This window comes from Pelmatolapia mariae, linkage group LG7 (genome assembly GCF_036321145.2).
Source record: "Pelmatolapia mariae isolate MD_Pm_ZW linkage group LG7, Pm_UMD_F_2, whole genome shotgun sequence".
Classification (NCBI taxonomy): Eukaryota; Metazoa; Chordata; class Actinopteri; order Cichliformes; family Cichlidae; genus Pelmatolapia; species Pelmatolapia mariae.
In genome coordinates this window covers 38,257,185-38,517,553 of record NC_086233.1, presented here as the reverse complement: position 1 = coordinate 38,517,553, position 260,369 = coordinate 38,257,185, and the positions used below count along the sequence as shown (strand labels likewise).

At 39.1% G+C, this 260,369-nt stretch overlaps 9 protein-coding genes, 2 non-coding genes and 1 pseudogene across 16 annotated transcripts; 8 read left to right on the top strand and 4 right to left on the bottom strand.

Moving 5' to 3' along the window:
• Nucleotides 1-22,351: 22,351 nt before the first annotated feature.
• Nucleotides 22,352-30,280, top strand: LOC134632254 (G1/S-specific cyclin-D1-like). Its single transcript, XM_063480914.1, has 5 exons — nucleotides 22,352-22,928; nucleotides 26,077-26,292; nucleotides 26,773-26,932; nucleotides 27,893-28,041; nucleotides 29,085-30,280. The coding sequence occupies exons 1-5, from the start codon at nucleotides 22,725-22,727 to the stop codon at nucleotides 29,238-29,240; spliced, it is 885 nt and encodes a 294-aa protein (XP_063336984.1). The 5' UTR covers nucleotides 22,352-22,724; the 3' UTR covers nucleotides 29,241-30,280.
• Nucleotides 30,281-35,552: 5,272 nt separating this feature from the next.
• LOC134631071 (proline-rich protein 5-like) lies at nucleotides 35,553-75,636 on the top strand. 4 transcript variants are annotated; one of them, XM_063479024.1, is made up of 10 exons: nucleotides 50,747-50,857; nucleotides 60,790-60,870; nucleotides 61,095-61,143; nucleotides 62,060-62,121; nucleotides 63,319-63,380; nucleotides 65,024-65,090; nucleotides 66,305-66,396; nucleotides 68,044-68,181; nucleotides 69,637-69,754; nucleotides 73,203-75,636. In XM_063479024.1, exons 2-10 carry the CDS (start codon nucleotides 60,840-60,842, stop codon nucleotides 73,640-73,642), a joined length of 1,059 nt encoding a protein of 352 aa, XP_063335094.1. In that variant the 5' UTR covers nucleotides 50,747-50,857; nucleotides 60,790-60,839; the 3' UTR covers nucleotides 73,643-75,636. The 4 variants fall into 4 exon arrangements, with proteins under 4 accessions (XP_063335092.1, XP_063335091.1, XP_063335093.1 ...); XM_063479022.1 differs by lacking the exons at nucleotides 62,060-62,121; nucleotides 63,319-63,380 and adding an exon at nucleotides 35,553-35,802 and having other exon boundaries at nucleotides 50,727-50,857; XM_063479021.1 differs by lacking the exons at nucleotides 62,060-62,121; nucleotides 63,319-63,380 and adding an exon at nucleotides 35,553-35,802 and having other exon boundaries at nucleotides 50,724-50,857.
• A 2,765-nt stretch (nucleotides 75,637-78,401) lies between these two features.
• commd9 (COMM domain containing 9) lies at nucleotides 78,402-85,588 on the bottom strand. Its single transcript, XM_063479019.1, has 7 exons — nucleotides 85,538-85,588; nucleotides 84,948-85,013; nucleotides 84,526-84,642; nucleotides 82,962-83,101; nucleotides 82,654-82,688; nucleotides 82,054-82,157; nucleotides 78,402-79,097 (listed from the first exon to the last, which is right to left on the bottom strand). The coding sequence occupies exons 2-7, from the start codon at nucleotides 84,999-85,001 to the stop codon at nucleotides 78,960-78,962; spliced, it is 588 nt and encodes a 195-aa protein (XP_063335089.1). The 5' UTR covers nucleotides 85,002-85,013; nucleotides 85,538-85,588; the 3' UTR covers nucleotides 78,402-78,959.
• Nucleotides 85,589-90,855: 5,267 nt separating this feature from the next.
• LOC134631070 (small ribosomal subunit protein eS17) lies at nucleotides 90,856-98,670 on the top strand. The gene is made up of 5 exons (XM_063479020.1): nucleotides 90,856-90,912; nucleotides 92,192-92,343; nucleotides 93,398-93,503; nucleotides 96,021-96,086; nucleotides 98,549-98,670. The coding sequence occupies exons 1-5, from the start codon at nucleotides 90,910-90,912 to the stop codon at nucleotides 98,624-98,626; spliced, it is 405 nt and encodes a 134-aa protein (XP_063335090.1). The 5' UTR covers nucleotides 90,856-90,909; the 3' UTR covers nucleotides 98,627-98,670.
• On the top strand, nucleotides 92,403-92,531 carry LOC134632519 (small nucleolar RNA SNORA71). Its single transcript, XR_010094526.1, has one exon. It is a non-coding gene; the product is annotated as a small nucleolar RNA SNORA71 (small nucleolar RNA).
• Nucleotides 98,338-98,467, top strand: LOC134632518 (small nucleolar RNA SNORA71). Its single transcript, XR_010094525.1, has one exon. It is a non-coding gene; the product is annotated as a small nucleolar RNA SNORA71 (small nucleolar RNA).
• A 1,196-nt stretch (nucleotides 98,671-99,866) lies between the features above and the next one.
• LOC134632253 (niq CART3-like) lies at nucleotides 99,867-102,127 on the bottom strand. Its single transcript, XM_063480913.1, has 3 exons — nucleotides 101,937-102,127; nucleotides 100,452-100,535; nucleotides 99,867-100,015 (listed from the first exon to the last, which is right to left on the bottom strand). Exons 1-3 carry the CDS (start codon nucleotides 102,051-102,053, stop codon nucleotides 99,908-99,910), a joined length of 309 nt encoding a protein of 102 aa, XP_063336983.1. The 5' UTR covers nucleotides 102,054-102,127; the 3' UTR covers nucleotides 99,867-99,907.
• Nucleotides 102,128-114,934: 12,807 nt separating this feature from the next.
• lg7h15orf40 (linkage group 7 C15orf40 homolog) lies at nucleotides 114,935-119,617 on the bottom strand. The gene is made up of 4 exons (XM_063480912.1): nucleotides 119,384-119,617; nucleotides 117,420-117,552; nucleotides 117,214-117,341; nucleotides 114,935-115,370 (listed from the first exon to the last, which is right to left on the bottom strand). The coding sequence occupies exons 1-4, from the start codon at nucleotides 119,585-119,587 to the stop codon at nucleotides 115,281-115,283; spliced, it is 555 nt and encodes a 184-aa protein (XP_063336982.1). The 5' UTR covers nucleotides 119,588-119,617; the 3' UTR covers nucleotides 114,935-115,280.
• Nucleotides 119,618-124,284: 4,667 nt separating this feature from the next.
• On the top strand, nucleotides 124,285-168,700 carry LOC134631068 (synaptic vesicle glycoprotein 2B-like). 3 transcript variants are annotated; one of them, XM_063479016.1, is made up of 16 exons: nucleotides 124,285-124,407; nucleotides 129,309-129,519; nucleotides 129,683-129,894; nucleotides 131,093-131,319; nucleotides 134,321-134,501; nucleotides 143,215-143,366; nucleotides 144,444-144,577; nucleotides 144,819-144,908; nucleotides 147,699-147,812; nucleotides 150,142-150,230; nucleotides 154,398-154,473; nucleotides 154,896-154,984; nucleotides 159,897-160,030; nucleotides 162,418-162,618; nucleotides 163,193-163,352; nucleotides 165,832-168,700. In XM_063479016.1, exons 3-16 carry the CDS (start codon nucleotides 129,722-129,724, stop codon nucleotides 166,013-166,015), a joined length of 2,004 nt encoding a protein of 667 aa, XP_063335086.1. In that variant the 5' UTR covers nucleotides 124,285-124,407; nucleotides 129,309-129,519; nucleotides 129,683-129,721; the 3' UTR covers nucleotides 166,016-168,700. The 3 variants fall into 3 exon arrangements, with proteins under 3 accessions (XP_063335086.1, XP_063335087.1, XP_063335088.1); XM_063479017.1 differs by lacking the exon at nucleotides 124,285-124,407 and adding an exon at nucleotides 127,638-127,688 and having other exon boundaries at nucleotides 129,309-129,894; XM_063479018.1 differs by lacking the exons at nucleotides 124,285-124,407; nucleotides 129,309-129,519; nucleotides 129,683-129,894; ... (3 more) ...; nucleotides 144,444-144,577; nucleotides 144,819-144,908 and having other exon boundaries at nucleotides 147,788-147,812; nucleotides 150,176-150,230.
• Nucleotides 168,701-171,301: 2,601 nt separating this feature from the next.
• Nucleotides 171,302-203,004, bottom strand: LOC134631763 (aminopeptidase N-like). The gene is made up of 23 exons (XM_063480314.1): nucleotides 202,871-203,004; nucleotides 201,036-201,133; nucleotides 198,677-198,793; nucleotides 196,296-196,482; nucleotides 196,047-196,189; nucleotides 194,441-194,577; nucleotides 194,214-194,340; nucleotides 193,332-193,486; nucleotides 193,144-193,257; nucleotides 192,904-193,047; nucleotides 190,833-190,898; nucleotides 190,657-190,722; nucleotides 190,094-190,266; nucleotides 188,014-188,093; nucleotides 187,779-187,909; nucleotides 185,338-185,393; nucleotides 182,659-182,806; nucleotides 182,431-182,522; nucleotides 178,233-178,343; nucleotides 175,255-175,422; nucleotides 173,212-173,352; nucleotides 171,552-171,633; nucleotides 171,302-171,466 (listed from the first exon to the last, which is right to left on the bottom strand). Exons 1-23 carry the CDS (start codon nucleotides 203,002-203,004, stop codon nucleotides 171,302-171,304), a joined length of 2,835 nt encoding a protein of 944 aa, XP_063336384.1.
• Nucleotides 203,005-211,870: 8,866 nt separating this feature from the next.
• On the top strand, nucleotides 211,871-233,865 carry LOC134631762 (aminopeptidase Ey-like). The gene is made up of 21 exons (XM_063480313.1): nucleotides 211,871-212,165; nucleotides 213,476-213,776; nucleotides 214,605-214,747; nucleotides 214,948-215,084; nucleotides 217,119-217,245; nucleotides 218,489-218,643; nucleotides 219,736-219,849; nucleotides 219,942-220,085; nucleotides 220,168-220,233; nucleotides 223,776-223,841; nucleotides 224,035-224,207; nucleotides 224,400-224,476; nucleotides 225,276-225,409; nucleotides 225,500-225,555; nucleotides 226,933-227,080; nucleotides 227,175-227,266; nucleotides 227,620-227,727; nucleotides 231,460-231,627; nucleotides 231,716-231,856; nucleotides 232,824-232,905; nucleotides 233,707-233,865. The coding sequence occupies exons 1-21, from the start codon at nucleotides 211,871-211,873 to the stop codon at nucleotides 233,863-233,865; spliced, it is 2,886 nt and encodes a 961-aa protein (XP_063336383.1).
• Nucleotides 233,866-241,671: 7,806 nt separating this feature from the next.
• LOC134632251 (aminopeptidase Ey-like) lies at nucleotides 241,672-259,799 on the top strand (annotated as a pseudogene).
• Nucleotides 259,800-260,369: the final 570 nt, after the last annotated feature.

Sequence of the window (260,369 nt, the reverse complement as noted above, 5' to 3'; positions counted from 1 at the left end):
GGCCAGTAATGTTTCATCATATGAACCGATTTGAGCAGTGGTCATGTTTCAGTCATGTAGGCACTCTTGACACCTGGAACTTCTGGAAACTGCAACTCAGGAATGGGGTCACTGATTGATCCTGGATTCCTGGTTTATTGAACTTTCTTTGTGTTTGACATTGCAGTGACGATGTGTTTAAAAAAAAGAAAGAAAGAAATAATAGGGGGAAATCCTTTGTTATATTCTACCACAACGGAAGGGTATCTGGAATACCATATTCATGATAAAAACCTGTATTCATCTGACAGTAATAGTTTATAGAAGCTGTAGATTTAAAAGAAAAAAGAAAAAAAGCTTTTATTCCAAACTTTTGAGGGTCTGCTAATGTTACAGCCCAGGTAATATGCTGTGTTGTGTTGGGAATAAGTCTTGGAGCCGTAAATACAGGACTCTAAGAGAATGCATGTAAAAGTTTAAAAATACTAAAAGAGAAAAAGCAAACTGGTCCAGTGAAGTTAGTCCAGCTGGTAGACAGGTGTTGAGGGCTGTACAGAGGCAGCAAGAGGTGGAGCCCAGCATTCAATCTTATATCATTTTTTTGTTTTTTCTCTCCCTTTATTCTCCCTGTGTTTGCCGCTCTGTAATTACACCAGCTGCTTGTGTTGGTTTTCTCTTTCTCTCTGTTTTCGCTCCCTCGCACCTGACATTCTTTTAATGCTCGCTCTACTCTCTCCTCCCTTCACACTCCCTTTTCCCTCCAAAAAGATGCTCAACCTGCTGAAATACCACACAGATTGCAAAATGTTTTGTGCTGACTTGTTGAATATATCAGTAAAAGGGGCCTCAAAAATCACAGAATAAACAGGAATTTGCAAATCCACAGCTGAACTGTAATTTGATCCTTTCTGCAATGATAACGCGAACTGCACTTACTTTTATGTGGGACCAGTTGTTGTGGTATTTTTACATTATTTTAACCTAGGTTTCTCCAAGTTTTTGATTCTTTGACATCCAAAGGTTTTTTTCTTCCTGTAAGAAATTACACATGTTAGCAAGTCATTATGTGTTTTAAAAACATGCACATTTTTATGTACAATTCATCTGCCACAAAACACCTTCCCTTTCATGTGCCCCGGTTAAACCCAGGTTTTATTTTACCAAGCTGATAAACACCTTCATGATGATTCATTTTTGTAGTCAGAGTCAAAATTAATTATATGGCACATTTAAAACAACAACTGTTGACCAAGATGCTGTACATTTAAGATCATCCAAAGAGATAAAAATATAGACAATATAGCTGATATTATTTAGGAAAAGAAGCATAAAACTGAGCCACAAATGCACGATTTGTTTTTTATACTTTATCATAGATTTCTGTGATTAATAATTCAGAAAAGCTTTTAAATGGTAAAATGGCCTGTATTTGTATAGCGCTTTACTAGTCCCTAAGGACCCCAAAGCGCTTTACACATTCAGTCATTCACCCATTCACACACTGGTGATGGCTACATTGTAGCCACAGCCACCCTGGGGCACACTGACTGAGGCGAGGCTGCCGGACACTGGCGCCACCAGGCCCTCTGACCACCACCAGTAGTCAACGGGTGAAGTGTCTTGCCCAAGGACACAATGACCCAGACTGTCCAAGCCGGGCCTCGAACCGGCTCGAACCTTCTGATTACAAGGCGAACTCCCAAATCTTGAGCCACGATCGCCCGATAAAGGTTTTAATGATTAGCAAAAAGGTCTTTGACAAATGCTTTTAGCACTACATAAATATTATTATGATTGTTATCCCCAAAGGTTGTTAAACACCAACATCTTCTCTGGAACCCTTGAACCAGTCACCCTAAATAACCTTTGACCACTTTTCATTTTATGGCCAATCATCATCTTAAGTGATTTGTGAATCATTTACAGTTATTCAAACGGGATAGGAGGCCTAGAAAGATAAAATGGACAAAGCAATAATCATAAAAACAGGTGGGCAGATACCACAGGACAGATCTCTATTCAGATATAAAACAGGAAAGATTTCACCATTACATCCCACAGTCAGTTATCCTGTTTTATTAAATGGATCTAATGCCTACATGATGCAGACAAAGTAGGAGCAAGCCATTACCCACTACCTCCAATATATTTGTGTAGCACCATGTCTTGGTGTTTCTATTAGCAGCTGGTTTGATATTAAAAGAGTTTTTAAAAGAACATTTCAAAGCTAAATTGATGGTGGTGTTCTGGGGCCACTAGGAGCACCAGAACAAGTTAATATGCCTAATAATATTGATAACATATACTGACATCTGATTTTAATTCAGCTTTAGTCTCAGCCAGTTTTTAATGAAAATCTACTTAAAAGATGCATTTAAGGTCAGGTACCATGTACAGTCATAATCTAAGGGAATTTCTTGAAAACATTTCACTTTTCATCCAAGAAGCTTCTTAACTTCAACCCCCTCTGTTCAATGTTTTTCAAGTATCACACTGGTTTTACCGCAAAACTCAAGTGACAATGACCCAAACCTTTTTTCACACCTTGACTCATGTGATTAGGCATATAACTAGTTAAATGCCTGGGACTCTCCACCATTTGGTGTTAGAACTGAAGAAGTCTCTTGGATGAGAGGTGAAATGTCGTCAAGAAATTTAAAGAAATCTAGTTGCTTTCTTTTCAAGCTCCTGAGGTTATGACCTGGATGGCTGAGAACCTACACAGACATGTACAGTCATAGTTGAGACAAAAGCTCTTTAGTGGATCCAATAGCTGATACCACACAACTGAAGACTTATTTCTTAGGATCTTTCACATAAATTTATTGTTGAACAAAAAATGCTCTAAGCCAGGAAATGAATCCAAATTCCAAAGATGGTATGCCACCGCACGTGCATAAATGATCCTACCCATTGCACACACCAGGGTGGTTGTAGCTCAGGAGGTATAAAATGTTCTCTCTTAACATTTTATACCTATAACATTTTATGGGTCAATCCCTGGCTTGACATAATCATTGTAACAGATGAGTTTTCTCTCAGCCAGTGTGTGCGATATATATATATGTGTGTGTAGCATAAATGTACACAGGCTGACTGACTTGAAGGATTTTTCTTACACTAACTTGATGTTGTTTTCAGGCTTTTTAAGTTGGTAAAGATTTGCTTGATAGTTGTCTTTACAGACAATGAACTTCATTTGGGATATAATCCTGCAAAATCCTTGTGCCTTCTGTTTATAACGCTAATCCAAGGATATTACACTCACATTATTCTTGCAACACTGATTAAGTATTCAAAATTAAAAAGAGCTGTAACTCTTCTATTACAGTATGTATGAAATGGACCCACCCCTGGGTCCACTGCATGTGTATATACACTCTATATGCATATATGTCTACTTCAACTTCAGTAATCACTTCTTCCAAACCACCAGTGTCTCTCTTAGACACCATTCCAATAAAACTGCTCAAAGAAGTCCTATGATTGATTAATGCTGCAATCTGCTCAATGTATCTATTATTGGGATACATACCACAAATGTTTAAGGTGGCAGCAATTAGGCCTCTATTTAAAAATCCATCTCCTGACCCACCTGTTTTCGCTAAATATAGGCCTCTATCGCTAACCTTCCTTTTTTCCTTTTAGAAAGGAGAGTACAGTACAGAAACAGCATTGCTCTTCTTATGGCCTTTGCCAGTTGACTCATATCTGTGTTTGTTTTGGCTGCTCTTCATTGGTTCCCAGTTAAATCCAGAATTCAGAAAATCCTGCTCCTCACATACAAAGTCTTGAATAATCAGGCCCCATCTTATCTTAAAGACCTCATAGTACTTTATCGGCCCACTAGAGCACTCCTCTCTCAGACTGCAGGCTTACTTGTGGTTCCCAGAGTATTTAAAAGTAGAATGGGAGGGAGAGCTTCAGCTTTCAGGCCCTTCTTCTGTTGAATCACCTTCAGCTTAACTTTCCTTTTTGACAAAACATATAGTTAGGACTGAATCAGGTGACCCTGAATTCTCCCTTTGTTATGCTGCAATAGGTCTAGGCTGCTGGGAGCTTCCCGTAATGTGCTGTGTAGAGTTTCTTCTTCATTCACTTCTTTTCACTCACTCTGTTCATACACCTCTCTCCATTTAATCATTAGTTATTATTCATCTCTGGCTCTCTTCCACAGCATGCCTTTGTACTGTCTTTCTCCTCTCAACCCAAGCCAGTCTTATTCAAGATGACAGATACTTCAGTTATTTTTAGTTATTTCAGTTATTTTTAGATATTTTTCTCCATGTAGTAATGTTCAGTTACTACATGGAGAACATTAATAGTGCACTATTAAAATATTATTTTATCAGACAAGTGATTATTCTATAGTTATGTCATTACAGACTATTATGTTATGATTATGCAACAGTGCATATGTTTCCTACCCATAATCCTTTAATAGACAGGATATCCTTATAGGATTAGAATTAAACAGCATATCGTTCATTGCCTGCTCATGCACTCTCTCTCTCTCTCTCTCTCTCTCTCTCTCACACACACACACACACACACACACACACACACACACACACACACACACACACACACACACACACAAACACACAATAACTGGCATTAAGCATGGCCTCATTTTCCCAACTACTGGTTCAATAAGGAGATGGCTGGTCCATCTTGCCCCACTTTTTGAACAATAGACACACCAGGGGTCACATAGACTCAAGGCTGTGGGAAAGGAGAATACAGAGAATGTGTGAAGGACAGAGGGATAGCGGAATTGGGCTGGGAGACAGAAAATGAGCAGAGTCGGGGGTGAATGTATGGGTTCAGAGAAAAAATAAATAATGGCTATCAGGACAACATCATTTTTCTAATATTTTAGTGATCATTTCTCTAATTAAATCATTGGAACTGTCTTTCTGTCTGACACAGCAATGTATGCCATCTTATCTGTAGATATTTACACTTTGCAAGTATGACCAAATGATCACACAATATTGCAAGGACAGTGGCAATTTATTTACAATGTCTACAATTCCTTGTGGAGCGCACCAACAACCTTGTTGGTGCTTAGCTCTCCTCTCTCTGGTCCCAGCTGCCCTGCCAGCCTCCTTGGCACTGCCCCCTTGAACTCACTGCACCACCCCTTCTCTGAAGCAGAGTCGCAGACCACACCCCGTCACATACCCCCATCACCCAACTTAAGCTGGAGAGCCATCCGGCTGACCTTACACCCCCTACTCCCTATTCCACACACACCCCTCCCACCTCCACAGCCACGGCAATCTGTGCCCCTGGCCTACGGACCACCTTGAACTTAAATGGGTGGCTCTAGATGCCACCGGGTGATCCCAGTGCATCCATGCAGTTGAACCATCGCAGCTGGACATAATTCAATTAAATTCATTTTTATTTATGAAAAGTCAAATCACAACAACAGTCTCCTTATCTCCTTATTGAAAGGTAGACCCTACAATAATACATAAAGAAAAGAACCCAACAATCAAAATTGGTTTCAAGAGACAGATACCCTCTCTACTTTTAAGATTAAGCTGAAGACATTCCTTTGTTACAAAGCTTATAATTAGGGCTATATACACATGAGGATCAGGTGACCTTCAATCCTTTCTTAGTTATGCTTCAATATACTTGGGTTTCTGGGGGCTTCCCATGATGCACTGAGTGTTTCTCCTTCTCTCACCCCTTCACTCACTGTGTGTTTATATACAGTGAGTGAAGTGGAAGGGGAATTTAATTATGAGTAATTATTCATCTCTGGCTTTCTTCCACAGCATGCCTTTTGTCTTGTCTCCCTCCCCTCACCCCAACTGGTCGCAGCAGATGGCTGCCCCTCCCTGAGCCTGGTTCTGCTGGAGATTTCTTCCTGTTAAAAGGCAGTTTTCCCTTCCCACTGTTGCCAAAGTGCTTGCTCATACGTGGTCGTCTGATAGTTGGGTTCTCTCTGTATTATTGTAGGGTCTACCTTACAGTATAAAGCACCTGAAGGTGACTGTTGTTATGATTTGGTGCTGTTTAAATAAATTGAAATCGATTTAAAATTGAAATGAGCAAAACAAAACAACTCATAAATCTGTGTGTGTGTGTGTGTGTGTGTGTGTGTGTGTGTGTGTGTGTGTGTGTGTGTGTGTGTGATAGCCTGGGGGATCAGCAAGACGCTGATCGGCCATTTCTACCTTTTTCTCTCTCTCTCGCTCTCTCTCTCCTCATCTCTGTTGCCGGGGCGGATCTCATTGTGGGTTCACGCCCTCGGCCCACGCCTGAAGAACACACCTGATGCCCATCAAGGCGATTGGCATTTAAGCCAGGAGGAGTCTGCTGGTCTTCGCTGGATAGTTGTCTACCACGCGTCAGTGAGAGTCAAGCTACAGCTCAAGCTAAGTCAAGTGTCTATTGTGAACATTCTAACTCATTCTCGTTTCCTCGCCTACAGACCTCCTGGATAACCTTCCCTGTGTGAATCTTTGTGTCAAGTGTGGAGAAAGGAACTGCGGTCGTGAGTGTGGAGAGTTGGAGAACGAGTGATTCCCCCCTTTGGATTTCCCTAGAGCCCCGTCCCCCACATTGTTGTATATAGCACTGCCCTGCACTTCCTGTATATACACCTGGTGAACTCTGTAAATAAATTCTTGTGTTCAGCTGATTCTGGAGTCCTGCGCTTGAGTCCCCCACGTTGAACCGTAACAGTGTGTGTGTGTGTGTGTGCGTGCGTGTGCGTGTGTGTGTGTGTGTATGTGTGTGTGTATACACTTGGATACGTTGTCGATGGACAACGGCTTAGAGTTAAGATTATAATTAAGTTTGTATGCATGTGTCATGATCTGTCTCATGTGTCATGCGCAGATTGTGATGGAGAGAGGAATCAAATGCAGACGTGTAGATACAGGATTGGACTTAACAAAAAGCCAGCCATTTATTTAGGCTGGGTGAAAAACCAAACTAGACCCAAAAAAAGGCAAAAGGAGACTCAGACTTTACTGAACTAGGCAAAACGAAATCTTCAGAATATAGAACATTAAACCTGGAACAAGGACAAGACACATGGAGGGAGGTGAACTGACGTTCCTGCGAAGGACAAAGGGGAACTGATACAGTATATATACACATGAGGATTATTAGGGAAAGTGGAGACACATGGCAACACAGGAGGGACAAATGAGGCATAACAAGACAGGGGAAGCAAAACCGCACACAATGCACAAGAGACAAGGGACTGTCAAAATGAAACAGGAAGTAGCACGCACACCAAGTCTCAGACAAGGACACGAAGGCTTGACACTAAGATAAACAAACATGGGAACACATGACAGTCTGGGGTATACAGGATGAAAATGGAAAGAAGACATGGAGACAGAGCACAGAGACATGAAAGGGATGAGAGAGAGAGAGACATGAGGATGAGAGACAGCGAGAGTGAGAGGGTGAGAGACATGACTGGGATAAGAGAGAGAGAGGGAGAGAGACATGACAGACCTGAGGGGATACCAAGGAACAAAACATAGAGACCAGACCAAGGGAACAGGAGCATAAACTGATAACCCTAAAGTAACTTAAAACTAAACTAGAGACCTCTAATAATATTGCAGGGAAATTACCAGGGATTACCAAACTCTACAATTTCAGGTCAGAAGAACTAAAAACAAGAAAACCCAGTATAATAAAATCCAGAAAATAGGTTCACTTCTCCAAATCAAAAAAGGAATTTAACAAGATTCAAAAGGTTCGAAACACAGAACACTGGGTCAACAACCTGTGGATACAAATGTAGTTACATTTCAAAGAGAAAGAAATCACAATAGCAAATGGTTTAATGATAGCATTTTAGTAAATATGATTCCTTTTTTGCCCTCTTCATTTTAGCTGCAAGCTGTCAAATTCAGCTCACTGATCAGTAGAAGTATTAACAAAAGTCAGCTTTCTTCTTTCTTTCTCCCATCTCTCCTGTGCATTTTCTGCAACATGGTCTTTTCTTGGACCAAACCAAGTAGTGTTTGAGTGCAATCCTAGGTAGAATACAAGTGAAGCCATGCAGCCCATCCAGCTCCAGCATTTGAGTTTTTTCATATTCACTGCCATTCTTTTTCTCAGCCCATTACCACACGGTTCAAGCCAAGCTATGTTGTCTCTTTGTTTCCCCTACGCTTGGATTGATCTGACATGGCCCCGTCTACAGCAGCATAATGGCCATCAAGATACATAGGAACTCAGTACAATCCTACTGGCTTAAACAATAGCAGCAACAATACCAACACATAATGACAATTCAAGCCAGACAGCTTTCACTGAACAATGGTGTAAGTTGCACTGTGCTGTATGCCTCAGTGTGTGTGTGTTTTAGTAGATTTAAGCCCAGCAGGTTGTCCAGAGACCCTCGCTTCTTAGTGGTTCACTAAATTCTCCATATTGTTTAATTACATCCCATCTCCTAATCACCTTGACAACCAAATGCATACACACACACACACACACACACACACACACACACACACACACACACACACACACACACACACACACACACATGGATACCCAGAACTCACTGTACAGCTCGCTATAGTTTGGCAGTGTACACAAAATGTGGACTAAATACAAAAGGAAAAAAATTCCCTACTCGCTCTGTATTCTTCAGTCTCAGGTCCTCTATAAAAGGCCTGGGAGCTTGAGGGTAATGCACAGTATTTTGCTGTTCCTAGGATTGCACACTTCTCAACAGTGATCTTGGATGTTGCACCTGGGATTTGATGGAGCCACATCCCAGTTTGGAGGTGACTGCCCCATGCGGTCAGATTACCATGGGGACCACTGTTGCCCTCACCCTTCACATCTTCTTGAGCTCCTTTCTCAGTCATTGGGTTTTCTCCATCTTCTCATGTTCCTTTTATCTGGTGTTACTATAAATTGGTATGCCTACATCTATTACTATGACCATCTTCTTCTATTTGTCCACCACTACTATGTCCAGTTAGTTAGCCATCACCAGTTTGTCCTACATTATCTGGAAGTTCCACAGGATCTTTGCTCGGTCATTTTCAACCACCCTACGGGGTGTGTCCCATTTTGACCTCTGGACTTCCAGACCATATTGGCACAGATGTTCCTGTATTCTATGCCAAGCACTTGGTTATGATGTTAGATGTATGCCCTACCTGCTGGCGTCTTGCACCCTGCTGTTATGTGCTGGATTGTCTCAGGGGCATCTTTGAACAGCCTGCCTGCACTTGGGGTCTTCTCTGGTGTGGTAGACCCCACCCTCTATCGATCTTGTCCTCATAGCTTGTTCCTGTGCTGCCAGTCCAGCTTTGTCCAGCCACTGGTGGGATTTCTTGGTATTGGCCACTTCTTCTATCTGCTGGTGGGACATGCCATGCTCGAGCCTGTCCTTCCATGATGGTTCCTTTTTGTTGCTCCTCTTCTTCATCGGGTTTCTGTTGCCTGAGATATTCACTAAGCACACTATCAGATGTGGCCATCTTCCTGATGTACTCATTGATCTTTGTTGTTTCCTCCTGGACAGTGGTTCTGACACTCACTAGTCCTCGGGCTCATGTCTTCTGTTTAGCGTAGTCTCAGGGTGGTGGATTTGGGGTGAAACCCTCCATGCATGATAAGGAACTTCCTTGTCTTGATGTCAGTGGCTTCTATTACTTCCTTCGGTCAACTGATTATCGCAGTAGGGTATCTGATCACCGGTAAGGGTGATTGCTCGGATCTTGTTCTTCCCATTCAGCTGACACCTACTCTCTGCAGGTATTTGGTGGTGGTGGCTTTCCTGGCAGCCTCTTCATGGTTCCCATTTATCTCTGAAATTCCCAGGTTTTTCCCAGGTACTTGTAGCTCAGTGTCTGCAATGTCACCTTCTGGTAGTGCAATCCACTCAGTTCTGACTACCATTATTTTCTTTATTACCATCTGATTGCATTTTTCAAGTCTGAATGACATACTGATGACATTGGAGCCTAGTTGTATGGATTGGTCAGTCCTTCACTCCTGGCATACAGCATGATGTCATCCATGTAGACGGTTGCTGGTGGCTGACGATTGGCTATGGATACCAACTATGGAATGTGGCAGTCTTGTTAATGATCTCAGTGAAGGGGCATGTGTTGAACAGCGGTGGGGACAGAGTATCTCCTTAGTAAATCCCACACTTAATGATGACTTGCACTATTGGCTTGACATTGGCCTCCAGTGTTGTTCGCCACATCCCCATTCATTTCCAAATAAAGGTTGTTAGAGTCTTGTTGCAGTTGTACAGTTCTAGGCACTCCAGGATCCATGTGTGAGGCTTTTTGTCAATCCAGGCAGTGCACAGGTTGGTCAGTCTGGTCTCACAGTCTTGAGTGACCGGTCTATCAACCATAAGCTGGTGTTTTGCCTCTCTGTTGTTTCTGTATAAGCTCTTCTGAGCCCTGCTCATGTATTGAACCATTTGCCTGTTGATCTTAGTTGCTATGATGCCAGACATGAGCTTCCATGAGGAACTGAAGCAGTTATTGGTTGGTAGTTAGATGGGACCGGACCCTTCTGATGATCTTTGGGGATCAGGTCTGTCTGGCCTTCAGCAAGTCATTACGGATGTGCTTCGTCTATTAGCAGCTGGTTCATTTGTGCTGCCTGATACTCATAGAGTGCAGTTAGTTTTTTTAGCCAGTAGACATGACTCATGTCAGGGCCTGGTGCTGTCCAACTCTTCATACTGGAGACTCTTTTTTGGATGTCTGCCACTGTGATGGTTACTGCAGCCTGTTTAGGAACAGGTTTCTGCTTTTAGATCCACTAACCACTCAGTATTGTTGTTATGTCTTGCGGCCTTCTATATGCTCTTCCAGTATTGCTCCATTTCCAGCCTTGGTTGGGCTTTTCTCATATTGTTCACCTGCCACTGAGAGAACACCTTGGATGGTTCAGTGGACTACAGCTGGTTTATTCTCCTGCCCTCTATCTCTCTGGTGTACCTCTTCAGGCAGCTGGCCAAGGCTGTGAGTCTTTGCTTGACAGTTTCTAAGGCCTCAGGTATAGGCAGCTTGCTATACTTCTTAGGCACCCATTTCTTCATCACACCAACTCCCAACCAGGGCATTTATATCCAGTAAGGATACCGTTATAGGATGCCACCTGTGCAATAAGTTCAGTCATGAAGTTTTCTCACAACTTAATATTCCAAAGTCAACTGTTAGTGGTATTATAACAAAGTGGAAGTTACTGGGAATGACAGCAACTCAGCTGCAAAGTGGAAGGCCATGTAAAATGAAAGAATGGGGTTAGCTTATGCTAAAGCACATAATGCACAGAGGTCGCCAACTTTCTTCAAAGTCAATCATTACCGACTTTACGTAGACTTCAGATTAGCTCAAGAACAATCCGTAGAGAGGTTCAGTGATTGGGTTTCCATGGCAGAGCAACTACATTGAAGCCTTATATCACCAAGTGCAATGCAAAGTGTTGGATGTAGTTGTTCAACGCATGCTGCCACGGCACTCCAGAGACATGGAGACATGTTCTCTGAAATAAAGAATCATAATTCTCTGTCTGGCAATCCAATGGACGAGTCTCGGTTTGGCAGCTGCCAGGGCATGGTACATGTCTCACTGTGTTGTGCCAAGTGTAAAGTTTGGTGATTATGGTGTGGGGTTGTTTTTCAGGAGTTGAAAGGAATTCTTAATATTTAATTACTCCAACACATTACTCCAACAGAAAAGGCTAGAATTCCTCAAAATCATAAAAAAAAACCCAAGCAAAATATTAAATTAAGGGTTGGGGACACCAGACACTGGTCTTCATTTTATTATAAATGTTGTCAAAGGTTTTTTTTTTGTTGGAAGGATCCTGTGAACATCAATTAGAAATTTCAGGGTTTTTTTCCTTCCCATTTTGTCTCGATTTGAATCTGTGTGTGTGTGTAGCAGTAACGATGGACCCAACCACATACTTCACTCTTTCAGCTGTATCCTACACTCAACAACCCCCAGCTCCCGGCACAGTCTTTTGAACAGGGGAGACGTGATGAGCTGATGGAGCTCCGATGCGTCTCATCCACCTCTGCAACCACGCCAAAGCCACACCTCGCCACAGAATGTATGTGTGTTTGTGTGTAGGGTGTGGCTAACAGGGCGCATGCTTTTAGTGTTTCCTTTAATTTTTTGTCTTTCACTTACCTTGTCTCTTTGTGTTCACAGTTTTGTGTAACCACTCATCCTATCAATAAACTGCAGCCTGGTGCAGGAAATCTCACCTCATCCATCTTGCTCCACCGTCAATATTTGGGTATCTTTGCCTCACCTGCCTGCCTTCCGTCTTCTCTAGAAAACTCACAGCATCAGGTTGGACAGTCTCTCTTTCTGCACACTACTCTGCCACTCACTTGGCGCACATTGTCCCTCCCCTAGTCGGAGAAAAGCCTCCCCCTGCAAGTAAGCAATTGCTCTCTCCCGTTAGTAGCTCAGGCTCAAAGGTTCCATCACTGTCATTAACCCCATTTCTCCTGTGCTGCAAACCCACTGCCCCAGTGATTTCCCACACTAGTTGTGTGGTGTTCTTTGTATTAAATCTGTGTTTAGAATAAAGACTTGTGAATCTGATCTCTGTCAGTATATTGGTATCTGATTTGGGTCCATCTCTCATGGTGGCCTCCAGGCCTTGTGACACTGGGAGCAGGTTCTACAGAAAAGCGGCCTGGAAGCTAAAGGCTTGAATAAGGAGAAGCCAGGACAGATTTACGGAGCATAATATATTAAATTACAACATAAACTGAAATAATCAAGATCGAAATTACAAGTAACACAGATTAAAGATCATCACAAAATATTTACATATGGGTCAACATATTGTAAAATATTGTAAAATAAAATATTGGCTCTAATATTTCATCTCCTGCTTTTCATCTGGAGACAACGTTTACATTTCAATCTATCTTTGGTGGCTTTTTGACCATTTGTGGAATTTATACTAGAGTACACGCCACCTACTCTACACATTAACTATATACTCCATAAACGATCAAAATCACCTTGGGTGATTTTGTGTTAAAGAAGACTCGTATGACATGTTAAACATCTTTTTATGTGAGTATGCTCACACATATGCCTGAAGCAGAAAGCCCAAGTTAAGAGAGAAAGATGAGAACCACTGTGGTGATACCTGCTATTGTGGTTTTAGGCTTTCTAAAGCCAGCGAACACAAAGAAAGCCATGCTGTGTTGATCTTCCTATGTAGTGTATACCTTAACAAATTTTCAGATTCTCACCTCTCAAGAACCCTACATGCCTGTCAGTATCCACCAGCCTCCCTCACTGTCTGGGAACTATAAATGTAAGAAATGTTTGTCCAGTAAAATCATATAAAAGTATGCTTTAATGTCTTGCATTTCAACATTTTGCATTAGCCTGTTACACTTGTAAATTTTACAGCACTAAGATGCTGACTTGGCCAGTCATGTTTCTTCTACCTCTCGAGATTTTTTCTTTTTTTTTTTAAATTTGCAGTCGAGAGACCATTTGTTTCATTTCAATTGAGAGCTGTGTCTATCTCTCTCTCTCTTTCTCTCTCTCATGTATATATATATATATATATATATATATATATATATATATATATATATATATATATATATATATATACACATACATATATACATATATATATTATATATTATACATATATACCTTATATATATATATATATATATATATATATATATATGTATATATATATATATATATATATATATGAGAGTAGGTCAATACAGGGCTCATCTGGAATCTGGTTAACCATTTCATTTCACTTTAAAAGCTTTACTTTTATCAGTCATTTTGGGTGGAAAGAGAAAAAATGAGAAGCACCCACTGCAGAGTGTATTGTCTTGAACCTTTCTTCTTGTCTCTCTCTCTCATACACCCACCCACCCACACACACACACACACTCCACCCTCTCCATACATTGTCTTTTCGGATCAGTTAACAGGACAATTACTCTAGACATCTTTTCATTATGCTCTATTGTGTTTTTATCCTTGGTTTAGAAAGTGTTTATGGAAAGGAAATATTTTTCTGTTTCTATGGTTATATTCATGTTGTATAATTTAACACAGTGATCATACTGATTTAGGATCTTCGGGGAGGATCAGTAAAATGCTTTATTCATAGTGGAGTATTCAAGGCATGCCTTAAAGTTTTTACATTTTACATACTGTTTTCTTGGAGGAACCATTTACCTTTTATTTTACCTTTTACTTTATTTTCTAATTTTATTTGGTAAGCCTTCATAAGCTTAGTAAAAGCATGATAACAGTTTTTCTTGTCAATAAGGTATCTCTAGAAATATTTTTTCTCAAGAAAGACTGAGATACAGGGTAATCTTCTTGGTTTTGTTTAGCAAAAGTCAAATAAATGCTAGTTTTATGCTTTACTACATTTGGTTTCGTAAAAGTAAATATATGCTTCAGACCAATGGCTTTATCAATATTTACCCATAACAGCTGATTTCATTGTTAAGATAAGATAGAGCATATTACTGTTAGAGCACTCTAAAAACTATTACAGTTTTTGCCCGTTGCTTGAACACATTTTGCAAAACTTCGCTCATTGTGCCAAAACTCTAAACACAAGTAAACATGACACAACACTGGGAAATATACCATTCACATCTGTGCCAAATTGAAACCCTACTCTCAAAACCTAAACTCTGCTATCAAAACCTAACATTCCTTTGTCAAAATGTAACTCTGTTGACAAAATGACACATACTTGCATCATATGCAAACACTTTCAGATCAGGGGGAACACACTGGTCTACTTTATATAAAACACTGCAGTCTTTGAGTTTCATTGTTTATTCAGAAGGCATATTTTCAGGAGACACATTTTCAAACAACCAAAAAAGCAAATAGGCCTACTCAATATTGTACATTGCAGCACTGTACATTGCAGTACCATGAATTCAGATAAAGCAAAAAACAAACCATAATACAGTAATAGAAAAAACACTATACTGTAAACACAAACAATCATGACAATTGTGCATGCGTGGGCTCATGGATCCTGCCGTCTGTTGGGGTCTGGCCACAGGACCTCATCGACATCGCAAGCAATGTCTTCTCCCACTAGGCACCGGGGAAAATATCCTCTTGCATGTCGAAACCATCCATGGATTGCTGTCACCTGAATGTCGCCGCAGGCCTGTTCCATTGCCTGCAGAAGAGGCATGTGGGCATGTGGTTGGCGGTCATATACACGCCATCTCCAAGCCGAAAAAAATTCCTCTATAGGGTTTAAAAATGGTGAGTAAGGGGGCAAGTATACCACTTCAAGTTGATTGTGGTTGGAGAACCAGGCCTGGACCAGAGCAGCCCGATGGAAACTGGCATTATCCCATATCACCACAAACCTGGGCTGATCTGGTCTGTTCTGTACAACTATATTATGGAGAGCATCTAGAAATGTGAGTATATGTTGGCTATTGTATGGACCTAGTTTTGCATGATGATGCAGAAGCCCTCGAAGGCTTATGGCGGCACACAATGTGATATTTCCCCCGCACTGCCCTGGGACGTGCACAATTGCCCTTTGGCCAATTACATTACGACCCTGTCGTCTTGTTTTGCACAGGTCGAATCCAGCTTCATCAATGAAAATGAATTCATGAGGCTGTGCAGCTCCAACCATGGCCAAGATTCTCTGTAAAAAAAATAAAGAGAACATATTATTGTACTACAGTGCTACACATACAGAACCCTCACCACATCACACAGGTACCTGTGTAGCTCTCAGAATGGATCCATGTGGTACTGATATGGTACATATTCAGCTGCTACTGGATTTCACCAATACTGTATTGTAAATGTAAAGGACAGTTACACTTACCTGTACATATTCAGCTCGAAGTCCTTTGACCCTGTCACTGTTCCTCTCAAATGGGACTCTGTAGAGCTGCTTCATGGTGATGCTGTGTTTTCCCAAGATGCGTCTGATGGTGGTGATGCTCACATGGTTTGTTGTTGAACACTTGCCTGTCTGCAAGTATTTTCTTTCGTAGCTGGTGGAGACGGATGGCATTGTCTGCCCTCACTAGGTCCACAACGGCAAGTTCCTGCTGTTGTGTGAACAGGCATTGGCGTCCTCCCCCAGAAGGTCTTCGAGTCATTCTAGAGAAATACAACCACATATTGTCATCGGTTTGCTTATTTTTCTTACAGTACTTTACTGTATATACTGTATCATCCACTGTTCAACACTGTACTTCAATATAAGTAGTCATGGTATGTTTCACAAAAACTACCACTTTGGCTGCAAAAGGAGCATTAGCACCCTGCAATACCCTGTACACTTGATATGGTAATGTGATATACTGTAGAACAGTGCTATAGAAACCATCTGAGTAGGGTAGAAGGTGGAGAGGTGAAGACATACCTGTTTTCTAGTCGGAATGTTCTTATTACAGATGCCACTGTGAAGCAGCTTAGATGTGGGTGGACTCTCTGCCCAGCTTCCCTCATAGTCAGGCCATGGTTGATGACATGGTCCACCAAAGTTGCTCTTATATCATCAGAAATATGGGTCCGTGCATGGCCTCTTCGACTTCGACCACCACCACCACCACCACCACCACCACCTCCTCCTCCTCCTCCTCCTCCTCCTCCTCCTCCTCCTCCTCCTCCTCCTCCTCCTCCTCCTCCTCCTCCTCCTGCTCTCCCTCCATCCATGCTTGCAAAGTTCTTGAAATGGCTAAACTGAGGGCTTTTTGTAGTTGGCTAATTGGTGTTCAGTTTTGCAAGTAAGTGCCTTCAGGTGTGTATTTGAGTGGTTGCAATTACCCGATGTGTTTTGTATTTTGGATACATGTGTTTTCCAAATGGCACCCTGAAATTTCATTTTTGAACGAAGTGTCTTATGTATGAAATAGAGTGTAGTATGCAGGACCATGTGTGTTCCATAAAGGAGTCGGTGTGTTGCATAATTGCAACTAGAGTGCAAAGCAGCGCTTTTGTTTCAGGTATGGGTGCATGTGTTTGAGGTATGGTAACAAAAGCTTCAAGTTGTTACTTTAGTCTAAGCATGGGTTTATAGTGTTCAAGCAACGGGCAAAAACTGTAATTATTAGAAGATAATGGACAATATCATTGATATATTGGTATTTTATATTTTTGATTAAGAAAAGATTAAAAAAAGTAAACTGGGGTAATGATTTAGTCATGGTACATCCTGTTGCATATCTAAAGCACTTGCCTTCGCTGTAGGTTTATGAGGGTGTTTTGTTTCGTTGCTAACAGACATACTTCTAGATTCAGTAGGTGGTACAATGTTTTCCAACACAATTTTTTGCAATTGTCAAAACTACAGAGATTATAATTTGTCTGATTGCAATGAGCCCAACTGTTATTCTCTAAATGTTAGAGGTATAAATTGTTCTCTAACATGCAGCAGTAAATTATTCACTTGTAAATGCCCAGTGGAAGCACAGCACAGTACCATCCCCCCCTAGATGTGGAAGAGGTGTTGGGGGCTAGTAGTGGGGGATGAAGGCCAGATTCTTTGGGGGCACTCTGGGCCTTTCTCTGTTCTGTTGTCCATATTTGATTGTCATAATAAACAGGCCTTTCAAGGACTTAAAAGACGCTGACGCACTTGAGAGGTGTTGGAAGTGTCCTTCCTTCCCTGCAGTCACATGCAAATGCTCCAGAATGTGAAGGCTCATTGTCCAAAGTGCATGGAGAAGTCTGAAGTCAGACAATAAAGTTGTTTTATATTACAAGTGTTTCTAGTTCCTTACCCTCTTCTAAAGCTTGCCGGGCACTTTTTATCCAATTCTTTTAACAGACAACATAGCAGAAGGCTAGCAAAGCTGGTCATCACAGATCAGTCTCTGTTGTAGGAGGGCTCGGTCTTGGTGACTCAATAGAATCTACAGGCGCTATTGTATGCAGTTTCCATAGTATGACCCTAAACTGGGCCACCCTGAGATAATGAGGTTAAAGGTCATACACAGAGACAGAATGAAACATCACTACATAGATTTCTGTCTCAGTCGCCTTTCCAAAAGCATCCACACCTAAAGAACAGTTCACTTGGGCTCAACACGTTCTCACTTTCAGTTCTTCACCCACAACCCCTTGGGGTGACATTTTACCACAGTACCCCTTTAGGGTCATTTTTCAGCATGCAGAGTACTACAACTGAGATTTGCAACTGCGTTTGTTAGAGACAGGAAACTGAACAATGATATAGTTCTTTTATATAGAACAAAGGGTGGTGGTGACATAGGTCAGTCACAGGACACAGGACTGAGGTTGGTGTTCCATGTGGGACTGTTCTTTTATGATGCAGTTGCCTTATTATTGCATTTTTGTTGTGTGCGTAACATATACGTTTGTTGTTATTTGTCTAGGCTTAATAAATTATGATCGCTTGGCTTAAAACACACCCTTTGATAACATTAACAACAAGAAATTCAAGTACATCAGTGAATGACCCTCCTGGCCTGCCTCACCCAAACGGCTTGTCAAGGCCAGGTGTGCCAACTTTCCTCCCACACAAGCTGATTATCTTGTTTACAGAGCGGTAACTTCACTGCCTAAGACACACAATAGTACTTCCACTCTAAAAAGAAAGTATAGAGTCAGGGAAGTCCAGATCCTTCACATTTTTAAAGCTGACACTTTGAACACTGGACAAGTAGTAGTGTTCCATTGATTTACAAAAAACAATGTCACAGTCAGTGGATTTTTGTTCATTAAGTATTATCTGAAGTGGTGGAACCATATTGAGGTCACAGAGGAGTGTCACATCATCTGTGAGGTTATAAAGCAAACCTAAGTGTGTAAACCACTTTCTGAAGTCCAACATCATCACATGACATACATTTTCATTTGATGAGGCTTTGGGCTGAAAACTTTCCCTTTTGCTAAAGTATATAGTCAGGGCTGGATCAGGGGACCCTGAATCCTCCCTTAGTTATGCTGCAATACGCATAGGCTGCTGGGAGATTCCCATGATGCATTGAGTGTTTCTTCTTCACTCACCTTTCTCACTCGCGATGTGTTTATGAATCTCTCTGCATTGCATAATACTTGTTACTAATCTCTGTCTCTCTTCCACAGCATGTCTTTTGTCCTGTCTTCCTCCCCTCACCCCAACCGGTCGCAGCAGATGGCCGCCCCTCCCGCAGCCTGGTTCTGCTGGAAGTTATTTTTCTGTTAAAAGGGAGTTTTTCCTTCTCTATGTCGCCAAAGCGCTTGCTCTCTGTATGTATTATTGTAGGCTATACCTTACAATATAAAGCACCTTGAGGTGACTGTTGTTGTGAACTGGTGCTGTATAAATAAAATAAAATTGAATTGAATTGGAAAAAAAAGATACCTAATTGGCTCCAACTGTCATGCAATTATTGATTTAAACAAATCCTAACACTAAATTTGAAGAACATTTGTAGAGCATTTGAACGGTTGTCGGACAGCCAGAAAGAGATTCCTTGATTTATTAGTGACATACAGCAGGTACAATAAGTATTGAATATGTTACCAATTTTGAATATATTTCTGAAGGTGCTATTGACATAAAATTCTCCCCAGTTATTGGTAACAATCCATCCACTCCACACATGCAAAGAAATCAAACCACAGATGCCCATAAATTGTAAGGCGTGGCTGTAGCTCAGGAGGTACAGCAGGTCATCTACTATACACTATATTTACCTTTTTTTTCTTTTTACTATATACTATATTCACACACACACACACACACACACACACACACACAGCCACACACACATACAGACACTTTATATATATATATATATATATATATATATAGCGAGCTAAGATCCTGTGGGACTTCCAGATACAGACGGACAAAATGGTGGTGGCTAACCAACCGGACATAGTGGTGGTAGACAAACATGAGAAGACGGCCGTAGTGATCGATGCAGCGGTTCCGAATGACAGCAATATCAGGAAGAAGGAACACGAGAAGCTGGAGAAATACCAAGGGCTCAGAGAAGAGCTCGAGAGGATGTGGAGGGTGAAGGTAACGGTGGTCCCCGTGGTAATCGGAGCACTAGGTGCGGTGACTCCCAAGCTAGGCGAGTGGCTCCAGCAGATCCCGGGAACAACATCGGAGATCTCTGTCCAGAAGAGCGCAGTCCTGGGAACAGCTAAGATACTGCGCAGCACCCTCAAGCTCCCAGGCCTCTGGTAGAGGACCCGAGCTTGAAGGATAAACCGCCCGTAGGGGCGAGATGGGTGTTTTTTTTCAGGAGGTGGCTGAGCGGTTGTCAGCCACCTCCTGTACATGGATGACATCAAGCATGCCAAGAGTGAACGAGACATTGATTCACTGATACACACTACCAGGCTATACAGCAATGACATTGGGATGTCATTAGGACTGGAGAAGTGTAGTCGAATGGTAACAAAGAGAGGGAAGGTAGTCAGAACTGAGGGGATCGAACTACCAGAAGGCAACATTGCAGACATAGAGGACAGTTACAAGTACCTGGGGATCCCGCAGGCGAATGGGAACCATGAAGAGGCCGCTAGGAAAGCTGCAACCACCAAGTACCTGCAGAGGGTCAGGCAAGTCCTGAGGAGTCAGCTGAACGGTAAGAACAAGATCCGGGCCATCAACACCTACGCCCTGCCCGTGATCAGGTACCCTGCTGGGGTAATAGGCTGGCCAAAGGAGGAGATAGAAGCCACTGACATAAAGACAAGAAAGCTCCTGACCATGCATGGAGGGTTTCACCCCAAGTCCAGCATCCTGAGGCTGTACGCTAAGCGGAAGGAAGGGGGCCGGGGACTGGTGAGTGTCAGCACTACAGTCCAGGATGAGACAAGAAACATCCACGAATACATCACGAAGATGGCCCAAACTGACAGCGTGCTCAGTGAATACCTCAGGCAGCAGAAACCCAAGAAAGAGGAGGAAGGCGAGGAACCATCATGGAAGGACAGGCCCCTGCACGGTATGTACCACCGGCAGATAGAGGAGGTGGCTGATATCCAGAAATCCTACCAGTGGCTGGACAAAGCTGGACTGAAAGACAGCACAGAGGCACTAATCATGGCAGCACAAGAACAAGCACTGAGCACAAGATCCATAGAGGCTGGGGTCTATCACACCAGGCAAGACCCCAGGTGCAGGCTGCGTAAAGATGCCCCTGAGACAATCCAGCACATAACAGCAGGGTGCAAGATGCTAGCAGGCAAGGCATACATGGAACGCCATAACCAAGTGGCTGGCATAGTGTACAGGAACATCTGTGCCAAGTATAACCTGGAAGTCCCGAGGTCAAAATGGGAGATGTCCCCAAGGGTGATGGAGAATGACCGAGCTAAGATCCTGTGGGACTTCCAGATACAGACGGACAAAATGGTGGTGGCTAACCAACCGGACATAGTGGTGGTAGACAAACATGAGAAGACGGCCGTAGTGATCGATGCAGCGGTTCCGAATGACAGCAATATCAGGAAGAAGGAACACGAGAAGCTGGAGAAATACCAAGGGCTCAGAGAAGAGCTCGAGAGGATGTGGAGGGTGAAGGTAACGGTGATCCCTGTGGTAATCGGAGCACAAGGTGCGGTGACTCCCAAGCTAGGCGAGTGGCTCCAGCAGATCCCGGGAACAACATCAGAGATCTCTGTCCAGAAGAGCGCAGTCCTGGGAACAGCTAAGATACTGCGCAGGACCCTCAAGCTCCCAGGCCTCTGGTAGAGGACCCGAGCTTGAAGGATAAACCGCCCGTAGGGGCGAGATGGGTGTTTTATATATATATATATATATATATATATATATATATATATATATATATATATATGTGTGTGTGTGTGTGTGTGTGTGTGTGTGTTCGTATCGTATGTAATGGTGGGCCAAGTTTTTGTCTCAGTCCAGTCCTGTAAGAAAGTCACATGAATGTTAACACTATACATTTTACTCTAGTACATGATTTACATTTTGACCCAGAAATGTCAAAACGCTTAAAAGAATGGATGAATAGATGCATCGCTGGATAGATGGATGGACAATGCTGCTTAACATTTTGTAAATTTTCTTTAAAATGAATAAAAAATAATTTTCCATTTTTCCATTCCACTTCTATCTTTGGACATATTGTTAGTACACTCTCTCTCTCTCTCTCTCTCTCTCTCTCTCTCTCTCTCTCTCTCTCTCTCTCTCTCTCTCCGCGTGTTTATTTTGAGAGCAAAGTTACCCAAGTTAAGCGCAACAGCAGTCATGTTTGTCAGAGTGCATTTCCGTGAGTAAACCAACAGACTACTGACGTGATCTTCAATAGTAAGGAAAAGGACCGTTACTGCTGTCTTATTGTGAAGTGTATACTCGGAAGTGTACGTTATCTCGCGTTGTTTGACGCCGAACAATGTGCCAGTTAAAGGGCGCAGCAGGGCAGGGATGTAGTCTGCCGGTGGAGAAAGCCTTGCTGTTCTGGTTTGTCCTGTAGTTCTGTCTTGTCCAACAAAAGGAAGTAACTTTTAAACCGTCGAAAAGGTATAAGCTAACTTGGTAAAGGAAATCAAAAGGTGAAGTTATTTACATATTTATTTCCAACAGGTAACTGAAATTTACATACAAACATGAATAAACTGGAGCATTTGGACGGTTTTGTGAACAAAGTATGTAGCGGCTAATAATTTTGTGCTGTTAGCTAAGTAGTTAGCTTTAGTCGATCACATCAGTGACTTAAAAAGTACAGACCCACAGTGCTACGGACGCAATAAGGCATGGAGCCTCAGCTGTGGTGCTGCGAGGGGGATGGGCCTCCTATACCGAGAGCCTACCGAGACTCCAACCTGTTGACTGACCGGGTCCTGCACGCTCTGCTGCGGGTAGAAGACATGTACCTCCCCGCTCCTAACTACTTTAAATGTGTCCAGAGAGAGATATCTCCGTACATGAGGAGGATAGTCGCTGCCTGGATGTTAGAGGTGAGTTGAGCCGATACACGTTAACCGCATTCACAGAACTCAGAATTCCTCTGCTCTGCAACTTTCCATTAAAGTTTGTGTTTTTGTTGCGTGTCACGTGGCTTCAATTACCGATTATTGCTACCTAATTTCCACGCGGTAACAAGCTCTTTTCACTTGATAGTCATTTTCTATCCCACAGAGTGTGTGCGATAGATTTTACATACAGTTCAGTGACGTGAAAGCTGAAAACTATTTTAGTGGCGAGTTGCCAGTCCTGCGGCCACGCGCTGCCTTTGTGTTGGGGCTTCGCGGAGAACTTCAGTCTATTTGTCCGGTAATGTTCATTAACACCGACCCACAGTTTGTTGCATTTCATTGGCTTATTGCTCAGAGTTAAATGCGGGTTGTTTTTTTTTGTTTTGTTTGTTTTTGTAATCTTGAGCTTGTCCTGTTGTGCATGTTGTTCAGCCATTGTTTTTGTCATCACAGACTCGTATCACTAAAGATGTAGTGGGGTAACATTTTTCTCCTGTCATAACATTTTCCAATTTTAAAATCGTACGAGTTTTATAAATTTTTCAAATATTGCTATTATTACTGTTAAAACAGGATCATTCTGTGTTTTTGGGGGGTACTTTGCCCGAATTTCAGCCAAGACGCAGAAATGGCGACCAGAGGACGCTACAGGCATTGGCTGTGGGATGATTGTCTGTCAGTCTTCATACGTTCAACATTATCAATTTGTTGGGGGGGGGGGGGGGGGGGGGGTTTCTTATGACCTTGGTCAAAAACAATTCTTACCTCTTAAACATGTAAAATACTCTGTAATTACAGTTAATATAGAGCAGTATAGAGAACTATAATATAGAAATAAAGTCTTTGTGTTTAAAACATTTCATAAGTACTATCTGTTAACTGCTTTTAAAATGAATCGCGCTCTCATCACTGCATCAAGGGTTCTCGATACCTTTATGGCCATTCTGAGTGCATGATAATGAGAATTATGAGTAACTGTAATGAAATGCTCTGGGCTAATGACCTAAAATGCTAGTATGGTACACAACCTTTAATTCTGCTTCATGCTAAAGCTTTAAAAATGTATTTATAATTATAAAAAATGTTGTTCTATTTTAAGAAGTATTGAGTGTAATCCAATTTCGGTAATGATAATAGGGAGTGTAAGAGGCAGAAGGTTCAGTAAGATTAACAAGAATATCACAAATCGAGAGAAGAGCCAGCAGCTGACCTTGTGTCCGTTTTGAATCTTCTGTCTGAGGAGATGCATTGTGGTACTGCTCATCAGTTTGCTTTTTATGAGCAGGTGAAATGGTAATGAGAAACATTTAGTGTGGACAAGGTAATTTTCAATAATTTTTAAATATTTTCTTTTGTTAAATATCATATATATTAAGCATACTTATAGACATGTCTATATTATGACTTATGTCTATATATTAAGACTTATAGACATATTATAGACATATCTTGGCAATTTTATTTTATATGATAAGGAATTTTTATGACATTAACAAAATTAGTAGAAAAATGGATCCAGATGCATGTTGATAATGAGAATTCACTTAGAATTCTGGTTAAATGATTGTGAAATTGTGTTAAAATGATGACAAAATTAATTAATCCCGTCAGCCTCTTTCAGGCTTTACATAAAATATCTTAGTTTATATTACTAAATTATTGTTTTTGAAAAATATGACCTGGACATATTGTAGATGGCGCTGTGGAGCCAGTTTGCAGTGCTCCATCACAACAACCATAAGGCAAGAAAGCCTTCATCGTATTGACAGAGAGCAATGAAATTTTCATGGCACATGATCGAAATTAGTCATGGTGTCATGGACGCCCCCTGCAATGAAGACTCAAAAGCTCTACAGTTTAATACGGCCAAAATATGAAGTTGATCTAATAAATCCCTAGGAGGAATTCGCAAAATTACAACGCCTGGAAATGTCAAAATTGCTATTCTCAATTATTATAAACAATTATTTTGCCCGAATAATAAGAACAAATGTCGCAGATACATTAGGGCCTTCGCACTTTAGTGCTTGGGCCCTGATTAAACACTTTGACAATGCTGGCTGTAAAATACATTTTGTTTGCACTGAAAAAGTTTTAAAGATGTTTCAAGAGGAAAATATACTCGTTGAATTTAAAGTAGCATTGTCTAAAGGTATTTTGTGTTAAATCTATTAATTTAAGTAACTGCGAGTTTCTATAATCCAATAATTTTTTTTTTTACAACTCGAAAAAACTGTGCTGTGCAGTCAGACTTTTTCTGTCTATTCTTAAAACGGTATGTTACAAACCACTACAGCATGTAAAGTATCAGAATCATTTGTAACTCAGAATTCCTTAAAGCTTTGTACACGGAGAATTAAAATAGAGGGACACTTGCTGATAGAGATACAGGTACTGTATATAAAAGCCATTCATGTAAAACCTCAATGGTAGCATTTAGCCTGTAGTTATTCCCCCCCGCCCCCCCCCCCACTCTCCTTTTGTTTTTGGTTTTTTTTTAAAGCCAAAAGGGGCCATATTTGAACAAGAAGGCAGATGCACCTTCATTGCACCTTCAAGTTGCCTCAATGACCTACATACATATCTGCTAATTAGTGCTAATAAGATATTAGAAATTCACTCCCACAGAGTGAAGCATAAATGTGTATTTTATAAAATATTACTATATCATTTGTTTGATAGTTACATTAAAGTGCCCCAAAAGCCTAAAACAGCACAAACACTACTTAGAGGTCCAGTTCAGTGACTCCTAGCAAATGGCTTTCTGCTACCACTGCCTGTGTCGGGACATCTGTTAGAGTATCAGGTTGTAAACGTGTGTTTTTAATGCTGTAAAGTTGGGCACTTTTACACAGGCCCAAATGGGGACTGGGTTCATTTTGGGGCCAGACTCAAGTGACCATTATTATGCATCTAAGTTGACTATATTTTTTCCCCAAAGGTTATCACTTGGATACATTTATATCTCACATTTCCAATACCTGAACTCTGTTTCTTCACATTTTGAATCTGCTTTTTTCATTCTCTGGTAACATTTATAGGGAGTTTTCTCCGGGACTTAAACTAATACAACATTTTTACACACGACTAGACAGTATTTAATGGTAGTATTCACTGACTGTTGCTACAGGTGTGCGAGGAGCAGAAATGTGAGGAGGAGGTTTTCCCCTTAGCTATGAACTACATGGATCGCATCTTGTCAGTGGAACCCACGAAGAAGAATCATCTGCAGTTGTTGGGAGCTGCCTGCATGTTCCTGGCATCTAAACTAAAGGAGACAATCCCACTGACTGCGGAGAAACTCTGCATCTACACTGATAATTCAGTCACACCTTCTCAGTTGCTGGTATGGCATTCTGAAGTAAACTGTTTCATTAAAGTGCTCTCTCTGTTTTGAAGCTAAGACTCTGAGGACTTTTTTTTTCATGTAACATCCATCCTGCAGGGATGTCTGTCTCAAAACAAGATATATCAGTAGCTAATGGCCAGATGCTGTAGAATCTATAGTCCCCAGAGAATGACTTGTAATAGTTCTAGTAACCTCCTAACATTTTCCACCTTGCATTAAAAGCTTTAATTTCACTATTTTTCCACCAACATATGAGGTCTTTTATCTCTAAATATCAGGACAGTTATTGTAGTGTCTCATTGTCCCACGAGAGTATTTCCTTAATCATTTCAGTTACCCCTTTTCTTACAGTGTTACTTTTAAGCCCCAAATCTCCCAAAAGTGACCATAAGATATCTGTTAATCCCTCCGTCTGTCTGTGTTAAATCCCACTTTGAACCTGGCCTTCTGTCCATTTTTGTTTTCACCCACTCACAGCAGATGGAGCTGCTGGTTTTGAATAAGCTGAAGTGGGACCTGGCTTCACCCACCCCTCTTGACTTCATCGACCACTTCCTGTCTCAGCTGCCTGTCAACAAAGAGAACAAGTCGATACTGAGGAAGCACGCTCAGACCTTTGTTGCACTGTGTGCCACAGGTATGCATGAGGCTACATCACATGCATCACTGTCTGTATATATTGTGGTTGAAATTTCTCTTCAGAGTGTGGTAATAAGACTGACTCACTGGGTTAGTACATGCCAACAAATAACTGATGTACTTTTAAACACCCAACTTCATAGTTTTCTCTACTAAATTGCATAACAATTCACTTATTCCTAGTTGCTCATATTTGATGCATAAATAGACAATGGATCCACTGCTGTCTGACTACTATAATGTGCAGTGCTTTGGAGCACAAATCAAGTTGCAGTCTCCATCCATGGAGCTAATGGATGGTAGATGCCAGACCAGCTTAACCCTACTGTCTGACTCAACCTTCCCTGGTGAAACTGTTGTGTCGTGGTTCGCACTGTCACCTCACAGAAGGTTTCATGGTTTTTAACCCTGGCTTGGGCCTTTAGGTTATTTTGTGAGTCTGAAATGAGGTAGATAAAGACCTGAAGATGTAGAGAGTGGCTGGATGGTTAAAAACGGGTATGGCATTGTTTGAGAGAGGGCATAAAAGGAGGAGCTGCTTCCATGTGTGTAATGTGGGCAGGCCAAAGCAGCTAGTTTGTGTGGACTTTGTGTCCAGAGAAAGAAGAAAAAAATGTGTAGAAAGGCATCAGCTGAGCTGTTAAATGATGACTGATGGGATTGGGGTCAGCTGATCTGCTGTGATTATGGCTTGTCTGCTTTAACTAGTCCTGTACGCAATCTTTGGGTTTTCCTAAACCTTTAAAGCCCCTATAACTTCATCTTAATTTCTTGCTTTTATTAATGCATCTTCATATATGAAACATATTGCCATCAATGCATGCTCCTGTTTAACACAGAACAGAAATTCTCCTCAAGCATCTGTATTTTTTGTGGTTTTGAATGTTTTGTTTTGTTAGTTTTTAAATGGGGATTAATAACAAACAAATTTACATTAAATTCCTTTGATTCTCTCCAGATGTCAAATTCATAGCCAGCCCCCCATCCATGGTGGCAGCAGGCAGCATGGTGGCAGCAGTAGAGGGCTTACAGATGAGAATGGTGGGTAACGCCATGATGTCTCAAAAACTGACAGAACAGCTGGCTCAGACCATCAAAAGTGACCCGGTGGGTACATCTGTTCACAGCATGACTGGTACACATTACATTCACTCAGTCACATTAGAGGAAAGATGTTAGCAGAACGAGGGTGTAATTAGTCCTGCTCCACAATAATACTGTTGATTTACTGAAAAAGAGCAGAACTGAATTTAACAGGGTGTCGAAGAGAGGGAGAAGGATCCTGAGGCACCCTATAGATGCTATTAGAAAACAATGTTTGTCAAAATGCAGCTATTAATGGGACTGTTGGACTGTTTATAATACGTTCAGGTTAGTTAACTTATCCAGTATTTCCAGTCTAATGAATCCCTCTTCAAACACAACAATAGAAATGGTCATGAGATGAGTCCATACAGGGAGTCATCGCATTCCATTTACTGATATCAACAGTAAAGTTTCGTGTTAGTTGATTTAGTTTTATTTATATAGCACCAATTCACAACAATAGCTGCCTCAAGGCAATTAATATTGGAAGGGTTTGGTTTTTTTTTTTTTCTTTCTTTCTTTTTTTTTTAAATGGCATCTTGGACCACAAGTGTTTGATGTGAGTGATGCAGTAAATAACGATCAGGTTGGGTTCTCTTTACTGGGAAATGTGGCTGCTTCTCCATCGGCCCATCACAGCAGCTGCACCGTCACTTGGAGCGCAACCCTGCACATAACATTTGTTCAAAGACGCCCTCACAGCAAAGTTTTCTAACTGCAGGATATGAGACAGCAGCCCTGGTGCATTTCTCAGTTTCAGACACTGCTCTTATTTACACACAGTAAACAGTATCGCACATGGATGACACACACTCTTCTACACATCGTCAGCTGTTGCATAGAGATTTGAATCTCCAAACTAAGGAGCTTGGAAAGAAAGTGATTAGAGTCCTCCCACTTTCTTTCCAGGCTCCTTAGCAATCATCCAGGTCATGGTAGTCTGTGTTTCTATGTAGGTTCTCAGTCTTCGATCACTGTTTATTGTGACTGTAAGCCTAAGCTGAGACCTTATCTTTTTAAATTATGTATTACTGTATAAATTACTCTGAATTCTCACTTTTCAGGATTGTTTGAGAGCATGTCAGGAACAGATTGAGTCTTTGCTGGAAACCAGCCTCAGACAGGCACAACAGCAGCAGCACTCATTTGCTATGGAAACTAAGAAAATGGGAGAGGACCACTCAGCGACGCCCACAGATGTACGAGACATTAACATCTGAGCTCTAGCAGTAACGCTGCTGGATGAAGAAACAGAAGCAGATGAATTTGATGATCGTATAAGACGCATAAAAATACACACGTCATGGAGCATTCATAAGTAACTGGACTCAACAGTCTGTCACAGCTGTTCATGTGAAGTCAGTATGAACTGTGGCAACAACCATAGCGAGATTCTCAGCAGATGGTGTTATTTGCAGAACTGGAGTTATGCTAATGAAGATGAAAAGGCTGAAAAAGTAATGTGTTACAAACAGTGTGTTGATGAATGCAGGCAGGTAGGTGTTCAAGCGGGGTGAATATTTCCCTTTAAGACCTGGGCATGTAAGCACTGAGTAAATTCAAGATGGATCCACAAAGGACTACAGGGCCTTTTTGAACTCACACCTCCTGGCAAAGTAAAGAATTTGAGCTTTAGGGGCTAACACTAATTATTTCTTTTAAACAGCTATGAAGCTCAAATGTATCCAAATTTTAAGAAAAACACATCAAGACACCTCTGTAAATCAGTCTGTTTATATAAATGAAACATCCTTTTAAACATATGTGGAAATTAGTTTTCATGGCTTTTTTCAGACTGTTTCTATTTCAAATTACAATATTTCCTTCACATTACATGTTATTTATTAAGGTCTTTTACTGCATTATACAGTAATTTGATGTCATGGGTCTCTCTTGTTGAATCAGTAGGTGAATTTAGAGAGGTTGTCTAAATGTGAGTGTATTTTAAGTAGAGTAATATGAGAAATGACTTTGACATTCAGGTTTTAAACGTAAGGTATCCACATGTATCTTTGACAGTCTGATAAATTCATACAAATAATAATCCTGAATAAGATGTAATACGAGTTTATTACAGGGCAATCCTTTGATGGCCACCTAAGTGGTAAATACCAGTAGTTTACAGTACGATCTTTAGTTATTTGCTTTAAGACATGATGAATGAAGTTATTGTTCAGCTTTAATTCCATGTGAACACTGATTTTCTTGAGTCAAGGCCTAAAATGCCCCCCATTGTATTTGTCTAATAAAATATACTATATCTACCGTAAAATGATCTCATGACTTGGTGCAAAATTGGTGTTGATTTTGTACCTCTGGTATACCAATATAGATGGCTAACTCCACTAATGTTATAATGTGATGTTGAATGCACGACACACTAACAATTTCATGCTGGTGTTAGCTCTGAAGCCAAAGGATGAGCAAAGTCCCAGGGATTTTTATTTTAGGGTTTTTTTTATGTTTTGGGGGAGGAGGATGGGGGGTGATTTCACAGCATCATTCAAATAAACCTATCTGTTCTTCTACACAAATGTAGAAAGGTACCAGATTTTTTTTTTTTTTTTGGGGGGGGGGGGATTTTTTGGTAAAACGTGCTTCAGTTCCATTGAAACACAATATCCCGTTTGCTGTGGCTGCAGGTCAGCGCTACCTATTGCAAAAGTAGATTTGCGGTTCTAATGGAGAGCAGAGACTAAAACAACTTGAAGCATAGGCTTTAAATAGGAAGACTATAAAAGAAAAACCAGCCAACTTTTAACCAAAAACTGAACATGACTTCTATTGGAACAGGTTAAATGTCCATAAGGTCTCATGATGACGATTTGGCTAAAGAGCAATGACACTGAAAACTCTGCCAAACCCATGATGGGTTGCTAGGGCTAACACAAACAGAGAGACGCAAACATCCACAAGCTTAAAAAAAAAAAAGTCACTTAATGGTTTTTGAATGAAATTTCATGCAAATGCAAGTACAGTAGATAATACGGTTGGGGGAAAAAAAGTGCCAAATTATAGTTAAACTAATAATAAAAACTATCCAGGGCATTGGATAGTTTATTTCCAGCAGTATGCCACAGAACATTTCTGGTTTTCATTCCATCAAAGGAAAATATTGTATCAAATGACAAAATATTGCATTTCAATTTTTATTTTATCTACTAGTAGCAGTTTCTTAGCAGCTATTTGACCATAAAGGCCTGATTAACACAGTCTCCTCTGAACAATTGATGTAGAGATGTGTCTGCTACTGGAACTCTGTGTGGCATTTATCTGGGCTCTAATCTGAGGTGCAGTTATGATTTCTGAAGGTGACTGGCCCCAGTCACCTCTGCTGCTTTATCCTCAGCAGCAGAGGTGACTGGGGCGGTACGCATGTGAGCCAGTTTCTTTGTAGCACTTGATGGTTTTTGCGACTGCACTTGGGGACCCATTCAAAGTTTAACAATTTTTCTGACTGACTGACCTTCAGTTCTTAACCTCCCTAAGACCCGAACTCTTTCATGGCATGCATTTTTAATTTCTCTTTGCTATTTTGGCTGATTGGGACCTGATGAATGTAAAAACAAAGAATTATCTGATTTTTTTTTTTTTTTTTTTAAACCGGAATTTTGTTTCTGAGAAAAATGAGATCCACATATGAGGACATTCATTTTAAATTTTGATAGAACAGTGGCAGTATAATGTCCTTGTAAGTGGATATCAGGCTCTTGTAGAGCAAAATTTAGTATTTTGGTTTAGACAACCCAAAATGTGATGTCCACATATGTGGACGCCAGGTCCTAGGAGGTTAAAGTAATGATGGACTGTCATTTCTCTTTACTTAGCTGTTTGGTTCTTGCCATAATATGAATTCTAACAGTTGTCAAATAGGGCTGTCAGCTGTGCACCATCCTGACTTTTACACAACACAATTGATGGTCCCAACCCCATTAAGAAGGCAATAATGAACAAATCCCACTGAATCCTGACAAGGCACAGCTGTGAAGTGAAAACCATTTTTGGTGACTACATCATGAAGCTCACTGAGAGAAAGCCAAGGGTGGCTACTTTCAGGAATTTAAAATAAAAGACGTATTTAGAGTTATTTATCAATAACTTTTGTCTTTGCTACATAATTCAATATATTCATTTTGCTTCATATATTTGATGTCTTCAGTTTGTATCTACAATGTAGAAAGTAGTAAAAATAAAGAAAAACCATTAAATGAAAAGGTGTGTAGAGATATTTGACTGGTAGTGTATCCCAACCTACCTCGTCTGTGTTCGTGCAACAGCATTAATGTTTCTTGAGGGACAGGATCCACATTTCTGAACGATTTCTTAAACTAGTACTGTGGTTTCCATTTAAACTTTGAAACAAACATTACAAACACAGTAAACACTGACAAACATAATAAAACACATTTCTGACCTTTTCACCTCAACACACCTCATCTGTGTGATTGTAGCATATCACCAGAAGTAATGTGTGCTGTTGCACAAAGCACTTTTGGTTTGTGTTCAAACACAAAAACATTTCTGACATTTCCACCTTGACACACCCTTTAGACAAGGGTTGCATCGTCCCTGCATGTCAGAGTGAAAGGGCCATTGTCCACAATTATCATAGTGCACCTCTGGTTGTGGTTTTGGTTATGAGGGTCTTAAGGTGTAGCATTCCTTCTGTGGCGGTGGAAAGCTGAATGATGGTTAGACAACACTTGATGCTGGCTTGTTGACTTGGTTCATACTGTGGACCAGAGCCAGGCGGAACCTTTTGAGAGCCATCGGTTTCTGGCTTCAGTAGAAGTCTGTGTTGTAAACCAGCCAGGAATTCTCAATGTGCAGGTCAAGGATGTATTCAAACGGTAAAATATACCATCTGCTCGACTTGACTGGGGTCTTATGCAGGTGTACTAGCATGTTTTAAAAAAAATAATAAAATAAAATCAATTCCTCCCATATGCTCATTATATGTTTGGCCGAAAGAGGCACGATCCCACAGGCATTTTCTCAGAAGGTTGACACATTTGTGGTTGAACCATTTTACTATAATCAGACCTTTTGAATCTACGCTTTTCTGTAACAAGTAGACTCAGATGTTATTAGCAAATTATTATCATTTCCTTTCCTTTTCAAAAGAATGGTCCAATATGTCCTAAACTACAGGACCAAAAAAAAGAAAAAAAATAATTAAAGCACCATTCCTTAATATTTGGAGTTTTTATCATGGGTGAGACTCAGAAACTTCTGGGAGATTTCATTTGGTTTAAAGCTCAGAAGAAAAAGGACAATTTAGCCATAACTTACATTTGCCTGAGCAAGAAATGTCTAGGATGCGAACTGCTAATGTGATGTCCGTCCTGGTCAAACTGCTGCAAAAGGCTGAGAGAGTGAGTATAATGTAAGTAAAAACAGAATGCAACAATTTATAAATCTATTAAACCCAAAGATATGAAATGTTAAAACTGAGAAAGATATTTATAAAGATATTGTCCACACATCTTAAAATAGGTTGGGGCAAGTCTTCATCACCTAGACTCTTCTATGAAGCAATGCTGTTATAATAGATGCAGTGTACAGTTTAGGATTATCTTGCTAAAATAACGTCTTCAGTGAAAAAGATATGATCTGGAAGAGAACGTATGTTGTGCAAAAGCTTGTATATACCTTTCAGAATTGATGGTACCTTTTCAAATGAGCAAGCTGCCATGTCTAAAGGTTTGACAAACATAGTAAAGCTCAGAGATGCAGGCTTTTTAAGTGAGCACTACTAACAAGCTGGGTGGTCTTTTTCTTCTTTAGTCCAGAGAACAGGGAATGTTTTCTTCCAAATTGATTAATTTTTTTCTCACACAATTTGCGTGTGCAAAATAATCCGAAAATGCAACAGTACAACATTCTGCCAGTTGGCAGAAAAATAAAAGAAGAAAAAAATCACACACATAAACCCTATAGTCATATTGTGTATGCATATAGTGGTGTATTTAGGGCTCGTTAAGTGTTTAAAGGAAGTGTAAAAATGATATACAGTGCAGTTAATTTACCATTTAGTACACTTGAGGTGTAAAAAGTATATTTTTAGGCATTTAATGAGTGAATATCATTTTAAATAAGTCTTTGATTCTAATCGGTCAAGGACAGATATTTATTTGTACTTCTTGTGGTTATCCAGCAGATGGGGATGTTTGTCCCTTTAAGATATTCATACCCCACATCCGGCGTTTCACCAACTTCTCTGACCTCCTCTTTGGCTAAAGTGATGTCCAGTGTGGCCTAAACCTGACCCAGTACCTTCTGTGTGCTGCAGCCATGGACACAGTAAGTTACTGTACAAACAGCTGGAAAAACAAGTAAGCCAGTTCTGATGTGAGACCTTAGAAACATTAGAAATCTGGTCATCATAGTATTTTTGTCATGTGGCCTTCAGTCCCATGTTGGCTCCCAAGGCTGGGAATGTGAGAACAGTAAGGTCTCAGTCCAAGCAGGATTTCTGACATCATCACTATAGTAGTAATTAAGTCTCAAGTCTGTCCATAGATACTCTACGGTTTTTCCCAGGTGTGGGATTATATCTGTGAGGCCACTGAACTTAAAACTGAAACTCAGAACATAATCTGCTCTTGATGTTCTAGTTTTTATTCTCTCAGTAGAAGATTTGGTGCTATTAAAGGGGTTCAGAGTAAAGATTAAGTCTGAAAACAAAATTCAAACATCGTCTGTGTACAAGTTTGATATGAGGTCATCAAGGACAGTGTAGGTTTCAGTAGGCAGTGATTTCATACCTGTTGATCCTTATCTGGATCCTATCTAAACTGCTCCAGAGAAAGTTAAGGTCACCACATAAGTTACCATACCTATACATGCTGGTAAGAAGTTACCACTGGCATAGTACAGAAAGCCCAGGGTTAACCCTGAAGTTAGCTGGATGAGCCAGAATGCTGCTTTGTACTATAGCCTTCTGACCTCAACATAATTGAAATACTGTAGGGCTGTGTATAAACAAAAGCCTGCAAACGTCAATTAACGAAGCAACACTGTAAAGAAGAGTGTGCCAAAAGTCCTCCACAATAACGTGAGAGACTGATAAAGTCATACAAAAAATTATTACTCCAAGTTATTGCTGCTAAACATGTTTTTTTAAGCTACTGAATCATGAACTGAGCTTGCTTTTGAAATGGTTATGTGTTCTAAGAATTAAAAAAAAGTAATAGTGACCACTTTTATTCTTATATTGCTTTCTAATTAGCCTAATAATTTCATGTAAATCACAGAATCAGGCGTAAAGGTCTTCTGAAAAAGGCAATTAATAATCCAACACTATATTATATATATATAGAGAGAGAGGTTTAACTATATACCTTTGCATATCTCTGTTTTGTGCAACGTGTTTTCTGCGAATAAACTTCAGGTGCAAGTGTTGTGAGGTTGTACTGTGAACCCGTTCCACCACAAAACTTAATTTCTAACAAATTCGACTTTTATTTTGAAGGTCACGCATGGCAGCGTCGGTTGCAGCCGGTACTGCAGCCTGTTGAATGGAGGCAGCGGGAAGAGGCAGTTGTTCTCACTTCCAGTTATCAGAGAACCTGTGTGAGCTCCGTTTCTCAGTATGAGTTCTTAAGCGGAGGAAGTGTTTGTTTTTTTAGAACGGAAACCCAAGCGATGCGCACACACAGCTGCCGCTGATAACAAGAAGCGGCACTCCGCTTTCAGCTGCACATTTTATTGAGTCGCCTAAAGACCGCGGCTGTGTTTATTACTCAGAGCAGCAGCAAAAGGTGAAGCGAGTTTGCAGAGGTGAGTCCACGCACGAATACCACGAGGCTTATATCCTGTCAAGATGTTCACGCAGAACAGCGGCCAAACTCTGTGGCGTGTTTCTTTTTCTTTTACTGTGTTTTTGTGACCGGACGCATTTCATATCCTCTCGAGCTGGAATTCAGTAAAAAGTAACTTACGAAGAAGAGATCCTTTAAAATAGAAGTGAAAACCCCCTTTTTAGGTCAAATAGATACGACCCACTGAAAAGGGGAGAGTGCAGATACCTGCTGGTAGTTACGTGTGTGGAATGACCCATTAAAACTTCATGTAAATAGGGTATGCGGTCTCAGACGGGTGGCCCTACACTCAGTTCAGCTCTTTACGTATAGTTACATGTAATGACTCTGGGGAGGCGTCGTGGATCTTATACCAGTAATTCTGTATGCCAACTTAAAGCATAAGATCGATAACTGCACCGCATACTAACCCAGTGTTTGTTTTTGGATCGGTAGATGTATTTATAACTGTCATTGTTGTGTTGGTATATACGTTTTTAACCGTTCGTGAGGCGATTTTTCTTGATACCAGTCGTACTTGTCAATGACATGAAGCGGATGGAGGAAACACAGTAATACGTTATTTCATTCTTAGAACACAAAGGCAGATTAGTGAAATGATTATGATCTTACTTATGGCCGATTAGACTTCTCAGAGCATTATTTAATGATCTTATTGTTGCAGCTCTAGATAGACTGAGTAATTTTCAAGTGCACTTATGTGAGTTCCTCAAATATCTGGGGATCGACCTGTCAGAGAGACCTACAGTTTTTTTTAGGATGCCAAGATAACTTTACCAAGTTAGGCTTATAAATAGCTCACAGTTTGCAGATGTCAAGCAAGTGACTACTGTCACCTGTTACTTTGTAACCAGAATTGTTTAACACCACGTAACTTCAAAGTAAAGAAAATAATGTAGTGTGTGTATAATATGGCCAGAGGTAAGAGGGCCATTTATGGGGCAAGGATCAGCAGAGGCAGGCTGATGCTTGGCCTTGCAGTGTGGTGATAGTCTGTAGGTAGTATACAGAGCTTTGTAGATCCTGTTACTTTTTACTGTCTGACTGACAGGACGTTGGTACAGGGAGAACTCACTTGGCTATTGGTTGCTTGGAGAAATTCCAGTTTGACAAATGCCCTCATGGGTTTTTGCAGACTCTGTACTGTGCACTCTTACACTTCAGTTTATTACATTAGGATTAGGGGCTCACTAATTGGCACTTGGCTGATTTCTTTCTATTTTTTTTTTTTATTCAAAGGGCACTGATGAACAGCCCTCAGTCAGTGTCTCCCAAAGTATACAATAGCATGAAAGTCTGTGAACAGTTGAATCTAATTACAAATTTGTCATCAGATATTACAATTGTTTGTTTGTTTGTTTGTTTGTTATAATTTCAAACACCATAAAACTACCAGAGGGGTCATTTTAACCCGTCCTACAACAAGATGAAAATTAGGTTGTTAATTTTCATCTAATTTTAAAAATTATTAATAAGAGCTAACAAAGTAAATATGTAAGATTTTGTTTCATTAGGTTTTGTTTTACAAATTGTTTTATTTTGATATACTGATTTTTTTTTAAATGATTATTTTATTAGAATTATTATTATTAGAATCAATAGAGTTCAACAAACAACACAATAGTTTACACTCCTGAATAATGTAACTATTTTAGGAGAAGATGATCAATGAAAAGTTAATTTTGGATATTGGTTACCCTACTATATAAAAAGAGCACTCACTGTGAAACATTGAACAGGTCTTTGCCTATACAGGTGCTGGTCATAGAATTAGAATATCAAAAAGTGAAACTTGTATAATGTATACATTCATTCCACACAGACTGATATATTTTAAGTGTTTATTTCTTTTAATTTTGATGATTAAAACTGACAACTAATGAAACCCCCAAATTCAGTATCTCAGAAAAGTGGAATATTACTTAAGACCAATACAAAGAAAGGATTTTTAGAAATCTTGGCCATCTGTAAAGTATGAACATGAAAAGTATGAGCATGTACAGCACTCAATACTTAGTCGGGGCTCCTTTTGCCTGAATTACTGCACCAGTGCAGCATGGCATGGATTTGATCAGTCTGTGGCACTGCTCGGGTGTCATGAGAGCCCATCTATCATGGTCCTTAAACCAGCTACTGGTAGCTTTGGCACTGTGTGCATCTCCATAAAGCTTGTCAGCAGCAGGAAGCATGAAGTGCTCTAAAACTTCCTGGTATACGGCTGTGTTGACCTTGGACCTCAGAAAACACAGTGGAGCAACACCAGCAGATGACACCCCAAACCATCACTGACTGTGGAAACTTTACACTGGACCTCAAGCAATGTGGATTCTGTGGCTCTCCTCTCTTCGACCACATCTTTTCCTTCCCCTCGCCTCTCTACTAATTTACTTGGACACAGAGCTATGTGAACAGCCAGCTTCTTTTGCAATACCCTTTTGTGTCTTGCCCTCCTTGTGCCCAATGGTCATCAGCTGTCAAGTCAGCAGTGTTCCCCATGAGTGTGTAGCCTACAGAACTAGACTGAGAGATTTTTTTTAAAAGGCTTTTGCAGGTGTTTTGAGTTAATTAGCTGATTAGAGTGTGGCACCAGGTGTTTTCAATATTGAACTTTTTCACAATATTCTACTTCTCTAAAATACTGAATTTTATTAGTTGTCAGTTATAATCATCAAAATTAAAAGAAATAAACACTTGAAATATATCCGTCTGTGTGGAATAATTGTATACATTATACAAGTTTCACTTTTTGAATGGAATTAGTGAAATACATTTTGATGATATTCTAATTATATGACCAGCACCTGTATTTTAAAATTGACCTCACAGTTAACTTTTAAAGAATAAGAAACTCAATTTAATGAAGTATTGTAAAGTACAGCAATCATAGTACCATAAATTAAGCTTCAGTCTACATCCCTGCAATTCATCAAGCCTGAAACCAAATAGTTAAATTTGCTCTGCATTTAACTCTTTGCTCTCTTTTCTTGGATTGGTACTCCATACTCTGGACTAGCAGCCCTCATATTAGACTTGTGTTTCTAGACCAGGGGTCCCGAATCCCAGTCCGCGAGGGCCGGTGTCCCTGCAGGTTTTAGATCTCACCCTGGGTCAACACACCTGAATCACATGATTAGTTCATTACCAGGCCTCTGGAGAACTTCAAGACATGTTGAGAAGGTAATTTATCCATTTAAATCAGCTGTGATGGATCAAGGACACATCTAAAACCTGCAGGGACACCGGCCCTCGTGGACTGGGATTGGGGACCCCTGTTCTAGACAATCTGTCCACAGCTGTTGTTTGCATTAATTTCTATATGGTCAAAATGAAATCATTGGGGGTTATAAGTATTAAGGTTTTGTTTTTTTTTGTTTTTTTTTTTCCCTTTTTATCCCACAAACCCCAAAATTTGCTGTATGATGAATAAAACCATTTTAGGAAAAATTATAAGAGATGATGGTGTTTTAATTTAAGTTACGTGACATTTAAAATACAATAGGTTCAAAATGACCCCCATTGGTGTTATACAGTCTCAATCAAAAATTTAAGACCACTTGAAAAATGGCAAAAAAAATTATTTTTGGTTCCAAGTAGAGTTTCAACATGTAACAAGAAGAAATGGGAGTGAGACAAAACATTTTTGGGGCATGCAATTTATTGAAAACAACGCGTAAACTGAAACAGGCTGTTTTACAGCTGATCAAAAGTTTAGGACCACACCTCCAAAAAAAACCCCGTAAACCCCCACAAAACAGAAATCAAAGTTCCAAAAATGAACTCAGAAATGAGTAGCTCCACCGTTATTGTTGATAATTTAAATATTTGTTGCGGTGTGCTTGATGCAAGTGTTTCTATGAGGTGAGTGGGAACATTTCTCCAAGTGGTGAAGACAGCCGCAAGAAGGGCATCTACTGTCCGGAACTGTTGTCCATTTTTATAAACTTCCCTTGCCATCCATCCCCAAAGGTTCTCAATTGGATTGTTTTACCTGCCTAAGAACATCTGTGATATCAGGCAGGTACGTAGTTCTTCTCTCAGTATCGGTGCAATATACTTCCACATTCACTGCATGTAGTTGGGGGAGTTCCCTCAAACTGTATCTACAAAGGCTGCAGTGTTATGTCTGTAAAAAGTGGAACATGTAGCTTACTTAGATGAAGTTAATTTACCTGTTTTATTTACAACTGGAGCACTGGCTCAATAACTTTTACACATTATGAGCAAAGCCAATTGGCCACTCTAAAAGTGAACAAGTTCCATACGGTATATTTATTTGTATATATAATAGAACACTTTTAGAATTAGAGCAAGAGAATTATCTCATAGTTAATCAGATAGTTGTCCCAAACTGGGGGGGAAAAGGAAGGCACATCACAAAACAAACTCGGTTGCCCTTTAATATACTACACAAAGCTTTATTTTCTGTGGTATATTTTCTGTGCTTCTGATAACTTGGTGTGATATTTTCATTGCTGATTAGGGGTGGTAGACTGCCACTGCTTATTTCTATTTACTGGCAGATGTTGTGCAGCTTTGGTTAGAGAGTTTAAGAGATCTGTAACAGATTTTTGACACAAATAAATGTTACTCTGCTAAGTTAAAACTGTATTTATGTTACAGATGGGAAGGAGTGATAATGTTTTTCTGTCTAGCTCCAACATTAACGTTATATATTGGCGTCTCTTCATTGGCTCCAGATTCAAATTGAAAATCCTACACCTTACATACAAGGTCTGAATAACCAGGACCAATCTTATCTCAGAGACATAGTACCATATCTCCCCAGTAGAGCACTTTGCTCTCAGACTGCAGGCTTACTTGTTGTTCCTAAGATATTTTAAAGCAGTATAGAAGGCAATGCCTTCAGCTTTCAGGCCCCTCTTCGGTGGAACCAGCTCGCAGCTTTGATTCAGTGACAGGTTACCTCTATGCCTTTTAACATTAGGATTAAACTTTCCTTGTTGATAATGCATATAGCTGGGGATGGATCAGGTGACCCTGAACCCGGCCTTAGTTACACTGCAATAGGCCTAGGCTGCTGGGGGCTGTTCCTCCTTCAGTCACATTTTTTCACTCACCTTTGTGTTTATACATCACTCACTTAATCATTAGTTGCTATTAATATCTGGCTCTCTTCCACTGTGTGTCTTCTCTCTTCCTACACTCACAACCTTGTCGGTCACAGCAGGTGACACTGTCACTAAGTTCTTGCTCTTAGGGGGGCGTTTGATTGTTGGGGTTTCTCTATATTATTGTAGTGTGTGATGTGGCACTATGTAAATAAAATAAAATTGGAATGAATTAAAGTATTATTAGCCACAGCTGCTAAGTTAATGATAACTTAACTGATGGCTAATAATAGTAAAATGGTTAACATTAATGTGGGTGCCAGCCAGATTAACATTTATGATAACTGTTTAATTATTAATTGTTGTTGAAACAAGAACTTTACTGACCTCAAAATTCCTTTTACACTCTTCAAGATGGTGGTTTAGTGTTAGTGTAGGTTTGGTGAGTTAGTGTTCACGTCTTCAGCTGCTGGTGATGGGAGGGGCTGCCTGAAAATCTGCAGCAGTCCCTTTGTTATGTGTCAGATGGAGGAGGCGAAGTTGGTACCGACGGTGTCATTACTGTTGCAAAAGCATAATAATCTAATCTATTTAATTAATAATTAACAATTATCACTAATTGTTAGTATAAATTAGTATCTTAAGTACCTACTCAGTACTTATGCTGCCTTTAGTGCAAAAAACCCCAAAAACGTACCATTGCATTTTCAGAATTTGGGTCTCAAAGGTTCTGTAAGTATTGTTTCTGGTGACATCCTTATACCACAAAGTAGTAAACACTAAACTGTTAGATCATCCATATGTTAACCCTGGGACTTCCTCAATGCAGAGGGCTCTATCCCATGGATGGACTGGTATCCGGGGAATTTGAAATCTAGGTTTACACTTTGGCTATTTGTCACATTCCTGGAGTCACCCTCAGAGTAATTTTTGTTGCATAACAGAGTGCATAGTTCTGCTGGGAGAAACTGCTGCTCCCTCTACAATGTTGACATTGGTGGTACAGTTGTGGTCAGAAGTTTAAATGCATTCATCCTGGGTATGAGTGTCAGGTTAATGTTAATGGTTTCCTTCAACCGTACTTTTTCTAGAGTGAAATATTTGTACATTATACATCCTTAATTACTTTAAAAAACAAAATTTGGGTGCACAATTTTAAATTTCTTTTAGATTTTAGAAGTTTTTAGAAGTCAACACTGTCAAAAGTATGGATACAGGCTCAACAATTCACATAATTTCCTTCGGGATTAATAAAGTATTCTGAAAAATATAGATATATTTACATACACTTACTTAAATCTTTTAACAAGTGGTGCTGAAGATTCTAAGATGGCTTTTAAGTTGACGAGGCAACTTAAATTCTGGTTAGTGATCATGTCCAGTACAACTGGTGATTTCTCTTGGATAGCACTCATTGGACTGACCAATTCTTAGAACAATGGCAAAGTCCAAGGGAGCCAACCCAAAATTACCATGGCATTCATGCCCATGATGAGTGTACATAAAATTCTGACCAGAACTGTATGTGCATAATCAGTATGACTTTCAACATTTATTTTCGATCTGCTTCCATGTTCACTGCATGTAGACGATCTGGAAAGACTAACGGTTAAAGAAAATGTGGGAACACCTAAGACCTGTTGAGATGATTCACATTAGGCCAAGACAGGTGATGATCGTGTGAGGGGCAGACTGTAAGAAGTTGACTAGGAAATAATTGAATTTTATTTAGAAAAAAGGTATTTCAGTGGAACATACTCAATTCCCCAGTGTAACTCTGTAGGCTAATGATTAAAAAAACCTGCACAATGATAGATTTCTAGATCTACACAGATGAACTTCGTGTCCCAAAAATGTAGGTCATCTAGCTAAATTAGACTTGGACAGAGGTTGGTGTAGTGTGATTTATTAAAGGATCCCTGGGTTTTGGCTTCATAGCCCAAAGAGTAGGGTTGGGTGATATTAGTTTAAACTTTAACATGGTTTGTGGTAACAGAAAATAGGGAAGAAAGTTTATTAAAGTTTTATTAATGCAGGCAGCTTGCAGACAAGTGTAAGTAAATTAGGAGCATTTTCCATCCTTTTGTTTTCATGAGCTACTGTCAATGATAGCCCATTTCCTAATGTGAAGTGTGAATTTACTGAAACAAGGTGTTGGCAGCAGCATTTTACTGGAAAGGTAGTGATACACCTTATATTTAGAGACACTGTGCAAGTTACACAAAAAAAAGCCTAGGTACTGTTTTCCCTTGAAATTTTAACACTTTACCTTGTCATCTTGCTTTAGTTATTGCTAACATTTTTTATATCATGTAAAAATGTATAGCTGTATATTGCAGATATTATGACAATATGATACAGCACAGTCTTCCCTAAAGGTTGACATCTTTAATGACTTTAAAAATCAATAATTTTGTGCACAAATGTGACTGTATTTTGGAATTTCTTACTAATATTTGGTTTATTTTTGTCCCTTAGAACATTGCACTTCAGTAAGATGCTTTCGGTAGCCATCAACAAGCTTCTGGCTGGATAATTAACTAATATACGTTGTCTTGTGGGCTCAAGCATGCCTACCTATTTCTTTCTCTCTGACTCTCAGGATTTGTAATTGCATTAGTCTGAGTACTTTCTCATGACAGGGCTTCTGTTATAGGATTAGTCGTCATGCTAGCACAAATCAACACTTGCACACAAATACACAAGCACAAGAAAACTGACTGCTATTCTTTCACTGTAGGTCAGCAGAAGAATAAGTACCATTATATTTTCAGGATTTTGGTATGTCTTTGTTTGTTTTTGTAATGAACACTTGGTTATCTTTGCATTGAGACTGGAAACAGCAAGTTAGTCTACACAGATGTATCAAAAGCCACATGCACCTGGCAAAACTGTGTCCTAAAATTGCTTCTAATTCAGCTAAACTGCATCTTCAGTAACTCTTCTGGTGAAATGTATTTGTTGTTAACTGTTGTTTGTACAAATATATCTCTGAACCATGACTCTGATATTTATTTACATAAATCACAAGCTTCTGATTTGGTGTCATTGTAAAAGTCTATTTTAAATGAACTATTAATGATCTTTACGTCAACCTAATTGAGTTTGCAGTGTCAGCTGGTTTACTTTAAAGAACACTAAACCCAAAATATATGGACGGAGGCATATTTCTTTTTTCAGTAGCATTGTCACTAATGTTTGGAGTTTCCACTTTTCTTCACTATGTTGCCTGTTCCATTAGGCAAAGCTGACTTCTGTTGACATGTGATGGTTTGTGTAGATAAAAATATCTTGATACCATCCAAGTCTATGGCATGTTTTGTTCATTGAGGTTGGATGATGCAAGTTACACTCAACGTCACAGACTGATAAGATGTAACAGTGGGGAAGCATCTGATGGAAGGTTTGGTGAAGTAGAGGTGGGTTGACCTTTTGGTTGATTTTTGGTGTGTACCAGATGGATTGTCATGGTGATAGTTATGCACACAGTGACACCCAGCAGATTTCTTCCCGAGTGAATCATGTCGTCAAATATAGACACTTGTTGATTTTGACTGTGGGTAACACATGTTTAGAGACATTCAGCACAGCTCAAGTTGTACTGAACAGCTTTTTAATTCTTCTGCGTGCGTGCGTGCGTGTGTATGCATGCACACGTGTGTGTTAATGCCAACAAATCCTTTTAACACCACATGTGGTGAACGGTGCACAGATGGTCTCACTCTCACACACAACCTGCGGTCCCTGGCACACACCTTTTTGAAGCATTTGGAATGTCGTCTCACTCTCCCACATGTATCTGGATGATAAGCTGTTATCCATTTGGTTCTTCTTTTGGTCAAACATGTCAAACGTTGAGTATTTGGGATACAGCTCAGGAGGTAGAGCAGGTCATCTAATCAGAAGGTTGTTTTAATCCCCGGCTACACCAAATTATCCTTGGGCAAGATACTGAACCCTAAGTTGTGCTCTGATGCATCCATCAGAGTATGAATGTGTGTGAATGTTAGATAGAAAGCACTTAGAAAAAAGAAAGCATAGTTGTGTGAATGGGTTACTGAGGCAAGTTGTAAAAAGTGCTTTAAGTGCTCAGGTAGAGTAAAACTGCTGTGAATCTTCTTAAGTGTCCCTAATCCTTAATCCAGCCCCAAACTTGTTTTGGCATTATAATGACCTGTTATTACCTGGCCGAGATGAGACATTAAAGTATTTGGTGATATAAAAATCCATGTTTCATCCAAATGAGCTATATTTGAATGAGACATAAGCACATTTGTTGTGTTTAGTTAGTTATTTACTTGCTGTTCAATTTGTCTAACTGTCGCCGTTGAATACAATTTTTATAATTTCCATGTTTAAAGCAAGTGTTCATTGATAACTGTAGTGTATTTCATTTAATGTCAGATTACTGGGTAAGAGATGCATGTGACATTGTAAGCTTAAGTGTGTTTGGTTGGGGAAAGTCAGTCTAACATACAAGTAGAAAGTATGGTAGTAGCAAGTGAGTAGAAAACAAATAGGGGATATGACAGTTACCACAGGAGAGGATGAAAGATGGCAACATTGTTTGTTGCTGTCTTTCGTCCTTTCATTCACAATTGAAAACAATCACTATTCCTCTTATTGGTCAGAGGTTAATCAAATTTACACACACTGATCATCTAATGTGTCTCCACCCAAACTGTAATCAAGGTCAAGGCATATTTTTTGTTCGCAGTAACCTGTGAATTGTGATGGATCGTGAACCACACTGACATTTGGTTTGTTTTACAGCACTGCATCTCATTAACCTAAAGTGCCTGGCATGTTTGTGCATTCGTTAGATCATTGTTTATATGCAAAGATTTGCAGACCCATGCTTACATGTAGCTGTCTTGTGTCACTAGTGGGCATTTCAAAAATAAATGCAACAATCATCAGTGTGAGCTACTCTTGTTTGTGTCACTGCTGTCACTTTAACCTAACCTGCCACAGAGAAGAGATTTATTATGGTTTTCCTGCTCAAAACTGTCCAATATGGCTGAATTAAAACTCAAAGGAAGACTAGGCCAAGATTCTGCTAGAATAATGTGAAAGACTCATTGCCAGTTATCACACATGATTCATTTCAGTTCTTGCTGCCAGTGGTGACACAACCAATTCTAAATCATTTCTCACATGGTGATAGAGATTAATACACAGACACCAGACTGATACCAAAACCCAAACTTTTCTGGGTAATTTTAATTTTCATTGACCAAAGGTTAGAGATAAGTCCATCCAAAGTACGACAAACCTCTCAGTCCCTGTGTATTTATAACCATAACCCTGGCTGCTCTGTCTTTTGATTACTCTTTCGCTGAACACAACTATGAAACTAGCTCGCGTTTGGGGAAAGCTATATTTTGCATTTCCTGGGTGTGTAAGTGTGATTACACGTGACAGCCATATTTACAAAATTAAAAGTATAGTTGTGTTGATTTTAGAAGCGAAAGAAACTGAATCCATTGCAGAATAATTATTAACTGACCTCATTTCAAAGAAAACAGTTATGTTTCAGACATATGTGGGAAATGTTTACACTTTTTCTTTCTGTTAATGTGGGATTTTTTTTTTAAATTTGATGTTAAAATAAAACAAGTGATGGACTGTTAATTTTAGTATTATTAAGTATTGGGACAGTCATAGAGTTTCTGTGATGTTGCCTCTGTACCACCACCACAGCGGATTTTAGATCAAACAGTGAAGACTGAAGTGCAGAGTTTCAGCGTCATTTCAAAGAATTAAACCAAAAGTATTGCATTAACTGCAGAGGAGTTGTAGACTGTCATTGTGATTTGGCACTATGTAAGTAAAGTTGAACTGTAGTCCTCGATTTTCAGAGGACAAAACAAGATTTTAAAAGTAAGGGCCCGATCACCAAATGTGGCATTTCTTTCCTTGAGACCTTTGAAATGAGGCTGTTGGGTCTGTTCCCACAAACCCCGCTAGTTCTAGAGACTTATTCATCATGAAAGAAAACAAGACAGTCGATCGATCGATTACTTGCGCAAGGGAGGCCTCGTTGGTATCTTAGCTCATCACGAATGACCCCGACGATGGCCTCCTCCTGCTGCCTTTTATAGGGCTTTGAGTTGACGTCACGCCGCAGTGCATTGTGGGATCGCGGCGCCATGTCAGAAGGCCACAAATCAAAACAAACACACTGTGTTGGAAGCAGGACTGCCAGAACCACGCTTAAAATCAGCGCAAAAGACAAAGGGCTGTATCGCGACCGACTGTGCCCAGACGCCAAGAAACGGTACATGGAAAAAATAGCGTGCATCGGTAATGTGGACCCGTATGAAAAAAGGCAGTGGAGCGGAAACCCAGACAGCCTACCGCCGTTGTCCTATCCCGATATCGTCGCGTACCTTGTCTGTGGAGTCAGCGCATACACGGCGAATCATTTTCGGAATTATAAATTCCTGGAGACACACATCTAATTCACAAACGGTTGGGTACAAGATTTGGCCGTTTTTAAGCCTCCACGTTGTGAGTACGTTGACCATATGACCAAGATACAGCCAGAGGTTGCCAGCTGTGCGTTGCCATGTAAATAGTTTGCATTTCATGTGTATGTACTTGCTAAGTACATGTGAACAGATCTTGAATAAAAAAAATAAACATACTTTTCTTTTCTGTTTCATATTTCATATGCTGGTTTGCCTGCAATAATGCCAAATAATACGCTACTCCGTCAACATGACGTGGTTCTGCAGCATCACACATTAGGATGTTTTATCTAATTATCTATGACCTCAGCGCATTCAAAATAACACTAAAAGCCTATTAAGAGAGATATGAATTTATTTAGAACTCACCGGAAAGAAAATGCCGCGAGCAAACCAACAAAAAATTCGGGATGGCAGAGAACTCGATATCCGCTCGTCTGACCGCTGCAATCCAAGCCTGACGTCTTCGTTTAGTAATATCGGATACATGAGGTCCCTCCCGTTGCCTCCAGGAGGGGAAACGATGAAAAGAGAGCCAATTTTCCAGCTTCTTGCCTTCCTTATCGTGTGATCTAACGTTGCAACACAGCACGTACGAACCATAGCTGACGCTTCCGTGTGCTTTCCTTGGCCTACTGTCATGGCGGGAGGGGGCGTGGCCCCGCTCCCGTGACATCACGCTCCAAAGCCCTATAGAGAGACAGTTCACACAAAAAGTAACGCCCACATAGTTCTAAGACAAGGCTTTGTATGTATATGTGTGAACTTCTATATGTAAGTAGGAATGTGTGTGTGTGTGTGTGTGTGTGTGTGTGAGTGTGTGAGAGACCTCCTGCTGACCAAAGGGTCGTAAACGCAGGAAGCTTACATCAAAAGAAGCAGATAGGATGTATCTGCAATAAAACATTATAGCCCCCCCCCCCAACCAGAACCTCGAGAATCTGGGGGGAAGGACAGTGGAATCCCTTTCATCAGAGTTGGCAAGCATAGAAATGACAAACATTAACAATTCACTCTAACAGAGGCCTTCACTGCTACCATGCTCAGTTGCTCCTTATTTGTGAGTCTCTCTGCCTTCAGTAACTGAAAAGGGAGTTTTAGACATTGACTTTATCTGTCCCTCACTGGGGAAAGTCACTTGTTAGTAGTACAGTAAGGTTCAGGAAGAAAAAAGTGAAATGGACATATATTAGAAAAATACATTTAAATCAATTTTAAAAAACAAACAAAAAAAGCCAAAAAGGTTACCAAAAGATAAACAGATATAAATCTATATTATATATATCTGTTTATGTACAGTGTTTTGATATTCCCTGTGTGGGAATTTTGCAGTCTGACTGCTGTCAGGATGAAGGATTTGCAATAGTGCTCCATCCCACACAGTAGCTAGAGCAATGATTTATCATGATTTATTATAATTTCACACTGGAAATTATAATACATTTTTACTGATGCTGTCAGTGTAACCGCGTTAGCGTGGTTAGCTCGTTGACGCCGTGCAGCCCCACGCACGGGCGATCCGTGGTAACTCGCTAACGGAGATTTGCTGCGTTAATGCTGTTATGGCGTTAACGTCATTTTAATGAGATTAACGCTGACAGAACTAATTTTCACTGCAATTTTCTTTGTTTCCATGTTTCGTTTTAATGCACAACTCCGTAGTGCTCAGTTGTCACCATTTTAATGCAAGTGCATTTTCCACTAAAAAAAACACCTGAGACATATCACGGAGCGGCTTGTGACTAAAATATATGACAACATTAGGACAATGCAGCCTCCATTTTTTGAACTAAAAGAATGATAACACGAGCAGCACTGATGACACTGTCGATTACTAAAATATTAAATAGCTGCAGCTATTTAGGGTTTTCCATTAGGTGGTAGTACCAGGTACTTTTTTCAAGAGTAACTCAAGTCACTGTTCTGAGAAACTCTTGGGTTGCTTTTGCACTACGCTTTAGGTCAGTAATATATAAATAGTTAAGTTATTCTCTTGGCAGCCATACATGCCAGTGTCAACATTGTCTCCACCATATTTGACAGATGATGTGGTATGCTTCTTTTCTCTCCATCTCATGCTTTTGTCTCCCCATAAACCTGGTATAAATTAATTTTGATTTCCAAGATTTCAGATTTTAGTTTTTCTTCAGAACTGTGAAGGATCTTTTAGATGTTTAGTTGTCAGTGTTTTTGTTGAAAAACTGTTGTCAGACTTTTTATTTACATGTTGCTCCTCAATACAGTTTTACAGTTCTATTGCAGGTCTGTTCTTACTTGCAAATCTGGGTGAGTTGCTTGTGTTTCCATCATTTAACACATCAGCGTGTTACAGAGCTGCGCGTTAAACGAATCATCAAACCAAAATATTTTTGTAGAGGATTTTTTTAAATAATTGAATTATTCATATAACTAGATGAATTGTTGTCATGCCTTTTACTGTTCTGATAAATTATTGTGTTTATTGCGCCTAGTTTCAAAGAACTGACAGGTTAAATGCCCAGGTTTTTCCTGTTGCATTGGTTCCTTACTCATGTACCTGCAGTGTAGGTCAATAGTTGCAGACTGGTTCTTGGTCATCATGTTAATTAATTGTTAATTAATTTTTAATTGTGAATCACAAGAGGCTCATTTTGGGGTCATATTTAAGACCAAAAAAGAAGCACCGTAGGTCATAGCACAAGAAACTGATTTGTACAATGTGTGGAAAATTGTACAGAAAGAGAGACATGTCACCAACAAAAAAGGACTACATCCAGTGAAAGAAAGTCTGTGTAGTTTCTGGAAAGCAGAGTACCTGGAGATCTGCATTTTATAGAGAGAGGCTGATCTTGTATCTTTGCACAGGAAGCTGTGGGTTGATAGAAGTCTGTCTCTCTGGTTCTAAATAAATCCGATGCTGCTAAAGCCGCTTTGCTGCATCAGCTATCAACAGAAGTTAAAGCAGCCTAGAACAGGGGAGTATTCCCTGTATGTAACTTGAAAGAATCAAGATCAACATAATAATACATTATCAAAATATCCGGGTTAGCCTAATCTTATTTGATCATCCATCATGCAAGTTCTCCACTTTCAGAACCTCAAAGAGATGTGGTGTTTAGCTGCAGCACCTTTCACTTTCTTCCTCCTTTGCATGCTAGCAAAGTCACAATGCAATCTTCCAGTTCTGTATACAAGTATTACTGTGCAACTCAACCACAGCTAAATGCACTCATCACCTTTGAATGTCTTAATCTCAGATTCACGCCTGTCTCCAAGGAGATCAGTTTTGTATATTTCTAAAATGCTGAAACTGTGTTTTAGTACGCTGATTATTCAGCTGCGCTTCCCTCTCTCTACAGCAGCCAGCTTCCATAATGGGATCTTTTCGGCGTCCCAGACCTCGATTCATGAGCTCTCCAGTTCTGTCAGACCTTACCCGTTTTCATGCAAGCACACCTGCTCTACAGATCTCCAACATCACTGTGTGGAACAGGTGAGCTGACTTCAAACAAGAAATCCCACAGTACTTTAGCTTGATCTTTGTGATCCATATTTAATTTACATTTAAAACCAAAGTAAGCCGAAAGTGACTGTAAGCTAAAATTTGAAGTGTTTTTGTTCTGTTGTAATTTAGTATTTTTATGAAGTCACTTTTCCATCAGCAAGTTTCATCTTCCCCTTTTATTCAAAGTCGGTAATTTATGTCAAAGGGCCTGCACTGACCTGTTACACTTCAAAATTTTAAACAGGCAGCAGTTAGAGGTTTCCACATATACTAACAAGTCAGGCTGGAATACAGAATATAACAAGAATTTGCCTGAATGGAGCACTACATTGGCTCAGTTCATTGGTATAAATATCAGACGTTATCAGTTCTAGACTGCACGACTCCATAATCCCAAAACAAAATGTAGAGATATTATCTTACTTTTGTTCTACCTTTAGCACTGGGGTATGTTTTTCATGTGTATAAACATTGGTTTTAAAAAAACAGAAAAATATGCTAAGAAAAGAAGAGGTTATATTGAAATTTTCAGAGGTTAGAAATTTTCTATTTGGTTTCATATCTGATTAGCTTCTGATTTTAGTGATTTAATCTATATTGGTAAAGGCCTAATGAGGGCTGCGTGGTTATGTCTAGAGTTATTATCATGATAACAAGTCTTTTTTTATTTCCAGACTGACCATTTTCCTGAAACCTTTGTTACTCGTGTTTGTGGTTGAATGAAAACAATTCTGCAAAGAAAAGTGGGCCACAATTCTTCCACAGCGACATGAAAGAGTCATTGCCGGTTGTTGCAAATGCTTGATTCCTGTTTTTGCAGCCAGAGCAGGAAGAACTGACTTACTTACTTACTTTTGATTAACAGATAGCTGATTAAATAATCTGTTGAGCCCCTTTGTCCCTGGAGGTTCATGGGCTGTGCCGCCAGGTCTGTGATTTAACTATAGACTTAACATAGCAGCAACTGGTATCCAGAGAAATTGCAGAATCTCACATAAAAGCTCACAAAACCATTATTATGACCACCAAACACAGCTAAAACAACAAACAATCAACAACAGGTAGACAGATTCTGCGAAAAGATGTAAGCACAAAGTGCGGATTCCCACATTCACCCAGTGATGTTTACACGGATCTACACGGACAAACAATGTCTCTGCTGAAAGCACAGTCTTCACGGATATTTCAAAACCAAGTTTTATCACGCTCCAACCAAAATTCACTGAAAAAGCAGCAAAAGAAGACCAAATATATGCTTCACGTTAGAATTTATGCTAATATTTTTTTAATCTTACTTTTTCTGTCTGGCTTCCAAAAAAAAAAAAAAAACTCAGATAAAAACACATTTCCTGCATAGCTCCCTCTCCCAGCTTCAAGAGTAGTTTTAGGCCATAAATCACTGTTTTCTACCTTATTCGCTTGTTTATCCACAGATGCATTATGCACCAGTCTACCATTGTGTACAGTGGGGTGTCCGCTTTTTTTGTTTTACAAAAATGACCTAAGTTATGCTGTTCAACAAAATTTTCAACTTTCACAGATGGTGCCAAATTGTTCCTATGCTTAGCTTAGCCTCTAATTAAACCTGTGTAACTTTGCTCTGTGTCACTTCAGCAGCATTGTTCTTTCCATAGGTAATGTTTATATGTTGATTCATTCAGTTTTTGGTCTACTCCAGCATATTTTCAAAGGGTTTATATGCTATAAAAGCTAAAAAAAAAACATTAGTCCAGGATAATAATTTTTCATATTTTTCGGTGTTCCATCCTCAGTTATTTTGACACAATTGCATCTGCTGTGATCCTTACACCTATGATTATTTCTCACATGTGTTAGCTTTGATACCAAGATAGGGTTTTTTTTATTTTATTTTTTTGTGAAAATGGAGTTTAGAATTTTAGAGAAATATTCAATTCATTTTGGGCATGATGTTTTCAAGCTGGAACCCCAGAAAGCCCATATGGTATTAAAGGTTAAAAGAAAAAAAAAAACCTAAAGTATCTTGATGCGTGCTCTATTATCTAGGTAAGAAAAACCCCAAAAGTTTATTCTGCTCATCTGCAAATGTACTCTATATAAGTTTGGGGAAACCTGCAGTCAGCTGAGACTGAAGAAGTCACTTGGATGAGTGATGAAATGTTTCTCCCACTGAAAACGCTACGTCCAGATGAACAGAATTAACTTTTTGGAAAGTATATGAGGAATGTGAAGGGCCTAGACATGGTGCCAACATAGCTTAAATTGCTCCTTTGCATTGATTCTTCATCCCTGTGGAACTGTACTAGAGGGTTGGAAATGTTGAGGGTGGTAGAGAATGCTTGGCTGGTTTGTCCCAACTAGGAACATGAAGGAGCTGCACGCTGTATTAGTTGAAATCAGGTCAGAGGTAGGACTGCCAGTCTAGGATGGACTTGTAAATTTCTTCTAGGCATTCAGTTGTATTTAGGTTTGGTGACTGCTAAATGCCATAGCATGTGACTCACATCATTACCATCTGTTTCTTGCTATGATAGCAACTGCACTCACTGGCAGCAGTTGTTTTCTAGCAGGATAATGTGTGACATCACAAGACTGAAACTGCTCATAATTGCCTCAAAGAACTAGTAAAGAGCTCAAGACGGTCACCTTGGATTTACCTCTGAACTCTCATTGACATCCGAATTCAGTTCAGTTAAATTTTACTAGCGCCAAATCACGACAACAGTTGCCTCAAGGCATTTTATATTGTAAGGTCGAATAATACAATAATACAGAGAAATACTGAGAAAATGACCCCTTATGAGCAAGAACTTTTGCAACAGTGGAAAGAAAAAACTCCCTTTTAACAGGAAGAAACCTACAGCAGAACCAGGGAGGGGCGGCCAGTTGACTGGAGAGAAGGAAGACGGGACAAAGTCACACTGTGGAAGCAAGATAGAGATTAGTAATAACTAATAATTAAATGCAGAGAGGAGTATAAACACACAATAAAGGGGGAGGGGGGGGGGGTGTTGAGTGAAAAAGAAACACTCACTGCATCATGGGAAGTCCCCAACAGCCTAGACCTATTTCAGCAACTAAGGCAGGGCTCTATCTAATATGCTTAACTATATGCTTTGTCAAAAGCTTTAAGCCTAATCTTAAAAATAGAGAGCATGTCTGTCTCCTGTGTCCCAAGTGGTGGCTGGTTCCACAGAAGAAGAGTCTGGAAGCTGAAGGTTCTGCCCTATTCTGCTTTTAAATATCCTAACCTTATCACACGATTTGCTGAAGAAGATTTGAAGGAGTCAGGAATTACCAAGAAGTGCATGAGGGTGCTGCAGGACATGCACTAGAACAGCAAGACAGTGGTGTGGTGTGTCGCTGGTGTAACAAATGGGACTGCATCAGGAATGTGGTTAACAAACAGATGTGGACCAGCAGCAGTTTTCATTGACTAGGAAGGGAGCCTGGAGAGGTGGAGGCATACTCTGATCAAGAGTAAAGAAGAGTGAGAGGGAAGAAAGGTTAATTTGCAAGAAACAGATGTAGAGAAGGAGGAAGAGGTAAACAATCCAAAGCAATGACTGGTGTACAAGAGAAATGAAGAGAGTACAGGCAGGGTGGAATGGGTGGAGAAAAGTATCAGGGGTGATTTGTGACAAGAGGATGCCAACAAGGGTGAGTCGAATTCCTCGTTTGTGTGTACAAACTTATCCAAATAAAGGCTATTCTGATTCTGCTGATTTGGTGGCAGTGCCAAAAGACTGAACGTGGAGATGGAGGTGGCAGAGCTGAAAATGCTCAGATTTTTTTATTGGAAGCGACCAGGATGGATAGGAATCAAAATGACTCTTTCAGAGGGATGGCTCAGGTTGTGCATTTTGGAGAAAGAACTGGAGATAAGATTGTTTCGAAATTATGCAGAAGAGTGACAGTGGAAAAGTACACCATCTTTCAGTTCTGAGGTTTTATGTATCAGAACAAAAAAATCATTGTGTCCTTCACAATTCACACAGATTATTGAAATAACCTGAGATGAACACTTGACATATCACATCATGCATTTTTTTTTAACAGAAACTAAGCCAAGGTGTAGACGCAGTGTGTGAAAGATTAAGTACACCACATGATGCAGTGACCTGTAGAACCACTTTTAACAGCAATAACTTGAAGTAATTGTTTTTTGAATGATTTTATCAGTCTCTCACTTGGCATTCACATACCTAAATGCTTCAGACTAACAATGCATTTTTTATTTCATTTCATAGAACTGGACAAAGGGTGTTGAATATGGAACTGCCAGGCAGGAGAAAAAGAGGTAGAGCAGATTTATGAATGTAATGAAGGAGGACATGGCAGTGTTGGCATTACAGGAGCGGATGCAGGGGATGGGGTGAGAAGGATGAAGATGAGCTGCTGTGGCTTCCTCTAAAGGAAGTGGCTAAAATAAGATGGAGAAGTCACAGTTGAAAATTCTTTATCCTACTGCAGCTCAGTTTGTCAGGGTGTTTGGATTATTTTATCACTGACAGGAGGAGCTCACACCTCTGAATCTCTGGCCTGTTTCCTGCACTCCACAGCTCAGAGCAGGATGTTTAATAGGAAATAGAGGCAGCAGCAAGGTCATATCCTGAGAACCAGCTTAGCTGCATGCAAGGACATTGGACATAGAGAGGACACACTTAAATGCAACTGACCCAAGGAAAAGAGAAACAGCCTTACCTAGAGGCATTATATTTTAGGTTGTCTCTCCATCCGTATGTATATATGTCTCATTCTTATTAATGCAATTATTTTCAGCAACACAGATTTACCTTTAAACTCATGTGTCTGTGAAGGTTCTCAGTCATCCAGGTCATCGTAGTCTAAGGAGCTTGGAAAGAAAAGCGTCTAGACTTCTTTAAGTTGCTTGAAGACGTTTCACCTCTCATCCGAGAAGCTTCTTCAGTTCTAAGGTCAAATGGCCGAGAGTCCCAGATTTAAACCCAGTGGGAGTTTCCCCCCAAAGAGGGACAAAGGACCCCCTGATGATCCTCTAATCACCTGAGCCAAGGTGTGAAAGCGGGTGTGGGTCCCAATCAGCCAGGGTTTCGGGTGAGCTCATTGTGAATTGTAGCCAACCTTTACATGGAGGAATTGTAGCCAACCTTTACATGGAGGAATTGTAGCCAACCTTTATATGGAGGAAGTGGAAAGAAAGGCTCTTGGCTCTTTTAAAGGGAGAGTACCCAGCCACTGGTACAGATATGTAGACGACACCTGGGTCAAAATCAAAACACAAGAAGTGGAATCCTTCACTGCGCACATTAACGCCGTGGATAAAAACATCAAGTTCACCAGGGAAGACACAAAGGACGACTGTTTGCCTTTCGTGGACTGTGCCCTGCAGGTTGAAAAGAATGGAAACCTCAACATTGAAGTTTACCAGAAGCCCACACACACGGACCAGTACCTCCTCTTTGACTCCCATCACCCTTTGGAACACAAACCTATAGTAATTAGGACCCTACACCACCATCCAGAACATTTTCCCTCTAAGCCTGAAGGGAAAAAGAAGGAACACACACATGTAAAGGAAGCACTTAAAACATGCGGTTATCCTAATTGGGTGTTTATAAAGTCAGCAAAGATGCACAGAAAAGAAGATCAGACACCAGCGAGGGAGGATAAGAAAGACAGACGCTACAACATTGTCATCCCCTATGTAGCCGGCATGGCACAACATAGAAGAGCCACCTCCACAGGACAAGACTCAGCTGTCCATCTGCATCTAAAGGACAAAGGTCACTCCTTCGAGGATGCCAATGTTTACATTTTGGACAGAGAGGACAGATGGTTTGACAGAGGAGTGAAAGAAGCCATTTATGTCCACTGTGAGCGACCATCTTTGAACAGAGGCGGTGGTTTACGACACCAACTGTCTGCCATCTATAATCCAGTTTTAAGATCCCTTCCCAGACGCCTTAATGCCCACTCCCGTCCTGGGCCATCTGACCTCAGGAAATCACATGATAGGGTGGGGCCAGGTTTCACAATGAGCTCACCCGAAACCCTGGCTGATTGTGACCCACACCAGTTTTCACACCTTGGCTCATGTGATTAAGTAGAGGATCATCAGGGGGTCCTTTGTCCCTCTTTGGGGGGAAACTCCCACTGGGTTTAAATCTGGGACTCTCCACCATTTGACCCTTAAAACTGAAGAAGCTTCTCGGATGAGAGGTGAAACGTCTTCAAGCAACTTAAAGAAGTTCAGATGCTTTTCTTTCCAAGCTCCTTAGCCTTAAACTCATGGATCAACTGATTAATATTTGTCCAGCAGGTTACTGAACTCATAAAACACATCTTTGGAATTAACTCAAAGAATACAAATGTCTTGTATAATTAAGGGAGGCATCAATTCACTGTGGCATTATAACGTTCTGCAAAAACACTTTTTGGGTAATATAGCAAAACATACTGAATGAGCGATTAAGATATTCCTCTCCTTCCATCTCAAATGTAACATCTGACATTAGAGGGAAGACATTTTTACAATTTAAGTAACACTCTTGGCATAGAGTGTTTGTCTTTTTCATTGGCTAGTACTAAACCTAATAACTGGTTGGGTCACTTCAAAGTTTTCATTTTGTTCTTCTTAAGCCAGTGTGTGTGGACTGGCTGGTGTGATTTGGATTTTGTCCAGAACGCAAGTGTGCTTCAGCTTGAGGTCAAGAACAGATGGCTGGACATTCTTCTTCAGGATGTTTTGTTAGATGGCAGAATTCATGGTTCCATTTACCACAGCAAGTCTTCAGGTCCTGAGGCAGCAAAACAGCCCCAGACCGTCACACTACCACCACCATATTTTACTGTTGGTGTTAGAGTCAAATTGTTAAATGTTGCTTTTATTGTACTTAAATTTGTAAGTCTTGGTTCAAACTATATGATTAAGGACATTCCTTTGTTTCTATTGTCCTCCCCAGCCTGTTGAATGGTGGGGGAGGCTATAGTGTTTAACTACAGGGACATCGTATGTGAAGGTTCTGTTTCTGCTTTCTTATTTAGTGAGGATGTTTTACTTGCCATTTATGACCTCACCTGTGCTTGTGTATGGTGAGATGGTGAGACCGTTAGAGGGGTTAAGCCATATACAGGGTGGGGGAGATTACCCTTTGGTGAGCAGGAGGTCACACAAACGCACCCCCAAACGCACACACGCACACACACACCTAGTGCCTGACACTATAGCGGGGGGGGGGGGGGGGGGGGGGCGGGATTACAATGAGTGTTTGTGAAACTGTGTGTCACAGAAATAAGAGGCTTCAGGGGAAGCTGGTTCTTCGAAGTGGTCTGACACCGAGGGCAGAAGGGCTGCTCTGAGATCCTTCCCTTGCTAACATGTGAAAAACCGGTTGAGCTGTTCGTCTTGCTTTGTTAACGGGAATAAGTTTCTGAACCAGCGGGGCCTGTGGAAGCGCAGACCCAACAGTTGGTATGATGTTACTTTTACGCCAGATGTAATGGGACACACACCTTCCAAAAAGTTTAACTTTTGTCTCGTCAGTCCACAGAGTATTGTATTAGTATTGTAGTGGCCACAGAAATTGAACTCTGCTTTCCAAAGATGACATATATTACAGTTCAGTTATGCTATTATAGTCACTGATTGGAGAGGTTGTAATCACAGAGTTGTGACTGTAAGTAGTAAAAAAGATAAATATAAGAAATTTGAGTTACAACTTTGCAGCTCTCAATATGGACACATTTGTGTATATTTTCTTTTCTGTAATTGTAACGTGTGTGTGTGTGTGTGTGTGTGTGTGTGTGTGTGTGTGTGTGTGTGTGTGTGTGTGTGTGTGTGTGTGTGTGTGTGTGTGTGTGTGTGTGTAAAAAAACAAATAAAATTCTAAAAAATGTTACAAGTGAAAATTTCAAAAGTTCAAATTTGTTCTACGCATTGTCGCTTTTTCTGAAAACTCACATTTTGCATTATATATATATTTATTTATTTATATTTATATTTTTTCAAATAATGCTACCAGGCCAATAAAATGATGAGTTGAAGGTGGTGTGACTTTCATTTGGGGAGGGGGGGGGGCTTTCTGCAAGCTGCACTACATGAGAGACATCTCCATTAGGAGGTAAGATACAGATCACTATTTTACATGTTTATAGTGAAATAAATGTATATAGAAAATACTTGCATGTGCATGAATATGTTAAGAAGTATATTTGATTGTTTGTTTTACTTTTTAAAATTTATTTGTAGAGTAAAACTGTTAATTTTCATTTGTTGCCTCAAGGCAACACTGTGCAGTTAGTCTAATTTTTTTCAGGCAATATAATGCATTAGCATATGTGTGTAGAGATGTGTTTGTGTGCATTTATATGATCATAGTCAAGGTTTTTTACTTTACAATCTACTGATAATTACAGGACATGGACATAAAAACCTTTTATGGAAGGAAACCAAGGGAATGTGCAGAAAGTGAGGACAGTGAGCTTTCAGGGAGTGACAGTGAAGTAGAGGAGTGGGTCCCTCAATCAGGTTTGAGGGACACTTAGGAGCCAGGGGGTCAGAGGTCAGCTGGTAAAGTAAGTGTGTGTGTGTGTGTGTGTGTGTGTGTGTGTGTGTGTGTGTGTGTGTGTTCGTGCGTGCGTGCGCCCGTGCATGCGCATCTTCCTGTTGCATTTCTTTCTTTCTAATACTTTTTTCTTTTCGATGCATGGTGCCAGGTTGCAGTGGTACACCAAAAGCAATGTGCCGCAAATGCAATGTGCACCTCTGCTTCACCCCGACCGCAACTGCTTCCTGAGGTTCAACACTGAATGCACAAGACACCCTGAGAGATCCCTGATCAAGTGTTGGATGTATTTTGGTGTTTTATTGCTCTGTGAAATTGTTTATTTGTTGTTTGTTCATTTGTTCATTCGTGTCGTACTAATAAAACTTATTATAGAATAACTTGGTGTTTGACTACCCTTGTCGCACAATGTTGCGTTGAAGCAACAAACCAATATCTGTTTTGGGGGGGGTCAAATTTTATGATTGGTATATTATTACAGATCCTAAAGCTCCCCCAAAATAGGGTGGATTTTTTTTTCCCAAAAAATAAAAAAGTCATGCAGTAGAGGGTTAAAACGTTATATTTTTTGATATTTTTGTGAAAGTCCCCCTCCCCCCCAAATGAAATTTTAATCTTTACTGCTCTGTGGTGAAATGCTGATCAGGTATTACCATGTGTGCCTGACCAGTGGGTTGGTGTAGAATTTTCAAATTGATACTATAGGTGCATCTACTAAAAATCTTGGACAAGTTTTAATATCTGTGAAACTTACCTCAAAGTCAGGGTCAGAGGTCAAGTTTTCTGAAAATCTTTTCAGATTATTGAATTCAGTAATCTGAATCTCAGAATCTCAGATCCTGATAATCTCAATTCAGGGCTGAAGTGCAGCCCTTCACAGCAGTCTAAGGTTTTCATGTGGCCTTTGTGAAAACTTAATTGTTCAACCCTTAGAAAGTGATTGCAAATGGGTCAGTGACCCCAACTATACCTCAGAAGTTGTGGCAGAAAGGTTTAATAACTACAAAGCCAGTGTCCTGGTGTTGCTGTGACAAATCCATGAACCCAAGTCCAGTTCAAAATTTGTGGGTAGACCTGACCAATGCAAATGAGGGAAGAACTCACAGTAATTTATTGTTTGGAGCTTGTGGCATGCTACCCGGAATATTTGACCCTGGTGGTATAAATGTTATGATGCCTTCAGCTTCAACTGAAAATCTAAGGAAATAAGTAATCTAAGTATTACATTCTGAGTTTTTAAAATGCCTAAGATCTAGCTTACTGGAGACATAATGCAGTTTGCTGTGTTTTTAGTTCTTCAGAAACTCGGTATGATAAAACAAAGACTTCTGTATTTAAGTTATGATCGATACAAGCTAGAATTTATTTGCTTGGCCTGTTTTATTTCTCTCTCAGGGTCCAATCAGCTGTGATCAAGGTGTTCAAGGGGGGAGCTCTGCAGACTAATGAGCTCTACACACTTAACGAGAGCATCAGGTGACACTTTACTTTTTCTTTTCAAAGTAGCCTTGTTGAATCAGAACAGAACAAAATGCAGAGACAGAAGAAGTGGAAAGAGTCGGCAGAAACAATAAGTGAACAACTAATTTAACTTTAAATGAACTTAAAGAAGAAACTGGTTTGGACTGTGTGAGTGAGATAAAAAGGAACATGTTAGCTGCCAGTCTTCCTCACTGCTCAAGTCTTCTGTGTCTTTGTAGGTGGCTCCTTAAAACTGAGATGGGTTCCTTCATCACAGATTACTTCCAGGTATTTTCTCTTCCTCTGTTACCTTTTATTACTCCTGAGTAAAGTAACAGAGTTCATGTCAGCAGGAGTCTCTAAGTCAGAAACATCTGAAGGTCTGTTTGTTTTCAGTGGGGAGGGGAAACATTTACTTTTGTCGATGTTGGGCGCTGTCCTTACTTTGTCTTATCATTAGCCTTGTAGTACTGGTACTGGATTTTTGAGCATTTTACCAATACTCAATTCAATTCACTGCCACCACAACAACACCCATTTCAAAGAACGTAATATATTAAGGTAAAAAGGACTACAATTTTGGAGAGAGAACACTAATGATCAAAAGTGAATCCTACATGGTGACTGCCAGTAGGAAGACCTCCAGCAGAACCAGGCTCAGTAAGAGGTAGTGACGGGATGAGGGGGAAGAGAATAGAAAAAAGTATTGCATAGAGATATCAGGAACAATAAACTGGACAAAATACAAAGTACAGTAAGTAGTATAAGGAATTTAATAACATAAAATAGTGGCATGTAGGTGGAGTGGTGAAAAGAGAGGAGCAGCGTAGAAGTTCTCAGTGCATCATGTAAAGTTGCTACAATTTTATAGATTTTTGCTGATATGTTGATCACCGAAATTATTTTTAAAGTTAATCATTTTTAAAGTTAGTCAAATTTGTTATTTTATGGAAAATAACCTTTTAAATTGTTATGGATTGTGAGCCACAGGAACTACTGTATCACTGACATTGTAGTTTTTGTGAGACTTGTAGTATTTTACAGTTCTGTCTCGCTTGTATTACTGATCTTAAAATTGGAAAGGCATTTATTATGAAATTCCAGGCTTTTTTTGACAACACATCCTCTTTGTGTTCAGATATAGTGTCCTTTTTAACTTTTCTTCTTTTCTTTCTTTTTTTAAATGATCTGCATGTTATGTCAGCACTGAGTTTCTGGTCTTCGTCTTTGCGCTGAAATATCTTTCCTGTTCACGTCCTGAAGCAGGTTAGCTTTCATTCTGTCATGACATTCAGATTAAAATTTTTGTGGTTATTCTGAAGGACTTCAGTAAAAAAAAAATGTAATATTTAAATATCCGGTGTTATTATCAACAGTACAGTTCTGCTTTATATATGCACCAGTCAGCCACAGCATTATAATCATAAAATAAAGTGAAAAATACAGAAGATTACAAATCACTATAATGTTCTGTTAGGAAACCTTGCAATCAAGCATACATGTGGATAATATTGGACATATACTAAGTCCTTCTAAAAGCCAGTATGTTTACGGAGCTGCTTAAAAAGCCTCTGGGCACTGATTTAGGTAGTTATTCACCTCATAGTGCTTTATTAAAAAAGCATTTTGCTCTCAGACTGCAGGCTTATTCGTGGTTCCTAGTTCATTGTTCAAGTTGTTCAAGTAGAATGGGAGACAGGCCCTTCACTATGGAACCAGCTTCCAATTTGGATTTGGAGAGACAGACACACTCTCTGCTTTTAACCCTGGAGAACCCATGGGGTCAAATTTGAACCCATGATTTCCCTAGAAAACCAATGGGGTTGGCTCTGACCCCATGGGTTCTCCAGGGTTAAGATTGGACTTAAAACTTTCATTTTTATAATGAGGCTTTTGGTTAGGGCTGGAGATATCGAGATTAGACTCGGCAACAAGTGGCAATACAATATTTCCACAGTCTGGAACTGAACTCTATTCTCCCAAACGAGAATGCTCGCCTCAAAAGAGTGGGATTTATCAGAGATGACCTTCAGAACTTGGGAGTAAAGCATGGAATAATTAGCCTGCCTGTAGTCTTGACTTCAGCCCTGTCAAGCACCTGTGGGACTTGGGTGTGCTCTTTTTGTACAGACTCACTAACTTGTGACAAATGCTGGTTGAAGAATGGAATGCCATCCCGCAGTAGTGTGTGATCCACATGAGGAGCAGAGAGCAGAGGTGAAGGACTGCAGTGGCTGTGTATGGTTCTTCCACATGCTTTTGAAGCCTGTTTGTTTGAATCAAATGTGGCTCCATTTAAGGGGAAAGAAACCGGCTTTGCAGCTATGTACACTTTACTACCAAGAAGCATTATTAGAAGTCGGTGGTGATCCACCGACAAGGCGCAGGAACTTTCACTTGACCCAGATGAAACTATGGTGTCATTTGATATAGTCTCTCTCTTCACTTGCATACCTACAACAGAGGCTACAACAGACACCTACAACACCTACAACAGAAAACGACTACAAGAAGACAGCTCCTTAGTAAGGCAGAACCAACTTCACCCCCGATCAGATTTGCACAGTGTTAGACCTCTGCCTTAGCACCACATATTTCAAATACAACAAGAGTTTTTACAGATAAAACATGGATGTGCCATGGGCTCCTCGGTGTCACCTATTGGGCAGTATGCAAATTATATGGAGATTCCATGACACTGTTTGTTCAGAACTATTCTGATTTACTAACATTCGCACAGTCCTAAAAACAAATTAATCCAAATTTGGTTAATGAATCCAGCCATAATTTCCTTTGCAAACTCTTTTTTTTTTGCTCAGAATAAGAACATTTCCATACAAATATTTGTAAATGAATCTCATTATTTGTTTGTTTTTTAATGTCTCTGTAGTACAATGAGCTATCTAATGTTAGTCACTGCACAAGAGGACCAATGACTTGAATCTCTTGATATTAATTGATATGACTGCTTCAGTCATTTAGCTTTAATCAATTTGCTCTGAATTCAAGGTCAAGAAACAATTTTCACCTTTAGATCTCTCTCAGTGGCTAAGGTACTTTATGAATTACTTTCACTAACACCAGAATTCAATTCATAACACTGAAATTCTTAGAAAACCTAAATTTAAAAATTGTGTCACTAGGAACAATTCATGGTACTAGAACTGCAGTCCCTGATCAGTGTCAGCCGTTGCCAAAAGAGCCAAGCAAACCAAACAAAAAAGCGCTGTGAGTGCTCCAAGTCTGGTTGCCCCGCGCAACTGAGAAACCACAGGGCTCCTGGTTCCTGTGACGAGCAAAAAGAGCTGCGAAACTAAAGAGCAATCTCTGCTGTATCTCATTATCTGAAAGGAAATGTGTGCTGTGTAAATGTGTTCACTGTTACAGTAATGATAGTTTCCTGTGCTACTTACTAACACAATAAATAAGGAAGAAAAGCAATGCTTTTTATACTCTGCCTTTAAAATATTTGACCCACATGTTAAAACACCTGTATGCATGCTATAATAACAATAATACCTTGTTGGTCACTGCTTCAGTAGTGATATTTTTACATAAATACAAGCTAGAGTGGCTGTGGCTCAAGAGGTAGAGCAGGTCATCGACTAGCTGGAAGGTCAGTGATAAGATATTGAACCCTGAGTTGCCTGTGATGCATCCATGTGAGTGTTATTATAGTGATATCAGGTTGAAAGTGCTTAGGTTAGAAAAAAGTACTCTTATAAATGAGCCTCGTAGTATTAAAATGCTTTGTGTGCTCAAATTGAGTAGAAAAGTACCAGCCACAATATTTATAATATGATTAGTTCTTATCTAATGTATGAATGGATTTTTGTTTGGGTATTAGTGCGTTAATTTAGCAGGTGGGACACTGACAATGATTTTCAGACAGCGCTGAACACAGGATCACACAGTATTTGGACTGGTTAACTTTCTTTCAGTCTGAGTCTTTGGGAATCTCTTTATAATCCTGTCTTCTGTTCTAATCTGACATGTGGTAAGATTAAATGTATGATTATTTTCTGTTTTATGTTGTCCCAATTTGAAATTGCAGTTGCATGAAATGTGGCGTGAAATTTAAAGACATCAGCTTGTAGATGATGACCTACTTATTGGCTTGATTGTCCTGGATACACATTTCAAATCTTTGTCTGTGTTGATGTTTTAGAATCAGCTGCTGAGTCGAGGTCTATCTGGAGTCCTGGAACAGATCCTTCTTCAAAACAGTGACACTGGTTAGTAGGGTGTTAATATAAAGAAGCTGAAATCTCTTATGTTTAGTTCGCCCTATGTTTACTATCGGCTAAGAACAATGTAAATATAGGATTTAAAATGACAGAGGGGAAATTTGATTAGGTGGTATGGTATTTAAGCCACTGAGAATTTTGCATGAAGTCATTTGCAAGTAAGTAAGGTTTATTTACATAGTGCTTTTCAAGAACAAAATTCAAAAACTAATTTACAATACAGAAATAGGGATACAATATGTCTGTGAAGGTTCTCAGTCATCCAGGTCATTGTAATTTCCCCGAGGGGACCTCGCCAAGGGATCAGGGTTAGGGTTAGGGTCTTGGCCTAATTAAATTTTAGACTAAAGCTAAGATGCCTTTACATGAGCTTACACAGGCCGTTCTCTCAAAAATGAACAGCCTGTTTAAAGTCTGACTGAATTTAAACAATTCAGGAAAGAAGAGTGGGCCAATTCCTCCAAACTGATGTGAATAATTAAGTCTTCCTTGCGCTCTCATAACTCCTGACAGCACAAACAAAAGACTAGAATTTCTTATGTTGCTATGTATGCGTCTCAATCCAGTTAATCCCACCAAGAAATATTGAAGTTTATAGCACTCTAACATTATATTATGTCTTCAATCACCTGGGAAAATATTTAGCTGAATCTGCTCTTAATTGGCATTCCATTAAGACTGAACAGAGTAAGTTAGTAAAATTTGGATTAAAGGGAACTGTATTGATATTTTTGCACTCCCACTGTAGAAGTTATTGAATTCTATTATGTTGGGTTTTTTAGCTGGTTTAGTAAATTGTGACTATTGTGTGTGAAACTGGTTGAAAGGATTGAACTAATAATTGTTTCTCTAATAATTTTGACTGATTTAAAATGTGAAAAAATAAAAATGTGATAAACTGTGACTCTGATGGCACCCCACGTTTTCCAAAAGTTGCTGTAGTGGCCGTGTCTGATATTGTCTGATGGACCATGGAATCACTGCATATATGATTATGTTGCCACTATGTTGCAGCCAAATAAAGGATATTGATCTGTTATAAAGTAACAGGTTTCAGCAGAACATCATGCTTGTGTCTGTCTTGTGTTAACCTGTTTGTTTATACAGACAGAAAAACAGTATGAGTAAGTCCTCAGATGGTGGGAAAAGCTCAGCATATCACTGTAATATTGGTTGTATTTCTAACTCTTGTGTCCCCACAGATGACAACCAGCTTAATGTCCTTGCCTGTATGTGGGACCAGTTCTTCACAGAGACCCTCCCTACACTGCAGGCCATCTTCTACCCTGTCCAGGTAAAGTGTTCATCGTCCACATTACAAAAATGTATAGTTCAGTTCTTCCCGAACTTTAATAATACGGCATTCAATTAAACCAAGACTTCTTGAGCCTTTTTATATTATGTTACGTTACTTTAAAATAGGGCTGTCAATCCAGAAAAATGATTATACAGTGAGTTTTGCAGACAATGTTGTGATCTGTGGTGACAGTAGGAAGCAGGTGAAAGAGAGAGATGAGGTATGCACTTTAAAGAAGAGGAATACAATCTAGTAGAAGAAAGACGGGTACAATCTGTGTGAATTGGAGTTAGGGAGGTGTAATGTTTAAGATGCATGAAGTACAGGTAGTGAAGGCAGATGAGTTTAAAAACCTGGGGATAACCATTTGAAGGAACAGTGTAAAAGAGAGAAGTCAAGAAGAGGTTGCAGGCAGGTGAAGTGGGCAATTTGTGACAAAAGGGAAGTGGCGAGGAAGGATGGTAGTGAGACCAACTATATTATAGAGTTTAAAGATGGTTAGTCTTACAAAAAACATGGGGAGGAGCTAGATGAGTCAGGAGTGGCAGATCATGCTGAGTGTTTGTAGACAAAATAAGAGAGGCAAGGATGAGATTGCGTGAACATGTAGAGATAAGGGCTTGTGGATAAATTAAGCAAAGGATATTGAAGAAGGAGCAGCTAAGGATATTGAGGCAGGAAGAAAAAATGAAGACCAAAGAGAAAATTCATTAATGTAGGGACGGCGGACATGCAGAGGGTTGGTGTGACTGGAGATGTAGGCCCTTAAAAGGAGAGGCTGAAAGAAGACATTTGTATAGTACCAGTTAACAACAAGATGCCATATAATGTACGATATAGACTCAAAAAATGTTAGAGAGAGAGAGAACCCTGATGATCAGATGAGTAATCACTGAGATATGGAGGAAGAAAAGGAACTCCCATTTAACAGCAGAACCAGGCTCAGGGCGCAGGGGTGAATAAATGAAAATTGTGATGTTCATAAAAGTAAATCTTTTTCTTCTCTTGCTACATTTTTGAATTTGTGAGATTACCATAATGGTATCAGAACAGTCAGATGTTGGGTTTTTTCTGTTATTGTCATAGCTCAATTGTCCAAAAATGTTTTGGACACACAATATTGTGTGTCCAAAAATGTTTTGGACACACAATATTGTGTGTCCAAAAATGTTTTGGACACACAATATTGTGTGTCCAAAAATGTTTTGGACACACAATATTGTGTGTCCAAAACAGCTGTGTCATGGGCTTAGTCTGTGTCTGTGCGTGGTTTTAGAAGATCTAAAGTTACAGATTTAAAGCCATCCATCACCTGAGGTCATTTGAGTGCAGAGGTTATTAGATTAACCCTCTGATCTGAGGACTGAAGTAAAGTGCTTCTGAGCAATATTTTTCATTCTTTTTGGTTGTATTTTTTCACATTATCTAGATTTGAAATCATATTGGGATGAAAAGCCCACATGAGGTCACCGTAATGTAAATTATGAAATTGTAATGTGAAGACTTGGCTGAAAGTGAAAGTAGGGCGCAGGTAGCAGTGGTTATGGTTAAGGCAAGTGTCCAGCGAATTAACCAATAGTGAAATGTTGTCTTTAATAATAGTCTATGTTTATGTATTTTTGAATATGACTTTGTGCATTCCAGGGTCAGGAGCTGACTGTGAGACAGATGGCTCTCTTGGCCTTCAGAGACCTGGTGCTGTTAAAACTTCACCTGGAGGAAACTCTGGGAAATGCAACCTCTATTCCTCCATCAGTCACACAGATGCTACTGGTGTTACAGGTAAACACACAATCACTCGCTCTATTTAAGTTAATTACAGGTCAGTTACAGCCTTTATTTCTTAATTAGCACGATATTTCTTCATGGCCAACATCGCTGTAACCCAGAAACCCAGAAAATACAATTAGATACATATGAAACAGTTTGACCATGTTAGCTTAATCATATTATTTGGAAATGCAGCTAAAACTGAGCTTGCATCAAATGTTAATGTCCCAAAAGGTAAAGAAAAGGTATGAGCATAACATAAGAATGCAGTTAGGTCAGAGGTGTAGCCATTATTAAACAGAAAGTACCTTTGTGAGTCCATAAAAGTTTAGTTTTTTCATTTTGGGTTTCATTTTGGGTTTATTGCTAACATATTTGACTCTTATGTAAGCTAAGTACTGGTGTTGTTGTTGGTGAAATTACAGATAAAACTGCAAAAATAAAAAAAAAACAGGCTATTTAAAAGTACTAATCATCAGTAATACCCCTAGATCTAAACAGTTTTAACACGAAGACCTTCAATAGGTTTTTGATTTTTGGATACAGATATTACTTACCAATACACTAGTTGATACCATTCTCTATATTTTATATAAAATAAAGATATAACAGATGTTATAATTCTGACACATTACGGGGCCAAAATAATCGTACTTCTGCCATCAATATTACTACAATACTAAATTGTTTTTCATTGTCATGACAGTTTACACTAAGTTCAGACTTAGTGTAGACTTAGGCTAGCTACATGGTAGTTGTTGCTGTTGTGATGATTTGTTACCTAGCATTCAGGACCTAAATCAACCCAAATCAACTTGACTCCACTGTAATAAATGGTGGGGAATTTTTTCACAATAATTAAGCAATTTAAGAATTTGGTTGTATGTTTGATCTGACAGAACTATGGCTGCTGCTTGTCTACATTTAAAGAAATACTTACTAAAGGTTCATTTAGTGTGGGACCAGGAGGTTGCCCCGAAGATGCTGATATAAAGCATTGACTGCTTGCTAAAGTAAACATATTGGGCTGTGAAGAATGTTATATTTGCAAATGTAACTAACATCCTGTATAGAAGATTGCATTTAGTTGAATTTTTCATTAGCTGTAAAATGAGCCCAGTCTTTTGAACATTCTGACCTGTCAGCTTTGACCACAAAAAACAAAATATTAACGCACAGCGATGTCAAATGTAATCCCTTGAAATTGGCACATCTTATGGGGGGTTAGTTAGAAATTAGAAAGTATCAGATATATTAGATTGCATTAATACTGCATGAATTCCAGTAGCAGCAGTTTGCCTAGATGCTTTTCATTACTACTGACCACTCTGGTCCTGGTATCCATCCTTACTTAGTATTTTGAAGTGAGAAAAAAAATGTCTTCAGTTTTTAAAATATCGTACAGAGGCCCAAAGGTACTCACTTAACATCAAAAATTGCATGAACGTCTTTGTCTTTTTCTGCCAGGGTATCCATGAGTCGGGTGTTCCAAGTTCGGAGTATCACCGTTTGGAGAGTCTAGTGGAAATTGTTGTGTCTCCATATATCTGCAATGTCCTGCACAATAGAAACAGCCACCAACTAGGTCAGTCCACTGATCACTGATACTGCTTTTACATTACATTGATTTGTTACAGTTAAAGTTACAAGTTACAGATTTTAAGTCTTACATCACCTTGGGTCACCTGAGCGCAGAAGTTATTGGTTTAACGTTCTGAGTTGAGGACTAACGTAAAGTGCTTTTGAGCTATATTTTTCACATATTTTGGTTCTATTTTTTTTCACATTATCTGGATATGACATTATATTAAAGATAAAATACCAGAAGGTTAGTTGTACTCCCAGCACAGTCTCGAGAGGAAATTTCAGGAGACAGGTAGTAACTCTGGATAGGGCCGTAGAAGGTCCTTAACCCATCAACAGGACTGGTATCTGCTCCTTTGTACAAGGAGGAACAGGCTGAGCACTGCCAGAACCGAACAAAATAACCTGGCTCCAGGTTTCATGACAGCGTGGCCTCTAATGGGCCCTGTGCTCACTGCCTGGAACAATGGATCCTGGTTTTCATTTATCATAAAATACCAGAATTGGCAGGTTGATGGCTGAAATCTTGTGCTTTTCACAGATGTGAAAGGTTCCAGAGAACCATGGAAAGTGTTATGCTGCATGTAACATTGTTCAGCACAACCAATTTGGTGGTGGGTTAGTGATGGTCTGGGGAAGGACGCACAGACTTCTACAGGTTATAGCACCCTGACTGCCATTAGGTATCAGAATGAAATCCCTAGATCCATTGTCAGATGCTACACTGGTGTGATGGTCCCGGGGTTCCTCTTGGTGCACAACATTGCCAGGCCTCATGTGGCTAGAGTATGTAGGCAGTTCCTGGAAGATGAAGAAAATTGATAACATTGACTAGTCCCCTTGCTCGCCTGGCTTAAATCTAACAGAACACCTCTGGGACATAATGTTTCAGTTCATCTAGTGCTGCTAGGTTGCACCTCAGACTGTCCAGGTGCTCAGTGATGCCCTGGTCCAGATCTGAAAGGAGACTCCCCAGGATGGCATCCGTCTATTGTTAGACAAGCACATGGGGGCCATACAAACTACTGAGTACCATTTTGAGTTGTTGTAAAGACATTTCAGCATAATGGGCTAGCCTGCTGCATCAATCTTTCACTTTGAGTTTTTGGGTTGTCTTTGAATTTACCCTTCTGTCAGTTGATCATTTTCATTTCCATCAAAAAATGTAGCTTATCTGTGTTCCTAACCAGTCCATACCAGTACTGATAGTGATTGCATGACTTTTTAAAATCTTTTATCTTCCTTTTAACTTTTCAATAGCTAACCAATGATTTCTGATTTCAGGTTGCTCAAACATAAAAAAAGGTGCAATGTTTTTACATTGACCTCTGCATACATCTGCAGTTGATTTTCAATACAAATCTAATGGTATAGATGTCTTTACTATGACAGATGGATTACATTAAGAAAGTAATGTTTATGTTTTTAAGAAATAATTAGTAAGTTTGCAACAAAAGTGCCTGCTGAACTTAGTCAGCTTGTTTCAGAGGTCAGAGGCAATGTGCTGTTTAAATCCTCTCAGAGGTTGGCCGCTTAATCTGCTCCTGCTGCACTGTAGTTTCATTCCAGCAATAACCAGTTACTTCACGTTTCAAAACACAATCTGCTCCTGTTGGAGGAGACTCTGAAAATGTTTTACACACATACACAATCTCTGTACGACTGAATAAAGATTAGTGGATCAAATAGCTGGGTTTAATTTCAGGATGGATCAGATCACAAATCTTGCTGTCTGCTACTGAACAGTTAGATCAGTGCTCATCTTCCCTACAGCATTCTGACAGGAACACGTTAGTTACAATAAAGTAACGAACTGTAAATAAATAACCAAAGATATTTTCTATGAGTCATAATTCTTCACAGAATTATTAAAAACAATCATTAAAGTGAACATATTCTGCTTTTCCTTCATTTCTGTCAGATATGTATGGAAAAATGGACATCTATTAAAACCTATCAAAACAACCTTACACCTCTGAACAGCTTTCTATTCAGGAAAGGATCTCATAGTGCCTTTCTACTTGCACCCTGTAAATGTCTGCCATCTTGTGGTCACAGTTGGCTATTGTTTCTTGAGGGCAGTTCAAGTAGACTTGACTATAACCACTAGGGTTCTGGGCTGCACCACTAGAGTCTGACCCAGAAGTTATATCCATGTTTTGTACTGGCTGTGATCGGTGTTGATCATTTCTGTCATTTCATTGACGGTTTGTGTCCTGTTAACAACAGCTCTGTCCCACTTCCCATTTAAGGGCTGCATCCATTGCAGGATAAATTGGGACACAGCTAAAGGCTGGAATTTGTCAAGCTAAAAGGCCAGCATCCTCTTCTGGTTGTTTGCAGTATGTTTTCACTATGTGGAACACTAACAACAAGCAAGTATGCTAGACCAGCTCCCCCTGGCTGTTCACTGATCTGAAGTCAGTAAAGTCTGAATGTCATTGTACACATGTGCAGACATGTTTGGAAACATAGCAGTAGCAAGTGAACAGGAAATTTACATCATGATTGTCACCACTGGGGGTTTCTCTGTATTGTTGTAGGCATTGGAGCTTCAGCAAACCATGGTGAGAACAATTATCTATAAATGAAGAAAACTTGGATCAGTGGTGAACCTTCCCAAGAGCAGCAAGCTTGCCAAAATTACTCTAAGAGCACATTGACAACTAATCCTGGAGTCACAAGAGAACCTAGAATGACATCTAAAGAATTTCAGGGCACATTTCAGGTCCAAGACTTTTGGGAAAATATTCTTTGGACTGAGGAGACAAATATAGGGTTAGATATAAAGGGTTGACAGAACTAACATAGCAATTCATAAAAATAACATCATACCAACAGTTAAACATGGTGGTGGTAGTGAGCTGAAAAACACCATTAAGTCCACAAACAAAATGAAGGCTTTGTAGTGGTGTAATCACAGTTTAGACTTAGACTGAGACCTTTTTGCGTACGGCACAACTAATTTTGAGTCATTACCTGGTGATTTTTCAGAAAAACAGTATTTACTTAAGTACACTGTACTTTTCTGGGCATGGCCTGGTATTATGGAGTGACTTAACCTTGCATCCATGTGTTAGTGTTATTTATATTTTGCTAAACAGTTTGAAGCTGCAGTTATTAAAGTTAAATGAAAGAATCTGAATTAACTGCTGTTTGGTGACACCTGAATGATATGCTGTTGGACTAAAACATTTTTCCAACACGCTTTTAATCCGAGTCACAGTAAAAGCTGTATTTTGACAATGTTGTAACGGTTTTTAATATGTAACATAGCTGATAGTTGAAAAAAAGGTTTTGATGGAAATCAGCATTATGTTTTGTAACTTAAGCTTCATGTAAGAAGAAGAAGTCTGATCTAATCTGAATGTGCAATCCAAGTAATGACATGAAACAAAAATTACTTGTCGATTGAAACCAGTTTTCTGTTTTTATTTCTCCTCAACCAGAGCCCTGTCATCTACGTTCATCTGAAGCACTGCTAGGTGACCAGTCCCAGCCTGAAATTATGATCACACAGCATCATAGCTCCTTGGACTCCTCATCTCTTTCTCCACTGGTGGAACAAGAAGGAGAGGCATATCTGGAGAAAGTAGGCGGTGTGCGGCGCCACACAGTGGCTAATGCACACTCTGATGTCCATCTGCTGTCAGTTTCAAACAAGATGCATGCTGGGATGGAGAACAGCAGAGGGGAAGAGGAACAGGGAGTTGTTGGGTTTTTGGTGGGGGCCAAGCCTATGAGTCCCATGAATTTCTGCCGCCAATTGGTCATGGGAGATTCTCCAAATTGCTCAGAAGACATTGGATATGTGAGACAGAACAAGATGAAAAACTTCAGGATGACGAATGAAACTAACTGCAGAAAGAAGCTCGCAGGACATTATTAAGATTGAAGGAAAAAGATGAGAAAAAGCAAGAAACTGTGTAGGAATCACGAGGAAACGTTCGTACCAAGCTTGTTCACCTAGGATGGAAAGGTCTGCTCAGGGTCTTAACTGCAATGAATGTTTTAGCATCAGCTAAGAGCTGCTTTCAAGTTCCTCACTACTTATGAGGTTCTTTGTCTTTGTATGTCTCCTAATATCAGGAGGTTCTCTTTTAAGACTGTTATTAAATAGCAAAATTGATTAATAAAACAAATTCATGTGCTTTACAGTATAATACCAGTCCAGACATTGGACACTTCTACTCTTTCAAAATGTTTGAGATTTGTTTTTATCTGTATTATTCTTTACTTTTCAAAAATAAAAATAATAAATGACACATTGATATGTTTAATATAATTAATACAAAAAATAAGTCTGATGTCACCATTTTTATCTTCATCAGTTTGTCACTTGGTTGGAGAGGTGTTTAGTTAGCCAGCAAGCCTTGTCAATGTTAACTATTAAAATTACATACCATTATGTTTCTACAAATTCCATACAAATTTGGTACTATTCAACAACTTTGCTAAGAAACACCAAACTAAATAAAGAGCCTGTCAACTAGAATACAATGCATCTGGAAAGTATTCAAAGTGCTTAATTTGTTCCACATTTTAACATGTTATAGCCTCATTCAAAAAGAAACTAAATTAAAGTGTAGTTTCTCCCATTATTACTCTCAGAACCTCTCAAGTTCAGGGTTGATGGGACTCGTCAGTGCCAGCCATTTTCAGTTATTTCCAGTGATGTTCAATTCAGTTTTAATTTTATTTCTATTGAGCCATATTAAACAACAGTCACCTCAAAATGCTTTATGTTGTTAAGTAAAGACCCTATAATAATGGAGAGAAGCGCCAACAATCCAACGACCCCCTTTCAGTGACCACTTAGCAACAGTGGGAAAAGTAAACTTCCCTTTAACAGGATGAATCCTCTGTCAGAACCAGGCTCGCTGAGAGGTAGCCACCTACTGCGACCGGCTGGGACTAATGGGAGGAAGACAGGATAAAAGACACATTTGTTTAATCATTTATTATTAACTAACGATTAAATGCAGAGTGAGTAAAAAAGTTAAGTGAAGAAGAAATAATCAGTGCATCATGGGAAGCCCCCAGCAGCAAAGACATTTGCAGCATAACTAAGGGTGGATTCATTGTCACCAGATCCAGCCCTAACTATATACTTTATCAGCAAGGACAGCTTTACGCCTAATCTTAAACTTGTCCCCCAAATCCAAACTAGGAGCTGGTTCCACAGAAGAGGGGCCTGAAAGCTGAAGGCTCTGACTCCCATTCTACTTTCAAATACCCTAGGAACTGCAGACCAGTAGTCTGAAAAGCTAAGCGCTCTTTTGGGGAATACGGTACTACAAGGCTTTTGAAGATAATATGAGGGCTGATTATTGAAAATGGTATGTAATGAGAAGGATTTTAATTTCAATTCTGGATTTAACAGAGAGCCAGTGGGGATTAGCCTGTATGGGAGAAAAATGCCCTTTCTAATCCCTCTCAGTATTCTTGCTGTTTGGATCAACTGAAGGTTTTTTAATTAGTTTTTAGGACAGCTTGATAATAATTGGAAAAAATGTATGTTATGCCTTTGAAAGGTACTGCCTAGGGGAAGCATGTATAATGTAAACAGAATTGTTCCTAATACAGAACCCTGCAGAACTCCGTAATTAACTCCATTTACAAGAACAAATTTGAGGCTGTTAGATGGATATGATTAAAACACTGCAGTGTAATGCCTTTTATTTCTATGCCATGCTGTAATCTCTGTAACAAAATATTGTGGTCAACATTACCGAATACTGAATTGAGGTCTCACAGGACAAGTACAGAAATGAGATCACTGTCAGAGGCCATAAGGACATTATTTTAACCTTCACTAACACTGTTTCTGTACTGTGATGTGATCTGAAATTTAACTGAAACTCTTGAAAATAAACTGTCACTCTGCAGATAATGAGCTGTTTTATAACTACTCTGTCAACATTTTTATTTTTTTTAAGATAAAAGAAAGGTTGAAGATTTGCCAATGATTAGCTAAGAAATCTGGGTCAAGTGATGGCTTTTTAAGAAATGCTTTTTACTTCAACCTTAAAGGCCTGTAGTTCACAGCCAATTAATAACGATAGGTGAAAGTATCAATTAATTGAGCAGTCTTGAAGGATGCTCAATTGGGTTCAAGTCTGGACTCCGGCTGGGCCACTCAAGAACATTCAAGGACAAAGGAATTGTCCTAAAACCACTCTTTTTTTTAAATTTATTTTTTATACTGGCCATGTGCTTAGGGTCATTGTCCTGTTGGAAGAAAAAAAACTTCGCCTTCAGGTGCCTTTTGGTAAACTCCAGGTGGGCTGTCATGTGCCTTTTACTGAGAAGTGGCTTCCATTTGGCCACTCTACAATACAGGCCTTTGGGTGGAGTGCTGTAGAAATTATCATCCTTCTGCAAGTTTCTCTCTCCATAGAGGAAAACTGGAACTCTGTTAGTGACCACTGGGTCCTTGGTCATCTCGAGAACCAGTTCTTGTAGAGAACTTGCGGGCCACATCAGCACAAAGACTGAGCTATTTGCCTACACTAACAAGATATATGTTTGGAGGATTAAAGAGGAGACTTTAAAACCTAAGAACACTGACCATTTTAAGGATGGTGGTGGTAGTACCATAATCCTCTGGAGCTAGCTAGCAACAGTGGTACTGATACAATGTATGCAGTGAATGGGTTGAAACTTAAGGATTTGGAATACCCCCAAATTCTTAAGTTTCAACCCAAATCAAGAGCTAGGCGGTTGAAACTTGGACGCTCCAACATTGCAATGATCCCAAAAACACATAAAAACGGGTTTTGGAATGGATAAAGCAGACTAACATTAAGCTTCCACAATGGCCTTCCCAAAGTCCCAACATCAATCCTTTTGAAAATTTGTGGATTACAAAAGCAAAATACAGGCCAGGAAAGCAACCAATTGCAATGAACTCATCAAATATTCAGTCAGAATTATTTTTATAAGAGAAAATTCTCAATAAATTAAAACTTGTGCATCAAATTCTTGGTTGTTTTTTTTTATTCATTAAAGCTGTATTCAGTACAATCCCTGTAAAAAGAACAGTTCAAACAGTTTGTTAAAAACCCCAATTTTTTTCGGAGTGAATAATAAACTTCTGACCACAACTCTATATAATCTCTCCAGCGGGTTCTGGGTTCATGCTGGGGTCTCCTCCCTGTTGAGCGTGCCTGGAAAAACTCCAAAGGGAGGTGTCTAGGAGGCACCCTAAACAAATGCCCAAACCACCTGAATAGGCTCCTTTTGAGACGCAGAGCAGCAGCTTTTCTATGACATCCCTGTGGATAACTGCACTCCTCATCCTATATGTAAAGCTGAGCCAAGCCACCTTTTGGAGGAAACTCCATCATCCAGCCACTTGCAGTTGCCATATTCCTCTTTTAGTTATGAACCAGATTTCATCTGGTTCATAATGATTTCATTATGAAATCTGGTTAATGGACTGGCAAATCAAAAGCCTTTGACTTTTAGCTCAGCTCTCCCATCACCATAACAGTCTGGCACAACACCTTCTACCAAGAGAGAATTGGTACATTTCCTGGAAAGGGTTAAATATTATCATATATTTTATCCTGATGGCCCACCATTTGCAGGTTGATGACAGCAAGATGGAGGCTAGTGCAGTTTTCTTGCAGGCAGATCAACAGGGGAAAGTCCCCTTCTCAAGAAATTCAGACGTCTGCTTCTGTTGTTCATTCAGGTCATGATACATCTGTATTTTGTCCATGTTCCTTCCTGATGTTGCTGTCCACTGAGACTGACACATCTATAACAAGCTGCAGTCTTATGAGCCTTCTGATCCACCATTATATCTGAATGTTTAGCCAGCTGCTTATCTGTCTGGAATTTGAAGTCCCACAGGACCTTAACCATGTAGTTTTCAACTACCTTTGGTGGCCTCTGCCATTGGAAACTGGGGACTTCTAGTCCATATGCAGCACAGATGTTTTTGTACACTATTCCAGCAACTTCGTTGTGTCTCTCAGTGTACACTGTCCCATCTTACATCCTCCTAGTATGTGTTTGATAGTCTGTGGGGCACCTTTGCAACGTGGGTCCTGTTAGCTGTATTAGACTAATTGGTAAATTGAGTGGTTCTTAGATAGCTTTTCGACTAAGTGAGCACTCAAACACTTTACACAACTTGCCTCATTCACACAAACGCTTTTTTCTATGCTCTTTCTATATAATTGCTTCCATCTAACATTAACTCACATTCATGCTGCGATGGATGCACCGGAAAGCAACTTGTGATTAGTATCTTGCCCAAAGACATTTGGCATTCAGACTGGAGCAAACAGAATTGGCATTTTCCCTATTACTTAAAGACATTTTATCTGCTGTACATCGTTTTGTTTTTTTAGACCTTGCTATTTCTTTTGTCCTGAACTTATCTGGTTTGCCCAACTTTTAAGGACATATTGCACACAGTGCCAAGATATGCCAAGATTTCAGCTAAAAGTGCTATGGGAATCACCTTGTTGGTGCAAAAATACAATTTTTGCCTGTTAAACTACATTATCATTGACATGTTTTATAGAGCTAGTGAAAGAAATGGGAATAAATTGTGTGCTTCTGCAAAAGCTACTGTCTTCAATTTAAAACTGCTTGATAAAAAAGACGTGGAAATTGCTTCAACTTGTGGCAGATCCAATTAAAATTAATTTTTATTGATTGAACAGTTAGAATGAAAGACATATTTCATTCTAATCTGTTAGTTAAACAACATTCAGATATTTTCTAAATCACCAAATTAATACACAGATATACAGGACATGAAACCTGTGACAATTTCAGCTGGTTAAATCATTTGCAACCAAAGTTTTTTCAGTGTTGACTGGAAGTAGACACATATTATCATGGTTCCACCCAATACTGGGACCTCTATACAAAGTAAAGAGCAGACGTATGGCAATAAATTTTATCTTGAAAACTGTGGGGACGAAATCTGATGGGTTATATCAAGTTCCAGGTATACAAGTTTACCAACTGGACGAGACAGGAGGTGAGACCGTATGTCTTCATTACTGGAGAAATTCTTAAAGCACTAACTCAACATGGATGGAAATAGTTCCACCATACTTCATCTTGACTTTTGTACTGGGGCAAAGTGGGGAAACACAGGCAGTTGTTAGACACAGATGATAGTCCAAACACATCAGCATCACACTGTAAAAATCAAAGCACTGTCTCTGAGCTTTCAGTGATCACTTCCCAGCAACTACTGACAGTTGGTCTCTGATGCGTCCAAGTCCATCCAGTATAGTGTCCAGAGACTCCCTACTCAGCTCCACAGTCACAGAGGAAACAGACTCACTGTCTGCTGATGAACATGGATCCACCATCTGAAAAATAAAAAGTGCATGACATTTTTCACAAGATTAGATAAAGATTTCACTTTCAACGCAGCAATCTGCAGCATGGGTAACAAATGCTTTGTTCCTGTACTTGGGTAGAATTTTCAGGTGCCTGTCCTTGAGTATTTAATTTTCTGACAACTTTTTACATTTATTCTCTACATTTTTAAAACAAATATCTGTACTTTCTTCTCCTTACATTTTCAAAACAGACTTGTTACTTTAGGTTCATTTATAGTGTTTATACTTGGGGGGATTAAAGTGAACTGGAAGGAGTGCAGGTATGTTGTGGTTGTAGTACTTCAGCATCTAGCTAGCGCTACAGAAGAGGAGAACGCATGAAGGGTGTGATGTTTTTTTAAGTGACAGGTTATTTCAAAAATTCAACGTTTCTAATAGCTCAGCAAACATTAGCAAACACACAAACTGTTTGTGTGCAATTTGTCACACAGTGTGTTGCTCCAGGTGCTGTATTTCACAGGGAGAGAAAAGAAGGAGAGCTAATGTCACTCAAGTGTTTGTGTACATGGTCACGTTATGTACACTTAGAAAGTCTACTGAAGCTCACACTATAAATAATTGTGAGTTGTGATTATTTCCTTTTGCTGAGCCACTACACAGATCTTAGGGTTCCCCCACCTGCTAAATCCTACTGTAACCCCTGACTGTACTCATTTTACTGTTTAGGTGTGGAGACAAAGTCACACTGCAGGCAACAGAAAATAGTTGTTTTTTTTTTACATTCTCTTCTACATAACAGATTGAATCTTTTATGAGAATTTAGATTGGAAAAATATTTGCACTCTCGTGTACTGATATTGTTTATATTCATTTAGCACAAGGTTCAGTTACCTTTGTACAAAAATGGTTAGTAGAATTGTTCTTCAAGGAGCTACTCTTTTTAACTTCGAGTACATTTCAGAGCCTGTGTTTTTTCACTTTTACTTGAGTAAAAAAGCTGAATCAGTACTTCAACTTTTACTGGAGTATTTTTAACACTAGTATCTGTACTTCTACTTAAGTACAGAAAGTCTGTACTTTTGCCACCTCCGTTTACTCTGCCTCCAAACACAAATGAGTCAATGCACTATATTGTTTGGATGTTTGTGAATGTCGAGAATTTTATGAATATACCCACTCTGACCATACCTTCAGTATGAAACGTGAATAGTATCACTGTTTACTCAACAATTATTTAGGAATGAGTGTGTTTGTTAAACTGTGTTAAAATCTCAGTTATACTAAAGCTAAAACACTGGAATGTCTCATTGATTGATTGATGTAAGATACTTTATTTCAATCCTTATATAATGCCTCATATAATGTAGTAGTATTGCATTGTATGTTATAACACATCCGATATATGATTATATGATACGATACATGAATATGTGCGCATGATGTGCACTTTATTGTTATGTCCAAAATTTTTTCTTTGCACATCGTGGGAGACGGATGGCTCCTGGATCTGATGCAAGAGAGATAAATAACTGGCTGGTATCTGGGCTGATGGTGGTTGATGTGTCAATGGTATATGTCACTCAGACCAGCTGCAGGGTGATGCAGGGTCAGATCTGCAGGTCAGAGTGACCTCTTGAGAGTAGTAAATGAGATCACCACTGGAAAATAATGGATTTTTCAAACACTGCCTGAGTAGACCAAGAAGCAGAAATTTACAGAAGTGGCCTTGGTGGACCTTTTTTGCTAAATAAAAGAGCCACCTGTCTTCGATTGTTGATCCCAGATAGTCGCAGATAATTAATATTTGGTCACTTTTTCCAGGAAAAAATAAATAAACATTATTGGGTCCACTAGAATAAAACAGAATAGCTTTTTAATGTCATTGTACATGTACAACAGAATTATAGGTGCTCTGCACCAACTGTGCATGAAAAGTGCTTAGAAGTAGTGCAAAGGACTTGGTCTGACTAGAGTTCGTGTGTGAGTGGCCTAAGTGATGAGGGTTACTCGGACCATGGCTCAGATAGCTAAGTGGCTGGGCAGGGATGGGGTGTGTGTGTGGGGGGGGGGGGGGGGGGAATGTTCATTTACATTCTTTAGGGCAAAGTTTTAGTTGGCTCTGAGGCTACGTCCACACGTACCCGGGTATTTTTGAAAACGCAGATTTTTAAAAACTCCTGCCAGGGTGGATATTTTTGAAAACTCGTGTGGACAAGAAAAACGGAGAAAACGCAGCGTCAAAGGTGTGCGCATTTTTTGACGTCACACTGTGCGCCAGGTTATTGTTTCGGTGAAATGAATTTCTACAATGGCAGACTTACACAAAATACCATTACTGTTAATTTTACTCTCTGCAGTGTTTAAATGCTTACATATATACACAAAGTTACTGTCCCTCCACACATAGGACTCAGTTCTGCTTCTATGCGCCATCTTTGTTTACTCTTTCCCACCCAGGCTTATAGACTTCTGATTGGCCAACATTTCTACACGGATAGGAATATAGCACCACCTGCTGCTTTGGCATGTTCCTAGCAGCGTTTTCCTTCGTTTTTGGCTTTTACGTGTGGATGGGATTTTTTAAAAAAAAAACGAAAACGGAAAATCTCCGTTTTCAAAAATACCCGTGTACATGTGGACGTAGCCTGAGACACCAGGTTGGACTTTGGCTGCGTTAGGTTTGGTTTTTGCTTTTGACACTATTACATGCATCATCTTCCACTCATCCATTCCTTCACACACTACTGATGGTACTGATTACACACACCACTGTTTGTTTTTGACAGTAGGGTTTCTTTTCTGTTTTATTTGTTTTAAAAGAATAAAGCAGCTTGGAATACATTCCTAACCATGTCTGGAGTTTTCTTTTTCATGAATGTACGGCCTGGTTCGTGACACTACTTTCACAACTTTTGTAGCTGATAATGCTTTAGCTCATATTTATGCAAAAATAATATTCTGAAGCAGGTGGTCTCACACTGACCTTGAGTTGAACCAGGCAGGTTGGCACCGACATCCGACTGACTGAGTCTGAGCTGGTCACCATGTCAACTCTCCAATCCAAGTCCTTCAGTTGAGGGAGAGAGACTGGGTGCGTGCACACACACACACACACACACACACACACACACACACACACACACACACACACACACACACACACACACACACACACACACGACTCAGTGATTTCAGGGGACATTACATTGAGATATAATAATCTCCTACAGACACAGTCTTTTAACACAGGCAGTTGAAATGGCAGTATAATGGTAAAAACTCCAAAATATATGGACAGATGTTGACATCATCCCCATTGTTTTCCACATATAATGGTGGTCCAGCCAAATTACTTTTACAAAGCAACATAAATTACATTATTACAATGAACAAGGCAAAAACATGTCTGATTTTTGTCAGGTTTGCTGTTACAGGCGGAGGTACAATATACGTCTCTTATAATTCAACTTTTACCATCATGGTATGGTTTATAGAAGGAGAGACATACATTACATGCATACAAACACACGTAAACACACACATATGTGCATAGCTATAAACGACGAGTATAGAGTCTACTCACTCTGATTACTGAGGGCTTCTGTCCTCCATGTTGCACTGCAAAACAGCAGAGACATCATACATAATTACAGCTTATGGTTACATCATCAGCAAATAGTAAGATAGGGAAAACAGTAAGAAAGAACATTTCTCATCCTGTTAAACACATTTAATACCTTTATCACCCTCTCAAGCCCACATTATTTTTTTCATTTTTTTTTTCTAATCAACAGTTTTATTTAGGTTTTTGAAGGGAATAACAAAAACAGTTTACTGTTAATTTAAAAGAAATGAATAGCGTGCAGCATTCAAGGTTTTTCTGGGACTGACCTGTTCTCTAACAGAATCTTGGTGATCAGATTTTTCAGACTGGAATGGAAGGACTCGGGGAAGATAGCGAGGATCTGCTCTGGAGAGCTGAGGTTGTAGAAAAGGACGTAATGGGAGACTGCATGGAGGGACTGCACCAGCTAAAGGACAGAAAATAACTCAGATTCACATTGGAAATACATGTTTTACAGCTATTTAAAGTCCTCGATCAAAGCCAGCAATAATTAACTATTTTGATGCTCACTGAACTTTAAGTAATTTTCAAAGTAAGAATGTCAAAATTTTAATGATTCCATGTTCTCAAATTTGAGGATCAAGAAAATTAACCCAGTTAGGAAATGTCAAAAACTGTAGTTCCTCTACTGGCCACCCAAAGCCAGCTCTACAAGTGAACCACCCGTCAAAGACTAATACCCCAAAATACCTTACTTTACAGCACACAAAGCATGTTTAAAGTGTGGTGCAAACCCCCCATTTGGTCTCTATAGAAAGGTTGCCCCTAACACACACACAGGTCAAAAGTTTTAGAAAACACCAATTTTTCCAGCTCCAGACCGTCACACTTCCTCCTTCGTGTTGGACAGTTGATGCCACACACTGTGGAGCCATCCTTTCGTCTACTCTACGGCGTACAAAGATCCTGCGTGATGAACCAAAGATTTCAGATTTTGATTCATCAGTCCGTAATACCTTCTTCCAGTCTTCAGTAGTCCAATGATGGTGTTTCATGGCCCATGCAAGCCTCTTTTTCTTATTCTGATGTCTTAGCAATGGCTTTCTTGCTGCAACTCGCCTGGTTCAGTTGTGGCTTTGGGTCTGCTAGACCTTTTCCTATCAGAGTTTGCCCCAGTTTCTGAGTTACTTTTGATGGTGAAGGAAACTGGACTCACTGACACCTTAACTTTCTTTGCAATTTCTCTGTAGGAAAGACCTGCATTTATAAGTGTTGATGGTCTGTCTCCCTTTCATTGTTAATTGCCTTCTTCTTGCCATTTTTGTAGCAACACACTACTTTCTGCAGTACTTTACTGTTCAACTGATGCTCACGAAGGTATGGTACCACAGTATGTTCCAATACTGGTTTTATGCAGACAGAGGGGGCTTTGTAAGTAATCCAGAAAAGTTGGAACACCTGTAGGAATTAGTAGCACCAGCTTTCAAGGCTTGATAAACCTTCATAGCTGCAGAACAGCTTTACATCGTTGACCCATTTCCCTGAAAAAGGTCTTTTTGTATAATTCTGAAATGTACAATGTTTTCAGTTTTGATATGGAGGGTTTATTTGTTTTGTTTGTTTTTTAGTGTTGACACATATCATAATAATAAAACTAGTGAGTGCACGTGTCTCTGCAAGTAGAAGTCGTTTAAAGTTGCGAATTGGTAGGAAAAAAATTCTATTAATCAATTTTAACCAAGTCCTCAAGTTAAAATACAACAACTGAACTTAGTGGAACTTTCTTTATATCCCCCAAAACACAGTCAAGTGCTTGCAGCATGGGTCAGTAAACTACTGTATTTCCACACACACTGCAAGGACCAACACACACTCATATTTTTGTGTTACCTGTGCAGCCTGGGCTTCCGAAATGCCGAGTGTTGCTGCAGTGCTCTCAGTTAGCCGCTGACTCAGACCTCTTTGACTCTGCACACAAACCTCTCTCACTGCATCTTTAGAAGGAGCCTCCAGAGAAAAAACAATCCACTCTCAGTGACTTAAAACTAACGTGTGTAACAATTTCTCAGATCTGAACATGGAGCTGGTACGTGAAGCCCTAAGATGTCCTCAAATCTGCTAATGTGGTTCAATTTCCTGTCACTGGAGGTTTTTAAGGTCAGTTCCACTTCACTGAAGTTTTTATATAAAATTCCAGTATTTAGATAAAAATCGTGTGTTTATGTCTACAGACTGAGAAATACAAAGGAGCTAGCAGACTAACAGACTTTCTGAAAGCTGACTGTTTTACAAAATGTTAATATTTGACATACCTTCAGAAGAAGCTGTAAGTTGGTGAAATCTTCGTTGCATACAGTGGCAGCCATGTTGACATGTGACTGTGACAAGTCACGTGAGAGAAGAATGCCGCATGGGAAATGAAGTACAAACAAAATGACATCGGCAGCATCTATCTACCAGCATAAATCTTTATTAAATGAAACAAACTATAATTTGATTTAAATAAAATAAATCAAAATAGGAATTGTGTATTTCTTAACAAACAATATTGCCAAATATGCATGCCACATATATGAATCCCTGAAATGTTCAGGTGAAATTGTCAGAAAAATGAAGACACGAACTATTCATTTATCTTGCCAGATTTTCTCTGTTATTACAAATAACAAACACAAAATAAATGTGCAAATCTTCCCTTGTTCAACTGTGTCTCTTTGTTTGAATGTCTATCCTTTTGTTGTATGCCGGAGTTAAACATACATTGTCAGATCGGCTTACGCATAGCACAAACTGACAGCTATATCTGTTAGACAGCCATTAGCCGTGAGACCAGCAGTCACCCAAACCGTATATCACTAAATAGAAAACTTTGCTTAAGTAAAAAGAAAGATAATTTACTTACCGTTTGTCGTCAGTGAACTGACGGCTCCTATTGACATAGTGGAATTATTCTAAAACGCGCATGCGCGCACATGCGACTCAACGCAATGTATGCTACTGATTTGTAGGCTGCGATGACGAATCACTGGCATTAGATATTAAACATACTCAGTTTCAAATGGTACAAACCAAATAAACATTGAAGGAATATTGAACCTCTTACTCTTATGGTCTCAATCACACGGTATAATTCAACCAATTAGAAATCCCAGTTATCTCACTTAACAGCAAAAATCAGTCTTTCACTAGAGGTTTTCAGACCGGTGAATATTCAATATGTCAGTCAAGCAAAGGTTTATAAGTTTAGGATACTAAATAAACTATAAAACTAATAAAATGAACCGCATTTTAAACCCTTAATCATTCCTTTTCTAGGATTAACCTTTTTAACATCGGTTTTAGCACAGTATCAACAAAAATATCAACTTACAACACGTGGTCCAAGGATTCAGGGGCCCAGCATTCAAAATAAATATCCACAATCATAATATTACAAAGCTTTAAAAATTGTAATTCATAACACAGTTCATAACATGTTCATAACTCCTGCCTTTTTATTGGCAGTAAACTACACAAAAATAAGTAACCACGTCCATAAAAGGCCTTATGCATTTAGCTTACAGAGGTAGTTTTTTGTGTGATTTCATAGTGTGCTAGCCTGAATCTGTAAAAGGATTAGATATTATAGTCCCTGATATTGCATTGCTTTAAATGGAGAGAATCTTGAGGGATGGCTGTTATGAGGAAAGGCAGCTCAGAAACTTTTACCCAACCTAATTTGCCATTTTTTGGGATTAGAGATCTGATCTAGATTATCATATTAAGATTTGGGACACATCGTCAGTAGTGGACCTTAGATTCATCGGGTGTTTCCGGCCATTATCACTAGACACCCTCATCCAAGAGGCCCTGCCAGGGTTGATCAGGCCCCGGAGTGTGTCACTGGTTTATGTTAAATTGTTATTTCTCTTCTTGTTTCTTCTGTTTAGTTTTCTACAGTTTATTTTCTTCTATCTATTCACTGCAACTGAGAAATAATACTTACCTCTTTAGCATTTATGAAGCCTAACTTCTTCAAAGGGATAGAAAGGTGATAGAGAGAAGTAAGACAAAAGGGACAAGATAGGACAGAGCAGAGAGGAGAGCCGATCTGGCTTCCCACACCTCCCCGCCGGATCAGGCTGTATGCTCTACCTCCCCACTGCCTCCCAGAAAAGGGAAGAAGAGCTGAATATTTTCTTTTCTCTCGCGGTTAGCTGACTGCCTTAGCTGCCCAAGTGATGTCAGCCCTTTTTAGCCATAGCCAGGTCTGGTCGCAGAGTAGTTGTTACGATCTCTGTGGGAAAAATTAGCCTCTGATCCAAGTCCTCAGGCTTGCCCTCGACTTGTCTCCCTCCCGGACAAATGTTGATGAAAGCTGACGCTCCTCTTAGTTCGTAAAAGGTTGAGGGTTGATGGATTTTCTTTTGCACTCAACTTTCTCGGCTAGACACCTGAGGACCTGGTTGTGTCTCCATGTGTATCTGCCCTGAGTAAGGCTAGTCCTACAACCAACCAAGATGTGCTTGAGTGTGGCTGGGACTGTACACAGGGGGCAGGCTGGGTCCTTTCCAAACCACATCTTCAGATTTATTGGGGAAGGTAGCACATCGTATGTCGCTCGGATTATGAAACAGTATATTAGACTCCATGCCCCAGATTTCACTCCATGAGAGTTTCCTCTTTTCCACACTCTCCCAATTCATCCAGCAACCCTGCTTGGCCAGCGCTACGGCTCTGGGCATGTCTGGCTGTTTCCTCCTGTCGACGCACCATTTTTCGACATTCAGTTACAGATGCCTGTTACCACCGAGGTGTTACTGCTCCAAGATCAAATCCTCCTCTGCCCTGTTGGACGGGACCCACCACGTCACGATGCCGAAGTGCAGATTTGGCCTGTAGCACAGATGTGGCTGGGGTCCACTTCCTCCCCATTGCTAGGGTGGGAGCAGTGCCTCTCACTATGGGGTCCTGGGAGTCCGTGAGTGACATCTTAAGCCTCACCTTTGCACATTTAAACTCCTCCACCAGACTAGGGATATGCAATGACAGTATCCTGTCGCTATAGAGTCCAGTGCTGCTGAATCATTTGGGAAGTCCGAGCCACTTCTTAACGTAGGAGCTCACTAGCCTCTCTAGTCGATTGGCATGATTGAGTGAGCCCTCGTACATTGTCAACGGCCACAGTAGTCTCGGTAATAATCCAAACTGGAAGCACCAGAGCTTCAGTTTCCCTGGGAGTGCAGTGTTGTTAATCCGCTTGAGGTCATTAGCTAAGTTCTGCCTTGGTTGTTCTAGTTGTCACATATCATTGAGTTCTGCATTGTACCACCGTCCCAGGCTCTTTATGGGCTTCTCTAAGAGTGTGCTAACCTGAAATACACATATGACACTATCAGAGGAACGAAGACACACATCACTCATTTCTCTTCCCAGATTTTCTGAGGTGAGGGCAAAGCCCAGGTGCAACACTTTCATGCAACACTAACAAAACCTTTTTGTTATTTTAATAGAGAGGGTGATGTGAGGAAAATGAGTAGGGAAGACTTTAAAAGTGGGACTCAGCATGTGGGGGAACCCAAAAATCACATGGAGCGACTCAGTGTGGGGAAAATAATCACAGCTCACAATAATTTCTACTGAGCACTCCAGTAGATTTTCTTAGTGTACAAGCTGTGATCAGCTGACCTGTGCTGCTGCTGGTTTGAGGTTTACTGCACTTTGTGGATTTACACAACTGAATTCAACCAGATGTAAGCAGATGTTTCATGAGTTGTCCTCTACACTGACAGTACACTGTTCATGCTGTCTTTATATTAGACACTATAAAGTTGGTATGGATGTGGAATTCAATAAATGAATCTAAGCATCATCAGCTGAACTTCAGATTCCTCTCTGCTACCCTTTCTGTGCCTAACTGTGACCATGAAGCCACAGCCACTGTGCAATAGTCACACACATTAAATCCATCTCACAGTACAGCAAACTCACCTGTTCATTCTGCACTAACCTGCAGAGCACTTTCATGCAATCTTTTAATAACGCAGTTAGTCTGCCTTCCTTTGTTTCACAGCACATTTCACAATATGAAAAAACATAATGTCACATGTACAGACCCAATCTCTGATTTACGTTTCCAGTTTTTTAAAATCCCACTGAGCAGTCCTTACCTTTAAATCAAACCTCTCTTCTTCCTCTCCTCTCCTGTCTTGTCTTTCTTATCTTCCTCCATCTCTGAGTGAAGATAGCTCTCTTCCTTTTCTCTCCCTGTGAAATACAGCAGCTGGACCTTTAGCTAGCAAAATACTGCAACAAACTGTGCACAAACAGTTTGTGTGTTTGCTGATGCTTGTTGGGCTGATATAATTGTTGCAAATGTTACTGCCTTTATGTTCGCTACTCTTCTGTAGAGCTAGCTAGGTGAAGTACCGCAAATATCTATCTACCCCCCCCCCCCCCCCTCTCTCTCTCTCTCTCTTTATATATATATATATGTATATATACACACACACCTTGTATAGTGTATAGTGTATATTGTATTGTATTGTATAGTGTATATTTTTGTTGTGTTATGCCACATCTATTTATTTATTCCTGGCCTGTCTACTGTGCTGCTGTAAAAATGTGAATTTCCCAACTCTGTAGGTAATAAAGTCTATCTTATCTTATCTTATCTTATCTTATCTTATCTTATCTTATCTCTTGAGATTGTTTTATACCATCATACATGAAACTTTGTGACATTTTATTTAAAAATAACACCCACCTGGCAGACTAAACCTTTTTTGTGCCATTTAGGTGTCATATACAAATGAAATTGAGACACTGGTCAAGGAGACTAGTCCCTGAATAAAGATGAACTATAAAAAAGGGGCAAAATTGCCTATTTTTGTTAAGGTAACTAAGATCTCTTGACATCTGCAGTAAGCTGCTGCAGGTGTTCTATCAGTCTGTGGTGGCAAGTGTTCCGTTCTATGCTGCAGTCTGCTGGGTAGGCAGCATCAGATACAAGGATGCAAAGAGATTAGACAAACTAGTGAAGAAAGCTGGCGCTGGAGCCAGACTGTACATGCTGGGGGAGGTGGTGGAAAGATGCACACTAAAGATGCATTGAGGTGGGGGAAAAACATTAGAAGCAATTGAGAATAACTCTGATCACCCACTGTACAACATTTTTATGGAAGAAAAAAACATGAGTAATAGAAGACTCCTCTCTGTCTGTTGTACAACAGAGCAATACAGAAAAACATTTGCTCCCACAGTGATTAGGCTTTTTAATTTTCATACAATAGCAGATGGGCTATGTCAGACACAAATTTACCCTTGGGATCAATAAAGGTATTATTTTATTATCACAATAATGTCACATGTTACATACCTCAACTGGTGTAAGCTACATTTTCTCTTTCCTAGGGAACACCTGCATCCTGGTGCCAGGTGTTCCCTAGGCATTCCCTATGCAGGCAAGTTGGCAGAGGCATGTTTTGGGCAATGTTCTGTTGGGCAACTTTGTGTCCTGCCATCCACAAAGATGTTACTTTGACCTAAGCACTTTTGCAGACCATATACACCACTTCATGAAAACAGTATTCCCCGATTAATCAATGTTTTTGATTTTTGCCATTTTTTCAATTGTATCCATTATTATCTGTCGAAGTGGTGGCACATCATAGAACAAGTTAATCTGTATTCACCTCTGTGGAACATAGGCTATATACCATCTGATATGTCATGTTATCAGTATTTCTTTGTTTGTATTGTTAGGTCAGGTTCAGTATTTGGATATCGCAAGACAACACACTTTATTTGCTTTCCTCCATACATAACCTTAACCAACAATACACAATCAAACTTTGTTTTCCTCTTCAGCTTTGGCCTTGTGGTCTTGTGATTTTTCCCACCATTTTTACCGCTTTCATTAACGTAGTAAGTTTATCAAACAAAGTGCCAAAGAAAGAGTTGAGGTCTCCTCATTTTCCCTTCTATTACTTTCTGTTTCGCCTGTAGATGCATATTTCTCTTTCATATATGAAAACATCTTCAAGATCACACACTGAAAATTTCTGACTTACAAACAGCATGGCAGGGCAGTGAGGAGAAAAGCTGGCGAACAACACAAAATTTTAAGAAAGCGTTTTTTGTCTGTTGTAGAGACGTGCATGTTGGAGGTTGTTGTTTAGCTTACGGTCGGAGGGGTCGCTGCAGGGACAGAACGTTTCTGTTTTCAACTTCCGCCCGAGGGCTCAAGCTTCCACCGGAAGTGTGCTTGTTCTCTTTTACCAGGGCCGATCCAACATGGTGGGTGTTTTTTATATGACTACCTACACTATCTATTCTAATCCTGTCGTTTAAAATGTTTTGTATTCCGTTTTAACCTTACCAATAAGCAGCAGATCAATAATATTTCCTTGTGGCCGCTGTATTGACGTTAGATGATACAAACACGACTTTTTATCGGCGCTTCTGTAATGCTGCTGCTGACGGAGCGACCGGCTGAATGAGCCGCGGTGCTTGTTCGGGTTTTTATCGGTTAATATCGACAGGACTGACAGAACAACCTAGGCGGTATTTGTTTGTTCACGAACCGTTAAAATTGTTAAATTGCCGAAAAGTATAGCTCACCTTAGCTTGATGGCCAACTCAGGTGTTAGCTTGTGTGTCGTTGAGGAAGCTAATGCTGCTCTGGAGGCTGCAGTCCCTGATCTAGTTGGGAGCTTGTCTTCAGTCGCACAGTGCTTCGGTCAAGTGATTTCAGACTACTGAAGATGTTATGTGGTGCGACAAAACTTCACCACATTAATCCAAAAACAACGTCTGACACACAAGTTTAAGGGTAAACTTTATTTCAAGGAAGTTAGAGCCACCCAGAGGCAAAAATGTATAATATTAAACATTAACAAGATAAAACTAACAAACAAAATTAGCACAGGCTCACATAAGGGTGTAAGAAACAAATATAAATGGTGCTATCAATAATATTAATTCACAAACCTTCTCCAATTCAATACTACTTTGGGATGTTGGTATGTTTACCTCGGCTTCTTCATCCTGTTTGTAAAATTGGTTCTTTATGTCTTCGGTGTATTGGTCCAGCAATTCATTTAGCTGCCTGTTCATTTAGTGTAATCTTCCAGTCAGATGGACTCCAACTCTACCATTTTGGGCTGCAGCTGATGCCTTTAGTCCTTGTTCTGCTGTGCAGGAGACCCACTGTGATCAGGAGGACCGCTCCAGCCAGAACCTGCAGCAGGAGGAAAACTGCTTAATGTGCTTCTACACTGAGCTCACTGACGTTGCAGAGCAGAACAAGGACTAGCATTGCCTGGTACAGTCCAAGATGATGGAAATGGAGGTTGTGTGCAAAATCAGCCATATAACATCAAGGACAGCCACAGCTTTGACCTGGTCAGCCTGCAGGTAGGGAGTTGCCTGCAGATTGGCCAGGCCTAAAATAGGATTTAGATTCCACTCATGGTGGCAAACGGATGTTTTTCAAAGAAATGGTGCCAGAATGACTGTTCCGATAGTTTACCCAAATGCTAGGAGTAACGAGTAAACACTTGTTCTCTTCATACAGGGACGAGTCAGGACCAAGACGGTGAAAAAGGCTGCCAGGGTCATCATCGAAAAATACTACACCCGGCTGGGAAATGACTTCCACACCAACAAGAGGGTGTGCGAAGAAATAGCCATCATCCCCAGCAAGAAGCTCCGCAACAAGATCGCTGGGTGAGTTGTCTATTGCAAAGTGGAGCCCACAACCACAAATTTGTCTTGCTTATCTGCCACCCTGTATCGAAAGGTGATCATGGCGTCTATGTTGCCTGGTCATTAAAAATTACAGGAAGATAAACCTTTGAGCCTTTCCCGTGTTTGAAGGACTGCCAATTCCTATCAGACCCTGGTGCTCTAAGACACGCAAGCAATTCCTGGGATGTTAGACATTAATTAAATAAATACATTTTTCTGTTAAGTAGGCAGATATTGATGGAACGTCTATGGTGTGGAATCTGAGTTCTCAGCAGAGTTAGCCTTTATTTCATAATTTTTTTAAGTCACTTTTGTACCAAAACACACTCCAAAACCATCAGTGTTTTTATATTAGAGGTGGGTTAAAAAGCCTCAAAAATTATAGTGGTATTTCATGAAAATAGGTCATCAGAGACTGGTGATGTTTGTATGCTCACCACGTGCAAAAAAAAAAAAAAAAAAAAAAGGTCATAACTGTTGGTGTGGGCCGCCGTTTTTGTGTCGTACACCACCTACAGTTCTCAATTTTTGTAGCCTGGCGTGTTGCACCGCGGCTGCTGCAGCCGGATTGAAGACACCAGGATATGATCGTGTCCGTTTTTACCGCCATTTTAATGGTATTCACTACAGAAGCGTAGAGATTCACAGATATACGAGGGAGATGTTGCACAGTTTGAAAACCTGAGTTTGTGAGAGGGGAAAAAAAACACTGGGCAGTGTCTTTGCTTCTGGTTTTGATTTCTTCTCTTTCTATATCAGTGCTTATATGGCACAAATAGAAGTGACTGTGTAATGATGTTGAGGCAGCGAAGCAACCAGTATGGAGGATATACTGGTGCCTTGGCACCTGGCTCTTGGTCTCAGACAAGCCCAGGCTTGTCTCGATGTTGCATGCATTTGGGAATCTTAACATATGGTGTTGCTATAGTAACGATGTCCCTACATGACATTTCTATAATATGTAAAAATTTCTATGGTATTATCATGGCAATTCCATGTGATGACAACTTTGTGTGCATTGCTCCACTTGTAGGTATGTAACACATCTGATGAAGAGGATTCAGAGGGGTCCGGTCAGAGGAATCTCCATCAAACTGCAGGAGGAAGAGAGAGAGAGGAGGGACAACTATGTACCAGAGGTCAGTGAATGCATCACTGTGTTGGTTATACCAGACCGGGTAAAAGCAGTGAATCTGCTCTTGTAAAACTTGTTGATTCTGGTAGCATGCTACCGGAACCACTGGGACCATTAGTATGATAGTTCCTGTGGTATCTTTTTCTAATTTTGCCATAGATGTGTTTGTAAGTGTTGTGGTGAGAGGTGCTGAACGATCTGCTGATTGTTGACTGAAGTTTGAGCCTGATGCTCAAGTGGTTATGTAACTAAAAGTACATGGTACTGCAGGGCTAATGTGCTGGGCAAGTCTATTGTAATCATACAATATTACAGCAATATGCAACTAGATAAAAAGTGAAAAATGAATGGCTAAATTGCTGCATCAGTAATTTTCATTTTACATACAGATGAAAATTGTATCGTTCATCAACACATTATAGTCGCACGGCTGTCAGCAGAGTACACAGATCACTGTTTGTCCCCATTATTTTTATTTGTGAATGTATGGATTTATTTGCTGCAACATAGAGCTGAATAGCATCAAGAGTGCATCAGCAGGCCATTGATACTGAGGTCTGGTAGCTTATGTGATTGATTAAATGGGTCAGCCACAGAATAATAGCCAAATCTGTGCATTATTAGCCTAAAACATAAGTCTGGTTTTAAGAGTGTTTTTGAAACAATTTTTGTTATTGTGAAATGTGGGGTTAAATTGTGCTAAGTCTTCACAATTAAAACTACAAATGCACAGCTTTGAGGGGAACCACTGACTTTTTAAAAAAATATTGCTGTAGTGTTACAGTATTGTTGTTATAATTGCCAACTGCTCCAGTTTACCTTAGTAAACTTCTTTTCTTTTGGCAAATTTGGCACGTTTCTTTATTTTTTTTAAACAAATGTTAAGAAATAAAGCAAAAGCTTGGACATTATTTTGGGTAAAGGAGTGGAATGAGTACATTTTAATAAGTCACATTTTTCTGAAGATCAATTTATTTGCACTTTTAAACTCATGGCTTTCTAAATTTGACATTTAATTGTGTAAAACATCAAAATGTTTCACATTTATAAATATTAATGTGTTGCATGTAAACTGTATGATGGATCTCAAATATTGTTCCAGGCACTGCAACATGCTGCACAAAACTCATCCCACAAGCCTGTAGGGCTACAGTTGCACTAGGGATAACAGTGCTTGGAAACTACGGCACAACCATAATTATTGTGACCTTGACCAATCAACTCGCGATTTTCCTCCCTTTGAATTGGTCCTTTTAAAAATGTTATCAGGTCTGAGATCACTCCCAGTCAGGTTCTGTTTTCGAAGGAATATTGGTGCATCAAGATGGGGATAAACTGGCAATAAGATGGAATCAGTTTTGGATTGTGCGACTCAAATTGGCACTTAAATTCAGTCTGTTTGCAACAATCACTCTGAGTAATACAATTGAATACAATTATTCTAATTTCTAAACAAACATTTTTCAAGACATATGTAACGATGCCTGTTGAAGGCAGTAAAAGAAAGACGCTTGAAAGTTGCTCTGTGTGAGCACTGCAGACCGTTTCTTTTATTTATTATAATACAGAGTAAGAGACTAAGACCATAAACTCGACAGGACAGAGGTCAAGATAAAAGGATTCTATAGAATCTGGAGTCTCTTTGCAACCACAGTTTATGCCATCTGGTGGCTTTCAGATAGAATGCAGGTTGGCGATATTTCCACATTGGCTTAATCTTCCCTATCCTGGAATCTACATCAATGTTTTATACCATCTCTGTCCGTTTGTGTTTGAAGCTTTTGATACTTCCTTTTTACCCATTTAACTTTTGATTAGGATTAGAAAGTATCTTCCCTCCATCTGGCTTTTGGGTTTTGATTTGTTTCATCTATTGGAGAAATAGTTGAGCTTAACAGTAATAGAGCAGAGTAATAGCAGAGAATGTACAAAGTAGAAAGTAAAATAAAAAAATGTCAAATAAAAAAAGTCTGCATTGTAGTGTGCCGATATTTCAGTATGCGTGCATCTACGTTGCAAATTTGAATAAAACTGTAGTTTTGTACCACTGGCTTCATACATTTTGTTACTGGCTGCAAGACAGAACTATATATTTGTGAGTGTTTGCTTCAACCAGTTTATCCACAGGTGATCTCAGAAGTGCAAAAATGGTCAGGAGCTGGAACAGTCGAGTGTCCAGCCATGATGTGGCTTTTGGACACATCAAACCAAATTGTGCCTGTTATGTGTGTTTTTTGTGTCCTGGTAGTCTGCCTGAACCGAACACCTTTCTTTCTACCAGTTGTTTTGTGATTATGGTGTGTCTGTTGGCAGGTCATTCACAATGCAGAAAAAAACAACACATACAAATTTTCTTGAGTTTTGAAGGACTTTCTGTTCTTTTTGTGCACTCGTACATTTTTTTTTAAACACAACAGATGGATATAAGTAAACAAAATAATATGGTGTTACTTTGTAACTGTGGAAATAACTGAGGTGTGAGATAATGGCTAATGTGATTCCTGTGTGTTTATCTGTCCAGGTGTCTGCTTTGGACCAGGAGCTGATTGAAGTTGATCCCGACACCAAGGAGATGCTGAAGCTGCTGGTAAGTCTTTCTGTAAGAGGACAGAACAAGTACAGTTTTTAAGGTACTTACTTTCCTCTTACTCTGCTGGGGCTTAGCGGTTAATGTATTAACTAATTAAAATCAAGGTTCTGTTATACAGTAAACAAATCGTCTCCCAAATTGAATCCTCTGTGTGCCGTGTTATGCTATTTTTTTTTTTTACCTTTTAAACACAAAATAAACTACTGAAAAATTATGTGATCAGACATAAATCTTAGAATTAAAGGGCTGTTCCAACTACAAATGAAAATAAAAAGATGTAAAAGCAACAGGCTCACAAAGGTAATGACAGAAATAAGAAGCTGATTTGTTAGATGTTTAATGGTGGAATGACTTAGATCAGACACAGGCATCTAATCTTGTTAATGATAACAGAGCAATTGGTCTTGAGTTGGGAAAAAAAAATGGTTGGAGTTAATGGAGTTTGAGTGTTGAATCTTATCCAGTGTGGAGCTCTTTAGAAAAAGTTTGTGTAGTTCTAGAGAGGAGTTGTAGGAAGGCACATCTCATCAAGCAACATCAAGGGAGGTCACGAATCGCCTTCAGAGGAACCAGAGGGTTTGAAAACTTCAGAAAACTTTGATCCATTTTAGTGTTTCATTAAAACTGGCAGTTGTTGTGTAACCAGTGTTACTGTCAAAGTGGAGGTTGCTGTTCAGGCCTTTTTAAACCAGAAGATTTTATTTAAAGCACAGAAGCATTTAAATGGCTGAAATCAGTTTGTTGGAACATATTTGCCTCTGTCCCTGTGTTCTGCTTTTAAATGGCAGAATTTCCAGGTAAAGGATTTTACTAGAATCAACCTGAGCTTGTAATGGCCCGATTTCAGCAGCGAGAAGGGAGCTTTTAAAAACAGCCACTCAAACCAGAGAGTCAAGATAAAGTGCAGCATGCCCTTAAAACTTGTTTTGAAATGTTGTAGACAGAAAAAAAATTAGATAATGGGACAACATGTGTTTTTTTTTCTCTCTTTTTTAAACACATATAAGTATGCTATATGTGCTGTTGTCTACTCTGTTATGTACACTACAGGCAAAGAAATAGCCCAAATCCAATTCCATGCACGTGTATATATATTTGGTAACTAAAGCGGTTTCTAATTCAAGACAGTTGCCGACCTTCTTGGGAGTGGACACCCCAGCAAAATCAGCCCAATGTCAGACAATGCAGTGTTCAGATAAACTGAAAAACCAAACAAACCCTGCACCTTAGATTCCACGGGCCTCAGATAGCATGTAAATGTTAAAATTGATAGCAGTATAATTAAAAAATACAAGTACATTTTGTTTTGAAGGATTTCCAGGACAAATGCTCTGTTCTGTCTGTAAACACCATCAACCTTCCAGGGACTGCAGATGAAAATTAGTCTCTCTGGCTAAATAAGTTTTTCACTGTTATGAAGGAAAAATAGTATTACTACTTAAAATGTACAAGGGAACTGTGTTAGGCCTGTTGTTTGAAGACAAATAATTACACGATGCTGAAATGTGTAACAGAGATGAAGGTAGTGATTTATCTTTCTGGTCATTTATCAACAAATGCCTTTACTTGGCTTTGATAAACCACGGCACTTCTAAAACTACGCCCCATGGACAGAGGAGACCAGTGATATGAGCTGCTTTTGCAGCCACAGGACCTGGACGTCTTGTTGTACTCTGTATATCAAAATGATCAGATATATCAAATCTCCAACAGAGATGCAGCGAAAGAAGGGAACTATGGCCTAGTCAAAGTTCAAACTCCAACCTGATTGAAACAATTTGGGAGCACGTTAAAATAGTTGGGTGGAGATGAATGCTCACAATCCTCTGAACTAGAGCAATGTTGTAATGAAGAGTGACCCAAAATGCTCCTAAAGGTGTTAATACAAGCTACGGGAATCATGGGGGGTGTACTTAGTTTTTCACACACTGATTTTGGCAGTTTTTGTCAAGTGTGTTGTTGTTCATGTGATGTATTTAGATCCCCCACCCATTTTTTTTAACATCACTATATTAAAACCTTCACATCACTTATTTATTTCAGGACACAGCATTTAAATAAAAAGCATGAATGTTTATGCTGGTGCAGCCACACATGCCTGGTAATAAGTGAATATAAATGTACTCACCAAAGCTTAAGTCGGGTAGTCGTGCTACACAGCAGGCCAAAATATTTGAAGGACCATTCCATTAAGAAGACGCAGACAGCTAGCAGTGTAACTTTGCTGTTGCTTTTGCATTTCCCTTGAGCCTGTATCGAAAGGTGATCATGGCGCCTTTGTTGCCAGGTCATTTATTAACTACAGGCATATAAACATGTGAGCCTTCCCTGTGTTTGCAGGACTGTCTGTTCCTGTCAGACCCTGGTGCTCTCAGACATTGAGTATTGAGTTGATATTGAGTTGCAGTCACCTCCTTTCAGATCAGTTCTTAAACCAGTGTCTTGTTTATGTCCCTCAGGACTTTGGCAGCCTGTCCAACCTGCAGGTCACCCAACCTACTGTCGGCATGAACTTCAAGCAGCCCCGAGGAGTCTAAGCTCTGTACAGTATCTTCCCAATAAAATCCATTTGGGACAAAGAGCTCTGCTGTAGGACTGATGATTTGTGGACATCCGTTTTATGTGTTTTCTCTCTCCAAACTTGAGGTGTTAAGTTATCCTTTTCTCATAAGTGTAGGACCAGTTGGGTGAAACTAAATAAACCCCATCAATTATTGGCTGAAAATACAATTATGTTTGTAAATTTGATGCTTTTAAACTCAGTCATGCCAGTAATTATGTGGAGGAACAGAAGAGGCCACACAAGGCTGCTTAATATTAGGAACATGTTTGTCCTTTGATTTCATTGTTTTGACACACAATTGAAAGTCATTTTTAATAAACAGCCCATTCTACATTTACTAACAAATAATGGTTCTGATTGATCAAGTGCTGCTTCCTGTCAAATTGTGGTCGATTGCCTTTTTTTTTTTTTTAAACTTCATCGAATCTGTTATATTTATGTGTTACATAATTTGATGTAGCCTTTCTAAGTCATGATAACTTTACGTTTGTCCTGATAGTATTAAAGGTAAGTTTATAAACTTGTAATTTCACAGTGACTGATTTTGGAAAAGGATTGCTGTGCTGCCACAATTTAAAGCCTTATGCTCTGTGTGTGAGTGTGGGTCTGTCTGACAATCACAAACTAGACTTTACCCTAGTCTACTGGCAGCAGAGCAGCTGATTTTACAAAAAATAGTAGGAAAAACGTAAAAACAATACAGGCTGAAAACAGCTGCTTTAGACAAAAGAGGGGAAAAAATAGGTAATGAAAATTTTGCATAGATGTGTGTCTTCTACACCTGGATTATGGTCACCATGATGGCATCACTGTTAGGAGACTTTGTGCTACTATCTACTTTTTCTCATTAAGTTTAACATTAATAGTTTGAAATTACATTACCTCAACACTTTTTATCAAGACTCTGGCTGTTATCGTCAGAGGAAATATGACTTCTCACAGTTCCCAAAAAGCTACATTTATGCTACATATGTGTGTTGATACAAGGACTGCAAGCTTGAACAGGGTTCCTGTCTTTTGCCTGATTAGTCAGGATTTCGCAAGAATGGTACACATCTTGCAATGTATGTAAACTTATGAGAAGGTCTGTGTACTTTATTAAAAAACATCCCTCTACAAAATTTTTAAAAGCAAGATAAAACACCTTTAATGCAGCACAAAAATGTTTTCACATAAAAATTGACAAAGGATTCATTCCATTCTAAAGGTTAAATCTACAATTTAAAATAGACTCTTGTGACATGATTTAATTTGCTCATAAGCACTTAAGGAGGAAGAAGTTGCAGAAAGCTCCTCGGGGGCAGTCGCACATCTTCCCAATCCGAGATCCTTTCCTGATGGCACAGTATTCCCCAAGATCACACTGTGAACACAAAATAACTTTTTTAATATCAAACTCTGGACTTCATGGAATGAAAATTCACAAAGTATCACTAAGAAGTTAACACAACCATTCTGCTAATTTATACTTTCTTGCAGTCCAAAAGAAGTCATTCATAACTGCTGTCAGAAAAAAATGAAATGCACAGCAAGGACTGATGATCTCTGATGCCGAGAAAAGCACTTTTCCAGAGGGAATCATAACTTTAATCATTGAAACAGTAAAATGCTGCTTCAGCTTTGGTGCACTGTTGCTGTTTTTGATTTTTTTCATTACATTTTTGCATTTTTGTTATACCTTTATTCTTGAGCACCTTTACACTGAGGTTTAGAATTTTATACACTTTTGGAGAAATTATAAATGTTTTAAACATTTTTCGTCACAAGTGTTAAATCAGAGTATAGTGTCAGTGACTCACAGAGGGGACCTGTCCATACTTCTTCTCCCAGGGATTAATTCTCTTGGTTTGCAGTCTCTCCAGTACTTCATGCAGCGCGCCAAGCTGAGAAAAACAAAAATACAACAGACGTGAAGCTGATGCGTGGTCAAAATTAAGCCTGGAAACATAGGAGAACACTTTGGTGCACCAGTCACTGTCATCCAGCCATTCTGTCATTTTCTGTCCAACAGCATTGCTCCATCTATGACAGAGGCTTTAAACATCAATTTGCCAATAATAAAACTAACAATAAGCAATTGTATTAACTGAATTTAGGCAAAAGAAGACAAGAATTAAAAAAAGTCTCCAGCTTAACACTCACTTTGTCACCTTTCTGTTTAGAACATATTTCAAACAAACGTATTTTAATTGAGGAAAATGAGTACATAAATCTGTTGTCAGTATTTCTTGCAAAAAATATTCCACATATTTCTCATTATTGACTTGTCTTATGGCTCATGTTTTTAGAATTGTACTGCCTTAGTTAGAAGCAGTACAATTATAGGAACTAAAGGATATTGAGTGGACTAATTAGGCAGCCAGATCTATAGGATTACATTTTTCTGTTTGATATGACATCTGTCTTGAAATGCAGTAACAGCTTTTTAATAATCTGCTAAATTCATACAAATTCCCCCCATTCATATAGAGATTTACACTTTTCTATACACTTCAAGCACTTTGTCTATCTCACATCAATTGCCAATTTCAAATAGCCAATTAATCTAACATGCACATCTTTGTACTTTGGGGAAAGCTGAAGCGCAAACTCAGTACAGAAGAGATGAATCAGATTTGAACCAATTTAAATCACCATGCTGCGCTGTGTCACTGAAGAACATGGAACCTGACAGCTTTTATGAGTTTGGTGCCAATATAAACAGATTAACTGAAGATGTTTTGGGTTAATTTTCATTATTGACTAATCTGATGTTTATTTATTGTTTGATTAATTGAATGAAAAAACAAAACCCTCATACATTTATACTTTTCATGCTGAAAATGTCCTCTTACCTCTGAGCAATCAAATCAGTCAAACACAAAAATAAGCAAATCTTCACAATGCAACCAGAAATGTTATACATCAATTAACAAATAGTTACTAATTTATTTACATTTTACAAATTCATTGTTGCAATGAAAAACATTAGTCACCTATTATTATTACAGTTTCCAAAATTTGATCAAAAAAAGCTGACACTAATGGAAATTTCACTACAGAATGAGTGCTTTTATTTTGATACTGCAGGTTCAGTTCTGCATAAGAAGTTTGTCCAGCATACATTTGGAACAGGTATATATGTTAAATACTTAAACAGAAGAAATTTCAGATCATATCCAAAGAAATATAACTTTTATTAAAGCAAAGCGTATGAACTTTTCATCACAAAATACCTTTGTGTGTGTGTGTGTGTGTGTGTATTAAAATATTAGATATTGTAAATATTCCACACTCGGATTTACCAGTCTGTTGGAGTTGTGGTAGTCCTGCACTTCTCTCTCGTCCCTCTCGGCTTCCGTCTTCCCCGCTGGACACAGCGCAGATAGTAGCACCGCGCACAACACAGCTCGTGCCCACATTTTAAAACACAGCAAAGAAAGCGCAGTGTTGAATTTTCCAACAGTCGCAGTTGCCTCTTACTTCCTCCAGGCGTTTCTCACGCACTCTCTGCATGTTCGGCACAGCGCGGGATCTTTAGAAAAACAGCTCCGCCCCTTCAAGGTATGACGCGGAGCATCTCCCAATGGGCTAAAATGTAGCAAAGACCCTGACTGGTTCACTCCTGTTGCTTTCAGCAAAGCTTTTATCAGAAGAAGATTAAAATACAGCACTGAAATATGTAGTATTTATAAGAACTTCTAAACATCACTGATGAAGACATCTTACTTTTTTTTTGCCTTTCCTTATTTTTTTTATTTGTTGTTGTCATTTTCAAAAAAACAAAAAACAAAAGAACAGCTATCTCATTATGGCATATTAGGTATTACATAAGTATTTGCAAACAAATTTGAATATTAGACAAAGATAACCCAAGGACATACAAAATGCTTTTAAATAGTAATGCCATTTATTAAAGGAAACAAGCTTTCTAAACCCACCTGGCCCTGTGTGAAAATTTCGCTCCTTTTGTTATCATGAATTGCTTTCAGGATGCTGGACTGAGGGTGGAGGTCTCAGTTCAATGTGAGTAGTGTTTGTGTCTTGACATCAGTGGTATCTGTCTACTCCTGTAACCAGTTTATCACTCCTGCTGGGTATCAGATGACAGGTAGGGCGTATGCATTGATGGCTTGGATCATATTCCTGCACTTCAGCTGACCACTCAGCACTTCTTTTAGATATTTGGACATGGCTAACCTTCATGAATTTTTATCATGTTTCCGGGTGGCTTGTGAGATACTAAGGCACTTGTAGTTAATTCAGTTCAATTCATTTTTATTTATATAGTGTCAAATCAGAATGATTTTGAATTGGATTGGAGTCTGTTAGACAGATATGATTCAAACCACTCCAGTGTAGTAATTTCAGTATCTATGGCATGCTCTAATCTCTGTAATAACATATTGTGGTCAGTAGTATTGAATGCTGCACTAAAGTCTAGCAGAAAAAGCAGAAAAATCAGTCCACTGTCAGAGGCCATAAAAAGGTAATTTGTAATGATGAGTTCTGAAACATGACTCTCTTCAGATAAACCATTTTCATCTGCGGATGATCAGATAGCTGTTTAACAACTACTCTTTCAAGATTTTTTAAAAATAAAATGAAGATTGGAGGCTGACCTACAATTAGGACAGATGGGTCAAGTGATGGCTTTTTACATACTGGTTTAATTACTACCACCTTAAACACCTGTGGGAGGTAATTGATTGATAAAGACTAATCTTATTTCAGATCAAAGTATTAACTAGAATAAACAGTCTTTTAAATCCGGCAGGTTTATGGCACTGCAGGGGTTCCCCTCCTCTCAGGAGTGCGGGCCCACTCATCCCATGGGGTGGCCACCTCTTAGGCCTTGTTGAGGGGCTCCTCTCTCTCTACCATTGGTGTGGTGGCATCATGGTCCTCGGCTACCACCTTTAATAGGTTTTACCGCTTGAGTGTGGCAGCCAGCCCCTCTTTTGGGGAGGAGGTGGTGGGTGCCTCTCTGAGGTAGCCTTTGTCTGCTCGCTTGGCCATGAGCGGCTGTTTAGGTGTGGACCTTGTGTCTTGTGGGAGTCACTCAGGCCAGTCTTGCGTCTGGCAGACTGATGCCTCCTCCCTCCAGCTCGGCCTTTGCATCTTGACCAGGGTGGTGTGTACATATGTACATTTGTACATTGTTCGTTTTGTACACTTTCACGCTGGGGTTTTGGTTGCACTGTCTCTTCACAGGGTGTCTTAAAGAGTTACCCCATACATATGGAATATGTAACGGAGTGGAGAGATAGTCTCGATATGATAGAGAACATACAGTTACACTCTAATCTTGGTTCTCTGAGTAATGTATACTTTATTAATCCTGCAGGAAACTGCTCAGTCCTCTGCAACTAACCCATTCAGTCAGTCAAGCAGTTGAAGCTACCAATCCAGCATGGGGAGCAGTCTGTAGTGTATATAGACTGTACCTTACTCAAGGGTATCTCAGGGTAGCCGTTCGGTGGATTTGAACCCCCAACCCTCCGATCATGGGGCAAACACTCTACCTCCTGATCCCTGGAGATTAAGAGACTATCTCACCAGCTGTGTAGTCTGTGTAGAAGCTGTGGGGTGTGGCCAGGCTAGCCGGAGTGCTAGCTATATGAATTTATCCACACCAAGGGGGTCATACCCCGTACATAAGGAATATGTAACGGAGTGGAGGATAGTCTCTCACTCAGAGAACCAAGGTTACAGTGCAACCGTATGTTATCCCTGGCGGTGTTTCAGAGTTCCTTCAGTGTCTCCTCTGGAAGACAATCAACAATGATTTGGGGTTGCTTGTGTCTCTAGCTTCAGGTTTTTCAGAATAGAGTTGCCAAAACCTAGAATGTTTTCCAATTAGTCAAACTGCAGGAATGTCTAATAGACATAAATACCTGGATGACCTCTAATTTCCGGCTTCTAAATGCAGATAAAACAGAGACTACTGTACTCAGCCCTAAAGATCTTAGAAAAATGTGGTGATATAAAATACTGCAGTGAAAGTAGGGATAGGGACTAGAAAGATATATCTCACACAACAACAGCTTTCAACAGCAGGTTTGCATGGAATACATAAAGTAGGAGCCCCAAAATAAGCTAACAAACCCACTTACAAACCCACAGTACAACTGCATTTTATTTACATAGCGCCAAGTCACAACAACAGTCACCTCAAGACGCTTCTCTGTTCATAAACAAAGCCATGATAGCATTTGATAGCAAGTACTGTTTAGTTGCAGATTCATAGACTTTTGATTACCAACCAGAAACTGATTGGATTGTTGTCTGCTGAGTGCGAGCCGCAGCATCAAATCCTCCCGCTGTCAGCAAGGCTTTAGTGTCGGACTAAGAGCATTTTGCTGATAGTAAGTCAGCGCTGGGCACACAAAAAATAGAGTCTTTAAAAAATAAACAGTATTGGTATTAAAGTGTGTGTTATGTCAGCTGCTTCAGGACATTTTAGATGCTTAAGGAAGCAGATGACTATAAATAAACCTGCAGAGAGGAATGAAGTAAGAGGTTTAAAACCTGCCATGTTGTTCCACTTGCTCCAGGCCATGATTTAGTGTGTGTCTGTCTGCTTATGGGCTCATGATAAAGACATAAACAACTATATCCCGTCTATGTCAGCTGCCCAGAAATCCTGCTGAGTGGTAGTGAAAATGAGGATGAAAGCTGTTGGCTTTTACTGTAGACAGAAGAGAAAATATAACAGGATGCAGTTTGCATCTTTTCATTCATATATTTTTCTTCTGCGAGTGTTTAAGCCCCTCTAATGCTCATTGTCTTGATTTATGCTCAATCATCCAGGGAAGTAAATCCCAAAAGGTTGATTCTGTTCATCTGGACGTAGCCTACTCAGTGGGCTAGTTTCAGTCATTGTGTAAATGTACTGTTTATAAGGTTGGGGCGGAGGGGGGGGGGGGGGGGGGACCTGCAGTCAGCTGAGACTGAAGTAAGCATTTGGATGAATGACAAAACATTTCTCTCATGTGAAAAGCTACGTCCAGATGAGCAGAATCAACCTTTTGGGTCTAATACTCATTGCCATCTGACTCTTCTTCTCCCACTTTGTTGCATATACCATCCATCCATCCATCAATCCATCGTTAGGGAAGCGCCTATGTATATATTAGGCAAAAAAGTAAAAAAAAAAAAGAAGTCAATTACAGCAGTTGGTCTCCTCTGTTGCTAAATCCTTGGACAGTGTTTAAAGAAAAAGTGATGCATCACAGTGCTCCTAACTTTTTTGCAGTATCAAATAGTATCAAATTGAACTACTTCAGTTACATATAGGGTTTATAGCTGCAGATCACTGATTTTTTTAATTAATTAATTAATTAATGACAAAATCTTGTTTTAGTACCACATCAAGCCTCCAACTTCCAAGAATCCCTTGCATTTTATTTTTCATGTACATAGTACTGTTTAGACAGTCTGACTGTAGTAAGGGAAACATGAACCCAAGTTGCCAAAGTTGATTTATTAATCATGCAAGGGAGGTAGAAGTTTGGTAACAGGTACCCACCACTAAATTTTGTTGAGAGCCAAATGGCCAAATTATAGTTGGCCTCTCATTTACACCTTAGAACCTCGCTGCTTTCAAGTTTTCATTAAGTAGTAAATGCGGTGTTGAGTCTGTTGTGTCACTTGTAATGAAAATAAGGCTGCAAGAACTATCTGGAAGAAAATGAAGAGTAAAAAAATGAGGCTGAGCTGAAAGCAAACATCTTAAACCGCTTCATTTCCATAATCCCACAGACTAGATCAGAGTTGGGCATCATTATCATCCCTTAATCTCCTCAATTTTTCTCTAATCCTCTCAAGAAACAGCAGCTCCATCACCCGTAGTTAAGCCAAATAACTTTTATCATTCTCTGTGCAGAAAGTAATCTTTTAATTGCTGTCTGTGACTGACCTGTTGCAATCCGAAGGCAACACTTGAGGCTTTGATGGTGAAATTGTCATTTTCTAAAACTTGGAAGGAAGCATTAGATCTAGAAACTAAAAAGAAAGTATATGGTTTTATATATCAAAATATATATTTTTAAAAATCAAAGCGCCCTATTCCAGGAGGCATGTTCAACAAACAGAGTTAAAAAATTAATTCTGAGTTGGTTAACTGCTATTCCTGGTAAACTAGTTACTAACTGGAATTTCAGTGTTTGTAAAAATGTAAACTTCAGCAAATTAATTTTCTCTGCTTGGAGCTTTGGCAATGACTTTATGAATGAGAAATGGAGTGGTGTTTCTGTTAATACTAATTGATGCATAATTTATAGCATCATAGTGTGGTACTTCAGCATCTAGATAGCCCTACTCAGCAACCATAAACGGAGTAACATTTTTTTTAAGTGGCAAATGCAACGTTTCTAACAGCTCAACAAACAGCAGCAAACACACAAACTGTTTGTGTGCAGTTTCTTGTACAGTGTGTTGCTAGCTGAAGGCTTAGCTGCTGTATTTCACAGGGAAAGAAAAGAAAGAGAGCTCAGTTCACTCAGAGATGGAGGAAGATAAGAAAGACAGACAGTAGAGGATGAAGGGAGGTTAGAGTAAAAGGTAAGGGCTGCTCAGTGGTATTTAATAAACTGGGAATTTAAACCTTACATGCAATATCATCTTTTTTAAAATCAGATATTGGATCTATATATATGTTATGAAGCTATATTTATGTATATTGTGAAACCTGCTGCAAAACAAACTGAGGCAGACTAACTGTGTTATTTAAAGGTTGCATGACAATATTCTGCAGGCTAGTGCAGGATAAAATGGTTTGTTTGCTGTACTGTGAGATGGATTTACAGTAAAGAACAGTGAGTTGGACTGGTGCACAGTGGCTGTGGTGTTTATGGTTATAGCTAGGTTACATAAAATGTAGCAGAGATTAGTAAGATTTTTAATTGGTGCTTATTCATTCACTGAATTCCACCATTACACTAAATTCATACTGTCTAGTATAAACCATCTAAGTTGTCATACAACCAAGTTTAGTATAAACAGTTTACTGTCATTATAGAGGATGAAAAACATCCAAGACTTCTCATGAAACATGAGCAGTAAACCTCTTTCAAAAAAAAAAAAAAAAGTCCTCTACTTTTTCGAGGATTTGTATCTCCTGACTTCCCACCTCTGCATAGTCTGTTATGTCACAGTAACTCATTTAGAGTTGACGTTAACTCTCTTTCTTGAATGGAAAACCTAAAGTTTTCCTTATTCAGCATGAAAACATTTTGTTAGCTAAACCGCTTTCCAAGTTTAGGGCCAAAGTCTTAAAATTAAATAAATAAAGCTTCAGATGAACAATAAGTTGACACCATGATACCATGTTATTATTTATTTTGCAAAAACTAAACAAAAAAGCAGAAGCAGTGTGTGCAAAGCTAAGTAGCTAAGATTCAATAACTTGCACGACCACCTTTAGCAACAATAACCTGAAGTATTGCTGGTAAATGTGATTTTCTGTATGACTTCATCAGTCTCGCACATCATTGTGGAGTAATTTATGGCCCACTCTTCTTTAAAATGTTGCTTCAGTTCATTTAGGCTCGTGGGTATTTGTTTATGCACAGTTCTTTTAAGGTCCCGCCACATCATTCCAGTCAGATTGATGTCTGGACTATGACTGAGCCGTTGCAACACATTGTTACTCGACTATGAACTCTTCTGTATACCAAAGCATTTTACAGTGAAATGCTAGGCCTCTTGTCCGACAGAAAAAGCTTGGCCGACATTGGGTCACACAATAGGACAATGATCCCAATCACACACTTACAGATCTACAACAGACGTGCTGCAAAACAAGTTCAATTCAACATCCTTCCACCACTATGAGAATGAGGTAAGAGCTGTTTTAACTGATTTGCAATCCTAACCCATGTTGCTATGTTTTTTTGAGAGAGAAGAGGCTTTCTCCTGGCAACACCAACTAGCAATAGTCTCTTGCAACTTGGGGATGAGGGGAAAGAGAAGTGTTAAGAGAGGACCACAGAGAGACAACAATTAAACTTCAGAGATTAGACAATGCTTGATAACATTCAATAATTGAAACATCAGTTGCAGTTTATACTTGCCATTGTCATGTTTGCACACCAAAAGTGATATTATATCTAATGGATGCAATACCTTCTGATGATATTGCCTAAGGGAAGCATGTCTGTTGTAAACAAATTTGGTCCTAGCACAAAACCCTGTGGAACTCCATAATTAACCTTAGTGTGGGAAGAGTACACAAAGGGATCGGACAACCAATGTCGTGATATAATAGATGTAATACTATTGACAGAATAATCGATCTCTGTGGGAGTAGAGTTCAAGTATCTGCTCTGCACTCCATTGGCACATGGCATTGAAGAAAATAGCAGTGAAGAAAAAAAGAAAAAAGGAGGGAAGCGGAGAAGAAATGTTTAGTGCATCACGTTAACTCCCCCCAGCAGCCTCAGCCTATAGCAGCTTAACTAAATAATGGTACAGGTTCACCTTTGAGAAACTCTAGGAACCACAAATAAGCCTGCAGTCTGGGAGAGAAGTGCTCTTTTAGATTAATGATAATAGGATGGTAATTTGCATATGATCTTTTTTTTCCTACCAGTTACAAAAAAACGCTGTGTTTTGGATCCAGTGAAGACTTCTTAGGGAATTTTTTGGAATCAGTTAATAAGGAATTATGGTAGTTCAGCCTAGAAGTAACAAAAGCATGAACTACTTTTTCATATCACTCTGAAACAGGATATTTCGAATCTCGATTTGTTGCAGAAGAAATATGATGAAAGAAGGCATTCCTAGACATTTGTTTAACTGAGTCCGGGTCAAAAATGACTCCAAGATTCCTCACAGTATTACTGGAGCCTAAGGTAATGCCTTCCAGACAAAGCATCTAGTCAAACACAATTTTGTCTTGTACTTTTAGGGCCAAGTACAATAACCTCAGTTTTGCCCCAATTTAAAAGGAAAAATTACACTGTATTCAAGACTTTACATCTTTAAGACATACCTGCAGTGTATTAGGGTATTATCTACACAGCAATGGAAATGTCGTCAGTGTTTTCTAATAACAATAATGCCTAAGGGAAGCATTGCATGTAATGTGAAAAGTGCAGGTCCAACTGTTCCACTGGTTGAACTCCATGACTAACTTTGTGTGAGATGACCTTTTTTTTGCAAGAATCTGTCAGATAAATTCAATTCTGAGGTCTAGCAGGATACGCACAGAGAAGACTTTATTGTCAGACACTGTAGATCATTAATTAGTAACAATGAGTGGTGCTATTCCTGTCCTATGATGTAATCTAAATACTGAAATTCTTCAAATAAATCTTTCCTCTGCAAATGATCACACAGCTGATTTACAACTCCTTTGAGAACTTTTGAAATCAAAGTTAGTTTAGAGATCTATAGTTAGCTAAGGAAGCTAAATTAAGTAAAAACTTTTTAAGTAATTCTGTAATTACAGAATTACAGCCACTTTGTGGTATGTAACCTGTTACTAAACATAGTAAGTCTTGCAGGGATAGTATCCAATAGACATGTTGATGATTTGAAAACTATTGACAGTACCTCAGAGAGATCAATAGGTGTAAAGCGGTCTAAATAAATATCAGCAGGGTTACTGAAGTTGTACTTCACAGTTTATCCAGGACGTTGAGTGATTACTGTGTGTTTGCTTATAACCACTTGATTTGATTTTGCAGAAAGCACTTTTGATAGACTATAATCTTCAAAAATTGACCACAGAGATCTTCCAGGGAAGGGGGATTTAAGTTTATGAATCTCTTAAATTTAGGAGGGAAAATGCTCGTCCAGTCAGCAGAGGCTTAATGCAGCATTTGAAACCTCCGTTAGGCTGACATGAGCTTCAGTGGGACTCAAATGCAGATATAAAGCTGCTGATCCAGGCTCAGCAGAGGAGACAACCCACGAAAAGTGACTTCAGTTAGCAGAAAACAGCATGAAAGTGAAGTGTGATTTAGTCTAACTTGAAAACAAACTCCCTTTAGCCCTGCACAAGGTATTTCTTATATAATGATCTCAGTGTCTGAGAAGATAAACTTCATTTAACAGTCATCAAGAAGCAGAAATGTTGCTTGCAGAGCTGGAATATAAAATAAGTCAGCGTTTTGATGATAGAGCTTCATAAGAGCTGTGATGTTTGATACGAAATCATTATCTTGCCATGCTTTGATGTCAGCTCACATTCAGCAGTGGTGCCATCTCTTTGAAGCATTTCAGTTTTAACTAGAACAAAGCAAGGATCATTACTGCAGTGCTAATTCACTGTACTCCTGATTCTGTGGCTGATGCTAATGAGATTTTTTTTTCTTGTTTCTCCAGGGACTATCCACGTGGATGTGCATGACGGTGTGTTCTCAAACCTGAAAATATGGTAGCTCACATTACGTCACAGGACAGTCTTGGAGTGTTTCATTGTTTGGGCTTTTTAAATTTGATTTTACATTGCTATATTGAAACCTTAAAGAGTCCTTTACAGACCCATGGTTAATGACTTCAAAACGTATAGAACATAAATTCCTGCATTTATGTGGTATCTGTGGCTCAGGAGCTAGACGGCTTGTCCCCTACACACACACACACACACACACACACACCCCTGTCAGTGGTCTTTTATCCCTCAAGCTCGGGTCCTCTACCAGAGGCCTGAGAGCTTGAGGGTTCTGTGCAGTCTCTTTGCTGTTCCTAGGACTGCGCTCTTTTGGACAGAGATTTCAGATGTTGTTCCTGGGATCTGCCACTCGCCTAGCTGGGGGGGTCACTGCACCGAGTGCTGATTACCACTGGGACCACTGTTACCTTCACCCTCCACATCTTCTCGAGCTCTTCTGTAAACCCTTGGTACTTCTCCAGCTTCTCGTGTTCCTTCTTCCTGATGTTGCTGTTATTCGGTTTTGCTACACATTACTATGGCCATCTTCTTCTGCTTGTCCACCACTACTATGCCCAGTTAGCCATCACCAGTTTGTCCGTCAGTTTGTATGCCCTGCCTGCTAGCATCTTGCACCCTGCTGTTATGTGCTGGATTGTTTCAGATGCATCTTTACGCAGCCTGCACCTGGGGTCTTGCCTGGTGTGGTAGACCCCAGCCTCTATGGATCTTGTGCTCAGTGCTTGTTCCTGTGCTGCCATGATTAGTGCCTCTGTGCTGTCTTTCAGTCCTGTGTGTGTGTGTATATCACCAGGTCAGGGGGGAGATAGCACCCCCACCCGAGATTGGGTACAAAGCCCCAAGTGCGATAGGAGAAGGATCGTTGAGTGCGAGAGGAACTGACCTGAAAGATAGGATCATGGCCAAGCTTGAAACCTGGATCCCCCGTAGCCGTTTACCAAGATTATGTGAAGTACCCTCAGAAGGTCTGCTAGATGATGTTAATGCAGCACTACGGATGATACCTACAGCCACACTTACCGAGACTAACAAGCTGATCTACAATACGGCAGCAGTGATCAGTGAGATGCTTGGCTATAAGTTGAACAGCCACAAGGAGCAGTACCCTCCATGGAGAAGGAGGCTAGAGGGCAAGATCAAAGTAGCACGGAGGGAGGTTAGAATAAACCAGCTGTTCTCCACAGAACCAGCAAAGGTGTACGCTCAGTGGCAAGGGAACAATAAGAGAACAGCACCACCAAGGCTGGAGACGGAGCAATACTAGACGAGCATATGGGAGAAGGACGCAACCCATAACGGAAATGCTCAGTGGCTAGTGGATCTGAGGGCAGACTATAGCGACCTCCCTGAACAGGGTCCAGTAACCATCACAGTGGCAGATATCCAAGAAAGGGTCTCCAGTATGAAGAGTTGGACAGCACCAGGCCCTGACATGGTTCACGCCTACTGGCTGAAGAAGCTGACTGCACTCCACGAGGGTCTGGCAGCACAAATGAACCAGCTGCTAGTTAACGAGAGACACACAGAATGGCTAACCGAAGGTCAGACGGTCCTGATCCCCAAGGACCCCAAGAAGGGACCGGTCCCATCCAACTACTGACCAATAACCTGCCTCAGTACTACATGGAAGCTCCTGTCAGGCATCATATCGGCTAAGATGAACAGGCACATGGGTCAATACATGAGCGGGGCACAGAAAGGGATTGGCAAGAATACCAGAGGCGCAAAACACCAGCTACTGGTAGACAGGACAGTCAGCCGAGACTGCAAGACCAGACTGACCAACATGTGCACTGCCTGGATTGATTACAAGAAGGCCTATGACTCAATGCCCCACAGCTGGTACTGGAATGCCTAGAATTGTACAAGATCAACAGGACCCTAAGAGCCTTCATCAGGAACTCAATGGGGATGTGGTGTACAACACTAGAGGCCAACTCCAAGCCCATAGCACAAGTCACCATCAAGTGCGGGATCTACCAAGGAGATGCTCTGTCCCCACTGCTGTTCTGCATAGGCCTGAACCCCCTCAGTGAGATCATTAACAAGACTGGCTACGGATACCGACTACGGAACGGAGCGGTTGTCAGCCACCTCCTGTACATGGATGACATCAAGCTGTATGCCAAGAGTGAACGAGACATCGATTCACTGATCCACACTACCAGGCTATACAGCAATGACATCGGGATGTCATTAGGACTGGAGAAGTGTAGTCGGATGGTAACAAAGAGAGGGAAGGTAGTCAGAACTGAGGGGATCGAACTACCAGAAGGCAACATTGCAGACATAGAGGACAGTTACAAGTACCTGGGGATCCCACAGGCGAATGGGAACCATGAAGAGGCCGCTAGGAAAGCTGCAACCACCAAGTACCTGCAGAGGGTCAGGCAAGTCCTGAGGAGTCAGCTGAACGGTAAGAACAAGATCCGGGCCATCAACACCTACGCCCTGCCCGTGATCAGGTACCCTGCTGGGGTAATAGGCTGGCCAAAGGAGGAGATAGAAGCCACTGACATAAAGACAAGAAAGCTCCTTACCATGCATGGAGGGTTTCACCCCAAGTCCAGCATCCTGAGGCTGTACGCTAAGCGGAAGGAAGGAGGCCGGGGACTGGTGAGTGTCAGCACCACAGTCCAGGATGTGACAAGAAACATCCACGAATACATCACGAAGATGGCCCCAACTGACAGCGTGCTCAGTGAATACCTCAGGCAGCAGAAACCCAAGAAAGAGGAGGAAGGCGAGGAACCATTATGGAAGGACAGGCCCCTGCACGGTATGTGCCACCGGCAGATAGCGGAGGTGGCTGATACCCAGAAATCCTACCAGTGGCTGGACAAAGCTGGACTGAAAGACAGCACGGAGGCACTAATCATGGCAGCACAGGAACAAGCACTGAGCACAAGATCCATAGAGGCTGGGGTCTATCACACCAGGCAAGACCCCAGGTGCAGGCTGTGTAAAGATGCCCCAGAGACAATCTAGCACATAACAGCAGGGTGCAAGATGCTAGCAGGCAAGGCATACATGGAACGCCATAACCAAGTGGCCGGCATAGTGTGCAGGAACATCTGTGCCGAATATAACCTGGAAGTCCCGAGGTCAAAATGGGAGATGCCCCCAAGGGTGATGGAGAATGACCGAGCTAAGATCCTGTGGGACTTCCAGATACAGACGGCCAAAATGGTGGTGGCTAACCAACCGGACATAGTGGTGGTAGACAAACAGAAGAAGACGGCCGTAGTGATTGATGTAGCGGTTCCGAATGACAGCAATATCAGGAAGAAGGAACACGAGAAGCTGGAGAAATACCAAGGGCTCAGAGAAGAGCTCGAGAGGATGTGGAGGGTGAAGGTAACGGTGGTCCCAGTGGTAATCGGAGCACTAGGTGCAGTGACTCCCAAGCTAGGCGAGTGGCTCCAGCAGATCCCGGGAACAAGATCGGAGATCTCTGTCCAGAAGAGCGCAGTCCTAGGAACAGCTAAGATACTGCGCAGGACCCTCAAGCTCCCAGGCCTCTGGTAGAGGACCCGAGCTTGAAGGATTAACCGCCCACAGGGGCGAGTGGGGAATTATATATGTATATATATATATATATATATATGTATATATGTGTGTGTGTGTGTATGTATGAACTTTTTGTATGAACTGAATTGAATGTTAACCACTGTTAACATTCAAAACTGGGCTGAACATCCTATATTGTAGCTGGTGGAGGTAACACATAATACATTTGAGTTAAATGATTTATGTTGGGGGAAAAAAGATTTTGTTGATGATCATCCTGACATTTATTTTACTAAAATTCAATTTGCATCCTTTCTATTGCTTGCTAATAACTGGTATATTGATTGGGAGAATTCATTTCTGTTTATAAAAGATATAAAAAAAAAACCAGTGGTTTCAAAATTTTCATTTTTATTCCGCTTTTGCCTACTTCATACAGAACACCCCCCCTCCCGTTCATGAAACACCTATAAGAGACTACACAAAAATAGCATCCATGGTAGAGTTCCAAGGGAAAACTCACTTTGGCATAACCTTAAACAGGCTGTTCATGTCATTCCAAAATTTCGCACAGCAAATTGTAAATGACTCATTCCCATGTATCCCAAACTTGGTTAGCAGTTCCTGCTGTCAAAAGTGGCACAACCAGCTATTAGTTTATTAGTTGTATGGACAATTACTTTAAACACAGATCCAGGTAAGTTTGGATGACTGCTGGAAACTGACATCCCTCTTGTCAGCCTACAGCCTGTCTGAGCTTCCTCAACACCTCCTCTGGACTGAGAGAAGAGTCGACTTTGATGACTTTGTCTCTGGACCTGGAACCCTAAAAAATACAGAAGAAAGGACTTAAACGATATATGATACAATGGGATAAAACTTTGCTCACCCTAAAAAAAGAACCTTCTTACTGTGACAGTGCACCATCATGAAGCCACAGAATGAATGACAATGACAATTTGGCCCAAATGTATTGTCACGTCTGGACTGTTTTAGAGTAAATGCAGAACTGCCCAGTGTTGTTATGCTGTTTCAATAGAGTTCAGTGAATATAGACATCTATGCTGCAGCTTAAAGGTTTAGAAGCACAAAAAACAAAGTCAGTGTCACTCCTCTATATGGTCCCTGCTGCATATTTAGATCTAATAATAAGGTATCTATATAAAACATATACTGTGTAATACATTTACATTTTCAAAGTACACATGTGTACTTTTGGGTACAAAGTTAATTTACACCCCTGGAGCTGACACCATTTAAAATCCTCAGTACACAGGATAAGTCACACTACAGTAATGGCTGTTTAGTGTTACGACCACTATCGAGCTCGTTCTTCAAACCCTACCATACCCACAACATGCAATCTCTGCAGTGAAGCCACCAACAGACAGTAACAGTGACACAGTGCCATCTACTGCTGCCTGCTTACAGCTGCTTACACATACTCAATGCAGTATAGAATGTGAATACTGTGGTGTAAAAAGTGTTTTTGACCTTCCTGATTTCCTATTTTTTGTATGCTTGTCACACTTAAATGTTTCAGTTCACCAAACAAATCTAAATATTAGAAAAACATAACACAAGTAAACACAAAGTGCAGTGATTTCTCCCTAAACCTAATAACTGGTGAAGCAACAACTTTATCAACAACTCCCTTAGCAGCAACAACTGCAATCAAGTGTTTGCGATAACTGGCAATGAGTGTCTTACAGTGCTGTGGAGGGGTTTTGGCCCACTCATCTTTGCAGAATTTTTGTAATTCAGTCACATTGGAGGAGTCCTGAGGCAGCAAAACAGCCCCAGACTATCCCACTACCACCACCATATTTTACTGCTGGTATGATGTTCCTTTTCTGAAATGATGTGTCAGTCTGATGTCAGATGTCATGGGATGCACACCTTCCAAAAAGTTTAACCTTTGTCTCATCAGTCCCCAGAATATTTCCCAAAAGTCCTCAGGATCATCAAGATGTTTTCTAGCAAAGGTGAGATAAGCCCTTGTGTTCTTTTTGGTCAGTGGTATTTTTTTTCCTTGAACTCTCCCATGGATGCCATTTTGCCATAATGGCTGTCACTGTTGTTCACTGGAGTCCCAAAGCCTTAGAAATGGCTTTGTAACCCTTTCCAGACTGATATATGTCAGTGACTTTGTGTCTCAGGTGTTTCTTTAGATCGTGGCATGATGTGTTGCTTTTTGAGATCTTTTAGCCTGCTTCACTTTGTCAGACAGGTTCCATTTAGTTGATTTCTTAATTCAACAGGTCTGCCATTAATCAGGCCTGAGTGTGTTTAGTGAAACTGAACTCAGCTTTCAATAAAATGTGGTTAATCACAGCTAAATCATCATTTAACAAGAGAGGCAATTACTTTTTCACACATGACCAGATAGGTTTGGATAACCTTTCTCCATTAATCAATTAAATCACCATTTAAAAACTACATTTTGTATGTACTTAGGTTATCTTTGTCTAATATTAAAATTTGTTTGATCATCTGAAACATGTAAGTGTGACAAATATGCAAAACACTAAGAAATCAGGAAGGTGGCAAACACTCTTTCACACCACTGTATGTAGTGAGATATGCTTAGTGACAAATGTCAATGTATACAGAAATACTCAAATGTGTACTGAGATTGCACCAAGATTCCACTTATAAGTTTCAGCAACCTTGTCCAGACACACGTGACTTTTCTTCAGGTCCAGAACCTCAGCCAGGTAGCGAATAAGCTCAGCATTGGCCTCTCCATCTGTAGGTGGTGCTGAGATGGCAACACTTACTGCCTCTGTAGAAACTTCTGAAAGCATGGCAGAAGAGATAGCAGTGTGATTTGTGTTTCACTTTGTTCATATCAACAATTCTGTTATACAAACACCTGTGATGCTGCTGTGTTTGGAGCCGGGCTTTGCATGAACTCTTATGGTTACAGCACCACTTTTGTCTTTGGTTACTGGACCACAGGCTTCTGCTACGGCCGCTCCTCCACAACCTGCCAGCTGTTCTTTCACCTGGTTTAACAGCACAAAAGAGCTTAAGTCAAACATTACTGGCTCTTTACATGCTTTTTCCATTCATTTTCTACCTTTAAGTCATCTTACAGTAAAACAATTGGGACTCTAGAAATAGCTTTCACCATAAGTAACACACTTGACAAAATCTTTAACCTTCACGGGGCTTTTTGATTTTCCCTGCTTTTATAGTAGTGACATTATCCAAGTCTCTCATGCAGCTGATACCAGACATTGCATTTAAATATCCTGTTAGGAACATTACAAAAGACTATAACACACCACCATCTTCTAGATTCATTATTTGCCAGTCTTGATGCATGCTGAATCATCCAGGTACAGAAATCCAAAAAAGTTGATCCTGTTCATCTGGACGTAGTGTTTTCAGTGGGAGAAACATTTCATAACTCATCCAATTGACTTCTTCAGTCTCAGCTGACTGCAGGTTTCCCCATCAATGTAATCTTGTAACAGATTTCAAGTTTTACACTTTTACTACTGTTTACGTTCACTGCTGCCACATTGGATCAGTAACCCGGGGTTGGTGGAGCTGCTCCTTCTTTCAGAGTTGGAAATTCTAGATGTTAGGACTGGAAACTCAGAAATTCCATCCTAATCTTGAATGCACTGTAAGTGTGCTATCACCACACAGCTGTGGGGAAGTGTTTCTATGGCGACTAAAGATAGTAAAATGAGGAGGAGGAGTGAAAACCCCTGCTGTCTGCATCAGGTAGAGAAACAGAAAGGATAGAAGAATAGAAATTCAATCTCAGAGAAAAGCTTACCATGTGAAAACTACAAGTTGTATAAGAAGTATTCTGTGTGAGCAGCAGCAGCAGCAACTTCCCAAGTACAAAATACACATTTTTCACTTCTCCAGTGTGTATTATAAGGACATAGTTCCAGTATACATGTTCAACAGACAGACAATAGACAGTATGTTCTTCTTCTTTTCATCCTAAATTTGGGAGCTGTTCTACCTTTTTGGGTATTTGTCTGTTCATGAATTAGTAAAAACAAAAAACAAAACCTACCTACTTTTGTGAGGGTTGAATACTACTACTAATACGACTACTACTACTACTAATAATAATAAGAAGAAAATATTGTGACTTAATGCTGTTGCACTGGCACACTTAGTAACAAAGGTCGCAACAAACGAAGAAGCCCTGCACTCAATCTTTAAACTCCTTAAAATTCAAATCAAACTGTTTGAACCTTTAGCATAAACAATGTCCATCAAAAAAGTGGCTGAAAGAAGTACTTACTTTACTTTAATTGACTCATATCAATGGGAAAATGAAGTAAAAAAAAGTGGTGGACAAAAAAAAAGACAAAAGTGGAATAACCGCTCTTACTCCAAAAGTTGAATCTGTTCATCTGGACGTAGCGTTTTGTGGGAGAAACGTTTCGTCACTCATCCAAGTGACTTCTTCAGTCTCAGCTGACTGCAGGTTTCCCCAATCTTATAAACAGTATATTTGCATAATGACTGAAACCAGCCCACTGAAGGAACAATGGGCTGGGAGGTCAGTTCCTTAATCATAATTATGCAAATTCTCATGACCATTGATCAACAACCACTGACCAAAACCCACTGATCAAAGACCACTGATCAATTGTTCCTTCAGTGGGCTGGTTTCAGTCATTATGCAAATGTACTGTTTATAAGATTTGGGGAAACCTGCAGTCAGCTGAGACTGAAGAAGTCACTTGGATGAGTGACGAAACGTTTCTCCCACAAAACGCTACGTCCAGATGAACAGCTTCAACTTTTGGAGATTTACTTTCCTGGATGATTAAGAATGCATCAAGACGAAACCGCTCTTACCTTTTTGGGCATTTGTCTGTTTCTGGAGTAGTGCCTTCTGTGCAGGGCGACACCGGGCAGAGGGGCTCTGTACCGGCAGCTGAGCACCAGCACAAGGTCAGGTAACGTTACAGCCTTTAAAGTGACAGATCTAGCCTGCTGCAGAGACGGTATAAATTTAACACGGTAAAAACAAGCTACGGCAAGACCTGAACACGAAAACATCTACCGGCTACCTGTTAGCTTGCTAGCTGTTTGATGAATTTCCGGTTTTCAAAATAAATTCTTCCGCTTATCATAATCTTAAATTATGAGTTGTTATAAATTATAATAAATATATAGATTTTTTATACTTACATTTTCTGCTACTTATCAAAGAAATGCATAATGGGGCTAGTTGGCACAACATAGTTACAAAAAATGAATTGACAAATGTAAGCATTTAATTCATACCAGAGCCAGGGAACACATTTATTTAATAGACTTGCATATTTTAGCAAAAATAAATAATATTTAAAAAATGTACGGGGTGGTGCGATACATACGTCCTGTCTTGCTCTTCCTTCCTGCAGCACAATCTGTGCTGGTGTGTGATGGAGGACCAGGAGTGACAAAATGATTTAATTAAATACACCATTAAATAATTAAATGTTTCATCAATTAATTAACATTTGAATTTGTTAATTAAATAAATATTTCAATAATGAATTAAATGCCCATTCATTTCATCTAAATGCAATTCACTTCATTAAATAAAATATATTTATTTATTTCTAATGTTACCTAATTAATGACACATTTAATTAATTATTTATTTATTTGCTAGATGCTAGGGAATCAAAACCTTTATCCTTAGAGACTTTTTGGGGGGCTCCCATTAAATGTATTTTCTTTCTTTCTTTCCTTTTTTTTTAACCACACATGGCTGAGTGCTGAACAGGGGTGAGTGCTTGATGAGATTGGGAAGAAACAGGAAGAACCCCCCAGTAGAACCAGAGTCAGGGAGGGGCAGTGGGGGTTGAGGGTGAGGGGAGGAACACTATCTGAACACTGTTACAGAGGCTATAAGAGATAGCTTATCAAGCATTATTGTATCCTAATTGCCCCTTGGGGATAAATAAAGTCTCTCTGATTCTGATCCAAGTTATCAACTCCATTCTTAGTGCCTCACAGTCTGTCTTTTTTAAAGCTTGATGTTTGATATTTGCACTTTATTGATCAGGCTGCCGCCACAATAGCTCTCATATAGGCTCCTGATTCTGACCCAACTGTCTCTGTCTCTTGCTCTGTTATTTTTAACCAGTTTGAACCTGTGAATCCGGCGTTCATATAGAATGTAATTCAACATATTGAGCCTTCAGGTTCTCCCCATGATGTTGTTCCTCTTCAACTTTTTAAAGAGGCTTTTTATAGTTTAGTGCCGTTGGTTATTGCCATTATTAATATCAGTTTGTGTTCTGGTTTGGTCCCTTCAAACTTTAAACATGCAGCAAAGCAAAACCTGGCTCGACCAAACAGTGCAGTAGTTAAATCTAGCTTCTTTCATTTAAGGCGGCTGGCAAAGTTGAATCCTCTTTTATGATGTCTGGGCTGGATTACTGTAATGCACTTTATATTGAAGTTGGCCAGTCTTCCGTCTTACTTTCGTTCAAAGTCTCACTGAGTGTCTTTTGACAAGAACATGTAATATTGAGCAGCTCTTGCCCCACCTTACCTTCGAGCTGCTTTAGTCTGACACTCTTGTCCAAGCTCTTAGGTCATCTGACCAGTACATATACAGAAGTCTAAGCAGAACCTCAGAGTGTACAAAGCGTTCTCTATTGCTGCCCCTAAGTTATAAGGGGCAAAAAATAAATTGCCTTTGCACAACAATAACTTGTGTTGCCCATCTTTAAAAGTCATCTTAAAACACAGTTATACTTTTTGTTTTGAGATATTGACTTTATTACTATGTGTATGATGTTATGACCTTATTTTTTATTGTATTATAGTTGATTGTTTTTGTTTTTAGTGTCTTGAAGATGTTTTTAATTGATGTTTTTGCTTTTTTATCGTTTTCCTTAATTCTCTGTGCAGCACTACAACACATTTTGATATGTCAGGAAATAAAATTGGCATTGCAGGCACTAACACTATTCCCTCACAGCAAAGGTCCTTGGTTAGAGGTTGGGGCGTAGCAGTCAGCTTTACATTAGCATCCTTTCTTGCTGATTAATATTTACTTTAGTCTGCTTAAGCTGTAAAAGTGAATAGTCACTGTTTGGTAGACGAGGCCAATCTAATCCAATTAAATCTGCTGTACTGTGCCAGACCAGGAAGATCAATCTTGCAAATTCCATCCTTCTGGATCCAGTTCATGAAGTAATTTGCTGGGTCACTGACTGAGGCTCTTATTAAAATCTGTTTTACTTTAGCTCTTCAGTCCTACTTAATAAGAAAGCCTTTAAGCATTTTATTTTAAATGGAATGACCACGAAGTATTCTAACAAGTTTTAGGGAAAGACCTTGTTACTTTACCTTTAACTTGTCCAGTTACTTTTGAAGCTAAGAAAGTAGTGGACTGTATAAAAATGGCTGTAATTCCTAGTATCATAAAAAAATGCAATAGTCCTCCAGTCCACATACTGAAGTATCTCGAGTGAAGATTGTGAACGCTGAGTTGCCCCCAATGCATCCATAAGAGTGCAAATGTGTGTGTAAAACTTAGAAAGGCTGTATCACACTCATCTGATCAAAAATAAGTGATCAGTGTATCCAAAAGCACAAAGATTCGCAACATAGATTTAAAATTCTAATTGGGTAGCCACCAGCTAGTATTGAAGCTGCCAACTCTACAATCCTCCACCTCAGGAAGAGCATAATGGGGCTATTATGCTTGCTATATTGCCTGTGTCGCACATCAATTTTGACATCACATCATGTGTTGTGTGACAAAATCACATTTTGTAATCTGGCTTTGTGTCTGCTGAAGCTGGGTTGAAGACAGATGTGTATGATCGAGTCAGCTTTGACCAACTTTTTAATGATATTCCAGTACAGAGACAGGGACATACAGATACACAGAACGAGACGTTGGAAAAGTTTGAAAATTTGAAAAAACTTAATTACGGCAGGTAAACTACGGCCTAAGATACCAGCATCTAACTTTTAAACACCTGTATTCAGACTACTCATCTGCTTAATCTTTGAGCTATGCAAACCACCCTAATATCCATCCATAATTTCTTTGGGCACAACCAGATATAACTGACTAAAATTGTTCTTCGATCCATGAAATGTTATTTAGTTTAGCAGTTTAGGTGTGTTGGACAGGAGTTTTTTGTTTTTTTTTGCATGATATTATAGTCCACTGTTTATTTATTTATTTATTTATTTTTTATTTTTATGTGCTTCCTGCTTCTCCAGTGTGGTTGACTGCCTCAACAATTATATTCATGTCATCACCATTACACAGGATTAAGGACGTTCCCCACTGCCTGAATACATACTTGTTTGTGAACATATGTTGCTTTTGACTTTTGATGTTCTGACTTCAAATCAAATTGATGGCCCCTTATGAGCAAGCATTCATGACAGTAGGAGGGAAAAACTCTCTGTTAACACAAAGAAACCTCCAGGAAAACCAGACTCAGGGAGACCAGCTATATCCAGCAAATGGCTGAGGGTGAGGGGAGGGATACAATATAAAAGACACACTGTGGAAGAGAGCCAGAGACTAATAATAACTAATCATTAAATGCAGAGTGGTGTATAAACACTAAGTGAATCAAGAAAAGAGGAGTGGAAGAAACACTCGTAATGAGCCCATATTGCAACAACTATAAACGTTAATGAAAAAGAAAATTTACCAGTATAGGAGAAATATGCTCTCTCTTTTTTGTCCTGTCAGTACTCTCGCTCCAGCATTTTGGAACAAATGAAGGTTTTTCACAGTTTTTAGGACAACTACAATAGTCCAGTGTAGAAGTAATAAATGCATGAACTAGTTTTTCAGGATCACTCTGAGACGGGATGTTTCTAATTTTAGAGAAATGCACAAATGCATGAAAGCACCTGCATATTTGCACATTGAAGTACATATCTTGGTAAAAAAAACAACAACAACAACCAATGACTCCAAGATTCCTCACAGTGTTGCTGGAGGCCAAGTTAATGCCATCAGAATAAATACATTTGTCTGAAAATCACAAAACTGCAAAAATAGTTGCAATACAATACAGCTCTCTGACTTCCCCGAACAGGGCACCAATGTTCATGGTCTTTAGGCTCAACATAACAGAAGCATGCAGAACATCCAACTGCCTTGTGGTACATTTCATGATTTCCGACAGTATTATTGATAAAATCCATTCATGATTTGTCCATAGTTTCATCTAGATCTGGGTCAGAGAATGGGCATGTCTGTCTCTTTCTTTTCCTTGTCCTCCTTAATCTTGTGCTTCCTTCATTACTTAATCATGATGCTTAAATGCATAATGATAGAAGTGCTTTAGTAGCCGAGTAGGGAAGCAAAGAAAGAAAGAAAAAGAAATGAATTATGATTCATGGTTGTAAAGCTGCAGGACTTTCACATCATCACAGAGAAAACATCTTATCAAGCATCTCACACTAAGTCAACACAACTATCACATCACCTCCTCCTCCCTGTCTCCATTTCCTTTTTCACTGGCCACCCATATGCCTCTTTCAATACCCCCTCCACGCCCTCCCTTTTCCCATCCCCAGCCCACGCCCCAGCCCTTGCTCTCCCCTTTTGATGAATAAATGGCATCTTCTTGTGTGCATTGTACAACAGAGGTGGACTGTACCACTGTGAATGTGGCGGGAGGCTTCAGGGAGGAGTGCTGCAGTGAGAGGAGAGGAAGGAGGAGGAGACGGGGCAGCTAGTAAATCCCTCCCAGCCCTAATCCCTCAGTCGTGCCTGTGTATGTTGATGCTCTTTACATTTTTAGGGCAGAAAGTCTAGACTAGATTTTTTCAGGCTACAAGTGAATTTTAAAGAAAGATCTGATGTGTGACTGGGAGCTTCAACTCGTTTTGTCCTGGTAAGAGAAGTCATTTTTCTGAATGTTTCTTTATGTTATTGACTTAGATTGGAAGAGCTTTACATTTTGTTCATTTTAAAAAGTAAGATTTCCAAATATAGGCATTTTCAACTGAGGTTTGGACTAAAAAATACCTTAGCAATCTTTTAAAAATGTTTTTATTGCATTTAATATGAAATATTACAATTATCCTCTTCTTGGTATAGTTATTTTTTTTTCAGATAAACTGAAACACAGTCACTTACAGTACTCCTTCAAATTCCAGACTGAGCAGCACAAACACTCTATTTATTTCATAATTTGTATGTAAAATATGTGCATCTACGACATGACACCACCTTGTGGCTTTTGACTGTTTTAAATGCTCAGTGTCAGTACAAAGTTATCAACTATTGTTTTCAAGCTTGGTTTGCATTGGTTATACATAAGCTATACAGGTGCAACACACATACACAGATACCCTCTAATTAGTGCTAACAAGGAAACTAATAAGATACTAGAATTTTACTCACCAAAACTATATATGTGTATATATATATATATATATATATATATACACACACACACATATACATACATACATACAGTACAGAAACATCTGTGCCGAGTATGACCTGGAAGTCACGAGGTCTAAATGGGAGAAGCCATTCTTCACTAATGGTGAAGAATGGCTGAGCTAAGATCCTGTGGGACTTCCAAAATGGTGATGGCTAACCAACCGGATATAGTGGTGGTAGACAAATGGAAGAAGTTGGCCATAGTGATAGATGTAGCGAACCAAATGACAGCAACATCAGGAAGAAGGAACACGAGAAGCTAGAGAAGTACCAAGGGCTCAGAGAGGAGCTTGAGAAGATGTGGAGGGTGAAGGTAACAGTGGTCCCAGTGGTAATCGGAGCACTAGGTGCAGTCACTCCCAAGCTAGGCGAGTGGCTCCAGCAGATCACAGGAACAACATCCGAGATCTCTGTCCAAAAGAGCACAGTCCTAGGAACAGCTAAGATACCCCGCAGGACCCTCAAGTTGTCAGGTCTCTGGCTGAGGACCTGAGCTTGAAGGATAAAGACTGCCTGCAGGGGCGAGAGGTAGTAGGTAGTAGGAAGTTTTATAATGAGAGAAAAAAAAAAGTCCGACCCTTAAAGGAGAAGCATATAGAAGTAGACACTCTGGGACTTATGATGTAAAAAAAACCCCATAATAATAATAATAATAATAATAATAATAATAATAATAATATCCAGCTAGAATTCTGTTTTGCATTAAAACAAGTTTAGTGAATAGCTTATTAAAAATTTGCAATCAATTTTGCGAAGTTGTAATAACATATTCAATAAATATTTAATTTGTGACAGCCTTGTTCAGTTATTTTGAAATCTACAAAAACAAAAAACAAAACAATGTTTCCATTTCTTTTAAAAATTTAAATAAATATTTCTCTCTGTGCTTTACTTTCAATTAACTTTATGCAGTTTTTTTTGCATACAACTGCCTATGTACATCATCTGCATGCAACATACACAGATTCAAAGTTAAACTTATACACATATATAATGATGCTTATTTGCATAAAAAAGCAGTAATACTGTACATGTAATACTTTTCTCCTGTCTTTTAGTGATAATAGAGATGTGGGACACCAGTAACAGTTGAAAATTGAGATAAAAATGAAAGTCAGAAGGAAAAAAAGTCTAGCCTCCTCTGTTTTGAATCAGTAGAGTGTGTTTTACCCAGTCTGTGCTTCTATCTTTCTCTCTCTCTCTTGCCCTCTCTCTCTCTCTCTCTCTCTCTCTCTCTCTCTCTCTCTCTCTCTCTCTCTCTCTGTGTGTGTGTGTGTAGTGGCTTCCTGCTGTACAAAGAAACGCGATGCATTATTAATCTGGTGTAAATGACTAGGCTTGATGCTGAAGCTTCCTCTTCAGCTCCCTCTCCTCACATCTGTCATCACAGGTTTGAGCATAGCTATGTTTGTCTCTTATCACAGTTAAACAGTTTATATCTTTATTTTGGTTGTCATGATGACAGGATGCTTGCCATGTAAGAGGGATAGCTTCTATATTATATTGTTAGACGCCTCTCCACTGCCCTGAGGGGAAGAGAATTGTGTGTGTTTTCATCCTCTGATCTCAGTTTACAGGAAGTAGAGTGTTTTAGAGGCTCGCATTGGGTTTTCTGCTGACCTTGGAAAGCTACAGTGTGCACACTGAACGTGTGTGTGCGTGCGTGTGTGTGTGTACACACCATATGATAAAATGGCATGGGTTATTAAATTTTAAATATAAACACTTGGACGAAAAGGATTACTTGAAGTCAGTGACTGCTGCTTGTTTGTGGGTCTTCTTGTATTTAGTTTTGTTAAAAACTGAAAAACATGCTCTACTGGGTTCAAAACAGTTGGCCACTGAAGAATATATAATTTCTTTCCCTTGAGAAATTCTTGGGTTGCAATTGCAGTAAGCTTTGAGTCATTATCCATTTGTACTGCAAAGCACTGTTTTTGCAGCATTTTGCTGAATCACACAGAGTAATGCCCATGGCCCTACTCCAGGAAGTAGATTTTGCTAACAACTCTGAGTCTGTTAAACTGGAGATGAGGGAAACTCTGGTTTGGTAAATGGTAAATGGACTGGTTTTTATACTCTATCTGAGCACTTAAAGCAACTCATTGCCTCTTGCCTCATTCACCCATTCCCACCCATTTGCACAAGCACTTTCCCCCCCTATGCTCTTTCTCTTTAAGTGCTTTCTATCTAACATCTTGATACATGCTCAATCATCCAGGTAAGTCTATTCTGTTTATCTGGACATTTTTCAGTGGGAGAATCGTTTCATCACTCATGCAAGTGACTTCTTAAGTCTCAGCTGACTGCAGGTGATCCAGGAGGAGGAAGGACAACTGCTGCCTAGACTAAAACCTTCAGTGATTCCTTATGTGTCAGGAGTATTGGAACACTTGAGATGCATTTTCTCTAAATACTTCGTGTCTCTGTAGTTTTCAGACCCCAAAAGATGCTGGGCCAAAAACCCATCCACCCCAAGGATCGGATCGCCCCACACAGATAGAGTAATGTAGTGTACTCTGTAAAGTGCCCAGAGGAGGATTGCCATGCTTCATACATCGGAGAAACCAAACAATCCCTGGCTAAGCGGATGACACAACACAAACGAGCTAACTTGTCCCGCCAGGACTCCAGGACTGTACACATCCTGGACGGGGAGGAACACTGGTTTGAGCGGGGAGTAAAGGAGGCCATTTACATGAAAATCAAGGAGGGGGCCTAAGGGTACATCTTTCACCATCTTATGATGCTGTGATTGCAGCCATTCCCCAACTTTCTGTGAATGATACTCGTGGCCATTGATCAATGAGCTTTGGTCAGTGGTTGTTGATCAATGGTCATGACAAATTGCATATTAATGATCATGAAACTGACCTCATGGCCCATTGTTAGTCAGTGGTGCTAGTTTTCATCATTATGCAAAAGTACTGTTTATAAGGTTGGGTAAACCTGCAGTCAGCTGAGACTGAAGAATTCACTTGGATGACGATGAAACGTTTCTCCCACTGAAAATACTAAAAGAATTCACTTTCTGGGGCAGCTAGCGTTTGGTGTCCAGCCTTTCTCTGTAGGTATCTTCACGCCTACTCAGCTCCGGCTTCACACTGTATCCTTCTCAACATATCCTTGATCCCAGAGCTAAAGATTCCTTTCTTTTCATTCACTAGGACCTCCAGGTCACTGGTGATCCAGGGTCTGTTGCTGAGAAAATAGCATAGAGTCCTGATTGGGATAATTGTATACTCAGAGAAATTTATATAATCAGTGATGTAGTTTGTTAAGTTGTTGATGTCATCCTCATGTGGATCACAGAGCACATACAAAGCACAACTGGGTGGCAACAGGAAGTCAGGAGCATGCTGTTAACCTGGTCCCGGTACCACAACCTGGTCCTGTTAACAGTATGAGCTAACAAGTGGGGTGAGGGCAGTGGCTCTATATAAAATCCTTGCATGTATGCATTCAAAAGGACCAGAGTTTTATAGCCCTTTTCCATTCGTACCTACTCAGGTCAGCTCGGCACAGATCGATGAGGTTTTTGGGGTTTTCCATTAGGTCAAAAGTACCGGGTACTTTTTTAGCAGCTACTGGCTGGGGTTCCAATGATCTGAAAATGTGACATCAACAGACTATATGCCATCGATTGGCTAGTCAGTGTGGTCAGTTGATGAGTTATGAGTGCATTTTCTTTATGAAAATCAAAAACGCTATTTTGAAACCTGGCAATGAAGTAAACGGCTGCACAGAAACAACACCATGGTCCCCGTCTGATGAAAAGCTACAGACTGAGCAGCTGGTATACCATCAGCTCAACGTCCACCTTTGTTGTAGTGTTTATGTCCCATCACAAGATGTTCAGCCACGTTGCTATAACAACTCCATGCACATTAGGTGGTACTCGAATGTAAAGGAGAAGCTGAGTCGTGCCGCCTCGAGCCGATCCAAGTAGGTCCTAATTGAAAAAGGGCTTTACTCTCCTGTGTTTTGCGGAAACACAGTCATACAAATGAACTTAATACGGGAGAATTGACACAAGACCACAGAACACTGAGAGAGTCACAAAATTCTAGAAACTCTGGATCAAATGGATCCAGGACCATAACACTAGTGGTAGTTTTTAAAACAAACAAACAAACAAACAAACAAACAAACAAGCGGAGTAAAACAAGCATAGGATGCAGAGTGCTCATCAGCAGTAACCACCTCCATCATCACCACTATCACCACCACCATAATCAGCAGAAAAAATAAATACGTTTAAAAAAAGCATATTTTGGTAGTTAAGGTCTTCTGTGTTCCAAGTGTCACAGTGTACAATAAACTAACCAATTTTATTGTTTTCAGGAGTGAACTTTGAAGAGAAGACTTTACAGGAATTTGGAATTACCACTAACAGCACCATAAGAAGCACAACATGGAGCAGAAGTTAATGATGAAACAGACAAGTTTTGTTTTATTGGGACAGTCACACCTGAATAGGCTGCACTGCAAAGCATACAGACTGATGGTGTGATGTCATTAATAGACCTTTATTTGCTATTAAGTTTAAAAACCAGTAAGTGGAATAAAGTGACTAATGACCCTGAAAGTAGTTTTTAAGGGTAGTAAGTCAGTATGATTAACTAAGAACTCCAACTGCTATTTTATGACAACTATATTTTCCCCTAAAATTCAGAACTGACATAATTAACAAGCCAAACAAAACCTTTTATTTACAGTTATATTAACAGTTAGAAAAGCTGGTCTAGTAGGCCAAGATGGCTGACCACTACCAGAACAACATATACAACCAAGGAGACTACCCTCTTCAGGAAGACGATGCAGCAAGTGATGTGACTGAAGGACATGATGAAGAGGATCAGATGTATGAAGGAGAATATCAAGGGATTCCACATCCTGATGACACAAAGGCTGCACAGAGAGCTGCATGGTGAGGCACTGCATATTTAATGTTTCTGTGTAAATGTGCCAGAAAGGGCACTCTCACTGTAGAGTGGTAGCTGGTGGTGAGGGGTCTCAGGAAATCTGAAAAATGGATCAGTCATAAATGCATGTACAAGTTTGTGCCATATCACAGAAACTAAATAAAAAGGGCCACTGCACTGGAGTTTAAACTTTGTTTTATATTTAATAATTGTTTTACAGACTAAAGTTTAAATATTAGTGTACATTTTTTAGTATCAAAATATACCGAAAGTGTCTGAACTAAAATGCAGAATCATATATAATACTGGATTATAATTATTGATTCATTATTGTGCATATTTCTGTAATGTTGCAGAGGGAATATACTGCTATTTAAGTTTATCTGTAATAATAAATAGTATATCATTAAAATCAGCAAAACCCCCCAAAAACTAAACGTTACTTAACCCTTTCATGCATGAATTATGACAGCCTCAATTAGGATTTTTAGTAGTATTTTTATCCATCTTTAGGCATGAAAAGGTGAATAAAGTACTTAAGAAAAAAATCCTGATTGAGGTTCTTATAATTCATGCATGACAGGGTTAAATAACAATAATTACAATGAAACACGTCATACATCTATAGTAACATTAAACGACCAGTGGGTGGCAGGGTATGGAGTGACACATCAGTGTCCAGTGTAGTGGTTTATGTGTAAGTATACCATCAACACTGACACAAGTACAAGAAAACAGCCTTTGAATAGCTGTCCACTGTAGTGACCACTATGCATGAAAGGGTTAAGCTTAAATAAGAAAAAAAAGTCAAAACACTGTAAATACGGGAATGCAAAAATAAAAACTCAAAAATTGGGCACAAAACCTAATAATTTCCATGATAGCATATCTGAAAGTGACAGCAATAATAACCAGATATCGGGCAGGGATAGCACAATAAGTACCGTGGTCACCCCATGATCAGAAGGTAGGGGGTTTGAATCCACTGAATGGCTACCCTGAAGTACCCCTGAGCAAGGTAGCGTCCATACACACTGCTCCCCGGGCGCCTGATTTGTGGGCGCCCTCTGCAGAGAGAGTAATTTCCTCACAGGGATCAATAAAGTATACAGTATTATTGTATATTCAGGACAGTGTAATCAGATCTGGTTTTCAGTGTAATCAAAGATTCACATTTTCTTTTGTCTTCATGGCTTCTTCCAGGGCTAAACCTCAAACAGGTAGCAGTGCAGCATCTGATCTAGAGGAGTTATCTGAGCAGTATGAGTACATCATGGAAGAATGTGGTCATGGGAAATTCCAGTGGATGCTCTTCATAGTGCTGGGCCTGGCTCTAATGGCTGATGGAGTTGAATGTTTTGTGGTTGCATTTGTTCTACCGTCTGCAGAAAAGGACCTGTGTCTGTCCAATGCAGAGAAAGGAATGCTGGGTAAGCATTAGCTGTAGTGATTGTTGTTTAGAATAAGCACAATCCGAGGTTCCTTCCTTCTCAATTTGAGCACTCAAAGTACTTCACACTTTCATACACTGCCTTTATCTACCTTCACACACACACCCAACTCACCAGTTAATGTATCAGGGACAACTGGGGATTCAGTATCTTGAATACTTTGACACATTGACAGGAAAGGATGAATCCTCCAATTTTCCAACTGGTAGATGACCCACTCTACCCACAGGTGCACTACATCTGTGTTGTTCTGTCAAAGTAAGCAGTGCTTGTCCAGCAGTATTTGGACAATGATGCAGTTTTGTATAGTGGCTTTTAAATCAAAAGAGTAATATGTAATTGAAGTGAGGACTTTAACTCAAGGGGTTTAAGAAAAGCATTTCATTAACTGTTTAGGGAGCTACATTAATTTTCATAAATAGTTCCACATCTCAGGGATTTATACCCAGATGAGGCCTGTTCCCTTTATATTATCAAAAATGTAGAAAATAAAAGATCTGGAGTATATTCCAGATCGATTAAGTGTATTTGCTAGCTTTTTTATATAGGAGTCATTTTATACTCAGGTTCTTAGATGCTTGTACTACTTCAACAGTGTGCCTTAAACAATGCCAAGGTGTCATAACATCAGAAGTGATTTTTTTTCTAATGCTTAACCAAAAGTATTATTACTTAAGCTGGAGAATATTCTTTTTCCTTTTTGCTTGCAGCTTTTAGCTGGTAGTTTTTTCTTGCTGTCAACCCAGGCACATGAACACAGTAAGTCTGTTTGCCTTATCACAATAAGATGTTGATGTGATAAATGGGCACCACAATAGATTTTTTTTTATATATATATATTGAAATGTTTCAGTGGCAACAGATTAAGATGTACCGGAAGGTGTTAGTTATTATATCACTGATGAGAAAAACCTGAAAATGACTTTGCAGTAGTCAACACTATATCCAGGTATCATACCAAGATAATTTGGCATTGATGAGAAATCTCATGTAGCTCCCTCTGCTGTGACCCTTTCAGCTACTGATGCAATTTTTCACCCCAGTAGCACGGCTAAACGTGTAATAGACACGCCAGTCCACCAAGTCCACTTCACGCTTTGCCTCCTTAAAATGTGAAATGAATACGCATGCAGAAGTTGCATTACTGCGTGCAGAAATTGCATTACCTGCAGGGGGAGATAATATATTAGATACAAGAAGTCGTTAGTGAACAAAAAATGTCTGGGCTGTAAGTGAGGCTTTCTTTTTACCTCTGGTAACTGTTGAGCCAAGTGACTCGAGATGAAAACGGTATTTTTCTGAGGAAAAGTCACCATGTGAATCAGGTTTTCGCTTGTGATGTTTGTTAGTTTCTATCAGTTTAAAATCTAAAAAGTAATAAAATCGTAGTTTGTGTGAACTGATGTAAATAGGAAGAATAAGTTATTCATGTCTGTAGTTGTTTGTAGGTCAGTTAATCTCTCCGCAGTGAATTTAGTAGTCAAGTAAAGTACTGCACTTTGTTTAAGAAAGGTATTCGTGTAATATATGTAATAATTTACTTTTTTTTTGAGTAATAACCTTAACAGCAATCTCAACAAAAGAGGAGAAATGCCTCCAACACACACAAACATTTGACAACGCAGTATGCAGTCAATTTACACAAATGTAATGTAATGAGATGCTGCTTAGTGATGGTGGTAACTCTCATTGATGAGAATGACAATCAATAAAGGCTTGAATCAACAAGTGATATAGATAATGGAATCGGAATTGCTAAATTCTTATCAGTTCCCATCCTTATCCCCAACAGGTCACAGCATATGGCTCAAGGGCGTAGATTTGGTTTTGGCATTGGTGGGGACGGATGATTCAACCACCGAACCCTGCCCTGTTTCTTTTCTTTTTCCTTTTTGTCTTTGCTTCTTGATAAAAGGGGACAAATATACTTGCCTACATATGCTATTCTACATGCTTTTAAAACAATTAAAATTACAATTCAATATCCGGCGATTCAATAATCCCTGGATATTGGTGGGGACATGTCCCTTCCGTCCATGCCAAATCTACGCCCTTGATATGGCTGCTGCCTGAGCCTGGTTCTGCCAGAGGTTTCTTCCTGTTAAAAGAGAGTTCTTCTTTTTTCCCTGATGTCTGATATTTAAGTTTTCTATTTATTAATGTAGGCTGCTTACCTTCCGATATAAAGCACATTAAGGCGACTGCTGTTGTGATTTAGTGTTTTATAAATAAAACTGAATTGAATTGCCAAGGTTTGATCGAAACCGATATTTTTAAACGTGGTTGTCTGTGTTCGTGTTCTGAATCAGTAGAGTGACACACCAATTCTTTTTGTACTGACCTTGAAAAAAGCATATGGGTGCTGCCCAGGTGTCCCTGGACCTTTGTGAAACAGATATTTTACACGTGGTGTAAAATACTGGAGACCAGTATGATGAGTCACAGTTATCCCGTGTTGCATGGCCATCTGTACACTGGTTTAAAATATTGTCAGCATGCCAATCTCTGGCACCAATCAATGTTAAATGCTTGCCTAAGGCTAAAGCAATCTGCTCATGAAAGTCCATACCAAACAAGGTAAAGAAGGAATTTGATTTCATATATTTCTGCAGAGCATGTTTGATAATAGGTGTGTCATGGTAGAGTGTGATGAAGTGAGGAAAAAGCAAAAACGTGATCCGTTTATTTAGGCTGGTATAAATCCATGGGAAAGAAAACAAAACCAAATTTAAGAGAAAGTTAAATAAATAAGTTGGGAACAAACAGCCAGAATACACAGTGAAGACACAAGCAAACGACAAACTGAGGCTTTAGATATACACAGACACAAAAGGCAATCAGGGAGGAGTAGAAACACCAGGGTAACAGAGATGAAACTAATCAGATGCGGTTTTGATTTTGAGTATATTGAGGTTTTGCAACATATCCTTAGTATTAAATAATTTGATATGGCATCCTCTATTACTTCTTCTTTGTGCAGGTCTCATCGTTTTCCTGAGCATGATGGTGGGAGCATTTCTGTGGGGAGGACTGGCAGACAAAGTTGGCCGTCGGCAATGTCTGATTCTGGCATTATCTATAAACTGTATCTTCGCATTTATGTCTTCCTTCGCTCAGGGTTACAGCTTCTTTCTCTTCTTCAGACTGCTTTCTGGCATTGGGTAATGCACACACACACACACGCGCACGCGTGCACACACACACACACGCACGCACACACACACACACGCGCACGCGTGCACACACACACACACACGCACACACACACGCACACACACACGCACGCACGCACACACGCACACACACACACACACACACACACCACAGAAGAGCTAACTCGTCAGGCCAGGACTCTAAAGTCTATTTACACCTACAGGCCAGTGGACACTCTTTCAATGATGAGATGTAATCATTATGCAAATGTACTGTTTATAAGATTGGGGAAACCTGCAGTCAGCTGAGACTGAAGAAGTCATTTGGATGAGTGATGAAAATGTTTCTCCTACTGAAAACGCTACATCCAGATGAACAGAACCAACTTTCTGGGACTTTGATTCTAAAAGCTTTGATTCTTACATTTTCAAGCATCAGAGTCCAACAAAGTTACATTAGCTTCAAAGACAGTTTCACTGACGCTGGTTAACAGGAGCTAACAGCAGCGTTACCAACAGTTCAGCATATCCTCAACAACTCACCTCAGCCGAATTGAGCTTGTCTGACTCTCTGACTGTCGGACTCCTTTCACACAGTTTTAAAGCCTTTTTCAAAGTAAATTAGGGTGGATGCTTTTTACCCCACATTAACAGCTGAGGTAAACAGTGGACTGACAGCCATCCAGAGATAGGGATGGCTGTTGGATCTAGAGCTGGTCCAGACAGCAGCAGAAACACATTAAACAGCCTTATAAGCTAAAGTGTAAATGTAATATTTTGGTCTCTCTTAGTTAACTAAGACATATTTGTCCTATAGCAGCTACCATAGTGAAGATTATCAACTGAAGTTGGAGTAAAACACACCTCAGTTGACTGGAATCTCCTCAACCCAAGTGCAGAACATTTCTTTTACACAATGTAGAAGTAAATGAGGTTCCATATTGAGCCAAATTGCATTCAGATGGGACACATTTGTTTTCAATGTTTTTCTTATAATGGCCATGGCTATCTTTTCTAATTTAGCCAAGACAAGTGTGTTTTCTTTCAAATTAAGTTAAATTAAGTTTGCAGTTGCTGTGTTTTAACTTACGAAGGTGTCAAAATGGTGTAATTTAGGTCATTGGGTTAAAAACAATACACGTAAAAGACTTAAAAGTATTTGAGAAAGAAATCTGGATTGTACTCTTGATGAGGGAGCATGGAATTCAATTATTTCTGAAAATGGGCTTTAAATTAGGGAAGCTAGAGGTAAATTTATCCGATATAAAATTCTCACCAGGTACTATTACATACCAACGAATGACACAATAAAATGACGAATAAAATGTGCATGAGTAAAGATGACGTGTTGGAAATGCCAAGAAGCAAAAAGGTACTCTGTTGGATGCTTTTTGGGAATGTCCAGTGGTCTTCCCAATATGGGAAATTGTTTTAAAATACATGGAGAGCTGGGACAAATGTAAATTACAGAAATCACCAAGATTGTGCCTACTGGGGGACAGGGGTGAGGTGCCACATCTAGATAAAGTAGGCTTCAGAGTGTCAAACACTGGGCTTGTGACCTGTGTTCGTCTTATTTTAACACTGTGGAAAGAATCTCAACCCTTAATGTGTGGAGGGAGAGAATGACTGAAAATGTGGCATGTGGGAAAATGCTGGGAAGACTGAGCAGCAAAACACAGATTCTAGTAGAACAATGGGACAGTTTTTATTTGTATGTATCTACAGCATCATGACAGGGTAAGTTATAGTTTGGATCAAGTGTCTTGTGTGTGCAACAATTATCAAGCACTGGTTGATCCCTCTGGTGTCTCTCCTGGAATTTCTAAATATGAACTTCTTAGATCAAATCTTCTGAACTGCTCATCTCACAGGAGACAAAGGGAAGAACCACTTATCTATTCCGAACAACCCATTGTGATGTCTAGTCACCGTTATTCACATCTATCACCCGATGTCCAGCTACATCCTGTCATCCTCTCTCTTACTTTTATACATACATGATTTGAAACAAAGTTGAAACTTTAAAATCACTTCATTACATTTTCTTCTTTTCTATGTTGTCGTTTAACATGACTTCTTAATAATTACCATTTGAGCATTCAGTTACATATGGATGCACTTCACTTCATGTTTCATTCATTTTATGCAATTTCACTTCAATTAGATTTATCGGTAGCTCATTCTCACATGAACATCCATCTGCACATCTTTTTTTCAAATACTTGGGAATACTTTTTGACAGGGGATTTCTTTAAATCACCCCGTCGTTCTTCAGCCAAGACCCCTGAGTTAGAAAACACAAACACTGCAGGTTTCTTTCACTCGCGAGGGCAGCCATGGAACGCATGACCTGCGTCTCATCACTGTCTGCGTGCTTTATTTATACAAGTGTGTGTGTGTGTGTGTGTGTGTGTGTGTGTGTGTGTGTGTACAAAGATAACAGAGTAATTCTCAGAGCAGCGGGTATTTCCCTTTTCTAAATCTGTATGTTCTAGAACAGAAAGAGGAAGCTGTAAGTTGTTTATCACAGAAAAGGTACATGTCAAGAGTCACATAGACATCTGCTTAGTGATAAATAAAAGAATATATTTCATGTATCTGATCACATTATGTTCAATAATCTTTTAACATTCCCTCCTGTTTATCAGAGAAATGAAATGTACAATTCATCAGTTAGTAACTACTTGTCTTTCACATTGTCAGTTACTACATCATTAGTTACACTTCATCTTCACCTTAGGAATAGGAAAAGAAGTCTTCATGATCTTCATTGGTTTCGGTACATCTGCATATGCTGTGAGTGACAAACTCATCATCTGTGAGATTACAGCTTTCAAACAAGGAATAACTCAAATAAAGAAAACAAAATAAAACCAGGGAAACAGTCAACAGTCTCTATAGCATCTGAAGCCATGTTTAAAGAATGTACATTATCTGGTATGTAAGTGCAGCATGTTGTGTTGAATAAGACACACAATCCTCCTTTCTCAGCCAGGATCATGTGCAGTGCTACACGATGTTGCATTACAGCAATTCTGAGAGCGTCTATTTCTTGATTTTGTCCCTCGTTGACCTTACAGGATGCTTTGAGAAACAAGCCGAATCTATAGTCCAGTGTCTCACTTCTGAGAGCATGTTTTCCAACTCCTGCCCACAGGAAGAGTGAGTTGAGTACCTTTTGTCCAGTTGTCCAGAGTTTGAATTCTTCAGGTACGTCGGTTCCCCAGATTGAGTCATGTGGTCTGACTGTTGAAGTTGAGCGTTTCTTCCTGGATGAAGATGACGATGTTGTTGTTGTTGTTGTTGTTGTTGTGCACTTTACAAAAGTCATTCTTAAGGTGTGATCGGAGATCAGAATTAGTGCACATGTTCCAGGGTGTGGCTGGGTGTGTTAATATGCTCGGCATGTGCGAGCAGACGTAACAGTCTTTCTCTGTGGACCTGTTAAACACATATCTGTATCAGGCATTTTTCATCCAAGGATGGATGTGATCTTGTGTCATGTCCATTAGGTGGAGGTTGTCGTACGTCCATCTTCTCTGTCTGCCTCGTGGCTCAGCTGCTGTTGGCATCAGCTGGGGTCCTGCAAGGGTGAGCTTTGTAGTCAAGGTAACCAGGAGGGTTCCCCTTCCCATGGTTGCACATAGGTCCATCACACCTACACCTGGCTGCCCTAAAGTTGATCAGATGGAGATTGGAGTGCGGGCTTACCCCACGGGGGCCCAATCAGCACTTGCCACCCTCACCCCCGAAACAACCAAGCGTAGGTACTTCCTCCTTGGTGTCAGGGCTTCCCGGGACCTCAACCTTTTTGCAGTGGCTCTGATGTATCCAGGAGGGTCTCTCTGCAATTTTACAGGCTGTGGGTGTTGTCAATAACACTTGGTATTGGCCCTCTAAGTGGGGTAAACTCAAAATTTTTCCTCTGGAGGATAAATCTCTGGCCATTTTGAGAATATGTCTATAATCACTAGAGCGTATTTTGAGCCTTGACTTTCACTTAATTCAATAAAGTCCATGTGAATGGTGTGAAATGGATGAGGTGGTGTGGGGAAAGGTCCTCTCTTTGTCCTCAGATTGCCTTGTGAATTGTGTTTCTGACAGATCATGCATGTCCTCACAAATTCTTTTGCTGAAGTTTCAAAATTTAGAGTATAAAAGTGTGTATTAATGACCTGGACTATCCCCCTGAGGACACATGGGTCACCCCATGTGTCACTAATGCTGCTGTTCTGCGCAGGGACTTAGGAAGTATTGGTTTACCTTCACAAGTCATCAGATCATTTTCTAGTAGTGCTCCACACTTTAACCATTTCTTCTGTTCTGTGGTTGGCGCTGCTTTTTGTTCATCTTTAAGTACATCAAGTGGTATTTGCACTGTGGATGTAGACATTAATGTGTCTACAGTTTGTTGTGTGGCTAACTTTGCTGCTTGATCTGCAAAGTTATTGCCTTTAGTTATTTCTGATTTATCTTTCTGATGTGCAGCACATTTACATAATGCTAACTGTTTTGGCAATGTAATTACTTCTAATAGTGTCTTTAGAAGATCTCCATGTTGTACTGGGTGTCCAGTAGATGTAATCATTCCTCTGTTCTGCCAAATTTTTGCAAAGTGGTGCACAGCTGAAAAAACATACTGACTGTCAGTGTATATATTTATATCTTGGCCTGCGTGTGTGAGGATGTCAATGGTTTCGCTTCTACAACTCTGTCTGCTGTGGTCACTGCATAGCCGACGGCTACTTTTAGATGCTGAGCCGTCTACAAAAACGTCAGTGAAACCAGCTTGTGGTGTGCTGTAAATGTTACCACGTGGCTTTGTCTCCTCATCTAATTTTTGCATACAGCAGTGTGAATGACCTTCTTCGGGTGAGGCCAGAAGTGCACTCGGGTTCAACTGACAACATTTCTCGATTCTAATCTGTGATTGCGACAATAAGATTCCAACATTTGAGAGTTGTCTCGCATGTGTGAGGTAAGACAAATTAGCTTAGATTAAAATTGAAGTCACTGCGTGGGGTACTTTGATGATTAAAGTGTGCCCTAAAACAATGTCAGCTGACTTTTTTACTGCCTCTGCTGCGGCTGCACAGGCTTGCACACACGTGGGCAGGCCTGACGCAACAGAGTCTAATTTCCAACAGAGTAAAATGCAAGCGGGCGTTGTTTTTTCTCCAAATGCCTTTGTTAAAATTGCTTTAATGTAACCTGCTCCTCTACATAGAAGTAGAAAGGGTATTTTCAAGTTACTGAATGCTTCTTCTTCTGTTTCTCTTTGTAGATGCAGCACTACATTTTTTCCTAAGGCATTTTAGGCAATTTCTATTTTTTAAAAGAATTCATACATCTCACACATCTTACATATGTCAAACTTTTAAGTTGGGAAAAAAACTTTGCATTGCTTACAGCTCATAGCTCACAGCTCTAAAACTAGGCATTAGTAAATCATGTGCCTAATCATTATGTGTCACTGTGATCCACAAGTATGATGACAAATTTGTTTTTTAAACCAACAAAACAAATAAACAAAAACAAAAAACAAGTTGCTAATGGCATGAACGCTTTACACACATGAGTCAGAACACAAAAAGAAAAAAGCTGCTGCCAGAAACAAAGCAGAAGTGTGAGGAAAAAAACTGAGCTCACAGGCAACTGTATATGTGAGCTTTTAATATCATGCAGCTTCTGCTCTAAAAAACAAATAAAAATAAAAAATAAAAAATAAAAAGTGTGTAACTTGCTCATTAGCTTGGTAGTGTCCACATATTTAATTCAGCTTCTCAAACCTGTAGCTTTAGCTGTTGTATACAGGGTTTGGCTTATTAGTTGTTAGTATAGGAGTGCTCTATATCTCAACAATGTCTCATCTAGGATGACAGGTTTTCAATCAGGTCAAGTGTCTCTATGCACCTGATTAGTTTAGGTATTTTCCTTATTTTCTTCATCTCATATATCATTGTACTGAGTTTGAGCAAACCTTAAGCTTGAATCAGACTACTTTTAACAGTTATCCACTTCACATCATAACTGACTGAGGTGCCTCTTCTTATTAATAGTATGTCATTATTAATGTTATTATTGTATTGTTTTTCCTTTTTTATAACAGCAATAGTATATTACAATATTTTATTAGTATATTACAATATACTACTATACTACTAATATACAATAGTTTATTATTTTATATTTTATTATGTATCCATCCAGGGCTGGGGGTGATCTGCAGTTTCACCCCCTCCCAAGCTGGAGACATTTCCCTTTTCCTTGGTTGAACAATGACACAGCCTTAACATACCTTATGCATCTCTCTATTTTATTTAATATGTTTTCGTGTGAATTATCTGCTTTCATTCATTCTATTCATTCTGGGCATGGTTGTCTACCCAATTTTGTTTCATTGTTAATACCAATTTACAGGTTGTTATCCTTCGTATTATTAGTGTGAATACATTAGAGATAAGCTCTAATTTAATTTAGCATTTTGTTTATTCCACTTTATTCCTCTTGTATTTATATGTATTCAGTTGGGTCTGTATCCAGCCCTTTTTAAACTTTGATCTCTAATCTTTTACTTGATGAGGGATTATTATGTTCTTCCTAGTCTGAACTGCTTCTTTGTTTCTTCTTACAGTCACGTACAAAATATCCCTCTTTTCCACACCTAGAGCATGCAGTGCTAAAGCCACTTTTTGGTGTGTGTATAGGCCTACCTCTACCTCTTGCTGTTCTATTATTCATTCCTCTGTCTTTCTTTTGGATTATTTCTGCTCTGGTTTGTTGTTTTTCTAAACATTTCTCATCAGGTGTTAATTTTGCTTGTTTATTCTCCATTCTCAAAGATTTTTTGCTGGGCCGTCACTAGCACGCTTGACTTCAGAGTGGTTTACTGATACGGCCTTCTACTTCATTTCTAAAAAAAAAATGAAGCGGTATCAGTTTTACGAGATGAAACTCAACCATTCTCCTTTGTCACCAGTACGTGAGCCTCAGCAAAGAAAACAAAAACGGAAGTAGTTCAGCAGCGTATTGTGCTGTAAAATCAACTTACTTCCAAAGACATACACACATATACATACACACAGATAGACATTTGCGTGCTAATTTGTCACGAAGTATTTCACGGTCACTTCTAAAACCAGTCTAAACACAGTTCCTTTTTTGGCGAACTTAAACCTATTTTGTCATGAGGTATTTGACGGCTACCTCTAGAACCAATCTAAACACAGTTCCTTTCGGTGAACTCAACCTATTTCACGTGTTTTATGAAGTAATTGCGGCTACTTCCAACCTATTTTACGCGTATCACGAAGTAATTCCGGCTACAGCAAACCTATTTTGCACATTTTTCTAAACCCTTCCGGCGGTTTAAGACCCCTTTAGACCCTTGCGGCGGGTTAGACCTGTTTAGACCCTTGCGGCGGGTTAGACCTACTTAGACCCTTGTGGCGGGTTAGACCTACTTAGACCCTTGCGGCGGGTCAGACCTAAACAGTGTTTTCTCACCCTCAGTCGTCTTTTGCTGGTTGTTCAGGTCATCTGGCTGGATCCCAGCGTCGTGGACCAGAACTAACACCGGCCTGGACCCGAATTCAAAACGTCCCAGGACTTTCTCCTCTACCTGGAGAGGGCTGTCGACAGACTTCGGTGCTGGCTTCCCACGACGTCAGGATACAGCAGTCAGACCTCATTGGAGTCACAGAAACGTGTCTGTTGTTTCCATCTCTAAGCTTGAAGGACCAATTTAAATGACAGGGGATTTCTTTAAATCACCCCGTCGTTCTTCAGCCAAGACCCCTGAGTTAGAAAACACAAACACTGCAGGTTTCTTTCACTCGCGAGGGCAGCCATGGAACGCATGACCTGCGTCTCATCACTGTCTGCGTGCTTTATTTATACAAGTCTGTGTGTGTGTGTGTGTGTGTGTGTGTGTGTGTGTGTGTGTGTGTGTACACAAAGATAACAGAGTTATTCTCAGAGCAGCGGGTATTTCCCTTTTCTAAATCTGTATGTTCTAGAACAGAAAGAGGAAGCTGTAAGTTGTTTATCACAGAAAAGGTACATGTCAAGAGTCACGTAGACATCTGCTTAGTGATAAATAAAAGAATACATTTCATGTATCTGATCACATTATGTTCAATAATCTTTTAACACTTTTTCTCTTCAAAACTCTGTAAATATAATTTCTTTTATTAAATCATACACCTCAAAGTCAAGCATTATTTTAGAGTTACCTTAGAGTCGGACAACCCACCCCCAATCTTCTTACATACACATATATGCACATAACCTCCAAGGACACAGTCTCCACACGGACTCTCGCCACACGACTTGTATCCATGTTCCATTACAGTGATGTTGGTCTTGTTTTCAGACTGACAGCACTTCAAGTCCAGTGACGCTGAAGGAGGCCAAATTGAATTCTGGGGTGGCTGTGCCATCAAATGCCACCTCAGGTTGTTGCGGTTTAGAATGTGATACAAATTTCAAATTAACTCTTGTTGCCTCTAAGCCTCTCAGCTTTGCTCAGAATATCTTTACATATCTTTGCTCTGTGATTTTCAGTGGAGTTTTTCTAAAACACAACCTGCTTTTGTGTAGCATCTGTTTTCTTCATTTTTTTGCACCGGGGGAATATAATAATCTTTAAAATAATGTTGTGGCTAATTATTATTTAAATAATAATCCTTATTTTCTTCTTTTCTGTCTTTGCTCTCAGTATTGGTGGCACAGCACCGATCGTGTACTCGTACTTCTCAGAGTTTCTTCAGATGAACAAGAGAGGAGAGCATCTGTCCTGGTTGTGTATGTTCTGGATGATTGGTGGGATCTATGCTTCATTCACTGCCTGGGGAATTATACCCAGATATGGTAAGACTGTTTTAAAAATGAAAAAGGATACTTTACATTCTTGCTTGTGAGCAATACTGACCAGTGAGTGCATTCACACCTTTGGTGGATGTGGTTCAGGAGAAAATGGAGCTAGACTTCTTATTGAAGAGCTGTGGTTCAGCCCCTTACTATGCCAGTCTACATGCCACGTATATTTTTAAACACTGGTTGTAACCTTTGAATAAGAGTGGAAAAATATTGATATATTCATTGCTCTTTAGATAGATTTTTGACACACTTGTGAATAGATAGTTATGAATCTATTCACAACTATCTATTCAATAGTGAATCAATAGTGTTGTTTTGTCAGCCATAAAGAGCTAATCAGTTGTAACTTTTGCTGCCCTCTTGGCCAGGTCTCCTTTGGAAAGACATTTTAATCTCAATGAGACTTTTTATTTATAGGATAATGAAGATAAATGAAATTAATCTCAGTGACCTCGACCTTATTGTTAGAGGTGCAACCTCTAGTGCAACCTGTTAAGTTTTATTTTCTATCAGTCTTGCATATCAGCAGCACAGTAGTGCAGTGGTTAGCATTATGGCTAGTACTTATTAAGAGAACTGTCCCAGTGACAAGGCACTGTGCTACTAAAGGTGCAATAGGAGTCTCTATTTTGCATGGCTCTGCAATTTCACACCAATACGATTCTGTAGATTATGTCTTTCTGCAAGTTTTTAGTGCTGGGGCACATTCAAACCTCAAAGTAATGCACAACGTTATCCTGTAGTTTCTGAGTTGAGCTAGCTGTTGAAAAAAGAAAAGAAAACAAAACAAAAGATTTTCTCTGTTCTGTCTGGATTGAATAACCTGAACAGTCTCAGCTGCAAATACATACAATTACGGTAAACCCAGAGAGGAAACATGCATCATTTACCACCTGCATTGCTTAATGCTGTTCTGAATCACTGTTTACGATACATTTCTACTTCTGACAGTTTGAAGTAAAACCTTAGTATTTTTCTCAAAACTTGTAAACAGTGATTTGTGTGTGTGTGTGTGTGTGTGTGTGTGTGTGTGTGTGTGTGTGTGTGTGTGTGTGTGTGTGTGTGTAGGCTGGGGCTTCAGTATGGGCACAGAATTTCAGTTCCACGCCTGGCGAGTGTTCGTCCTGGTTGCGGCTCTCCCTGCAATTGCTTCTCTGGTTGGACTTACCTTTATGCCCGAGAGCCCACGTTTCCTCCTGGAGGTGAGACTGTTAGCATAGTATATCTTTGTAAACCTGCCTGCAAAGTGTACACATGTGGAAAGAACATAGCTGGCATAGTTGTTAATCAATTTAAAAGAGGCCATGAAAGTGTTGTTGGAAACACCGAAATAGTTCACATTCACAATAGATGAACACTGACAACAGTTTTTTTTCTTTGCAACGTTCTTTCATGGCTGTGTGTAAGTTTGAATACATCTGCCTGTGTTTGTTTATGGAGCAGAATGGCAAACATGATGACGCGTGGATGATCCTAAAACAAGTCCATGACACTAACTGGAGAGCCAAGGGGCAGCCGGAAAAAGTCTTCACTGTAAGTAAATGATTTTAATTAACAATAATGATTCTTATTGCACTTTAAAATAAACTGATTTTTGTATTTGATGGTAACTTTTTAAATTTTTATTTTCAACAATAAAACGAAACCGCTCAAGGATAACTAACAGCTTACGGCACGCATTAATGTTAAGTGAAGATTTTCACATTTTTATTAGTGTCATTTCTGAATTTACCTTTACTTACCCATGTACTGACACGTAAATATATTGCTCTAGTGAGATATTTAGTAACACAGTCATTATTCTGGTACTGTCATGGTTTCCTGCTTTTTCTTCCCATATGGAAAAGATATATATAAATCTTATAAAGTTTGTATCTGTCTTGTGTGAAACTTGTATGAAAAGCATACAAGAGTGAAAACAGATATAAGATCCCTTGAAAAATTATATAATGAAACTTGTATGTTTTGGATACTTACTAAAACAATATATGAAAGTAATGAGAAAGTGGCCACTTTCATGAGTAAATCATATAAGTTTTTACTATTTCTTTTCCATATGGGTTTCTTTCTTTGTTTTGCATCTAAAGAGACATCTGTGCCTTCTAATTTGTTGATGGAGCAATAATCTATTATATTTATCAATCTATCAATCTATGTATTATTGGCTGAGTGTCTACCCTTGATAGAAAACTGTTTGGTCAGAATATATTGTGAAAGGAGTGATTTTTTTCTAGCTGAATGGGAGCATAGGATCTTTGCCGGGTTTAAGTAGTAGACTAATGATGTTTGCAGATAGAGTCTAATCGTTCTGAATTTGAGTGACCATTCTGAAAAAAGTAGGAGCTGGTGTAGGCCAAAATTCTTTGTAAAATTATGCTGGAAAACCATCTTGACCTGGGGCTTTATTTCTCAGGAGATGCTGTTGGGCTTCATCATTCAGACATTGAAAAAGGTGAATCCAGACCCACATTCTGTTCTTCAGTTTTAGATTAGATTAGATTAGATTAGATTAGATTAGATTAGATGAGATGGAACTTTATTAATCCATCTGGTGGGTTCCTCCGGGAAATTCAGTTTCCAGTTGCAGAACACCAACAGAAGTTGCATATTACAGAGTTAGAATATCAAATAAAGGGGAATGAGGGAGTGCGAACATAAGCATAAAAATATAGCGCTGTCAGCGTTAATCTTGTTAAAATGATATTAATGTCATTGCCCCGTACGTGGGGCTGCACGATGCTAACGCATTAACGAGCTCACCGTGCTAACGCGTTGATGAGCTAACCACACTAACACGTTGACTCCGTGCAGCCCCACGCACGGGACGATCCGCGTTAATGAGCTAACAGAGATTTGTCGCGTTAATGCAGTTATGGCGTTAACTCATTTTAACAAGTTTAACGCTGACAGCACTAATAAATACAGAATATATAATAGAAATAAATAGGAATACTAGTGAAATATACTCATTAATGAGATGTAGACAGCCAAAGTCTAATGCACATTTCAACTATTGCAAGACTATTGCACAGACTATTGCACAGTCTATTGCACAGTGAAAAAACACTACAGCTTAGTCGCCCTCCTTTATCCTCCTGTTTCCCCTCCCTCTCCCCTCCAGTGAGGAGTTAAACAGATTAAACAGATTGGCGTGTGGGACAAAGGAGTTTTTAAGTCTGTTGGTCCAAGATTTTGGGAGAAGCAACCTGTTGCCGAGCAGACTTCTCTGGTTGTTTATGACCATATGCAGAGGATGCCCAGCTTTCTCCATAATGTCCAGCAGTTTCTTTAATGTCCTCTGCTCTGCCACTGTCACCAGAGTGTACAGCTCCATGCCAACCACAGAGCCAGCCTTCCTGATTAGTTTTTTCAGCCTGGATGAGTCCTTCTTTGTTGTCTTTGTGTGATGCAGAAAAGGTCTCTACATGCATGGTTCCCACCATGAAGCATGGAGGAAGAGGTGTGATGGTGCTTTGCTAGTGACACTGTTGGGGATTTATTCAAAATTGAAGACACACTGAACCAGCATGGCTATCACAGCATCCTGTGCAACATGCCATCCCACCCAGTTTGCGTTTAGTTGGTCGATCATTTATTTTTCAACAGGACAATGACCCCAAACACACCTCCAGGCTGAGTAAGGGCTATTTGACCAAGAAGGAGAGTGATGGAGTGCTGCGCCAGATGGTCTCCACAGTCACCTGACCTAAAACCAATCAAGATGGTTTGGGATGAGATGGACCGCAGAGTGAAAACAAAAGCGTCAGTGCTCAGCATCTTTGGGAACTCCTTCAAGACTGTTGGAAAACCATTTCAAGTGATGACCTCATGAAGCTCATCGAGAGAATGCCAAGAGTGTGCAAAGCAGTAATCAAAGCAAAGGGTGGCTGTTTTGAGGAATCTGAAATATAAAATGTTTTGAGTTATTTCACGCTTTTTTATTTAATAAATAATTCCATATGTGTTCATTTGTAGTTTTACAGTGTATATAGTCATGAAAATAAAGAAAAAGAATCAAATGAGGAGAGAGAAACCAAGTATGTTCTGCTATAAATTTATGTTATAAAGTAAAGTAAATACACCTAATTACTATCCACATTATTAATTCTATTTTTTCGGTTAAGAAAAATTCACATTGAGAACCATGAGGCACCAGTCCACCATTGGATTTGACTGAAACAGCTACTGGTTAAAGCAGCTGCTCTTATTTTAAAATGTCTAGATGAGAAACTAAAACTGATGCTAAAGAAATCTGTTATGTTAAGAAAAAGCTACTTCGCAGTGTTTTTCAAAAAGTTTCCTGTTTTGTTTTTTTTTTTTTAGGTGATGCACATCAAGACACCGAAAACAACTGAAGACAGTTTTTTCGAGGTTCAGGGTGCAACAAGAACACCTGTACAACGATGGGCTGTTCGCTCACTCACACTCTGTAAACTGGTATGTAGGAACACAGACTGGAGCACCATCTCTAGCTCAGAATCTGGCTTGGACTTATTTTGTATTATTGTAGGTTTTTTACCTCACAATATAAGGTGCCTATTGTGATTTGACGCTATGTAAATAAAATGGAATTTATTGAGGGGTCAGAGAAGGGTGAATGTGGGTTTGTCCTAGTTAAATGTTATGTTCCCCCAGATAGTTCAAGGGATGTCAAGAAATAACAATAAAACTCTCCAGGTTGAAAGTGTCAAGAGACATGACACAAATGAATTTATTATTGTTATTATTATTACTTTAATTATTTATTTGTTAATAACTTAACTAAAAGAGACAGAGAAGCTACTATCACCACCAAAAAGGAAGAACACAAAACACGTAGTTTGGTCAAAACAATTATAAATGATCAAAACACACTCTTCTCCGCCGACTAGGAGGAAAGTTACAAGCAAACAGCACACACTGTAAAGAGAATGACACTCTGGCACCAGAGCTCGAATTTGCTTGACACAAACCTCCAGTGTTAATTTTGACAGCAAATTTTGACTAAAAATTTTTATTAAGTATAATTTAAACATCTTAAGTCTTTTTGTTTTGTTATACTTTTAGTAGACTAAATCTAAAGTTGATTTAATAGACTAAAATATAAAGTGTAAACGTTTGTCATGTTTTTACTGGTGAGAGTTGATCCACATGGTTTAAAAAGAGTCTTAGAGTGATTTTTCACACCTGTAGTGTTTAGTCCGTTCAAATGGAACTTTGCTGTATTCTCCCGTTTGGTGAGGTTTGTTTGTGCAGGTGTGAACACAGTAAACACAGTGTGGACCAAAATAACCGCACCGAGATCCTTTGGACAGGCTGGTCTCGGTACAGTTAAAGAACAAACAAACTCCAGAGCAGTTTGTTTAATGTCTGAGCATGTGCTGACCCCGATCCGAGCCAACTATCATGTGTGTTGCAGGTTTGAGCTAAAAAAACATCCTGCAGCCATGTATGCTTTGTATTCTCAATGCAGAACTATAGTTGTGTCTCTATGGGCTAGCAGCTAGCCATGAAATAACCATAAATTCTCTGTGTTCTTCAGCAGTACAGAACACTGCACTTTCTTCCTGTACTTACTTTTGTTTCTCTTTCTCCAAACACATCTGGCCAATGAGTTTACTGAACATTATTGTGTGGTTTGTAATTATGGATTTTGGCTTATTTGGAGTTCAATTGGATTTTTTGTTGTGTGAAAACGAAACAAACCAAGACAAAAGCTACAAGTTTACAAACTCATTAACTGATTCAGACCACAGTAAATGAGCTACAGGTGTGTGTGGCCGAGGAGTGGGTTCGGGGTGTACATGAGGCTGTGGTTGGCTTGGATGCGTGCAGATCCTGCACCACCAAAACCTGGTTGGGCCCTGGGCATTGTTGGAGGAAGAGTGGGTAAAGGTTAGGTGTCGGAAATGCATTCCTGCCTGTGCACTGTTGGCTCTGGGTCCATTGTGTAACTGGCGCCACCAACATTAACAGGACGCTTACATTAGAGCCTCTTATTACGTGTTTTGTTTGGGTTTCCAGCAATCAGAATCAGAGAAATTGTATTAATCCCAGATGGAAAAAAAAAAAAAATTAAAGATTTCGGGTCATACTCCAACTCAGGCTGTCCACTCTCATCCGACTGCGTAAGGCATAGAGAGGGCATAGCCTAACATATAAAACAGGAAATGACCACCGTGTATTCTATTTATTTTAACAAAGTAACTGCATTCCACCTCTTTAAATGGTAACTGTAACGGAATACAATTACTCATATTTTGTATTTTAAATACGTAACGCTGGTACATCTAGTGCGTTACTCCCAACACTGATCATTTGTAAGTTGCAGATGCCCAGAGACTCTTGCACTGCCACTCCAAGGTGAGCAGGGGTTGCGGAGGGTATAACACTTATGTTATAAATCCAATTCTGAAATTGTTGGGATGCTGTATAAAATGTAAAGGGAAACTCTAATAATTTGCAAATCTCATAAACTCATATTAACATTAGAACATAGAAATGTTTAAACTGAGATATTTTAGTATTTAATTGCCCAATTTGATGACAAAAACTTGCTTTTTCTTTTTTGAAAAACTGGAAATGGGCTAACAAAAATGTGGAAAAGCAAGTGGTGCTGAAAACAATATCCACATTCCTTGTCTTCATAGTCGCCACTTATAATGACGAGGCAATTAGGTACATGTTGTGAGGGAAAATTTCCTTGTTTTAGGAACAAAGCAGTCAGTGGTAATAAGTAAAATCTGCATGGTTCTAGGCTCATTCTGTATTTGTATATGTAAACCAGGTGTTGAGGAACGTGGCATCTCTCCTTTCTGCAGAGCTGAGATTTGCTACACTCTTCATGGCTGTCATCTGGTTCTGCATGGCTTTCAGGTAAGTTCCCAATTTCAATTCAATTTTTGATTCAATTTTATTTATATGCTGCCAAATCACAACAACAGGTGCCTCAAAGCACTTTATATTGTAAGGTAAAGACCCAAAAATAAAAGGGAGAAAACTCCAACAATCACACAACCCCCTTTGAGCAAGCACTTGACAACAGTGGGGAGGGAAAATTCCCTTCAACAGGAAGAAACCTCAGTCAGAACCAGGCGGGCAGCCATCTGCCACAACTGGTTGGGCTGAGGGGAGGAAGACAGGATAAAAGGCACACTGTGGATGACAGCTAGAGATGAATAATAATTTATGCATAATGAAAGCAGTGGTGTATAAATGCATAGTAAGAGGAAAAAGGTGAATAAAGAAGAAATACTCATGGAAAACATGTTTTCTAATGGTTAAATTCTTATTTCCAATCCAATCCAACTTTATTTATAGAGCACTTTAAAAACAACATGGCTGACCAAAGTGCTTTCCAGTAAAAGAAAAACAGATAAAAGTTAAAAAACCATACATTAAACAGACAAAGAAAGTTAAATAACAATAAAATAAATACATTAATTTAAAAAGGGATAAAATAAATAGTAAATAGTAAATATTAAAACAGGAGTAAAATAGACAATAAAATATACAATAAATAAAATTAACAAAGCAACCAAAAGCTGACTAAAACTGACTACAAGCTGACTGTGGTTCTTCTCCTTAAAAGCCTTAGAAAAAAGGTGTGTTTTTAAAAGTGATTTGAAGATTTCAAGTGTTGGGGCCAGCCTAATATGGAGGGGCAACTTATTCCATAATTTGGGGGCCACAACATCGAACCCATGTGGAAAAGAAATAGAAAAAACTTATAAAAGACTTGCATCAGATTTGGCCTACTTCATATAGTGAATCATATAAGGCTTATATGACTTACTCATGAAAGTGGCCACTTTCTCATTACTTTCATATATTGTTTTAGGAAGTATCCAAAACATACAAGTTTCATTTATATAATTTTTCAAGGGCTCTTATATCTGTTTTCACTCTTGTATGCTTTTCATACAAGTTTCACATAAGACAGATACAAACTTTATAAGATTTATATATATCTTTTCCATATGGGAAAGCTCTGCCCCCTGATGTTTCAGTCTCGACATGGGGACAGCAAGGAGTGACTGGTCAGTTGATCTGAGAGACATTTGTGGAGTGTATAGGTGTAGAAGGTCTGACAGGTAAGTAAGTAGGAGCTAGGCCATTCAAAACTTGAAAAGCAAACAATAAAATTTTAAAATGAATTTTAAAATGGACAGGAAACCAGTGTAAAGAGGCAAGAACAGGGCTAATGTGCTCATGTTTGTGTGTACCTGTCAGCAGGCGAGCAGCAGCATTCTGGACCATTTGCAAGTGGGATAGTGAAGCCTGATCAATACCAATATAAAGTGCATTACAATAATCAAGTGGTGAGTGGTCACAAATGCATGTAAAACTCTAAGTCACAAAAAGAGATAATAGGTTTGACTTTAGAGAGCTGCCTCAGCTGAAAAAAGCCATTTCTCACCACTGTACTTATCTGTTTGTCCATTTTAAGAGCTGTGTCAATTTTTACTCAAAGGTTGGTGACAATTGGTTTGACACACAGGATGTAAGAGGACCCAAGTCAGGTGGTGGGACACCAGGGCCACTTGGCCCAAATATAATGACCTCAGTCTTCTTTTCATTAAAATTTAAAAAATTCAGAGCCAGCCAGCATGCTCTTAAGGCATTCTAAAATAGGCCTGAGGGAGTTAGGGTCATTATGTTTCTGTCATGGCTACCGGACAGACTTACAAGCAGACAGAGTTCTTTGCAAACAAAAGAAGACAGTTTATTAACAACGGGGAACACCTCAGTGCTATATATATGTACAGTGAATTGGGAGGGGGGGTCCAGGGCTCTAGGGAGAGGGGGTAATCCACACACTCACTCCTCTTCAGCCACACTGGCTCCCAAAACTTCACTCATACCGCCACACACAGGAAGGGTCCGTAATCTGGTCCAGGAGGGGGATATTCAGGAGATTCAACATTTCAGCGGCAAACTGCTTTGTGCCACAGCCTTAAATAGTAGCTGGGGAAATCAGCCAGATCAGCAGCAAGTGGTGACAATCACACAGGTGTGTGGGCCAAGCGTGAGAGCCTGTAACGAGCTCTGCCCAGGCAGAGAGGAGCGAGGGAGAGGCAGAGAGGAAGAGAAAAACAAAAACAAAACCTGTAGCCAGTGTGAGCCAGCCAGAGAGACACGGGGACCATGACAGTTTCAGGGGTAGATAAATCTGACAGTCATCTGTATAAAAATAAAATAAGACTTTATGTTTTTTTTAATAATATGGCCAAGGGGAAGTAAATAAATGCCAAAAAGAAGGGGCCCGAGGATGGATCCTTGAGGTACACCACATGGGAGGGGGGCAGAGGATGAATAAAATTTACCAAGTGAGACAGAGAAACTTCTGTCAAACAGATATGACCTGAACCACTCCAAGGCTGTGCCTCTAATTCCAACATGATGTTCTAGGCGAGAAATTAAAATGTTGTGATCTACGGCATCAAAAGCTGCTGTGAGATTCAAAAGCACAAATAACACGGAATTCCCAGAGTCAGCAGTTAGTAAAATATCATTAAAAACTCTCAAAAGTGCAGACTCTGTGGTGTGAAGTGCTTTAAAACCTGATTGAAATACCTCAATTTTTTTTTTGACTGTTTAAAAAAGTCTGCAGCTGTGAAGACACTACGTTTCCAAAATTTTAGAAACAAAAGGAAGCTTTGAAATAGGTCTGAAATTATACAACAAAGAGGCATCCAGGCCAGGGCGTTTCAGCAGAAGCTGGACCACTGCCTGTTTAAAAGTTACAGGTACATCGCCTAAAGTCAGGCTGCTGTTAATAAGCCTTTGAATATAAGGTCCAATAGTGTCCCAAACTTCTTTTAAAAAAGCGATGGCGAAGGACATCACTGGGAGAGCCAGACTTGATTTGGGTAACAATTTGCCCCAGATAAGACAGAGACACGTGGTCAAAATGGCTAAAACTGCCAAAGGTGTGATAATAAGTTATTTGTAAAGAAATTCATTAAGTTGTTACTAATTAAGGTTAATCTCCTAAGACCCGAACTCTTCCAATGGCATGCATCTTTTAATTCTCTTTGATATTTGGGCTGATTGGGACCTGATGAATGTAAAAACAAAGAATTGCCAGATTTTTATTTTTTTTGTACCTGATTTTTGTTTCTGACAAAAATGAGATCCACATATGCGGATATTCGTTTAAAATTTCAATAGAACAGTGGCAGCATGATGTCCTCGTAAGTGGATATCAGGCCCTTGTAGAGCAAAATTTAGTATTTTGGTCTAGACAACCCAAAATGTGATGTCCACATATGTGGACGCCAGGTCCTAGGAAGTTAAAGGAATGGTTCGCTCAACAGACCTTTGACATTTTGTCACCATGGCTACAATGCTGAAGAAAAATCTGGTGTTGTTTTTTCTTCAATAGTAAGATTAGTAAGATTTATGCTATTGATAATTACTGAGAATAGTAAGATTTTCCAGCTTTAGGGCTGTTTTAAAGAGCAGCGATCCATTTTTCCAGACTAAATGAAGATCTGATAAATAAATGATACACCATTTCATCTCCAGCTTATGGTTATCTGCTTTAAGGTGCACATCTTAGAGTTACACCAGGGAGTCAAGTACTTCTTACTTGAGACTTTCTTTTTCAGAGGAGCAGCAGGATTCAGAGTCACAGTAAAGATGTAATACTATTGTGGGAGTAGAGTTCAGGTAGCTTACCTGCACGGTTTCTTAATAGAGTTATAATTTGGGAAATCTTTAAATAGTTGTCTACCAAGAGCTTGATGAGCAGGTATAGAAAGGACAGCCTCCAGGAGAAACTCCACCCACAGGTGGGTCAGCGAAGCAGAGAATTCGTTCTAAATACTTGCTCCCTGGTTTTTAGATCGCTGAGGAAAAAATTACCCTAACATGAATTGTATACGGTATTACCTCACAACAGATATGGGAATGAAATATGGCAACATTGCAGTTCACATGTCAGAATCCAAAATGGAGTCTGGAGTCTAAAGTGATATGATGACGAGTCACTTATATTCTTAACCTTTTGTTAATTCAGCATCTCTCATGTTTTTACAGCTATTATGGCTTGTCTGTGTGGTTCCCTGACATGATCAAACACCTTCAGCATGAAGAGTATGTGTCTAAGGTCCAGGTAATGTCATCTACTCATAAAAGAGAGTCTTAATACAGTATCATTTCAAATCTGGATGATGTATTATTTTGTATATGTGTTTTATATATTAATTTGTACCATATATGCTACATCAGGCATTTTTTTTTTTGTTTTTTGTTTTTGCTATGTGTATTTTTTGCAAAATGTATTTTAACATTTATTTCAGCTTTTTGGGGGTAAAAACAACAACAACAAAAATTCACCCTGATGACACAGAAGTCAAACCACTTACAAAAACTCATATATCAAATATAATAAACTTGGCTTTAAAGGGTTAAGTCAAAATGAATCTGCTGAATAAAAGCAATAGTACCCAAATATTTAAACTACATCAATGTCATAGCAGACAAAACAAGATTTGAGCACAGAAAACAGATTTTCATTGTTTTGTTTCTCTCTAGGTTTTCCATAAAAAACGAGTGGAGAACATGATTTTTGACTTTCCTTTGGAGAACCAGATCCATGAAGAAGTAGAATACATCCGTGACAAGTAAGCTTTAATGCTGCTTAAATTCACTGCTGGCTTGAGGTTTATCTACTTAAATATGCTGTAATTTAATATTCATTAGCTGCTGTAAAATGCATGCTAATGACAAACATTAAAGATGATGTCTGTGAAGGTTCTCAGTCATGCAGGTCATCATAGTCTAAGAAGCTTGGAAAGAAAAGCATCTGGACTTCTTTAAGTCTCCTTGAAGATGTTTCCCCTCTCATCTGAGAAGCTTCTTCAGTTCTAAGAGCAACTGGTGGAGAGTCCCAGATTTTAAGGCCTATGGGAGTGTCCCCAACAGGGACATGGACCCCCTATTGACCCTCTACCTAATCATATGATCCAAGATGTGAAAACGGGTGTGGGTCACAATCAGCCAAGGTTTCGGGTGAACCCACTGTGAAACCTAGCCCCACCTTATCATGGGATGTACTGAGGTCAAATGGCCCAGGATGTGAGTGGGCATTATTCCGTCTGGGAAGGGATCTCAAAACTGGATTATAGATGGCAGACAGTTGGTGTCGTAAGCCACCGCCTGTTTAAAGATGGTTGTTCACAGTGGACATAGATGGCTTCTTTCACTCCTCTTTCACTGTCTTCTCTGTCCAAAATGTGAACATTGACGTCCTCAAAAGAGTGACCTTTGTCGTTTAGATGCAGATGGACAGCCGAGTCTTGTCCCGTCGAGGTGGCTCTTCTATGAGGCTCTTCTAAGATGATCTGCTGTCTGAACTAAGGAAAGAATGGTTTCTTTTGTCCTGTCTGGTCTAAGAGAAAGATCCTCATTAAAATAGGGATTTGTGTTGGTGTGTGGGACTGTAGCCGATAAGTTTATATTGTTAAATGGTAAATATGAGGCAATGCATTTTAGATCATGTTATGGAGAAATGCAAAGTGATGTAATGAGTAGTGCAACAACTTACTTTCTCCTGGGAGTAAATTGTTAAGTGATTGATAAGGAAATCAGAATCACTAAATTCTAAATAATTCACATGCCTAGTCATAGAGACTGTGTGCATGACGGTCCATGTGGACACTGCCTTTGTCATCTGTGCATAAAGTGATAGAGCCAGTAACCTAACAATCAGAGGCTTGGTGAAGTTATCCTCACTTCCTTCTGGACAGATACTGAAGCCCGAGCTTCCCCTGATTCATCCATCGGAGTGCAAGTGTGTGAATTTTAGATAAAAGTACTTAGGTATAGGTAAAAGCAAACTCTAGAGACAAGGGAATCTACCAGTAGCCCTTAAATCCAGTGATGTGAAAAAGTACCCAGGCAGTCTCACAATGATGTGTATGAGGTTGGTGCAATCTGGTAGAGGGGAGAACACATCAGCAAAGGGCTGCTGCAATTCAGATACATCTGTTCTCTAGGCCATCACTAAGGAGCATAGCAAGACTGATTAAATTTGTTTGTCTGCCTGTAAATCAATCAATCTATCATTTGCCAGGCTCATTAGACAGTCTCCACCAGTCTCCATGATCGGGATAATAAATTTGCCTTGCTCCTGCCCTGTCAGTTGGCACCACCTCATAATCTTCATCATTCATTTGCCATGAGACTTTGAAGGGCCCTTGCCACTTGGCAAATAATTTAGTGGTGGAGTAATGGAGTAACATAGGCACTTTATCTTGTGGTATCCAGGCAAATAGCATTTCACAGGGAAATGTAATTGGAGGCCTTGAGTACCTTCTGCACTGCAAGCAACAGAAGATCCAATCACCAATACAATCAATGGTCCTAGTAGTTTTCATCATCACTAATGAACTTATGAATTGTGGGTTTTAGAGTCTTATTCAGCTGCTTCAACAGGCCATCTGTCTAGGGGTGATATCCACTGGTCAGAATAGACATAATACACAGGAATTCATAAAGCTCTCTCAGTGTGTGGAACATGAATGATGTGCTCTGGTCCGTCAGAATCTCTTTCAGGATTCCTATGAGAGGAGATAACCTGAAAGTATACACCGCAGCAGTGTCAGACAACCTGATGTCACCAGTGAGGGCGGCACACATAACGCAAATTCCAGAACGTTGTGATCACATCACCACACATTGATCCGACCCAGCCTTCAAACCCCAGCCAGTCTATTTACAAAATCAGCAGCTGCGCAAGGCAGGAACTATTTGCGGCCTTGATTCTCTGTTTTGGCCCTCTATTTAATTTTCACCGGCACTATCGGACACCTGTGAACATTATTATGTGCATGCTTAAAATCCACACACAATAACTCCACCAAAGCTCAGGTTCTGAACCAGGTTCTGGTGGATTAGTGACTGTGTACAGCCTGAATCCACTCTTGCCGGTTGTATACTACTACTGCCCGTCACCCCTCCCAGGGTATGGGCCTCCAAAGGTAGATCTCCAGATATTTCTTCAGATTTGGTGTATACCCTATATACCTCATTGCATTCTTACTGGAATGGTGTATGTTCATCCTGAGCCTTGGAGAGCTGGTGGCCCAGACCACCTGACCAACCTCTTTGAGTGTACACTCATTCTGGAAATGCCTGGGACGGGTGGCAGGTGTTTGTTCTGCGGGTTGGGTACAGGTACATGGTAGCTAGGCATGATGGCCACATCCTCACCTATTCTGATGTCTGCAGTGGAAGCATATAAATGAATATCTGTCACCATCAGCTCCAGCAGCCATTGTTCTCATTCAGACTCCCCCAGCTCCAGCCACCTTGGCAGCATCCTTCAGTAGGGTGAAAAACGCACAGTCCAGTCTGCTTTGAAAATGGTAAATGCACTGGTATTTATATAGCCCTTTTCTGCTCTAAGTGAACAACCGAAGCACCTTTTACTACTATGACCTTGGAGACCGAAGGTGGAGAGGTTGCCATTCCCAACCGGGACAGCAGGCTCTGCAGCAGCTTGGTCTACTTGTCCAACAAAGCCTGCAGTGACTCTAGGTGCTTAAACCCATGCTTGCTCTGGGTGCCACACAGCCATTTCAGCTAACATTTGCACCAGTGATGCTACTGGCAATAGCTAGTTCTGCTAGTAAGGATGAGGGTCAGCTTGTGATTCGTTTAGATATTTATTTGACACACTTTCAAATCAATTCAATAACATTCAGTTCAATTTTATTTTTTTTAAACACCAAATCACAACAACAGTTGCCTCAAAGTGCTTTATATTGTAAGGTAAAGACAGTACAATAATTCAGATAGATAGTATTAATATCCTCCTGCACAGCGATAAATATAAGAATATGATTTAGTCTTGAAATTTTTCTGGCTTGTTACTGGTATGCTTTCTTGGCATAAGCCTAAAGAACCACAGAACCCTTCCTGTACCGTGTGATTCCTGGCTCAGTTTGTCATAAAATAGTTCCTACAGGTGAAAACTAAAAAGGGTGAGTTGGTATTTGACTGAATAAAAATAGCTTGGAATGGACAGAGATTGAGATGTAATGTATTTTGGTTAAATTAAGGGCAAGTATGATTTGTGATTTGGGCTGTACCTCTGACTCTGAAGGACAAGTCATTAAAAAGGACATCCACAGGCATCAGATGTTTTTATCTGTCTTCAGAGTTGAGCTAAAGCTTCAAATACAGCTGTTCCCAAAACATATTGCAGCAATTTGTTCGTATTACCAAATATATATTAAAAAACAAACAACAACAACAGCAAACCAATATTCACCTATACTTAATACTCTAACTCTGGGTATTTTAACATAGGGGTTAGAGCTAGAGCTCTACACTTGTGCAGGTACCATTCACAGCTGAACCTTAGCATTCCCAAATAAGGGAATGCATCTTCAAGTTTTAAGTACAGATATAATGTATATTTTGTTATATATTTTACAAACTTCTATGCTCTTTTAGAATAAAATGCACAGAATCGGGTTTAACTTTCAGTTTGACATGAACCACATGATTATAACAGGGCTTCTTTTTCCATATATTGTATTGCCATGAAGATTGTTCCACCATTTTCACTCCAACAAGCTTTTGCATGCTTCAACTTGTGTCAGTTTTGGATTTATGCCCACTGTCCATTCTGATTCTGTGCTGATAGCAATAGAAGTGAGAGTCCATGTTTTCCATTTCTCAATCTGTATTCTCACCTGTACTTGTGTTCTTGTAGATTATTGAGCATCCTTTATATAGCATCCTTTAAAAACTTATATATAGCCAAGTTCTAACTAAATCATTATCTTCTGCTGATTCAAATATGAGAAATCTGCCAACAGCTAAGCTTGAGGAATGACTGGTCATGACCTACCTGAAACAGGAACAGATGAAATGTAAACTAGAATAAATTTTGCTGTGATGCTCATGAATTTGGGTTAGGGTTAGGCAGGAAAATACAACGTTAGTATGGTGCATTATGTATTTACAATGCTGCTTGGAACCATACCTACACTCCATGTGAATATTGTCTTCTTCAAAAATTGACTTTATGGTAATCATTTCATCCCTTTAAAAACTCTTTTCCAGCACTTTCTAAATTGTTGTCACCTACAAACAACACACTTAAAAAACTAGGCACATAAAATGTATGCTTACTTCTTACTTCCTAAAACTTCAGAAACACTACCCTGTATGCAGGGACCCTCTGGAGACAAAACTCTGCTTTAGTTATTCCACTTAGTTATTTAGTTATTCAGCTTAAACAGAAACTGATAAAATGAGTCCCTTAAATAGTTTCTTCTCCCTCGTTTAAGTACCTGTTAAGGAAACATACCTGTAGTGGAGTTTTTGATTGTAGATAATTTTGTTTCAGTGCAGTCAGGTACTGACGTGTTGATATGTAACATTTACCAAGAAAGCTGTGGTTCTATTTTGAAATTGCCCTTCTGTCCCTAAGGATTTATATTCCTGAGGTAAATTTAAACTCAAGAACACAAGTCAGTGCTTTGATTTGAGAAAGGCTCTTTGTCCATCCCATTCTCATAGGTTCATCAATATAGAGATGAAGTCAGTGAAATTTAAAGACTCTCTGTTTGAAGACTGTCACTTTGAGAACATCAGGTCCTCTGAAACAGTGTTTGAGAACTGCACCATCCACTCCACTCTCTTCTACAACACAGGTAAGTTTGAATGGGACAATTTGTTGGAATGGGTTGCAGCTTTGGTATAGAAACTAATGTGAATGTGAGTGAAAATGGATAAGAGGTTAAATCAGAAAAAACAGAATTTGTGACTACAAGTTGTTTCTACCCCTCAGGTATAAAAGGCTGATAGGGCATTATCATCACTCTGCTGGGCGGGCAGGTGGATAGGCAGCACCGTCATCCAAGTTCGTCAATGCAATAACTAGAGAACTTTACATTTTTATAAAGGGTGTCTTTATTGAACGTTATACCTACATTTTCTTTCTTTTAATGTAATGTTAATCTTTTGGGAGGACTGTAGCTCAGGAAGAACAGCAGGTCACCTACTAATGGGAAGGTTGGTGGTTCAATCCCTGTCTGCTTCAGTCTCCATGCCAAATATCCTTGGGTGAGAAACTTACTTTAAGTTACTCTCTGATGCATCTATCAGAGTATGAATGTTAGATAGAAAGCACTTGCATAGAAAAAAATGCTTGTGTGGTTGAATGAGGCAAATGTGTAAAGCACTTTGAGTGCTCAGAGGGAGTAGAAAAGTGCTATATAAGAACCAGTCAATTTATAATTTCAATATTTGTTTTTTGGATGACAGAAATCCCAGCAATTTTGAAAATATTAAACCAGGGTTTACTCTACTGCTTTCCAATTGTCTGCCTCCAGTGATTTTCATTTAGAAATGTGGTTCTACATTTTTCATTAGTTTGAGAACAATCACAGGCTTCAGCTAAACATTTTAATCTTATATCACCAAAAATGTATACAATAATTACAATAATTAAAACTGTGAGGTTCTATGTCCCTGTCATTCAAGCCGCAGTTCATAACTACAGTGTTTGCCCCCTTCCTGATTTTCTATTTTTTGTGTATGTTTGTCACACAGGTCATCAAACAAATGTAAATATTAGACAAAGATAATACAAGTAAACACAGAATATAGTTTCTAAATCTCTAAATCTCTTGAGTCAGAAAAAGGTTACAAAGCCATTTCTGAAGCTGTGGGACTCCGGCAAACCACAGTGAGCACTGTTGTAAAACATGGAACAGTGGTGAACATTCCCAGAAGTAACCGGGCACAGAAATTTACCCCATGAACGCAGTAACAACTTATCCAAGATGTCACAAAAGACCCCAGAACAACATGCAAAGAATGAATATATGTAGCTCTGTGTTCCAACATTCAGAAGAAGGAACTGTTGTCATGGCTAGAAAATGATGAGTTACAACACATATTCTATGGCAAGAGGGAGCCAGGACAACGGGGGGAGATATCATCATCACCCCCACCCGAGATTGTGTACCAAGGGCCAAGTACAATGGAAGAAGGATCGTTGAGTGTGAGAGGAATTGACCTGAAATATAGGATCGTGGAGAAGCTTAAAACCTGGACCCTCCACAGCTGGTTACCAAGATTACATGAAGTACCCCTGAAGGTCTACTAGATGATGTGAATGCAGCACTATGGACAATTCCTACTGTGACCATCATCAAGACTAATCAGCTGATCTACACCACGGCAGCAGTAATCAGTGAGATGATTGAATACAAGATGAACAGCCAGAAGGAGCAGTACCCTCCATGGAGAGGGAGACTAGATGAAAAAATCAAGGTAGCACGAAGGGAAGTTAGCCAATTATCGGAGCTGCAGAAAGGTGCAATGAAGAAGGTGTCAAAGAAGTACGGCAAGCTGTCCATACCTGAGGCCTTGTGAACTGCCAAGCAAAGACTCACCTGAAGAGGTACTGAAGGCAGGAGAATAAACCTGGTGTTCTCCACAAAACTATTCAAGGTATACACTCAAGGTATGAAGTGAAGAGCACTGCAAGAGCATTGGGGGTAGTGGATCCAAGAGCAGACCATAGCAACCTCCCTGAACAGGATCCAGTAACCATCGCAGTGGCAGAGATCCAAGAAACAGTTGGACAGCACCAGACCCTGACATGATTCCCGCCTACTGGCTGAAGAAGCTGACTGCACTCCATTAGTGTCTAGCAGCACAAATGAACCAGCTGCTAGTCAACGAGACACACCCAGAATGGCTAAAACCTTTTACCAGTTGTGTGTGTGTATCGTAAAACTGTTTTCCTATATCTGTATAGTGTAGATCTGTATATCTGAGACTACTAATATGACTGATAAATCACAAAGTTATGGACAGTTTTTCCGTTTTTTGTTTGTTTATTTATTGTATTTATAGCAGTATTCAAATGCAAAAACAAGTCAATAAACCTTTTAGAGATATGATGAGGTGTCAGTTAATGGATCTTGTAATTTAGTTCCGAAAACATCTGCAAACACAAAAGCCATTTAAAGTATATTAACACTAAAGAGTAAAGTAAATTATATAATAACCTTTCTGCTCTCTGTAGACCTGTGGGAGGCGAAGTTTATTGACTGTAAGATGGAGAACACCACCTTTGAACACAACAAGCACGGCTGCCACCTAGATACTGCTAAGGAGAATGATGTCCTCATCTACCTGGTCAGCTTCCTAGGCAGTCTGGCAGTGCTGCCAGGCAACATCATCTCAGCTCTCTACATGGAGAAGATTGGCAGAGTAAAGATCATAGGTAAATTATGGAAGTTTGTTTGTAAAGGAGTTAGGAATGCAGTCAAGGAATACTATGTATATCTTTCATATTTTCGTACCGTATGTAATGTTGTAGAACTTGTATTTTGTGTTGTATTTATTGCATTTCTGAAAGTTTCTGAGAGTTTCAAAGGGGCTTCCTGGTTAAATAATGTGTTTTAGTTGTCATCTGAGATTGCGTTTACCCAATTTTAAGACCTCCTAAAGACCAGATTCTTTTTTTTATTATATCCTGATACATTAAACTTAATTTAAAGAGGGTATTTTCTTTTTACAGGGAGTGTAAATCTGTGAGTCTGCATTTCAGTTCATTGTTTCATTGCATACCTGTGGTGGCATTCAGAAGCAATGTTGTGTCACTGTCCAAACATTTCTGGACATAATTTCACCTAGCTTCACATCTATATTTGATTATCTTATATAGGCCATAACTTCATATTACATTATTTTAGAACTTATGTTATAATGAACTCTTAATGCATTCTATAAATATGTTGCAATTTATTAAAAATACAGATTCTACAGGATTCATTACAAAACTCTGATCTCCTTAGGTGGCTCCATGCTGATTTCAGCAGGCTGTACATTTTTCCTGTTTCTAAGCTTCAGCCAATCAGCAATCATTGCACTACAGTGTCTGTTCTGTGGTGTTAGTGCAGCTGCATGGAATGGGATTGAGGTGGTGACTGTGGAACTGTATCCAGCTTCAAAGAGGTACCAGTATTTTTCTTCTTATATATACACACACCTATACGTGTGTGTGTGTGCGTGCGTGCGTGCGTGTGTGTGTCAAAAGTGTGACACACACTACAAGTGTCTAGCTTTTGACACTACCAGCCCAAAAGTTTGGACACACCTTCTCATTTAATGGTTTACTTCATTTTTACTACTTTGTACATTGTAGCTAAAAACTGAAGACATCAAATATATGAAGCAATATATATGGAATTATGTAGCAAGATTAGATTCTGAAAGGAGCCATCCTTTGCTCTGTTGATAGCGCTGCAAAAACTTGGCCTTCTCTCAAAGAGCTTCATGATGTAGTCACCTGAAATGGTTTTCACTTCACAGGTGTGCCTTGTCAATGTTCATTTGTGGAATTTCTTGCCTTCTTAATGGTTTTGGGACCATTAGTTGTGTTGTGCAAAAGTCAGATTGGTACACCGCTGACAGCCCTATTTGACAACTGTTAGAATTCATATTATGGTAAGAACCAAATAGCTAAGCAAAGAGAAATGACACTCCATCATTACTTTAAGAACTGAAACTCAGTCGGTCTGGAAAATTTCTAAAACTTTGAATGTCACTTCTTGAGTCACCTCTGCTGCTGCGGATAAATTCATGTGAGTCACCAGCCCCAGAAATCACAAGTTAACAGCACCTTAGATTAGAGTCCAGATAAATGCCACACAGAGTTCCAGTAGCAGACCCATCTCTACTTTAACTGTTCAGAAAAGACTGCACAAATCAGGCTTTTATCGAGTCTTTGTGTGATGCAAAAGGTGAACTGATGGTCTCTACATGTATGGTTGCCACCTTGAAGCATGGAGGAGGAGGTGTGATGGTCTGGGGGTGCTTTGCTGGTGACACTGTTGGGGATTTCTTGAAAATTGAAGGCACACCGAAGCATAGCTACCACAGCATCCTGCAGCGAATTTCCATCCCATCCAGTTTGCGTTTAGTTGGACAATTATTTATTTTCCAACAGGACAATGACCCCGAACACACCTCCAGGCTGTGTAAGGACTATTTGACCAAGAAGGAGAGTCATGGAGTGCTGCGCCACGCTGCCTGGCCTCCACAGTCACCTGACCTAAATGCAATCAAGATGGTTTGGGATGAGATGGAGGCAAAAGGGCCCACAAGTGCTCCGGGAACTCCCGGAGCCGGTTCTGGGAACTCCCTTCAGGACTGTTGGAAAACCATTTCAAGTGACTACCTCATGAAGCTCATCGAGAGAATGCCAAGAGTGTGCAAAGCAGCAATCAAAGCAAAGGGGGGCAATTTTGAAGAATCTAAAATATAAAACATGTTTTGAGTTATTTTACACTTTTTTGTTTAGTGCATAATTCCATATGTGTTCATTCATAGTTTTGATGTCTTCAGTAATAATCTACAATGTAGATTATATATATATATATATATATATATATATATATATATATATATATATATATATATATATATATATATATATATATATATAGATATATATCTATATATATATATAGATATATATAGATATATATCTATATATATATATAGATATATATATAGATATATATATATATATATAGATATCTATATATATATTGTTACGTCCCTCTGCAGCCTCTAATCTGCTCAGTGTGTTCAGCTGGTGCTAATTGGCCACACCTAGTCAGGTGTGGATAAAAGCATACCTGAGGCAAGCTTCCCAGAGAGCTCACTTGTCTTTGCCTTGGTGGCACCAGCCATTTTAGCCAACCTGGTATTCCATTTTAAGATAAAACCTCTTCTCACGTACACTCTGGTATTCATCTCCTTTTTTATGTTGCGGCTTTTGAGCCGGGTCGTAAATAAATAAATAAATAAATATATAATTTTTTTTTCTTTTTTGGGACAAGCAAAACATGGATCAGTGCATCTGATGAAAAATTTCCATTCCTAAAACCGCAGATTACAATATCCCCATATCACATATCCCTGACCACTTGAACACATTATATTAAATTCAGTAGGTAAACATAATATTCATATTCCAAAGACTTCTTTTTTTAAATCTTTTATTTCTTCTTTGTTGTTGTTGCTCAAATATGCTGCTGGGATCAGATTTAAAATGAGCCTGTGTTTTTTAATCACATTTGTTTTTTATTTGCAACTAAAAACTGTATGTGAACTTTAAGTTTTGAGATCAAAAAGTTCCTGAACTCCACCTATTAAACCATAGATCAATAATTCAGTATTTATTTATTATTTATGTGATTCATCATTGGATCATTGTTCACATTTCTTTCTTTATTTTTTTTTAGGATGATTTATGTATAATATTGTTTATGTGTGAAAAAGATTGCACAGAAGTCTTGAAAAAACACAAAACCGTATTTTTTCTGTTTGGACATTAAAAATGTTAAGAAATGAAAAGTCCTGGTGACAGCTTTATTTTCAATAAGGCTGTTTCAAAATGTCATTCTGTTGTCATCTTTTCTCTTAGAGCAACAGCTTCTGGTGTGCTGAATGCTCTGTGTAAACTGGCTGCTGTTCTCGGCAGCTCCATCTTTGCCAGCTGTGTGGGAATCACCAAAGCCATCCCTATTCTACTATCCTTTACTGCGCTGGTGTGCGGCGGCCTTGTGGCCCTCAACCTGCCTGACACGCAACAGAAAATTCTCCAGTGAAGTGATATGAGCGTGCTGAGGTGGGAATGAGGGGGGGTAAGGAAGAGGCCAAAACACATCTACTTCTTGTTGGAGGCTAATGAGTTTACCTTGACTCTGAACTTGAAAAAAGACAAGACTTAGAACAACTCACAACTGTTCATTAGAACCGTTTTTTTCAGGTTGAAGGTTTTAGACCAGGAAAAAGCAGGTTTATGTTTTTCTGTATTTCTGTATGAGTCTTTATTGATGCCATGAATCCACTAAGGCAGTTGACATACTAACCATTTAATGATTTGTTATTGAATTACGTGGACAGATGTTTTTTGAATGTTTAAAGCACGCACTGTAATATATTCTGTGTTCCTACCACTATTTACATGCATGTCAGGGGGAAAAAAGTGTTATCTGTAATTTGCACCTTAAAAGTTTTTCCAACACTTTTAGGAAATAACCTGCTTGAAATCATGGGACAAAAAGTTGAATAAAGATTTTCCGATTTCAACAAACTCTACTTACAAACATGTAATCCAAACTGTTTACACCATGCCTTAAAGCTTATACATAGTGACTTCACATTTGTGACTACATGTGGTTAAAACTGTAGTGACTTGGGTAAGCTCTGTTATCAATATTTCATAGCTTAAAAATCTGCTTTGACACTCTAGTCTCCAAGTTAGTGTAAGATTATCAAACTACATATGTCAATAGCTTTTCTTTATACTAAATAAATAAGCTAGTCCTTGTAAACAGTGGCTAAATAACCTAGCTTAACAAACTAGCCCCAGACTGTAACAGATTTTATGTGATCAGTGTGATTAAATCACATACTTCTACATGTTAACGTCAAGATTAGGTTTTGATGACAGAAATGTGATGCTGTTGCTCTGTGAATTTTTGCAGGGGTGATCTCACCCATTCCAGTTCCCACGTGTCTTTATGTCTTGCAATGTTAATACTGTTCTAGTTTGGATTTTCACATATGATAATACTGCACTTGTCTGTATATGTCATCTGTAATACACAATCAGTTAATTTACTGGTGAGTCTTAGTTAAACTGAAAATATTAGCAACACAAGTGAAATCCCCTTTTCTGAAAGTTTATTTTGAGTTGTTTTGAACTGTTGGTGTCAGTTTTAAGGCAGTGGGATACGCGGATCACTATTTTCAAATATTTTTAACCAGATGTTTGACTGATTAATTGTGAAATAACCTTCAGATCAACCTCTTAACATCCAGTATATTATTGAAGAACCATCTAGGATTAGGGTCAAGGACAGGAGTAGACTTTGGTAACTTGCATGTTTTTTAAGAACTGTTGCCTCTTTGGCCCACCAACATCTGTAAACAGAATTAAGTGAATAACTGTATGGCACAAATGTATGCAACGTTATATGAAATGTAGTACCTTCCAGTTTCTGAAAATGTACTTGTTTATTATAAGGATAAAATACAGCCTTTAAAAATAACCCTCATCGTAAACTTGTTGTTTTTAAGAGATTAATCATTAACAAACAGTAATTGTGAGACTGGATGAAGCAGACAAATTTATTTTATTGACCTGCAGGACAGAGAACATTTGAACTTACATCCCCTAGGCTGAAGAAATACATAACCTTTAATAGGATCCTAACAAAGGATATATTGGTCATTCTGAAAATGTAATATTTAGGAAAATGGTTCTTCAAGCATTCTGCTTGGCAACCTCTTTGCACTAACCCCTTTTTTAAAAAAAATTGGATGACTGTTATTGTTGGATGGTCATTCTTGCAGCATCAATTCACCTGCAGTTTTTAACAGCTCATTGCAATTAACTGATATTGTCATGATCCTGGGTCTTATGACCCAGCAGTTTCAGTTTCTTGTGTTTTGTCATTTTATATTATGGTTGGAGTCCACCTTGTTAGTTTAAAGTTTAGTTCTAGTCCCTAGGTTGTTATGTTTAGCTTTTGGTTGTTAGATTTCCCCATGTCTTTGCTCCTGTGTTCCCAATGTGTATCTGTGTTCATATAGTTCTCAGTTCCTGTGGCTTGTTTCCCATTGTGTTTTATTCCATGTTTCCCCAGCCCATTATGCTCTCCCTATGCTCTCTCTCCCCTCCTGTCTGCCTCTCTGTGTCCTTCATGTGTTACGTTTAAGGTCCATGTCTTGGGTCAGTATTTTCAGTTCTGTGTCCTCCCTGTCTTGTTATGTGTAATTGTCCTCAGCTGTGCTCCCCGTGTGTTCCCACATCTCTCAATCCCCGTTTCTCAATATGCGTACTTGTGCGTACTTGCGTTCTCGTGTACTCGTGTACTCGTGATACGTCATCAGTCGGAGACCAAGTACTGTTCCAATTCGAAGTACGCATCAAGCCGAGAACGCGAAAAAGTCCCGGATGTGTTCTCGCTCCGCCCGTTTTATCGAGCATGCATCGGTGGTGACTTGTGTGGACTTGGTACAGCTAAATATCCCAGAATGCATTTCGTCCAAAACTCCCAGCACATCGTTTTCAAACCCCCCCCCCCCGGCTCGCGGTCTTCTCACTACTCAGGTTAAAGAAACCCCAGCAGCTGTCTATAGTATTGAGTGTCCACTAAAATAAAAATAGAAGCGTTCCAACATCTCACCTGCTTGTTTTTATTAAGGTATGTACACGTATGTACATGTACACTATTTTTATTAATAGAGGTTTCACTACTGAGGTTAAAAATGATATATAAGTCACTTAGATCACTTCTAAATGTTAATGTTTGGTTTATTTCAGTGTTTTATTTGTTCCTGAGTAAACCGGTTTGGCTGTGATTAAAGTTAAGCTTCATAACATGTTACTCACAGTTAAATTAAGAGGGGACAGCAGTAGAAACTCCGGACCTGTGACATCATCAGGTACGCTGGTGTTCCAATTGTACAAATCGCGAGTCCGTGCTCGCGTTCTCGGTGAGTCCGTACTCCCATGCGTTCTCGGCCAGTACGTACTTGCCGAGAATGCGAGTACGTACTCGCGTACTCGCGTACTTGAGAATTGAGAAACGGCCATTACCTTCTGTGTATTTATGTCAGAATCTCCCTCTGTTCCATGTTGCGTCATCCATCAGTGTTGTGTGCGTTTCCCCGTGGTTTTCTTGTGCCTCCCTGTGCCTTAGTTCATCCCAGTGTAGTTTTATATCGCCCTTTGCCATTCTGTTAATAAAGCTGTGTTTTGAATTTATCCCTGCGTGTCGTTAGTCCTGCGTTTGGGTCCTCTCCTGCCTGCACACAGCCGGTTCCTGACAGAGATGCTTATGATCAGTGAATATTGCAGTCACATTATTTAAAGTTAATAGAATATTTATCTGTGTATTGAAGTCCAATATTTTGTCTTTTTTGATGTTTCCGCATGAGTACTGTACTGGACTCTACTGGATTACTGTCATGGGCTGGGTCTTTTGACCCAGCATTTTGAGTTTCATGCCTTTTTGTATTATGATGTTGTTTGTATAGTTTAGGCTTCAGTTAGTTCTGTTTGAGTTCTCTATGTTTCCCTGTTTAGGTTCCTCCCACGTAGGTGTCTCCCCCACTATGTTGGTTATAGTGCCATGCCTTCAGCGTGTGAGTCTGTCATGTCCCTTGTGTTTAAGTCTCCCTCGCCCTTTGTGTGTCTCAGCGATGTCTTTGTCTCCTTTCGTGTCTCCCTCTGTCTCGTCTCCACCTCTTATTTACATGTTTCCCCTTGTCTCCCATTCCATCTGTCATGTGTGTTCTCCCTAGCCATCATGTTCTCTGTATTTGTTGCTTATTTATGTCCATGTCTCATCTCCAGTTTCTATTTCTCTATTGCCATGTCAAGTGCGTGTCTTGGTCTGCGTGTTTCCTGTTTTACTTTGACATTCTCGCGTCTTATGTTCAGTGTGTTCAGTTTGATTCAATTCAATTCAATTCAATTCAATTTTATTTATATAGCGCCAAATCACAACAAAAGTCGCCTCAAGGCGCTTTATATTGTACAGTAGATAGCACAATATTAAATACAAAGTTTGCTTCCTCCTGACTTGTTATTATGTTTATTCGTCCCAGCTGTGTTGCCCATGTGTTTCCTTTTCCCTCGTCACCCTCTTGTGTATTCCTGTCTGTATGAACTGTCATGCATTCATTGTCAAGTCGTCTGTTATGTTTATGCCATGTTATCAAGGTTTCACGCTTCCAGGTATTTACGAATTCTCACCAGGTTTATGGTTTTTCATGTTTACTTTCTTGTTTCCCCAGTTTAGGTTTTTGTTTAGTGTCGTATTGGTTTGCCTAGCCCTTTGTTTCATACTTTTTATCAAACACAATAAATGGCTTACTTTCAGTTAAAATTGTTCTATGCTGGGTCCTCAATTCTCTACTCCACACGGTCTGCCAGTGCAGACCCTGACAAAATCAATACAGTGGAGTACAAAATATATGTGACCAAAGCTGTGTACTTTTATTTTTCTCTCTCTGACCTGAAGACACTTTGTTAGGTAAAATCTAATCTGCTGGTTGATTTCTCTTTCTTACAATTTTCACCTTCCTAGTTATTTTTTTCACTCACACTTATTCTGGACTTAAAATGAATGAAGGCATTGAAATGAACAGCATTACAACAACATGTTGTGAGAGAAGGCAAATGTCACAGCAAATTTTGTCCTTCTCTGAATACACAGAAATCTTGCAGTGGAAAAAATATTGCTTATAAGAGGTTCCCTGCATCGGCTACTGAAAAAAGAAAATTGCTGTTCTAAGAGATTAATGAGACAGAAAGACAGACCTGAGGCAAAGACCCTATGGCCTGTATTTGTATAGCGCTTTACTTAGTCCCTATGGACCCCAAAGCGCTTTACACTACATTCAGTCATTCACCCATTCACACACTGGTGATGGCAAGCTACATTGTAGCCACAGCTGCCCTGGGCGCACTGACAGAGGCGAGTTTTGAAGTTTAAAAAAAGTAAGGAAGACTTGTTCACCATTAAAATCTTTGTCAGATCCCATAACACATCTATGAAATACATTTTTTAGTTTTGATGTCAGGACATCATCAAATCTGATATCTATCTAAAATAAAACGGGTAAAATGTTTTTACAGTTTGGTTACATTTTAGTTTATTTGCATTTGTCAGTCAGTTTAATAAAGGGATCATCTGAGTTTATTATTTATTAAAACACATCTCATATACAGTCAAATCAAATTTAATTTGGACAGACATCTTTCACTACATTTCACTACATTCATTTTTAACACTAATAGTTTATAAAATTGTCACTCTTTTTTTTCCAGAAAAAAACCAAAACACCAAATCGTTATATCTCCAAACACACCTTTGTTACTGCATCTGATCTCCGTTCTGACTGTTGAACCAGTTCAGGATTTCCTGTTTGTTTGTCTGCAGCCACTTGATGTTCATTCTGGTCCTCTCCAGGGCCTGATCTACAGCCAGTGTGGCAGAACCAAACCCTGTTGCACTGTGCGCCTCGACAAACTCCTTCAGCTGTGAGAGAAATCATAGGAAAAGACTTCAGACAAAAGCTTAACATTTAAAAATTGATTTTGTATTGTACCTAATGAATGTATACCTCCTGTAGTTCAGCAGGTGTGGAGAACCTCGCTGTTACCCCAGTGATCATAGAAGCAAAGGAGAAAGAGCCCACGCCATATCTGAAAGAACACGAGAATGCTTTATTTCACAGATTCTTGGAAGCTTTGATATGATGGTCTCGGCTTGCACACATAAAATTTGGCATATTTACAGTTGTGGTCAGAAATTAACATACATTCATGGGAATGAATATCATGGTTTATTTATGGTTTATTGTTTAGTTTTATTAAACCAAAGCCAAGTTACAACTGTATACATTATGATCATCAGTGTGGTAGGCAGGGAATAAACTGAAATGCAGGACTCCACAGACTAAACATAAACTTAAAGGCCAGCTTTACTGCTAGTAGTCAAACTCAAAAATACTAAATACTCAGGCACAGATGAAACCAGGAACGTGGAAACTAGGAAACACACAGGACGAGTGAACAAACAGCATGAGGAGAAATGAGGGAAACAAACTGAGGCAAATGGAGGACTAAAACAGACACAGGAGGTTACAAAGCAGACTAGATACACCTAGGGAACACACCTGAACAGAAACTAACTAATGAGACAGCAGGGAGAAAAGTGAACAGAATGAACACAAGACAGGGGACTGTTTAAATAAAACAGGAAACATAACACTGAGAAAGATATACAAACTTGACAGAAAAAAGGGAAAGAAACACGGAGACTAGGGAGAAAAGACCATCTGACACAACTAAACAGGGAGAGACCAGAAACCACAGAGACAGAACACAGAGACAACCAGACAGACATGCGGAAATAGAGAGGAATCAGAAAAGGGAACTAACGAACCTATAACAAAAGCTAGGCAAGGGCCTAAAGCATGAAATAACAAAACTCAAAAGCACAAAGGAACAAATGATAAAACAATTATCAATTCAGTTCAGTTTTATTTATATGGCACCAAATCACAACGAAAGTTGCCTTAAAGCACTTTATATTATAAGGTCGAAAAACTTCCTTTTAACAGGAAGAAACTTCTTGCAGAACCAGGTTAACGAAGGAGCTGAGCCTGGTCCATTTACTAGCACCAGTTGGGGTGAAGGGGGGAAGACGGGACAAAGACATGCTGTGGAAGAGTGCCACAGATTAAAATGGAGTGCTGGATAAACACACCTTGAGTGAAAAAGGTCACTGAAGAATCGGGATGGGTACCGGTATCTGGTGCCATTATGGCATTAGAGGAAATCCAAAGTAAATTCAAACTTGTATACCCTTTTTAAAAGTCATTATAGAGCTATGCTGTACAACCATTTCCTGGAAAAATAAAATTAATAGAAACCATCAAGAGCTGCAAATTACCATAATAATCATGCCCATGTAGACTTCTGACCACACCTGTACCAGCTCAGGTTTTGAACCCTCCTTTACTTGGCATATAACAATCCATTCTGACTTCAATTGACTGTATTAAAATATTCATTCAAGACTTAAACTGATGGTTGATAAATGCTTTCAGAATAAAAGAAGTGCTGATTATTATTTTGTCAATCAAAAAAGGGTAAAATTATATTTTAACAACCTTATGGTACTGTACTAAAATTCACACTCCATGTTGATGTTTTCTGTATTTTCAGTTATTGCTCCACCTCACACATGCAAATTATTTTTATCAGTGTGATACTAACTCTGTGAACATGTATTCCCAATGGTTTCTGACAAAGTCCCAAGCCAGCTTTTGTCCTGCTCTGTTGCTGGCGACAGATGTGATGACACTGGTGGCATCCTGCTTCCGGATGATAGTGGAGTTTAAAGTGTAAGACAGATACCTGTGAAAACAGTTAAAACAAGAAATGCAGTTACTAAAGCTCCTTCACCTATATTTATTCTTGGAGTCTCTGCTGTATCCACACTCAACTCAATGTTTCTTAAAGGTTTAAAGCTACAATAGATTGCAAAAATAGTTTCAGTTTTTATAATGAGTTCCTTTATAAGTTTTTTTTTTTTATGGGAGACAATACCGCTTTAAAAAAAACTGTTCTTTTCATTATATCAGTATGTTAATTCTAAGGCTTTATCCCAAGGGGCTGGCCAGGGCACAGCTCGAAAAAGGGACATGGGACTACCCTCCTGTAGGCCCACCATCCACAGGAGACGCCATGTGGGTTGGGTGCATTGTGTGGCGGGTGCCAGCCAAGGGTGGAGACCCTGGCAGACCGACCTCTGGCTACAGGGTCCGGTGAGGAGGATATGGAACGTCACCTCCCTGGTGGGGCTATAGGAAGCTGGACAGACCTGTGCACACAAATGTATAGTGACGGTGCGCTAGGAACACCTAGCAGAGGCCTTGGTCAGCAAGATCTTCAACTCTCACCTCTGGCAGAGCTTCGACAGCATTCCAAGGGATACTGGGCACACTCAGTCCGAATGGACCATGTTCAGCACCTCCAATGCTGAGGCTGCTGCACTGAGCTGTGGCCTGTCATGGTGGTAACCCCCGAAAAAGGGTGGCAGACAACAGAGGGGAAGGAAGCCATCAGGTTGAGGGAGTCAAGTCGGGCTTGGTTAGCCTGTGGGACTTTGGAGGCAGTCAACGGGTACTGGCAGGCAAAGCAGAATGCTGCTCAGGCAGTGAGTAAAGCAAAAATGTGGATGTGGGAGGAGCTCAGTGAGACCGTGGAAAAAGACTTTTGGACCGCCTCAAATCAATTCTGGCAAACCATTAGGTGACTCAGAAGGGGAAAGAGGTGCTCTACCAGCATTGTCCACAGTGTGGGTGGAGTGCTGCTGACTTCAAATGAGGATATCATTGGGTGGTGGAAGGAATACTTTTAAGAACCTCCTTAATCCCACTGACATGTCTTGCATTGAGGAAGCCGAGTCTGGGAATGAGGGAGACAGCTCATGCATAACTGTGGCAGTTAAACAATTCTTCGGTGGCAAGCCCCCTGAGGTGGATTAGTTTCAACCTGAGTTCCTGAAAGCTCAGGATGTTGTAGGGCTGCCTTAGTTGACACGCCTCTTCAATGTTGAGTCAATGATGTGTCAGTACCTCTGGACTGGCAGACCGGGGTGGTGGTTCCCATTTTCAACAATCTTTCAAGTGATGGGCCTGCCACACCAATAGTGTCAGAGTAAGTGTTGTATAGGTGAAGGCAGTCAGAAGGATACTGAGGGGCTAGGTCACTGAGGGACATGTAAGTTAGAAGAAGGCTCTTATAAGTAATGTGTGAACCCGTGGAGATTTTTAGGGTGGGGGTGATATCTTGTCAGAGCTTAGTGTGTGTTAGAAGCCTGAGAACCGAGTTCTGGAGACGCTGGAGACTGCCCAAGGCTTTGCCTAAAATTCTAAACACGATCACATTGCACCAATTCAGCAGGTGCTTACAAAGACAAAAATGAGGGTCTCTCCTACAAAGTCTGTGAGTGATGGCCAAAGTCATTACTCACTTAGTGACAAATGCCACTTTGAGGCAACAGTTGTAATTTGGCACTACATAAATAATATTGAAGTGAATTTAATGGTCATCAGGTGTAAAAAAAAAAAAAAATCTGCTTTGTTAAAAAATTTGTTAAAAAATTTGATTTGAGCCTGGAATTCCAGTGTTGAGTCCACAATTACACCCAGCAAATTCCCTGACTTGATTTATGGGCCACATAAGGGATTTTCTTACTGACTTGTTACATCACTATATGTTCCATTTATTTGTGCACAGGAAGGACACACATACCTGTTTAGCAGCTCTATGTTGTTTGTGCAGGCCAATGCAAACATGAGTTTGTTGGCCTCATTTGCTACAGAAGCAATCTTGAATTGTGACCATCCAAACTCCCACTCAGCCTCATCACCTGCTGCAATAGCACTGCAGTACACCACTGAACGCAGGTTGGGGTGGATCCTGAAAAGAAGGTTACAGTTAACACACTGCTGAGTAAGTATCTTAAAATACATTGTCACGAAATTAATATATTGTTAGTGCTTATTTAGTGCATATTGTTACTTGTTTTTAATATAGTCTAAAAGGGCCAACTCTGAGTAGAGTCTGAGCCAAAAAGTACTGACAGGAAACTGCCTGCTTTTGCAGAGCATATGAGGTGCAGACAGAAAGTGAAACTAAGTAGAGTGTTTGATCGAAACTTAAAGTGTGCGTGACGTCTAGAGGAAGTATGTATATATCAGGCTGGCTGCTGCTGCTTCAGACCTGAGCTGTGTGTACAGTCTCCTTTTCCGGAAATGTAAAATAGAGATCATTTTTTGAGTTAGACCACTTTGAGCCCAGTTTTTCTTCGCCGCCAAAAGAATGCAAAGAACTGAATTTAATAACATCCTCTTAAAAAGACTCGCTGTTAGACTCATTGATTCCTCACCAGTGCCTCCCAACCAGTCTAACCCAACTCGTCACAGTTGTCGACTAGTGAGTTGACATTTCCCATTAGAACTGATGGCAAAAATGGCGTGTACTTCTACTTACTAGCCTTTAGACACCACATATTACTGAAGCTGAGGAAGCCATTCTGAGGCTGATGAACAAGAGCTAAGGTAAAGGCTAAACTAACCCCATATCCGGTCCTTTAAAAAGCCAAAAAGATTATCTCTTGCGGACATTTTCCCAGAGTTGTGCACATCACAATATTCGAAAAATACACACTTAAAACTGCACACTCTCTCAAGAGCTACTCATACTTGCTGCCACTCAATATGGTGAATTATTTAAATTTGAATGATTTCAGAGTTATTTAACTTGGTTTATTTTTAAACTCAGAGTTTGTTGAACCTACTTCCTTGAATTTTGTCCACATGCAGCAGAGTGACTGACTTTTCAGGAAAAGCTGGCCACTCGCATCTGTTGGTTCATTAATATTTGCCTCTTTGGATGATCTGAACTCAATTGCAAGAGGGCATTTACCGTCTCCTTTTTTATGTTTTTGAATATTTATCAGTGATTCATTTATTCTTCATTGAGAAATTCATCCTATGCAAAAGAAAAAGACTGACATCACACAATCACAAGTCACAAGATCGCAAGAGGATTCTGCTATATTTACAATCTCTGAAAGCTCTGAATGACATCCTCAAAATGCAAAAAGAGCTTTTGTACTCTGCTGCCAGAGATGCTGATTACAAAACTAATAGTTTCAAGTCTGTTATGCTGCTCTGCTGTTATCTGGGAACATGCAACCAAACCCTGGTCCAATAAAAAACATTCTCAGACCAGCAGATTTTAAAAATAGATTAGGTCTTTGCCTTTTACATTTTAATGTTAGAAGTTTTGTCCCTAAAACTGACATGATAAATATCTACATTATCACAACTGATAATAATATCATGGTTCTATCAGAGATGCAGTTTAAAAAGTTAATGCCCAATTGTGTGATTGTAATTGATAGCTACAATATTTACAAATCCAGTTGTTCTAGTATAAGTGATGGAGATGTAATATGTTAAACCACAATTTTGTGGATGCTTACTAAATGCTTTTTATTAAAAAACAAGCAAGTGTTTGGCACTCTGAATTGCTTGCTGTTAAAGTGAATACATCCAAGCATCTTTACTTTACTGTTGCAGGCTGTAATAGGTTTCATCAGCTAGAAATATAGGTGTATGGGTAAATATAATGGTACTATTGCGGATAGGACATTTAATTAAGATCTTTATATCATTTAGTTCATTTTTGCCTTGGACAAGAAGCAGTACTGTGCAGCTGTTTGTTGATATGTCCAAGGCATTTGATTCAGTTGAATATGACCTGCTCTTAGGCTGACTCGGTGATATTGGTTTGAGTAATGGGAATTGGGTAGTTCAGGTTCAAAATTCAATTTTAAGCTTTGTTTTATTTTCTATTTTTATTAATAATATTGGGAATACTATGTTGGCAGTTACACTACACCTTAATGTAAATAAGACAGCAGTTGGTTAGTTCTATTGTGAGTCAGGCTGTTAAAGAGCTTGGGGCTGCCTTCCAACTGCTGCAGGCATTACTGCACGGTTTAAAGTTTCTCTTAATACTAAGAATGTGTGCATTGTGTGGAAACAATGCACATGGAAACAAAGCTAGCATTACCAAGTTAACAGGCTAATTCTTTTCAGTTAGACTAAAAATAAATGTTTAAGATGGCTCATATAAATATTGTGTTTTTGAAAAGGTCCTGGAAATGTGTGCTTTTTGCCTTGATAATCTCTATGGCAGGGGTCTCGAACTCCAGTCCTCAAGGGGGCCTGTCCTGAAACTTTTCCATGTGTCCGTGCTGCAACACAAGTGAATACAATTAGTAGGTCATTAGCAAGACTATAGAACTTGAATGCATGCTGAGGTGGCAATTCAGCCATTTGATTCATGTTACAGCAGCTCATGAGTGAATGAACATGGTGCAATAAAAGTAACTTCAGAAGTACATTTTCCCAAACAAATATTTACATTTACTTAAATTTACTTGAGTAGGGTTAGGGGTTGCCACTTCAGCATGCAGTCAAGTTCTTTAGAATCTTGCTAATGACCTACTACTCTTATTCACATGTTTTGCAACAGGGACACATGGAAAAGTTTCAAGACACCGGCCCTCGAAGACTGGAGTTCGAGACCCCTGCTCTATGGATTATGCCATATATGAATTTCCTTGTTGCCCAGAATTTCTACAATGTAAAAAAAACAAAAAAAAAAACTCTCATTAAAGCACAGTGATTGAAAAGTAGTTTATAAAGTTGACCCACATATTTTGTTGAGGTTCCTCCATCCATTTTTTGAACCATGTGGTTGTCAAGCTATTGCATTCTGGTACCCCACTCCTGCACGCCATACGAATGGCATTCTCCTGGTTATATCTGCAAAAGAGACAGGCATCGTTATATCTGAAACATCAGCAGTGTTGGGCAAGTTACTTTGAAAAAGTAATTAATTATAGTTACTTGTTACTTCTTCAAAAAAGTAACTGAGTTAGTAACTGAGTTACAAGATTTTTAAAAGTAATTAATTACTTGAAAAGTAACTATTGCGTTACTTAAAAAAAAAAAAATCTTTAACCCTCTGGGGTCCAGGGTATAATTGGCTATTTTTAACTACTTTTGATGTTTCCTCTACATTACACCTTTAAAAACTATTTACTTTGCCTTGTTTGGTATCGTTCTTTTCAGCACAACCTCACGTGTCTGAATTTACAGTTAAGTTTTCATTTTGACATACTGTATTAACACAATTGATCTAAACATACAAAAAACATAAAATCCGAGTAGAAAGTTACATTTTTTACTGTAACAACCACAAACATGTTTAATGAATCATATTTCATAACTTTAAATGCAAATATAAATTGTCAATTTTAAAATCATATGCACAAGTTCTGCAAACAACAAAGTTATTTGCAGCCATTTACCTTTTACCCCTTTTTTTATAATCATTTCAAACTATTTACAGAACAAATTATTTGTGCCACTCCAAATATTTCTGTCCACTGTATAGGAGAACATCAGCAGGTGTTATCACTCCTCCTGTTTTTTACCTGGAGACAGCAGTCGCCTCATTGTCCTGACACACAACACAAAACTATCCACAACATTACACACTAACTACACAAGACAACACATTAACTACACACTCCAAACACGTTAACGTTATAAATCTCTCACATCTCAAAACTCGCTCTCTCTCTTTTCTGCTGTCTTTCTTTCTCTCTCTCTCTCTCTCTCTCTCTCTCTCTCTCTCTCTCTCTCTCGCTGTCACTCCTAAAACCTCTCCCTCTTCCTAAACAACCAAATGTCATGTTGCCATATCATTTTTTGATTGGTCGACATGGTACATTTTCCCACCAAAACGAACGGGCTGTTTTTTTTTAATTTTCTGGTCATAAGCACAGAGTGCTTGCTAGCGCTGTCCTTAGACAGTAAACGTGACGAAACTATTGAGGAAAAACGCCGCGTATATATTGTTTATCATGACTCTGGTTTTACGTGGGCTATCAACACAATTTAAAAACTGGTATATGTCACCTTGTTGCTTTGTCTTTAAGTGGTCTTGTGATTGGCTTACCACGACTACTTTATTCTTCCTCAGTCAAACAGCAGCGCTCATGCGATTGTTTTGCCCCTTAGCTCCAGGTGTTGTGCCAAAAAGTGATGGTCGGGCAGAAAGTGATTGCCACCCGTGGGAGCGCGCACAGCTGCTTGAACTGCTTAGTAACGCCGTTACTTGTAACGCCGTTATTCCCATCACTGAACATCAGCATTTTAATTGTAGTCACACAGAAAAATGTATGTATACTAAGATCAAAGTTGGTGAAGTTGTGTGTCTTGTAGAAATTTTTGGCTGTTTCCCTTTATGTCTTTCCATCTTCCTCTTTACTGATTTAAGACTAGATACAATCAGTTAAAGGTAAAAAAAAAATCCCAGAAACAACTGCTGGTGTCGATAGTGTCAGGGGCTGGGTCTGTGAGCCAGCGTTTTTGAGTTTATTTTGTATTTTTTGATTTTTCTTATGTTAGATTGCCATAATATAAAGTTCTTATGGTATTATTTAGTTAGAGTTTTCTTTCATCTCCATGAATTATGAGTCTTTTCCTGTCCTCTGTATAGTCTGTCTTGTCCTCTGTGTTTTACTTTCTGTTATGCCAGTGCTTGATTCTCTCCCTATGTTCTATGTCTCTGCAGGTATTTCATGTCTGCGTGTTCCATGTTTTAATTGTCAAGCTTGTGTTGTCATGTCTGCGTTCCATGCTGTTTCCTGTTTTATTGTGATAATCCCTGTCCTGTGCGCAGTGTGTCTAATTTTGCTTCCCCTTGTCTCGTTAGGTCTGATTTGTCCCAGCTGTGTTCCCACTGGTTCCCCATCCTCTCCTTACCCTTCTGTGTATTTAAGTCCTCTGTCTTCCTCTGTTCAGTGTTGGGTTATCTCTTTGTCTGGCTACATGTTTCTGTGAGTTTCGGCTCTTCATGTCTCAGGTTTTTCCCTCAAGCTCCTGTTCAGGTTCATGTCCTGTTTATCTCATGTTTTTGCTCAGGCCACGCTCATGTCACAGTTTTCATTTTTTAGTTTCTCCCAGTTTAGGTTTTAATTCTCGGCCCCTGTTCACCTTGCTTTGTGCTGATGTTTGTTAGCCAAATAAACTGCTGACTTTTTGTTACACTTAGTTTCCTCTCCTCCGTGTCTGCTTTTGGGACCGCTTCTAAAACTCATCGGTCGCTCAGCTATGACGTATAGACTAATAACTATTTTATATTCCCAGGTTCTTCTTATTAACTTAAGTGAATTTTTCTTTTTCTCTTTGTCTTCATAAAACTAGAGTCAGTTTCAGAGACACATTGGACTGCTGTAAAGTAGTGTATATAGCCCATCACCTCCTTTATGGGTAAGCCAATCTACACAAAACTTAACATAACCACTGTCAAAAGTGTCAATTCTTTTGATTTTCATATAGATTGTTTATCTCATAATTAGTTTCACGTGTTTCATTCGATGTGCATTGCCTGTATGGTCACCAAAATTTGTATCCACCATGGAATTTTCTTTGAACAGCACTAAATAAGGAATGAAGACTTTGAAAAAGCACTGAAATCTTAGCAAATTACTAGCTTTTTGCTAATATAAAGATAGGCTAGATAAAAAAAAAAAAAAATTAATTTCATGAAATTGTTCTTATATAGCACTTGTCCACTCTACTTGAGCACTCAAAGCACTTTATACAACATGTCTCAATCACCTATTCACACACATTCATACAAGCATTTTTTCTAACTGATTTCTATACCATATAATATATATATATTTGTTTTACAAAAGGACAAGAGAGCTAAGAGTCTTGCCACAAGAGTGATGCTCAAACTGAATGCCCTATGTGTGCAAAAGACTGCACGTTCACAAATATAAATAAATATTGGCAAAGTTTTTTCTTTCAATTTAGTTCTGTAGTTTGATGGCATTAAAGCTGGAATAAGCAACACACGTAAAAACTGTCTCACTCAGGCAGACAAGTCATAACAGAACTGGAAAGTTCTACATTAAAGTGTATAAAATACAACTGCTAGATGTCAGTAGACTGTAGATTGCAGTCAACTGAGTTCTGTTTTCTTACCACTCTCATTCCACAGTTCACCTACAGTGGCCACTGAAGGACAACTATTTCTGGGTGCCGTTCATCTGTAGTGAATGTAGGCTGTCAGTCTGCTGTTTACCTCAGCTGAGGTTTGCACTACAAAGCTTATCCAGGTAACTTCAAAATTCTAAAATACTTAGGACCATATAATATTTCAGTTTTTCAATTCTGTGTTTTTCTGTCAACATGGTGTGCTGTATGTACATTAATGAGGAAAAAAAATGAACTTTTAGCAAATGGCTGCATTATAACAAAGAGTGAAAAATTTAAGGGGGTCTGAATACTTTCCGTACTCACTGTATATTTCTCAGTACATGTTTAGAATTTTTTTAATTTATTCATGCGGCCATGCATTTATAAATAAAAGTACTTTGTTCTTGGAACAAGGACCAAGATTGATCTGTGATACATTACTATATTAGAGTAAGAACTAGACTAACACTAGAATACAGTATAGGAGAAATCTAAAACTAATGGAAATTGTGGTTAGCAAAACTTAAGTGCAAAAAATAAATTAAACTACTATCCAGCACTCAAGCCAACTGCTAAATCAGATCTCTTTTTTTGTTTTGACACACTGATTACAAGGTGGAATATATGGCAAATCATTTTTGGATTGCTGATTATTTTGTAGGAATAAGACGGGAAAGAGATTTTTAGACTATAATAACCCTTTTGGATTGTGGTTCAACTCTTTATTTATTTATTTTTCTAGATCTATATAAGCTGCTGTTTCTCTGATGTCTTGTAACCTATACTCATCTACTCATCTTTATATTTTGTTTGCGTTTATAGGTGGACTATGTATCCTGGTGAGTATACTTACTGATCGGTGTGTTGTACAGGAACACTGCTCCAGTCTGAGGTCATGTTCTTGAAGTATAGGAATAGTGGAGTCACCTGCTTTCTTATGTAGTCCTAAAAATTAAGAGTTAAGGAGAGTTTATCTGCAGAAAATGTTTTCCTCCAAATGGGTCTAAAGTCACAGTTGGGTAAACAGTCATAGAGAGTAAAGGAACCTTTCTTAAAAAGCTAAACTTTGGAAAGTATTCACCTGCATAGGCTGATAGACATCCGTACGGTCTAACATGAGGTAATAATAGTCCAGATTATTGAGAGCAGATTGCCAGGGCATGTACTCTGTTTCCTTTGACAAGTAAGAGGTTGTCCTGAGGGCTAGAGAGGTGGAGAGCAGCTGAGCCCTGCAGAAAGAATACATGAGAATAAATAACTTATTGCTAAGAAACAATATTACAGCAAAGAATTGACCACAAACAAATTTCTTTATTCAATAATAATAATCTTGCAACACTGGAAAACCTCTTTTTACCACATTTGTGAGAAAAATACATTTGTGGTTTGAGCAGCGGAATTGAGTATGTGGATTGCGCCCATGAAAATTTGCCATCTCTTCTTTGACATTGCCAAATAACTTATTCTGCTACCGACTCTTTGTTTTGAATTTCTGGTACCCCAGGTGCTGACGATCAGGTGCCAATCAGGTATCTGATTAACAGGACCAGTGAGCATGGACCCTTCTACAGTGGTCTTTACAGATCCCTCACACCCTGGACAGAGTTTTTGACCTGCTGCCTTCTGGCAGACGGTATAGAAGCCTGCAGACCAGGACCACCCGACACAGGAACAGTTTCTTTCCCCTTGCTATTTCCCTCCTAAATAGTTGAACTGTCACATTGCTTCACACTGCCATACTGCAACTGCACCTTATGTACATTCTGTGGTATTCATTTTTTTAATTCTGTAGTTTTTGTATATAAGGATTTAGATGTTTTTGTATTGTGGTTTATGTATATTGTTCATTGTGTTGCTCACATATTGTGTGCTTTTACATTGTTGTGCTTGAAAGACACCATCAACCGGAACTAAATTCCTTGTATGTGTTTGTGCATATACTTTGCCAATAAATGCGATTCTGATTATGTCAGTTGATGTCTGCTCTAAGTGTGCCATATTTCACTGATCTGGATATGGCCCATGCCATAAAGCAACTTTAAGGTGGTGTTCTCCAAACCCAGCTTCCAGCGTATTTATAATGAGCCCTAGTATCATCTCCAAATTGAACACAAAATTCCATATAACAGGGAATTTCAGAGACACGGCTCGAAATGAGCACCCCAAGAAGATGACACCGCAAGAAGGCCAGGGACCGCAGTTAGTCTTCAACAGATTTGCAGTCAAAGTTTGCAGGATGATGAAGCCGGTGGCTCTCTACCCAGAACAGACTGGACACAGCCAAACTCTGGTCTTACAGTACTGCCAGGAAGCCTGCCATGGGTGCCCTTCACCATCAGGCCCATTTGAGCTGATGTTGGCAACATGTGCACTGGTGCATCATGAACATGTGGAAGAATATTATGTTCAGTGATGAGCCCAGATTCTGCCTATGACACTTAGCAAATAAACTCTCATACAATGTGAGAAGGTAATAAAACTGTGTATTAAAGGGAGAGTGTGATTTTTAGAACACTTGAACCTCAAATTAGTCGGTGTAATGTTAGCTCATAATCTATTGTTGTTGTGTAGCTGGCTTGACAGCTGTCTGCAGATAGGAGGGTTGCATGTCTAATATGCTGATAATTAATTGTGACAATATCTGCATTAAAATGAGTATGTTTATGCACATTGCTGTATGTTTATGGTTTTGTGTTGTGTCAAGAGCCCTGACTTTGTTCCGTATATGAAGCATCAGGTTAGGAGGAAGAGGATGATTTTTTTTATCCAGATGGTGGTCTCTTTACTTCGTGTTTTCACTTATTTGGTGAAGGGGGCCAGAAAATAAAATATTAGTATGACCCTTAAAACCTTTAGTCAGAAGGTGCTGTGCCTCTGTGGCACGCAAAACACAAAGAGGTTTGCAAAGAGCTGTCCTAAGAACTGAACAAAAATCCTTCAGTTGATCCAAAATGCTGCAGCAGGAGTACTTACATAGACTAGAAAGGGAGAGCATATTTCACCCATACTGGATTTTCTTCATTGGCTCCTTTATAAATCCAAAAATCAAATTTAAAATCCTTCTCCTCACATAAAAGGTCTTGAATAAGCAGGCCCCATTTTATCTTAGAGTCCTTAGTGTCCCATGTTGCCACTATAGAACACTTTGCTCTCAGACTGCAGGCTTACTTGTAGTTCCTTTGGAATGGTAGGGTTTTACATTGAGGACAGAACACAGAGACTAGGACATTAAAGGAACTAACATAATCAAACAAGACATCCTGAACAAATATACATAAGAAACTCAGAAGCACAAGGAAATACTAAACTCGGAATAAAAAATACTGAGCATGAACTTAAATCATCTCTGAAATCCAAAAGAAAGGCCAAGGAGTCCACAACAAAAAACTGGCTCAAAGATCCAGGACCATGGCACCAGCTTCCTTTCCACTTTTCATTCTCTTCATAGCTGCCCTTACTTCTTCATTACTAATCATCTGTATTTCCTGATTATAAATAATAGAAATGTAAGCTTCCAAAACTTTAAATTGAAAAACAGCAATTAACTAAGTCTGGAGGGAAAATGTAGTTACTGAAAAGCAAAAGGTGGCATCAAAAGAAAAGATCTGCGTAAAAACCTAAAGCTTGCACTTGAGTCAGTACTTTATTGTCTCAAATAAGAAAAGTTATATAGTTACTTTTTTATCAGTGGGTATATCTAAAAGACACCAGAATTATTATAACTGGAAATTAGTGAAAAACTGCAACTTAATGGACCTACCTGGCCAGACTGAACGCATCATCCACAAGTTGTGCTCTGTTTATCACTGGTATAACCTGGAATGATATAGATTCTGGCTGAAGACATCAAAACTATGAACGAACACATATGGACTTGTATAGTAAACAAAAAGTGTGAAATAACTCAAAACATGTTTTATATTTTAGTTTCTCCTAAATAATTCCCCTTTACTTTGATTACTTCTTTGCACACTCTTGGCATTCTCTCGATGAGCTTCATGATGTAGTCACCTAAAATGGTTTTTTCAACAGTCTTGAAGGGGTTCCCAGAGATTCTGAGCACTTGTTGGCCCTTTTTCCTTCACTCTGGGGTCCATCTAATCCCGAACCATCTCGATTGGGTTAAGGTAAGGTGACTGTGGCAGCCATCTGGCGCAGCACTCCATCTCTCTCCTTCTTGGTCAAATAGCCCTTACACAGTCTGGAGGTGTGTTTGGGGTCATTGTCCTGTTGAAAAATAAATGATGGTCCAACTAAACACAAACTGGATGGGATGGCATGTTGCCGCAGGATGCTGTGGTAGGCATGCTGGTTCAGTGTGCCTTCAATTTTCAAGAAATCCCCAGTGTCACCAGCAAAGCACCCCCAAACCATCACACCACCTTCATGCTTCATGGTGGGAACTACACATGTAGAGACCATTTGTTCACCTTTTCTGCATCGCACAAAGACACGGCGAGTGGAACCAAAGATCTCAAATTTGGACTCATCAGACCAATGCACAGATTTCCACTGGTCTAATGTCCATCCTTTGTGTTTCTTGGCCCAAAGAAATCTCTTCTGCTTGCTGCTTTTCCTTAGTAATGGTTTCTTAGCAGCTATTTGACCATAAAGGCCTGATTCATGCAGCCTCTTCTGAACAGTTGATGTAGAGATGTGTCTGCTACTGGAACTCTGTGCGGCATTTATCTGGGCTCTAATCTGAGGTGTTGTTAACTTGCAGTTTTTGAGGCTGGTGACTTGGATGAATTTATCAACAGAGGTGACTCTTGGCCTTCCTTTCCTGTTGTGGTGCTGTTGTGAGCCAGTTTCGTTGTAGCGCTTGATGGTTTTTGCAACTGCACTCGGGACACAATCAAAGTTTTAGCAGTTTTCCAGACTGACTGACCTTCAGTTCTTAAAATAATTATTATTTTTACAGTTGTCAAATTGGGGGTGTCATTTCTCCTTACCACTTACCACTAGGTAATTGGTAAGAATACCTCAGGCAGCAGAAACCCAAGAACGAGGAGGAACCATCATGGAAGGATGGGCTCCTGCTTGGTATGTACCAACCGGATAGTAGTGGTGGACAAGCAGAAGAAGACAGCCGTAGTGACAGCCTTAGCGATACCGAATGATAGCAACATCAGGAAGAAGGAACATGAGAAGCTGGAGAAGTACCAGGGGCTCAGAGTCTCAGGGGATGGGTCTGTGACCCAGCATTTTGAGTTCATTTTGTAATTTTTATTTCTTATATTATATTGAAAATATGTGAAAATAAAAGTCTTGTGTTGGTATTATCAGTTAGGATTAAGTTAAGTGTTATTCCAGTTTAGGTTTTCATCTATGTTCCCTTGTGTGAGTCTGTTCTTTTCCTCTGTGTCAGTATGACTTGTATTTCTTGTCTGTGTGTTTCATGTTGTCAAGCCGGTGTTGTCACGTCTCTGTCTCTCCATGTTTCCTGGTTTATTTTGAAAGTCTGTTTCTATGTTCAATGTGCTTAGTGTTACTCTTCCCTGTGGTGTCATGACGTTCAGTTGTGTCAGCTGTTTCCCTATGTGTTTCCACTGGTTTCAGGTCAAGTCACAGAGTTTTCTCTACTGTTCAGGTTCATGTTCATGTTTGGTTCATTTCATAGCTCCATAGTCGCATGTTCCTTTTCAGTTTCATGTTCTTATCCATCGAAACTGTTTTGATTGGTTGATTGACTGGTTGATTAATAATACTTTATTTATCCCAAGGAAAATTGTTTTCATAGCTAGTTTAGTATTTCCCAGTGTAGGTCTTAGTTTAGTTTTGCCATCCGCCGCAAAAAAGGCTCACTTTTTCTTTAAACCTCAGTTCATCTCTCCTGTGTCTGCATTTGGGTCCATTTCATAAATACATAGGCGTTCCCCGCTGTGACACAGAGAAGAGCTCGAGAAGATGTGAAGGGTGAAAGTAACAGTGGTTCCAGTGGTAACTGGAGCACTTGGTTCAATAACTCCCCCCAAGCTTGGTGTGGCTTCACCAAATCCCAGGAACAACATCCAAGATCTGGTTGAGGACCTGAGTTTGAAGGATAAAGACTGCCCACAGGGATGAGAGGGGAATTTTTTTATATGTACATATGCATATCTCATTATGCATATGCATAAATACTGATAACAGAAAATAACGAAATTGTCCTGCATCCATTAAATAAGAAAATGTGAATCATGTCAGAGAGTGTCTGTGTACCTTGTGATTTGTATTAAGCTGGGTGAAAAGGCGTTCCCAGTTTCCTAAGTCATAGTTTACCCGGTAATATCCAGTTACATTAATGTTGGCCAGTACCCAAAAACCATCACTCCTCATTTCTAAGTTTATCACTGATGGAGGAAAAGAAAAAAAACACATGCTTAAAATTTCAAAAAGTTTAATTATACTTGTATTGTCCTTGTAAAACCACATTAAAACTGTGTACCAGCTTTACCTTCCTTTTCCATGAGCCACCAGATATCTTTCTGGACCGTACCATCCCTCATCCATCGAATAGGAATCAGCCACTCATAGCTGGTGAAGGCAACACATTTAGCGTCATTCATATACCAAACAAGTTACTAACAGGTGCAGCTCTGAGAAATACTAGTGAATTTAATATTTCTATTTAATTCGGTTTAGCAATTCACGGTTTAAATGGACCTTAAATAAGGTGATCCAATAATGTTATGTGATTACATGTGTCAAGTGTTTGAACAAAATAGAGAGTTAGAAGGGTCTAACTTTCTATAAATACTATAAGTAGGGATGGGAGTCGAAAACCGGTTCTTGTTGAGAACCGGTTCCCACTGTTTCAATTAATTGGAATTGTTTGGCAGTTTTGCAAACGATTCCCTTATCGATTCCAGTCGCCTCGAATGACGGCATCACGTTGCTGAGCGTCATTTACCTGGCAGGAAACATGGCGCCTAAGCGGTCAAACGCTCAAAAGTTTGGTCATACTTTACGAGAACAGATGACAACAGGGCAACTTGCAATAGTTGCAAAGTAGATATTTCATTTAAGGGAGGAAACACTACGAATATGCAAAAGCATTTGCTCACAAAACACACGATAACCTTAAAAGAATGTCATGTTTTTAATTCTGCTCTGGACTCGTGAATCTCAACCCAGCAGCAGCGGTAACGTTTGCACGTCCTCTCCCGTTAATGCGGCAGGTAAGTAATCAACTAACATTGCATATTATGTCAGCGCGACCTGCCTTATTACAAAACCTGCCATTACTGTGCGCTGCATTTAGATGACCATGATGAGAGAGACAGACAGAGTCTGGCTGGCTCAGATGCTGGCAGTTCTCGCTGCAGTCTACCAGTAGCGTCTCCTTTTAGTCCGGGATAGTTGAGTGTCACAGAGCAGTGACTAAGTTTGTGGTAAAAGGCTTGCACCCATTTGCCACAGTAGATGGCCCCGATTTTCGGTAAGTTAATGTGTTTAATTGTAGGCAGGGACATTACTGGATATTCTTGTGTAATTGCTACAGAATAATTTATGTTATACTTTGTTATTGCTACAGAAGAATATTTATTTTATTATTTTACATTTACAATGTTTTTTTCTGGGGACCCCGTGACACCCCATTGAAGAGGCATAGGCTGTGGATCTCTTAAGATCTCACTGTTGGGTTTGTAAGGCCATGCTACTCCTAAATTTCTATCTTGTTCAAAGAGACGATATAAAACAAAGTTCTAAGCTAATCGACCTGTGTGTTCTCCTTTTTTAAAAAGAATCGATAAGAGAATCGATAAGAGAATCGAATCGTTAAACAGAATCGAAAATGGAATCGGAATCATGAAAATCATATCAATTCCCATCCCTAACTATAAGAATACGTTTTGATTTCTCATTTAACCAAACGTTGCTGTCTAGATTTCTCCCTGTATCATTACCTGTGCCAGTTATTTCAGATTTTCTTTCATTATTATTGTCCATTTTGAGCTGTCACAATTTGAAGTTTAAACCCAAAATGCCATTTCGAGAAAAAAAAGCTGAAATACTATTTTGAGAAATGTGGAGATTTACGTTGTAGTTTCAAGTCAACCAACTGCCACGTCTGCTATACCCTCTAAAAATTGTTCTGTCGGAGAAGGATGCAACAGGATCCTAAGAGCCTTCATCAGGAATTTGATGGGGATGTGGTGAACAACCCTAAACAAGCAAACACTTTCCTAATGTGTTTATAGTTCCTCCCTGAGCCTGATTCTACTAGAGAGCTCTTCCTGTTAAAAGGGAGTTCCTTCTTCCTGCTATTGCAAAGGGCTCTTTGAGATTCAGATTCAGATTATTGGACTTCTTTCTCTCATATTGCCAGGTATTTTTTATTACTATACAAAGCTTTTTGAAATAACTATTGCTGTGAACTTGTGCTATGAAAACAAAACGTAACTAAATCTAAGCTGACTTTAGACTAAATCTAAACTCTGTGGGAAGCACATATAAAAAAAGACAGATATTTCTCAATACTGCCACAATGAGTCAAAGCATATTTGCATTTCAAAAGCTGTAGTTCTGCATACTTGTAAGGTGATTTGACTGTGACGTTAGAATCTGCATCCAGCAGGAAGTGCTTCTGGGATACCTTCCCTATGGCTGTATTTATAGTAACCACGGGGAATCCCATCTGAAGCACCCAGGGACTCATAATTCGATCAACTGGATGAGGAAGTGAACCATTATTGTCTTTCACAGCCTGTAGATTAAAAAAAGTACCAAAATGATTTAGTTTAAAAAAAAAAAACACCAGAGGCATAATGATAATAACTTTAAGACAAAATGAAAATAAAATATAAGGCAAATACAAGTTTGCAGTAATAACATTTGTCAGCTAATGTGAAATTTAAAATTTGTGACCCTCTGTCCTTTGCAGAATCATATGGCAATACATGCAGATGATTTTGTGTCTGGCTGCACAGTCTGGTTGTGTGAGAAATTTCAAAATGCAATAAAATGTAAAAAGAAATTATGGTAATGTAACTATCCTTTTTTAAAGAATATACCAAACAATCATGTTTTGTAACTGCAACAAAATGTCAAAGTCACATACAACCTTTGTAAATAAAAAAAGAAATCATCATTTTACCATCTGCAGATGATGCCACAAGTCATTCCCTACTGTATTACTGTATCCAAAGTGATTGAGGTAAGTCTGCAGAAAAAAGGAAAACAATCCAAAATTCTTAATTATCTGTGGCTGAACAATATTGGATAAGGTGATGTATCTCATTAACTAACTAAAAGAAATATACAAAAACATACACTCAGTCCCTGGATGAAGACTGGCTCTGAGAGAAAGTCTGAAAGCATCCTCAACACTGCTGCACCCTGAGGAGGTAAAATTTTTGTTCAATCTATCAATTACTCAGTTTATAATAATAATAAAAAATTAACACAATATATTGTACAGTGTACAGCAGCTGAAAAACACTAGTTATTCAGGACATGCACATTTATCTCAAAGTGGTACTATTCCTGATCTTTCAGATCTACAGTGTCAGTATCTTCAGGGCTATTTCTTATTTTGTATTCAATCATTATGGAATCGCTACCCCTCTCCGTGAATCGCTACCTTATTGTCCTGGAGGGGTTTGTGTGTCCCAGAGATTCCAGGGGCTATATTGTTGGCAGGGGGTTGCCCCCTGGTAGGGTTACCCATAACAAACTGGTCCTGGGTGAGGGACCAGACAAAGAGCCATTCAAAAGACCCTTATGAGTAGAACATCGAGGGAACAGTTCACCCTGCCTGCGACAGGGTTACCAGGGCCCCGCCCTGGAGCCAGGCCCAGGTAGGGTGCCCAAGGTCGAGCTTCTGGTGGCCAGACCTTCCATGGGGCCCGGCCGGGCACAGCCTGAAAAAGGGACATAGGCCCATCCTCCTGTAGGCCCACTACCCACAGGAGGCGCCCTAGGAGTCGGTTGCAATGTGTGTTGGACAGCGGCCAGGAGCAGAGGCCCAGGCAGACCGATCCCTGACTACCTAAACTAATGATTGGGACATGGAATGTCACCTCCCTGGTGGGGAAGGAGCCTGAGTTAGTGTGTGAGGTTGAGAGTTACCAGCTAGATATAGTTGGGCTCCTCAACACATGGCTTGGGCTCTGGTACCAGTCTCCTGGAGAGGGGACTGTCTCAGTCTGGATTTACACTTGATGAGAGATGGTGGGCTGGGGTGGGTATCCCATTGTGTCCCCTTGGCTAGCTGCCTGTATGTCAGGGTTTATCCTGGTGGGCGAGAGGGTTTGTTCCCAGCGCCTTCGGGTCGGGAAACGGGTCCTGACTGTCATCTGCGCTTATGCAGTGAATGAAAGTTCAGAGTACCCAGCCTTCTTTGAGTCCCTGGGTGGGGTGCTTGATGGTGCTCCACCTGTGGACTCTGTTGTCCTACTGTGATACTTCAATGCTCATGTCTGTGACAGTGAGACCTGGAGGGGGGGGGGGGGGTGATTGGGAGGAACAACCTCTCGGATCTGAACCCTAGTGGTGTTAAGGTTCTTCAGCTGAGAGCATTGTCAGGCGATGGAAGAAATACTTTGAGGACCTCCTTACACCCACTGAGAGGTCTTCCGCGGAGAAAGCAGAGCCTGGGGACAAGGGGGATGACTCGTTTATCTCTAGGGGGACGTCACTGAGACAGTTAAACAACTCCTTGGTGCCAGGGCCCCTGTGGTGGATGAGGTTTGCCCTTAGTTCCTGAAGGCTTTGGATATTGCATGGCTGTCTTGGTTGACACACCTCTACAATGTTGTGTAGAGATCGGGAGTATAGGGTTTTCTGGCCAATTGCTATGAGCCATTCGATCCTTATACAACCGTTCCATGAGGCTGGTCCACATAGCTGGCAATGAGTCGGACTCATTCCAGGTGGGTGATGACCAGGGCTGCCCTTTGCCACCAATTCTTTTTGTAATATATATGGACAGAATTTCTAGGCATAGCCAAATGGCGGAAGGCTTTCACTTCGGTGGTCTCAGAATCTCATCTCTGACTTCACAGATGATATGGTTCTGTTGGCTTAATCGGGTGATGGCCTCTGACTCACACTGGAATGGTTCACAGCCAAGTGTAAAGTAGTGGGAATGAGAATCAGCACCTCCAAATCTGAGGCCAAATCCTCTCTGGACCGTAGTTATTCAGTAGGGTGAGATATGTTAAGTTAAAAGAGACCTCAATTAATCTCCTACAATTAATCTTATTTAAACTACTTAGGTTTTATAAACTCAAAAGTCTAGATAAAGACAATTTGGGCATGTTTGCATACATAAATCTTATTCAATTAAGGATAATTAGCAGTTGATGAGTAGTGATACTGTAAGGTGTTGCAGCTTCTGTACCTTGCTGTATGAGATGACATCAAATTGTTCACTGATTTGGTTAGGTAGGAGAATACTGTCTTCGTTAGAGGACAGAGGATGAGAAGAGGTCAAGGCATCGACAGCAAAAACTTTATGAATCTCGTTAAGTACTATCAGGTCTCTCTGGGCAAACAGACAAACAGGAATGTTTTAAGAGGATTTTACACTATGACAACAATGCATGTAAGATCAGGTCCAAATGCAAAAGTCTGTTCTCACAACATTCCATGTGGGCTCAGCATGGTCTGCTCCTAGGTAAGCCACATATGAAGCAAAGCCTTCATTGAGCCAGACTTCATTCCACCAGCGCAGGGTCACCAGGTTACCAAACCACTGTATCAGACATGGCATGAATTAATTTGTTGACTTATCAAGGAGCGAACAAATCCAAAGGCAAAACAGCTTACCATGTGTGCTAATTCATGGGCAATAATGGTGGCAGTCTTCTCTTTATTCCTACTGGAGGAAGTTTCAGGGTCATAAAGAAGATTGGTTTCCCTGTAGGTCACCAAACCCCAATTCTCCATTGCACCATAATAAAAGTCTGGTAGAGCAATTTGGTCTGTGAGGAAGAGAGCAGATTTAATACAGGTTTAAGGAATTGCTTCAAGTTATCTTAAGAATGTAATTAAACAATTTGTTATAAGACACACAATTCCTTTATTCCCTCAACTGGTATAAACTGTTGTGGTCTGTGAGTTTTATTGTTGAGAGTTTTTAGTTTATAGCTTTCTGATTTTCTTTATTTCTATAATTATAGTAAGAACTCTAATGGTTTTTGATTTTGTTTCTTTTGCCTCTTTTCTTGTAGTTTTACTTCAGTTGTGTCACTGCACTTGATTCGTTTATTTTGTGTCTTGTTACCCTTATGCTTCCACCCTTCATGTGGAACCACTGTGAGACCTTGTGGTTTCAATCAAAACCTTTGGTAATTAATTAATGAATTAATTGATTCATTCATTAAAATCCAGGTTGTGCTGATTTGCCTAGAGATTAAGTGGAAACTGGATTTATCTTCATTATAAATATGAACAATGTATGAAAAAAGATACTTATGCAAATCGGGTCTCAGTAAGTTTACCATTTGCAACGAGACTTTTAATTCACTTTCATACGGGGTTTCATAAGGGGTTAATAAACAATCATATCAATTCATCTGAAATTGTGCAGACAGACTCTCTCTCTGTAATCTGGATAGGTAAAAGAACTCTTCCCCCCCACCCAATAATTGGAAAAGCTAAAACACTAATATCATGTTATAAAAACACCTGTTATAAAAACAGGGTCACCTGATTTAGTTAGAGGGTAGGCAATGTTATAGTATGACTGGAAGAAGTCCAGTATGGGTCCAGTTACATTGAGAGCATAGTTTCCCTGTCCTAGGTCAATGGCCTTCCTTCGAGCCCAGATACGAATCTGAAAACAAAAACAAAACAGCAACCAACTCTTTCACAAACGTTTTTGACACAGTTCTTCCAGTTTTGGAGCAAGTCAACCAAAGTACACAGACAATTACCTGAGGGTCTTTTTGTGTGGTATTGATATATGTGTAGTCAGAGACAATGATGGCCAACAGATAGGTGGACATTTTCTTGGTGGGTTCAAACTTGGTTTTTGTCCAACTTACTCCATCAATGGTGATGTTAGCAATATCTGAAGAACACAACTAAAGTTACCAGTGACTATGAATGAAGTAATAGAAGACAAGGTTTTGGTAATGCTACTGTGTGCAACTTTTTTTTTGTTAAACACAATGATGACTGTCCATATGAGACATACAAACTTTAAAATAGACACACACCCTGCCCATCAGGGTGACAAAAATACCATATTAGTCTTTTATAGCTACATCATGTGAATCCAGCAGAGTTAAAAACTAAAGTAGTCTAGCTGAGGAACCTTTTTCCAGCAGCTGGTCAAATTTCCTACCAATTCATGAACAAATATTTATATGAGCTATTCTGTTAAATTACTATTTAGTAAGGTTATAGGTTATTGATTCTGAAGCTCATAATTAATCTGATCAACACATGTAGTCTGGCCTTGTGTCCAGTGAAGCTATAACTTTTTCTGTATTTAGTATTCTGAATTTCATTTAACAACTTAAATTTCATAGCAGCATGAAGAATTTTTATTTTTAAGTTTTAGAGTTAAAGAGAGAAGCTGTATTAATAAAACTGACTTGTTTTGGCTACAGCATTTGGTCATTATGATAGAGCTTTAAGATATTAACTTTTTTCTTAATTGACATTTAGTTAAACACATGACTGCAAATTTCTCCGTAGCACAAATTGTAGCACCAGGTCTAGGTTGTGTCTGGCAGTCATCTAAATTAGTTAGAATCTAAAGGGTTTATGCTAACGCCAAATGCATCACATGCATTCAACAGAATTAAAACTAAAATATTCTAATAAACACTTAGAACTGTGTTATTTGAACTGTGTGTCGTGGTCCTGGGTCTTTAACCCAGTGTTTTGAGTTTATTTTGGTTTCATGACTCTTTCCTTGCATGATAAAGATGATTTAAGTCCAAGTTTTGTACCATTTAGTCTTGAGTTTAGTTCCTTTGTTGTCTCTCAGTTTATTTGTATTTCTGGTTTCCTTTCTTTTAGGTTCCTTTTGTCTTTGTCTTGTCCGGTGTCTCCAGTGAGAGTTAGTCGTGCCCTCTAGTTATTTACCTTTTTCCTCAGTCGTGTCTCTGTTTGTTCTCTCTCTCTCTCTGTCTCTCATGTCTTTACCATCTCTAGTCCCCTGGCACTTGGTCATGTCTGTCTATCATGTGCTTTGTATTCTCTTCCATGGACATTTTTGTGGATCTTGGCTCCTTGTCTCCGTCTCTGTCGTGTTTACTGTTTTACTTTGGTATTCCTTGTCTCATATGCATTGTGTTCAATGTTGTTCTCCCTGTCTTGTTATGTGTAGTTTGCTCCAGCTCTGTTCCCATGTCTCTCTACTTTCCCTAATCGCCCTCATGTTTTTATATTGTCACAGTTGTCTACCAGCCTAAATAAAGGACTCAGCTTCTGTTGTCTCCTGTGTCTATGCGTCTTTATTTGGATCCTCTTCTGTGCTCCTTACGATCTGCTGTTGCAGATCTTGACACTGTGTTTAGATGCACTGACCTCTTTCCATGCCATTTGAAAGGGCTACTGTTCCAGGCGGGTGAATGAGCGTTATATGGAAAATGGCTTTCAAAGCTGGCTCATCAAAACAAGGAAAGGTCTTCCTGGCATAAGTTGGATGCATCTGAGAGGTGGCAACTATCCTGTAAATGATCAAAAATTCCACACATGCAAATAGTGAGAGTGTAGAGGTTTAAAATGACACCAGTGAAACAAATCCAGCCATAGAAGGACACAAAGAGGACTTACTTTTGTAATCCATGTTCTTCATACTCACTCCTGTAAAACCCTGACAAGTCATCAGCTAGTTCTCCAGTGAACTCAGTGTACAGCTGATACTTCTGTCCTTGATGTAATTTACTTTTTAAGTTGATAACCAGATACTGTGTTTCTGGCTGCAGCCATGTTGATTTTATAATAGGAACAGCTGCACCATCTGGAATAGAAAAAAACAAAACAAACATCTTTAACGGTCTCTCTGTATAATCTCCAAGAATGTAATAAAAACATACACACACACACATATCTATATATATATATATATATATTAGGGGTGCAACAATACATGTATCGGTATTGAACCGTTCGATACAGTGCTTTCGGTTCGGTACGCATATGTATCGAACAATACAATTTTTTTTATTTATTTTATCAACTTTTCTTCTGACGATGCTGTCTGTGTTGAGCGCTCAGTGGATCTGCGTTCGACTTATCCGCCTAGGCTGCACTGTCGAGCGCAGATCCACTAAGCGCAGCGCAAGCTAGCGAGACAGAAGCTAAGCTCGTTGCAACATGGCAACTGCCTAAACGCTCTCTGAAATTGAACCTCCCCCACCCTAATTCAGATCTGGCGTTTGGAACTATTTTGGTTTTCATGTGAAGTATGACCCTGATGGTAAGCGCGTTATGGACAAAAGTAAAACAGTATGTCGGATGTGCCACGCTTAGTGTACAGCCTCAGGGTACTGGACTTGGGGTGAAGCTCTCCATGCATGGTCAGGAGCGTCTTCATCTTGATGTCAGTGGCTTCTATCTCCTCCTTTAACCAGCTTATTATCCCAGCAGGGTCCCTGATCACAGACAGAGCATTGGTGTTGATAGCCTGGATCTTGTTCCTACCATTCAGCTGACTCCTCAGGACTTGCCTGACCCTATGCAGGTACTTGGTGGTTGCAGCTTCACTGCGGCCTTGTTTGTGGTTCCCATTTGCATGTGGGATTCCCAGGTACTTGTTTCTGTCCTCATTGCCGGGGACTGCAATGTTGCCTTCTGGTAGTTTAATCCCTTCAGTTCTGAGTACCTTCCTTCTCTTCATTACCATCCGTCTACACTTTCCTAATCCAAATGACATTCCAATATTCTTGCTGTATATCCTGGTGGTGTGGATCAGTGAATCAATGTCTCGTTTGCTCTTGGCATACAGCATCCACATAGAGGTGGTTGAGAATTGCTCCGTTCAGTAGTCGGTATCCATAGCCAGTCTTGTCATTTATCTCACTGAGAGGGTTCAGGCCTTTGCAGTACAGCAGTGGGGACAGAGCATCTCCTTGGTAGATCCTGCACTTGATGGCAACCTGTGCTATGGGCTTGAAGTTGGCCTCTAGTGTTGTATACCACATCCCCATAGAGTTGCTAACGTAGCCTCTTAGGGTCCTGTTGATCTAGTACAATTCTAGGCATTCCAGGATCCAGGTGTGGGGCATCGAGTCATAGGCCTAATCAATCCAGGCAGCGCAAGGTTGGTTAGCCTAGTCTTGCAGTCTCAGGCAACTGCTCTATCTACTAGTAGCTGGTGTTTTGCTCCTCTGGTATTCCTGCCGATTCCTTTCTGTGCCCCGCTCATGTATTGTGCCATGTGCCTATTCATCTTAGCCGCTATGATGCCTGAGAGGAGCATCCATGTGGTACTGAGGCGGGTTATTGGCTGGTAGTTAGATGGGACCAGTCCCTTCTGGTGTCCTTGGGGATCAGGACTGTCCGGTCTACAGTTAGCCATTCTGGGTGTCTCTCATCGACTAGCAGCTGGTTCATTTGTACTGCCAGATGCTTATGGAGTGCAGTCAGCTTCTTCAGCCATTCTCCAACACCAGGCACCCGTTCTTGGACACACACACACACACACACACACACACACACACACACACACACACACACACACATCCACCCCCGTCTGCACACTTTGGCTCTCGTGATTAGGCAGAGGATCAATAGGGGGTCCACAGCCCTCTTAGGGACACTCCCGATAGGGCTTGCGCTTAGATCTGAAGAAGCTTCTCGGGTGAGAGCTGAAACGTCTTCAAGAAACTTAAAGAAGTCCAGACGCAGCTCCTTAGACTACAATGACCTGGATGACTGAGAACCTTCACAAACAAAAGCTAAACATGCATAAATAAGTTTTTTCTTTAAAAATTTGATTTTTTAAAAATGTGTTATCCTACAGCAATACTTAATTTGTTAATATCAGAAAGGTAATAATATCTTTGAAAACATCTGTAACTCAATACATCTTCTGCTGCTCTCACAATTTTATATATGCAATAGTATTAACTGCAGAACTAGTAAAATGATTTCTGAGATCCTAATAAAATTAGGAATTGTTATTTTACTTTGTATCAGGACTTTGATGGTACCTGCAGTGGTGACACTGGCCATGTGTTTGTTGTCTTGCCTGGTGTAGCTCAGTTGACTGGAATGAATCAGTATCAAATTTGTTTCTTTCACACACTCAAACTGTACAGTGGACTGGCCTGAAACACATGAAAAAAGAAAAATGCTAACTTATATTAATGCAACCTCCATTGCAGCAGTAGTTTAACACAGGCACCAATGAAATCTCTGAGGAAATAAAAGTATAGTAGAGAAACCTAAATGCAGATACAGAGAAAACAAATCACTAATAACAGTGAATAAAACATTTGAAGGTAACCCTTTATAATTATGACACACTATTAAGGCATTCCCTAAAAGTTTCTTCTGTTCATCTGGACGTCCAGAATCAACTTTTTGGGATTTCTTTACCTGGATGATTGATCATGTATCAAGACTATTAAGCATTAGTAAGGTAGTGGGGGCTGGGGTGCTTGTGGTGGCAGAGGTTGGCTCCTGGCTAGGTGGCTGGCCTGATCTGGGCAGGGCCAGGTGATAGGTCTGAGGCCCCGGTGCCCGTGGTCGTCTAGTCTCTGGCTGGGTCTCTCCTTGTGATGAGTTGGTCTGGCCACCTCACCATGTGGTGTGGGTCAGCCCACTTGAGATGTCTGATCTGTGCCTCCAGGACTCATGGGTGCCCGTAGGCCAATTGGGTGGGGTGGGGTGTCCAGGAAAGGGAGCAACTGTTGCCGGGTGCAGCTTGTCTTGGACCCAGACCAGTCCCTTTACTGTCTGTAACTGAAGAAATGTCAGGTGTTGTGACGCAGTGTACAGATGAGCCCCAAGTCTTGGAACTCATCTGCACACTCCAGTCTACTCTTTGTGTTGAGGGTTCTGCCCTGGACTATTTGGTGTTCCAGGGCGATGACTTTGTGGGCCCCAGGCCGACTTCTTCCTGCACCGTGGTGGGATGTGGGGAGTGGGGATGCCTACTGAGCCAATCATTTGCTGCGCCTTCCATGACAACTCATCTGGGTGTCCTCCTTCTCCTGCTGGGATGGGTTCAGGGATGTTGCAAAGATGTGTTGCCTTACTTTTTGGTTTACATTTTATGAATATTACTGCTACATCACTGTTTGCACATTACTGTTTTAGATTTGTATGAGCTTTATATATTTTAGGGTAAATTGATCTACAGCATTACATTGTATTTTAAGGATGACATGTGTCTGTATCATCTCTCCCGTTATACCCATTTACCCATTAAGCATCAGCCTGTTTAATGCTCTGATATATTTTCCCTCTTAAGAAAACGGCACAATTTTCTCATCCAATAAAAAAATTATCTACAAATTTACCCTTTAATTTTATCTCAAACATCACATCTCAACCTATTATTATTTATTATTATTATAACACAATGTTACATGTGAGTGAAGATAACTACAAACCAGCATTTATAATTACACACATTAATGACTATATGCAAGAACAGATAAGCCTTGTTTTTCAAAATAAACATGCCTGTCATACACCACAACCATCTCTGCTGCTGCTGGTTTAACTATGTGACTTCTTGTATCAAAAGTGCTTGGTCATTCACTTTGAATACTTTCAGAGGGGTTCTAATTCAGCAAGTTTTTTTTCTATGCTAATGTATTTCACTTGTTAGCATTGTGTTAATGGTCTAGTTTGCTAGCTTGCTAAGCATACTACCCTGTGCTCAGATGCTATACATATTTGTGTGAATAATGCACATAATCATTGTCACTTTATAACCACATACTGACAAATCAACTTCATGCAGTGCATAAGAAAAACATACTCAGACAGCTTATCTGATGTGGCTTGGTTCTTTTGGTGCTGATTACAACACACTCTAGGGTCCTCTTGCTAGACATGCATGCATGATGGGAATGACATTCTGACCATCCAATGTGTGTTGTAATTAAAATGTTCTCGGAAAATTTGTTGCAGCAATTTTGGCCAATTAATGGGTTTTCTGTAACTGCACTACATTATATTATGGGGATAATATTTATTACTATTTATACAAGGCCACTACATTCCTGCATTTTCTCACTCTCTCTCTCTCTCTCTCTCTCTCTCTCTCTCACACACACACACACACACACACACACACACACACACACTAATAACCATGGAACCAATGATTTGTAGTGATTCAAACACCTCTGTTTTTGCTAAAGTAGGATTTGAATTTCAATACAGATTGATATTCCCTATCCTACCTTTGCTGAAATAAAGGACCTAAACACCATTTCAACCACTATGAAGAGCAGATAATTAATACAAAATGATAGTCAATGCACTGTCAGTCTTCATATTATACACCTTACTTTAGGTCACAGGGAACTATTTGTACAGTAAGGTTTTACTCACCTGTGAAAATGTAGAGACCATTGTTTGGGTCTGGACTGAGACGAGGCCATATGGTGACGTTGTAGTACTCAGGAATCACATCCATGGAGAGACGGTAGCTTAGGAGAATAAGCACAAAAATAATAGGACTTATTTCAGACATTACTATCCAGCTTGTTTTATTTATATTTGATCATTTACAAATGTTTGTCCTTGAAGTTGATGTGTTACAAGCAGAAAAAATGATTGTGCATCAATATTTGAGCAAGTTTAAAAATGCCAAATTATGATAGGTAGACGACTGGGTCAGAGTATCTCCAAAACTGCAGCTCTTGTGGGATATTCCCAGTCTGCAGTGGTATCTATCAAAAGTGGTCCAAGGAAGGAACAGTGGTGAACTAGTGACAGGGTCATGGTTGGTCAAGGCTATTTAATCCATGCTGTGAAGGCTGGCCCGTGTTGTCTGATCCAGTAGGCTCAAATTACCAAAAGGTTAATGCTGGTTCTGATAGAAAGGTGTTAGAATACATGGTGCATCACAGTTGTGTTCCCATTTTTGTAGCAAAAAGGGAACCAATGCAATATTAGGGAAGTGACCATGATATTATGCCTGTTCAGTATGTCTAAATAACAGAAATATTAAAAATATATATAAACACCTCAAACAGTACAGGACCGTAAACAAACATTTAAATTTCATTTATTCCATTTCATTTATTTATTTATTTCACACATGGTTCAACAGTGTTTCATTTCCTTCATACAAATCCTCCTTTCCATTAATATAACACTGCACCCATGGGTGAAAAGGAGCAGGAAGAAGAATAAATTCTTATTAGCACCTGCCCCCTATCTGCAATCTAGCTATTCTTACAAGAGGGCGCCAACAACCCAAAAAACCCTCTAATATGTATCTTTATGTAACAATGCAAAACTAACAACAAATCAGTATAATCACAATATACAGCACTACTAAATGGCAATGACAATTTTTCCTTCCACATTTAGCCCAAATTACTTTCATGTTCTTCATATTGATTTACCCTTTTAAGTATGTAACACATTTTAAAACGGTGCATATTTGTACAACTCCTAAGATTATCTTGAAGAGAATTCCATATTCTTATACCCTTAACTGTTGGACACATTTGCCTTTGTGTGGTCTTAGCAAACTGATGCTTAAAGTCAAATTTCCTTCTGCTATCCCCACTTCCTGAACACAATACAAACAAACTTTGTACCTTAAGAGGTAATGTATTATTTCTTGCCTTGAACATAAATAATAATGTCTGTAATTTCACTAAGTCTTCAAATTTCAACAATTTCGATTTTATAAACAGTTTATTTGTATGTTCTCTATATTTAACATTATGAAACATTCGTACCACTTTCTTCTGTTACAAGTATAGAGGATTTATATTAGTTGCATATGTATTCCCCCACACTTCAGCACAATAGCCGAGATAGGGGAAAATTAGTAAGAAATATAAAATACGCATTGCCTTATAATCTAGTATATCTCTGACATTACTTTTTTCTAACATGTTCAATATGAGATTTCCATGTTAATTTATCATCCAATACTACCCCCAAAAAACGGAGTTCAGTAACTCTCTCAATCGGAACTCCATCAATGGACAGAGTTACTTCCTCCTCTTTTACCCAATTTCCAAAAATCATAAATTTCGTTTTTGTCAAGTTCAAAGATAATTTGTTTACATCAAACCATTTTTTTAGTTCTTCCATTTCAGAAATCATTAATTCAGCTAGACTAGGTTGCAGTAATTATATGGTCCCTGGTTATAAAATGGTAATAAAAACAATAAAAGGTATGTTTTTGCCAATTAATATCCTACCTGTCCCAAGGAGCTGTAACATCACCATGATCTGTCAGGGCAAGAGTCCACAATGTGACAATGGTTGCTATGGAGACCAAGGCTAAGATTACACACAAAACACACAGAGTACTGACTCTGCAGGTTTTTCCCATTGCAACGATGTCCTACAGATAGATGTGAACAAAATGGCAGAGTGGAACAAGTCCAGTTGTTGAATAAACCCTGATCTCAGTCTTCAGTGGCAGTTCAGTTGTGAATTAGCAAAGCCCTGTTTAAACTGAGCTTGTCTGGTTTGCTGAATCTCCTATGAATGACAAGGAGAGGTGACTATCAGCATTTAACTACGACCTCCCCTTCTGCCACAATCAAGTCCTCTCAATGTGTGAAATAAATGGATTATATATTAGGTTGGCACTTGTGGGAATTGTGCTGCTGTTGACGATGACTTTCTATTTTGTAGTAGTAAACTGCACAATAATGTTTTACTGCCTGTTTACATATCAGTCATAAAACACTGCATGTCCAATGAGAATTCACACATTGGATAACATAAAGATTCTTATCATCTTTGACTCAGTGTTCAGAGGTCAAACCTTGTAAGATACTGACAACACAAAGGCCCATTACCAGTCATCACTCTTAGCCCTATCTCTTGGTTGTCAAGGCTGACATTTAGAGTTGGGAAATTTGAACGGCGAGATGGTGCAGTATACTGCCTCACAGCTGGTAGCCACCCCAGCTTCCTCCCAAAGACATACATGTTAGCTTAACTATTAATTCTTAACTCACCATAAATGTGAGGTAGATAATGTGCTTAAGCTGTATAAAATGTATGGTTAAAGAAGCTGTTTGTGAGTCTGGAGGTGCGGGACCTGAGTGACCTGAGGTGCTGACCCGAGGCAGCGGGTCAAACAGGTGGTGGGCAGGGTGCAAGGTGTCACCCGTGATGGCCCTGGTTTTCCTGAGACTGGAGGAGCTTGCGATCATGGGCTGCCTCCAGGGGTGGTAGCCACTGATTTTTTGGCAGTAAATTACCCTCTGCACAGCCTTCCTGTTCTCAGTAGTGGCACTGATTTAGACACATGTCTACATAGAACAAGTAATGCTGGTTTAAACAGCATGTTTTTTTTTTCTTTTTGTTGTTATTGTTATTGTTTTTTTATTCACTTAGGAATGGCTCTCAGGTGGCATCACTTGTCACTTTTCATGTCTTTTCTCTTGTCCTTGCGCACCCAGTAAAATGTTGGATCCAGGGAAGTGGCTAAAAATTGCTAATCAACTAAATGACTTACAGGTGTGCTTTGCACACACTTCTACAGTTTTTTACTAGCTCTTATAACAGCTCTCTGCGCTTGGAGAGGAGTTAAACTGTAGCAGCGACAGAAAATGTATTTGTTTACAATTTGAAAAATAAAGTTTCCCAAATTAATTATCAGTAGTTATTATTTGCTGTGGAGCAGTTGAAATAAAGACAAGTGTCATTGTGTTACTTTGATGTTAAAGAAATATTTTAAACCAGAGGATTCTAAGACAATTCTGAAGGCTCTGCAAACCAGTCCCAGTAATCTATTGTGCAGTATCACATAGCTTCTGTGATTTAAAAAAAAATCATCATAATGAGAAGCACACATCATTCCTAAGACAAAGATACAATTGTTTCTTAGTCAATTGAGTAAACTTAATTTTACAAAATGTGCACAAATATAAAATGCCTTTATGTTGTTGGCAGTGAGTGCACATCACTCACTGGTGTACAGCTGTACACAGCTGCAGAGCTCCACTCACTGTGGGTTCAGGCTCCACTGTAATATTTCATCCAGATAATGTGTCAGGTTCTCTGAACAGACAGTCTGTGAGGTGCACAGGAGAAGATTATATGACAGGCTGTCTTTGGTAAGTAGCTGATTTGTCTGAACTAGTGTCTGATAAATAGTTCAGGTTGTTGCTATAATGTGTGTAAATCTAAAGGCTCTTTTTGACTATATTACGCACCATACTTTTAGCTGCTGTGTGCTACATTTTTATGCTTTGTGGTTATCTCTTTGCAGCTAATCACTGGCTTAAGTTCAGTTATGTCTTTTGTAGATCCATCGCTCTGGTCTCCCTTCTTGGGTCTTAAGACCACAGGGAAACATCACACATCTATCTGCTGTTTGTTCTCATTGCTTAAATATTTTTTGTACAATAATCAAATAATAATCAAATATTTCCATTTGTGTAGTTATTTTTTATTTCTAAATCAAAAAATCAATATGAAAGAACTCATCTGTGCCACACATCAGTCTTTTTGAAATTGCCGTTTACCTACAGCTGTTATTTCTATTGTGCAGCGGTGGATGTGCTGATTTATCACTAAGCTTGACTTTAATACTGAAAAACATTCAAGAATTCTAGAGCATGTTTTGAAGCACTCCCATTCAGTCATGTATGTGCAGTTATATGTGTTTGCTGCAGACTGGACAACTTTTTGTTGGGAGGTTTTATTGTCAGTAATTTGGCCAAAGTTATAATTGCCAGATTCTGATGTGCATTTCCTTTTCTGATTCTCGTTTTGAGATTTTTGTTTTTTTAAATTTTTTAAATCATAGAAGCTATGTAATACTGAACAGATTAATGGGACAGCATTGCAGAGGCTTCCGAATTTGCCTTAGAATCCTCTGGTTTCAAATATTTCTACAACATTAAATTCAAACTGAAAATGCAGACCATAAGATAACCCTATATGCTGATGATGTAATACTTTTCCTTGGGAACTCACAAATCTCTCTTCTGAAGATGATCGCACTTATAGATAAGTTCTCATCTATATCAGAATACTCCATCAACTGGAATACGTATAAATTTTTCTGCCTGGTTTTCAGATTTGTCAGGGTTGAATCACATTCCTCAACTGAAAATAGTAGAGGATGATCTCACATGTTGGAATACTTGTATGAATCACAGAGAGGGTAGCCAAAATTAAAATGATGGTTATGACTATAATCAACTACTTGTTTTCACTGATCCCTAATAATAATAAACCCTCTGTTGATTGGTGTAGGTCACTAGATCTTCAATAATTTAAAATTTAAAATCAAAACACAATTTGTATATTACTAAGTGTTTAGACTCAGTTGGTCTAAAAAAAAACACTTGGTCCCCACTGACCAGTTCCATTGCTTAATGGGGGTGGTCAGCTGTAGTCTTGTCTCTCCACATACCTAGCAGGGGTATAGTGGATATATTGGACAAAGGAGGCTGTATACAGAAATGTAAGACCGGAGGAAAGGAGGAAGACCACTGAGAAGATTTATAGATTTATTGAAGAAGGGCTAGGATAACAGAGGAGGATATTGGGGCTAGGGAACAGCTACTTCTTTTGGTCACTGTCTGTAGGGGACACCACAGCAGACCAACTGCCTCCATATCATAGTAAGTGCCAAGTTTTCTTAGAATAATTTAGTAAAGACAAAATTATATTGCATAAACTATGTTAGTGTAGTCATCAAGTCATTACTGAGGCTGACTTTGACCTTAGAGGTTTAAAGTATTCAAGCAAGCTAAGATTAGCCATTTATTTGTAACTTAGCTAAGCTATCTCTTTTTATAGGATGTCCAGGCCTCTTATATCTTTAGCATATGCCTGTTGGAGTACATCTAAGATATATTTTATTTGGGTTAAAACTAATTGATTTCTGTCATCTAGTTTCATAGATAAACATCCCGTGTATCATTTGCATAACAACGGAAATGCCTAAGTGAAGCGTGTAAAATGTAAAGCATACATGTAGAAATAACTAAACTGTATCTAATTTTTTACTGTACAGTAGGTAGTGTCATGTTTGCTGTGTGGCAGGATGCAGGACCCAAGTGCAGAACTCACAGACAACAAAAGAGTGAACTAAAGGAGGCAGCTTTATTTAGGCTGTAAAAAAATCTCCAAACATACAGAAAACTAAACCGAAAGTGAGGAACTAGAAATATGAACAGAAATCAAAACACTAAGACACTGGGAAGCTAAGGAACTAAACTGGGAAACACCTAGGAAACTATGAGGAGCACAGAGGGGGGAAAAAACATAGCATAGTGAGGGTGGTGCGATGCAACAACAAGCAGGGGAACACCGAGAACTAAAACACACAGGTAGGATCACGAGAGGATGGGGAACAGGTGGAAACACAGCTGGGACTAATCAGACATAATGAGACGAGAGAAAGCAAAACTAGATACACTGACGTAGGACAAGGACTATCAAAATAAAACAGGAAACACACAGACTGAAACTCAGACTCAGGACACACAAGCTTAACACAGTAACTGGGGAGAACTGTTCATAAACACACTCACAAAAAACCAAACTAAACCCAGAACATGAGAACTAGAAACAAAACATTGGAAAATGAGGACTAAAACACTAAGAAACTGGAAACGTGGAACTAACAGTGAAAGCAGTAACACAGGTAGACTTCACAGATAACTACTAAGGGGGGAAGGAATACAATCACACAATCAAACAATATAAATACAGAGTCTGAAAAACAAATACTGGGTTGTGGCAGGTAGAGGAAATCTTTTTATTCAATCTCCTTCACAAACATGATAAAAATTTGATTTGATTTGTGGATGACACAAAAGAAGATGACCCTCTGTGATGCCACAGAAGATAGTAAGTAAGTAAGTAAGTAAGTAAAATTTATTTATATAGCACATTTCACAGATAAAAATCACAAAGTGCTTCACAATAAGATCAGACACACAAGTTAAAATTAATTAAAAGCCCGTTTGTATAAAAATGTCTTCAGCTGCTTTTTAAAGGAGTCAGTAGAGTCTAGACAGCGTAAAGACAACGGCAGGGAGTTCCACAGCCTAGGTGCCAGTGCCTGAAAAGCCCGATCCCCACGTGTTTTAAACCTAGTACGTGGGACCACCAGTAGCCTCTGACCTGAAGACCTAAGTGCTCGGGATGAAGCATGAGGTTTCAACAGGTCAGAGATATACTGGGGAGCTTCACCGTGCAGAGCTCTAAAAGTTACAACTAAAATTTTAAAATGAACCCTAAAATTTACTGGCAACCAATGAAGATAAGCCAAAACTGGAGTAATGTGAGACCTCTTGTTTGTACCAGTTAAAAGTCTTGCCGCTGCATTCTGTACAGACTGAAGGCGATCCAGAGCAGATTTGTTGAGACACGTAAAAAGACCGTTACAATAATCCAAACGAGAAGAAATAAAAGCATGAATAATCATCTCAAGTTCTGTCTTTGACACTAGTAGTCTGAGTTTAGAAATGTTTCTTAAATGATAAAAACAGTTCCGGACAAGTTGTTTTGAGTGTTTCTCAAGAGACATTGAACCGTCAAATATAACACCTAAGTTTCTGAGACTCGACTGAAATGAAGGGTCTAAAAAACTGATATGCTGCTGAATTTCTGAGAGCATGTGATCAGGTGCAATAATCAAGGTTTCTGTTTTATCTGCATTTAACTGAAGGAAATTGTCATTTAACCATTGTTTGATTTCTGACAGACAATTATTTAAACAAGACAATTTGTAAAACTCAGAAGCTTTGAAAGAACAGTATAACTGAATGTCATCAGCATAGAGATGATAAGAAATATTACTGTAACGTTTGATAATTTGGCCTAGAGGGAGTATATACAGCAAAAAGAGAATAGGACCTAAGACAGATCCTTGAGGTACCCCAGAAGGCAGAACTGACGTTTCAGACAACACATGATTGATACAGACAGTAAAGGATCTCTCAGACAGATACGACATAAACCATTTTAAAACAACACCAGTGATCCCAAACAAGTCCTTCAGCCTATTTATCATGGTGCTGTGATCAACAGTATCAAAAGCAGAGCTGAGATCCAACAGAACCAGAACGGTGTACTCTCCAGAGTCTGCTGCCATCAAAATGTCACTAGATACTTTAAGCAAAGCGGTTTCAGTGGAGTGCAATTTGCGGAAACCAGTACGAACATGCAAAGTTATAGCTTGACTCTTTAACTGTCCTGTTCATAATCACTGTGCTTTATAGCTGTGTGACAATAAAATGACACTCATAAAGTAAAAGTGTTATGAAAAACTGTTTCTCTGTTAAACTATAACTAAAGGTTCAAATATAAGACAAATCACTTGGAGACCACACACAGTGATGAAATAAAAATGTTTTACTTATTTTACTTATTAAGAAATGTATTGGAACAAAACTTACATCCATTTCTTCTGGACAGTTTTTCCTCCATAAAACTGCCGTAAAAAGAAAAAATTATCTGAATACAAATTACATAGCATTTTTTTTATATATATCTTATCCTCAGTAAAACTGAATTTCCCATGAGGAACCTATCCAAGGGATTAATAAAGTTCTATCTATCCAATGTAATCCACTGGATTATAAAACTTAATTTAGCCCTGTGACTAAATCAAGTCTTTTAGTAACTAGAGTACGAAGTTTGCTGACTTCTTGATTGCTTCAAAATTAAACATTAACAATTTGGTCCTTATGTAAAAGAGTTTGTCTTAGACAGACTACATAGACAGAAACAATTGCATTATAGTGATAACAGAACTTCAGCACTTTGCAATTATCTGTACAGACATCATGCTAACACAAAGCTCAGGTTTACATTGTTAACTGGCAATTATGAGACACTGCGATTCAGCAGTGAGAAAGCAATGTAACGAAGAGTGTAATTAATTACTTATTTAGATGAGTAATTAAATACATATAGCATTAAAAGTAATGCTGTATGTAATTGGTAACGTGTAATACATTTGTTTGTTTTGTTTTGAGTTTTTTTGAGTACTGACCCTAACACTGTTAGTTATGTAATGTAAAAACCAGTTTTGTGTCTACACATGACAGACAATTTTCCATAAAACCGATTTGAATTTGTACAGTCCTGATCAAAAGTTTAAGACCACTTGAAAAATAGCAAAAAATCATATTTTGCATGGTTGGATCTTAACAAGGTTGCAAGTAGAGCTTCAGCATGCAACAAGAAGAAATGGGAGTGAGACAAAACATTTTTGAGCATGCAATTTATTGAAAACAACGCTTAAACTGAAACAGGCTGTTTTACAGCTGATCAAAAGTCTAGGACCACATGGCTTTAAAAGGCCAAATTTTTGCAAAAATGTAGATTCATTGTCATTTTCTATCAGGTAGTCACACTGTCATGATGTTCTGATAGCAAAGGCACAAAACATTCGAACGTGGTCGGGTTGTTGAACTGCAAGCGCTTTGAGTGCTCAGACAGGGTAGAAAAGCGCTACATAAGAACCAGTCCATTTACCATAAGCAGGGTCTCTCGCATCACAGCCTATAACCATCAGACAGCATCTGAGACTGAAGGGCTTCAAAAACAAAAATCATCTTCAAAGGCCTCGTCTCCCTGAACATCACAGAACTCACGATTTGGACTTTGCAAGAGAGCACCAAACATGGGACACTGAAAGGTGAAAGAAAGTTTTATTCTCTGATGAGAAAAAAATCTAACCTTGATGGTCCTGATGATTCCAACGTTACTGGCATGGCAAGCAGATCCCACCTGAGATGTTTTCTACACGCCACAGTGGAGGGAGCACCATAATGGTATGGGGTACTTTTTCCTTCAGTGGAACAATGGAGCTTCAGGAGATACAGGGGTGTTAAACGGTGCTGCTCGAATCCCTGGAGTTCAGCCAGCAGCTGGTGGAAACACTTGCTGCAAAGAACTCAGTGAAATCCCTCACCAAGGGAATGACCCGACTCTCAGACGAAAATAAAAATAATGAAAGAAACGGTCATTGAGCTGCAGGCCAACAGTATGAGGGAAGTTTGGTATTTTCTGGAAACCAAGAGAAGGCAGAAGAGGACCCGGAAACAACAGTGAATCATTTAATCCAGACTCACGAGAAACCCCCGGAGGATGTAGTCAAAAACATTAGCTGTTCATCGTTTCATAGGTAGACAAGCTGACAGTAAAGCGTCACATCACCAGTTAGGAGCTGGAGATTTAATACATCATTACTGAAAGAACAAGATTTCATTAATTATTTCAAAAAGAAGCGGGCAATGTACTTAGATAACAATGGCCTCAATGAATACCCCGTGTATTTGTTCTAAGGGAAACAGGAAAGGTAGGAATGTGGGGCAAAATTTACTGTTCATATAAGAAAAAGAAGGGAAAAAGGCTTGTATCAGAACTAGGACAAAAAATAAATAATTGGAATTGGCCTATATTGCTTTACCACAAGAACATATAATTAACAACACCCAGGCCCTAAATTACATTCTGTTTTGTTTTCTGTTTTCTCTAAATGGGACCATAAATAACAAAATAAAATCATGCTGGACTTTAAAAGCCTTTAAACAAAGGTATGGAACTATAAATGCACTGGTTTATGAGATTCTTAGTCAAGTTAGCTAACTTTCTTGTAGTATGTAGTATGGCATAGTGTACTATGTCTGTCTTGTTATTTGTAAGTAATGCAAATGTAGTTCCAAAACAATTTTCACTGTGACTGGATGGCAGCTTTACACATTTAACCTTATTTTGCATGCCTCAGTAATATGTTCTGGGCTTTAAAATGAAGTTAGAAGTGCAGTAAAGTTATGGTGAATTATGGTAAAGTATCAATACCAACAAATAGTTCAGTTCAGTGATTTTTAGGAATTTTAACATGGATTTGACATGCTCAAAATAAAAATTAAAAAATTTCAATATGTTCTTTCTTTTCGTTAAAAGCAGGAGCAAATATCAAAATCAATTCTCATCAGAAAGGAACAGTAATATTTGAAAGTGAGGAGTGAGTGAGGAACAATCAAATGTAATCATCCTGAGGTAACTGACAGGCTTTCTTGAGTTTTATTTCTTGCAAGAAAAGTCTGCTCCTCGGTAGATGACGTAGGTATTTACAATGCTATTGTTAATGTATCACCTGTTATTGTAAATGGGAGGAGAAATGCTACCCACAGCTACATATCCAAGTTCACCTTCCACCTCTGAATTCAGTGTCTCAGTGTGGGGCTCCTGGGTAGGCAGGCAAAATGGGGAAAGGTTTCTTTATTAGTAAAACTGTTGGGATTGTGGGGATCATCGCAGGTGTGGGAGCCTTAGCCACTATCATAGCTTTGTCAGTTGTTTACTCACAGGAAAAGGGGAAAAACAATAATCACAATGAAGAACAAACAACCTCCAAACCCCCTACCACAACACCCATTCCATCCAATAAACCTTGGGACAAGTATCGGCTGCCCAAGAACCTGGTGCCAGAGACATATAATGTCACCTTATGGCCAAGACTGACTCCAGACCCAACAACTGGACTTTACATCTTCTCTGGTAAGGCTTTATGAGTACTTTTCTCTCTTTCTCTGTAACGTTCATATAATAGACCCTCTCCCCTGGTATCAGCAAGATACCAGCATTCTTCTCAGAGAGGTAGAGAAGTATGATTGTAATGCTTTTTATTAGTTTTCCAGGGGATGACTGAAAATGCATAATATAGAACAGACAATAGAATGAATAACAGTGATAACACTTTAAATGTCTTTGAAGAACATCACATCAATGAGAGTTGTTGAATCCATTCTAAGCCCAACTAACAGTTGCGCACTATATGAAACAGAAATTAAGCACAATATTATTAAGCACAAATGAAGCACATTTTAATGGTAAACTGTCTTGGAAAAACAGGTTGCAGTTAAACAACAGAGACAACAATACTTACAGTAACAGGATCATTTGAGGTGGCTTAGAATGCTATAGTGAAATATGCACACAGTCTTGACATAGTTAAAATGACAAAACCAAGTCAATGGAGGGGATATTTTACTTCTTTTAACAGCAGATTTCAACCAAAGTTCAACAGTTTCAGCCTGTAGTGGTCCAACAATGAATTGTCAGAAATTGTCAAAAATAAATGTGCTTCAAGCTGAACGTGAATCTAAATGTAGACTTGAATTAATCAGAAATAGTTTTTAAGCTACAAAACTATTTTATCTTAAATTATGCTGAGCTTTAGAAACACAAAAGACAAATACAGTTTAATACAGTTTGAAGTTAAACAAATATTAAAAACAAAATTAGTTTGGATTTATATGACACCAACACAATGCTGCCATTTTGAAATTACTGTTACTTGTGCTTTTGCAAAAATTAAAAACACATTAAAAGCTTGAGTTTGACCTTATAACTATCACACCTATGATATTAAAAACTGTTAATGAAAAAAAGTTATCATCTTTTATAAAAGTTTAGATCTGATCACTCAGGTGAGAAAATTAAATGGAACAATAATAAACAACAGAAAATGAAGAAAAATAAATACAGCATCTGAAAGTGTCTGAAACTTAAAGTCCTTTTTAGGTGTGCAGCCAATTGTTGTTGTTTTTTCAGTGTGCTGTTGGAATATTCTCTAGTGGCACAAAGGTTATGGTGTTTTTAAAGTTTTGATAGGTGGACTAAAGTGTATTAGCTATGGGTTGCTAATAGCATTACCTGATGAAACTGACTTGACATTTTTATATTTTTTGGCAACAAAATCATGGATTGGATAAACCAGTCACATATCCTAATGTGACTGCAAATAATTTGAGGGTTTCTACGTTTAAACAACTGATTAAAGTGCACATTATTTCTTATTGTTTCAGGCAATTCCGTTGTGGACTTTGAATGTGTGGAGGACACTGACCTGATTCTGATCCATTCTAATAAATTGAATTACACCAAATTTGAGAACCAGTTGGCAAGACTCATGTCAGTGAGTAGTGTTGAAGCCCCCGCAATCAAGTCCTCCTGGCTCCAAGGTGTCACACAGTACCTGGTCCTGGAGCTGGATGGTACACTGAAGAAGGGACACAAGTATCGCCTCTACACTGAATTCATTGGAGAACTAGCTGATGACCTTGGAGGCTTCTACAGGAGTGAATACATGGAGGATGGAGAGAAAAGGTAAGTGTATATAGTGTCAGCAAACCTGGAACGTATCAACATAGGTAACAATGAAAAGAGCAAAAAAGAGTATGTCTTTAATAATTACATTTTTGTTTTTTGTTTGAATCATCAAGTTAATCTCTCTCCAAACTTCAAACTCATCTAGAAGAAGTACAAAATAGTTGTCAAAATCAACAGTTACAGTTTCACAGTTATTTCAATAATGAATTGATGAATACGATCATAAATTAGTGGAAAATTCCTACAGTATATACTTTTGATATCTTTTGTTTGACAAAGTGTCTGAAAATAAAAAAACTTATTGTCTTACAAGATAACAAAAGGCATGATGTCTTTGTAATTGAGGACTTTAAAAAAGTGGGATTTGGCTAAACTAGGTCGTCTTTCTTATTATAGTAAGTTGAATTTCTTCTAAACTGGAGACATTTTTGCATAAAGGGAAGAATTACATGGATAAAAGACAGAAATATCACTTAAATCAGAATTTCTGTAGAAGTTTGAAGAACAACAAAAGTCATTTCTTATCATGCTAATGTTGATACTGAATTCACACAAATAGGATAAACCACAAAATGACATTAGTTGCTGGTTCAGAAATGAATCTAAGACAACTTTGGAGCCGTAAGGTTTTTTTTTTTTTTTGTTTTTTTGTTTGTCTAAAGCTAAGTCAGCTACTTTACTTGGTTTTTTGTTGTTGTTGGTTTTTTTTGCTTATCTAGGCTAACAAAGTTTTGGACATATAGCTATTACATCATCTAGATTTTGACAAACCTTCATCCAACCATTTTGTTTACAAATAAGGCTAATTTATCTGCTTCTTGTCAGGGTCATGGCTACCACCCAGATGCAGCCTACAGATGCTAGGAAATCTTTCCCTTGCTTTGATGAGCCAGCTATGAAAGCTTACTTCTACATTACGCTGATCCACGACCGTGGAACTACAGCCCTGTCCAATGGCAAGGAAATAGGTTAGTTTGAGAACAGAGCAGATATTTTTGTTTTAAAAATTGATGTCACTAAAATATTGAAGATGTAACACATAGTTAAACAATTAAATATGACAACAACAATAAAGTATAATAACAATTTATGTGTCTAGTCATTAATATGGTAAGAAATGGAAAGCAATCAAATAAAAATGTTACCTCTTTAATTTATTTATTTTCAGAAACAACTGAAATCAACCTTGATGGCCAGGATCTGCTTCAGACAGTTTTTGAGCAAACAGAGAAAATGTCGACTTACTTGTTGGCATTCATTGTCAGTGACTACGACTATATCGGTAACAGCATTGATGGTGTTGAGGTAATTGTTGTCCCATAGTAATTTTGGAATTCTTTAATCAAAGTGGTTTTGAATTTCCAAGAAACTTCCACACGTGAATCAGTAATTTCCACAGTTGCCTTTTCTTCCGATCAAGTAGAGCAAATATGTTATTATTAAAACAGAAAACTAATTAGTAAAAGTTGAGCTTGAGCTCATCCAACTGAAGATACTACAATTGTGCGGTGTCTGGAAGATGCCCATGAGCCATAGCTCAAGTATTACACAGTGCATACTCTTGACGTAAACTGCTGAAAAAAATTAAAGGAACACTTTAATAAAGTAAATAGCATCAAGTCAATTTAACATCTGGTCCCCAGGAGGCCCCAGAGGCTGGGCAGGCTCGGCTGAGCCCTATGCAAGGCAGGAATGAGAACCTCTGGGGGTCCGGAGTTAACTAAGACCTTAAACTTGCTCTCTGGCCATGACCCGGGCAGAGTTTATGTCTCAAAGGAGCTCTGTTTGACCGACCAACAAACAGTCCCGGAATAAACAGTCTTAGGAGTCAGCTCACTAAACTCAGACTTTGTCCCGGCAGTATTAGCTGGCTGGGACACCAAACAATCCGGACCTGATACAGAATCCCAACAAACAAAGACATGCTCAGAAATAAAATGATGAAAACCATCAACTAATAAATAGCTGGTCTCTAGCCACATACATAAAATACAATTAGACAGAACAGCGATGTCCATCTTGAGGACTGTATTCCAGTCTGTATTCCAACCTTGTAGCTTCCACAAACCAGTGCCCACACCTATGTATTTTTAATGGACTCATTCTAAGTTCATATAAGCAGAGATGGGCAGTAATCCGATTACTTTTTTCGAGTAACGAGTAAAGTAAGGGATTACTATTGCAAAAAAGGTAATTTGATTACTGTTACTTCCCGTAAGCACGCTGCGTTACTGCGTTAATAAAACCATGATTTCTTTGCGAAAGTGTCTCATGACAATGATGTAAGCGAGTGCGACGTTCGTGGCAACAGCTGCGTGCAGATCAACAATGGATAATATATCGAGTGCAGGACAGAGTATGACCGTGCAGCGTTTAAAGCGTGGAAGTACTGACCTTACTTTTTTCCGTAAAAAGTGACAAAAACATTAGCGTCCATTGTACAGTGCGTGGGAAGAAAACTTCTTTTTACAGCGAAAAAAAACCCCTAAACTTCCGAGCAAGCACCGAGTACGCTACCACGGGAATGTGAAACTCCCAGATCCTTCCACTGACCGCTACAACACACCTGCACCAGGGCAAACCTCCACCTGCCCCACTCCTGCTATACAGGTGAAAATAGAGCAACAGGACCGCTGAGTCTTTGATTTTATTTATTTTCTGCTGTGTTTTACGTGCATCTATTTGAAAGAGTGAGTGTAAACACAAAAAACTATTTTATTTTATGTGCTGGAATGTGCAGAAAATAGGTTTAAATGTTAAACAAATTTCTTCCAGTCAGAGAATGTTGCATATAATTAAATTTTTGCTTGATGCATAAAGTTAAAAGATTAAAACTAATAAAACTAGTTTCAAAAAGAGACTTTTCCATTTGATTACATTTTATGTGATGGATTATACAGAAAAAATAGAATTGGGCTGAAAGATCTATTGCTTTATTACCTATTCAGGTTGTAAATCATGTTTTTAAAAAGTAACTAAGTAACTAATTACTTTTGAAAATAAGTAATCAGTAAAGTAACAGGATTACTTTTTGGGGGAAGTAATCAGTAATTAGTTACTGATTACTTTTTTCAAGTAACTTGACCAACACTGCATATAAGTGAGTAAATAAGACATAAGTCACACTAATCAATGAATATTTGCCAGTACAACGTTATTCTTTTCTTAGAACTGCAAAAAATGATTGACTGTACCTTCGAGATCAGAGACTAGACTGTACCCTGTACTCTTTCTATAGATTTAAGCTATTTGAAATATAAGTGTATAGAATAATGTTACTTTGCAAAGTGGTCAAAAGTGCTTTTCAATTTGATTTTATTTTGTGTAATCTGGGTTTAGATCCGCATTTTTGCCCGGAAGTCCGCCATTGCAGCTGGTCAAGGACAGTATGCCCTTAACAAAACTGGACCAATCCTTAAATTCTTTGAGCAGTATTATAATGCCACGTACCCTCTACCCAAGTCTGGTAAGACCACCACACAATTAATTAGACATATACATGCCTTCACATTTACAAATGCACATGTTTTAGGTTCACTGTATCATGAATCAGTACAGCTGTCCTGATGCACCAGCATGGATTTCCTAAGTCTATGAAACATTAATCTTATATCTATTATGTAATTTAATTCGATCAAAGTCTATATTTAATAAGTAACAATACTAACATTTTAAGTACTAAGGGAATTCCTTAACTGAAGCCTTGTCATGAAGTGACTAAACCCAAATCAAAGACTGTGAGAGCAAGAAAACCTATCCTATAGTGACATTAAATGACCATAAGCAAATGCAAAATTTCATTAAAAAGATGCAAAATAATAAATGAATCAAGTTTTTATTTTTTGTTTGCTGTTTTTATGCAAATGGGACAAAATTTGGAAGAGATTATATTTCTTCCAAAAAATACCACAAAATGACAAAGCAATGAAAAAACAGGGAGGTATAGAAATGCCATACTTTTTCTTTTACCAGTTGATATGATAGACTTCAGCAGCATCAGTTTCTGTTAGTGTACAAAAAAAACAGATTCCATATCTTCTTTAAAGCAGTGCCTTATCTTTATGGCGCCCTGTTTGAAGTTCATTTTGTTTCCTAATAAATGTGCCCAATGCACCTTTCCCTGCTCACATGTGAAGTGGAGACATGTGTCTACTCAATGCACTGATCTAATCTTAGTTCTCAGATCAGTTTTTGGTCTCATGTTTATTGGCATCAGGTGTATATTTATGGCAAAATTGTAAAATATATAGTTTTATTGCCCAAGACCTTGGCTGCAGCACCTAGTCAGCTCCATTATGTTCCTATCATATGCACATCTTACAGTTGTGACTTTTTATGACATGTTATGAGAAGGTCATCTTCATTATCAATTATTAACAGGTAAAATATGATTCTTCATCTTTATATAATCTTAGCCTGTCCTATGTTGCAGGCCAAGATTTGATGTACTTGCACTTATTTTATTTTACATTTTGTTATACTTATATAAACTGATATTTCTGACACCTTTGAAACTTTTATTTACATCATTTTACTTACTTTTAATTAAGTAGGATTTTTAATCAGTGATTTTTTTTACCCATAGTGGATTAAATTGACATTGTTGCACTGTGATTGGGTAAAGGTTTTCAGTATTTCTGCTGTTTTAAACTGGTAACCTCTTTCACTTCAAGCAATTAATCAGCCACATAATCTCTGTCCTAACACAGATCAGATAGCAATCCCAGACTTTAATGCAGGGGCCATGGAAAACTGGGGTCTGATCACATACCGGGAGACAGCTCTACTGTACGATGAAGCATTCTCCTCCAACTCCAACAAGGAAAGGATCGCTACGATCATTGCTCATGAACTGGCTCACATGGTGAGTTTCAAGTCCTGGAAATAAAGTTTAAGAGGATTCTTGAGATGTTGCATATACAATACAATACAATACAACTTTAGTTGTATAGCACATTTAAAAAACCAGCAGTACACGAAAGTGCTTTACAATAAAAACAGGTAAATTAAGACATGATTAAATAAAAGACTATTAACAAAGTACCACATATGTCATTAGGTTTAGGACACTAATTATACAGCAATAAAAGGGAATATAAGAACAAAGTTACTAAGAACAGATATAGCTAAAAGATAAAGTATATAAATAAAAAATTGAACCAAATATAAAATAGGGACACTAACTAGGTGGAAAAGCTATGTTGAATAAGTGAGTTTTTAAACGGGATTTAAAAGATAAAATGGAGTCTGACGCACAGATAGCGATGGGAAGGTTGTTCTACAGATTAGGTGCAACCAGGGCAAAAGCACGGTCACCCCTAGATTTAAGTCTAGATCTAGGCTGAGCCAAGAGTAATTGGGCTGAAGACCTGAGGCTTGCCCAGGGACATATAGACTAAGAAGATCGACAAGATAATGAGGGGCTAAATTATTTATAATTTTAAAGGTGAGCAACAATATTTAAAATTAAATGCGATATTTTATGGGTAACCAATGCAAATCAATAAGAACAGGGGTGATAGAGGCATGCTTTCTAGTGCCAGTCACGAGGCGAGCCGCAGCATTTTGGACGAGCTGTAGTCTATGAATATATAGGCAATAATTAAGTTTTAAGTGCTTTCAAAAACATTCATCTCAACTCTCAGGTCCTAGAAAGCAATTTCAGATATAGTTCCAAGTAACTGTTAACTGGATATATATTATATAGTTGGTATTCTGGATATTCTTATATAGTCCTTTTCTACTCTACCTAAGCACATACAGCTCAGCTTATTCACCCTTTCACACCCATTCATATGTCATAGCAAAGGGTTGAAGTCCCAGAAAATAACTTCAAGTTTAGTCTTAAGTGAATAAAAAACATCAAAAAACAAATTCTTTTCACTTCTTTGTAAACTAGTTCAAATGCTCAAGTCAATTCTCACATTTTATTTTTCTCTGAACTGTGGTCCTCTAGTGGTTTGGTAATCTGGTGACACTCAGATGGTGGAATGACTTGTGGCTGAATGAAGGCTTTGCATCCTATGTTGAGTACTTGGGAGCAAATAGTGCTGAACCTGACTGGAATGTGGTAAGAAGTTCATTAACACTAAATTGTCTTGAATATAAGTGTTGGTGCTCGACAAAGTTGTTAAGTATACAGTCTCATTTGTTTCATAACAGGGTGATCTCATCGTGCTCGGTGACATTCATAGGGTTTTTGCTATTGATGCCCTGGCTTCTTCTCACCCTCTGTCATCTAAAGAAGAAGATATCCAGAGGCCAGCACAGATTAGTGAGCTGTTTGATGCTATTTCATACAGCAAGGTAACGCCCACATAGACTCTCTAAACCACGAAAACAAAAAGCAAAAAAGAAAAAACTTAACAGTGTGTTTTCTCCTCATCAGGGAGCATCTGTCCTCAGGATGTTGTCAGATTTCCTGACTGAAGATGTCTTCCAGCTGGGACTGAGGGTAAGGACCACAATATAACAGAACACAATGTGCTACTATGATGGTGAGTCAACCAGCCAGTCATCCTTGCAGAGGTTTTTGCTGTAATGGCTCAGTCACACATGCAACAACAGGACAGTATCTACATTGTTTTAAAAACGTACCAGAAGAAGACTAAAAGAACTGCACGCTGCATTTGCCTCAGTTAAGGTCAGTGTTCATGGTTCAACAAGAAGGAGTAAATAAACAGCATATCAACAGTTCAACATCTTGCAGAAGACCGCTGTATGCAGAAGGTGATCACCAGCTCAGTCATGCTGGTTACCACGATTGTTGCAAAAGCACAAAACTACTCACTCAAATAATTATTTAAACTTTCACTGCAATAGCTTTTCAGCATAAGTGTGTTTAGGTTTTTCCATTACCAGATTATATTAAATAGTGTAGCATCAAAGTGTATTTGCAGATTTCATTTGTCACTGCTTCAGCCACAGCCAGCATTCATATCCTTGCATCAACCTGGCATAGGTTAACACCCATCTTCAGTCCTCCCTTGCCCAGTTTCTGCACATAACAAGCAAGATGCTAGTCAAGATGCTTCCTCTGAGAGAGTATATAACCATAGTTTCTTTAACCATAGTTTCCATAATTCATCTTATCTACATAAGGTTTAGTAGGTTTTTCACTATGATTTAGGAATACTGTGTGTCCAAAATGGGTAACAACTTAATGGTATGTGGTAAGCGGTCACATGTCTGCCAAACCTCTATAAAGGTTTTGTTTTTTAAGATAAGATAAGATGAGATATCCTTAGTCCCACGTGTGGGAAATTTGTTTTGTTACAGCAGTGGACAGTGCAAAGTTGCATAGAAAAATTAGAGAAAAACACTGGAATAAGATATCAGTAAGATACTGTACACAACAGAATAGAATAGAATAAAATACTATATACAATCGAATAAAATAGAATAAAATAGAAAACAAATGCTATATACAATTGAGTATAATACAGCGATGCCAGAAAAGAGTAATGCACTTAGTGTTATTGCTACTGCACATGTGTGGATTGTTGTGGAGTCTGACAGCAGTGGGGAGGAAAGACCTGCGAAATGTGTCCGTCCCACATAATGGGTGCCGCAGCCTGCCACTGAAGGAACTGCTCAGTGCTGTCAGGGTCTCCTGCATGGGGTGGGAGATGTTGTCCAACAAGGATGACAGCTTAGCCACCATTCTCCTGTCACTCACCACCTCCTCTGGGTCCAGAGAGCATCCTAGAACAGAGCTGGCCCTTCTGATCAGCCTGTTCAGTCTCTTTCTGTCCCCAGCAGAACACACCATAAAAGATGGCTGAGGCCACCACAGAGTCATAGAAGGTCTTCAGGAGTGGGCCCTTCACCCCAAAAGACCTGAGACTCCGCAGCAGGTACAGCCTGCTCTGCCCTTTCCTGTGGAGGGCGTCTGAATTATGAATCCAGTCCAGTTTACTGTTCAGATGAACACCAAGGTGCCTGTAGCTATCCACAGTCTCAGTGTCCATACCTTGAATGTTCAGTGGTTGCAGTGGAGGATGTTTGTGCCTGCGGAAGTCTACCACCAGCTCCTTGGTTTTACTAGTGTTGATCTGGAGGTAGTTCAGCTGGCATCAGTCCACAAAGTCTTGGGTCAGTTCTCTGTACTCCTTGTCGTCCCCATTAGTGATGAGGCAGAGTCGTCAGAGAACTTCTGCAGGAAGCACTGGGTGGAGTTGTGGGAGAAGTCTGCAGTGTAGATGGTGAAGAGGAACGGAGCCAGAACCGTTCCCTGTGGGGCCCCCGTACTGCAGACGACCCTGTCCGACACACAGCCCTGAGTTCTCATGTACTGTGGTCGGTCAGTGAGGTAGTCCAGAATCCAGGTAGTGAGGTGATGGACCACTCCTGAGTTCTCCAGCTTGTCCTTCAGGACCGAGGGAAGAATGGTGTTAAAGTCACTGGAGAAATCAAAGAACATGATTCTCACAGTGCTTCCAGCGGTCTCCAGGTGAGAAAGGGAACGATGCACGAGGTGAATGACGGCATCATCCGCTCCAATGCCAGGCTGGTAGGCAAACTGAAGTGGATCCAGTGATGAGCTCACCAGGCGCCAAAGCTGAGTCAGGACCAGCCGCTCCAGGGTCTTCATCAGGTGGGATGTCAGAGCCACCGGCTTATAGCTGTTGAGGTCCTTGGGGCGTGAAGTCTTTGGCACTGGTACGACACAGGAGGTTTTCCAGAGCTGTGGGACTCTCCCCAGCCTCAGGCTCAGGTTGAAGAGGTGCTCCATCACCCCACACAGTTGGTCCGCGCAGGACCTGACGACCCTCGAGCTGATGCCATCTGGACCTGCAGCTTTCCTGGCTTTAATCCTCCTCAGTTCCCTCCTAACCTAGGTGGTTGAGAGAGACAGGCTGGAGCCTTGTGTTGAGTGTGTATTGGATGCTGTTGTTGGGGGTGGGGAGAAGTGAGCAGGGTGAGTAGAGGAGGTGTGAAACATCTGAGGTGTCAGAAGCAGCAGCAGTGGGGGTGGGTGAGCCTGCAGCCAATGTTGGAGACTGCCTCATGGATGAATCAAATCTGTTAAAGAAATTATTCAGTTTGTGCAGCCACATGTGGAGTTGTATTTTTTAAGCCCACCTACTCCCCATCTCCACCTCACAGACGCTCCAACTTTCCAAACCAACTTTATTTATAGAGCACTTTAAAAACAACATGGTTGACCAAAATGCTTTCCAGTAAAAAGCAGTGAAAAAAGTTTAAAAACTTACATTAAACAGACAAAGAAAATTAAATAACAATAAAATTAATAAATAAATGAAAAAAATGATAAAAATGAATCAGTAAATGTTAAAACATGAATAAAACAGATAATAAAATATACAATTAAAAAAAATTAACAAATTAAAGAAGATTAAAAGTGACCAAAAACTGACTAAAACTGACCACAAGCCGACTTTGGTACTACTCCTAAAATGCCTTGGAGAAAAAGGGGTGTTTTTAAAAGTGATTTGAAAATTTCAAGCATTTGGGCCAGCCTAATATGGAGGGGCAACTTATGGACACTTCAGTAATAGTCCGATCCAAGCACCAGTCTTCATCTTCACCACCTCCAGCGTGTCGACTCTGGGGGCCCTGTCCTAAATCCTATCACCGCTGGGTTTCCATTCTGGCTTGATGGGTCATCAGAGTCTAGTCACCAAATACATGAATTTTTATATCTCAGTAAATCATGTTTAATTCTTCCAAGCAATCTCTCCTTATTGAATGCTTTTATATAGTCTTAAACAACCCATTCATACACCAGTTATCTTTCTCAAATTACAAATTACAATTTGTCCAATGATGAGGGAGAAATATAAATAAACTAAGAAATCATATCCTGTCATCTGTGAAAAGGATATCCCTTTCAGTGAAAAAACTTGGAGGACATTGTAGCAAAATGTTGAACACTTGTACAAGTTTTTTGAAAGTTTTGCCAACACAGTAATTCCTGATTTATCCAAAGCAGTATGTCTGACATATCTCTCTGTTTCCTGTTTTTTTCTGCAGTCCTATCTGAGTGAATTTAGCTTTGGGAATGCGGTCTACACAGACCTTTGGAATCATCTGCAAAAGGCATGTTATCATCTCTCTGCTCTTTTTATTTGAATATTTAGTTTAAGATCTAATTTTTTTTTCTAGTGCTTTCGAAACATCAGAGAGGATCAGCTGTATACATATATTCATACACACACACACACACACACACGTGTGTGTGTGTTTAAAAAATGTATTTACTTTTTTCTTGTTTTTTTTTTTACCTTCACAGGCTGCTGATTCTAGCGAGTTAGAGCTTCCTGATACTCTCGATAACATAATGAACACCTGGGTGCTGCAGATGGGCTTTCCTGTGGTTACTATTAACACTGGGACTGGAAGTGTTTCCCAGCAGCACTTCCTTCTGGATCCAGAAGCTGTAGTCACCACTCCATCCCCCTTCAAGTATTTGCACTGCCTTTTTTATCTTTTCCTCCTAATATATCAAGTAAAGACCATATTCTTATGCAGTTCTTCAATTTTTATTATTTTTTTATTTATTAAATGGCAAACAGGTTACAGGCTGTTTTTAGTTAATGAAAAGCAAAATAAAGAAAAAGAAACTGCATAAATAATGTTTCAAATGTTCTGCCGTAGTTATCAATGGATCATTCCAATCAAATGGATGATGACTGGAATTATGCAGAATCCACTGTGGCTAACATCCAAATCAGGTAGATAATCCATTCCCAGCTTAAGACTGCACATCATTTTCAAAATGTGGTGGTCCTCTGCAGTCCACCAACCTTTTAATCTTTCAATTATCACACAAGCATTTTCTAAGTATTTTTTCATCTTTGTGTTTTCACTGATTTATTTTGAACTTCTAACAATTTGCTTGTTGGCCAAAACTGGGCTATATAACTGGACAGTTGTCCAAAGCACAGCACCACTCTGTACTTTAATTGAGTAGTTTGTTTTTCTTTTTACTTTTACTCCCTTCATTTTAAGGTAGTCACACTCTATAATGTAGGCCTAAGAAAATCAAGATTTCTTTTTATTTTCCTTCTTTTTCTTCTGATTCAAGCTGAGGACTATTAGAATTAAAAATTAGACTAAAGTTTGTATTTCCGTTGTCTAATATTATTTTATTATTACATTAATACAGCACAAGACTCAGTTAGCTTTTCACAAAAATAGCTGGTAGAAACAAAAAGCCTCCAAAAAGCTGATTTTTACTTTCTTACGTTGAGCAAATTTCAAAGCCTGTACTTGTTTTTACTTTTACTTGAATAAAGAAGTTGAATCAGTACTTCAACTTTTACTGGAATATTTTTTAACACTGGTATCTGTACTTCTACTTAACTGCAGAATGGCTGTCCTTTTACCACCATTGGCTCTTGCAGGATCTTAAGAGAACTGTGGATAATGAATACCTGCAACCCTCAATAAACTGAGGCAACTTTTTAAAAAAAGCTTACATTTATTTTATTCTTGTGCACCAACTTTGAGTTCTATTTCTTCACTTTCTAGAAACATCTGAAGCTATGAAAGCAACACGAGATCAGTGGGTGCTAGCCAATGTCAACATGGTTGGTTACTACAGGGTCAACTACGATGATGGCAACTGGGCAAAACTCTTAGATGTTCTGCAGAGTAATCATCAGGTAAGACAGAGGAGCCCAACACACAGTGATTATCAGTGATTATCAGTGATTGTAAACATGTTTCTTGATGTTTCCTGATGTTTCTTTAAGCTCATTCCACGGATCAACAGAGCTCAGATATTGGATGACGCCTTCAATCTGGCCAGGTAAGTTTGCAAGTGTTGTCTCACATGTACATGATAACTGTTATGATTACGAGATGTACACTACTGTGAAAAACTATTTACTTCCATTCCAGCTTTGTGACTTCATGATCATTAAATCGTGAATCAACTGCGATATTTTGATTAAATACATTATTATTATAAGTTCAATTTCACTAGCTACATCAGGCCTGATTATTAACAGACATGTTTAAACGATATATCAATTAAACAGATGTCAGATGTCATTTGCATCTGACTTTGTTACTCTAGAAAGAGTTACAAAACCATTTCTAAGGCTTTGGGACTCCAGTGAATCACTGGGAGAGCCATTACCTGCAAATGGAGAAGACATGGATAATTGTCTTTTCTAAAGGGAATGTTTGATATATATGAGGGTCACTTCCCTCAGTGCTTCACCATGGGGACCACTGTTGCTTTCGCCTTCCACATTCTCTCAGCCCTCGCTATTTCTTGAGCTTCTCGTGTTCCTTTTTCCTGATGTTGCTATCATTTAGAATAGCTACATCTATCACTACAGCCATTTCTGCTTGTGTCTGATTAGTTAGCCATCACCAGGCTCTAAATAGAGTAGAGCAGGTCATCTAGTAATAGGAGGGTTGGTGGTTTGATCCCTTGCCAGTCTGCATGCCAAATATTCTTGGGAAAGGTACTAACCCCAAGTTGCTCTCCACTGCATTCATTAGAGTATGAGTGTGTGTGAATATTAGATGGAAAGCACCTACATAGAAAAGGCATAGAAAAAAGTGCTTTGTGAATGAGTTAAGTTGCTTAAAGTGCTTTGAGTGCTGAGGTAGAGTGTGAAACCACTTTATAAGAACCAGTCCATTTACCATTTTGTTTATTTCAGCTTTTTTATATCGGGATCAATATGACCTCAGTATGGCTTAATTATCTACAATAATATAATATTAAAAAATAATATTTTCTTGAAATTATTGAATTGAATACCAGAATCAGATGGTAACAAGCTGTTATGTAATTGTACTTTGGATAAAATCTGCAAGTTGCATCAAACAATAAAATTTGTGTTTTATTTTTAAAAAGTATGCACATTTTTATAATTGTAATAATAATTGTAATCTATTTTTCATATAGTGACATTAAAGTGGTAACAGTGATACTATGAGAAGAATTAAGCCTTACTATTATTCTTATTTTGATATTATGAATTCTCTTGGGGTACCCAGGGATCCCAGTCAGTTGTCCATGTATTTTAAATATGTTGGTAGGCTGTGGGCTGTGGGCTTACCTATCAGATATTAATTAATAGTACTTGTGGTAATATCTTAAAATTATGAAAATGGAAAACATAAACATGAAGTATCTGATTAATTTTTACTATATTCTACCTCTTAGAGCCAAAATCATTTCTACAGTGCGGGCGCTTGAAACCACCAAGTACCTGAATAATGAGAGAGATTACATTCCATGGAAGGCAGCCCTTAACAACCTGGACTTTTTCTACCTCATGTTTGACCGCAGCGAAGTTTATGGCCCCATGCAGGTGAACTTCTTCCAACGACATATATATATATACAAAAGAAACAAAACACAAATAAGTTGTCACATTTTCTGAGTTCTGTCTTTGTTGCTTTCAGGAATATCTCGGGAAAAAAGTTTCCCCTCTATTTGAATACTACAAGCAAATGACAGACAACTGGAGCAAAGTTCCCGATGGACACATGGACCAGTGAGTGAAAACACATTTTAAGTTTCAACATAAAGCTGACATCTGTCTAAACTGTATTCATAAATCAGATAGATAGGTTAGACTTTTTCAATAAAAAAATAATTTATGTTGTGAATAATTGTGGAAGTTGTTCTTTTCTGGACCCAGGATACAGTTTTTAAATGAATTATTCAAAATGTGTAATTCTACAAATTCAGTTCAGCACACATGATAGCTGGAACTTAGAAACTCTGCTACTCAGCTTACATGATGTTGAACTCCAAAATATCCGTATTCATTATGCCTTTGCTCTCCCCAGTTTTTCTCTAAATGGTCTTGTTAATACTTCTGTTTTCTATTTGTCTATCCTGCAGGTATAATCAGGTGAATGCAATTAGCCTGGCTTGCAGGACAGGGTTGGAGGAATGCCAAAACCTGGTCATGACATGGTTTCAAGAGTGGATGGATACTGACAGCAACAGGTGTGTGTCCATGTCAATTTTGTAGCCTAGAAGATTTCTTAGGGTTTGCAAACCATTATATATATATATATGTGTGTGTGTGTGTGTGTGTGTGTGTGTGTGTGTGTGTGTGTGTGTGTGTGTGTGTGTGTGTGTGTGTGTAAAAAATACACTGCTCATAAAAATTAATGGAGTGCTTTATAATCAGAGTATATCATGAAATCAGTTTAATGTCTGGGATATTGATCTGATTTGCTGTGATTCCCAGCACAGTCAGAGGTTCATGGAGGTGATTCCAGAATACTGGCAGTTACTCAAGGAGAGCTGGACAGTGCCGTAGAAGGTCTCTGCTCAGTTATGCATGGCGGAATAGAATGAGCGCTGCCAAAGTCCTTCAAAATGACCTCCAGCAGGCCACTGATGTAAATATCTGAGCAAACAATCAGAAACAGACTTCAAGAGAGCGGGCCATGTGCCCACTGCCTAACATCATAGAGCCTGATTAGCATTTGCCATAGAAGATCAGAATTGGAACGTCCACCACTTTTACATTCATTTTTACATAATTTGCACGGAAGTAGCTCTAAGTAATCTGGGCGCTACAGCTTTAAGCAGCTGCACGCGCTCCATTCTTATTGAATGCAGAACAGCTGATTGTTCTGTAAATAGTTTGAAATGGTTATAAAAAAGGGGTAAAAGGTAAATGGCTGCAAATAACTTTGTTGTTTGCAAAACTTGTGCGTATGATTTTAAAATTGTCAATTTATATTTGTATTTAAAGTTATGAAATATGATTCATTAAACATGTTTGTGGTTGTTACAGTAAAAAATATAACTTTTTCTACTCGGAATTTATGTTTTTTGTCTGATTTTAGATCAATTGTGTTAATACAGTATGTCAAAATGAAAACTTAACTGTAAATTCAGACACGTGAGGTTGTGCTAAAAAGAACGATACCAAACAAGGCAAAGTAAATAGTTTTTAAAGGTGTAATGTAGAGGAAACATCAAAAGTAGTTAAAAATGGTCAGTTATACCCTGGACCCCAGAGGGTTAAACTTTTTTTTTTAAAGTAACGCAATAGTTACTTTTCAAGTAATTAATTACTTTTAGAATCTTGTAACTCAGTTACTAACTCAGTTACATTTTTGAAGAACTAGTAACTATAATTAGTTACTTTTTCAAAGTAACTTGCCCAACACTGGACACAATAAAGGACCCACGCACACAGCATTCCACGCTGAGGGAAGTTTTATTCAATATTCTTTGGTACTTTTTAGTGTGCAGCTTTCCAGCTTCCCTCCTCTCCCCACCACACCATACACAGCTCTCCCATCAGGTCCCAGTGTCCTACTCACATAGGTGAGGCATGATTAGACCATGGTCATCAGCTGTCCTCATCAATCTTCCCTGACACCACACCCTGAACCCACTTTTCCACACTTCACCTCCCGCTCAGCCACAAATCAAACATACTGACATAGGGCGGGAAGCCATCTGTCCTAGCCTACCCCTCCACTTGACCATCTGAGCCACAACCGTCTGCTCCCCTGACTTATGGACCCCCTTGCACTTAAAAGGCTAGAGAGCCAGATACCACTGAGTGATCCAGGCTTTGACATCCTTCATGCAATGGAGTCACTGAAGAGGTACCCATTGGTACCCCAAATGCTGTACCTTGCTCCAGACTTCTTCGGGTTGGCCTTGTGCCCTGCCTGCCTCAGGGACTCCAGGACCACAGCCAACACTGCACATGCTGGTGTCACTGTGTATAATCACATCATCCAGGTAGAAAGCATCATATGCAGCAGCAGAGCACCAGGAGGTCGTCAACCCAGGGAAAGGGGTAGGGTGTTGCAATGCAAGCAACATGGAAGGTGGGAATGGTTGAATTTGGCACCTCAACTCATCTCTTTCCCTATCCAGGCTCATCAGAGAAACAGTTCCAGCTTCGCGCCATACTTTTAGGAGATTGAGGTGATATACCAATATGGGTCCTCCCCTGTCATAGTCAACGTCACCCACTCCATGTTTGACCATAAAGGGGCCTTGGCACTTGGCAAGTAACCTTGAGCTAGAAGAAGGGAGCAATACAAGCACTTTACCTTGAGATGAGTCTAGCCCCTCTGTTGTACCGGGACTAATGACATTCCTGGGCCTGGAGCAAACTCTCTTGTGTTTCTTCCCCAATGTGTATAGCTTTGCTCTCAGGTCTAGAACATAATGAATTTCATTTTTAGCTCGGCTTGGACCTTGCTCCCAGTTTTCTTTAATAAGGGCCAACACACCCACACAGGTTCCTGACAAACAGTTACTTAAAGGGAGAAAATCTCCCACTACAAACAAAATAGGGTCTAACCAGTGATCTCAACTGGGTTCATCCTCATGAATAGAAGTCTTATTCAGCCACTCTGCCAGCCTGTCAGTCTCACGGTGGGAGAACCTGGTCTGAATAGATTTAATAGCAGTAAATGGTACAGTTCTTTTAGTGTGTGAGACCTGAACAAAGTGTCAGTCAGTAAACTGATGGGATCCATCCCAATGCACTCAAATGGCACCTCTATTTAAGGTGGGCACTAGTGGGCACAAGGGCTCTTTTGAAATAGCAGCTAACACTCCAGGTAGGATGCACACCATTTGCACACATCCACCCAGATGCCAGGCCAATAATATCAGGCCATGATTCACTCCAGAGTTTTATCATATCCCATATGCTCTGCCATGGGGTTATGATGAGCCACCTGGAAAACAATTTCTTGGTGGCTTTTTGGCACCAACAACTGGATGTGTTCCTCTTTTGTGTGAGTGTCAACCTATCTTTCATCAATACAAAATGCAGACAGATAAGTGCTGCATTAGGGTGCACCATGTGAAGATCACTTTCTATCACTTGGTCAAAGGCTGAGTGTAGAGTTTTGTCACGAGACTGCTCCAGTGGGAAATCTCCCGTGGAGTGAATTACTGGAGCCGTTGGGGTCTCACAGTGGCTGCAACCTGGGCCCCTGGAGAGGAGGCTCAGTTCATGGAGCTGGTGGTATAGGGGCTACCACAATCTTTGGAGAGAGAGCAGAGAAAAGCACAGACAAGCTGGCCAGCTGGTGCCAGCAGACCCAGTCTGAGGTCTCTGCAGGGATCCCCGCTATGAACATTCACCTTGAGCACATATTAAAAACATAAAGTCAGGATTATGAGATGTACACTCGTACAACATACAGTCATACATGTCGTATCAGTATACTGGGAGGTACTGGGCTGAAATCCTTGGTCCAGCTGTCAGAGTCTACAGTGGTGCTGTGAGTCCTGGGTTCCTCCTGGTGGACAACAATGCCCGGCCTTAAATGGCGAGAGTATGTATGCAGGAAGTACCAGGAGGATCAAGGAATCGATACCCATGATTAGGCCTCACGTTTTCCTGACATAAATCCAATAGATCAGGGGATGCGCTTGTTAATAATCTGAAGAAGCACATGTAGAAGCACATGAATAAGGTCATGTGGTGACTTTGGAAGTCTCCACACTTTAATCCCATAGAAAATCTTGGGAGGGAGTTGAAGTTTCAAGTTCTGAAGCAGCAGCCAATAATATCACTTAAAATGAAACAATAAAAATTTGAGACAGTTCATTTCCTTTTCCTTTAATTAAGCAACCTTACAAATTCGGCAGGGGGATCAAATAATTATTCCCCTATAGTATAAAGTAATACTCTGTATAATCTATGGTGTACTGAAGTCTAACAATATGCTCTTTTTCTAGGATCCACCCTAACCTGCGCTCCAATGTGTACTGCAATGCTATTGCAGCAGGTGGCGAGAAAGAATGGAATTTTGCTTGGTCACAGTTTAAGAATGCCAGTACTGCTATTGAATCTGATAAACTTCGCTATGCTATGTCCTGCGCCAAACAACCTTGGATACTCAACAGGTACATTCATTGCTTTATAAATAAATATGCCACGATATGTAACTTAAAGTTACTATCTAGCACACATATTTACTCTGTGACTGTTCAGGTACCTGGAATACACTCTGGATCCAAACATGATCCGAAAACAGGATGCCACCGCCACCATTATCAACATTGCCAGTAATGTGGTTGGTCAGTCTCTGGCATGGGACTTTGTCAGGGCTCGATGGTCATACATCTTCAGTCAGTGAGTACAACATAAAACTCTAAAAAGGCACCAGAATTTCAGTTTAGGAAGTATAGTTTTTAATATGAAACAAGAATTACAGTTTATCTTCAAAGTGACAGTTTAAAAAAAGGTTTCAACACATATGGCGTGTTATGTGTCATATCTATGTGAGCCAAAGAACAGTTACAGCATAATCCATAACATAATCTTTGTATGATTGGACCCATAACTGATGCAACCATCAGTTGTGGATCCACTGTGGTTAGTGCACAGTGTGTCATGCTGGTGTGGGACTGATGATGCTTTTGTTTTCCATGTGATTCCAAGTTTTGGATTTAAAGCAGAGCCTGAACTGACTAGGAGACATTAGGAGAAACATCATCAGATATTATATTAAAGTTGCTAAAAATGAAAAAAGGGAAAGCAAATAATTTATTTCTCTCATAAACAAAGAAGGAGTAACATGTCTCATACTTCAGCTTGTATGGCTTCATAAGAGCCATTACCCTAAGCCATTAGCCATTAACCACTTTTAGGTTGATGAAAAAGTAATAAACAATTATCTTCAAAAAGAAGAGATAACTGACTTTGATGTTCAGCAAGATTTTTATAAATAATTTCAGATAAATAGATGTCATCCCCCAAAATGTTTTCATTATTACGGTTTTTATTACGGTTTTCTTGAATTTCTTGTCTTTCTTCTCTTCTTTTCTTTTCTCATAAATAGCTTGTACATGTTACAGTTTGGATAGAACTGCACTTTTAAATGATCAGAGTATTTAAAAAAATATCATCTATAGTATACTCATTAAATATATGTATACATTTTTAATGAATTATATGTAATTTATGAAAGCAGGTAGAAGTTCAGTAATGTCACAGATAATAATCACATTCTTAATGAAAGAGAAGACCATTCTTAAGTGACCTGGACATTAATTTCTGCTAACTGACGTTTGCCTTTGACTGTGCTTCCCTCTCTCAGGTATGGTGGTGGCTCATTTTCGTTCTCCAACCTCATAAATGGCGTCACCAAACGTTTCTCCACTGAATTTGAGCTTCAGCAGGTTAGACATTTCTTTGAAATTACTTTTCCACAATGTGGTTTGCCTTTTGTTCTTTTAAATGTAGATAATTTAAGTGTTATCAAATCTCAAGTCATCCTCTGGTCTCAAAGCAAATTTCAAATATTGATTTCAAGCCTTCCTGACTTTATAAGATGTTAATTTGATTTGAGCTGAAGTGAACTAATGAGTCTGACAGAACAGGCATTTAACTGCTAGGTGATAGTGTTCTCATTACCAGTATTTAAACCTAAAGACAGTGGTTTGGTTCTCATGGCCCTCCATAGCATCAAAGCACAGTGGTCTCCCATTGCTCCAGTATTCATAAGCACAATCATTTTCCCATCTTCTGAAAACACTTTTAACATAAACAGTATTAACATATACACAATACACAAAAAGCTGAATATGATTTATCTCAAATGTCCAAAGAAAGAATCATAAGTCCAGAACAAAACTCAAAAATACTTGGTCTGAGACTCAGGACTATGACAACTTTAACATCAACATGCAAGCATTCAGTTTTGTGCCATAACAAAGCTGCAATATTTGGTCAGTTTATAAAAAGTTGCAGTGACTGTGTGCAAGAAGAACATTCATCCAACAACAATAACAAAAGGTTTGTGTGTTTGTAGCATTTTATGAATGACAAACAACATGTCTCATTAATAAAATGTTGGGGAAAAAAAACATAATTTTAATATAAAAAAAAAAGAGATGAGTGATATGAAAAAAGCCATGTATTTTCAGTATATGTATTTGTTTAAAACTACTCACTGATTTACATTGTGTCCATTGCATCAGCTGAAGCAGTTCAAGGCCGACAATTCCGATGTTGGTTTTGGCTCTGGGACCTTAGCACTGGATCAATCCATTGAGAGAACCATCGCTAACATTAAATGGGTTGACGAGAACAAGAAGAATGTTCTGGACTGGTTCACAACTGGAGCTAACGCCCAATGAAGAAGCTATTTTTACTTTTTCATCACTCATTTAAAAATGAAAACAGAGGTTCAATTGACCTGAAAATTTTTATATTACATAATCACGTGTGGAACAAAATCAGTTTACCAAACTTTTGCTAAGCTTCACTTTGATTAAGGTTGAACTAGAAAAAATAGATACTTTAAATATTAGGATAAATTAAATTGATACATTAAATGCTTAGAAGGTACTTACATCAATTATCGTTGAGGTTTTATACTTTCTAGAATCATTAGTTTACATGGTCACAAAAGCCTTAAGTTTGTGTCAGCGTCTACTGTTTCTGTTTTTTATATATTTAATACCAGGATTCTCCAAAACTTTATTCTTTTCTTTTTCTTCTTACTTTGGGATGTAAAACTTTCAAGAATAAATGTTTAAAAATGTTTAAATGTTTAAAAATTATAAGCCCTATCTGTTTTGTTCTTCATATTTATCTGAACAGTCTCAAACAAAAATTTGACAAAAGATAAAAATTCACGAGTTTTGACATTAAATGGAGTTACTCTGTGCAATACAGGTGCAACTGTACTCTGCTTCAGCACTGAAACTGCTTTTTTACTTTTTGCTTTCTACTTCTATTGCTTTATATTTTAGATGCAAATATTATTAAACAGTTTATTTTAAAGCTTAAGTTACTTCTAATTTTGCAGATTTTTAAAATAGAAAAATGTATATGAAGTACATTTAATTGTTAAACCTTTATGTTACAATTTGGGACGGATTACGATTTTGAAGTCCAAAAATGTTTTCACTACTTTCAGAAAAAGTTTTAGACTCTTGCATATGAAAACCAAGTCTGTATCTTCTTAAAAAATAATTTTTATACATGAGTAGAGGGGAAAAAAACTGTAAAGACATCAGATTTTCATAGTGTAGACTACTGAAAATGCGATAATTTTTCCTCTTAATGGTGAATGTATGTAGTGTAACTTTACTGGACTATACAGCGTGTTCTCAGATTGTATCTTTCTTTGTTTGTCTTTTTTCTGATTCATAAAGTTTCATAAGTATCATTTTGCATTTCTCCATTTCAGGAATTTTCAAATAAATCTTTCACATTTCATCTTTCTGTCCGAACACTTATTTCTGTTCATTAGGCAAAATCAGTAATGTTTGATTAAAGTTTTTTTTTTTTTAAGTCTAAAAACAATAGTGGGCCTGGTTTTATTCACTGGTTACAGAGTTTGTGATCGATAGACTTCCCATGTTTCAGCGTATGTGAAAACTTTTTGATTGTTTTAGTTTGTTCTGCACCGAGAGGTTTGGGTTATGAACAATGCATTAACTATTTTGAGAACTCCATGAAGAGTGGTGAGAATGACATTCCTGTTCTGAGAATTCCACAAAGCAAATGAGCAAAGCTATAAAGCAGCTCTGAGGACAAAAGATGGTACAGCCTTACACTACCAAGCTATAGCTAATAAAGTAGTCAATGAGTGCATATTTATTGTGCTTGTGTATTATTAGCAGTACCAACACTGATGATGTGTTACTGGCATTGCCCTTTCATACATGTTTGAAAGACGTTTAAAGTAATTTGATTGGAAACAAAAATGCAGTCAATGTGAAATGCAAAGCTGGTCTTGTTGGTGAAGATAATGCTCCATGTGACGTGTTAATTTTGTTGACACTTTTGCTCTCCCTGCTGCGGAAGTCGTCAAGAGCACCAAATTCCTTGATGTTCACTTGGCGGAGAACCTCTTCTGGTCCCTCAACACCAGCTCCATAACTAACAAAGTCTCCAAAAGTTGATTCTGTTCATATGGACGTAGCTTTTTGTGGGAGAAACGTTTCGTCACTCATCCAAGTGACTTCTTCAGTCTCAGCTGACTGCAGGTTTCCCCAATCTTACAACCAGTACATTTGCATAATGACTGAAACCAGCCCACTGAAGGAACGGCTGGGAGGTCAGGCATAATTAAGATTAAAGAACTGACCTCCCAGCCCATTGTTCCTTTAGTGGGCTGGGAGGTCATTACAACTTGTATTACAATTACAACTCGTTGCTGCACCGTTGTTCGCTCCCCACCTACGTAGGAGGTGGGTCTCTAATCCATTTGATTGGTTAATGCCGTGAAGGGCTCTATTCGACTGGTCAAATGTGTAAAGGGGTTTCTTTGATTGGTAAATTCTTTAAAGCACGTGTGTAAACATTTTAAGGTACCCAATTATCGCACAGGCTGATATCGCGATGACAATAAATTTTCAATTTATTGTGCAGGCCTACTGTGTACTGTATATGGTTGAAATGACAATGACAAGCCTCTTGATTTGATGCTCTGGCTCCCTCTAGTGGTAGGTATAATAATTTTGCAGTATGGACCAGGGATTTCCCACAGAGAACCTTCTTTACCTGTATGAATGCTGCCTGACGCTGCTCTATCCGCTGGACCAGAGCTGAGGCACCCTTATGTGTGAGGTCAGTTAAGGGGCTGTTTACCTCCGTGACATTCAGCACAAACTAGCAGTAATAACTAAACTAGCCAGCTCCAAAAACTGCCTCACCTCTTTTTTGGTTTTGGGACGTGGACAGGATGTGATGGCTGTTGTTTTCTGCACCTGAGGGCACACCTGCCTGCCTCCCAAGTGGTTCCCTAGATACTGTACCTCCCTCTGTCCAACCGCACACTTCTTCAGATTGGCTGTGGGCCCCGCCTACCTCTGAGACTCCGGGACCATGGTCACTCAAAAAAGTGTGATCTCTGTATAAGAAGATACCCAGAAAGGTGCAGAAGAAGAAACGTGAGCCAATATCAGACCTAAGGCCACCCTCAGCTGTTTCAAATAATCATGTTAACATTCTGTTTCTGTGACCTGCTATAAAAGTGTTTGTTGCCTGAAGTGTGGTGCTCTTTGTTCGTTTGGGTCTCCTGAGTGAGCAAAGAGACATGGCAGCTGTTTTTAACTTGAAACTTGAATTCCTTAATACATTTAAGAAAACATACTTTGTTCATATTTGTCTTTTCTCTCAAAAATGAAGCTAACAGTTTGCTGTACTGTGATGGATTTAAAGTAAAGAACAGTGTGTGACTGATATTATGGTCAGAGTTAGGTTACATCAAGTGTAGCAGAAATTCATATGAATTTTAGCTGATGATACTTTGAGCCACTGACTGAATCCTACCAACATAAACAGTGTACTGTCAGTGTAGAGGATGGAAATCAGCCAGGAAACTCATGAAACATCTGCTCACATCTTGTTGAATTAAGTTGTGTACATCCACAAAAAGCAGCACTGAGTAGAAACTATTGTGAGTTGTGATTCTTTCCCCACACTGAGCCATTACAACCACTTTTAGGGTTCCTCCACCTGCTCAATCCAATTTAACACAAAGTCACCCTCTACAATGTAGGTGTTACACCGCTGAAATGATGGGCATACCCATCCCCTGTGCAACATATTTATTTTTTTACAGAAAACTGTAAAAACAGAAAAATGTCAGATTAATCAGTTCTTTCAGCGCACAGACCGTACGCTGCCTCTTCACCACTGACACTACTTCTTCTCGTGAAGCTAACATTACTTTTTCCAAACTTATAGTTTCACATTCACATGCACCACTTTTATAAATTGCTTAAATCACAAAAATACATTTTACTGTATGCACAAACACCATAATGAACTGTGATTACCGTTTTCTCTTGTTTTTTACTGCTGTTCTAATCTATTTATCAATCTGTCTTATTAACTGTATTTACTAAACTAGATCTCTTTCAAATAAAGGTTTTTCTTAACATATTTCTACAGCATTCGCTCTTAATGAACTGAACATACAGCAATTCACATTTTTTCTTATTGTGCAAAACATATTAAGTGTGGCTTTAACCCAAAAATATACCTGTATGGAGCTCACAGACTTTCGGCATAGTCTAACAACTGGATTAACACAGGCTAGCAACAGGACCAACTTGGAAATTAGCTCTCTATCTTAACATTCGACACAAATAAGACATTTATCATCAATTGCCACTGCTGTCTGTCACTTTTAGAAAATCTGTTTTATATTATCAACCACCCAGATAACCTGTAAAAACAGAAAAATGTCCGATTAATCAGTTTTTTCAGCGCCTCTTCACTACTGACACTACTTCTTCTAGTAGTGATGTGTGGATCGATATTGAAATATCGATTCTTCCGATACCAGTAATTTATGTTCTAGAATCGATTCTCATATTAAAATATCAATTTGTCAGCCCCTTCCGTGCGCACTCACAACAATGGCTGAGCGTGAACGGAGTCATGTGCTGACGTATTTTACCTCCACAAACGGCCGAGACGTGGTTTGCGATACATGTGGCAAGACAGTGAGGTGTTGTGGCAACACCACTAACCTGGTCAAACACCTCAGAGTAAATCATATCACAGAATATGACGAGCCTACGATGAGGCGAACTGAAGAGGAGGAGAGGGTCAGGTGCTGCTAGGATGAGACAGACGTCTCTCATGGAGTCCTTTAGTGCTGCAGGCAGGCAACATGCTCAAATAGCGCAAAACTTCAGTTATTTTATTTCTACATGATAATTCTACGTTATTAACCAATATGAACAAGTAGTCTGATGTCCTGTAATCATTATGAAGCTATATTATTACGATTACATAATGCAATTATATATTGTATATATTGTATTGTGAAATACAATGAAACCTTAAGTTTTTATACAGAGTATCGGTATTGGATCAGTATCGTAGATACCACTCTGAATTTTACTTGGTATCGGATCGGAAAGGAAATCAGTGGTATCGCACATCACTATCTTCTAGTGAAGCGTGTGCAACCGATGCGTACGAGACTGAGCGCCCTCTGCTGGCAGAACTTATATAACAGTAAAACTGGCATTACAGTGGTCTTACCAAAAGAAAGTGTCTTTGAGCATAAAATAAAATGGGGGGCGACTATTTTCATGTCTCTATATTTAACACAGTGCCACATATGCAACAGAAAACAGAGCTACATTTTTTATTTTCCTTCTTTTTCTTCAAATTCAAGCTGAGTATAATTAGAATTTTAAAAATTAGACTAAAGTTTGTATTCCCATCTACTGATATTATATTATCATTATTTTAAATAGCAAAAGGTTCAGCGCCTGTACTTTTTTACTTTTACTTAAGCAGAGGGTTCACCCAAAGTTGGATCAGTATTTCAACTTTTACTTCTGCTGAGTATTTCTTTTAACAGTAATATATGTACTTAAGTACAAAATGTCACCTCTGCTCCCTACTGATTGCGAATGCACCCTCACACACAACCTATCCTGTTCCCAAAATTAAGAGATGCATCAACTGTCTGCTCAGCCAGTTCAAAATCACCCACTGCTCATAGCCGAAGGAGGTCCTCTTAATGGCGGGAAGGCTCATAGCCTTGGGCCTTCCCCGACATCAGTGGCAACAAGTGGAGCACCCACTCCTTCTCCAGCCATCTGCACGCCTAAGCTGTGGCTGCGAAGACCTCGGCAAACGCCTGGCGGTCAGCTCTGTAGAAGACTGACTGCACTCAGTTGAGCATTTGAGTGAAGGATCATGAAGCTCAGCTGATAGCCTAAATGGTTAAATATGACTGTTCAGCAGAGACTGATTATTTTTGATTTAACAAACAAAACTGCTTTTTGTTAAGGGTTCAATCTTTGTAATTTTTATCTTTTATGGTTTAAATTAATGTTGTTGTTTTTTCAAACGCACTTGAATTATTAATATTTTTTATTTGAACTTGCAGTTAGTTACCATAATGAATTGTATGGTAACTAACAGCCACTGTGCACCAGTGTTTACTTTAAATTTGCCACAATGTGAGCCGAAAGAGTCGGTTCTTTTTAGTGAGCCTAGCTGAAAGAGCCGGTTCTCTAAAAAGAGCACGAATTTCCATCACTACTGTGGATCACCTGTGCCAGTGACTGTCGTTATAATGGACCAAACTTCAGTCAGGAGAACAACTGAGATATTCCATCCACAATACAAGGTTAGTCATTAATATACTGCAACAACATGCGAATAGAGCAGTTGCAAGAGAATTCAACATTAATGAATCAATGGGGAAGTGGAGGAAACAAGAAGAATGAGTTGAGTAAATTTTGACTTATCTGACTGTTTTGTTTCGCTTAATGCGCCTTATAATCCGGTTCCATCTGGTTCCATCTACGTCTGCCTCATTATCAAGTACATTTGTGACAAAGACATTCTCTCTCTCTCTCTTTTTCTCACTGACTCACACTACAACAAAAGTTTTGATTTATGTATCTGTGTATTTTCATTTTTTTGTATTAATTTGTATGTTTGTTTTTTCTTACAGGTGTAGCAGATTTCTCTGTAATTGTGGGGACTTTATCTTACAATATAAAGCACCTTGAGGACGCTATGAATAAAAACTGAATTGAATTGAATTTAAAAATAAATTGAATTAAGAAGAAAGAGAGTTATGGATGTGTTGAAGAATATAGGTGGGTATAACAAAGTATGACTTTAAAGGTTGTTAGAATACAAACACTGTATACAGACACTGTCCATTTATGTTTACACATTTTATTAATTAGCTGCACCTGCTTCCCATTTTCCTAGCAAAATATAATGAAAGGCTGGGTGGTTCAATGCTTTTGCATTGAGTAGTGTATTTCTAGAATGCGAACCACCCATTGGCCTTGAGTTTTAAATTTGATGTCTGGCGTTATTCAAAACTAGTCGTAAATGGTAAAAAGTGGTTTTCTCTACTTTAGCACTCACACCACTTTATACAACATTTCTCATTCACCCATTCACTCAAACATACAAGCACTTTTTTCTACATCTAACTATGCTCTAGCTAGTGTTCACACTACAATAAATGGAAGCAATTTAGGCTTCATTATATTGCCCAAGGACACTCTGGCATGCAGACTGGAGCAGCCATGGATGTATCCTCCAACCTTTCAATAAGCAGTAGATGACCTGCTCTAACTCCTGAGCCATAGCCAACCGAGGCATGTTAGTGATGTACCCAGGGGCACCCGAACTATAGCTACTTGTCAATGACAAGGCACCCAGGCCCTAAATTATATTCTGTTTTCTCTAAATGGGACCATAAATAACAAAATAAAATCATGCTGCACTTAAAAGCCTTTAAACAAAGGTATGAAACTATAAATGCACTGGTTTATGAGATTCTTAGTCAAGTGAGAAGTTAGCAAACTTTCTTGTAGTATGTAGTATGGCATAGTGTACTATGTCTGTCTTTTATTTGTAAGTAATGCAAATGTAGTTCCAAAAATCTTTCACTGTGACTGGATGGCAGCTTTACACATCTAACCTTATTTTTGCATGCCTCAGTAATATGTTCTGGGCTTTGAAATTAAGTTAGAAGTGCAGTAAAGTTATGTTGAATTATGGTAAAATATCAATACCAACAAATAGTTCAGTTCAGTGATCTTTAGGAATTTTATGTTCTAACATGGATTTGACATGCTCAAAATAAAAATTAAAAAATTTCAATATGTTCTTTCTTTTCGTTAAATGCAAGAGCAAATATCAAAATCAATTCTCATCAGAAAGGAACAGTAATATTTTAAAGAGAGGAGTGAGTGAGGAACAATCAAATGTAATCATCCTGAGGTAACTGACAAGCTTTCTTGAGTTTTGTTTCTTGCAAGAAAAGTCTGCTCCTCGGTAGATGACGTAGGTATTTACAATGCTATTGTTAATGTATCACCTGTTATTGTAAATGGGAGGAGAAATGCTACCCACAGCTACATATCCAAGTTCACCTTCCACCTCTGAATTCAGTGTCTCAGTGTGGGGCTCCTGGGTAGGCAGACAAAATGGGGAAAGGTTTCTTTATTAGTAAAACTGTTGGGATTTTGGGGATCATCATAGGTGTGGGAGCCTTAGCCTCAGTTGTTTCCTCACAGGAAAGGGGGAAAAACAATCGTAGAAATGGAGAACCAACAATCTCCAAACCCCGTGCCACATCACCCACTGAACCTTGGGACAAGTATCGGCTGCCCAAGAACCTGGTGCCAGAGACATATAATGTCACCTTATGGCCAAGACTGACTCCAGACCCAACAACTGGACTTTACATCTTCTCTGGTAAGGCTTTATGAGTACTTTTCTCTCCTTCTCTGTAACGTTCATATAATAGACCCTCTCCCCTGGTATCAGCAAGATACCAGCATTCTTCTCAGAGAGGTAGAGAAGTATGATTGTAATGCTTTTTATTAGTTTTCCAGGGGATGACTGAAAATGCATAATATAGAACAGACAATAGAATGAATAACAGTGATAACACTTTAAATGTCTTTGAAGAACATCACATCAATGAGAGTTGTTGAATCCATTCTAAGCCCAACTAACAGTTGCGCACTATATGAAACAGAAATTAAGCACAATATTATTAAGCACAAATGAAGCACATTTTAATGGTAAACTGTCTTGGAAAAACAGGTTGCAGTTAAACAACAGAGACAACAATACTTACAGTAACAGGATCATTTGAGGTGGCTCAGAATGCTATAGTGAAATTAACTGGAAACTTTAAATTGCCTGTAGGTATGAATACAGGAGTGAATATGAGTGCGAATGGTTGTCAATGTCCTGTGACAGACTGGTGACCTGTCCAGGGTGTACTCTGCCTCCAGCCCCCCGACCCTGAAAAGGATAAGCAGAAGCGAATTGATAGATTTAAGCTACAAAACTATTTTATTTTAAATTATGCTGAGCTTTAGAAACACAAAAGACAAATACAGTTTAATACAGTTTGAAGTTAAAAAAAAATATTAAAAACTAAATTAGTTTGGATTTATATGACACCAACACAATGCTGCCATTTTGAAATTACTGTTACTTGTGCTTTTGCAAAAATTAAAAACACATTAAAAGCTTGAGTTTGACCTTATAACTATCACACCTATGATATTAAAAACTGTTAATGAAAAAAAGTTATCATCTTTTATAAAAGTTTAGATCTGATCACTCAGGTGAGAAAATTAAATGGAACAATAATAAACAACAGAAAATGAAGAAAAATAAATACAGCATCTGAAAGTGTCTGAAACTTAAAGTCCTTTTTAGGTGTGCAGCCAATTGTTGTTGTTTTTTCAGTGTGCTGTTGGAATATTCTCTAGTGGCACAAAGGTTATGGTGTTTTTAAAGTTTTGATAGGTGGACTAAAGTGTATTAGCTATGGGTTGCTAATAGCATTACCTGATGAAACTGACTTGACATTTTTATATTTTTTGGCAACAAAATCATGGATTGGATAAACCGGTCACATATCCTAATGTGACTGCAAATAATTTGAGGGTTTCTACGTTTAAACAACTGATTAAAGTGCACATTATTTCTTGGTGTTTCAGGCAATTCCGTTGTGGACTTTGAATGTGTGGAGGACACTGACCTGATTCTGATCCATTCTAATAAATTGAATTACATCAAATTTGAGAACCAGTTGGCAAGACTCATGTCAGTGAGTAGTGTTGAAGCCCCCGCAATCAAGTCCTCCTGGCTCCAAGGTGTCACACAGTACCTGGTCCTGGAGCTGGATGGTACACTGAAGAAGGGACACAAGTATCGCCTCTACACTGAATTCATTGGAGAACTAGCTGATGACCTTGGAGGCTTCTACAGGAGCGAATACATGGAGGATGGAGAGAAAAGGTAAGTGTATATAGTGTCAGCAAACCTGGAACATATCAACATAGGTAACAATGAAAATGTTTGTTTTTTAAAAAAAAAAAAAAAAGAGGACTCGTTAAATAATTACATTTTGTTTTTTATTTGAATCATTAAGTTAATCTCTCTTCAAACTTTAACCACATCTAGAGCAACTACAAAATAGTTCTTTTCATATAGAAGACATATTACATCTAAAATCAACAGTTTCGATTTTGTTTGACAAAGTGTCTAAAAATAAAACTTTTACTGTCTTACAAGATAACAAAAGGCATGATGTCTTTGTAATTGAGTACTTAAAAAAAAGTGGGATTTGGTTAAACTAGCTCATCTTTCTTATTATAGTAAATTGAATTTCCTCTAAACTGCAGACATTTTTACATAAAGGGAAGAATTACATGGATAAAAGACAGAAACATCACTTAAATCAGAATTTCTCTAGAAGTTTGAAGAACAACAAAAGTTACTGTTTGTTTTTAATGCATATATAGTTATAAATATAGTCATGGCTAATCATTTTCTAAATGATGACATTTCTCATCGTGCTAATGTTGATACTGAATTCACACAAATAGGATAAACCACAAAATGACATTAGTTGCTGGTTCAGAAATGAATCTAAGACAACTTTGGAGCCGAAAGGTTTTTTCGTTTGTTTGTTTTTTATTTGTCTAAAGCTAAGCCAGCTACTTTACTTGGTTTTTTGTTGTTGTTGGGGTTTTTTGCTTATCTAGGCTAACAAAGTTTTGGACATATAGCTATTACACCATCTGGATTTTGGTGAACATTCATCCAACCATTTTGTTTAAATTGTGTAGCACTTTCTTTACACACAAGGCTGATTTATCTGCTTCTTGTCAGGGTCATGGCTACCACCCAGATGCAGCCTACAGATGCTAGGAAATCTTTCCCTTGCTTTGATGAGCCAGCTATGAAAGCTTACTTCTACATTACGCTGATCCACGACCGTGGAACTACAGCCCTGTCCAATGGCAAGGAAATAGGTTAGTTTGAGAACAGAGCAGATATTTTTGTTTTAAAAATTGATGTCACTACATAGTTAAATATTGAGGATGTAACACATAGTTAAACAATTAAATATGACAACAACAATAAAGTATAAAAACACTTTATGTTTGTAGTCAGTAATATGGTAAGAAATGGAAAGCAATCAAATAAAAATGTTACCTCTTTATTTTATTTCTTTTCAGAAACAACTGAAATCAACCTTGATGGCCAGGATCTGCTTAAGACAGTTTTTGAGCGAACAGAGAAAATGTCGACTTACTTGTTGGCATTCATTGTCAGTGACTACGACTATATCGGTAACAGCATTGATGGTGTTGAGGTAATTGTTGTCCCATAGTAATTTTGACATTCTTTAATCAAAGTGGTTTTGAATTTCCAAGAAACTTTCACGCGTGAATTTCAGTAATTTCCACAGTTGCCTTTTATTCTGATCAAGTAGAGCAAATATGTTATTATTAAAACAGAAAACTAATTAGTAAAGGTTTCTTGTGCTCATCCAACTGAAGATACTACAGTTGGGCGGTGTCTGGAAGATGTGCATGAGCCATAGCTCAAGTATTACACAGTACATACTCTTAACATACACTGCTGAGAAAATTTAAAGGAACACTTTAATCAAGTAAATAGCATCAAGTCAATTTAACATCTGGCCCCCAGGAGGCCCCAGAGGCTGGGCAGGCTTGGCTGAGCCCGGAGCAAAGAGGAATGAGAACCTCCGGGGGTCAGCTAAGACCTTAAACTTGCTCTCTGGCCATGACCCGGGCAGAGTTTATGTCTCAAATGAGCTCTGTTTGACCGACCAACAAACAGTCCCGGAATAAACAGTCTTAGGAGTCAGCTCACTAAACTCAGACTTTGTCCCGGCAGTATTAGCTGGCTGGGACACCAAACAATCCGGACCTGATACAGAATCCCAACAAACAAAGACATGCTCAGAAATAAAATGATGAAAACCATCAACTAATAAATAGCTGGTCTCTAGCCACATACATAAAATACAATTAGACAGAACAGCGATGTCCATCTTGAGGACTGTATTCCAGAGTAGCAGGCAACCTTGTAGCTTCCACAAGCCAGTGCCCACACCTATGTATTTTTTAATGGACTCATTCTAAGTTCATATAAGTGAATAAATAAGACATAAGTCACACTAATCAATGAATATTTGCCAGTACAACGTTATTCTTTTCTTAGAACTGCAAAAAATGATTGACTGTACCTTCAAGATCAGAGACTAGACTGTACCCTGTACTCTTTCTATAGATTTAAGCTATTTGAAATATAGGTGTATAGAATAATGTTATTTTGCAAAGTGGTGTAAAGTGTTTTTCAATTTGATTTTATTTTGTGTAATCTGGGTTTAGATCCACATTTTTGCCCGAAAGTCCGCCATTGCAGCTGGTCAAGGACAGTATGCCCTTAGCAAAACTGGACCAATCCTTAAATTCTTTGAGCAGTATTACGATTCCAAGTACCCTCTACCCAAGTCTGGTAAGACCACCACACAATTAACTAGACATATACATGCCTGCACGTTTACAATTTCACACTTTTTAGCTGAGTCAGCACAGCTGTCCTGATGCACCAGCATGGATTTCCTAAGTCTATGAAATCGTAATCTTATATCTATTATGTAATTTAATTCAATCAAAGTCTATATTTAATAAGTAACAATACTAACATTTTAAGTACTAAGGGAATTCCTTAACTGAAGCCTTGTCATGAAGTGACTAAAGCCAAATCAAAGACTGTGAGAGCAAGAAAACCTATCCTATAGTGACATTAAATGACCATAAGCAAATGCAAACTTTCATTAAAAAGATGCAAAATAATAAATGAATCAAGTTTTTATTTTTTGTTTGCTGTTTTTATGCAAATGGGACAAATTTTGGAAGAGATTATATTTCTTCCAAAAAATACCACAAAATGACAAAGCAATGAAAAAACAGGGAGGTATAGAAATGCCATACTTTTTCTTTTACCAGTTGATATGATAGACTTCAGCAGCATCAGTTTCTTTTAGTGTACAAAAAAACAGATTCCATATCTTCTTTAAAGCAGTGCCTTATCTTTATGGCGCCCTGTTTGAAGTTCATTTTGTTTCCTATTAAATGTGCCCAATGCACCTTTCTCTGCTCACATGTAAAGTGGAGACATGTGTCTACTCAATGCACTGATCTAATCTTAGTTCTCAGATCAGTTTTTGGTCTCATGTTTATTGGCATCAGGTGTATATTTATGGCAAAACTGTGCGTATGTTCCTATCATACGCACATCTTACAGTTGTGACTTTTTATGACATGTTATGAGAAGGTCATCTTCATTATCAATTATTAACAGGTAAAATATGATTCTTCATCTTTATATAATCTTAGCCTGTCCTATGTTGCAGGCCAAGATTTGATGTACTTGCACTTGTTTTATTTTACATTTTGTTATACTTATATAAACTGATATTTCTGACACCTTTGAAACTTTTATTTACATCATTTTACTTACTTTTAATTAAGTAGGATTTTTAATCAGTGATCTTTTTTACCCATAGTGGATTAAATTGACATTGTTGCACTGTGATTGGGTAAAGGTTTTCAGTATTTCTGCTGTTTTAAACTGGCAACCTCTTTCACTTCAAGCAATTAATCAGCCACATAATCTCTGTCCTAACACAGATCAGATAGCAATCCCAGACTTTAATGCAGGGGCCATGGAAAACTGGGGTCTGATCACATACCGGGAGACAGCTCTACTGTACGATGAAGCATTCTCCTCCAACGCCAACAAGGAAAGGATCGCTACGGTCATTGCTCATGAACTGGCTCACATGGTGAGTTTCAAGTCCTGGAAATAAAGTTAAAGAGGATTCTTGAAATGTTGAATATAGGCAATAATTAAGTTTTAAGTGCTTTGGAAAACATTCATCTCAACTCTCAGGTCCCAGAAAGCAATTTCAGATATATTTCCAAGTAACTGGTAACTGGACTGGTTCTTATATAGTGCTTTTCTACTCTACCTGAGCACATACAGCTTGGTTGAGTCACCCATTCACACCCATTCATATGTCATAGTAAAGGGTTGAAGTGCCAGAAAATAACTTCAAGTTGAGTCTTAAGTGAAAAAAAACCTTCAAAAAACAAATTCTTTTCACTTCTTTGTAAACTAGTTCAAATGCCGACGTCAATTCTCACATTCTGTCAAAACGCAAGCCTTAAATTTGCATTAACCCTAAGAAACAAGTTCAAGCTGAGTTTGTGCTAAATAATTATTTATTGGGCTAAAACTGCCTGTGCCTCATTTATAAGTTTTGTTTTCTGAACTGTCCCTCTAGTGGTTTGGTAATCTGGTGACACTCAGATGGTGGAATGACTTGTGGCTGAATGAAGGCTTTGCATCCTATGTTGAGTACTTAGGAGCAAATTATGCTGAACCTGACTGGAATGTGGTAAGAAGTTCATTAACACTAAATTGTCTTGAATATAAGTGTTGGTGCTCGACAAAGTTGTTAAGTATACAGTCTCATTTGTTTCATAACAGGGTGATCTCTTCGTGCTCGGTGACATTCAGAAGGTGTTTGCTATTGATGCCCTGGCTTCTTCTCACCCTCTGTCATCTAAAGAAGAAGATATCCAGACACCAGAACAGATTAATGAGCTGTTTAATACTATTTCATACAGCAAGGTAACGCCCACATAGACTCTCTAAACCACAAAAAAAAAAAAGAAAAAGAAAAAGAAAAAACTTAACAGTGTGTTTTCTCCTCATCAGGGAGCATCTGTCCTCAGGATGTTGTCAGATTTCCTGACTGAAGATGTCTTCCAGCTGGGACTGAGGGTAAGGACCACAATATAACAGAACACAATGTGCTACTATGATGGTGAGTCAACCAGCCAGTCATCCTTGCAGAGGTTTTTGCTGTAATGGCTCAGTCACACATGCAACAACAGGACAGTATCTACATTGTTTTAAAAACGTACCAGAAGAAGACTAAAAGAACTGCACGCTGCATTTGCCTCAGTTAAGGTCAGTGTTCATGGTTCAACAAGAAGGAGTAAATAAACAGCATATCAACAGTTCAACATCTTGCAGAAGACCGCTGTATGCAGAAAGTGATCACCAGCTCAGTCATGCTGGTTACCACGATTGTTGCAAAAGCACAAAACTACTCACTCAAATAATTATCTAAACTTTCACGGCAATATAATTTTCACTTGCAGATATAATTTGTCACTGCTTCAGCCACAGCCAGCATTCATATCCTTGCATCAACCTGGCATAAGTTAACATACATCTTCAGTCCTCCTTTGCCCAGTTTCTGCACATAACAAGCAAGATGCTAGTCATGAAAGCTTTTTATTTCCTCTGAGACAGTATGTAATAGTGATGTGCGGATCGATACTGAAATATCGATTCTTCCGATACCAGTCATTTATGTTCTAGAATCGGTTCTCACATTAAAATATCGATATTTTAGTACTTTAGGGTAAATTTGTAGTTTATCATTAACAGGAACACAGTGGGAAGAACCTATTTCATTCGGATTGTCTACATTGGAAGGAACTACTTCCTCTTCCGCCTTTCATAGTCATGTGCGAAATACGGCTGTATAAATGTATAAATGTGTCGCAGCCCCTGGCATGCGCACTCACAACAATGGCTGGGCGTAAATGGAATCATGTGCGGACGTATTTTACATGTGGCAAGAAAGTGAGGAGTTGTGGCAACACCACTGACCTGTCAAACACCCCAGAGTAAATCATATCACAGAATATGACGAGCGTATGTTGAGGCGAACTGAAGAGGAGGAGAGGGACAGGTGCTGCTAGGGCGAGACAGACGTCTTTCACGGAGTCCTTTAGTGCTGCAGGCAGGCAAGGTGTTCAAATAGCACACAGCTTCAGCTTTTTTATTTCTATATGATGAATTCTGCATTATTAAGTGATAAGAACAAGTAATCTGATGTCCTGTAATCATTATGACGCTATAATTTGAGATACAATAAATAAAATAAGTTTTTGTACAAAGTATCGGTATCGGATCAGTATCGTCGATACCACCCTGAATATTACTTGGTATCAGATCGGAAAGGAAATCAGTGGTATCGCACATCACTAGTATATAACCATAGTTTCTTTAACCATACTTTCCATAATTTATCTTATCTACATAAGGTTGAGTATGATTTAGGAATACTGTGTGTCCAAAATGGGTAACAACTTATGTGGTATGTGGTAAGCGGTCACATGTCTGCAAAACCTCTATAAAGGTTTTGTTTTGTGCAGCCACATGTGGAGTTGTATTTGTTCAGCCCACCTACTCCCCATCTCCACCTCACAGACACTCCAACTTTCCAATCCAACTTTATTTATAGAGCACTATAAAAACAACATGGTTGACCAAAATGCTTTCCAGTAAAAAACAGTGAAAAAAGTTAAAAAAAACTTACATTAAACAGACAAAGAAAATTAAATAATAATAAACTAAATAAATAAATGAAAAAAAAGATTAAAATGATTCAGTAAATATTAAAACATGAATAAAACAGAAAAAAAGCCGACTCTGGTACTACTCCTAAAACGCCTTGGAAAAAAGGTGTGTTTTTAAAAGTGATTTGAAATATTCAAGCATTTGGGCCAACCTAATATGGGGGGGCAACTTATAAACACTTCAGTAAGAGTTCTATCCAAGCATCAGTCTTCATCTTCACCACCTCCAGCATGTCGACTCTGGGGGGCCCTGTCCTAAATCCTATCACCACTGGGTTTCCATTCTGCCATGATGGGTCATCAGAGTCTAATCACCAAATACATGTCTTATATAACCCATGGATACACCAGTTATCTTTGTCAAAGTACAATTTGTCCAGTGGTGAGTGAGAAATATAAATAAACTAAGAAATCCAGAAGGGGGCAAATACTTATTCACGGCATGGTACATATCCTGTCATCTGTGAAAAGGATATCCCTTTCACTGAAAAATCTTGGAGGACATTGTAGCAAAATGTTGAACACTTGTACACATTTTTTGAAAGTTTTTCCGATGCATTAATTCCTCATTTATCCAAAGCAGTATGTCTGACATATCCCTCTGTTTCCTGTTTTTTTCTGCAGTCCTATCTGACTGAATTTAGATTTGGGAATGCAGTCTACACAGACCTTTGGGATCATCTGCAAAAGGCATGTTATCATCTCTCTGCTCTTTTTGAATATTTAGTTAAGATCTACGTTATTACTGATTAATTGCCACCTGTGCCTAATATTGTTTTCTAATGCTTTTGAAACATCAGAGAGCACCAGCTGTAGAAATACTGAAACCAAAATAATCTTTTCTACGTATTTAAACTCAGACCTACTGTAATACGTTTTTTTTTTTTTCTTTAATTAAATAGCTTTTGGCAATGACTATATTTTTCACTCCATAACATTTGACATTTTATGTTTCTTTGGTATAATGTTTAAAAGATCTGACCAAAATCTGAACAAAATAGGTAGTGTTTTGACTATAACAGTGCGCGCGCGTGTGTGTGTGCGCGTGTGTGTGTGTTTAAAAAATTTATTTACTTTTTTCTTTTTGGGTTTTTCTGGACCTTCACAGGCTGCTGATTCTAGCGAGTTAGAGCTTCCTGATACTCTCGATAACATAATGAACACCTGGGTGCTGCAGATGGGCTTTCCTGTGGTTACTATTAACACTGGGACTGGAAGTGTTTCCCAGCAGCACTTCCTTCTGGATCCAGAAGCTGTAGTCACCACTCCATCCCTCTTCAAGTATTTGCACTGCCTTTTTTATCTTTTCTTCCTAATATATCAAGTAAAGACCAAATTCTTTTTTTATTTATTTATTAAATGGCAAAATGGTTACAGGCTGTTTTTAGTTAATAAAAAGCAAAAAAATAAATTAATTAAAAAAAATAAAGAATCTGCATAAATAATGTTTCAAATGTTCTGCCGTAGTTATCAATGGACCATTCCAATCAAATGGATGAGGACTGGAATTATGCAGAATCCACTGTGGCTAACATCCAAATCAGGTAGATAATCCATTCCCAGCTTAAGACTAAGACAAAAATAGCTGGTAGAAACAAAAAGCCTCCAAAAGCAGATTTTTACTTTCTTACGTTGAGCAAATTTCAAAGCCTGTACTTTTTTACTTTTACTTGAGTAAAGAAGTTGAATCAGTACTTCAGCTTTTACTGGGGTATTTTTTTTTTCACACTGGTATCTGTACTTCTACTTAGGTGCTGAATGGCTGTCCTTTTGCCACCATTGGCTCTTGCAGGGTCTTAAGAGAACTATGCATATTGAATACCTGCAATCCTCAATAAACTAAGGCAACTTTATAAGAAACGGTAGATCAGATTTCCTCCACAGCAAGAACCAGAGTCATGGGATTTACAAAGAATTGCAGAGAGTCCTGTGAAAACCTTTTTCCTTTTTCTTTTTTACACATAACTGTATATAGCTGAAACAATCTAGCAATAAATTGTTGTATTGTTCATACAAATCCCGGAACACAAACACTAAGTAAATTAGCTTACATTAGTAAAAGTTTACATTTATTTTATTCTTGTGCACCAACTTTGAGTTCTATTTCTTCACTTTCTAGAAACATCTGAAGCTATGAAAGCAACACGAGATCAGTGGGTGCTAGCCAATGTCAACATGGTTGGTTACTACAGGGTCAACTACGATGATGGCAACTGGGCAAAACTCTTAGATGTTCTGCAGAGTAATCATCAGGTAAGACAGAGGAGCCCAACACACAGTGATTATCAGTGATTATCAGTGATTGTAAACATGTTTCTTGATGTTTCCTGATGTTTCTTTAAGCTCATTCCACGGATCAACAGAGCTCAGATATTGGATGACGCCTTCAATCTGGCCAGGTAAGTTTGCAAGTGTTGTCTCACATGTACATGATAACTGTTATGATTACGAGATGTACACTACTGTGAAAAACTATTTACTTCCGTTCCAGCTTTGTCACTTCATGATCATTAAATCGTGAATCAACTGCGATATTTTGATTAAATACATTATTATTATTATAAGTTCAATTTCACTAGCTACATCAGGCCTGATTATTAACAGACATGTTTAAACGATATATCAATTAAACAGATGTCAGATGTCATTTGCATCTGACTTTGTTACTCTAGAAAGAGTTACAAAACCATTTCTAAGGCTTTGGGACTCCAGTGAATCACTGGGAGAGCCATTACCTGCAAATGGAGAAGACATGGATAATTGTCTTTTCTAAAGGGAATGTTTGATATATATGAGGGTCACTTCCCTCAGTGCTTCACCATGGGGACCACTGTTGCTTTCGCCTTCCACATTCTCTCAGCCCTCGCTATTTCTTGAGCTTCTCGTGTTCCTTTTTCCTGATGTTGCTATCATTTAGAATAGCTACATCTATCACTACAGCCATTTCTGCTTGTGTCTGATTAGTTAGCCATCACCAGGCTCTAAATAAAGTAGAGCAGGTCATCTAGTAATAGGAGGGTTGGTGGTTTGATCCCTTGCCACTCTGCATGCCAAATATTCTTGGGAAAGGTACTAACCCCAAGTTGCTCTCCACTGCATTCATTAGAGTATGAGTGTGTGTGAATATTAGATAGAAAGCACTTACATAGAAAAGGCATAGAAAAAGTGTTTTGTGAATGATTTCAGTTGTATAAAGTGCTTTGAGTGCTGAGGTAGAGTGTGAAACCACTTTATAAGAACCAGTCCATTTACCATTTTGTTTATTTCAGCTTTTTTATATCGGGATCAATATGACCTCAGTAGGGTTTAATCATCTAAAATCAATACAAATAATATTTGCTTGAAATTACTGAATTGAATACCAGAATCAGGCTGTTATGTAATTGTACTTTGGATAAAATCTGCAAGTTGCATCAAACAATAAAACTTGTGTTTTATTTTAAAAAAAATATGCACATTTTATAACTGTAATAATAATAATAATAATAATCTATTTTTCATATTATGACATTAAAGTGGTAACAATATTACTATGAGAAGAATTAAGCCTTACTATTATTCTTATTTTGATATTACAAAGGCTGTGGGCTTAAATACTTACCTATCAGATATTAATTAATAGTACTTGTGGTAATATCTTAAAATTATGACAATGGAAAACATAAACATAAAGTATCTGATTAATTTTTACTATATTCTACCCCTTAGAGCCAAGATCATTTCTACAGTGCGGGCGCTTGAAACCACCAAGTACCTGAATAATGAGAGAGATTACATTCCATGGCAGGCAGCCCTTAACAACCTGGACTTTTTCTACCTCATGTTTGACCGCAGCGAAGTTTATGGCCCCATGCAGGTGAACTTCTTCCAACGACATATATATATATACAAAAGAAACAAAACACAAATAAGTTGTCACATTTTCTGAGTTCTGTCTTTGTTGCTTTCAGGAATATCTCGGGAAAAAAGTTTCCCCTCTATTTGAATACTACAAGCAAATGACAGACAACTGGAGCAAAGTTCCTGATGGGCACATGGACCAGTGAGTGAAAACACATTTCATCATAAGCTGACATCTGTCTAAACTGTATTCAAAAATCAGATAGGTTAGACATTTTCAATAAAATAATAATTTATGTTGTGATGTAATTGTAGAAGTTGTTCTTTTGTGGACCCAGGATACAGTTTTTTTACGTGAATTATTCAAAATGTGTAAATCTACAAATTCAGTTCAACACATGTGTTAGTTGGAACTTAGAAACTCTTCTACTCAGTTTATATGATGTTGAACTGCGAAATATCCGTATTCATAATGCCTTTGCTTTCCCCAGATTTTCCTTAAATGGTCTTGTTAATACTTCTGTTTTCTATTTGTCTATCCTGCAGGTATAATCAGGTGAATGCAATTAGCCTGGCTTGCAGTACAGGGTTGGAGGAATGCCAAAACCTGGTCATGAAATGGTTTCAAGAGTGGATGGATACTGGCAGCAACAGGTGTGTGTCCATGTCAATTTTGTAGTCAAGAAGATTTCTTCAGGTTTGTAAACCATTTAAAAAACAATACACTGCTCATAAAGATTAATGGAGTCTTTTTAATTGGAGTATATCAGTCAGATTAATGTCTGGTATATTGATCTGAAGTAGCAGTAGGGGTGGTTAATCACTTTCATGTTAATGAAATATATAACAAGTGCACCAGTTTCCCAAAACTGGAATAATTTTACAGGTGGAGGTAACTGACATTGGCCACTGGTGTAAATATCTGAGAAAACAATCAGAAAAAGACTTCATGAGAGCGGGCCCTGTGCCCAATGCCTAACATCATAGAGCCTGATTATCATTTGCCATTGAACACCAGAATTGTAACGTCCACCACGTTCACAGATGAGAGCAAATCCACTGTGACACAATAAAGGTAAAGATGCAAGTGGTACCCATAATACTGTACCTCGCTCCATACAAGCACACACATCATCCAGGTAGGAAGCAGCATATGCAGCAGCAGAATACCAGGAGCATGTGAACCTGGGAAAAAGGGTAGGGTGCAACATCCTCTCTCTGGGACTTTGTGACATAGTTATCACAATGGATGCAGCATGCCTTCCCAATGGTGGAATTTGGCACCCCAACTCATCTCTTTCCCAAACAGGCTCATCAGAGAAACAGTTTAAGCTTCTCGCCATACTTTTAGGAGATTGAGATGATATACCAGCATGGCTCCTCCCCTGTCATAATAAACGTCACCCACTCCCTGTTTGACCACAAAGAGTCCTTGGCACTTGGCAAGTAACAAAAAGCAGGTAGATAAGCACTGTGTCAGGGTGCACCATGTAAAGATCAGTTTTTATCTCTTGGTCAAAGGCACGAGACTGCTTGGAAATCTCCCGTGGATTGAATTATCGGAACCAGCAGGGCCTCACAGTGGCTGGAACAGGTGCCCCTGTAGAGGACGCTCAGATTGTGGAGCTGGTGGTGTAGGAGCTGCTACGATCTCTGGAGAGAGAACAGAGAAAAGTGTCTCAGTGGCAGTCTGTGGCCACTCCACCTGGTGGAGTGGCCCTCAGCCACTTTACATTTTACATCGCCAGGTTGCACCTCAGACTGTTGAGGAGCTCAGTGATGGCCTCCAGATCCTGGAGACCACACAAGACACCATTCTTGTTCTCATTAGGAGTATGCCCCAACGTTGTCAGTCGTGCATACAAGCACATGTGGTCCACACAAACTACTAAGTACCATTTTCAGTTGCTGCAATTAAGATTTAGTAAAATGGACTCGCTTGCAACATTTTTTTTTTTCATTTTCATTTTTGGGTTATCCTCTGTGGGTTGATCATTTGATCTTGCCCCATGGGGTGAGGATGCTCATGAGAAAGGTTGTGGAAAACCCCGGAACTTCAAGGACAAGCTTGTTATTAATGTGAAGAAGCACATGTAGAAGCACATGAATAAGGTCATGTGGTGACTTTGGCTGTCTCCACACTTTAATCCCATAGAAAATCTTGGGAGGGAGTTGAAGTTTCAAGTTCTGAAGCAGCAGCCAATAATATCACTTAAAATGAAACCATAAAAATTTGAGACAGTTCATTTCCTTTTCTTTTAATTAAGCAATCTTACAAATTCAGCAGGGGGATAAAATAATTATTCCCCTATAGTATAAAGTAATACTCTGTATAATCTATGGTGTACTGAAGTCTAACAATATGCTCTTTTTCTAGGATCCACCCTAACCTGCGCTCCACTGTGTACTGCAATGCTATTGCAGCAGGTGGCGAGAAAGAATGGGATTTTGCTTGGTCACAGTTTAAGAATGCCAATATTGCTATTGAATCTGATAAACTTCGCTATGCTATGTCCTGCACCAAAGAACCTTGGCTGCTCAACAGGTAGTTCATTAACTTCTTTATAAATAAATATGCCACGATATGTAACTTAAAGTTACTATCTAGCACACATATTTACTCTGTGACTGTTCAGGTACCTGGAATACACTCTGGATCCAAACATGATCCGAAAACAGGATGCCACCGCCACCATTATCAACATTGCCAGTAATGTGGTTGGTCAGTCTCTGGCATGGGACTTTGTCAGGGCTCGATGGTCATACATCTTCAGTCAGTGAGTACAACATAAAACTCTAAAAAGGCACCAGAATTTCAGCTTAGGAAGTATAGTTTTTAATATGAAACAAGACTATTCAGAATTACAGTTTTTGGTGTGGGACTGATGATGCTTCTGTTTTCCATGTGATTCCAAGTTTTGGATTTAAACCAGAGCCTGGACTGAATAGGAGAAAATCACTGCTAAAAAATACTAAAAGGAAAGAAAAAAATGTATTTTTCTCGTAAAAAAAAAACTAGTAAAATGTCTCATACGTCAGCTTGTGTGGCTTCATAAAAGCAATTAACCTTCAAAATTTACGGCAGCTTTCACTCACTTTCAAGTTGATAAAAAGTAATAAACAATTATCTTCAAAAAGGAGATAACTGACTTTGATGTTCAGCAAGATTTTTAAAAATAATTTCAGATAAATAGATGTCATCCCCTAAAATCATTATTACGGTTTTCTTGAATTTCTTTTCTGACATCATAAATGCAGCTTACAATTTGGATAGAATTGCACTTTTAAATGATCAGGCCTGAGTATTTAAAAAATACCATCTATAGTATACTCACTAAATATATGTATACATTTGTGAAGAATTACATCTAATTTATATAATTTATGACAAAATGTAGAAGTTAGATGATAATCACGTTCTCAATGAAAGAGAAGACCATTCTTAAGTGACCTGGACATCAATTTCTGCTAACTGACGTTTGCCCTCAGGTATGGTGGTGGCTCATTCTCATTCTCCAAACTCATCAACGGCGTCACCAAACGTTTCTCCACTGAATTTGAGCTTCAGCAGGTTAGATATTTCTTTGAAATGACTTTTCCACAATGTGGTTTCCCTTTTGTTCATTTTGTTGTCCTACTTTTCAATGTAGATACTTTAAGTCTTATCAAATCTCAAGTCATCCTCTGGTCTCAAAGCAAATTTCAAGTATTGATTTCAAGCCTTCCAGACCTTACAAGGGTTTAATTTGATTTGAACTGAAGTGAACTAATAAGTCTGACAGGACAGGCATTTTACTGCTAGGTCATAGTGTTCTCATTACCAGTATTTAAACCTAAAGACAGTGATAAGAAAATAGGTCTGTATGACTTATTGTCACATTGAAATCACTTTGGTTGTCATGGCCCTCCATAGCATCAAAGCGCAGTGGTCTCCCATTGCCCCAGTATTCATAAGCACAATCACTTTCACATCTTCTTTCAACTAGTGTTGTCAACGTTAACGTGTTAATGCGGCGTTAATGCCGCATTAACGCGTCATAACGATTAACGCAAGCACAGTTTTTAAAGCAATCGGCCGATATGGAGCTCAGAATGGACAAACTTTGGACAAACTGCCCGAAATGCATTGACAGAGACATTTCAGGGATTTTGAATCATTCTGCGCTCCAGATAGGTTGATTGGATTAATTGTGATGATGCAGTGTTAACATGTTAAAGTTGACAGGCCTACTTTTAACACAAACAGTATTAACATACACCTCTCATCATGTCCTATTTGGATTTATTTAGACATTGACTGAAATCATACTGACAAGTTTTTTGACATTGATAGACTTCTATTGCCACACCACATTCAAAAACAGATTAGATGAATGAACGAACTACACATTCATTCATGCTTTTATTTCTATTCTTGGTAGTGATTATTCTCATGCTCACATTGTTGCAAGGCAGGCAACAGTTAAAATACTCAATGTTAAATAGTTAAAATGGAAATAAAAGTTCTGACCAGAGAGATAGCCCATGTGAAGCCTTAACTATTGGTAATTTTCAATTCAAGGCTTCATGACGCTTCATCACTAGTCTGGACTGACTCATAGAAACAGACTGACAGAGGCTGACACAACAAAGAACACAGATGCAGACAATATATACACAGGAGGACATTAGGGCAGAGTGGACACACCAGGGAGCACAGCTGAGAAGAATAGAACTAACAAGACAAGGGATCCAAAACTGAACATGATACACACAAGAGAGAGGTCTAAGAAAATAAAACAGGAAGTAACACACACTGAGACCCAGACTAAGACGCATGAACTTGACAAAGAGACTGGAGCTAGACAGAGACATGACTGACTGGGGAGACAGAAAGGGATACAAACATGGAGACAACCACTGTGATTACCACAGGAGACACTGAGTTAGTGGGGACAGGTTAATTGGAAACACTAAATTGCCCATAGGTGTGAATGGGTGAGTGAATGGGAGTGCAATTGGTTGTCTCTGTCTGTGTGTTAGCCCTGCGACAGACTGGTGACCTGCCTCTCGCCCTAAGACAACTGGGATAGGCTCCAGCTCCCCCCGCAACCTTGAAAATAAAAATAAATAAATAAAATTTTATTTATATAGCACCTCTCTATACAGAATCACAAAGTACTGCACGTAAGATAACAAATCATAAAAGATAAAACAAACAATATAAAACGATAAGCGGAAATGAATGATTGGATGGATGGACAATGACGACAGGACACAGAGGTGACAGACAAGGCACCAAAGGGAACTAACATAATCAAAAAAGAAACCAAGAAATATGAATAAAAACAGATAAACAAGTAATAGGAAATCAATACACAAAAACCTGAATATGATTTATCTCAAATGTCCAAAGAGAGAATCATAAGTCCAGAACAAAACTCAAAAATACTTGGTCTGAGACTCAGGACTATGACAACTTTAACATCAACATGCAAGCATTCAGTTTTGTGCCATAACCAAGCTGCAATATTTATAGTTAGTTATAGATTATAAAAAGTTGCAGTGACTGTGTGCAAGAAGAACATTCATCCAACAACAATAACAAAAGGTTTGTGTGTTTGTAGCATTTTATGAATGACAAACAACATGTCTCAATAGTAAAATGTTGGAAAAAACATAATTTTAATATAAAAAAGAGATGAGTGATATGAAAAAAGCCATGTATTTTTAGTATATGTCTTTTGTTTAAAACTACTCACTGATTTACATTGTGTCTGTTGCATCAGCTGAAGGAGTTCAAGGCCGACAATTCCGATGTTGGTTTTGGCTCTGGGACCTTAGCACTGGATCAATCCATTGAGAGAACCATCGCTAACATTAAATGGGTTGACGAGAACAAGAAGAAGGTTCTGGACTGGTTCATAACTGAAGCTAATGCCCAATGAAGAAGCTGTTTTTACTTTTTCATCATTCAATTAAAAATGAAAACAGAGGTTCGATCGAATATATATGAAGTACATTTAATTGTTAAACCTTTTATGTTATGGTTTGGGAAGTATTACAACTTTTAACTCCAAAAATGTTTTCACTACTTTACAAAACAGTTTTAGACTCTTGTGTATGAAAATCAAGTCTGTATCCTGTTAAAAATAGTTTTTATACAAGAGTAGTGGAGGAAAAAAATACAACGATGCCAGATTTTCATAGTGTAGACTACTGAAAATGCAACTGTTTTTCCTCTTAATGGTGAATGTATGTAGTGTAACTTTACTGGACTATACAACGTGTCCTCAGATTGTATCTTTCTTTCTTTGTCTTTTTTCTGATTCATAAAGTATAATTTTGCATTTCTCCATTTCAGCAATTTTCAAATAAATCTTTCACATTTCATTTTCGTGTCTGAACACTTTTATTCTTTGTCATTAGGCAAAATCAGTAACGTTTGATTTAAAAAAAAAAAAAAAAAGTCTAAAAACAATAGTGGGCCTGGTTTTATTCACTGGTTTACAGAGTTT

Excerpts from the sequence above, each read along its gene's own strand:
- LOC134632253 (XM_063480913.1), bottom strand. The coding sequence starts at position 102,053 with ATGTGGGCACGAGCTGTGTTGTGCGCGGTGCTACTATCTGCGCTGTGT. Across the intron at positions 100,536-101,936 it reads ACCACAACTCCAACAGACTG|CTTGGCGCGCTGCATGAAGT; the intron begins GTAAATCCGAGT and ends TGTTTTTCTCAG. Across the intron at positions 100,016-100,451 it reads AGTATGGACAGGTCCCCTCT|TGTGATCTTGGGGAATACTG; the intron begins GTGAGTCACTGA and ends TTGTGTTCACAG.
- LOC134632254 (XM_063480914.1), top strand. The coding sequence starts at position 22,725 with ATGGAGCCTCAGCTGTGGTGCTGCGAGGGGGATGGGCCTCCTATACCG. Across the intron at positions 26,293-26,772 it reads TCACACCTTCTCAGTTGCTG|CAGATGGAGCTGCTGGTTTT; the intron begins GTATGGCATTCT and ends ACCCACTCACAG. Across the intron at positions 26,933-27,892 it reads TGTTGCACTGTGTGCCACAG|ATGTCAAATTCATAGCCAGC; the intron begins GTATGCATGAGG and ends GATTCTCTCCAG.
- LOC134631070 (XM_063479020.1), top strand. Across the intron at positions 92,344-93,397 it reads CTCCGCAACAAGATCGCTGG|GTATGTAACACATCTGATGA; the intron begins GTGAGTTGTCTA and ends CTCCACTTGTAG. Across the intron at positions 93,504-96,020 it reads GGGACAACTATGTACCAGAG|GTGTCTGCTTTGGACCAGGA; the intron begins GTCAGTGAATGC and ends TTATCTGTCCAG.
- commd9 (XM_063479019.1), bottom strand. The coding sequence starts at position 85,001 with ATGGCTGCCACTGTATGCAACGAAGATTTCACCAACTTACAGCTTCTT. Across the intron at positions 82,689-82,961 it reads AAGATTCTGTTAGAGAACAG|TGCAACATGGAGGACAGAAG; the intron begins GTCAGTCCCAGA and ends GCTGTTTTGCAG. Across the intron at positions 82,158-82,653 it reads AGAAGCCCTCAGTAATCAGA|TCTCTCTCCCTCAACTGAAG; the intron begins GTGAGTAGACTC and ends GCACGCACCCAG.
- lg7h15orf40 (XM_063480912.1), bottom strand. The coding sequence starts at position 119,587 with ATGTTTTCGTGTTCAGGTCTTGCCGTAGCTTGTTTTTACCGTGTTAAA. Across the intron at positions 117,553-119,383 it reads ACAGACAAATGCCCAAAAAG|GTGAAAGAACAGCTGGCAGG; the intron begins GTAAGAGCGGTT and ends CTGTTAAACCAG. Across the intron at positions 115,371-117,213 it reads GTCACGTGTGTCTGGACAAG|GGTTCCAGGTCCAGAGACAA; the intron begins GTTGCTGAAACT and ends TGTATTTTTTAG.
- LOC134631071 (XM_063479022.1), top strand. The coding sequence starts at position 50,739 with ATGGGATCTTTTCGGCGTCCCAGACCTCGATTCATGAGCTCTCCAGTT. Across the intron at positions 61,144-65,023 it reads TCATCACAGATTACTTCCAG|AATCAGCTGCTGAGTCGAGG; the intron begins GTATTTTCTCTT and ends TTGATGTTTTAG. Across the intron at positions 65,091-66,304 it reads TCTTCAAAACAGTGACACTG|ATGACAACCAGCTTAATGTC; the intron begins GTTAGTAGGGTG and ends GTGTCCCCACAG.
- LOC134631762 (XM_063480313.1), top strand. The coding sequence starts at position 211,871 with ATGGGGAAAGGTTTCTTTATTAGTAAAACTGTTGGGATTGTGGGGATC. Across the intron at positions 219,850-219,941 it reads CTGAACCTGACTGGAATGTG|GGTGATCTCATCGTGCTCGG; the intron begins GTAAGAAGTTCA and ends GTTTCATAACAG. Across the intron at positions 220,086-220,167 it reads ATGCTATTTCATACAGCAAG|GGAGCATCTGTCCTCAGGAT; the intron begins GTAACGCCCACA and ends TCTCCTCATCAG.
- LOC134631763 (XM_063480314.1), bottom strand. The coding sequence starts at position 203,004 with ATGGGAAAAACCTGCAGAGTCAGTACTCTGTGTGTTTTGTGTGTAATC. Across the intron at positions 196,483-198,676 it reads GGCCAGTGTCACCACTGCAG|ATGGTGCAGCTGTTCCTATT; the intron begins GTACCATCAAAG and ends TTTCTATTCCAG. Across the intron at positions 194,341-194,440 it reads CCACACAAAAAGACCCTCAG|ATTCGTATCTGGGCTCGAAG; the intron begins GTAATTGTCTGT and ends TTTTGTTTTCAG.
- LOC134631068 (XM_063479016.1), top strand. The coding sequence starts at position 129,722 with ATGGCTGACCACTACCAGAACAACATATACAACCAAGGAGACTACCCT. Across the intron at positions 150,231-154,397 it reads TGGTTCTGCATGGCTTTCAG|CTATTATGGCTTGTCTGTGT; the intron begins GTAAGTTCCCAA and ends ATGTTTTTACAG. Across the intron at positions 154,474-154,895 it reads AGTATGTGTCTAAGGTCCAG|GTTTTCCATAAAAAACGAGT; the intron begins GTAATGTCATCT and ends GTTTCTCTCTAG.